The sequence below is a fragment of the Cynocephalus volans genome, chromosome 6 (assembly GCF_027409185.1).
Source record: "Cynocephalus volans isolate mCynVol1 chromosome 6, mCynVol1.pri, whole genome shotgun sequence".
In the NCBI taxonomy this organism is placed as follows: domain Eukaryota; kingdom Metazoa; phylum Chordata; class Mammalia; order Dermoptera; family Cynocephalidae; genus Cynocephalus; species Cynocephalus volans.
In genome coordinates this window covers 98,699,738-98,988,095 of record NC_084465.1, presented here as the reverse complement: position 1 = coordinate 98,988,095, position 288,358 = coordinate 98,699,738, and the positions used below count along the sequence as shown (strand labels likewise).

Here is a 288,358-nt window from a genome sequence, read left to right as displayed (position 1 = left end):
CAGTCCAGGCCACTACATTCCCTTATGGCCTTTGTCATGTTGCAGTTGAATGACTGCTTACTCTATTAGTTTTTGTTTCGTCTCCCTAATGGAGACTTACCACACCTTTTTTCTGAAGTGTGGAAAACAATATATTTTATATACTTTTAAAAAATAGTTATAAAATATGACACAAATAAAAGTGCACACAATAGTTAATCATAAAGCAAATACTTGCATAACCACTACCCAAGTCAAGAAATGGAATGTTGCCTGCAACCCAGAAACCATTGTCTGACCTTTCCATCATGAGTATTCTCTCCTTCCAAACTAATTTTAATTTAATCAGTTCCTTGCTTTTACCTATAATTTTACCACCAACACATGCATTTCTAAATTCTATAATCCTTCTTTTGTGTGTGCATGTCTGGCTTCTTCTTAAGAGTCATTCATGCTGTTGCATGCTGTTGATTTATTTTCTTTTTTCATTTGTTGTGGTTGTTTTTGGTGCCTCACCTGTATGGAGATCTGAATTCTTGACCTTGGTGTTATAACACTGCACACTAACCAACTGAGCTAACTGGCCAGGCTGTTCATTCATTTTCATTCCATCCTCTGGATACACCACAGTTTATTTATATCCATTCTGTTGTTTTCATTCATTCTACTATTGAAGGACTCTTTTTTTTGCAGTTGCTGGCCAGTGCAGGGATTGAATCTTGAACCTTGGTGTTATCAGCACTGTGTTCTAACCAACTGAGCTAACAAGCCAGGCCTGTTGATGGACTTTTGAATTGTTTTTGTTTTCTGGAATCAGTTTGTTAAGTTCTGTTTTTTTAAAAAAACTGTTGGGGTTTTCATTAAGATTGCATTGGATTTATACATAAGTTTGAGAGTTGATGTACTTACATCAGTCTTATTATCCATAAATGTATTATTACAAGGGTACTTCAAAATTTCATGGAAAAATAGAATTGAAAGATAATACAGGAGCTGGCCAGTTTGCTCAGTGGGTTAGAGCATGGTTTTATAACACCAAGGTCAAGGGTTCAGATCCTCATATCTGCCAGCTGCCAAAAAAAAAAAGAAGAAGAAAGAGACAAGTCTTTCCATTAGCTTTTTGAAGATCCCTAATATATCACTCCATTTATTGAAGTCTTTTTAAATTTCTTGCAATAGTGTATTTTTAGTTTCCTATTTAGAGGGTTTTGTATATCTTTTTCTAGTTTTATTCCTAGTCATTGATATTTTCTAAAGCTGCTGCAGATTTAGAAAATGTTTAAATATTTTAAATTTATTATTTTGTTTACCACTGGAACACTCCTGGCTTTTGTATATTGACTCTATATCCAGTAACCTTGTAAAACTCTTTTTATTAATTTTGATATTTATCAGTAGATTCTTTTGGATTTCTTCATATAGACTAATTACCTGAGAATAATGACTGTTCTAGGCTGTTTTCCCCTTTCCTGTCCTTTATACTTGGCCTTGGGTTGAATGTCCTCCCAAAACTTAATCCCCACTGTAACTGTTGAGGGTGGGAAATCCTATTATGGTAATTGAAAGGTGGGGCCTTGAAGAGGTGATTAGATTGCAGGACATGCCTAGTGAATGGATGAAAAATGGTGGTCATCTGTGTGGTTCTGAGGGCTTTAAAAAGAGAGAGAATGGGCCGGCCCGTGGCTCACTCGGGAGAGTGCGGTGCTGAGAACACCAAGGCCTCGGGTTCGGATCCCATATACGGATGGCCGGTTCGCTCACTGGCTGAGCGTGGTGCTGACAACACCAAGTCAAGGGTTGAGATCCCCTTACCGGTCATCTTTTAGAAAAATAAAATAAAATAAAATAAATAAATAAAAATAAAAAGAGAGAGAATGAGGAAGTTAGTTTCTGTTCTCTCTGCTCCCACCATCTTGCAATGTGAGACCCCTGGGTCACTGTTGCCACCACCAAAGCCTTTACCAGATGTGTTCCCTGGACTTTGGACTTCCCAGCTTCAGAAACTGTAAGCAATAAATTTTGTTTTCTTTATAAATTATCCAGTTCCAAGTATTTTGTTATAAGCAACAGAAATAGACTAATACATACCATTTATATATTTTTTCTTGCCTTCTACCTTGATGATGGAGTTTGGATGTGTTGTCCCCTCCAAAACTCATGTGGAAATTTGATCTCCAATGTGGCAGTGTTGGAAACTGATTGAGTCATGGGGACGGATTCCTCATGAATGGAATAATGCTCTCCCTGGGGGAGGAGGGGTAGTGAGTGAGTTCTCGCTCTATTAGTTCCCATGAGAGCTCGTTGCTTAAAAAGACCCTGCCACCTTCTCTCTCTCTCTTGCTTCCTCTCACCATGTGATCTGCTTGTACCTGCTGGCTGCCTGCCACTTTCCACCACGAGTAGAAGCAGCCCAAGGCCCATGCCAGATGCAGCGCTTCCAGAATCATAAGCAAAATAAACCTCTTTTCCTTATAAATTACCCAGTCTTAGGTATTTCTGTTAGAGCAACACAAAATGGACTAAAACACAAAATTGGTACCGAGGTGTGGGGTGTTTCTAAACAGATACCTGAAAATGTGGATGCAGCTTTGGTACTGGGTAATGGGCAAAGGTTGGAGGAGTTTGGAGGGCTTAGAAGAAGAGAAAAAGATGAGGGAAAGTTTGGAATGTCTTAGAGACTTATGTGGTGGTGAGCAGAATGCTGATAGAAATGTGGACAGTAAAGGCCATGCGGATGATGAGGTCTCAGATAGAAATGAGGAACTTATTGGGAATTGGACAAAAGATAACCCTTGCTACACCATAGCAAGGAACCTGGCTGCACTGTGTCCATGCCCTTGGACTTGGTGGAAGTTGGAGCTTACGAGTTGTGAACCAGAGCATTTGGCCAAAGAAATTTCTAAGCAGCAAAGCATTAAGGACGCTGTATGGCTACTTCTAACAGCCTACTCTGAGTTATAGCAGCAAAGGCATAACATAAAGCCAGAATTTAAAAGGGAAGGAGAGCGTAAAAATTTGGAAACTTTGCAGTCTGGTCATGTGGTAAAGAAGCAGAGAGCCGGAGAATAATGCAAGGGTGAAGCAGATAAACTGGTTGCTGAAGACATTATCTTGGCAGTGAGGCAGCCAGATGCTAATAGTGGAGAAAATGAGATGAAAGCCCTGCAGGCATTTCAGAAGTCTAGAAGTGTGCCCCACCCATCACAGACCCTGAGGCCTAGAATGACTGAGTTGTCCCAGAGGACAGACCTGGGGTGCAGCTGCCTTTGGGATCCTGCTCCCTGCATTCCAGCTGCTCCGGCTGGAGTGGCCCCAAGTGTGGTTCGTGCAGCAGCCCTGGAGAGTAGAGGCCTGAAACCTCAGTGGCGTCCAAGTTGTGTTAAGTCTGCAGGCTGGCAGGACGTGAGAGCAGCGGAGGCATGGCAGCCTCCACCCAGATTCCAGAGGATGTATGGAAAAGCCTGGGGGCCCAGGCAGAGACCTGCCACAGGGGTGGAGCCACTGCAGAGGACATCTACTAGACCAATGCCAAGCAGGAAAGTGGGGTCAGAGCCCCCACAGAGAGCCCCCAACAGGGCAATGTCTAGTAGAGCCAATGCATCAGGGCTGCCGCCAGGACCCCAGAACTTTGGGGCCACTTGTAATGTACAACGCAGGCCTGGAAAATCCACAAGCACCAGCATGACCCACTGGGCTGTGCCTGGGAGAGCTGTGGGAACAAGGCTGCCTGATGCGTTGGGGGCCCAGATGCCCCAGTGTTCCCAGGATGCAGGAGTTGGAGTCAAAGAAGATTATTTTGGAGCTTTAAGATTTAATGCCTATCCTGGTGGGTTTCGGACTTGTTTGGGGCCTGTTTCTCCTTTCTTCTGGCCTATTCCTCCTTTTTGGAATGGGAATGTATACCCAATGTCTGTTCCACCATTATATCTTGGCAGTAGATAAATTTAGTTTTGTTTTTCAGGTTCACAGCTGGAAGGACTTTTGCTTTTGGTCTCAGATGAGACTTCGGACTTTGGACTTTTAAGTAGGTGCTGGAGCAAGCTAAGACTTTTGGGACTGTTGAGATAGAATGATTATATTTTGTATGTGAGAGAGACATGAGTTTTGGGGGGCCAGGGGCGGAATGATGGAGTTTGGATGTGTTGTCCCCTCCAAAACTCGTGGAAATTTGATCCCCAATGTGGCAGTGTTGGAAACTGATTGAGTCATGGGGGCGGATTCCTCATGAATGGATTAATGCTCTCCCTGGGAGAGGGGGAATTAATGAGTGAGTTCTCGCTCTATTAGTTCCTGCTAGAGCTCGTTCGTTGCTTAAAAAGACCCTGGCACCTTCTCTCTCTCTCTCGCTTCCTCTCGCCATGTGATCTGCTTGTACCCGCCGGCTGCCTGCCGCTTTCCTCCACGAGCAGAAGCAGCCTGAGGCCCATGCCAGATGCAGCTGTCCCAGAATCGTAAGCCAAATAAACCTCTTTTCCTTATAAATTACCCAGTCTCAGGTATTTCTGTTATAGCAACACAAAATGGACTAAAACACTTGACTAGAGTCCCCAGTACAATGCCAAATAGAAATGATGGAAGTGACCATCCTCACCTCATACACAATCTCAGGCAGAAAACTGTCAACTTTTTACCATCAAATATAATACTTGCTGTAGGTTTTTTATTGACACCCTTATTAGATTAAAGAAGTTTCATTCCTTTCCTATAGTTTTTTTTTTTTCCTTTGAGCTTTTATTGTTTATTTATTTATTTATTTTTATTTATTTATTTATTTTTGTCTTTTTCGTGACCGGCACTCAGCCAGTGAGTGCACTGGCCATTCCTACATAGGATCCGAACCGCGGCGGGAGCGTCGCTGTGCTCCCAGCGCCGCACTCTCCCGAGTGTGCCACAGGCTCGGCCCAAGCTTTTATTGTTTATGAATGTTGAGTTTTATCACACATTTCTCCTTCAAGTCTTGAGATGATCATGAATTTCCTTTATCAATTTATTGGTGTGGTGAATTCTATTAGTTAATTTTCTAATGTTAAACCAAAGGTACTTTCCTGGAATAAATCCAATTTGATCATGATGTACAGTCTTGCATTACTTAACAATGGGGATACATTCTTAAAAAATGTGTTATTAGGTGATTTCAACATTGTGTGAACATCACAGAGTGGGCTTGCACAAACCTAGATGGTACGGCCTACTACACATCTGGGTTATTTGGTAAAGCCTATTGCTCCTGGCTACAAACCTGTACAGCATGTCACTGTATGAAATACTGTAGGCTGTTGTAACACAATGGTATTTGTGTATCTAAACATATCTAAACGCAGAAAAGGCAATGTATTGGGCTACAATGGTTACTACATCTTCGATGTCACTAGGCAATAGGAATTTTTCAGCACCATTAGAACCTTATGGAACCGGAGCTTGGCCTGTGGCTCACTCGGGAGAGTGTGGTGCTGATAACACCAAGGCTACGGGTTTGGATCCCTATATGGGGATGGTTGGTCAGCTCACTTGGAAGAATGTGGTGCTAACAACACCAAGTCAAGGATTAAGATCCCCTACTGGTTATCTTTAAAAAAAAAAAAATAATAATAATAATAATCTTATGGGACTACCATCATATATGCAATCTGATGTTGACCAAGACATCATTACACAGCATGCGACTACGTTATTCTTCTATATATTATTTGATTCAGCTTGCTAATATTTATTAATTTATTTCTGCAGCTGGCCAGTATGGGAATCCAAACCCTTGACCTTGATGTTAGAAGGCAGCATTCTAACCAACTGAACCAACCAGCCAGCTGGCTTGCTAATATTTTGTCTAGGATTTTGCCCCTGTATTCACGAGTGAAATTGTATCTTCCCTTTCTTGTACCGTACTTGTTGGGTGTTAGTATAAAATTTATGTGGCCTCACAAAATTAGTGATTCTTTTTCTACTTCCTAAGTATTTTAAGTATGTTATAAGTTTGCATTATTTCTTTCTTCAATGGTTAGTTGGATTTCGGGGTGAAGTAATTTGGACTTTGAGTTTTCATCTTACGATGTTTTTTAATTACAGATTTAATTTCTTTAACAATTGTAGGACTCCCTGTACCTGCCAGCTGCTAAAAAAAAATAATAATAATTATAGGACTAAGATTTTCTGTTTCTTTTTGTGTTGGGTCAGGATGTGTTTTTTTTTCTGTGAATCTGTTCATTTTATCAAATTTCCAAGTATGTTGGCATAGGTTGTTCATGATATACTGTTAACTGCTGTAGTGAAGTCTCTTTTTCATTTCTCATAATTGTTATTTGTGCCTTCCCTTTTTCTTTTAGTCATTCTCACTAGGGGTTAATCAATTTTATTTGTTGTTTCAGTTTTGGCTTTGTTAATTCTCTCTATTGTGTTTCTTTTACACTTATTTATACTTTAAAATTATTCCCTTCCATCTGCTTTCATTGGGTTTATTCTGCTGTTCTTTTCCTAACGCCTTGAAAATGCTTGGCTCATCGTATTCCAGCCTTTTATCTTCCCTGAAAAATGCAATTAAGGCTATAAATTTCCCTCCAAGCACTGCCTTAGCTTTATTCCACATGTTTTGTTGAATTGTTTTTTATTACATATAATTGTTGGAGTGACCGGGACTGAAGCCATGTTGGGACCTAAAACCACATGGATTCTAAAAAATTTTTAAAGGGCACAATTTTTTTCTGAGCATGCATGTCTCTGAGTTCTGTCTTTTCCCATGGTTATTTGATACTTTGAACATTGGTTATGGGGCAAGAGGACATTATTTACATAAACTTAAAGTTGTTTTGCAGCCAGCCTGGAGCTGCAGACTCGCAACGAGGCACGTACTATCCAGCAGGACCCTGAGATGAGGACGGGAACGGAAGCCAGACAGAGCCTTGGCCAGACTTTGCACCTGAGACCTTGCATGAAACCCTCACTGCTCATGTGGCCCTCCCTCCTGCTCTTCACTTCCTATGTTCCATTCCCTCAGTCCCTTCTTTAAAAACCCCTCAGCAGACCTGAGTCTTTGAGGTGGCTTTAGCCTGGCCACTCTCCTTCAGGTTTACTGGAGGGATGGGCCTAATATCTCTCCTCAGGTCACCGGGATTCCTGAATAAAAGCTGACTTCCACTTTCACCAGCATCCGACCTTTGAGTGGTTTGTTTTTGAAAGGGGGCAGGCAGCTAGAACTGTGTGCCTAGTAACATAATTTATTTTAAGATAATTTCTAATTTCCATTTTTATTTCTTCTTGGAACCGATGCGTTATTTAGAAGTGTATTTTGGAAGCATGTTACTCAGAAGTGTAGTTTTCAAAGATACAGAGATTTCCCGATTATATATATATGTGTGTGTGTGTATGTATATGTATGTGTGTGTGTATATATACTTTTTTTTTTTTTTTTTTTTTTTGGCAGCTGGCCGGTACAGGGATCCAAACCTGTGACCTTAATGTTATAAGGCTGCACTCTAACCAACTGAGCTAAGCAGCCAGCCCCCAATTATATTTTTGGTATTGATTGTTAAACTGTTTGCGATATGGTAAAAGAACATTATCTGCTTTATTTCAATCCTTTGAAATTTGTTGAAACATGCATTTTGGCCCAGCATAGAGTCAAATTTTAAAATGGATTATATCTTCTTGAAAATAATGTATTTTGCAGTTTTGGGGTGCACAGTTTTACATATGGCCATAAGGTTGAGTTTGTTGATTATGTTGACTGTGTTGTCTGAAATCTTCTACAGTGTTATTGATTTCTCATCTGCCTATTCCACTGATTACTGAAAAGGTATGTCAAATATCCCACTACGAATATGAACTTGTCTGTTTCCCCATATAATTCTGTTCACATTTGCTCTATGCATCATGTAATTAGGTACATACAAATTTAGAATAACCTTTTATTATTATAGAGTGGCCCTCTTTAACTCTAATGATGCTTTTCAACCTTAAAGTATGTTTGTTTGATGTTAGGATTGCTACAACAGCTGTCCTGATTCTATTTCAATGGCATATAATTTTTCATTATTTTCCTTTCAGTCTTTCTTTATTCCTATGTTTTACATGTGTCTCTTTTGTTTTGCATATATTGGATTTTGTGTCTATCCAGTCTGATAATCCCTGTCTTTTAGCTGGGGCAGTTAACCCTCTTACCATTAATGTAATTATTGATATGCAGTTTACCATCAATGGGCTTTCTATTCAGCTCACCCATTTTCTGTTCTTTTACCTCATTTTTTTGCCTTCATTTAGTTTGGTCATGTTTTTAAATTTTCATTTTGTTCCTCTGTTAATTTCATAGTTGTTTGGTTTTTTTACAATTCTTTTTAGCAATTATTCTAGAAATTACAATATGCAACCTTTAACTTATAACCATCTAATAGTTATTATTACCTTTACTATTCTCCCAGAAAAACCAAAAAATTTAGAACATTTATATTTCTCCCATATTAGATGCTTTTACTGTTTTGAATTTTAATTCTCTCTCTATTATCAGCCCAATAAGACATCATTATTTTATAAAGTTGACATTCATTTTGATTTACCTAACTTTTGACATTTTTGTCCATTTTCATTCCTTTCTCTATTATTCCCTACCTTCCCTCTGCAATAATTTTTTCTTCTGCCTGAAGAATACCCTACAATTCCCTTCATTGAAGGATTTTTTCCACTGGGTTGAATTCTAGGTTGGCAAGTTTTCTGTTTTAGTTGTGTTGTTTAGTTTTCCTTCTAACACATTGAAGATATGATTCTACTACTTCTAGCTTCCATGGTTGCTGTTGAAAAGTCAGCAAAAGTTGCACTTCAAAAGTCATCTTTTGTTTTTCTTTGGCTACTCTAAAATTTTTTTGTTTTGTTTTTTTCTGGACTAAATATGGATTTATTTTTATTATCCAGTTTGAGATATACTTGGTTCCTTGAAGTTGTAGACTGATGTGTTTCATAAATTTTGGAAAACTCTCAGCTTACTTACTCAAATATTGCTTCTGCCTTATTCTTTCTTTCCTCTCTTCATGAAACTCCAATTAAACATATGTTAGATGTGATAGTCTTCATGTATAATTTATGTTTTAACTCTTTTATATTTTCTATTGATTTGTCTCTTCATACTTCACTCTAGATTATTTTATACTGAATGTTAGCTCAGAGTTAGCCATAAAAATTTAAGCTCAGTATGTCAAAGTTAGGCAATACTGAGAGAGGTTATGATAACACACACACACACACACACACACACACACACACACACACACACAGAGCTTCACCTAAGCAGGAAGCAAGTCAGCAGGGAGAAGGTAGGGTAACAGGCTGGCACACACAACCTCATCAGCATGAGTTAGTCTTCTCCTTTGGCTACTGTTGACTCTCACCTTGTCCATCAGTGGCATCTGCTAGCATTATTTTCCTTTTCCAGTCTACATTAGGAAGTCAGGGTACCCTCTACATGAGGAGGTCAGAGTCTGTGTGTGGTGGTCTGCAAAAAAATCCAATTACATTCTCTAAAGAAATGCAAGGAGATCAATGCTCAATGCTCAGGAGCAATAGAGTGGGCCAAGGTTTTATGCTAAAATTTCTAGTAGGTGGTTAGAGGTTAGATCAACCTCTAATGAGTATAATGAGTATTAGCATAGTTTTTTGTTATTGTTTGTTTGCTTGTTTTAGTTTTTCTTTAGCACAGATTTTTATTGCTCCTTAGACTTTCTCTCAAATTCAAACCACTTTTTTACATTAATAGTTCTTTGGGTATAAACATATTTTTCTTTTTAAAAAAAAATGTTTTCTCAAGAATGTTGAGGTCAAAAACAAGTTTCACATAAACATGTCTATGAATTTTTTAAAAGCAAGACGTTTACAATATAACAAAGGCAGGCGAACATACACTATCAAAAGTAGTTCACTTTGAGGGGGAAATGAGACATCCTTTACAAATACTTATACTAATCACACAGAGCACACCTAACTTTCATTTCACTAACTCTCTCTGTAGCTGTGTCTAATTTCCTGTTAAACCCTTCCATTGACTTTTAAATTTAGATTTTTTTTTTCAAAATTTTTTGTAGCTTTTTAAAATACAGTTTCCACTTTCTTGACAAAATTTTCAAGCTTGGTTCTTACCTTTTTGAATTGAGTAAGCAGAGATGTTTTTACAGTCTGTGTTTGATTCTAATATTGGAGAGCCCTATGACCTATTTCTTCTGACTGTTATTCCTGTTAGTTCTTGTTCTTACTGTCAAGTTGCCTCGTGAGCCTGATTACCTTTGTGGTGGACAATGTACCTGAAAAGTTATTTGTAGGAAAATGTGGGACCTGGGATGATGCTCTTATTCCAGAGATGATTTCACTTTTTTGCCAGGAGCCTGAGCCCTGGGGACATTAGCCATCTAGAACAACCTTTATTCAATTTTAGGGCTGAATATTTTGGGGGCTACCTGATGACTTGTGGCTAGGCTGCAGTTGTGCAGCAGCTGTGTTATTTTCAGGTCCCCCTTCCTTCTAAGTTGCCACTCTTTGAAATCAGAGCCTGACCCAGGGAACAGTGTACTGGGGCCTCCAGTTGTTGGCAGGCTCTAAATTCTAGCTTTTTCTCTATAGTCCCACAAAGTTGTAAAACATGCAGCTCAGCTTCTCACCTGTCTCTTCAGATTAATAAACAATCCTCAGACAAAAGCATCTGTGAAGCCAGATTTACCTTTCTAGATCTCTGCCCTGTCTGGATATTGGCCCAGTAATTCTCACTGTCTCTTTGCTGTTGGTTATATTTTGTCCAGGCTTTTTAGTTATTTTCGGTGGGCAGGTTGGTAAAAATTTCCTAGACCACTATTATTGAAAGTAGGTACCCACCTCATTTTTTTAAGGCAAATATTTATTGTGTGCCCATTGTGTGTAAGTTACTAGTTTACAAACATAAAGTATTCAAGATAAATAAACAAGAGATCTCTGACCTAATGCAGCTTACAGCCTCCTGGGGAAGACACCCTTGTATTCATCTTATCCACAAGCCAGAGACTAGAACATACAGTGATATAGTAGCAAGAGTACACAGAGAACACAGGAACCTAAAGGGGCTCCCTGGAAGAAGCAACCCACTGAGTGAGACCTCAAAATAAAAGCCAGAGCCCAGCAGTTTCTTTTTTTCTTTTCTCTTCTATCTTTTCTTTCTTTCTTTCTTTCTTTTGTTATTGTTTGTTTTATGTTCACAGCAAAATTGAGCAGAAAGTACAGAGAATTCTCATATACTTCCATCCCCACATATACACAGCCCACCCCACCATCAACATCCTGCACCAGACTGGTACATTTGTTGCAGTCAATAAATCTTATTGACACATCATTATCACCCAAAGTCCATACTTTACACTAGGGTTCACTCTTGGTGTTGTACATTCTAAGGATTTGGACAAATGTGTAATGACATGTATCTACCATTACAGTATTATGCAGAGTAGTTTCACTGCCCTGAAAATCCTCTGTGATCCACCTATTCATTCCTCCCTCCCCATTAACTCCTGGTAACCACTGATCTTTTTGTTGTCTTCATATCACCTTAGTTTTACCCTTTTCAATTTTTTTTTGGCAGCTGGCCAGTAAGGGGATTTGAACCCATGATCTTGGTATGACTAGCACCACACTTTCCCAAGAGAATTAACCAGCCAGACTTGCCTTTTCCAGAATGTCAAATAGTTGGAATCATACAGTATGTAGTCTTTTCAGATTGGCTTCTTGCACTTACTAATATGCATTTAAGGTTCCTCCATGTCTTTCATGGCTTGATAGCTTGTGTCTTTTTAGCACTGTGTAATATTTTATTATTTTGATGTACCATAGTTTATTTATCCATTCACCTACTAAAGGACATCTTGGTTGCTTCCAAGTTTTTGGCAATTATGAAAAAAGCTACTGTAAATATCCGTGTACAGGTTTTTGTGTGGACATAAGTTTTCAACTCCTTTGGGTAAATATCAATGAGCATAATTGCTGAATCATACGGTAAAATTATGTTTAGTTTTGTTAGGAAACTGTCAAACTGTCTTCCAAAGCGGCTGTACCATTTTGCATCCCCACCAGCACTGAATGAGAGCTCCTGTTGCTCCACAGCCTCACCAGCATTTAGCATTGTCAGTGTTCTGGATTTTGGCCATTGTAATGTGTGTGTAGTGGTATCTCATTATTGTTTTAATTTGCATTTCTTTAATAACATGATGTGGAGCATCTTTCCATATGCCTATTTACCATCTATATATCTTTGATGAGGTTTTTGTTTAGGCCTTTTGCCCACTTTTTAATCAGGTTTTTTATTTTCTTATTGTTGAGTTTCAAGAGATCTTTGTTTATCTTGGATAATAGTTCTTTATCATGTACTGGCCCACCACCAAAAAAAAAAAAAACAAAGCAAAACTGAAAACAGTCCTTTATCACATGTGTCTCTTGAAAACATTTTCTCTCAGTCTGTTGCTTGTCTTCTCTTTCTCTTGACAGTGTCTTTCATAAGGCAGAATTTTAAATTTTAATGAAATCCAGCTTATCAATTATTTCTTTCAATGGATCATACCTTTGGTGTTTGTATTAGTCAGAGTTCTCCAGAGAGACAGAATCAATAGGATGTGTTATAATTATATGAGAGGGATTTATTAGGGGAATTAGCTCACACGGCTATGAAGAAAAGTCCCATGATAGGCTGTCTATAAACTGGATGCCAGTAGTTTGTCTCAGTCCAAGTCCAAAGGCATCAAAACCAGGGAAGCTAATGGTGTCCTTGGTGTAAGTTCTTGAACCCAAAAAGCGGCAGAGTCTCGAGCTCTGATGTCCATGGACAGGGAGAAGAGTGTATCCCAGCTCCAGCGGATAGAGAGAGCTTCACCTCGTTCCTCTGTCTTTTGTTCTCTCTGGACCTCCAGCAGATTGGATGGCTCCCACTCACACTGAGGGTGGGTCTTTCACACCCAGGCCACTCAGACTCTCATACTAATCTCTGCTGGAAACACCTTCATGGACACATCTGAAAAGATTGCTTTACCGGGTTTCTCAGCATTCCTTCATCTAATCAAGTCAACATCTAGAATTAACCTTCACAAATCCACCCCTTGTCAGCTTGGTGTCCATACTATCTCCTTAAGTCACACTTAATTTTCAAATAGTATAATAACATAATAGTTTCGCCTAACATTATACACTATCCTGCGTACAACCGGAAATGCATTAATCCCTTTCCAAGAAGAAAAAGGTAAAGTCCTTAAATGATATTTACTCTTTTCCCAATATCCCATAACTTAAAATTGCAAATACTATGAAGTAAGGTTAACAACATTTAAATGCTGGTTTAAAGTCAGTAAGTCTCATGGTACATGATAGAGAACAAGAGGAACAAAAACAAAGATAATTGCTTAATATGTGTACAGGATATATACATAGAGACATATTCTTAACACAACAGGGAGAACAGTTACAATCCTCCTTTCTGTAACTGGTCACGTGGTCGAAGCTAGTATTTATAACTTCCTTCTTCTACTACCCATTCTGTATTCCCTTTGCCTTCAGTGAGCACCTCAGCAGGTCGTGGTTCTTTACCTAGTGGAGTAACCCAAACCTTTATCCCTGAAGAGTCTGGGCCATTCGTAGTCTTGCCTGGATTTGGTTGTTGTAATTTTCCACTGACCTTAATCACAGGGCATGGTAGTACTAAGAGAAGTCCTAAGGGATCTCCTGTATTCCAGATATAATCTTCTTTACCTCCAGTGTGAAGTAGTAGTCCAACTTCCCCTTGGTAGTCTGGGTCAATCACCCCAGCCAACACAGTAACTCCTTTCCTAGCCTGTTGATTCAGAGGCATGAGGAGCCCAAAGTGGCCAGGTGGCACTTAACTTCCAGTTCAATAGGACTATTTTTGTGTCTCCTAATGGAAGCATTCCTCCTTCTGGAACCAAGACCTTTAGACCAGCAGAGCATAAAGTTGTGAGGACAGGAAGCAAAAATTTTGCTAATGGGTCCCTAGGAGTAATGGTTAGGGGTGCCACTTCCGTTTCCACCCCTTGATTCCTGGACCCATGAATCCTGGCTATGGGAGAGACAGTACCATATATTGGGTGCTGATTTAGAGCATATACAGCCAGTTGGAGAACTTTGCCCCAGCCCTGCTGGATATTGGCACCAAGCTGGTGCTGTACCTGTGACTTCAAAAGGCCATTGCACCATTCTATTAGACTGGCTGCTTCAGGATGATGGGGAACATGGTAAGACCAATGAATTCCATGAGCATGAGCCCATTGCTGCACTACTTTAGCTATGAAGTGAGTTCCTTGGTCAGAAGCAATACTGTGTGGAATTTACCCCACTCCTGGTACCAATTTTCTGTTTTAGTCTGTTTTGTGTTGCTATAACAGATTACCTGAAACTGGGTAACTTATAAAGAAGAGAGGTTTACTTGGCTTATGATTCTGGGACAGCTGCATCTGGCATGGGCCTCAGGCTGCTTCTAGTCATGGCAGAAAGGGGCAGATAGCCAGTGGGTACAAGCAGATCACATGGCAAGAGGAAGCTAGAGAGAGAGGAAGAAGGTGCCAGTGTCTTTTAAACAACAAGCTCTTATGGGAAATAATAGAGTGAGAACTCACTTATTAATCTTCCCTCCCGCAAGGAGAGCATTAATCCATTCATGAGGGATCTGCCCCCACGGCTCAATCAGTTTCCAACACTGCCACATTGGGGATCAAATTTCCACATGAGTTTTGGAGGGGACAACACCCCCAAACTCAATCATTACTGTATCTATTTTTTTCTTTTTTAAAAGATGACCGGTAAGGGGATCTTAACCCTTGACTTGGTGTTGTCAGCACCACGCTCAGCCAGTGAGCGAACTGGCCATCCCTATATGGGATCTGAACCCGGGGCCTTGGTGTTATCAGCACCACACTCTCCCGAGTGAGCCACGGGCCGGCCCAATCATTGTTGTATCTAAAAAGTCATCACTATGCCCAAGGTCATCTAGATTTTCTCCTGTTATTTTCTAGGAGTTTTATAGTTTGGTGTTTTACATTTAAGTCTGTGATCTGTTTTGAGTTAAATTTTGTGAAAAGTGTGTCTAGATTGATTTGTGCATGGAGATGTCTAGTTGTGCCAACATCATTTATTGAAAAGATTTTCTTTTCTCCATTGTATTGCCTTTGTTCCTTGGCTATATCAGTTGACTGTATTTATGTGGGACTATTTCTGGGCTCTATACTCTGTTCCATTTACCTATTTGTCTGTTCTTTTGCCAGTACCACACTGTCTTGATAACTATAGCTTTATAGTAAGTCTTGAAGTAAGTCTATAGTAAGACTTACTTTTTATAGTCAGACTTTTTAGTAAGTCTTGGGCAGTGTCCATCCTTGAACTTTATTTTTCTCCAATATTGTGTTGGCTACTCTGGGTCTTTTGCCTCTCTATATAAACTTTAGAATCATTTTGTTGATAACTACAAAATAACTTGCTGGGATTTTGATTGGGATTGTGCTGAATCTAAAGATCAAGCAGGAAAGAACTGACATCTTGACAATATTGAGTCTTCATATGCATAAACATAGAATATCTCTCCATTTATTTATTTCTTTGATTTCCTTTCTTTTTAGCTTTTTAAAAAATTGACAAATAAAAACTGTGTGTGTTTATAGTGTATAACATGTTTTGTATAACATGTTTTGAAATATGTATACATTGTAGGATGGCTAAATTGAGCTAATTAATATATTCATTTAAAATTTTTTCTTTTATCAGAGTTTTGTTTCCTCATATAGACCTTGTACCTATTTTGTTAGATTTATACCTAAGTATTTTATTTTTGGTGATAATAATGTAAGTGGTATTGTGTTTTTAATTTCAAATGCCACTTTTCCTTGTTCATACATAGGAAAGCAATTTACTTTTGTATATTAACCTTTCATCCTGCAAACTTGTTATAATCACATATTAGTTTTAGGAGTATCTTTGTTAATTCTTTTGGAATTTCTACATAGACAGTCATGCCATCTGCAAACAAAGACAGTTTTATTTCTTCCCTTTCAATCTATATACCATTTATTTCCTTTTCTTGTCTTATTGCACTAGCTAGGACTTCCAAAATATTGAGAAGGAATATTCTTGTCCTGTTCCTGATCTTAGCAGGAAAGCTTCTAGTTTCTCATCAAGTATGATATTAGCTGTAGTTTTTTTGTTTTGCTTTGTTTTGTTTCTTTTGTAGATGTTCTTTATGTAGTTGAGGAAGTTCCTCTCTATTCTTAGTTTGCCTAGAGTTTTTATCATGAATCAGTGTTGAATTTTGTCAAATGCTTTTTCTGCATCTATTGGTATGGTCATGTGATTTTTCTTTGTTAGCCTGTTGATATGATGAATTACATTAATTGATTTCAAATGTTAAACTGGCCATGCATACCTAGGATAAATCCCACTTTATCATGATGTACATTCTGTTTATACATTGTTGGATTTGATTTGTTAATATTTTGTTGAGGATTTTGTATCTATGTTCATGAGAGATATTAGTCTGTAGTTTCCTTTTCTTGTAATGTCTTTGTCTTGTTTTGACATTAGGGTAATGCTGCCCTGATAGAATGAGTTAGGAAGTATTTCCTCTGTTCTATCCTCTGAAAGAGATTGTAGAGAATTGGTATAATTTATTCCTTACATGTCTGATAGAATTCACCAGTGAACCCATATGGTGTTTTCTGTTTTGAAATGTTATTAATTATTGATTCAATTTCTTTGAAACAGATATAGGCCTATTCAGATTGTCTATTGCAATTTCTTTTTAAACTGTTTCTTATTACTACAGATGGCTGCATTCATTCCTTGTGTATTGATTCTTGTTAATTCTGTATTTTTAGGGTGACATTTTCTTTCCTAGTCCTCATATTCTGTAGGTACATCATGGTAAAACCTGTACCCCTATCTTATGCACTTATTATAATAGAAATTCCTTTGTTGTGAGCCTTATCTGGTCAATCATTTTACAGATGACTGAAGGGATTACAGGAGATCCCACCAAACAAGAGGAGGAAAAGAGACTCCCTGGCCCACCAAATCCTTTCCCTTTAAACAGCTTTATCGAGATATAATTCACATACCGTTTAATTCACCCATTTAAAGTGTACAATCCAATAGCTTTTAGTATATTCACAGAGTTGTGCAACCATTGCCACAATCAATTTTAAGATATTTTTGTCACCCTCAAAAGAAACACTGTACCCATTAACTATCACTTTTCTAATCCTTTCATTCCCCAATCCCAACTCTAGGCAACTGCTAATCTACTTTTTGTCTCCATAGATTTGCCTATTATGGACATTTTATATAAATGAAATCATACAATGTGTGGTCCATTTTGACTGGCTTCTTTCACTCAGCACAGTGTCTTCAAGGTTCATCCAAGTTGTAGCAAGTATTAATACTTCCTTTCTTTTTTACAGTTGAATAATATTCCATTGTCTGGATAGACTACATTTTGTTTATTCATTCACCAGTTTATGGACATTTGGATTGTTTCCACTTTGGGCTATTATGAATAATGTTGCTATGAACATTTGTGTACAAGTTTTTGCATGGATGCAGGTTTTCTTTTCTCTCGGATATTCACCTAGGAGTAGAATTGCTGGGTCATTTGGTAACTCTGCTTAAATTTTTTTGAGCTGGTGGGTGGCTGGAACAGGGATCTGAACCCTTGACCTTGGTGTCATAACACTGTGCTGTAACCAACTGAGCTAACCAGCCAGCCTCTATGTTTAAATTTTTAGGAGATGCCAGACTGTTTTCCACAGTGGCTGCACCATTTTTTACTCCCAACAGCAGTGAATAAAGATTCCAATTGCTTCACATCCTTGCCAACACTTATATCCTGTGTTTTTATCATGGCCATCCCGGTGGGTGTGTGGTGGTATCTCATTGTGGTTTTGACTTGCGTGTCCTTGTTGATGAACAATGCTCTTGTCCTGGCTGCAAGAGCAACACTTTGACTTCTAGTTCTGCTTTTGGCTTCCCTGCATCATCCATCAGGATGGAGATGACCCCACTGAGCCCATTCTGCAGAGAGGACAACATTCCCTGACCTTCGTCAGCAAGACCAGCACACACTTATTCTTTGTTAGAATCTCCCCACATTTCAGGTTTTCTATTAAGGGACAGGTTTCACAGATAGTTCTTTAACACTTAAAATCACTCATCTCATCTTTCCACATTAAACAAGTGCATATTGGGAGAGTTGGGGGGCAGCTGGCTGGTACGGGGACCCAAATCTTTGACCTTGGTATTACAAGGCTGTGCTGTAACCAACAGAGTGAGCCAGGCAGCCCCTAAACAAGTGCATCTTATCCAGTTTATACATAGTTTTTAAAAATCTCCCTGATGGAGAGGTAAGAGACCGTTCAAGATTAGCCAAGATCATCGGAGTCCTCTGCTGGAGTCTCCCGCCAGGTGCCACTGCTCAGCCTCTGCCCACCCCAGAACAGGTTTTCCCAGTTCTGCCAGCAGCTTCCTCCCTGCCCTTTCCAAGTTCTGGTCTCTGGCTTCTGCTCCCCCCAGGCGTTTATGCAGGGGGTCTGGCCAGTGAGCAATTTCCTGTGTGACGGTTGGCAGCTTGTGGACCTGGTGCCATGGCTGCCTCTCTGCTCTCTAGGTGAGTATGGGCCACATTGCCCAAGTTCCAGGGAGGCAGAGCTGGAGCGTGGCGCCCACCCCAGGCAGACACCGAGGCTGAGAGAATTGCTTTTAGCTGCAGGAGATTCCATCGTGGGAACCAGCTGGCCAAAACCTTCCCAGTGAGGCAACTGAAGAACTGAGTAGGGGAAGACCTCCATTCTCTTCCTCACCTAGTACCCTTAGCATAGATCTAAGAAAAGGATGCCATATCACAACTTTTTTATTCCACCCATGCTCTTTAATTAAATCCCTTTTACCATGTTTTGTTTGTTTGTTTTACAATCTTTCTAGACAGTTAGGATAGATGATATATTTTCACGGAGGGAAAAAATCCAGTAGAATAGCCAAGCAGAATGGAGAGACAATCCCAATAGCAGATGTTTGGTCGATGGCAATGCCAACCATGTTGCAAAGCTGTGGGTCTCGCCTACGTGTAGTGAGAAAGGTGCTGGAAGGTGAGCTGCAGGACAGGTCTGCACTGAAAAGGCCTCCCCAGTGCTCCAAGCATGGCATGGGCAGCTTTCTGCTGCATCAGCTGGACACCCAAGCAGGGGCTGGCAGCCTCGGCCCCCTCGTGTTCTCCAGCAGGGTCTCCTTTTCCTCACAGCCAGTCCACATGGGCTCTAATGAGGGGAGGACACCTGCGGTCTCAGCATCCTCACAAAACCCACATTTTTCTAGACCACAGAGTGGTACACCTCCTACCAGGGGGCATACCCACAGAAGAGGATCATGGGACCCACAAAAAGGGGGTGTTTCTAGTCCATTCATTCATCTATTCATCCATTGAGCATGAGGAATTGATGATAGAATACTGAATAGTTCTGGTCCTGACCCTCTGGTCTTAGTGTCATGGGAAACACTTGTCACTGTGGAATTATGATCTGGGTACATGCTAGGAAACTCAGGCCTGAGAGTGGTTAGTAGGGACCGGGAGTCCTGGACCAGTCCAAGGAGCCAGGAAAGCTCCCTGGAGAAGGGACAGATAAGCTGATATGAGAAAGATACAGGAGGGGTTTCCAGGGTTGGGGAGCTTCTAGGGAGAAAGACCACTGGATGCCAAAGCCCCAAGGAACACAGTGTGTTCCAGGGATTGATCACAGTCTGGGGTGGCTGGACCTGCAGAAGTCCAGGTGGAGGGCAGCAGGACCTATTGCCAGTTAGGAGGCCGAGGCAGGTGACTCCCAAAAGCCAGGCTGACGTTCAGCTGGTGAGCTATGGCATGGTTGGTCCAGGCATTAAGATCTGATGCTTCAAGACCTCAAATGCCTCCCTGCTATTCCATCCCCTCCCCGGGGTCCCTTGGGTCTCCCTGTATCCGGCCAGTAAAGCGGCCTGCCTGGCCCAGTGGAAGCCTCCAGGACCCTGCTCCACTGCCAAGGTGGGGTTTCTTTTGTTGGTCTGCCCATGCCTTATCCTGTTAGAGTCACACTTGGAGTTCAGTTCCACCTGCTCCCTTGAGTCAAAGTGTCCTCCAGGGTATTCCCTGCTGGCGTGGCTGGTGTGAGTGTCCTGCAGTCCTTGGACTGGCCCCAAATCCACAGAGGTCCTGGGGAGGAGGTTTGCATCAGATGGCCGTGTGGTCCCTGAACACTTGCTCTCTGCAGAGGGACAGCTGGCCTGGCAGACCCTATGTGAAAACCCATCCAAAGGAAAAAATCAGGGTGTTCCAGTTCATGTATGTCACCTGGAACTAAATCAGAGAAAGATTTCTCTCCCCTCAGAGCACTGGTGTTTCCAAATCCCTAACAAGATTATGAGCAGGTATTACCCACTGTTAGAAAGGCTGAAGGTGATTAACTTCCTTCATAGAAGGTTTTTCCAGAGTGTTCCTTATTAGGAAATCTACTTCCAAAGCTTTCAGAAGGGAATATGATTGATATCCCAAAAGTTCTTCAGCCCACAAACATTTATTGAGTGTGTCATGTGCCTGTCACTCCACTTGTCCCTAGAATAAGCACGGAAGAGCCCTGCTCTGAAGGAATTTCTGTGCCAATGTGGGATTCAGACGATAGACATGCAGACTGGGTATTTTAGCTGGTGATGAAAAGGAGCAAAGGTAAAGATATGGTTGAGAGGAACTAGGGTGGGGCTCTGAGGAGGTGACACTGAGAGGGGACGAGAATGATGGGAGGAAGCGTCCATGTGAAGGTCTGGTGGGACAGAGACACAAACTGTGGAGATCTGAAATATTTGAGGGCATGAAGAACATGATAAATGGTCGTACAGTGGGAGAGGGGCATAGCATGAGTCTTGTAGCCATGGTAATGGGCCAGGATTTTTACTCTAAGGGTAAAGTGAAGCCTCCGGGGAGGGTTTTAAGCAAGAAGTGATACAAACTGATGTACATTGTGAAATGTGTGGAAAGTGAGCATGGGTGGGGAGGCTGGTATAATATAGGATATGGATTACACTGGATGCTAACCAATTTCTCCAATCCTTTGTTTAAAAGAGAGAGTGGGCATCCGCCTTGGTCTCTGGTGGGCAAGACCAGGAGGCAAGCTGGAAGAAAAGCAGAGGAAGTCAGGAATCTGGCTGGAGGCCTGGCCCCAGAGTGGGCATAACCCACAGTCTGAACCTCCACGAGGAGGGGGCTTCTGAGACCTCAGAGTGGAAAGGAGCTAGTCAGACTCAGGGGTCCATCAGGCCTTGGCCCTTCGTGTACATTAGCCCAGTAAATCTTGACAAATACCTTGATATGGGTGTATCAGTATCAATTGCCATGTAACAAATTACCTCCCAAAATGTCTTAGCTTAAAACAAACCTGTATTATTGCCCAGTTTCCATGGGTCAGGAATTCAGGAGCAGCTCAAGTTGGGTCTTTCATGAGGCTGCATTCAGGATGTCACTAGGGCTGTGTCATCTGAAGGCTCGACTGGGGCTGGGGACCGACTTCCAAGATGGTGCCCTCATGTGGCTGTGGGCAGGGGGCCTTGGTTCTCACCAGCCATCCTCTCTTCATGACACAGGTGCTGGCTTTCCTGGAGCAAATGATCCAAGAGCAAGAGAGGGAACAAGCAGGAAGTCACAGTGCCTTTTATGACCAGCCTCCGAGGCCACACAGTGGGGTGTACAGGTGCACACCCCTGCTTTACTCTATTAGTTAGAAGCAAGTCACTAATTCAATCCCACACTCAAGGGGAGGGGAATTAGGCTCTGCCTCTTAAAGCGAGGAATAGCAAAGAATGTGTGGACATATTTTGAACCATAATAAGCAGCATCCACATCCCAGGTTGAGTCTTTAATTAACTTCCCCACATCGCACTACAAGGAAGTGGCAGGAATGGGACTAGAACTAGGTGGCCAGAGCCTGAGTCCTTTTTCTGGGCCCATGCTGCCTCTCCGACCAGTTCTCACACAGGCCTTGCCACAACCCATGAGAAGATGTCACCGAATACTCTGTCTGTGTCTGTGCTCACACAAACTGGCTGCTACCACTTCCCCAGGCCTGGTCTGCTCTCTCTGGACACAGTGGTTGCTCTTGTGACCAAAGCAGTGCATGTACCCTGTGTTATAGGGTAAATCAGCTCCATTCGTTTTTATTTATGGCACATTTACCACCCCCGCCTTCCTCCAGCTCTCTGGGTACACCACACAAGTGTCCCAGGTGCTAGGCCATTTGAGAAAGCCAACTATTTCGGGGTCAATTCATTTGCCTGCTTTCCTTGGTTGAGTTAAATTCCAGAAGTTCCTTGGCCTCTACAACTAGTTTCTGGTGGGGCCAGACCCACCAGCTCAACATACATTTCCAAAACATCTGAGTCCAGCCACGGGCCTGGCCTAGGCCCAAATCTAGGGTTTCCCTCACTGGGAAGCAGGGACCATGCAGCAGAGGAGGTTCTGCCCAGAGCACCCATCAGGCTTCAGATACAACCATGAGTCCAGATGCCACCTATCAGTACGCTGCTTGGGTCAAGGCTGGCTCTGGGCCTGGAGGGGCCAACCCACCAGGCAGATCTCAGGGAGCCCCGCAGAGTGGGGCTGGGGAAGGTGGGAGCAGAGGCCTCCTCTCCCTGCCCTCCCTCCATCACCAGGAGATGCTTGTGGAGTCGTCAAAGAGCCGGAGGGGACTGCAGTGTAGGTATGTGATAGAACCCGTCTGGTCACTCCTAGCTATGCAATTAAGGGCAGATTCCCCACGCTGCACTGCGGGAATCCACCCTCCCTGGAGATGTGCTCTACAGTACAGCTACGAGGTCAGAGGGGCCTCGGCTTCTTGCTCTGTGGTTGCTTGTCCCTGGATAAGTTTCTGAGCTCTGGGTGACCCATTTGTCAGATGGGAAGGAGAATAACAACATCTGCTCCCCAGGGCTGCTGTGAAAATTAAACAAGGCACTATCTAGAAAGCACTTGGCTTAGTTTTTGGTGCATAGTTAGCACTTGGTGGGTCTCTGCTATCCGAGGTCATTGTCATCCTTCAGAGGGGTGGCCCCATTTCTTACACTTGGTGTCATGGTGCTGGCTGCAGGAATTTTTATGGGCCTGGACTACTCTCTACCAGCCCAGGAATGCTGTGATCCCATCAATATTGACTTCTACTCCACACTGGCCTTCAGTTTGCTCTGTACAAGTCAGACTCCTAAGATGGAGGGCTGGGGTCAGGGCCCTTCCTGTGGGTGGGACATGAGCCTTCGTGGGTCAGGAGGGAGCAGGGCGCACTGCATCAGACCACACCTGGAAGCATTTCTACCCTCCAGGGAGCGCCCTGCTGTTTAAGTAGGGAAAGTCTACTGTTGCTGTTATCCATGGGAGATCATATGCGTCCTGGCTTACATGTGGACTATTTTGGAGTGTTAAGAGGAGTAGAGGGGACCAAAAGCACCATCAAAGCTCATGGCCAGACATGTGCAGGAACAGGTGGAGGAAGGAGAGAGAAGCAGAAGAGGAACAGGACTCAAAGGAAAAGAAGAGGCCACCAGGTAGCAGGAGAGTGTGTGACTGAGGAGGTGCGAGCCCTGGACCCTGGTCCTGTCTCCACACCATACAGAGGAGTGCAACCCCCAGGGCGTCCAACTCCTGGTGGCTTTTGCTCAACACCTGAGCAAGACGGTTCCGTGCAGCTCTGTTTTCCCCTCCCCGATCCCTACAACACACAACCCGCCCGCTGGTCTTTGAGGTGCTGAGGCTCGTTGCACAGGTTAATGGAGCAAACTCTGCAGACATCAGCAATCCTGGCTCACCTGCTATGGGGCATGAAGCCATCAACACTTATCTCAAAAACAGAACTGGCAGGTGGCCCACGCACCTGTGCATGTGTACGTGGGTGCACAAACCACACACGCCACATTTTAAGGGCTTCTAAGTGTCATGAGTCATGTGGACAAACATGATTGTACCCCTTGTTTAGAACCCTGTGGTGGACAGGACTCTGCGGTTTTAGCTGGGACTGGCCTGGGGCAAGTCACTAAACATCCGTGTGCCTCGAAGTGAGTAGAAACCATAAATACGCAGTGAATTATAATCAAGGTGCATTTCGTGGATGCCCTTCCCATCTTGGCACCCTGCAGCCCACTCTCTGGTCACCCACCCCAGGACGCTCAAAGACGGCCACATCCCTGCTCCTACAGCATCCTCTTGTGCCACTGAGCAGCCAGTGACCCTAAGGGAAGCAAAAAATTTGCACGAGGAATTCCCACTCTGCACCAGGCACTGAGCTAATTGCTTTCCACGTCGCTGGTAACCTCCATTCTGTGAGCATCACTGTGCTCCTCTAACGCTCACAATATCTTCTCATGACGAAATCGAGGTTCCGAGAACACAAGTCCCAGAGTCCCTCTGCTAGCGGGTGGCAAGTCCTGCAGATGAGCCGCCCAGTCTTTTCTAAGTCCAAAGCTCAGCTCGTTGTGCTGTGCCCCATCTCCCCATCACCTCGTTGGGCCAAACAACCCGGCAGGAGATGGTGAGGAGATGCAGGGTCCAGGCTGGGACTCAGCCTCCCTCCATGGTACGTATAGGGTCCCCTGATGCCCATGGACATCACAAAGGGGAGGGAGGGGCCATGGGGTGAAGAGAGAGAGAGTGCCACGCAAATGACCTCACATCCTCATCACTTCCAAAAATAGAGGTTTCCTGGGGAACCACCCATGAGTAGACCCACATGCTCCACGTGCTGAAACACACCTCACTCTCAGCAGCCGTCTGCATCCTCCTTGGAGGTATATGTCCCTTTTGAGAGCCCAGTATTCACCCCTAGTGGCTGCTGTGCCCCTGGTCCCTGCAGAGACATCCTTTGGCTTCTCTGGAGGATTCAGGGCCAAGAGGCTGCTGTGGCTCCTCCCATCCCAGCTCCATTCTGCCCTCTGAGCATCCTGGCCTCCCTAGAGCAGAGCAGGATGGACAGAACCCAAATACTAGCCCAGATGAGGCCCCATTCTAAGATATCAGATTACAGATTGATAAGAACATTACGAGAGTTGTACCTAACATTTCCTTGAAATAGCACATTCCCCACTTCATGAAAAACGGTTGAGCCCAGGGTCACCAGGTGCAGTATCATGATTGATTTGATGTGTCAACTTGATTGAGCTGGGGATGCCCATATAGCTGGTAAAATATTACTTCTGAATGTGTCTGAGAAGATGTCCCAGAAAAGATTAGCATTTTTGTTTGTTTTGGTTTGGTTTGGTTTTACTGAAATGTAATTGATTTTTGTGGCTTACAGAGTTGATTATCAACACCTATACACAATGTGTGATGATCAAATCAGGATAATTAGCATATTCATCATGAGATTAGCATTTGAATTAGTGGACTGAGTACAAAACTGCCCTCACAATGCAGGAGGGTATCATGCAATACATCCTCCTCTTCCTGCCCTTGGACATTGGTGCCCCTGGTTCTCAGGCCTTTGGATTCAGACCAGGACTTGAACCACTGCCCCCCAGTTCTCAGTCCTTCAGGTTTGGACTGGAACTACACCACCAGCCTTCCTGGGCCTCCAGCTTGCAGACAGCGGTCGTGTGACTTCTTGGGCTCCATAATCAGGTGATCCAATCCTTTATACTAAATCTCTTTCTATATATCAATACAAATCCCACTGGTTCTGTTTCTCTGGAGAACCCTGACTAGTACACACGGTCTCCCAGATAATAGCTCAGGGCTCATGTTACCAGGAGGGTCCCTGTGGCTGGCTTGGTCTCCACGGAAGCATTTTGAGCTTTTACCCTGACAGCTTCCCTGCTGGAAAACAGTTATTATGCTCGGTGGGAAGTTTCAAAAGACACCCAAACTTTCGGGCCTTCTTTCTCTCCTTTGGCCACATCAACATCCCCCAGCTCACCTGTGCTGAAGCGGTAGATTCACAGGGGGCCCCCCCTGTGGCTGCGGCTTGGGGGATGCAGGTGTGGGGGTGCGGTCTGTGTCTCCCCTGTACATTCTGTGCTGCTCTCGGTGCCGTCTTTGGAGAGAAGTTCTCAGTGGTGGCAGATGGGGCTACTCACTTTGTTACCCCTTCTGAGGAGTCCCTGGAGATCCAGAAAGAAATGCCACCAAGACCCTGCACCCTGGGAGCTCAGTTTGGTCTCAGTATTGCTGTAGAAGCTGGGACCGCTGCAGAGGGTTCACTTGTGGCCCTAAAAGACATGTCCACCCGAGCCTCAGTATGTGACCTTATATGGAATAAGGGTCTTTGCAGATGTAATTAAGGTAAGGATCTTGAGATGAGATCATCTTGGATTAGGGTGGGCCCTACACCCAATGACAGGTGTCTTTATAAGAGAAAAGCAGAGGAGATTTGAGACAGACAGAGGACAAGTTCATGTGAAGATGGAGTCAGAGACTGGAGAGATGTGGCCACAGTTTGGACTTCTGGCCTTCAGAACTGTGAGAGGATAGATTTCTGTTGTTTTAAGCCACCAAGCTTGTAGTAATTTGTTGTAGCAGCCCCGGAAAGCGAATACAAGGGCTACTGGCAAAGCCCGGGCTCCCCAGGAAGCAGCCTCTGAGCTGCAGGTGAGCTTGTGGGAGGGTGTGTAGGGGTGCTCTTGAGTCTCACACACATGGGGAAGTATGAAGCAGGACCAGCAATGCAGCCCCAGCCAAGCCCCCCCCCACCAGACAGCCCTTCAGACGTGGGTTGGGGTGAGGGGCTGAGCTGCTACCCCCACATCTACCACCTTGGATGCGGACCCCAGAAAGGGGACATGACCTTGGATGAGGTGACTCTCCTCAGTCAAGGATAATTCCCAGAGCATTCCCAACAGTTGGGGGACCAAGTCCTGCAGTCCTGAAGGTGGGGTGGGGGATGGGGAGAGTCAATGAAGTAACCCTTTGGCCCCAATTGCTTTTAGGCCAGTGATGGGCAGAGGGTTCTCCTACTTCAGGGGAAGAGGGCTACTGGCCCTGATCCAAATACGACCTAAACTCAGTGTCCACCTTGTGCCCCATCCCAGCCAAGCTGTCGGCATGAGGCTCCTGATCACCTGGTTCACAGGCATCTCCTGCAGGGCGTGAGGAGGCCAAGGCATGAGTCACACTGGGTTATGGTTATAGAGACTTAAGAGGGGCCTCAGCACAAACTGCTGCTCCCCCCCACCCCAGGTGACCATGTATGCTTGGCCAACAAGGCGGCGGTATCGCTAATTACATAGGTTTGCCCAGATGCCTGCCTGCCGTGTTACACAGTGAGGTCTGCCTGTCTCCTAGCACAGGCCAGGAGGACCTTGTTGCAAACGTGCTTGTTTACAGCTCAGCTCTCCAGTGGCTCCGTCTCTGTCTGTGTTGTGTGGTCATCTGCTTTCAACATCAAATGAGAAAAGGCAGTCTGTCCCTGGGGCTTCCACCGAGGGCTCCACGGCCCCAGGGAGTTAGCGCCACCCTGGCAGCTTCACTCAATCCACTGCCACACATGAGTCATCTGTACGTGTCCAGGTGACTCCTCTGGGCCTTCCTTAAAGCTGATAATGCTCTTCGGTAGGTTTCTTTTCTTTTTTTTTTTTTTTTTAAAAAGATGACCGGTAAGGGGATCTTAACCCTTGACTTGGTGTTGTCAGCACCACGCTCACCCAGTGAGCGAACCGGCCATCCGTATATGGGATCCGAACCCGGGGCCTTGGTGTTATTAGCACCACACTCTCCCGAGTGAGCCATGGGCCGGCCCCGGTAGGTTTCAATTGTAATTGACAATGGTTCCTCTGGTCATTTTTTCTCATTATTTTTTTACTATTTTTTTTAATGTGGTAAAATACATATAACATAAAATTGACCATTTTGGTTATTTTGGGGGGGGGGGTGGCTGGTTGGTACAGGGATCGAACCCTGAACCTTGGTGCTATCAGCGCCACGTTCCAACCAACAACTAACCAGCTGGGGCCCTCATCTTAAGCATTTGTAAGTGTACAGTTCAGTGGTAAATTTATCAATTTGTATATCCACAATCCTTCTCCATAACTCTTTTTATCTTGCAAAACTGAAACTTTCTACCCATTAAACAGTAGCTTCCCATTTCCCCCTCCACCCAGGCCCTGGCAACCACCATTCTACTTTCTGTTTCTGCAAATTTGACGACTCATAGTTCCTCGTGTGAGTGGAGTCATACAGTTTCTTTTGTGACAGGCATATGTCACTTAGCATAATGTCCTTAAGGTTTATCCTTGTTGTAGCTTGTGTCAGAGTTTCCTTCCTTTTCAAGGCTGAATACTATTCCATTGTACATGTGTCCCCTGTTTAGTTTATCCATTCATCTGTCAATGAACACTTGCGTTGTTTCTACCTTTTGGTAATTATGAACAGTGCTGCTATGAACATGGGTGTACAAATATCTCTTTAAGACCCTGCTTTCCATTCTTTTGAGTATATACCCAGAAGTGGAATTGCTGGATCATACGGTAATTCTATTTTTAACTTTTTAAGGAATAGCCATATCATTTTCTGTAATGGTCACATGTTTTTACATCCCATCAAGAGTGAACAAGGGTTCCAATATCTTCACTGACACTTGCTATTTTCTGTTTTGTGGGTAGCAGCCATCCTAATGGGTGCGAGGTGGCACCCCATTGTTATTTTGATTGGCGTTTTCCTAATGATTAGTGACTGTTGAGCATCTTTGCATATGCTGATTGGCCATTTGAGAGTCTCCTTTGGGAAGGCCTCTTGATGGAGTTTGGATGTGTTGTCCCCTCCAAAACTCATGTGGAAATTTGATCCCCAATGTGGCAGTGTTGGAAACTGATTGAGTCACAGGGGTGGATCCCTCATGAATGGATTAATGCTCTCCCTGGGGGAGGGGGTTTAATGAGTGAGTTCTCACTCTATTAGTTCCCATGAGAGTTTATTGTTTATAGGACCCTGGCACCTCTTGCTTCTCTCTCTTGCTTCCTTTTGCCATGTGACCTGCTCGTACCCACTGGCAGCCTGCCACTTTCCGCCATGAGTAGAAGCAGCATGAGGCCCATGCCAGATGCTGCTGTCCCAGAATTGTAAGCCAAATAAACCTCTTTCCTTTATAAATTACCTACTCTCAGGTATTCTGTTATAGAAACACAAAACAGACTAAAACACCTCTTCATCTTTTTGCCATTTTTGAATCCACTTATTTGTTTTGTTGTTTACTGTTGTTGGGTTTTAGGAGGTCTCTGCATATTCTGGTATCAATCCCTCATCAGATATATGATTTGCAAATATTTCGCAGATTCTGTGGATTGCCTTTTTACTCTGCTGACAGTGTCTTTTTGATGCACACATTTTGAAAATTTTCATGAAGTCCAATTGGTCTATTTTTTCCCTTTGTCATTGAGTTTTTCTTGTGATTTTCTAAAAACTTAATTTTTTGAAATTATGCAAGCGATATGTGAGTTAATTTGTTTATTTATTGTTTGTCCTTTTTCTCTCTATTTTTTTACCCACACAGAGGATTAAGTGACTCCTATTTCTTGGATCCTCGTTCGTCTCGGCATTGGTCTGCGCAAGGCCTCTCTTATTTTGTCAAGATGTAGCTGGTGTGCAGCCTGAGGGCAGAGCAGCGGGGCCTCCCACCTCCGTTTCCCCAGGGCAGAAATTCAGAGATGGGCAGTGTCCACAGTGGCGGTCCAGGCCCAGAGCTCATGCGTAGAGGCAAAGCCATGAGGCCTGTCTCTAGGCAAGTCCCCAGGCCACTGTTCTCCGAAGACTCTGACTTGACCAGATGTCTGGCTTCAGTTCATCAAGCCTGTGGAAGTGTCTGGAAGCAAGTAGATAGATGGTTTAGTTGGGCCTCTGGGGTGTGTGTCACCTGAACAAAAAACCAACTCTGGTAAACACAAAGGGGCAATCACTCATTTTCTGGGTTCTCTCTTACACTAACAAGAAGTGGGCTTGGAGAAGACAAAATTTTTTTTAAAAGGGGGGGGGGAGTGGACTTGAAGATGTTGAATATCCTCCAGAAGGGATATTGTCCCCAGTGCCCGATTCAGGTGTTTCCACCATGGGCCACACAACAGGGTCTGAAAAGACAAAGGATGCCGCAATCCTCTCAGAAAGCAGAATGGTAGGGGCAGGGGTGAGGCCAGACCCACTGACCAGAGGACTTGCTCCACTGTCAGGGCAAGGTCTCCTTCATACGTGCTGGGGCCAGGTGACCACTCTCTTATTCTCCCCTCTCCAAGGAAGAGTTATTTCAAATGGCTCTACAGATCTCTTTCTAGTATACTCTATTTGTGTGCTGGGTTGGTCAATCCATCATTAAGCTACATAGGTGGCCAGACTAAGAAGACCCACATGCCAGACTTAGCAGAAAGCGCTGCTCATCACCAGAGATTCCAGTCCTAGGGCGGGAAACTATGACTGGATAAAGCTTCAAGTCATCTCCCTTGTGGAGACAACTAAAAACAAAAGATGAGTTTAAAAATCCTTCAGGCTCTTCTAGTTGCCTGAAGAGTAAGATCGGCAGTCCTAAGCACAGGACTCAAGGGCCTGTCTGCCTGTCATTCTCACCAACCATTCCCCTACATGTGACCTGCGTGGCTGTACAGATCTCTTTCTAGAATACACTATCCATGTGCTGGAGTAAAGGCACTGTGTGCGTGTGCAGATGCTTCTTTGTGGCTGCGAGGAAGGAAAGAGGGAGTGTGTGGCTGTTGGGCATCAGGGAAGGGGTAGGCATTGCTATTACCCCCCTTGGACCCTTTTGCTCAACTCTGGCCACTGTTCCTGCTTTTCCTGTGCATGTCCACGCCTGCCCCAGTCTCAGCTCAGAGGAGGCTGAGTCCGTGAATGAGGATGAAGTCCACCTGGGCATCACATCCCCGACAGGAGTGACAGATTCAGGAAGGGCACAAGGCCCATTGAGACTCACGGATGTCTCTGCTAAGTTTGGATTTTGTCATTTGAAATCCTGAAGCCAGACCTACTCATGGAATCAGGCCCAGCTACCCATTTGTGGGGCCCAGTGCAAAATGAAAATGCCAGGCCTCTCATTCAAAAAGCAGGAGCAGGGCTGGCCGGTTAGTTCAATGGGTTACAGTGCGGTGCTGAAAGCACCAAGGTCAAGTGTTTGAATCCCCATTTGAGCAAAGGGTCACTTGAATATAAAGTTTTTCTCACTCTTCCAAGGTCTCTCTCTCGACTTCTCATGTTTTTTGTTTGTTTGTTTGTTTGTATTGAAAGTCATTCTAAGTAAAGGAAAATTAAAATTGTGAATTATCACCATGCATTTTACTGTTCAGGTTTATATCACACACTGCCAGATTTAGATGCAAACACGAGCGCGTTTCACTCGCGTGTGTGTGTATCCTGTCTCACCGTGACAGTAGAAACACGGCACAGAGCAAACTCACCTGTCTTTAATTCACTTCTTGACAAGAGTATATCCTAGCAATACTCTCAACCTCAGCTTATTGGTGAGTGAGGAAGGATGGGAAGGAAGAAGGATGATGTCCACCTTTCCCCTTCCCTCTGTGACATCATTTCCAGCGCAGCTGTGTGGCAGATGCAGGCACGCAGCACGCAGGTAAGAAAGGGAGGGTAGGGTTCTGGGAGGTTGAGTTTCTCAGGACACCATCGCCTTCTTTCTGTGTTCAAGGCAAGTTCTGGTTTGCATGGGATGTGTGGTCTCTCGGGGTGTCGCAGACAAGTTTACCTGGTACTCACTTTGTGTCTCACTGGACTCCCATGCATTGTGGGTCCCTGGAATTCAGTGGTCACGATGTCACAAGACTACATGCAAATGATCATCGGGGTACCGGGCACATGCACTTTTTGTGTCTCTTCTCTGCTCACGGGTCTGACCTCACTTACAAAACACGAGTTCAAAGATATCATTCAGAATTGCAAGAGCGTCACCAGAGCACAGTCCCCTTTTGAGCTCAAGTCACAGGTCCCTGAAGGCAGCCCGCCTGGGCTTTTGAGCTGACTTGAGCCCATTGACACCCTTTGGTTAAGACAGCTCGGTGTGCTTTCTGTTGTTTGCAACTAAAAAAATCCTAACTGATAAGGACCCCCCCCCAAGCACAACCTTTATTTATTCGTTCAGCAAGCATTTGCAGTCAGGCTCACAATGAGGCATTTTCTCTGATTTTGGGGAGCTCATGAGAGGAGGGCAGACAGTGTGGTGGCTGCAGTGGACGCAGGTGCTGGTGAGGTACCCCGGGTTGGTGCCATGCTCTCCCTGCAGGATCCGCCTCACAGAGGAGAGAATGCCACCTTGAACCTTCAAGGAAGAGCAGGGCTTTGTTGGGCAGGTGGGGAGGAGCAAGACTACTGCGGGTAGCTGAAACCATATGTGCAAAGACACAGGGCAGGGAAGTGTGTTGGGGGAGGGGGCTGTGGGGGGCTGCAGGGAGCTTGGTACATGTAGGGAAGTGGTTGGTGAGAGTGACAGGCGGACGGGCCCTTGCATTCTGTGCTTAGGATTGTAGGTCTTATTCTATACGCAACTAGAAGAGCCTGAAGGATTTTTAAACTGGTCTTCTTTTTTTTTTAGTTTGAAGGATCTTTCCAGAAGTGTTGTGTTGGGCCGGCCTGTGGCTCACTTGGGAGAGTGAGGTGCAGAAGTGTTGTGTAGGATGAATTGGAGAGAGTAAGATGAGGCAGGCAGACAATTTTGGAGAAAATTTTTAATTTTCCAGATTGAAGATCCTCCATCATGGTGATATTGTTGGAGATAACATTGACTCAACATGGGAGGCGGGGAGAGAGGCGTCTACGACACCCCCATGACTCTGGCTTGAACAGGTGGGCAGATGCACTGACCTGGGAGACAATGGGACAGGTGGGTTCGGCTCGGAGCAGGGAAAATGAACAGGTTGGACAAGTCCTGGGGGGCCAGCCAGGTGGAGGTGTGCAGGAAGCGTTTAGAATGCACAGGTGTAGACCTTGGGAGGAAGGTGAGGATTCCAGCAAGGAAATGCGACTTGTAACCACAGGTGTGATTGCCATGACCCAGGTAAGAAGAGAGGACTACTGGGTTCAGAGGCCTGGGTGTGTCAATTTTCTAAATTTTTCCCTCCTTAAATTTTTGTTTTTACCAGAGCAATATACGCACATAAAGGGTCAAGGAGTTCTACAAGGCTTGTTGTAAAAAAGATCATTCCCTGATCATACACCCCACTGTTAACTCTTAGCTGATTTTTTTTTTTTCTTTTTTCGGTATTTGCCTCCCTGTCTGAATGACATGCTTGTGTTCCTTGTTCTTAGTTTCTAAATTAGAAACATTTTCTGTCACGGGAGATGAGCGTTTCGCTCTTTTACCCACCTTCTCCAATACACACTATCAAACAGGCTTCCTTGACCTTATCAGCCAAAAAAAAGATAGATATTTTTTGTTAGATCAATATTTGGGTTTACATTATTATGGCTATAGACATCATTCAAACCTCTGAGCCATGTAGACGCTATGAGTACTTTTTCTTTCCAGAGCAACATTTCATTTCCCAGGAAGTTGTTAATAGTTTGATTATTTTGTTTTTTTGTTTGTTTGTTTTGTTTTTCATCTCAATATGTTCAAACACATTTTTTAAAGTTTTGGTTTGTTTTATTGGCAACTGGCTGGTACAGGGATCCGAACCCTCGACCTTGGTGTTATTTATAAGGCTGCACTCTCAGCAACGGAGCTAACACATTCTTAAAGTCAATTTCATCTTGGAGAAACCTCCTGCCGAGTCCTCTGGCTTTGACTGGCTCTCCTCCACACCTGCAGTGCAGCTGCAATGCTGGGTCTCATTTCACTCTCATGGTGGCAGCTGAATTTTCCTGTGACCCCCCCCAGTGATCCTCACCCTGTACAATCTCCTCTCTTGAGTGAGGGCAGAAACTGTGACCGCAATGAGATGTCACTCCTGTGCTTATGTTACATCATGCCGCAAAAGGGAAGTTGCAGATGTCATTAAGGTTACTAATCAGCTGACCTTAAGACAGGGAGATTTTTCCAAGTGGACCAAACCTAATCACAGGAGCCTTTTCCAAGCAGAGAGTTTTTCTCTGGCTGGTGGTAGAAGAGTCAGAGAGGTTCCAAGAGTAACAGAAACTGATGTGAGGTGTGTTCTCCATTGCGGAGATGGAGGGAACCCCAGGGCAAGGACATAGGAGCTGCAAGCTGTCAGCGAGACTGTGGGACCGCCGTCCTACAACCACAGGAATAACCCGAGTGATCAACGAAGTGGCTTCTTCCCCAGGCCGTCCAGGTGAGAAATCAGCTCAACCAACACCTTGACTTCAGCCTCTAAAGACCCCAAGCAGACAACCCAGCCACACCTATTCCTACCCCAACTTTTGACTCATGGAAACTGGAGATAAATCATGTTTTAAGCTGCTGTTTGTGGTGATTGTTACAAAGTAACAGAAAACAAACACACCTGCCCTGGGGGGCTTCACTTCTCTCTTGGGTGGGGCCTCTCATCTTGCTGGGTCTCCTGTCTTCCTGTTGGCCTGCTGCTCCCTTGTCTAAGTGTGGCACGTCCACTAGAAGCTTCCTAAGAAAGGTGCATGGGGAGCACATGTGTGTGTGTCTGGAATTGCCTTTACTCTACATTCACACTTAATCAAAAGTTTGGCTGGATATAGACTTATAGGTTAAAAAGTATTTTCCCTCAGAATTTTTTTTTTTTTTACGATGATCGGTAAGGGGATCTTAACCCTTGACGTGGTGTTGTCAGCACCACACTCTGCCAAGTGAGCCAACTGGCCATCCCTATATATGGATCTGAACCCTTGGCCTTGGTGTTATCTGCACCACACTCTCCCAAGTGAGCCACAGGCTAGCCCTTTTCCCTCAGAATCTTGAAAGCATCACATCTGGTGTTGCTAGCATCTGTTTTTGCTGTCGGAAATCCATTATTGGTCTCATAGTTGGCTCTTTGTACAAAACCTATTCTCTCTCTCTCTCTCTGTTCCCCTTTCTCTCTCTTCTGGAAGTTTTTAGATCTTCTTTTTGTCCCAAAGTTCTGAAATTTCACAGTGATGTGCCTTGGCATGGGTCTATTTTCATCCTTCAAGCTAGGAAGGGCCACCCTGACATGTGGGCAAGAATGTTGCCTGCCCTAAACCTACACTTTAGAGGGCCCCCTCTGACCCTTTCCCCACAGGACAAGGAGCCCACCGGGCAACCCAGAGCCCACACCCTGACAATGACCTAGGTACATACCTGGAAACCTGGAATTCTCTGTCCAAGTAGCCCAAAGCCTACTTCCAGTACCCACACATGTTTCTTCCCTACATCTGTTCTTTTGAGGACAGACTGATGTCAGAGGTAAAGTCTGGGGGCCCCATAGTCTGCCTCAACCCACCCAGTCCTCTTACCAGGTTCTTGACTCCGTCACAGGAGAGAATTCAAGGACAGAGTCAAGAAAAACACTTAAAGTTCAGTACATAGTGCAGCATCCTCAAGAGAATGAGCAGCTGCTTGCTGAAAGTAAGTTAGATACAATGCAAAATATACACACCTCAGCAAGTTAAGTGCAGTTGCCTCCAGGAGAGTGAGCAATAACCCTGCCTTTGGCTGGGACTCAGCTTTTATAGTTTCTCTATCTAATGAATACTCAGTTAAGGGGGTGGTTCCCAGTTATATGCACCAGAATGTTCTGTGCTCTCTATTGAACATGCCCAGCCACTGAATTGCATAAGCCAGCCCCCTGTGGTCTCATTTTCCCATGTTGGTCCTAAAAATAGGTCTAACTGGCAACAGTAACTTTCCTCCAGGGGAGAGCTCAGAGGAGGGGTCCTGAGACCTCAGGGAGTGTCTGGAAACCCAGAGGCATGTCCTGAAACCCAAGTCCAGGGAAACTGAGCATCTCCTGTATCAAGACCACCCCACTGTCCTTTGCCTCCCTGTGCTTATGCAGTGGTCAAGGAATCACTCTTTGTGGGAGATAGAGATGGCGCTTGGTTGTGTGGGGTGGGGTGTGCACAGGCATGCCCATGAGGCCCCTCAGGATGTGGGACAGATCCAGGAGTTGGAAGAGAAAAGGAATGAGGGGATGTCAGCCAGGGGCCAGCTCCCTGCATACATCCACATTCTGGAGCAGAACTCCAGGGAGCCTGAGCATTCTATTTCAGACCCTGGCCTTCCAGGTAGTAATGAAGGTACATTTGTCAAGGTAGCAGCACAGAGCATATTTTATGTAGTAGTTTGCTAGCTTTATTTATTACTTTAAAAATTTATGGGCCGGCCCGTGGCTCACTCGGGAGAGTGCGGTGCTGATAACACCAAGGCCCCGGGTTCGGATCCCATATACAGATGGCCGGTTCGCTCACTGGCTGAGCGTGGTGCTGACAACACCAAGTCAAGGGTTAAGATCCCCTTACTGGTCATCTTTAAAAAAAAAAAAAAAAATTTAGACATATGGCATATTGACCTCCATTTACTCTCCTGCCTCAGACCCAATAAGTGTTAGTGGTGGGTTTGGCCCTAGGCAGAGGTGGGTGTCCTCTCATCTGGAAATTCATATATATTTGTTCTGGCAAAATTTCTTGTTACTACTTAGGTGATTTCATTTCTGCCACTTCCTTTGTTCTTTCCTTCTGTAGCGCTGATTAGTTGTATGTTGGACCTCCTAGTGGTCTCTAATTTTCCTAGCTTTTCTCTTTTGTTTTCTTTCTTTCTTTCTCCTTCCTTCCTTCCTTCCTTCCTTCCTTTCTTTCTTTCTTTCTTTCTTCTCTCTCTCTTTCTTTCTGTCTTGCTATTTTTTCCTCCAAACTTTCTGTTTGAAATTATTCATTTCTGCTATCATAATTTTAGTTTCCAAAAGTTCTTTCATGTTCTTTGAATGTTCATTTTTAAAATGCAATCTCTTATTTTATTTAACACACTATTTCATCTTCTCCCTGCATGGTCTGTATCCCCTGTAGGTCACTCTTTTCATCTCCTGCCTATGGGGCATAAGTCCGACTGCCACAGTCACAGGGTCTGTATGGAGGGAGAAGGCTAGGTGTCTCCATGTTAGTTTGTGAATTTTCATTTAATCCCTTTTTTCATTATTATACCTTTGGCCTTAACTATTCTTTGTGTTCTCCAGTCCAGAGACCCCTTCTTTTATCCCAATACAGCACCTGGCTTCTTTAACTTATCATAATGTTTTTGAGTTTTGTCCATGTCATAGCATATATCAATAGTTTGTTCCCTTTTATTGCTGAATAGTATTTTTCCATTGCAAAGATACACCACTTTTTGTCCAGTTGATGGACCTTGTTTCCAGTTTGGGGCTATTAAAAATAATGATGTTGGGCTGGCTGGTTAGCTAAGTTGGTTAGAGCATGGTGCCGATAACACCAAGGTCCAGGATTCACTCCCAGTCTTGGCCAGCCACAAAAAAAAAAAAAAAAAAAAAAAAAAAAGGAAGAAGAAGAGTAGAATAATGATGCTAAGAACATTTCTGTGCAAATCTCTGTGCAGATATATATTTTTATTTCTCTTGTGTAGATATCTCATATAAGTGGAATCATACAATACTTGTTCTTTTGCATCTGGCTTATTTCACTTAGCATAATGTCTCCAAGTTTCATCCATGTTGTAGTGTGTGTCAGACCTTTCTTCATTTTTAGGATAGACAACATTTTGTTTATCCATTTATCCATGGATGGACACGGGTTGCTTCCACCTTTTAGCTATTGTAAACAATGTTGCTATAAGCATGGATGTTTAATTATCTCTTCAAGTCTCTGCTTTGACTTCTTTGGAGTGTACACCTAGAACTGGGATTGCTGGGTCATATATGTTAATTTTTTAATCACCATGTTGTTTTCTATTAGCAGCTGCACCATTTTACATTCCCACCACCAATACACAAGAGTTTCTATTTTCCCACATCCTCACCAATAGTTATTTTCTGGTTTTTTAAAATTTATTTTTTATTTTTATAATAGCCATCCTAAGGGGTGTGAAGTGGTATCTCACCGTGCTTTTTGTTTGTTTGTTATTTTTATAGTTACTAGTTGGAAACTCATTGTGGTTCTGATTCATACATATTTCCCTAATACTTAGTGATAATGAGCATCATTTCATGTGCTTATTGGCTGTTTGTATGTGTTCTTTGGATAGATGTCTGTTTGAGTCCTTTGACCATTTCTTAATTTTGTTGTTTGCTTTGTTGTATTTGGGTTTCAGAATTTCTTTATACATTCTGGATATTTATCACTTACCAGAAATATTATTTGCAAATGTTTTCCTAGTCTGTGAGTTGCCTTTTGCTTTGTTAATAGTGTCCTTTCTTACATAAAAGTTTTCAGTTTTGATAACGTATTTTTGTCTATTTTTTTCTTTTGTTGCTTGCACTTCTGATATCATGCTTAAGAATATATTAAACTTTTTGAGGAACTGCCAAACTGTTTTTCCAAAGTGACTGCACTATTTTTTACATCCCTATCAGCGATGAATGAGTGGTCCTCTTTCTCCACATCTTTGCCAACATTTGTTGTTATTTATTGGTTTATATTGTAGCCATTCTAGTGGATGTGAAGTATTATCTTGCTGTGATTCTAATTTGCATTTCCTAAATGATTAAAAAATTTGAGGCTCTTTTCATGTGCTCATTTGCTATTTGTCTATTTTCTTTGGTAAAATATCTAATCAAATCTTTTTCTCCGTTTATTTATTGGATTGTTGTTTTCTTTTTTTGTTGTAAGAATTCTTTGTATATTCTGTATACAAATCCCTTAAAGATATTTGTCTTGGAAATATTTTCTCCCAGTGTGTTGCTTGTCTTTCCATTTTTTAAAAGATGTCTTTTGAAGAACAAAGCTTTGCATTTTGATGAGGTCCAATTGATCCATTTTTTCTTTCATAATTTCTCTTCAGTTCAAAGAACTTCCTTCTGAATTTCTATAGCAAAGGTTTGTGAAAACAGGTTCTCTTATTTTTCTCTGAAAATGTCTTTATCTCATCTTAAATATTGAGAAATATTTTCACTGGATATGAAATTTTCGGTTGCTGTTAAAACTTTTAAGATTTTGTTTCATTGTCCTTTGGCCTGTATTGTTTGTGAGGAGAAGTCAGCGTTACTCAGATTCCTGCTGCCCTATTTCTATTGTGTTGCTTTTTTCGTCTGCTTTCAAGATTGTCTCTTTATGTTTGGTTTTCAGCAGTTTGACTGTGAAGTGCTTAGGTACAGTTTTCTTTGTGTTTATCCAACTTTTTTTTCCTTGAGCTTTTTTGTGGGGAGGGGGAGTCACCACTTAAAAATTTTTATTTCTTTCTCTCTAAGATATTAATTCTGAACTCAAGGTCAAAGTATAAGATAAATTTTCAGTACTCTCAAGTGCCCTTACTATTCTTTTTTGTTTTGTTTATTTTAATTTATATTTTTCATTGTATATGTTTATGCGGTACAATTTGTTTCAATACACGCAAATATTTTATAATGATCTAATCAGAATAGTTAGCATATCTATACCTAAACATTTATCATTTCTTTGTGGTGATAACATTCCAGACTCTCTTTTCTATCTATCTTGAAATATACAATACATTATTATTAGCTATTGTCACCCTAGAGCAATGGGATTTATTCTTCCTAACTGTAACTTTGTTCCATTCTACCAACCTTTCTCTGTACCCTACTCCCTTTCCCTACCTCTGATGACCACTATTCTACTCTCCTTTTCTCTCTTTTTTCTCTCTCCCCCTCTTATAATAATTTATAATAAATAAAGTTATAATAATTGATTTAAGATCCTTGTCTGTTTATCTTGGGGTGAGTCTCCATTGATTGTCTTTTCTGTTGAGAGTGGGTCACATTTTCCTGTCTTTATACATCTACTAATAATGAATTGTGTCCTCAACCTTGAAAATGGTGTATTCACAATTTAGAGACTCTGAATCCTATTATCTTCCTCCAAAGAGTGTTTTGTTTTGATTTTTAAGCAGGCGCCTAACTTGCCTGAATTCAGTTTGCAAATTCTGTCTTCCCTGGAATGAATGGGCAGCAGCTGAAACTCCAGTTCAGTTCTTTTACCAGCTTGGCATCTGCTATGGGCATGTGTTGTACATGGGTCAGCCAGAGATTTGGGCAGAGTTTATACACAGAATTTGGAGCACCCCCTCTCTGTTTCTCTTCTTTCCAGGTTTTCCCTCCTGACTTTCTAGCAGCTGTAGCTGTCACAAATCATCCTCTGGTTCTTCGAACCAGTAAGACTACGAGTTTCCTACTGGAGTTTTAGCCATATGGAGTGGCAGTTACTGCAGACTTCCCGAGACTAGAAGCCATAAAAGTGTGGAATATCAAATGCAGTTCCACTTTTTCAGGTGTTGATGCCTCTCCAGTATTGCTTTTGGATTCTCTCCATGGCCTTTAGGTAATTGATTTTCTTATATATTTTTCCAGGACATGTAATTGCAATCTGCAAAAGGATTGATCAAATAGGAATTGCTTGCCCATACCTGAGCAGAAGTCCTAATTTTTTTGTTTGTTTGTTTTTGCTGGCTGGCCAGTACGGGCATCCAAACCCATGACCTTGGTGTTGGAAGGCTGAGCTCTAACCAACTGAGCTGACCAGCCAGCCCAGAAGTTCTAAATATAACTAGAATCAACCCAGATCTTTCTACCTTCACTTCCTCTACCTTACTCTAAACCACCACAGCAGCGACAAGGCTAAGGCAATAACTTCCAAACTGGTTTCTCCTAATACTCCTTTTGCTCATCCACTCATTCTCCATATGCTTGCAACACTGCAGTGGGTTGATCTTGGACCTCCTGTTGTTACTCTACGCACTGCTTGGTGTATTTCATCCACATCTGTCTTCAGTTGGCATCTTTTTGCTGATAACTCCTAGATGTGCACCTCCAGTCCAGAGCCCATGCTTCTATATGCAGCTGCCTGCTGGACGTGTCCTTTTGGTTATGTCGAAGGATCCTTGAATTTATCATGTCCTAAACCGATACTGCCATAGTTCCTCTCAAACTACTTTTCTTGTGTTCCCTATCACAATGAATACCCACCCCACCCCCACCCAGTTGCCCAAATCAGAAATCTAAGAGTCATTCTTGATCCCCCCTCCTACCTCAGTGTTTAATTCTCCTAAACCTCTTGATCTTTATCTCCTCTTTTATTTTATTTTTATTTTTTGGCAGCTGGCCAGTATGGGGATCAAACCTCGGATCTTGGTGTTATCAGCACCACACTCTAACCCGCCGAGCTAACTGGCAGCCCTGTCTCCTTAACCTCTTTCAGAAGTACTCATTTTTCGGGCCGGCCCGTGGCTCACTCGGGAGAGTGTGGTGCTGATAACACCAAGGCCACGGGTTCGGATCCTATATAGGGATGGCCGGTTTGCTCACTGGCTGAGCGTGGTGCTGACAACACCCAGTCAAGGGTTAAGATCCCCTTACCGGTCATCTTTTTAAAAAAAAAAAAAAAAAAAAAGTACTCATTTTTCTCCATCTTCATCACCACTGTTACCACAGTCTCTAACCTGGGCTGTCTAGCACGTTCTCCTGACAGGTCCTCCTCCTTCTGGTCTTGTCCCTGCCATCCCTTCCATGTATAGTGGACAAAATGAACTTTTGGCACTTCTAGGTCTCTCACTTTTCCATGTAAATTTTTTTTTCCATATAAATTTTTTAATTAGCTTGCGAGTTTCTCGTTTAAAAAGGCTGCTGGGATTTCAATTGGGATTGCACTGAATCCATAGATCAATTTGGAGAAGATTAATATATTAGCAATAGTGAGTCTTCCAATTTTTGAACATGATATCTCTCTTCATTTATTTAGGTCTCATTTAGTTTCTCAGAATTGTTTTGCTGTTTACAGGGTACAGGTCTTGCACATCTTTTGTTAAATGTATTGCTAGATATTTCATATTTGATGCTATCTTATTTTTCTTTTATTTTTTCTGGACTATGAATTAGGATGATGCTATTTTAAATGTCATTGTTTAATAATTCCAATCTCTAATTTTTTTAATGCTAATATATAAAATGCTGTTGATTTTTACATATTGACCTTGTATCCTGTAACCCTGATAAACTCACATTTTAGTTCTAGTAGTGTTTTCTAGGTTCCTTTGGAGTTTGTACAGAGACAATTACATCATCTGTGAATAAAGACAGTTTTACTTCTTCTTTTACTATCTGTTTGCATTCTATTTCCTGTTGTTTGGTACACTGAAAAGGACCTCCATTACAATGTTAAGTAAATTGGATGAAGTGCATATCTTTGCCTTGTTCCTAATCCTGGGGAAAATTATTCGATCTTTTACCACTGACTATGATGTTAGCTGTAGGTTTTCTGTAGATGCCTATTATCAGGTCAAAGATAATATTTTATTCTTCTTTTTTATTCTAGTTCACTGAGAGATGTTTTTCTTTTTCTCTTTCTTTCCTTTTTTTTATTATGAGTAGACGTTAAATTTTGTCAGATGTGGGGGTTTTCGCATCAAAGAGATCATAAGATTTTTCTGTTTTAGTCAGTGTATGAGTTTCTTGAGGCTGCTGTAACAAATTACCACAAACTTGGTGACTTCAAACAACAGAAATCTGTTGTCCAACAGCTCTGGAGGCCAAAAGCCTGAAATCAGGGTGTTAGGTGGTCACGCTCCACCTGAAGGCTGTAGGGAGAATCTGTTCCTTGTCTCTTCTGGTTTTTGGTGAAACTCTCGGCATTCCTTGGCTTGTAGCTGCATCATTCAGATCTCTGCCTCTGTCTTCACATGGCCTTCTTTGTAGGTCTGTGTCTCTTTTTTGTCTGTCTCAAATGTCCCTCTGCCTTTCTCTTATATGGACATTTGTCATTGTATTTAGGGCCCACCCAGATAATCCAAGATTACCTCCTCATGTCAAGATCCTCAATTGAATTACATCTGCACAGACCTTCTTTCCAAATAAGGTAATCTTTACAGTTTCCAAGGATTTATGTGGATGTCTTTTGGGGAGCCATGTTTAGGCCTTCCATTGTCACCTCATATGGTTAATTACAATGATCGATTTTTTTTTTTTTCCAGTGGCTGGCTGGTATGAGGATCTGAACCTGTGACCTTGGCGTTATAAGGCTGCACTCTAACCAAGTGAGCTAACCAGCCAGCCCCAATGATTGATTTTCAAATGTTAAACAAACCTGTCATTTCTCAGATAAACCCTATTTGGTTGTAATGTATTAAATTTGCTTTTTGTGACCATGTTCATTAGGACTATTGGTTTGTAAGTTTTGTGTAATGTCTTTGTCTGATTTTGTTGTAGTGATGGTGCAGGCCTCATAAAATGAAATGATAGGTATTCCCTCCTCTTCTGTTTTCCGGAAAGCCTTCTGCTATGTGTTGTTTGAATTGTGTCCTGAAAGCCTATGTATTAGAAGCTTTATTCCCACTGTAACTGTTGAGGGTGGGAAATCCTATTATGGTAATTGAAAGGTGGGGCCTTGAAGAGGTGATTAGATTGTAGGACTAAGCCCTAGTCAATGGATTAATAATGGTGGTCAGGGGTATGGTTTAGAGGACTTTAAAAGAAGAGCACACGAGAGGTTAGTCTCTCTCTGCTCTGTCATTTTCTGCAATATGAGACCCCTGGGTCACTGTTGCCACCACCACAACCTTTACCAGCTATGTTCCCTGGACTTTGGACTTCCCAGATTCTGAAACTGTAAGCAATAAATTTTGTTTTCTTATAAATCACCCAGTTCTAGATATTTTGTTATAAACAATGGGAAGGGACTAATACAGAAAATTGGTACCAGAGAAGCAGAGTGTTGCTTATAACAAATACTTGAAAATGTGGAAGTGGTTTTGGAACTGGGTGTTGAGGAGAAGCTGGAGGAATTTGGAGGAACAGGCTAGAAAAAGCCTAGATGCTGGTGAAAGTTTAGAAGACAAGAAAACCAAGGAAAGTTTGGAATTTCTTAGAGACTGGTTAAATGGTGGTGAGCAGAATGCTGATAGAAATATGGCCAGTAAAGGCCATTCTGAGAAGATCTCAGATGTAAATGAGAAGGGACTCATTGGAAACTGGGGCAAAGATCACCCTTGCTTTGAACTGGCAAGGAATTTGGCTGCATTCTGTTCATGTCCAAAAGTATTATGGAATGTGAAACTTAGAGGTGCTGACCCAGGGAATTTGGCAGAAGATATTTCTAAGCAACAAAGCATTAAAGAAGCTGCATGGTTACTTGCAACAGCCTATGTTGTTATGGCAGAAAAGGGAGACAGAATGGTCTTGGGGAACAGGCCTGAGGTGCCCTCCACAGGCTCGCTGCCCAGGGATACCTCAACATACTGCTCCCCACACCAGCACCCCAGCTGCTTTGGCTGCTCCAGCCATGGCTTCATTGGCCTCAGGTGTGGCTGGACCCACAGCTTTGGAAAATACAAGCTGGAAGTCTTAGTGGTGTCCATGTGCTGTTAGGTCAGCAGGCTCACAGAATGCCAGAGCTATGGAGACCTGGAAGCCTCCACCCCAATTTCAAAGGATGTATGGAAAAGGCTGAGGGCCCAGGCAGAGATCTGTCACAGGGACAGAGTCACTGCAGACAGCCTTTATTACAGCAATGCCAAGTGGAAACATAGGATCGGAGCTGCAGCAGAAAAACCCTACCATGGCCATGTCTAGTGGAACCATGAGAGTGGGACCACCATGGAGACCCCAGAACTGTGGAGCTACCAGCATGCAATGCCAGCCTGTGAGAGCTAAAGCATTACCTGAGACCAGGAAAGCCACAGAAGCAGAGTTGCCTGAGGATCTGGGGACACAACCCCCACACCAGGTGCAGAGGACGTCAAACATGAAGTCAAAGTATATGATTTGCCAGCTTTGAGATTTAATGCCTGCCCTGCTGGGTTTCGGACTTGTTTGGGACCCATTACACCTTTCTTTTGGTCTATTTCTCCCTTTTTGAATAGGAATATGTACCATATGCTTGTTCCACCATTCTATCTTGGAAGTAGATTAACTTGTTTTGAATTCATAGATGGGACTTCGAGACTTTGGACTTTTGAATTCAAACAAGTTAAGACTTTGGGGATAGAATGAGTGTATTTACCTGTGAGGAGGACATGAACTTCGGGAGCCAGGGTTGGAATACTGTGGATTGATTGAATTGTGTAACCAAAGTCCATATATTAGAAGATTAATTCCCACTGTAACTGTTGAGGGTGGGAAATCTCATTACGGTTATTGAAGTGTGGGGCCTTGGAGAGCTAATTAAATCAGAGGACCATACTGTAATGAATGGATTAATAATAGTGGTTGGAGTGTGGTTCTGAGGGCTTTAAAAGAGTATATGAGACATTAGTCCCTCTCTGCTCTGCCATTTTCTGGCATGTGAGACCTCTAGGTCCCTGTCACTGTCACCAAAACTTTCACCAGCTGTGTTTTCTGATTTGGACTTCCAGCCTCTGAAACTGTAAGCAATATATTTTGTTTTCTTAGAAATTACTCAGTTTCAGTTATTTTGTTATAAGCAACAGAAACAGACTAAAGCACCTTGCATAGAATTAGTTTTGTTTTTTTCCTTAAATGTTTGGTTAACTCCATAAGTGAGGCCACCTAGGCCTGAAGTGTTCTTTGTTGAAAGGTTATTAACTACAAATGTAATGTCTTCAGTAGATGTAGAGATTAAATCTATTTCTTCTTGTATGAGCTTTGGTAGTTTGTGTCAAGGAATTTATCTATTTTATCTAAATTTTTGAGTGTGTTGGAGTGAAGTTGTTCTTTATATTCTTTTGTCATCTCCCTCAGGAGAATATTTAATTCTCAGTATTGGAATGTTTTTATCTTTTTTTGGTAGAAATTTATCAATTTTATCAATATTTTCAAAGAACCAGATTTTGGTATCATTGATTTTCTCTGTTGTTTTTCTGTTTTCTCTTTCATTGATTTCTATTCATCTTTATTTTATTTCCTTCCTTCTGCTTATTTTGGTATTAATTTGCTGTTTTCTTTTTTTTTAATCTTTTTTTGTTGAACCATAATTGATTATACATATTTTGGGGGTTCAATGTTGACATATGTTGATCAAATCAATATTATTAATACGTATATTGTTACAAATTGCACTTATTCTTTATGCCCCTTGTTCAATCTCTCCCTATCCCCCTCTCCCTCCTCCCTCCCACCACTGACAACCCTAGATTTCTTCTCTCCTTCTGAAAGAGTAATGGTTACTCTGTTGATTTGTTGCCTAGATGATCTGTCCAATGCTGAGAGGTGTGTTCAGGTCCCCCAAGATTATCGTAGAGCAGATACATCTTCTCTCACTCTGGAATGGACTTTGTGGAGAGAGACATCCTCTTCTTTGGTCTCTGCTGGTGACTCTCCTTGTGTCAATGCACTCCAGTGGCTGGTGGACCATCTGCATGGTGGTTGTGGCATCTAGCCACTGTCACAGCAGCCATGGTTACTGTGATGGCCGTGGTGGACCACCCACATGGAGGTGATGTTTTTGGCATTCTCCTTGGTGCTGGCGGTGTACCTGGTTGTGGGAGGGGTGATCTGGTCTGCAGCTCCATGCCTCGGGCCCTTCTTTCTAGTTTCTAAACATGTAAACTTAGATCATTGATTTGAGGCCTTTTTTCCTGTTTTTAAATAAAAGCTTTTAATGCTAAAAATTTCCTTCTAAGCACTGTTTTAGATACATCCCACACATTTTGATATGTTGTGGTTTTATTTCATTCGGTGAAAAATATTTTTTAATATGCCTGTTGTTTCTTCTTTCAACAACAGGTTATTTAGAATCATGTTATTTGATTTCCAAACATTTAGGTATTTTTCAGATATCTCTATACCTTTCTAGTTTTCAGGAGACATATTTTATATGATTTCAATCCTTTTATATTTATTGAAACTTGCTTTACAACCCAGAATATGGTCTGTGTTGGTAATGTTTCATGAGTATTTTAAAACAATGTGTATTCCACAGTTGTATAGCAGTTAAGTGAATTTGGTTGGCTGTGTTGTTCAAGTCTTCTATACCCATACTGAATCTATGTCTACCAGTTCTCTCAATTACTGAGAAAGAAGTGTTGAAATCTCCAACTCTAACTGTAGATTTATTTATAGATTCTATTTATTCTTTCAATTCTGTCAGTTTTTGCTGTGTATGTTTTGAAGCTCTGCTATTAGGTGCATGTACTCTTAGTTTATCATGTGCTTTTATTTGTTTATTTATTGTTTGCTGGCCAGCCAGTCCAAACTCTTGACCCTGGTGTTATAGCACTGCGTTGTAACACCTGAGCTAACTGGCCTGAGCTAACTGGCTAGCCTTGTTATGTGCTTTTAATCAAATGACCTTTTAATCAGTACAAAATGTTCCTCTTGATGCCTAGTAATATTCCTAGTTCTGAAACCCACTTTGTCTGATATTAATGTAGTTACTCTAGCTCCCTTTTGATCAGCATTTTCATAAATTTTTCCCATCCTTTTATTTCTAACTTTGTTTTCCCATCCTTTAATTTTTAACTTTATAATTTAAGTGTAATTAGAAATTGGAAAGAATTAGAAATTAAAATTTCTTGTAGATAGCACATAGTTGTGTCTTGCTTTTTCATCCAAAATGACAATTTCTTCCTTTTATTTAAAGTGATCAGTCCATTTACATTGATAGTTATTTATATGTAAGAGAAATTAATGAAATAGAAAACAAAGAACCAATAAAATAGATCAACAAAAAGAAAAGTTGGCTTTATAAAAAGAAAAAAAACTGGTGAAACTGATGAACACAATAAATAGAGAAAACACAAATAAAAATATAGTTAGAGCGGATTTTTTTGTTTGTTTTTTTGTTTTTGTTTTTACAGCAGATGTTTTAAAGATAAGACAATTCTCTGAATAACCTCAACTAATACTTTAAAAAACTGATACAGTAAGCAATTTTGAAAAATGACTTAATACACATGTTAACTTATAAAAATATTTGATTCAATAGTTAAAATTCTACTCATAAAAGAAAAAAATTAAATATAACAGCAACACAAAAACACATACAAAATTTATCTTTTGGTGGAGTTTTACTAAATATTCAAGGAACAATTATAACCTACCTATCTTATACAAACTATTCCAGAAAGTTTTTTAAATGAGGGAAAACAACTCACCTAATTTTATGACACAAGGACAATTTGAACAGAAGAAATTAGGAGCCAATCTTATTTATTAAATTAGAGGCAATATCATAAATAAATATTAACAAACCAAATCCAACAATATAAGAAGAATATAACAATAGACAAAGAAATTCATACTTAAATTAAGATCATGGACTGGCTGGTTAGCTCAGTTGGTTAGAGTGCAGTGCTGATAACACCAAAGTCCAGGGTTCATCCACTTACTGGCCAAAATAAACAAACAAATAAAAAATTAAGATTGTGTACAGTTTATTCCAGGAATGAAATGAAATTTTAACATTAAAAAATCTACTATTGTGTTTCACAGCACTAACAGATCAAAGGAGAAGATGTATAGATTCATCTCAACTTCAGAAAACTATTTGATAAAATTCAACATTCTTTTTGATAACCCTCAGTAAACAAAGATTAGAAGGAAGTTTCCCTGAGAGTGTTTATCTACCAAAACCTAGATTAAGATGTTAAAATCTGAGTCCTCTGTTCCCTCTCCAACTACTTTACTTTTTCTTCTCCAAACAGCAACTCCAATCTTTCAGTTGCTAAAACTAAAATTTGGAGTCATTCTTTTTTTTTTTTTGGTGTCTGGCCAGTACAGGGATCAAACCCTTGATCTTGGAGTTATCAGCACTATGCTCTAACCAACTGAGCTAAGCAGCCAGCCCATTCCTTCCTGGAATTCTTGCTTCCAACTCTCCCCCTTATATCTATTCTCAGGGCAGCACCCAAAGGAATCCTTTTTTAAAAAACAGATTTATTGAGATATAATTAATTTGTGATACAATTCATCCATTTAAAGTGTACAATTCAGTGACCTTTTGTGTAATCATAGACTTGTGCATCTATTATCACAATCGGTTTTAGAACATTTTCATTACCAAAAAAGAAATCCTGTACCCCTCAGCTATCAACCCTCATTTCCCCCATCCCGCCGACCCTAAGCAAGTACTAAACTACTTTTGCGCTCTATAGATTTGCCTATCTGGAAAGTTCATATAAATAGAATTATACATGTGGTCCTAGGTGACTGGCTTCTTTCACTTAGCATATTGTTTTCAAGACTGATCCTTGTTGTAGCATGTCAGTACATCATTTCTTCTTATTGCCGAATAATATTCCATAGTATGAACATACTACATATTCATAGTATGAATTTATCCATTCATCAGTTGGTGGATATTTGTTTTCCCTCCACTTTTTTGCCTTTTACTAATAATGCTGCTATGAACATTCCTGTACAAGTTTTTGTGTAGATGTACGTTTTCTTTTCTCTTGGGTCTATGCCTAGGAGTGGAAGTGGTAGGTTAAATGTTAACTCTATGTTAATTTTTTTTTCAACAACTGCCAGACCATTTTCCAAAGGGGCTGCATCATTTTACATTTCTGCCAGTAATGCATAAGGATTTGAACTTTCCACATCCTCACCACTTTGCATCGTCTGTCTTTTTATTCTAGCCATCCTAGTGGGTGTGGAGTGGTATCTCGTGGTGATTTGATTTGTGTTTCCCCGATGGCTAGTGGTGCTGAGCATCTCTTCATGTGCTTCTTGGCCATTTGTATGTGCTTTTTTTGGAGAACAGTGTATTCAAACCCTTGGCCTGTTTTTTAAATTGGATTATTGTGTTTTAATATGGAGTCATGATAGTTCTTACATATTCTAGATACAAGTCTCTTATCAGGTATACAATTTGCAACTAAAGAAACCCTCTAAAAACATAATTCAGATGACATCACTCCTCTGCTTTGGACTCTTCCAGTGGCTCCCATACCCTTCAGAGTAAAAGCCAAGGTCCTCATAATATCCTACAAGGCCCTACAAGGTCCACCGATATATCTCTGACCTAATCTACACGGCTCCCACTCGCTCATGTCCCTTTCAACCTTTGTCTTCTGCTGTTCCTGGAATGCGGGATGCCTGCTGCTGTCTTTGACCTTCATTCCTTCCATTCCCTCTGCCTGGAGGTGCGTTCCTCCAGGACTCCTCCTGGCTCCCTTTCTTACTTCTTCCTAGTCTCTGCTCAAATGTTACTTTCTCAATGAGGTCTACCTTAACAATTTTATTTAAAAATTACCCCTGCCTCCACATTCCCAATCCTTTTTTTTTTATTTAAAAATTTTTTACCATCCTCTGTATTTTTTCTCAGTAACCAGTTATCCTCTTCTAATATACTATAAAATTTTTTATGTGTATTATTGATAAGCCATCTCCCTATACTAGAATCTTCCTATGAGGGTAGGGACTTTCTATAATTTTTTTTTCTATAATTTCGTTCATGGATGTAAGTTCCTAGAACAATTCCTGGCCCGTTGAAGGCTCACAGTAAATATTTTTAAATATTTAAGTGAATAATGAGTGAATGATGGTAAAAATGAGGAGCCATTGGATAGTTCTGAGCAGAAGAGTTTCACAGTCTGATTTATATTTCAAAAACATCATGTGAACACTGTGTTGATTATAGACTGTGGCAGGACAAGGTAGAAGGAAGGAGACCAGGAAGGAGAGCATTACAACAGTCTAGGCTAGAGATGGCAGTGACGTAAACCAGAGAGGTTGCACTGATGGTGAAGAGTGGTTGGATTTTGGATATATTTATAAGTGGAGCCTAGAGAATCTTTTCAATGAGTTGGCTGTGGGGTGAGAAAAATAGAGGACTCAAGAATGATTCCAAGTTTTTCAGCCTGAGCAACTGAAAGAACTGAGCTGTCATCAACCAAGAATGAGAAGACATTGCATGGAACAGATGCTGCGGATGGTATATCAGTAGGTCAGTTTTGGACCTACTGTTCGACCTCTATCTGGAGAGAGGTCTGGGATAGCGATTGATATTCCAAATTGGTATTTGGAAGTCATGGGCATTTAAGGCAACCTTAATGAACAACAGTCGAAAATCTCACCCCCTAATCAAAATGATCAATTACTCACTCATTGATGAGTGATAAGACTACCAAGGGAATGAGTGTAGAGGGAAGAGGACTGAGCCCTGTGGCATTCCAATATCAAGAACTCAGAGGGAAGAGTAGGAACTGGCAAAGGAGATTGAAAAGGAGAAACTAGAAAACCTAGGAAGAAAACAGAGTGTGGTGTCCTGGGAGCTAAGTAAAGAAAGTACATCAGGAAAGAGCAAGTCATGAGCTGTGTTCAGTGCTGCTGATAGGTCAAGAAATATGTGACCTGAGGATTAACTATTGCATTTAGCAACTTTGAGGTCATTAGTGTTTTTGACAAGTGCAGTTTTCAGTGGAATGGTGAGAATGAAATCTTATCTGGAAGGAGTTTTAAAAAAATTGTGGAGCTTCCACTCCCAGCTATGATGGAGGAAATGACACTGGACTAGCCCTGCAAATAGAAACAACTAAAAAACTGGAGAAATATATTGGGAAATCTTTTTCAGGCATTAGATATCAGGCAGCACAAGCCTATGATCCTTGAGAGAAGGGAAATTCATGAGTGAACCCCACGATTGCCCAGTGCTCTGCCTCAGGACCATTACTCAACCCCACCAAAGAGTTGGATTCTGAAGAGCATAGTCATCACACTATGAGCAGGAGGCAGAAATCAGAGTTCCACAAGCCTGAAGGAGCTGAAATCTGTGGGTTAGGCACTGGGGAGAAGGAAGTTTGGGGGAGGAAAACTCATAAATGTTTGAAGGTGGTGCCCCATGAGCCCATGACTGAGAGCTGGGCTGTTCACGGGCTGGGGAAAACTATCCTAGGCTTACCAGGGAGTGGCTGCTCCAAATAGGAGGATCAAGCAAGGCTGGGGAAAGAGCCCTGTTGGCAGCTTTGAAGTTCTGGCCCTGCTAGAGTAGAGAGAACAAATCAACATCTCATTAACACTCCCAGCATCCAGCTGAGACACGTGCCTTAGGAGTGAGTGCCATGCCCTAAGGCAGGTGTCAGCGAAGTTTTTCTGTAAAGGGTCAGATATTAAACACTGTAAGCTTGTGGGAGATCTGGTCACTGCTACAACTATTCAACTCTGCTGTAGTAGTGTGAAAGCAAACATAGACATACATAATCAATGCGTATGGCTGTGTTTCAATTAAATTTTACAAAAACATTTGAATTCTGGTACTGGCCAGCTGCCAAAAAATAAAATAAAATTTACAAAAACAGATGATGGGTGTATTTGGCCCATAGGTTATAGTTTGACAATCTCTGCCCTCAAATAAGATGTATTCTAGATGTCGGTAACACCAAGGGCTAGGGTTGAGATCCCCTTACTGGCCAGCTGCCAAAAAAGAGAGAGAGAGAGAAAGTGTGAGTGAGAGTGAGAGAGAGAGAGAGAGAGAGAGAGAGAGAGAGGATGTTTTCTAGACTCATTCTAACAATGGCCCGCTCAAACCACAAGAAAAATCCACAGCAGAGGCAGAGTTTGAAGGTTGAGTCCTGCCAAGTCAGAGGAGTTTGAGAAAACCTTGGGTTTTTACAGATCTACAAACAAGTATAAAGACAAGCCTATAGAAGTTCAAGGTAATGAGCCAATAGTAGAACTTTTGCTAGAAAAAGAAGCAATACTTTTCAGAGGAAAATAACAGAATCCAATGTCTCTACATTGTGTTAACCACAATATCTAGTATTCAATCAAAAATTACTAGACATACAAATAGAGGCAAACATGATTCAAAGTTAAGAAAAAAAAAGCAGCCAATAGAAAATTGAACAAAAGATCCTCTGGATGTTGGACTTAGCAGATAAATATTTAAAGCAGATATTATAAATATATTCTTAAAGAAAAAACGTTGGATGAATTAAAAGAAAATATGGTCTTAAAGAATGAACCACTAGTGAATTTCAGCAGGGAAATAGGAAATATAAAAGAGAACTAAATGGAAATTCTAGAAATGAAAAGTAAAATAACTGAAGCAAAAAATTCATGGGTGGCCTTAACCATAGATTGGAGCTGGCAGAAGAGTCAGTAAACCTGAAAACATATGAATAGAAATTACTCATTCTGAAGAACAGAGAGAAAAAGATTGAAGAAAAATAAACAAAGCTTCAGGGACAACATCAAGCAACTGGACATCCATATGATTGGAGGTGTCCCCCAGAAAGAGAATTATATTGAGGCAGAAATAATTTTGAGAAAATGATGGCTGAAAACTTTCCAGATTTGATGAAAAACATTTTACATGGACAAGTGAAAGGTGAGGTTTATTAATGTATGTTGAAGTGAAAGATATGACAATCACCCAGGAAAGGGTAAATGGATCTTAAAAAAAAAAAAGAAAAAGATATTTGGGGAGGAAAAAAATAGGAGAGTACATGTACAGACAAGTATTTTTGTTTTTTTGTTTTTGTTTTTTACAGCTGGCTAGTATGGGGATCCAAACCCTTGACCTTGGCATTATAACACAGTACTTTAACCAACTGAGCTAACTGGCCAGCCCCAGACAACTCTTAAAAGTTTTGCAGTAAAATGGGGCTTAGACATGGGGTGGTAACTATTTGTGGAAATGGAAATCAAGAGAAGGGTGTTTCCTTCCTTCCTTCCTTCCTTCCTTCCTTCCTTCCAACTCTCCCTCCCTTCCTTCCTTTGAATGGGAGAAGTAAGAGCTTATCTATGTGCCAGAGGGAATGAGGGGGAAATTTTTTTTTCTTTTTCTTTCTTTTTTTTTTTTTTTTTTTTTTGATAGCTGGCTGGTATGGGGATCCAAACCCTGAGAGGGGGAAATGGATGAGGTAGGTCAGAAGGAATTTTTGGAGCTATGTTCTCAAGCGAGCAAGAAGGAAGGAAGATCTAATCCTGAGGTGGAGGGATTGGTTTGGGCAGCACAAGCAAGAAGGCAGATAGACATACAGGCACAGATGCAAATTGATAGGCAGATGTGTTACAGGGAGTCTGTGGAAGTTCTCTTGTGTTTTCAGTTTTCTCAGTAAAGCAGGAAGCAAGCCATCAGTTGAGAGCAAAGATGGGAGAGGAAGTGTTGGAAGTTTGAGGATTGGAGAGCAGGAGAGTGAATGACTCTGAAATTCTAGGATGACTGCCCAGCAGCATCAAGGACCCATTCCAGGTGTGTGACCACAGATCAAAGTGACACCAGTCAGTGCAGTCATGTGCTTTCTCTCTGGCCAAGTTCAGCTCTTGGGTGCAGAAGAAGAATAGCCAGAGTTGGATTTCACCCAGGTGGTGATTTTGCCAACAAGCACTATCCTGTGAGCAAGTAAGAGGGAGCTGGTCATATGGGGAGGGCAGTGTTCATAACAGTTGTATGGGATTTACCCTGGTAAGTAGAGAGGAGTCCAGGGGGTTAGGAACAATAAAAAGGGATGGTATTAATGCATTGAAGGTCCCCAGGATCAAATTATTGTTGAACTCATGATGGTATAGAGAATGAGCCAAAAAAGAAAATAGAGGAGGTCCAAAAATGGAGTCAACACCTCCACCCTAGGCTCTCCCCACCCTTGTCCCTGTCCTCTGTAACCTCACTTCCTTCTGCCTTGGCCTGCCCCACACTGCTCCAGCCCCACTTGCCTTCTCTCTGGTGTTCAAACAGCTTACACTTCTGTAGGCAGACCGTGACCCCAGTTTGAGGAGCTCTTGCCCAGTGTTCACATGCTCATGCCTTTCTTCTGCCAAGTCTTTGCTCCAGTACCACCTTCTTGGTGAGACCTGACTCTATCACCTTATTTAAAATTGCATCTGTCCCAACACTGACATTCTGGATCCTGCTTAACCTACTCTCTTTCTTTTCTGTATAGTACTTATCACCTTCTGTATTAGTCCATTTCTGTTGCTTATAATGGAATATCTGAAACTCAGTAATTTATAAAGGAATGAAATTTATTTCTTGGGCTGGCTGGTTAGCTCAATTAGTTAGAGCATGGCACTGATAACACCAAGGTCAAGGGTTTGGATTCTCATACCAGCCAGCCCCCCCCAAAAAAAAAAAAAAAAAAGATTCCAATAAATTTATTTCTTACAGTTTTGGAGGCTGGGAAGTCCAAGGTCCAGGGAACACATCTGGTAAGGGCCTTCTTCTTGGTGGGAAATCTACAGTTCCATGGTGATCAGGGTTTGGGCTGAGCAAGAGAGAGCTAACCTGCTCAACTTCCTTTCTTTTAAATCCATTGGAACCATGCCTATTACTCCATGAAAGGATCAATCCATTCACGAGGGCACAGTCCTCACAATCTAATCACCTCTTAAAGGGCCCCCTTTCAAATACCATAATCAATTTCCTACCCTCTTAGCCCTGTTACACTGGGGGTCAAGTTTCCAATACATGAACTTTTGGGGAAGACATTTAGCCCATAGCACCTTCTAACATAAACTGTACATTTACCCATTAATTATGTCTATCTTCTCTCTCTTCCTACAAACACATAAGGTCTGCAAGCACAGACACCTTTGTTCACTTTGTATCCCTAGTACCTAGTACAGTGCCTGGAAAATTGTAGGTGCTCAAGAAATATTTGTGGAATGAATGAATAAACCTGCAAAAACATCATTCTTACCTAAGCCAGTAACAGACATAGACATGTCACTGCTGTATTCAACATTATCTTAAAGGCTCTGGCCAGCAGTGTATTAACAAGACAAGAATAGAAGTTATAACTATTGGACAAGAGAAACAAAATTTCATCTTTTTTCTTTTCTTTTTTAACATATGATTCAATGGCCAACATAGAAAATCAAAAGATTCTAGAGAAAAATTATTAGTACAATTAGAACTAATAAAGTTTTAAAAGTGTCTGGATCAGCCAAAGATGTGCAGGACCTTGTGGGGGAAAGTAGAAAACTTTATTGCAAGACAGAAGAAAGTTGAAATAAGTGAACAGTTATGCCATGTTTGCAGGTGGAAAGACTCAATATTTCAGTATTTCAAAAACTTTTTATTTTGTAAATTTTCAAAATGCACAAAAGTATACAGAATCATATAATGAATTCTCTTGTGTCCTTCTCTCACTTCAGTAACTATCAATTCCTGACCGATCTTGTTTCATCTATTATCCCACTTACTCCCAGGCATCATATTATCATCCTACATTTTATGTATATATTTTTAATATAGTATCATAGTATAATATTTGTAGACTGTAAATATGTCAGCGTATGCCTCTAAAAGGTAAGAACTATTTAAAAATACATAACCAGTATATCACTACTACACTTAAAAAAATTAACAGTCACTTCTTTGTATCATTATAGACCAGTCAGTGTTTCAATTTCCAATTGTCTTATTATTTGAATTTCTTTGAATTAGGATCCATACAAGAGCCACAATGCAATTAATTGTTATGTTGCTTAAGTCTATTAATCCATATGTTTTCCCCTCATCTTCTTTATAGTTTTTTTTTTTTTTGAAATTTATTTGATAAAGAAACCAAGTGTGTTTCCTGCAGATTCCCATAGTTTGGATTTTGTTAATGACATCTCATAGTGTTGTGTGCCATGTTCCTTTGTTCTCTGTTTTGCCTGCTAATTGGTAGGAAGATGCACTATTCTTTAAATGGCAATTTTTCTCAAGTTAATCTAAAAATTCAATGTAATTCCAATTTTAAAAATCCCAACTTTTTTTTTTCCACAGCTCTTAACAAACTGACTCTAAAATTTACATGGAAGAGTAAAGGGGCCAAGAATAGTCAAGACAACTTTGGAAAGGGAGGAGGTGAGGGAAGCTCTCCTCCCCAGATATCAGGAATTACTCCAAATTGGAAACATCTGAAATATTGCAATAGTGGTGTAGGGAACACAAGTGGACCAAGTGAACAGAAGAAAGAGGATCTTGGTATAAGACAAGAGTTGACATTGCAAATCAAAGAGAAAAGGATGGGGCATTAAGTAGAGGAAACTGGTTATTTATAAGGAAAAAGTAGTAAATCCCTACCTCAAACCATACACACACATTCCCAGAATGCATTGAACACCTAAATGTGAAAAAGCAAAACTATAAAATTTCTAGAAGAGAACATAGGAGACTATCTTTATGACATCAAGATAGAGAAGGATATCTTAAACCACAAATACACACCATGAAGGGCAAGAGTAATACATTTGAAGAAATTAAAATTTAAAACTTCTATATAAATACAAAATGGTGCAGCCGCTATAGAAAACAGTATGGCAGTTCCTCAAAGAACTAAAAATAGAATTACCATACGGTATAGCAATTATTCTAGTTCTGGATATATACCCAAAAGAACTGAAAGCAATGTCTTGAAGAGATATTTGTACACCCATGTTCATAGCAGCATTATTCACAGTAGCTAAAATGTGGAAGCAACCGAAGTGTCCATCAACACATGAATGGACAAACAAAATGTGGTCTATCCATCCAATGGAATATTATTCAACCTTAATAAGGAAGGAAATTCTGACACATGCTACAACTGGATGAACCTTGAGATAGAATGGTGGTTGCCAGGGGCTAGGGGAGGGGGGAATAGTAGTTAGTGTTACTGGGTACAGAGATTCAATTAGGGAAGATAAAGTTCTGGAGATGCATGGTAGTAATGGTTGCACAACATTGCAAATATGCTTAATGCCACTAGATTGTATGCTTTAAATTATTAAAATGGTAGATTTTATGTTATGTGCAATTTACCACAATTTACGAAACATAATGTTGAGTGCAAAGTGTTTTCCAAAAAGAATCATACAATATGCCATTTACGTAAAATATCTAAATATTCAAAACAAATTTTATTAATGGTTGAATACATACGTTATATCAGATGAGCCATATGAATTTGTGGTTTGGGAGATCAAAAACAGTCAAGTATTGCCAATTTCATGTGCTTTGACTTAATAAAAATTCACATCTTGCATGGTAAAAACTATATACACCAACTTCAGGAAAATGGTGACCTTTGGGGAGGGAGGCAGGAAATGAAGAGTAGCTGTAGCCTCTCATGTGTTATTTCTTAAATTAAAAAAAAAATCTGAAGCCAAGGTGGCAAAATGTTAACATTGTTTAGCACTCGGAATGCACACAGGAGTGTCTGTGTATTCTTTTCCATAACTTGTTTGAAATTCTTCACGAATAAAAATAAAAATAGGGCTGGCTGGTTAGCTAAGTTGGTTAGAGCATGGCCTTATAACACCAAGGTCAAGGGTTCATCTCCCCATACAGGCCAGACGCCAAAAAAATTTGAACCCAGCTCTGCCTGGATTCTCCCCAAAGCAGGTAGGCTCTCGGGGGACAGCAGATATTATTTTGTGCTGTCCCGACTTGTATCCTGTCATCATTTCAATGTGTGTTGTTTGCGTTTTTCTCCCCACTGTTGTTCTGCATTGCTTGAAGCCAAAATCTGAATTCTGAAATCGATGCTATCTTTTAACCTATTTAAGCCTAGAAAGGGGCAATAAAGATCAAATTGCACAAAATCCCATTTCTTAAAAAAGTCCCTAAGCCTGTCCTCCCTTGATGCAATTAACTTATGGATCTCCACCTCAGCCATAACCTCATCCTTTCTGCTGGTGGCTTTGGGGCCAGGTCTTATGAAGCCACCTTCCTCAGGAGGGAAGAAGGGCAGGGTTTGGTGACAGTAGGGAGGAAGAGAGAAAGTAGCACCAAGGGACAGCAATGCCCAGGCATGGCCAGCTTTGTGGGCGTGTGACTGTGCAGTTGCACATTGTCCTGAGTTTGGAAGGGCCCCTTGCTTAGCTGAATGCTCTGCTGTTGCCATCTTGAAATTGTTAATACTTTTTGAACAAGGGGCCCCACATTTTCGTTTTGCATGGGGACCCCCAAATTATGTAGCCGGTCCTGATGGGAATCAGTGCTATTCCCTGGCATGGGGAGCACACAAGAAAGAGCTGGTATGTGGAGCTTGTGGCCTCTGTCTGGGGCCGGCTGAGTAGAAAGTATCCACTGGGGTCCAAGGCAAGAGGCACCTGGATATCCACCTGGAGCAAGGAGAAAAGTCTCTCCTTTCCTCAGCTTCCTCTCTTTCCAGTTCACCTGTGAATCTGTGTCCATTTTCTTTCTGCCATTCATCCCAGAGCCTAGAGTTGGGAAATTCCAATTATATCAAATCTAATCCCCTGGACTCTTCCTCTGGGCTCTACCCAGCATGTCCCTTTGTCATTCTCCCTGACTTGCTCTCTTCTGCTGAGTGTGCCAGCTTCTCTCTGCCATGGTTTGTCTCTTGTCCTTCTTTGCAAATGGACTTCTTAAAACTAGCTTTATTGAGATGTAATTCATGTACCATACGACACACCCATTTAAAGTGTAAATTTCAATGGTTTTTAATACATTCACAGTTGGGCAACAATCATCACAACCAATTTTGTGACATTTTCATCACAAAGAGAAATGCCACCCCCACCTCACCTCCAGCCCTTGGCGACCACTAATCTGATTTCTGTCTGTGGATTTGCCTGTTCTGGACATTTGATATAAGTGGAATCATACAAAACGCGACCTTTTCTGTCTGGCTTCCTTCACTCAGCACAATGATTTTGAGGTTCATGCATGTTGTAGCATGTCAGTACGTCATTCCTTTTCATGGCCGAAATAATATTCCATTGTATGCACAGACATTAGTTTACCCATTTCTCGGTTGATGGATGCAAGTGAACTTTTCTCGGGAAACCCTTCCTGATTTATTCCCACCTCTTGCTCCTCTGCCAACTCCTCCCCAACCCATTCTCTTGGCCCCTAAGCATTCTGTGAACAGGGATTCCTTGATCACCTAATGTGGTCTCTGAGACTGGAGAGGGTGAGGTTTCTGGGAAGAGCAGGCAGCCTTAGGTGTGCACCTCACTGAAGCCCCTTAAGTGGCTGGGTGACTTCTCCTCTATGAAATGAGGACGATTTTTCCTTCCAGCATTGTGGGAAGTGTCATCCACATGGAGGCGTGGCAGAGTGGCCTGGAATATCTAAGGCATTCAATAGTTGACCAGGATCTCCAGCTAAGGGTGTGCAGGCAGGAACCACACTTCCTTCCTAGCTATTCCCCCATCAGTGTCTGAGAGTAGGGTTCTTTGACGGGAGTGAGACTGAAGGGAGAAGAAATAGAAAAAAATGGATATCAGGAAATACCAGAGAAACTGCTCAAAATGATACAAGCAAGAAAAATGAGATATTAAGAAGGACCGCAGAGCAGGTATGTTTCAGGGTTGAGCATGGAGAAGCAGCAAGAGCAGGGGGTTTGGAGTCTCAAGAACTGTGTTCTAGGCCTGGCCTGACACGGCCAGGTCATTTACCTCAGTTTCCTCCTCTGTATAATGGGGTAAATCCACACCGTAGCTGCCCATCAAGAGGGGATGGCTGGAGTGCATATGCACACTGCTGTGTAAACCATTTACCAAGGGACCCTGAAGACTGTGTGGTGTCTCCACTGCCCCACAACAGGCCCTGGCTAAGGCCTCTACGTGGCTAACACCTTGTCTACTCTTGGGGAGTGGCCTGGAACTGCCTCAGGCTGGGGCCCACCCCTCTCAGTGGCCTGGAGGCCTCTAGGACTCTAGTCTGTTCATCTCTCATTCACTCATTCTTTCATCAAATTTTACAAACTTTCATCTCACAGGGCACTGTACTATGACTAAGACAGCACCCTTGCGCTCAGGAGTTAACAGACCTGTGGTGAGATGGACACTCAGATCCAGGGTGAGGCCGGCCCTATGTCACCCTGTGCTTCCATACACTTCCTGCCTCTTCCGTGCAAATGGACTTCTCGAATACTTTCTGCTTATGTTAACTCCTTGAATATGTGATTTCTTTCTTTTTTCTTTTGTTTTTGGTGGCTGGCCAGTACTGGGATCCAAACTCTTGACCTTGGTGTTATCAGCACCATGCTCACCCAAGCAAGCTAACTGGGCAGGCTGGAAATTTCTTTCTGCTTTGCTCAGGGGATTAGCACAGTGGCAACACCCTCAGGAAATTCTCAAGAGATATTTGATGAATAAATAAAAATAATAACAAATGGGGAATAAAAGAAGGGTATGTTACATGCCCTGTTAGAGTTATGCCTAGAAGTGATGTGGGAGCCCTAAAGTGGATCAGGAAGGCTTCCTGGAGTAGGTGACATTTCAACTGGGTCTCAAAGACTGACTATATATAAGACGTTTTTAACAGACTTTATATATACATATTTAACAGACTATATATAGTGATTTCTTTTTCTACGTATAAGAGTATTTGTTTTAAACATTTCTTTCTTCTTTCAGAAAGTTAACTCTGGTGCTCTGTTGGGAGAAACGTGGGATGGACACTTAAGTGAGGAGTTACCACCGTAGCCACGTGGACAGTGTGGGAAGACACTGGGGCAATGGGATGGGGAGGAGGAGCTGTCTCCCCAAGTGAAGGACGTGGGGAGGCTGGTTGTGTCGCGGGTGGAGAGAGAGTGCGAGGAGTCCTCGCTGACTCACAGGGTGATCTCGTTAAGATAAGGGCTTCAGGATGAAGCGCTGGCAAGTTTTGAGGGGCAGAGAACGAGCTGGGATGGGAACACCTTAGCTTTTGGGGGATGTGTCTCTGGGGCAGTGGTGTCTCGGTGCACATGGCACCTGCGAAGTGCCAGGTGGTTGTCGGACCCGGGACGTCGAGGACCTAAGCCCCGATGATGTATGGGGCCTTCTCGGGCCGGGAGGCAACGCTCATCACCCTCCTCTTGTCGCACCTGGGCCCTCGTCGCCTCGGGCTTGGGGACAGGCGCTCAGGAGCCCCGCGTCCCCCTCACTTCACATGAGGGATGGAGGGATAAGAGTTCGAATCCCAGCCCTGCCATTTCATGCCTCGGCGACCTTGGAGAAATTGTTCTGCGCCCTCCTGCCTCAGTTTCCCCATCTGCACGAGCTCGTCGGCGGACCCGAGGGCAAGTTGTAACCTGCAGGGGCCACTCTACATCACCGGAACGCGGCGAGGGGAAGTGGCACGGCCTGAGCTGGGGTCGCCTTCGGCCACCCCCCGCCCAACGTCGCCGAGGAGGGTCGCGGGCAGGGACACGAAGACCCCTCGCCGCCCCGCTACCGTCAGAAGAAAAGTGTCGAGCGGGCCCCGGCGGGGCCGATCGCCGCCCCACGCACGGCGGCCGCGCCTTCGGCCCTTCCGCCCGAGCGCGCTCGGTTCTTTCCGCCGCGGCCGGCGCAGGTGGAGGGGGCGGGGCGGGGGGCGTGCGTGGTGACGCCGCGGGGGGGTGACGCACCGGCGTGCCCCGCCCCCTCCCCCTCCCCGTTCAGGCTCTGGAAAGAGAAGAAAAAAAACTTTCTTTTTTTTTTAATTGAGGAATCAACAGCCGCCATCTTGTCGCGGACCCGACCGGGGCTTCGAGCGCGATCTACTCGGCCCCGCCGGTCCCGGGCCCCACAACCGCCCGCGCACCCCGCTCCGCCCGGCCGGCCCGCTCCGCCAGGCCCTCGGCGCCCGCCCCGGCGGCCCCGCTTGCCTCTCGGCTCGGCCTCCCGGAGCCCGGCGGCGGCGGCGGCGGCAGCGGCGGCGGCGGCGGCGGAACGGGGGGTGGGGGGGGCGCGGCGGCGGCGACCCCGCTCGGCGCATTGTTTTTCCTCGCGGCGGCGGCGGCGGCGGCGGGCCGCGGGCGGGGAGCGGAGCCCGGAGCCCCCTCGTCGTCGGGCCGCGAGCGAATTCATTAAGTGGGGCGCGGGGGGGGGGGGGGTGAGCGAGGCGGCGGCGGCGGCGGCGGCACCATGTTCCTGGGGACTGCCTGAGCCGCCCGACCGGGCGCCGTCGCTGCCAGCCGGGCCCGGGGGGGGCGGCCGGGCCGCCGGGGCGCCCCCGCCGCGGAGTGTCGCGCTCGGGAGGCGGGCAGGGGATGAGGGGGCCGCGGCCGGCGGCGGCGGCGGCGGCGGCGGCGGCCGGGGGCGGGCGGTGAGCGCTGTGGGGCGCTGTTGCTGTGGCTGAGATTTGGCCGCCGCCTCCCCCACCCGGCCTGCGCCCTCCCTCTCTCGGCGTCGCCCGCCTGCCAGCTCGCGGCCCGCGCTCGCTCCTCTCGCTCGCAGCCGGCCGGGCCCCCGACCCCCGCCCGGGCCTCGCCGGCCCCGCCGCCCGCGCCCGGGGCTGTTTTCGCGAGCAGGTGAAAATGGCCGAGAACTTGCTGGACGGACCGCCCAACCCCAAAAGAGCCAAACTCAGCTCGCCCGGCTTCTCGGCGAATGACAGCACAGGTGAGGAGGGAGCCGGGCGGGGGTTCGGGTGGCGGGGAGCCGGTCGCCAGCCCCCACCCGAAGGGGAGCGCCCGGGGGTCGCAGTGGGCGGAGCAGTCCCCGCGGCCCCTTTACCCGAGCGCCGCGGAGGGTGGAAGTTTGCGGGAAGAGTGTCAGCGGGCCGGAGCGCGGCGGTACATGCCGGGATATGTTCGGCTCCCCCGGAGTGGCGACCCTCCTGGAGTGGAAGTCCGGTGACGCTCCCAGAGGGGGAAAGTAACGTGAAGCGTGCGGATCTTGTCCGGCGATGCCCTGCGCATCCCCGTGTGGACACGCTCGGGGCTGTCTAGAGGAATGACAGCGGAGGCCAGCTCCGGTGGTTGGAGAGAGACAGATTGCGGCCGAAAGGGAACTCGCTGGGTTTTCTGGACCGGCAACACATTCTTCACGCTGCCCTCGTAGCGGCCGGCAGCTCGTGAGTTACGACGGAGAAGTTTCTTGGAATGTGTTCTTGGAAAAATGCTTAGTAGTTATTTTGAAAAAACTTTCTTTTGGTCACTCAGTGATTCCATTTTCAAAACCCCACAGTTCGTTAGCAAGATGTCATCGCAGTTGGTGTGATGTGTTTCTCTTACAAATATAACTTTAAAAGAAAGTTGAATAGCAGATTTAAAAAATTCATTTGGGTTGCAGTCTTCATTCGAGCTTGTGTTGCTTTTACTGTGTAGATATACAAAAAATTATGTTAATGTAGGCATTCCAATTTTTCAAAAAAATTTGGTGGGATACTGAGTGTGTGTGTGTGTTTTCCTGATTAAACAACTTCCCTGAAACTTTCTTAGGTAATCATATCTTATGCTTAACAGAAGTATTTTAGTTTTCTGTTTTTTCAATATTTCTGGGTTCTTCTGGGCTGGTTCATGGTAACATGAACTAGTTGTATTTCCTCTTTTAGAGCTCTCCTTTGCAGAAAAACTTGTGTGTCACTGCAAACACTTCAGTCTCCAGCACAGCCTGCGTTTCTCTGGTACAGTCTTGTAGTAGCAGCATCTGAAATCAGTTTCTAATGAATGAGTCCAAATTATATTGCACTGCTGCCTTCAGATTTGCAGTAGACACAGCCGTTCGACTTTTGGAAATACTTCAGTGACTGACCACTAGCGTATTCAAAAATCGTTTTCTACTGTTGAAATAAAGCATAGATTTTGTAGCTTCCGTTTGAATACAATTTCTGGAATCCATTTATGAAAAACGGCGTCTAATATTAGTTAATGTAGAAGCAAGAGAAACCATTTAAAATATATATATATATATAAGTTATAAGAAGATTTTTGTCTAGTTAAATTAAATTTTGTTGAACAGTGGGGAGGAGTAGTAATGAGTCTTATAGTGTATAAAAGTCACTGGTAATGCTTTTCTTTTTAACTGATAAAAAGTTGAGTTTGACATTAATTTTAGAAAATCAGCTAATTGAAGTGAGACTTGTGCAAACAATAGTTGAAATGCCTTTTTACTGCCGAGCTGATCTCCTTTGCTTCGTTAATCTTGCCATGTTTGAGTGAAAAGTCTTTTAATCATATGAAACATAGGTCATACCAGGCAAGTTAAGCTATGAAGCTTGTCATCTGAAACTGATAACTTAAGTGGCTTTGCACCTTTGCTATTGAATGAAATTATTGTGAGTTTTGTCTTTAAAAGAGGGAAAAAATTAGTAACACGGAACTTGGCAAAAAAGCTCGTAGTACTATATACATCCAGCTGTTTCCAAAATGAAGACCAAAGGTTGGCCTTTTTGGGTAGTTGCTGTTAATTGGATGGTCAGATATTAGTGTGTTGCTAATCGCAACAAAGTGTCAGAAAGGATTTTCCACATTTAACCACTTTTTTCTTCTTTCCAGTTTTAGCCCTTTTAAGAAACAGGGCTCTTCTACTTTTCCAAGAGTGGAATAAAAAGTCAGTTTTTAGTGGCTCCAATTTAAATAGTCCAAGGAAGAAAATTTTGATCATAGTAAGGTTGGGTCCTGGGTTACACACTCATCACCACTGCATTATTGTGAAAGGGTCTGTTAGTGTGGGGGGACCAAGGAAGGGGTGATTATCAACCACGTTAAATAAGGTATAGCCTTTTCTGGAGTGACACTGAGTTATGAGATGGACGGGACCTTCAGGATGTGTATTAAGCAAATAAATGATTATTGTATTTACATTAAATACATTGAAAGGAGTGAGAAGGCATTTGGTTAGATGGAACAGAGAGTCTTGAGAATAACATTATCGAGAGACTCAACCTTATTTAAGTGAGGGGATGTTTCTCTGAGGCTTCAAAGAGAAAAGTGGGCCAAGTGGAACAAGGTGCGTGCCCTGCTGTGTGATAAGATTTGAGGGAGGAGAGCTCTGTGCCAGGGTAGAACTAAGGACTTGGAAGGAGGAGGACTTGGCAGCCTGAGAAGTGGGAGCGACTTGCTACTGCCGCTGTGCAGTGCACATCTGTGGGGACTGACCTGTGCAGCCATTGATGTCACTCGTATGTGTCTGTGGGGGGCACCACTGGGCCAAGGGAAGAGTGGCCCTGACATGGAGCTTATCAGCCAGAGTGCTGCCTGCAGAGTGCTTGCAGTCCTTCAAAGGGAGCTTTAAAGTGTGCATAAAACACTCCAAGAAGGTCAGGCAGCATCTCAGAGTGATAAACACCATTGCTGCTGATGACAGTTGATGTCGCAGAAGGCTGGGGAGAGCATGCAGAGATGATGCAGAAACAGGGAATGTTTTCCAAAGGAGGGTAACTAGAGGAAGGAGGAAAGTACTTTTCACCCCACTAAAACAGCGGCTCTGGAGTGTTAAAGAATTTGATGGTGTCAGACGTTGATGAAGTAGCATTTTTGCATAAACACTTTCTCACAGATGTTGTTCTTCCTTTACTTGGTGCCCGTTATAAGAAGTGGGGACTTCGTGTTACCAGTATATAGTTTTAGTTGTGTGTTTTGGAAACTTCTTTACTTACTATGTCCAAATTAAAACAGCATATTAATGTCTTTCAACAGCAGGTATCATGATTTAACAGTGTAGGAGAAACAAATTTCCAGGCAAGTAGTAGACTTTTGGGGGGTCAGCTTTTTATTAGGGCAAAATTTGCACACAGCAAATATACTGTTTATGAAAAAGAGTTTTTTGTTTTTTGTTTTTTAAGAGATGACCGGTAAGGGGATCTTAACCCTTAACTTGGTGTTGTCAGCACCACACTCTCCCAAGTGAGCTAACTGGCCATCCCTATATAGGGATCCGAACCTGTGGCCTTGGTGTTATCAGCACCACACTCTCCCAAGTGAGCCATGCGCCGGCCCTATAAAAAAGTTTTCAAAAACTGCATTCAGAAAATTGAACATAGGTATACTTCATCCTGTGCTGTGTAAGAAGCCCTGAGTAGTCGCAATTACATTTTATGTGAATCCCGTTAAATGCAGTGGGGAAGCATGGTTGAAGAAAGCTTGAGGTGAAAATGGTTACCAACCAAAGGGTCTTTTACAACCAAATGCTGATCTTTTATGTGTGAGCAGTACTTTACATATCAGAGTGCTTTTCTCCACATCATCTCAGCTTGAGCCTCACAGCATTCTGTGTGGTGGGAAGAGAAGATACTAGTATTGCTATTTGAGAGAAGATACTATTATTGCTATTTGAGAGAGGTGATCTGCTAAAAGTAACATAAAAGGTCGAAACCAGGACCAGCCTAGATCATTAACATAAATAGTTCTGTATATTTATTTTGTAAATCGACAATCCTAAACATTGAATTTGCTTGATTCGTGGATGGAGGAGACTGGCATACTTGGGGCGCATCAATAGCATTCACCCAGCATGTGAATTCAGTCCCTGCAGGGAAAATTTGTAGCCACCTATGGGGAGCAGGAGTGTGTTCCACGGGGCGGGGGCAGGGCATGCCCCTTTTCCCTCTGGTTGTGATGTTATCCTTGGTCTAAACTGTATGAGCTGATGTTCCTGTTACTTTCAGAGGATAATTGAGAAACTGTCAAGTTACTTTACTTCACCAAGTTCTGGCTGATAGGAAATTAAAATTTTCATAGAGACTACTAGGGCTTTTCATGACTTTGTGTTGCTTTTACTTGTTATAAAAGTAGGGACTTTGGGTCACTGTGACAGGGCCGAGAGTGGTGGCTGCATTTGAAGTTCCTCAGGGATGATGGCAGGTGAGTATGAATCATGCCAAGGGTGCCTTAGCAGGAGATCAAAAGACTGAGAATCACTCTTGTTTAACATTCAAATTTGATTCTGCAATTCTTAAACATAATTGAAAATGACTTATAAAGGGACTGAAGCTTAATCCTACAGTTGGAAGTTGATGCTTAGATTGTTAGCCTTGTATTTTTATGGCTTCTAAGTTGAGCCATTGTAGTTGTGTGACAGTGTACACGATTACCTGGGGCCCCATAAGTACTGGCTTTGTATTTTTACTTAATGTGTTTGGAAACAAAATCGTTAAAAGTAATTTTGCCAAAGTATGTCTTTTGTTAAGATGAAATGTACCTTATTGTGAATTTTTAAAGATTAGGAAATTTTGCCAGTTTAGTTCTTGGTGGTCACAATAGTGAGGGGTACCACCTCTTTATCTTACTCAAACCAGCACTTTGAGTATATTTCAAGAAACTAGAGGGCATGCTAAGAGGTGTTTCTCAGAAAAAGTTTTGCGCCCTTATGGGGTTGGTTATAGCCCAGGGATTTCACGGCAGGTTTTCCCAGAGCTTCAGTGTACTGATTAGCACTGTGAGTCTTCGGAAGGAGGGCTGCGGTTTGCACCTTCCCAAACCTAATGGACCCTAGAACCCCTTTTTTAATGTAATATATGGGTCAACAGACATATTCTGTAAAGGGTCACAGAGTATACGTATTTTCAGCTTCGCAGGCCATATAGGCTCTAGTTAAAATTACTCAACGCTGCCATTTTTTTTTTTTTTTTTTTTTTTTTTTTTAAAGATGACCGGTAAGGGGATCTTAACCCTTGACTTGGTGTTGTGAGCACCACGCTCAGCCAGTGAGCGAACCGGCCATCTGTATATGGGATCCGAACCCGGGGCCTTGGTGTTCTCAGCACCACACTCTCCCGAGTGAGCCACGGGCCGGCCCTGCCATTTTAGCAAGAAAGCACCACGCACAGTAGGTAAAGAAATGGGCATGGCTGTGTTCCAGTGAAACTTTAGTTGCAAAAACCTGCATGGGGGATTTGGCCTGCAATCACACAGTTTGACGACCCCGGTGTAACGTAGGACTAGTTCTCTGAGCACCCATTTGGGTGCTCTGGACTGCATGGCTGCCACAGTTAAGGCTGTTGCTGTGGGCTTTCAGGAAAAGAGCGTGGATCAGCACAGCACAAGTGTTCTGCGTGCTGGCCTCGAAGGCAGCCAGGGGCAGCACTTAAAAACTCACTAGGAGCCTCTTCCTCTGTCTTTTTTGTTTCTCTTTACGTTTATTTAAAATTAAGTAAGTTTAGCAAAAAGCCAGGTGACTTCATTAAACTGGTTTTTTTGGCACTTTTCTTCACATTTGCTTTTCGATGACCCTGGTGGCCCACTCAGCCTTTCTCATCCCTCTTACTTTGTCGTCTCAGGCAAGCAGCTCTGGGAGACCTTGTGGAGCTCGACCACAGCAATCTTCCCAGCACTGGGAGCAGCACCTGGCACACAGTTGGCCCTCAGGAAATATTTGAGGGAATAGGTGAATGATGAACTCCCTTCAGAGTTCTCATAGTTTTCTTGTAAGATTTTACTCTTAAGCTAACTGCCACCAGTCTTCAGATCCGTTCTTTGTTTCCCTGATCCTGAGTTGCATACTTCTGTGCTCTCTCACCCAGTAACCAACCTGGCTGGCAACCCAGGGGTACTCTAGCTAGAGCATGTTTGGGGCAAGTTACATTGGCTCTCTGAGCCTCAGTTTCCTCTGTAAAACAGAGATGACAATGATTCCTATCTCGAAGGGTCGTTGTGAGGGCAGACTGAGATGATGTGTGAAAAGTGCCCAGTCTGGACGATGGCCGTTAAATGGGAGCTGGCGCTGTGGTAACCAGGGAGAGTGGGTGTGCCTTGCAGCCCTAGGACTGGGGGTGCTGGTCTGATTGGACCTACATCTGTTTGTTGATAGTTCCGGAAACAACAGCCATGTGCTCATATCCATAGAGGCACACATATATCTGTTGTAGCATAGCCCTCAGCAGATATACAGCCTGGCATTCTGTAATCAATACAATTGATTTTGCCTCCATTTTCAATTGTATTTTCTTAAATAGGAACATGATGGCCATGAAGTTTTAAAATTACAAAAACTGAAGTGGTGTCATGCATTCTGAAAATTCTTAATTTTGAAGCATATTTCATGGACTGTTTAAATGGCAAATGAATGTGTGATTCTGTTTCTTTTCTGTGTATATTATAATTCAGTTTGAGGTACCTGTAAGGCAGTGGCAGTGCGAGAAGGATTCTGGTATATGCCTTTGAGTAGCTAGAACTGTGTTGACAAGATTAGATTTAGAAGCAAAACTTGAGAAAAGAATACAAAAGGCAATCAATTGTGAAAATGCCTGAGTCAGAAAGGCCAATCTGAAGAGGGCTTCATTTATTCCCCCACTGTTTCCTGAGTGCCCCTGTGTGTAGAAGCTCAGCGCTGGGTGCCCAGGTTGGGAGCAGCACCTTAGGCAGGCCATAGGATGGGCGAGGGGGCCTTGGGCTGAGGGACGTGCGTGCACTGGGAGGGAGTAGCTTGGTGAGCCCTCCAGGCTTTGCCACCTCCTGACCTCTCTCCTCTTGAGCCAGAACGGAGCCAGGCAGTTGGGAAGCCTGCTGTTTTCCTTGTCTTCTGGGTTGTTGGGAAAAGCACCCTGGCCCTGACAGTCTTGTCTCCTTGGGTGTCATCACAGGCCCATGGCTCACATATAAAACTTCTGGTTGTCCCCAGACAGTCTCTCCTAAGTTCTCAAACTACTGGACATGACCTCTGGTTTTCAGCACAAGTGGCTGGAGTTCCCTTTAGCCCACTCTTGAGGCCTTTCTTTGCAGTATGTCCCTCCTCGGGATACCATCCATAGCTGACAGGTTCATGGGGTCTGGCATGGCTGTCCACAGCTCCTGCTTTAACTGGCAAAAGGATGCCACCCTTCCTAATTCAGTCTTAAGCTTAGCTTTTCTTAAAATTCTTACATTGCAGCAAGACATTGATGCAGAAGTATAAGCCACTGCACCAGTACCTGCTTTAGGAGGGAGGGCTTATGCTCATTCTACAATTGGGCTGCACACACAGGGTCTCATGGGGGCTCCCTGAAGTGGGCACGTGTGTGCTTTTCCAGCTTTGGCTTGAAGAGATTTGAGCAAGGACACTTCACACACACACAAGGGTGGGTGAAAGGCACAGAAGTAAGCAAAAGTAGCCACTTTTTTTGTTTGTTTTAAAAGAAAAAGTTCTTAGACAATATGTAGAATAACTGTTGCTCTTTGAAAAACTGCCTGGAGGGTCTTTTCTGGTTCTAAATTTAGGAAGCAAAAGGCTGTTTTTGAGCTCTGTGTCTAAAAGTCGAATTCCTTTTTAAACTTACCTTTAAAGACTTGGATATCATCCCGTGTGACATTTTCCACCATCTTTCATTTCCATTAATCAAAAGAATGTTTAGTTGAACCATTGCTAAGAATAGTAAAATCTAATGGTGAGAATAATTACACTTGATCAAACCTGACTTTCCTTTCCCATTTCTAAGTGTCCTGTGTGCCACTGTTTGAAAATCTCTTAATTTGTTAGTCTGTTTAGTATGTTTGTACCTTACTGTATACAGTAGTTATTTCTTGACAGTTATACCTAAATCAACCTTTTGAATTTCAGTAATCTGTAATAAACAGAAAATTAGCTGTTTAATGGGATTGTATAATTCTGTTGTAAAGCAAATTCTTTTTACAATTCAAAAACTTAGCATCCTCCAGGTAGATTGGATTTTTCTTATCAAAACTGCACCACCTAGACATGTTTTAACTTCACAGTTAGAATAACCAGTGAAATAGAAAGAAAAATAAGCTACTATTGTTTATGATAACCTGTAGAGAAGGTTCGTACAACATTTAAATAGAGCAGATTGTGGTATTTGATTACAGACTGAATGATGACACTCAGGAGCTATAGAAATCTATCAAATAATTAGGGTTTGCTTTGACAATTATAGACTATAAGAGCTGACCCAATTCCTTTGGATTAAAATATTTTGAGTATTTGTCACCTGATTAAAAGTAGAATCTTCTAACCATGACTCAGAGTTGAAAGAAATGTCAGAGCTTTTTATACTGGGAGGCCAGCAGCGTGGTACTAAGGAGAGGAGCGCTGGCTTCAGCTAAGAGTGGATGCTGAGTCCTGGCTCCAGGCTCATCACCTCTGTGACTTGGGCCAGTGACTTCACATTTGAGTTATAGGGAGCGGGGTGTGTGTGTGTGATCTCTAAAAGGGTTTTTTTCCCTATAGTACTTGATTTTTGCTCACTTTGATTATCTTTACATATTGGGGTACTTTATGTATTGTGCCTTGTATAGAGCAGGTTGACGCAGCTATTTTTATTGTCGTTTGGGAAAATATTAGGCATCACCTACCTCTCAGCCATGAGGACTGGGGTGATGCAGGCACGGGGCCCGACTCAGGACCAAAGCCACAGAAACTTTTTGCTGAGTAAGTGGGGGCAGCTGCCCCTGCCTGTTTCTCTTCCAGTACCAGGTCTAGTGCAGCTCCAGAACCACGTTGTAAAAGAATGAATGAAGAGCTGAGACTCGGGAATACTGCAAAATAGGTAATAGTCATTTTTCTCAGTCTGTGTTTACAATTCACTTGCTCTTTATTGGAAAATTGAACCATAATTCAGTGGACCTGTTTTTCTAGTGAATGTTTCAGAACAAGGGCTTGGTTTTTGGGTTAGGATTTAGAGAAAAAGGAAAAATGAGTACAGAGAAATTATAAAAATAATCTTTCTTTTTTACAGAATGGGAGAAAATGGCCTTAGGATCACTACCCAGTTTAGTCAGGTTGAGCGGTTGAAAGAAATACCAGTGAAACTTCATTTCCTCTTTGGCTCAGCTACCACCGATCTTGAAAGGAACGGATTCAGCTTAATGCTATATTGTGAGAATTTTCTCTTCCTACAGATCTGTGATAGGAAATTCTTTCAATGGAGGCTACTATTTTTCATTCTCCTAGATATTTTAGATGTGGTGATTTATGGTTTTTGCTAGTGAAAATTGTCCCATGGTGGACAAGTAATTTTTCCCTTAATTTGTGGGTATCTTTATGTGAAATGTTGTTTGCATATTTAGTACATAAACTTTATTGCAAACAACAAAAAGATGTACAATATTGATAGGTGTTCTGTGTCATTTTGGTTATTCCTCTCTTACTTTTGGAATCGGGTTTTATTTGAAGAGCACAGTCTGCCCAGAGTTGAACGTCTCTTGAAAAATCTCTGAGGGGATCATTTGAATTATCAAGAGAGAATTCAGTGTTTTAGCTCTCACTGTGACCTTCTTAGTCTTTGGAAATTTAAGGAAAAGCTGATTCTTTTTCAGCACCTTTCCTTTGTTTGAGATGCCAGTGTTCTCATGATAATCTCTAAGTCAGCGCTGTGCAGTAGAACATTTTGTGATCATGGACGTGTATCTGCACTCCTTCATACTGGAGCCACGAGCCACACGTGGCTAATGAGTACTCGAAATGTGTCTAGTGTAACTCGGGAACTGAATTTTAAATTTTTTTAATTTGTAATTAAGTAAATGTAAATAGCCACATGTGTCTGGTGACTACTGTATTGGACAGCATACCTCTAAGTACATTTACTTATCCTGTTTATTTAGAATTTTCTTTTACGATGTTTATGACCTAAAGGCAAAGTCCTTTTAAAAGGACCATTTTTTAAAGATGGAAGACTCGTTCAAAAATACTCATGGCTTAGGTCCCTCTGTTGAAGATTTTTCACTCATTTAGAAAATGTTTGTTATGGGGAGGGAGAAGGGAGGGAGGTTTTGGTGATGGGGAGCAATAATCAGCTACAATGTATATCGACAAAATAACATTAAAAAAAAAAAAAGAAAAGAAAATGTTTGTTACACTCTGGTGTCGCCCTGGCAAGCTCGTGAGGACATGACAGGCCCAGTCTCTGCCTTCATGGGGGTGTTAGGGAAGACAGGCCCCACAGGACACTACAGTCAGGTCTGCCCTTGGAGGGGAGGGTCCCACACCCTTTCTTTCTGAAAAAGATTCTTTAAACCCATGGCTTTTATTGCCCCCCTTATTAGTTGATATACAAATATCTGTAGCTTAACAGTTTACACAAAACAGATAAAGTAAAAATCAGTTCCTTGCATGGCAGGACTTCTAAGAACATTTGCATTAACCTCAGACCTTGATGACCCAAATGTCTTTTAGAAAAGAGAGGGTTACATCAGTGATTCTCCTCAGAAGAGTAGCTGAGTCCCCAGCCATCGCAGATCAACTTAAGAGGGTAGATAAGTTTGGGAATCTGTAAATAAAAAGTAAGGATGGAGAATAAAAATGATAACCAGACCCTTTTTAGGGGTAAAAAGATATATGCTAATGTGTGTATATAGGAAATTTCTAGGAGGAAATCTCTAGAAATTGTTTTTTGGGGGCTAAGGAGCTGGAGGTGTTATGGGGGCTACTTTTCATTTTATATTCTTCTGAGTCCTTTTTTTTTTTTTTTTTTTTAAGCCTACAAAACCATAAGTCCTTTTTTTTTTTCAAAGATGACCGGTAAGGGGATCTTAACCCTTGACCTGGTGTTGTTGGCACCACACTCTCCCAAGTGAGCGAACCAGCCATCCCTATATAGGGATCCAACCCTGTGGCCTTGGTGTTATCAGCACCACACTCTCCTAAGTGAGCCACTGGCCGGCCAATAAATACTATTTTTTATAATGAAAAACTGGTTAAAAGCAGATCAGATTCAAAGCAACCATTTTTTTTTTTTTTTTTTTTTTGGTTTATATTTACGTATATGTATTTTTGTATTTGCGGTTAGGAGAATCTAAGTGGTGAGAAGTGGAGTTTTGGTTAATCCCTGTTGCATAACCTTTAGACTTCTAGGAAGAATTATTTGAACAAAGTGCAAATTACCTTAGATATGTCATCCAGAGTTATGAAAATGTGTTGTCCAGTCATCCACTCCTTTGTTACAAGCCCCATTTTAAACGGAATCTTTTTATTAGAGGTCTCTTCATTGATGTGCTGGAAGCTCCAGGACCTGACAGCCAACTCATGTTTCTTTGAGTACTTTGAAATAGTGTCAGGTTTCCCAACGTGAGCAACATTTATAGTTCTACTACATTGGGTACAAAATGTTACATGTATATTGTCACATTCCTTTAGGAAAAAGTATTACTGCACTTCTGAAAGTGCTTCTTTAAAACTAAAAATATTTTTAACTAGTATGGAACCCATTTCATATTTTATCCTCAGACTTGAAGCACTTGAACTGGAAACTGCAGCACCTGGAGCCATTCCAGGTGTTATCACCTGGTACTGAAGCTAATCATCCAGGCCTGGTTACCCCCAGGAGGTGAAGGGTGATCTGGTTTAAAAAACTAAGTAATTAAAGAAATTACTTAAACCAGTAATTCACTCACAAGGCTCAAAAACCAGAAGACAAAAGCTGTAGAGAGCAAACCTACCTCTCTCCCTCCACCTAGTTCTTCCCAGGTAACCACTGGGGATAGTTAGTGTTGTCTTCCAGGGTTTTGTTTTGTTTTTTAATCTATATTCAGGCAGACACCTTTGTCTCTTTTTAGGTCTGTTTTCCCTCTTCCTGCCTTTTTCTACTTAATCGAGGTAGCACACTACACACACAGTTGCGCACCTTTTCATAGCAGCATGTGGAGAGCTTCCTCATTATCTTTTTATAGTTGCCTAATAGTCTGTTATGTGACAAGTGCCATAATTGATCTAATCTGATCTAATCTGCTCCCCACTCATGGACATTTATGTTGTTTCCAGTCTTGTCCTCTCACAGACAGTACTTTAACAAATAACCCAGCAGTCACGTGTACAAGTAAATCTTTAGGACAGATTCCAGGAAATGGAATTAATAGTCAAAAGGCATATGCATTTGTAATTTTGATCATATCCTCAGATTTTTCTCCAAGAGCCTGTATGTTGGAGTCTTAAAATTTTAAAAGCACCACATATACTCAGTGTAGGCACTGCTGGATGTTTTATAGATATTCTTTATTCACCTCATCTAGTGATGAATGCTTGAGTTGGTTCTTCAGCTTGTGATTCTCTATCACATGTGTTTCTCAGTCATTTCTGATTTATGTCTATTATGGTGTACTTTTTGTGCTCAATGCATTCATTTTCTGTTTTTGGCTCTCACATAGCCCACACACTTCCATGCGTTGTACACTGAGACCTCTCAGTCTGCTTTCATGTCTGGGTTACACTCTTCACCCCCTTCCTCCTGACTCGGTGTTGCTGTCTGCTAGCTACATCTCACAGTGTTTGGGGCAAAGGACCTGGTCTCTGGGCATCTGCCTGCTTGCCCTAATGGTGTGGCCAGGGCATCTGGGGTCTGTGGCTTGCTTCTGCAGGGGTTGGATCTGAGCTCAGCCCCCACAGATTTGCTCTTCCAGGACTGTTCTTGGCAGGATAATGCTCGCCCCGCAAGCAGTTCATTGGGTTGCAGGGTATACAGGCAGCTGATAACAACATCTCCTCCTCCCCGGGGACCTGGTGCCCTTCTCAGCCGTGATGGTGGAGAACAATGAACACCTTTCTGCTACCCCTGCCCCATCCAGTTGGGTTCACATTTAGGGGTTATTGGGTCATTTACAGTTGGTCTGGTGGTGGCTTGCTGTTGTGACAGCCACCTTCTGTTCCACCCTTGTCCCAAGCTTCAGGGATGGGTAGACAGCAGGCAAACCACAGTAAGGAAACTTAAAGTTGTCTCAGCTCTCTGGGATGGGTTCCCCCTGTAACTTCTGAGCACACCAAATGAAAGTAGGAGGCTGGCTGCATTTTCAGGACCTGGTTTAGGTCCATTGTGACAGAAAACCTTCAGTCAGGACTGCCTTACGTTCTTTTAAGTGTAAGGTAAATAGCAAACATCCAGTGAGGCAAGATTTCTTGATACTTGATTCAGAGTAGCCATAAAGAAGTGCATTTGAGAGTGAAAAAATGCTAAGATTTTGATAGTAAATTATGATGTGAAGTAGATTTTTATCTTTTCCAGGTGGAATTCTTGAAAATTATATAAAATACATTTTTATAAATGAGATACTTCCCCTCTGATTTACATTGAGTTTCTAGATTTTGTAGCTTTACTTCAATTAGTTCTATCTAATAGCATAGCTTGGTTTTTTTCCCCTCACTTCAGTGTAGTTCGTGATGTTTAAATGCTTAAGTGTACTTACCGGGCAGGTTTCCATCTAAAAGAGTCCCTTGGATGGATCCTTCTGTAATGTGAAGGTTTCATGATTTAGCTATAAATTTGGGTTTAATAAATTGAATCTAGTAATTGAATTAACAATTCAATTATTGTGTAATACTTACACGGCATTTTTATTTATACTGGAAGCTTGGGTTTGGGTTTTTTTTTTTTTCATATGCTGTGCTTTGTGTGGTGAATGATAATTTAAGTGGATGTACATTAAACATTGTGTTCCCCAAGAACTCCATTCCTCATATGGGGGGTCCTAGAGGGGGCTTTCTTGCTGTATCAAATTCAGATACCTACTGAGCAAATCCTGCTGTCTTAAAGAGTTTTTTTCTTGAAACTCATCACAGCAAAGTCACCAGCTTGTTGTGCCTGCTTAGCTTGCTGTCTTCTGTCTCCGCCCGTTTGAAATATTCTTTTCTCTTTTCTCAGTGTCCTTTCCCTCTAAAATTCTGCTCAGAGTTTTCCACTCATTTGAAGCCTTTCCTCCTTCTATTCACTCCCTTATTCTACTTGGCTATAAAATAAGATGTATGTGTTGCCAGTTTAAGTTTGTTATTTGGTGTTCATGGACTTGTCTTCCTTAATTAGATTACAGTCCTCGGGAGAGGCAGACTTTTATTCGAGTCTCAGATAAACCCAGTCAGTCCTGCACACAGTGAAGGCCACAGAACAGTGACTTGCTCCCTGCTGTGGGGGCAGGGGGGGGGACTGTCTAGCTGTGCCCTCTGGCTCTTTAGCATATTAGCTATTCCACGGAGGGGGTGGGACTTTTTGCTGAATATAAGATCACTGTTCAGAATGGAGTAAAACCTCATTATTCTGCACTAATTAGGGGGTGTCATATCTGCATAAAAGAAGCCTGGATTACAAAAGATTTTAGAAGGAATTTGCTTTAATTATTTTCTAATAGTCATTGTCAAAAAACAAACAAACAAAAAACTTAGATGTCTTTCGGGAACTTGTTTAAATGCCTAGATTAAAAATTATTTATAATCGCATAAATATTAAGAAAATAGTGCTTTTCTCTGTCTTTCTTTCACTTTTTTGTAATTTTGCGTATCCATTGTTGGAGAGTTGTACCGTTATTTATTGTAGAATCCTCAAGAATGTTCAAAGCCATGTAAGCTTTAATTCTAGAATTGCCACAGAACATCAGGACTGAGTATACTAGAGGCTTTGCCATTGAGATGTGATAGTTGTTGAGCTCCTGCCCCGTGCCAGGCACAGCTGCCAGGTCCTTGGTGGTCCTTGTCTCATTCAGACTGCAGCTGCCTTGGAAGATGGGCTTGTGGCAGTGATAATAGTGACATATTTGTTGAGCCCTACTGCGTGCCTGGCTCAGTGCTAAGTGCTGTATACAGCTTGTATGATTTTATTCTTTCATCAATGATCCTACTAGGCAGGTACTGCTTTCCTTTCTGTTTTAGAGCTGAGAAAGCACACACAGGGGAGGAGGCAGTAGTACAGGTTGAGCATCTTTAACCCAAAAATCTCAAATTTGACATGCTCCAAAATCTGAAACTTTGAGAGCCAGCATGATGTCACAAGTCGAAAATTCCACACGTGACCTCATGACAGGCACACAGAATTATTAAAAACATTGTATAAAGTTATCTTCAGACTGTGTATATGGTGAATAAGAAACAAATTAATTTAGTGTTTAGACTTGGGTCCATAACCAAGATATCTCATCATGCATATGCAAATGTCCCCACATCTCAAAAGATTCAAAATTCAGAACGCTTCTAGTTCCAAGCATTTCGGATAAATGCGGTAGAAACAGAGTTGTGATCTGAACCAAGACCTGGCTGGGTACTCTTCTCACTACACCAGACTGTAATTCTTGTGTTGTCAGTATCTAACTAGTAATATATTAATAAATACATCGAGAAAATCTAGAATGGTCTCCAGATCATCTGAGAATAATAACCCTGCGAGAGTGTCTGTCACTCTATAGAGATTCCTCATCTTTAGACGTGAACGTTTTCAGGATGCTTTGCCCTTGTTGGAACAAGTTTTTTTGTGTCCGGTTTTTTTCCCTTCAGGTTTATAAAAAATTGACAAAAATTGTGTATATTTGTTATGTACAACATGATGTTTTGAAATATGCGTACAGGTGGATTGGCTAAATCAAGCTAGTTAACATTTGCATTATCTCACACTGTATCTGGTTTTGACTTAGGAATTAAAATTTCCTTTTGTAAGTTTTTCTAGATGGGTGAATAAGTGTTTTTTAGCTTTTGAAAGATTTAAGAGGAGCATTTGAGTAGTCTAAGAGTTATAGTAGAAATAATACCAAAAGAAAATCTAAAGATGAAAAAAATCTAAAGAAAGCAGACGTTTTTCGTAGGAAATAAAGGATGCAGGAGAGAAATAAGGAGTGGGTGGGGAAGAAAATGTGTGGGAGGGGAGTTTCGGGCTTGGAAGTAGAGAAACATGAACACCTCACAAAACAGCATCTGAGCTCTTAGGTAGTTTCTCTCCCCACACTACCGTTTCTCATTCTGCCTTACGTGTTTAGTGTTTGCATCAACCATAAGATCGATATTCATTGATGCAAGATTGAAGTTCATTGATGCAAGGTGTAGCCACAGAGTGAAGTATACCTCAATGGTCCCCCAGAAGACAAAGAGGCAGTAGAAGAGAGATGTAAAGAACAAGATGAGTACAACAGTGTAAAATTTCAAGAGAATTCATTATTTAATTTTTTTCTCTCTGTTTCTGTTCTTAGAAAGTAGTAATAGGGCCAACTGCGTGGCACACTCGGGAGGGTGTGGGGCTGAGAGCGCAGTGGCGCTCCCGCCGCGCAGGTTCGGATCCTACATAGGGATGACCGGTGCGATCATTGGCTGAGCGCGGTGCTGGCGACACCAAGCCAAGGGTTGCGATCCCCTTACCGGTCATGAAAAAGGACAAAAAAAAAAAGAAAGTAGTAATAAACGTTCAGATTCCTACTTTATATCTCTGACTAGACAAGCAACTTGTTAAAATTGATATTGTGTATCCTCTGTAACTGGTGGTCTTCTCTGTAATTCACGCACTCATTCAGCACTCATGTTTATGGAGTGCCTAATACCTACTAGGCATTTTATGCTAATCGCCAAGTAGACAGTGGTGAGCAAAATAGACTGGACCCCTGCTTTCATGGAGCTTACAGCCTCATCAGTTAAAACATTGATGGTATAATTTTTAACTCATTATCATCATGTTCATAGGCAAATGAAAGAAACTCTGGCCACAATAGAAGGTCTGATAAACTGGTTTGTACATATTTTAACAGAAAAACCAGTTCTATCAATACAGAGAATTTGGAGCTCCAGATGTAATTCAAAGGAAAAAATAAAGTACGAGGGTATTTCAAAAAGTTCACAGGAAGATTCGTATTGTCTTTTTCGGGGGCCGGGGGGTGGGTGTGTGTGGCTGGCCAGCATGGGGATCCAAACCCTTGACCTTAGTGTTATAACACTGCACTTTATATTATCTTTTAATTCCATTTTTCCACAAACTTCTTCCGAACTTTTTGAAGTACCCTTTTATTATGATAGAAAGAGGACACTTTAGAAAACCTGAAGAAAGGTGTGTTTTGTGGATTATTTATTTGGCTGATGCTTTTGAAATTTTTTTTCAAACGAAACTGTTGTCAAATGTTATTGGCTGGACAGACTGTTTGAGCCACTTACCTGGTGTTTGATTCTGTAAAATGAAAAGCTTTTTTCAGAGTACCTGATGGTAGCTCCATTCCTCGTTTAAGGTGAAATATTCATTTCTGGTAATGATGAATAAGAATGGGTCTTAGAACACCTGCGGGATACCATTGTCTTTCAGCGTTCAGAAGTCACCACCCCCCGAAAAGCATCTCTGTGTGCAGACTTCCCACTTGGGTATCCTAGTCTAAAAGTGAATGTCCTCTGTTGCCTTGCTGGGTTGCAACTTTCCTTCCTGGGCCCCTGCTATTTTCCTCCTTACTCCCTGGGCCTCTGCAGCCTTGTGTAAGTGTGATAGAAACTGGGAAGCTTGTAGCTTCTATTTTCTCCCAGTTCAGCTTAATTAAGGGGGCGACTCCGGATTGGTGGCCAGGGAGCCCCAGAAGACAGAAGAGTTCTGTCCCTAGCTATGGAAGCATGACAGGTGGTGTTTGCTGTTTGACGTGTGATGGCGAAGCCTCCTGCTGAGGGTGTGGCAGTCAGAGCAGGTGCCCCCGAGTCTCGTGCAGCCTCAGCTTTTTGCCTTCCCCTGGGTCCCCTGGTGCCTGGCAGAGAGAAGGGAGTCCTCCCGGGATTGGAAGTGGTAGCTCTCAGTGTTGAATCTTTGGAACTTCCGATGGTTCACACTGCTGTTGCTCAACCCGTGTTTTGGGACACTTTGGTGTGTAGAAAGCACAGCTGTGCTATGTTGCAATTTCCTGGCCTGCCTTCTTTACTTTCTTGGGTTAATTTTTTTTTAACTAGAGGAAGACTAGGGAAAAAGGATGACAGTGGTAAACAGAAGGGTGATGGTGTGGGTATATGTGCACCCTGTCTTGTTTTTTGAAAAGGCCACGCATAGTATATTTGGTTTTACACATATTCACATGTGTTTGGACTGGTGGATGAAGATGTAAGAAGAATTAGTCAATTCTCCCTGTACCCAGACAGCCATTAGATGTGTTTGTCTTGAAATAGGATGAGAAGAAGTGGTCAAGGTGGACAAAGTGGCAGACCGGTCAGAAACAAAAATACTAGCCCAAGGCAGGATGCCCTGCTAACAACTGTAAACATTACCTGTGCATTTGGTAAGAACTAGAATAAACCGTATGTGAAATCTGGTAGATCTGAAAGTGGCAGAATGGTGGGTGAATTTTTAAAGTAAAATTGTTCTGCAAGATAAAATAACCACTATTTATGGCACAAGATGCCCCAGTCCAACTTATATCCTGTACGTTGTGGTATTGTTACCCTTGTTTTACAGATGAGGGTATTAAGAGGCAGAGATTAAGTAGTTTTCCCAAGGACACGTGGCTGTTGTTAGGCTAAAATTTGAACTCCTGTGTTTAGCTTCCAAGGATCCTTTTTCCATTGACCCACACTGAACAAGGGACTGAATTTACCTGTTATTTGGGGTTTATTTGGTCTTCTTTGGTCTGGCCTCCCTCTACTAGGAAGAGTGCTTAGGGATGCTTGAAAGAGCCAGTTGGGAGCTTCTGCAGGTTGTTCCACAATTTAAATATGAAATAACTTGGAGCTTGTTTGCTTCTTATGGTTTACCGTGCTTGACATGATCTCTTCATTCCCACCCTGGGCAAGTAGGAAGGAAAGGGCTCCACTTTCTGGTTTAAATGAAGCTTCATTTTCATGTTCATAGATGAAGGAAATCTGCATGTAAAAAACATTGATTTTTAAAGAGTACTGAGTGAAAGTGTGTGTGCATGTAGACAAAGCCTGGAAGGCAAACATAATACATTAGTTATGGTGGAGAGTTGTTTTTCCTAAAACTTTATTTCATGTGATCTTTGTCTGAAGACCCTAGTGAATCTCCAAATTTAGGACAACAGAATAGCCTAACAGTTATAGGTGGGAACCCACAGAAGCACATCGAGATGCAGAAGCTGGGTAGTACACCAGGCACAAACCCTGTGTCCTGTCATGGAGCTGTTGCGGTACCTTGGATCATATTTCTGGTCTCTTTGGGATGACATGTCTTGTAACCATGAGGAGGCAGCCCAAACTGAGAGAGCAACTGGCTTCTACTCTTTGAAAATGTCAGTTATGGAACACAAAGGCTGAGGAACCTTTCTAGATTAAATGGTACAGCAAAGACATGACAACTAACTGCACTGGGATCCTGAACTGGATCAGGAAAATAAATGTGATAAAGGGCATTATTGGGACAGCCAGCAATATTTGAGTAAGGGCAGTATATTAAGTATTGTATCGATGTTACATTTCCTGAATTTGACAAGTGTACTGTGATTATTTAAAAGGATGTTCTTAGGAGATGCATACTCAAGTACAGACAGCCCCTGACTTAATGGTAATATGATGATGGTTCGACTTACGAGTTTTCGACTTTTTGATGGGTTTATCAGGATGTAAACCCATCGTGAAGTGAGGAGCATCTGTACTTAGGAGAAAAGGATCATACTGTCCGCAGTTTATTCTCAGAGGTTCTGTAAAAACTGCTGCGTGAGCATGTGTACACTCTTGGCAAGTAATACCTCATTCCTTTGTAGTTTGGTGGGAAGAAGTAGATGTGTGTTCGAGGTGGTTTGCTAGGCACGTATGTACAGAGAACTTTGGGGCTGAAACGAGGGATCCGTCAGTTCTGCAGGGGTGGTCATAGTCACGGTGTGTAATCTGAGTGGGGGCTGGGTTAAGGTTTCCTAGACCGAGAGAGAGAACATCCCGAAGAAAAATCACCAGTGCAGGTGACAGCTCTCGCTGTGTTATGTCTGGAAAGCAGGGCACATTGGAGGTGCCAGGAAGAAGGCTGGGCCCTGTTCTGAGGGCCTTGTATGCCATGCCAAGGAGTTTGAACTTATCCATAGACAGGATGGATATATCAGGATGCTTTAGCTGAAGTTACATTAAACTCCAGCTAAAGTGGCTTTAAAACTAGTTAGATATCTTTTCTAACATAACAGGAAGCCTGAAAGTAGGAGGTTCCAGGGTTGGGTAATTAAGCAGTTCAGAGAGACCATCACCATTCTCTGCAGCCATTCCTGTTATGGGATCGGTGTCTCTTCTCCTGGTTGCAAGATGGTTGCCACTGGCCTGTGACAAAATGTAGTGAAGAAAAGGGAGGTTCCTTTCAGGGCATCCCTTACTATTAAGAAGGAAAACCTTCTCCAGAATGGTCTTGGCCAGTGTACCTTCTGATTCCCTCAGTGGGGATTGTGTCACCTACAAGGGAAAGGTGGTCATGGTGGTTGGGTTATCAGTCACTCTCCCTCCTGTGGCAGGGAAGGTGCTGCCCCCTGCCTCAGAAGAACCTCTGAGGCAGCCACCAGGTTTTGTCAGCAGTAGAGTAAGCAGATGTTAAGTCTGCCACCATGGAGAAAAAGTTTTTAATTTTCTAGAGGTGGGAGGGCAGGTGGATGGATATGTTAAGTTAAAAAACAAAAAAGCCACATACGCCCATCACCCCAGCACTTTACTAGTACAACTCATTTCATTTTTGGCATGTTACTTTCCAGCCATTGCCCACATGCACATACTGTACTTTAATTTGTTTTAATCTTACTCCATGTGCCATTTTTGCACAATTTCTGTTTGCATGTGTTTCCATAACACACACACATTTTCGTACATTTCTACAGTCATCATAATTATTCAAAAGATGTATAATGTTCCATAATATTATACATTAATTTATCAAACTTTCTGTTTTTAGGTAATAGTAATAATAATAGCTAATACTGAGTATTTACCACCCTCAGGCACTCTATGTTCTCAGTGCTTTACATTTATCAATTCATTTAGTCCTCACAACAACCTTATGAGATATAGGGGCTGTTATCACCCCCAGTTTCCAGATGAGGAAACTGGGGCACAGAAAAGCTGAGTAAATTATTCATGATCACATAGCAAATAAGTGGGGAGCTGGAAGCAGAATTGGGGCTCAAATGCAGGCAGTCCCTGTCTAGAGTCTAACCACTAGACTAAACTGCCTCTGGGTGTATTTTGTGCTATTTGTTTTGTTTTGGGGTTTTCTTGGACAGCTGGCTGGTTTGGGGATCCAAACCCTTGACTTTGGAGTTATAACACTGTGCACTAACCAACTGAGCTAACAAGCCAGCCCTGTGCTTTTTTTGATGTTACAGATAGTACTAAGACGAACATATTTCTCCATAGCTCATCCTTTGTATGTGCATGGGTAGCCTGGTTGTTGAGGGTTGAAGAGTGCATGAGGGAAAGGGTAGAGATGACGTACATAGAGCACACTTTAGAGAAGTGCTACTTTGTAACTAAAAAAAGGGGTTGCTTTAATTTTCATTGGTTTCATTACCAGGAACGATGATCTATTTTGTTTACTGTTTCAGCTTCCTTTGGACTGATGATCTGCTTGTGTTCTTGATCCACTTACACTTGCCAGTTAGTGTGCTCCTCCTCTTTCTGTATGATTGACATTTACCCCATAAAATACAAATATTTTTAAGCTCTTGTTTTCTTTTCTTTTTAACTATTTTTAGTTTTTGTACGTCTTTATCATTATTTTCTGCATCTTCATCGTTTTAAGAAATCACTGATCTCATTTTCTCTTAAGTCTGCTTTTTGTGCAATTTAACTTTTAAATATGTAATCACTTAAGGTTGGGCTTTATTTTAATTTTCCCAGATTATGATTTATCTAACCTGATGTCCAACTACTTTTTTACACACATACATTCTAAAAGCATTTTAACATTATGATTCAGTGAATTTTTGGACTTCCCATTGTTTTTCTTTAATTCATGTATCTAAATTTGTCCTCACACCACACTGTTTATTTCTTGTTTTAGAGTATGATAAAATCTAGTAGGGCTGGGCCTTCCTCTCATCTCTGTGTAACTTTTCCTTCTTCAGAATTTTAAAAATACTTTTCCTTGTTTTATTTTGCCAAACGAACTTTCAAATCATTTTGACTTTACTCTTAAGACATGCTAGTGTTCCATATTAAATACCCCATGAGGTTAAGATCATAGTAACATGACAGTTGGAGAGCTGTTATGGTTGCTTAGTTTCTCATTTCCATTTCTGTTTAATTTCTAGATTTTGGATCATTGTTTGACTTGGAGAATGATCTTCCTGATGAGCTGATCCCCAATGGAGGAGAATTAGGCCTTTTAAACAGTGGGAACCTTGTTCCAGATGCTGCTTCCAAACACAAACAACTGTCGGAGCTTCTGCGAGGGGGCAGCGGCTCTAGTATCAACCCAGGAATAGGAAATGTGAGCGCCAGCAGCCCAGTGCAGCAGGGCCTCAGTGGCCAGGCTCAAGGGCAGCCGAACAGTGCAAACATGGCCAGCCTGGGTGCCATGGGCAAGAGCCCTCTGAACCAGGGAGATTCTTCCACCCCCAGCCTGCCCAAACAGGCAGCCAGCACCTCTGGCCCCACCCCCCCTGCTTCCCAAGCATTGAATCCACAAGCACAAAAGCAAGTGGGGCTGGTGACCAGCAGCCCTGCCACCTCCCAGACTGGACCTGGGATCTGCATGAATGCTAACTTCACCCAGACCCACCCAGCCCTCCTCAATAGTAACTCTGGCCACAGCTTGATGAATCAGGCGCAGCAAGGGCAGGCGCAGGTCATGAATGGATCACTTGGGGCCGCCGGCAGAGGAAGGGGAGCTGGAATGCCATACCCTGCTCCAGCCATGCAGGGGGCCACAAGCAGTGTGCTGGCCGAGACCTTAACACAGGTCTCCCCGCAAATGGCCGGCCACACGGGGCTGAACACGGCACAGGCGGGAGGCATGACCAAGGTAAGTGAGCTGAATGAAGTGCTCTGGATGCTTTAATGCCTCCTACCTAACCCTGGGTTTTTCCCTCCAAGTAACACATTGAAACGGGATGACATAGCCTATTCCTGTTCCTCCTCCTGTTGGGCTTTCCATGTGCTACTCATACTTGGAAGAGGCAGATTTGTTTTCCAGGATAAAGATCTTTGTCCACTGTCTTTAAAATGAGAATTCTTAAAGAAGCCACCAGTAGAGTAGTCTGTAGGTCAGGCAGTTGGAAAATATAGGCAATGCCATTGGATTGATTGCCAGTTTCCAGCCTCTGAGGAATATGTGTGGAAATATAACCACATGGTTGAAAGAGGCAACTTCTGCTGGGAATCAGCTTTTTATTGTGTCAGTGAATCCGGTAATTAAAAGATGTTTTTACCTCCACTTTACCCAGCTGATGAAGTACTTACTCGTGTGTACCCTTTCCTTTCCAACCACCTGCTGAAGTATTTGTTGTCACAGTCTCCATTTTGCTGAAGAAGAAACTGCGTTCCCTGGTGGTTAGCTGCCTGCCACAGTTAAGAGCGAAGAAGTGGCAGAGCTGGGGGAAGTGTAGAGGAAATACCACAGCAGTGGTTCTCATAGGAGGGTCCCCAGACCAACAGCATCAGCATCACCTGGGAGCCTGTTAGAGATGCAAACCTATGGACTCAGAAACTGGGGGTATAGCCTGCACTCTGGGCTTTAAGAAGCTGCCAGGTGATTCTGAGGCCCCTGCAAGGTTGAGAGCTCTACTGGGAAAAGGCTGGACTGGGGCTTGCAGCCACCAGCTTTGCAACTGCTATCTCAGGTAGGAGCTGAACTTGGAGAAGAGGGGAAGGCAGATGCCAAGAGAGATAAGAGACAACTGAAAAAGATGGAGGCTGGCAAGGCAAGAAGTGTGCAGAGAGAGAAATGCAGGCTGATTCCCATGTAAGTGACAAGCACCGCAGAAGCTCTCCACCACAGGCTTCCCAACTGCAGCCACCAGTACACCTGTTGCAGGCAGTGGTCTTCAGCACATTCCAGAGCATAAAAACACTTTGGGTGGTTCTTTGGATTCGATTAGTCCCAAATAAGGGAAAGGGAGAAATAAGAGTGGAACACAGTTTCCCCCCAAGGTTGATGAGGGTGTTGGGTGATGGATACGAAGCCCTGTGGTTGTTTTAGGTAAGGAGAAGATTTTTTTTTTTAACTTAAGAAATAAAAGTGAAGTAATTCCCAGCAGTAAAATTACATTTAAGGGCTGGCCCATGGCTCACTTGGGAGAGAGTGGTGCTGATAACACCAAGACTACGGGTTCAGATCCCTATATAGGGATGGCTGGTTAGCTCACTTGAGAGAGCATGGTGCTGATAACACCAAGTCAAGGGTTAATTAAGATCCTCTTACCAGTCATCTTTAAAAAAAAAAAAAATGTATTTATTTCTTTTGAAATGTTAGTAGAGGGGAACATGAACTTAAATTTTAGTTGTGCCAGGCATTTGAAGAAGGGTCTGTATGTGTGTGCCTTTTAGAGTCAGATTGAGAAGGATTTCTAATGGGTTTATGGTTCCTGGATAGATTGATATTTGTTCCTTAATTCACTCATCACTCCACTCTATACTACCCAGTTTAGAAAACCTTTTTATTTTTGAGAATTTAAACCATATGCAAAAGTAGGCATAATAATGCAGTGGTTCTCAAACTTTTTGGTCTCAGGACTCCTGAATAATCTTAAAAATTATTGAGGACCCCAAAGAGATTTCTTTAGAATGTGCATTATATGTATCACTATTTACCATATTAAATACTAAAACAGAGAAGTTTAAAGCACAAACATATGTTCCATTAGCTGTTAACCACAGTGGCATTATATTATCACAAAGTATCTGGAAAACCCCCCTGTTCTTGTGAGAGAACAAGAGTGAAAAAGGCAAATCATGTCTTAGTGTTTTGTTTTGTTTGACCGGTAAGGGGATCGCAACCCTCGGCATGGTGTGGTCAGCACCATGCTCAGCCAGTGAGTGCACCGGCCATCCCTATATAGGATCCGAACCCGTGGCTTCGGCACTCCCAGCACTGCACTCTCCTGAGTGAGCCACGGGGCCGGCCCATGTCTTACTGTTTTATGGAACTAGTTCTGATGTCATGGCTCCCCCAAAAAGGTCTGGGTTCCTGGACCACACTTGGAGAGCCTTTGATAGTATGTGAAAGATTTTGTAGACCAAACATCACATGCAAATAAGTTAACAGTTCCCGCACATCATCAGTACCCATATGTCATAACTTGTTTTTACAGATTTTTATTCAAAATCTTAATGCATATTTTAGTCAGTAAATATGGCTCCTAAGGATGCTTACAATTTATTTGTTGAAAAAAAACCAATTTTTTGTCTTGGGGTAGCTGTCTGCACTTTGTCCTGGGGAGTTTAGCAGTTTGGATTTTGCTGATTACATGTGTAACACTTCACATTCCTGTCTGCTCAGGTTTTTTGTTCTATCCTGGGGTTCTTTCTTTTGTATAGAGTATTCTTTCAGACAATACTTCATCAGTGTTCATTATTTGGAAAGTGAGTCACATTAGTGTGGTGTGGGGCAGTCATCTCATTTCCCTTAGGTATTCCAAAGCAGCTGGTGGTGATGGTGGCAGCGATGGCAGAGAGACTAGCAATCTTGAAAGACTTGTAATGGCCTTTGGATGAGACAAAAGAACAAATAGTGGGCAAATAGTAAGAGCAGGAGACAAGTCTCTTTTAAACTATTCCTTGTCTATAACATTACAATAACAGAGCCACCTGAGATTTTAAAATGCATAGGCGGAGAAGATGCTTTTTTCTTTTTTTTTTTTTTCTTTTTTTTTTTTTTTTTATAAAAGATGACCGGTAAGGGGATCTTAACCCTTGACTTGGTGTTGTCAGCACCACACTCAGCCAGTAAGCGAACCGGCCATCCGTATATGGGATCCGAACCCGGGGCCTTGGTGTTATCAGCACCGCACTCTCCCGAGTGAGCCACGGGCCGGCCCAGAAGATGCTTTTTTCAAAAAAGGTAATTTTGTTTTAAAAATTATCATTATAAAGGATATACACATTTCCTACACAGTAATTCAAATAATTAAAGAGCAGCCCACCTTACAGATAAACACTTCTATATAGATATTATTTATTAACACACACACTTTTTATTTTTTTGGTGGCTGGCCAGTATGGGGATTTGAACTCTTGACGTTGGTGTTACAAGGCTGTGCTCTCCCTGACTGAGTTAACCAGCCAGCCCCACACACCCTTTTTAAATACACACTGGAACCAAACTACATAAGCACCTTGCTGTTTCACTTGACAGTATACCCTAGATGCCTTTTCTATGTTAGGGCACACAGATTTTTCTCTATTTTGCCCCTACTGATGGCAGAGCATTTTATTATATGATGCACCATAATTTATTTATCTACTCCTGTGATGAACATTTGGATTGTTTCCAACTTTTCACACTAGTACAGACGATGCTTCAGTGAGTATATCCTTGTGTAGGCATATCCACATGCATCATGGAATAGATTATGAAAAGCGAAATTGATGGGTCTAAGACGTTGTTAAAAGTTTTGTTTTTAGAAAGTAAATGTGCACATGGTTTAACAATACCCCCCCCCCCAAAAAAAAACAGCACTTCAGGGTAAGAACTGAAAAGTTAACCTCCCTTAATTCTTGAACTTTGGTTCTCCCAAATTGTCTCACCAGAGGCAACTACTGTTTTTTATCTCTCCTGTCAGAGATGGTCTGTGCATATAGAGGCACAGAGAGGAGCGTGTGTGTGTAAATATAATCTCCCCTAAACGTAAAGAATAGTATAGTATAATATCTTTCTGTGAGTGTAGATATTCTCCCACCCGCTACTTACTACAAGTTGGAAATGGTATCATGTTCACTATAGTTGTCAGTCATTCTTTATAGGGATAGCAAGAGTCCCTGACTTAGGTAGATCTTAATTTACAGGACTTGTGCCCTGTAGGCTAAGCATTTATGTTGTTTCTAGTGTTTTTTGCTGTTGTCACAAATGTGCTTTGAACATACTTGTACATACATGTTTGTAAAGCTGGGTGACCATACCTGCTGGATAAATTCTTGGAAGTGGAATTTCTGAATTAAAGGGTATTGACATTTTTAGTGAGCATAGATATTGCAAAACACTCTCCAAAAATATTGTGCAAATTACACCCTTACCAAGAGTGAATGAATCCCTATCCAAACCCTCACCAACACTGGATATTGTCTTTTTAAAATTTATTTGCCCTTCTGGGGCAAATTGTCTTCTTAGTTAGAAATGTCTTTATAAGTTTATGGGCATTTGTGTTTTGCTAATTGCACATATTCTTTGTCCATTTTTGTCTTGGATTGTTTCCATTTTTTCTTGTTGATTTCTATTCTTAATATTCTTTGTATGTTAAAGGTTTAAATCTTTAAGTCTTTAGTTGTTTGGTTTTGTTTGTTTGTTCAGGTTTTTTTTGGCTGCTCTCTGGTAGAGATCTGAACCCTTGTCCTTGGTGTTATAACACTGTGAGCTAACCTGCCAAGCTAACCAGCCAGGCTTAAGTCTTTTAATAACTCTTTTTTATTTGCCAAAGTCTGTTTTAGCAGGAATATGGTCATATAGGTTTACAATATGATGGTACTGTGTTTTTACCAAATGTATCTTTTCAGTTTTTATAGAAACAAATTTATACATTTTTTCTTTTATGGCTTTTAGGTTTTATGTCACATTTAGAAATGCTTTCCCTGTTCCAAAATTATGAAATATTATCCTCTATTTTCTTTTTTATACCCTGAATCTTTAGCTCAATTTATTTTGGCTTAGAGAGTCAGACAGAGATCCAGCAGTATATTTTTTCCAAATTATAGTCATCCCAGTACCATTTATTTAGAAATTGATAATCCATCTTTTTTCCACACTGATGTGATGTGCTATTTTTGGTATGTACTTTATTCACTTTTCACATATACAGGGTTTGGATCTAATTCTGGACTCTTTCTTTAGTTCCATTGATCTTTGCTTTTCCTTGTTCCTGTGCCAGAAACTTATTATCCTAGCTGTATAATGAATTTTAGTATATGATGGTGCTAGTTACTCTTTCAAATGTGTGGGTCTCAGCTCTGACTGCACATCAGAGTTACCTGGGGAGTTTTTAAAAATAGGATGCCTGAAACCCCATTGCAGACCAATTAATTTAGAATTGCTGAGGTATGGCATGGTCATTAATATAGTTTATAGTTCCTCAGATGATGTTCATGGCAGCCAGGGTCGAGAACCGCTGTTTTATATAAACTTTAGGACTGTTCTTCAAATTCTTCAAGAAAAATATCTCAGGATTTTGGTTGGGATTGTATTGAATCTTATAAATCATTTTTGGAGAAATATGACATTTTACAGTTTTGTGGCTTCCAGAGTCTTTTTATCCTATAGATACAAATTATATCTCTTTGTGGAGTCTTATGTTGCTTAGAAGCATAGTATAGTTTTCTTTCTCTATGTAATATACATTTCTTACTAAGTTTATTTCTGGATGTATTATGAGTTTTTTGTTGCTATTGGTGATGAGTTTTATTTTGTTATCTAACTGGCTGTTTGAATATAGGAAGGATGTTGATGTGTATATGTCACTCTGGTAATCTGGCGAATTTACGGAATACTCTTATTTATTCTAATGCTTTTTCAGGTGATTCTCTTGGGTTTTCCAAGTAGGCAGTCATCTTTTGCGTAATTGATACTTTTGTCTTCTCGTTGCCAGTATTTATACCAGTGTTTATGCTCTTGGGCTTCCCTGTCTTGGATGTGATCTAAATGAAGATTTACCTAGTGTTTTATTAAGTATACTGCGAGCTTTAGTTTGCAGTCAGTAGTATATTTCTTTTTAAATTAGGGCATAATCTGTTCGTCATTTATTAGATATTAGATTTTATCATATTCCTTCTTGAGGTCTGTGGTGACTACACTGTGATTTTTAAATTTTTTTTCTTTCGTTTTATTTATGTAATAGATTACCTCAGTGGGGTTCCTAATATCAAATTGAAATATCCCTGTAATTTGTAAAATTAAAAGTTAATGTATTGCTGAATTTATGTAGCACTGGAATAATCTGTTTCTTGAAGAGTTGAGAGTGTTCACCTGTAGAACTATATGGGCTGGAAGCTTTTTTTTTTCCCTAGGGAGTAACATAGATCTTTGAAAACTTTCTTTCTATTTTCTGTGGATGTTGGTTGGCTCTTTTAGACTTTTGGTCTCTTGGGTCAATATAGTTTTCTTTTAGAAAAGTCTAAATTGGCTTTGATTTTTGAGAAAAACTTAAAAATGTTGAACCCTTTTAACTCTCATTAAAAAAAAATATGAGGTAGATACTATGCACTTTTCCCATGTTACTGATTAAGAATTGGAGGCACACAGCAGTGGGATAACTTTCCATGATCATATGTCCCGTAAAGAGCAGAACCAGACTCGCATCCCACACTGTCTGGCTAAAAGCCTCATAATCACTAATCTGTGCAGCCTGTTCTTGGGTCAGTTATATAATTTCTATTTTAATAGAAAATTCTTTTCATACAGGCTTTAAAATTCGTTGTTAGAGTTGTGCAAAAATTCTAATAATTCTTAGACTTTCTTGATGTTTGTGATTATTTCTCCTTTCTTATTCCTAATTTTATGACTCTGATATAAGATAATTAACATAGAAAAAACAAGCCATTTCAACAACATGACAATGTTGACAAGGCACGATATGATAAACACAACAAAATAAATGATTTCTTTAGTAAAAGGCGAAAGATTTATACATTTTGAAGAGAAACGAGTATAATAAAATGATTTCTTTGTTTCAACAGTAGCAAAACTTGATTTGTTACCTTTTTGGGGGGAGCATGTTTTAGCTTTCTACTGAAAATAACCCCAAACACTTGTCCTTTAGAAGGAAAGCAAGAAAGATCCATTTAAATGGGATTTAGAAGCTATACACACACTCAAATTGTTCTGGCTACAGGTGTTGAGAGATATTGTTCTGCACAGAGAAAATGACGGAAGGAAGCCAGAAACTGGTTGAAAGAGGAAGTGATGTTACCTGGCCAAGGGATCCAAATCTTTCTAATTTTAAAGTTGATAAAAATTTGCTTTTGTGGCCTTAGAAATCTTTCAGTCTCTTCTTTTAACTAACAAATCTGAAAAGGGACCAAAATAGTTTGTATAGTAAACTTCTTCACAGTGGGTTAGATTAGGGCTTATTTTTTATAAGAGTTTTGGAATACTCTTCTTTTTTAGGAATTGGTCAGAAAATGTAGAGCTTGATTTTGCCTGGAGCTCTTCCTGGGGTAGATGTTTTAATTTAGATCAGACGCCCTGGACTCAGGCAGCCATCATTTTGGTCAAATACTGTAAAGCAGCGATTCTCAAATCTGAGCATCCGGCAGAATCACTGTAGGCTTGTTAACACAGATTGCTGGGCCCGTCTCCAGAGCTGCTTATTCATCAGGTTTGGGGAGAGGCCTGAGAATTTGCATTTCTAACCAGCTCCCAAGTGACCTTAATTGTACTGGTCAGGGCCGCCCTCTGAGAATTTGTGCTCTAAAGGAATGGATTAGCAGAATATAGTCAGTAAAGAATTAGTAGAGCCAACTTGGCTATTAAAGGAATGAATAATGCACCTTCTTTCTCTGTTTTGGAAAGATAATTCGGAATTTCTAATATTTAATAGCAAGAGAATACTGTACAATTGTCAGATGCTTTTTACTTTTTCACATAATGTCATTTCATCTGATCCTTAAAATAATGGGGAAAATAAGTGAATTTTGTATTCAGTAAATCCTAATTTGGCCTCTTTTAAAAGATCACAACAGAAATAATTTATAGAATGAAATAGATGCAGTACAGCTAAGTGCTTCAGAGCCTGGCTTGGGCTCTGGAGTAAATTGTCTCAGTTCAAAACCAGGCTGCACTGTGGGAAAATTACTTAATCTCTCTCTTGGTCTTGGTTTTTTGTTTGTTTGTTTTTGCTTTTTAGGTAAGGATAATAATAGTACCTGCCTTTGAGAATTGTTGTGTTAAGTTCAGTTAAAAGGGGATAATATCTCTTGTAGAATTGTTGTGCTGATTATTAAATGGGATATGGTGTGTGTAAAGTTCTTAGCACAGTACATAGGTTGACTGAAAACGTTTCAGAGAAGATTGAGTAGGGGGCTGGCTTGGTGTTTTGCTCCATAGAGGATTTGAGATAGCCACAAAACATTTCAAGTGATAACGAGACTGCTTTTCTAATGTTTTCAGAGAACACTTTTTAATAATAAAAATAGTTGATGTTTATTATACAAAATTTGAAAGCACAGAAACATCTAGAAAAGAAAATATTGCCTATAATCCTATCACCCAGTCATGCCTGGTGTTAAGTTTCTGATGTTTTCCCTACCAGTCTTTTATATATAATTATTTATCTTTTTTAAAGTTAAAGTTGGAGTCATGTTTCTTTTTTCCAGTTAACTTCGTATCTGATTATTTTCTGTAACACAAACTGAATGACTATTGCATGATACCAACAATGAAGACTTATTGTTGTAATACTTGTACCAATCCTCTATCAACTAAAGGCCAACTATTAGGATTGGGAGTTAAAGACCTACCTATATATTTTAAAAATATTTTATTGTTTTACTTTTAATATTTTTGGAGGTGTAATTTACATGGAGTGAAATGCACCTATCTTAGATTTATCAAAACTCATGTACCCATGTAACCCACACCTCTATCAAGATACAGGACATTTCTGTTATCCTAGAAAGTTCCTTTTTGCCCCTCCCCTTTTCTGTCCTCACACTTCCACCTCAACAATCATTGCTGATTTCTTTCACCGTGGATTGTTTTTGCCTGTTCTCAAAGTTCATATAAATGGAATTATACAATATGATGATTTATATTATGTACTTTTTTTTTGCAAGGCTTCTTTTGCTCGTGACAGGTTTTTTGAGATTCATCCATTTCATTACATGAATCAGTACTTTTTAAATTGCTAAATGGTATTATATGAATGTACCATAATTGCTTATCCATTCTCCTATTGATGGACATGGGAGTGTTTTACAGTTTGGACCTACTATGATTAAAGCTTTGCTGAACATTTTTCTACAGGTGTTTGTGTGGACATTTATAAATTTTCATTTTTCTTGGATAAATAACTAGGAATAGAATCGATTGTTTAAAGCGATGTCTGTTTCTGGACTTTCCAGTCCAGGGATCAGCAAATTATAACCCATAGGCCACATCCTACCAGTGGCCTGTTTTTATATGACCTGCAAACTGAGAATGGCTCTTATGTTTTCAAAGGATTATTAAAAAAAATAAAAATAAAAGCAATCTGGGAAGGAAACCATGGGTCACCTACAAAGACTGAAATATTTACCAACTGGCCCTTTATAGAAAAAATCTGCCAGTCTCTGTTCTGGTCTATTGCATTAATCTGTTTGTCCATTTCTTTAGTTTTTTTTTTTTTTTAACATCCTGTATTAGTCCATTTTATGTTGCCATAACAGAATACCTGAGACTGGGTATTTTATAAAGAAGAGAGGTTTGTTTGGCTTACAATTCTGGGACAGCTGTATCTGGCGTGAGCCTCAGGCAGCTTCTAATCATGGGGGAAAGCAGAAGGCAGCTGGCAGGTAGAAGCAGATCACATGGTGAGAGGAAGCAAGAGAGAGAGAGAGAGAATAAGAGTAGAGTGAGAACTCGCTCATGACCACTCCCTCCCCCACCCCCAGGACGAGCATTAATCCATTCATGAAGGATCCGCCCCCATGATTGACGTGTTGGGGATCAGATTTCCACATGAGCTTTGGGAGGACAATACATTCAAACTCTATCACATTCTGTAGTGGATTGAATTATGTTCCCCCAAAACTCACTGAAGCTTGAATTGTGTCCCCTAAGTTTTATGTATTAAAACTTGGCCCCCATTGTGACTGCTAAGAGGGTGGGAAATCCTATTATGGTCACTGAAAGGTGGTGCCTTGAAGAGGCAGTTGGGTTGTAGGACCATCCAGTAGTGAATGGATTAAAAATGGTGGTCAAGGGCGTGGTTCTGAGGGCTTTAAAAGAAGAGAAGAGAGTCTGTCTTTCTCTTTGCTCTCTCTGCTTCCACCATCTTGCAATGTGAGACCCCTGGTCACTGTCACCACCACCAGATGGACTTTGGATTTCCCAGCCTCAGAAACTATAAGCAAATAAATTTCATCTTATAAATACCCCGTTCCATGTGTTTTGTTATAAGCAACAAAAATGGACTAATACACGTTCTAAAAATATTTTAATGTTTTTAGAGCAGTTTTAGCTTCATAGCAAAATTTAGAAGAAGATACAGTGATTTCCCATGTGCCTCTTCCCCTCCACATGCACAGCCTCCTCCATTTTCAGCATCCCCCACCAGAATGGTACATTTTGTTACAATTGATGAACCTGTATTGACACATCATAATCACCCAAAGTCCACAGTTTACATTAGGGTTCACTCTTGGTGTTGTACATTCTGTAGGTTTGGGCAAATGTATAATGACGTGTATCCACCAGTATAGTAGGAGACAGAGTAGTTTCACTGCCCTAAAAATCTCCATTTTCCACCTATTCTTCCTTTCCCCTGTACCCCAAACTCCTGGCAACCACTGATCTTTTTACAGTTTCCATAGTTTTGCCTTTTCCAGAATGTCACATAGCTGGAATCATACACCATGTAACCTTTTCAGATTGGCTTCTTTCACTTAGTAAAATGCATTTAAGTTTCCTCCTTGTCTTTTCCTGGCATTTATCCATTTGCCTACTGAAGGTTGCTTCCAGGTTTTAGCAATTGTGAATAAAGCTGCAATAGACATTCCTGGGCAGGTTTTTGTGTGGACCTAAGTTTTCAGTTCATGGTTAAAAATACCAGTGAGTGCAATTGCTGGATCATATGGTAAGAGTATGTTCAGTTTTGTAAGGAACTACCAAACTGTCTTCCAAAGTGGCCGTACTATTTTGCATTGCCACCAGCAATGAATGAGAGAGTTCCTGTTGCTCCACAGCCTCACCCACATTTGATGTGATCAGTGTTCTGGACGTTGGCTATTCTAATATGTGTGTAATGGTACCTCATGGTTGTTTTAATTTGCATTTCCCTGATGGCGTATTATGTGGAACATCTTTTCATATAATTATTTGCCATCTGTGTACCTTCCTTGATAAGGTGTTTGTTTAGGTCTTTGGCCCATTTTAAAAATCCTGTTATTTGCTTTATTGTTGATGGATTTAAAGAGTTTATTGTATGTTTTGAGCAAAACATTTTTTATCAGATATGTCTCTTGCAAATATTTCCTCCCAGTCTGTGCCTTGTCTTCTCTTTCTCTTGACATTGTCTTCCAAAGGGCAGAAGTTTTCAATTTTAATGAAGTCCAGCTTATTATCTCTTTCATAGATGTACTTTAGTGTAACAAGTATTAAAATCAGGTTGCTTGGTTTCACCTTTCCATTTCTGTTTAATATCTAGGTTTTGGATCATTATTTGATTTGTTGATAGTATGTGGAAATATAATTGATTTTTCTGTATTAATGTTGTATCCTGTGGCTTTGCTTAAACCCATTTATTAGTTCTGTTAAGATGCCTTAGAATTTCCTGTTCTGTGTTGTATGAGAGTAAAGGTAGTTTACTTCTTCCTTTCTAATCGGTATGCATTTTATTTATTTTTATGGCTTTGCTGCTGCACCTAGGACCTCCAGTACAATGTTTAATAAAAGCAGTAGAATGTGTCTTAGTCTTGGGTCTGTGGAAAAAGCATTCATATGTTAGTTGTAGGCTTTAGATAACCATTCATCAGGGTGAGGAAATCCTCTTCTATTCTTAGTTAACTGAGTCTTTTGATCATCAGTGATTACTGAATTTTGTTACATGTGTTAATCTTTATTTGAGATGTTCATAGGGTTTTTAAAAATTCTGTTAATGTGATGAGTTCCATCTTTTTGAATGTTGAACCAACCTTACATTCCTGGGATAACCCCACTTGATTGTGGAGTATTATTTGTGTATAGTACTACATCTGATTTATTAAGTATTGTCTAGGATTTATGCATCTATTCATGATGGGGGAGATGTGGGTCTATAATTTTCTTTTCCTGCAATGTTCTTATTTTGTTTTGGTATCAAGAATATACTGGCTTCATAAAATTATTTTGGAATTGTTCCCTTTTCCTTTCTTTTCAGAAAGTTAATCTAATATTAGTATTATTTATTCTTCTTGTGTTAAGTTTGGTAATTTGTATTTTTTCAAGAAATTTATCCATTTCATCTAATTCTTGAATTGATTTGGCATAAAGGTGTTCATAATATTTCCCTGCTTTCCTTTTAATGTGCGTAGGATATGTAATAATGCCCAGTGTCTCCCTGTATTTTCTTTCATTTTTCCCTGATCAGTCTAGGTTGGAGCTTGTCAACTGTATTGATGTTTTCATAAAACCAAGTTTTGATTTTGTCAGTTTTCTCTTGTTTGTTTTCTGTATCATTTATTTCTATTTTTATTTTCTTCTGCTTATATTTTGGATTTTCTTTGTTCTTTCTGGCTTCTTAGGGTAACTTAGATAATTGATTTTAGACTTCCCCAATATTAACATTTGGGCAATAAATTTCCCCTTAAACATTATGCATCTCTTCCATTTCTGTTTCTGAGATGAATCCTTTATAATTAACTGGTAAATATTTTTTTTTAAAAAAAATCCCTCCAAAATACTGTTCTTAACTGTGTCCTATAAATTTTTATGTATTTTGTCTTTATTACAATTTAGTTCAAAATATTTTTATATTTTACCTGTGATTTCTTCTCTTTTTTGTTTTGTTATTGTTTTGTTTTTTTGTTTTGGTTTCTTCTTTGACCCATGGATTATGTTGAAGTGAGTTGCTTAATTTCTAAATATTTGGAAATTTTGCTGATATCTTTTTTTCCTATTGATTTCTAATTCTAGTGTGTTCAGAAAACATGCCCTGTATGATTTTTGTCCTTTAAAATTTATTGAGACTTATTTTATGGCACAGCATATGATTTTTCATGATGAATGTTTTGTATATGCTTGAAAAGAATGTGTATCCTACAGTTGTAGGGTGTAGAGTGTAGCATTTTGTAATTGTCAATTAGAGTATGTTGGTTTTGATTGTGTTCAAATCCTTACTGATTTGTGTGTGTGTGTGTGTGTGTGTGTGTGTGTGTGTGTGTGTATTCTACCAGTCACTAAGAGAGCAGTATTAAAATATACAATTATAATTGTAGATTTGTCTCTTTTTTCTTTTAGTCAGAACAAAATAATGTGTTTTGAAGCCCTTTCATAGAGTGAATATGTATTTTGGATTGCTATTTCTCCCTGATGAATTGAGCCTTTTACCATTATGAAATGTTCCTCTTTGTTTTTGATATCCTTTTTCTTGAAGTCGAATTTTTCCTATATTAATAAAGCTTCTCCTACTTTCTCAGTGTTCAGAAAGTGTATCTATTTTTTCTCTCTTTTAACTTGTTCATATCTTTATTTTTAAAGTATATTTCTTGTAAACAGCATATAGGTCTTGTTTTTAATTTATTCTGGCAGTCTTAGTTTTTAAATTGGAGTGTTTAGCTTATTTACATTTAATGTTGGTAATAGTTGAGTTTAGATCTTTCCTTGCTTATTTTTTTTTCTTGCTATTTGTCCCTTCTGTGTTTTTCTTTCTTGCTCTTCTTCTGAAGGCTAATTCCAACATCTCTGTCTTCTTTGTTTCTGTTTTATTTGCAGTCTTTTGTTTGTTTAAATATAAAATTCCTGCTGTGGGTCACATTTTCCTGCCTTTTTGCGTGTCCAGTAATTTTTGACTGTGTAGTGGACATTGTGGATGATATGTTGTTGAATATTAGTTTTGTTGTCTTCCATTAGAGAGTGTTGAGTTTTGTTCTGGCAGGCAGTTAATTACTCACAAATCAGTTTGATCTTTTCAAGACTTGTTTTTAAACTTTCTTAAGACAGGTCTCAAGGAGCCCTGCTCCTTAGACATGGTCTTTTGGGGTCTCAGTTCAATTCTTGGGTGTGTTCAACAAGGCCTAGAAACTCTGGCCAGTCAGAACTTGTATATCTCCAGCACTGTGCCACCTCTGGAATCTGTTCAGTTCACAATTCCTTAGTAGCCCTGCACACCTAGACACAGCTCTAACAAGCTCTCGGAGGTGCTGGTGGTGTGGTTGTGGTGTGTGGTTGCACCGGGAGACACTGTCATTTTGATGGTACAAACATACATTGTGATGTATAATGGGTGTCCTGTAGTGACTGTATGTTTCACACTCAGAACATGATCTCTGTTACTTTCTGAATTGTCTGAAGAATAAGTTCAGTATAAACTTTGGAATTGTTATACTTAACATTCTTAATGTAAATGGGCAAAGTGTAACTTCAAGGACCAACTTCTCTGAAATGTTTTTGCTGTATTTTGGAAGGAGTTATATTTACCGTAGACAGTAATTTGCTGTCCATCTGTCTCCAAGTTGAAACATTTAGGACTTACGTTGATTACTGTGTAATATTTTTGGCATTTTTCAAAATTGCATATATGACTATAGCAAAATTTCAGTACAATTCTGGTATGGACAAGGATAACAATTACTATATTTACTCTTCCCGAATTATAGTGAGAGGAAGAGCAGGAAAGGACATGCACGTTGCACTGGGCACTGTGCTGGGTGTTTTGCAAACACAGTCCTTCCTCATCTCATTTTTAATAATCCTGTGAGGTGGGTGCCTTATCTGTTTTACACAAAGAATAAAGTATTCTGAGCCACTTACCTGCCTATCCAGGAAATTAAATTACTCAAGATGACACATATTAGAATATGGGAGACTTTTTTTTTAAAATCCAGCCATGACTGACTCCAAAGCCTGTATTTTTTTCTACTATACCATTTTATCTGTAACATAAGAGGATTCAAATATGGTGGGAAAATGCATAATACCTTATTTTCTGTGGATTGCACACCCCACCCCACCCTATATACAAAATTTATAGAACAGATAACATGGAGAGTGAGTTTCCCTAGAATACTTTTCATTGTATGAAAAGTATGCTTTACACCCATGTATACTATGAGCTTTACTTGTGGTCTGATTGGGCTGTGGCTGTCAATGTGAAATATTAATTCAGCCAAGTAGGTTTTGCAAGACCCACAAGGAAGTCGACTTCTGTGGCTTGAAAAACTTGTGTTTACCTTACATGCAGGAGCCTAACGTAGTTGTAATTTCTCTTAAACATGACTTTAAAAAGTGATCTTGCTTCTTATATATTTTCTTACATTAGACAGCAAAGAAAGTTTTGATTTGTAACTTTCTAGAGTTTAAAAATTTTTTAAACAAAAAAGTAGAATAATATAGTCAACACCTGTGTTTCTGTTAGTGGTAATAGCTGTTGATATTTATATTTCCTTCATAGTTTTTTTTTTTTTTTAAGTAGACTTTATTTTATTTATTTATTTTTTTTAAATTTTATTTTGTTGATATGCATTGTGGTTGATTATTGTTGCCCCTTACCAAAACCTCCCTCCCTCCTCCATCTCCTCCCTCCCCCCTAACAATGTCCTTTCTGTTTGATCAACTTCAAGTAATTGTAGTTGTTATATCTTCTCCCCCCCCCCCCCCGGTTTTTTTGTGTGTGTGTATCTGTGTGTGTGTGTGTGTGTGAATTTATATATTAATTTTTAGCTCCCACCAATAAGTGAGAACATGTGGTATTTCTCTTTCTGTGCCTGACTCGTTTCACTTAATATAATTCTCTCAAGGTCCATCCATGTTGTTGCAAATGGCAGTATTTCATTCGTTTTTATAGCTGAGTAGTATTCCATTGTGTAGATGTACCACATTTTCCGTATCCACTCATCCGATGATGGACATTTGGGCTGGTTCCAACTAAGTAGACTTTATTTTTTAAAACAGTTTTAGATTTACAGAAAAATTGGAAGTTAGTACAAAGGGTCCCATATCTGTGGTACATTTGTCATGATTAATGGACAAATATTGATAACAGTATAGTTTAATCAGATTTCCTTAATTATTCCCTGGTGTCTTTCTGTTTTATGAGCCCATCCAGGAGACTACGTCACATTCAATTGTCATTTATCCTTTTTTTATTTTGTGACTTTTTTTTTTTTTTTTTTGATTGTGACGTTTTCTCAGACTTTCCTTGGTTTTTGATGATGTTAACAGTTTTGAGGGGAGCTAATCAGATATACTGTAGGATGCTCCTCTACATCCTACAAAATTTGTCTAGTGTTTTTCTCATCTTAAGACTGGGGTTACGTGCTTTTGTAAGAAAGGTCATAGAGGTCCAGTGCCATTTCATGACATCATATCAAGGGTGCACACTGTCAACATGACTTATTACCATCATTGACGTTGCTCTTGATCACCTGGCTGAGGTCGTGTCTGTCAAGTTTCTCCTCTATAATGTTACTTTTCCTCCTTCTGTACTCTTCTCTTTGGAAGGAGTCACTATGAGCAGCCCACACTTAAGGGTGGGAGATGGTTATGCTTTGCCTCCTTTTAGGTATAGTATCTACATAATTTAGGAATTCTTCTGTAGGAGAGATTTATCTCTTCTTCATAGCTCTTTAATAAATGAAACCAAATTTAACAGATTAAAAATCAAAGTGTCTTCTACATGATATGTATTCTTTTTTTTAAATTTACCGCATGAAATTGTTATTGAACACACAGTAATGGTCAGTTAACACTACTTTTTTCTTTCTTTTAAACATTTTTTTTTTTTTTTTAGCTCCCACTTATGAGTAAGGACATGCGGTATTTCTCTTTCTGTGCCTGGCTTGTTTCACTTACATGATTTTTTCTGAGTTCATCCATGTTGCTGTGTATGGCAGTATTTCATTCTTTTTTATGGCAGAGTGATATTCTACTGTGTAAATAAACCAGTTTCCTTATGTCCATCAGTGAACATTTAGGTTGCTTCCAGCTCTTGGCTATTGTAAATAGAGCTACAATAAACATGGGAGTGCAGGTGTCCCTTCAACATATATTCTTCATCTTGATTTTTAAAGAAACTGATACATATAGATTTGATTCATTCTAAACTTCTGTTCATGTGACTTTGTGAATTCTTCCTTGTATTTATTTCCTATTACAGTTTTCTCTATGTTTGCTCATGCTTTCGAAGTTACACAGTGATATGCTAAGATGAAAACTTTACCTCTCTTAAGAGGCTCAAATAGTAGGTGTGGCTAAATCTCAGCAACAAGAGATTTTGTTGTAGGAATTGTTAAAATAAAGGCATACTCACAAATTGGGCTTCGCCCAAGCGTTTTTGATCATCTTTGTTTTACTTGGTGAAAAATGATTCTGCCCGTGTATAATTTCAGTTTTCTTTTTGGTTGTTGGCAGAGGAGTGAGTCCTTTTTCTGAATGTTCTAACGAGACCGGTGTCCAGAGTGCTCTAAATAGCAACTGGTGAGAACTATGAATTGAATATTGGTGACATTTTCTTGTCAGAAAGTGGAAGTATTTATTAGTGGGTTGTAATTCTAAGGCCATACTTCTGTGTATATACATCTGTGTGTATTATTACCTATTTTAGGGTAAGAATGCTGCACTTTGGTTTGCAGCTTTTGAAAAATGGCATATGATCTGAAGTAATGTGATTTCAGTGGTTGCTTTGTTACTTACCAGGTGGAAACCTCATGCCCTCAGTAATGAACTGTATCATTCATTTCATGTTTAATGAAGAATGAACTGGAAAACAAACCATTTTAAATCCTTCCTAGAACAAGGCAAGAGATAGATAATACTGGGAAATGCCAACTTCAAACATTGCTTTGCAATTATTAATTTTGTAAACTGTTGCAGTTAGGATGCATGTGTGCCTATTTTCAGTTTTGTAGAAAGTCTTCATTTTAGAGTCCTGTCTGATGTTAGAGATTTGTATGCCTCTATTTTTTGAAACAGATCTTAAAGCCACCTCAAGATTGCACAGTGCTTTATGGTTTTCAGAACATTTTCCTATGTGCTATTCCACTTAAGTTGGAAATAGGAAGTCTGAGTGGCCCTGTGTGAATGGTGCATGTGTATGTAATCTCCGTGAGGAGTCAGGAGTACTGATAAGGACACATGGAGGCGACAGTTGAGCACAGAGATAAGGGACAGACTCAGGAAGTTACAGAGTGCATTTTCTCCCCCAAAACCAGGCACAGTTTGCTTGGAAGTTTACAGGAGCAGGAGGTGCTGGCCTGCTTGGCAGTTGTACTCTCTAAGTTGTCAGGGTGTGGCTGCGCTCTGACTCTTAGATGGAGTCTGTCAGGATTTGACTGGAGCGATCTGAGCAGCTTTTGCTCCTGTCTGTCGATGTTGTTGTGATGCTCTTTTGAAGCAATGCTTGCCTTTTATGACTAATCATCAGCGTTAATGGCAAGCTTACTCCTGCTCTTTCTAGTCTGTGTTCATTCTAATCAGTACCTTAGATCTAACAATTAACCTCCAGCCAGGTGGCTGCTCATCTTGTCATATTGTTGTGAACGTTTAGATTATTTGAGTGTAGATAGACTTTGAGACTGCAGGAATAGTGGGTGTCCAGGCCCCTTCCCTGAGGTGTCTTACCGTGTCTCATTCATGACCATGCTGCAGAGCAACCACAGTTGAATATTCCTGTTAGGATTTAGCTGCCTTTCAAGGCCAAGTGTGACTTCCTAAGCCCCTTGTCAGCCTCCAGGCCAGGACCCCTTCTCTCCCTCTTCAGACCCCACCTAGCAGTCAGTGTTGGTGCCACCTGTTGACAGCACACATCTGATTTCCTTGTGGCTTGTGTCTCTTACCTTGGGTTTGCGAGAACTTGAACCTGTGTGCTGCCCACCTTCACCTCCCCATAGCACCTCCCTCTTGGAAGATGCTTAATAGACATTATTTTCCTGGTTAATATGTGTACATATTGCCACAGCTTTCTCAGCTTCCACCGTCCTAAAGATAAGAGTGTCATCGCTGAGAGCTGAGAGAGAGCTTGAGGCAGGTGGGCGATGTGATAGTTGCCAGGTGGTCTCCTAGCCAGAAAGGTCTGCTCCTTAAATAGGTACTTTGCAATTATAGGTGCACCTCACTATCTAAACTTGGGAGCTAAGTACATTCAGTTAAATCCCTTATATACGATCCAGTCTCTTGCTTGGTGCTCTCCAGAACTCAGGCAGCAAGGTAGATTCTGTTGAAGTGGCATCACTCATCAGGATGAACTGAACTTTGGACCAAAGAGTTCAGACGCAGAAATAATTGTACCTTTGTTGTACCAAGAGACAACTGAATGATTTCTGAGGTGGTGAACATAAGGGTAGCCTACAGATTTTTGTACCCTGACTATGTGTGTTTCTGTTTTCCCTTCTTCCAGACTTCTCTGCAGAGAGGGGTAGTAGATGTGTGAGAAGGGCTGAGCCTCATTCAGACTTTTTTCTGGTCACATGTATAATATAAGGGCACTTCAAAAAGTTTGTAGAAAAATAAGATTCAAAGATAAAATAAATCTTTTCCATGAACTTTTTGAAGTACCCTCATACATTGAAGCAAAGTTTAACACCTTATAACCATGTTATAACCAGGGTGAATTTGATTTAAATTACTACCCAGGAGTAATCTCTGACAGTCATAATCAGTTTGGTCTACCTAGTTTTATTATGTTTAATGACAGCTTAAATTAATATTTTAAGTACAGCTGTGCAGCCAAACAGGGTCTTGTCATTAAATTTTGTCAGAATGTTTGAGGAGAGAATGATTTTTTTTTTTTTTTTTTTTTTAAAGATGACCAGTAAGGGGATCTTAACCCTTGTCTTGGTGTTGTCAGCACCACGCTCAGCCAGTGAGCGAACCGGCCATCCCTATATATGATCCGAACCTGGGGCCTTGGTGTTATCAGCACCGCACTCTCCTGAGTGAGCCACAGGCCGGTCCTGGAGAGAATGATTTTAAAAGACAACTTTTTCTCTTTATGATAAGATAATGCTTTGTGTAGAGAATTCGAATAATATAGACAGCATAAAAAGAAAATAAAAATCACCTATAAACCCTCCAGACTAATCACTATTTAATACTTTGGTGTTCTCTCCTCCTTGCTTTGTGTGTTATGGGGATTATACATTTTGTGCATTTCTTTCTTTCTTTTTTTTTTTTTTAACTCACAAGGAGCAATTTCCCTGTTAGTAATCAGAGTGACATTTCATAGTAACAGTGGTCTCACCCAACAGCCTGCACGTTGATTTTGCACCTCCTGCACTTCCACACACTTCTTTCTGTGCGTGAGGAGCCTCCTCAGATCCTGTCCCTGCTATGTCTCCTCCCTGATATCACTAGAGTTGGGAGGACTCTATTTAGGAGCATTTTACTGTGCCAAGTGTATTTTTGTGGATTTTCTTTTTGTTGTTTTTAAGTTTATTTATTAATATTATTGTTGTTTTTACATTTTAAGATGTTGTGGAGCAGTTCGGGGAAGAGGGAGAAGCATAGGGGGAATGAAATAGGGTGGGAGGAAGAGGAGGGAGGGAGGGCATGGTTGAGGCCCGTGCCCCCCCCATTCCTGTAGGGGCGACCAGAGGGCTTCCAGTGTTGGCTTGGTCATTGCTGGGTTGGATGCAGATGTCAGTGGGGTGTGGCCGAAGCCCTTGGCCCCCCCACTGCCCCTGCTCAGGAGCCCAGGGCACTTACTGTGGCAGCTCAATGGTCATCACTGGGCTGGTTGTGGGTGTTGGGGGGGCATGGCTGGGGCCTTTGTCCCCCCCTTCCCTACTGCCCCAGCTTGGGAGCCCGGGGCGCTTCCTGTAGCAGCTTGGTGGTCGTTGCTGGGATGGTTGCAGATGTTGGGGGCATGGCTCAGGCCCCTGGCCCTCCCTATCTTTGGCTTGGGAGCCCAGGGGGCTTCTGGTCCTTCTAGGTTTTATAGGTTTTCTTTGGTGATGTGAGACCTTTACTAGTTAATGTCAAGCTTTGTCTCTAATCTGTGGGTATTTTGTTTTTTCTTTCAGTTCTGTGCTGGATTATTTGCTGTTCCCACCATTTAAACTCTGCACTGGAACTAATTTGTTGTCCTTTGCTTACTTCTATAATGGGGGAACTTCCTGTGGGGACCAGCACTTGAGCCCTATGGTTGAGCTAAATTTCTGCTTTGCTGCTGATTCCCTGGGGAAGGTTTTTGTGCAGCTCAGGTTTTAATTTTTGACCATATATGTACTTCCAGGTCTTGTGAGGTCCAGTACACCTGGATTGCACGGAAACTCTGGTCTGGGCCTGACACTTTTCAGCAAACTGTACCCCCTGGAGTTCTACATTCCTGCCCAGTCTCCACTGAGTGGTCTTGTGCTGATTGGGGGACACAGCTGTCCATGCTGTGCCCCAGTGTTCCCCCAGTGGTCCGTCTTCCCCACCGCCCGTACTCCAGACCCTTCCCATGGGATAGGCCATGCGCCAGTCCCTTGAGATGACTCGCCAGCCTCTGAGTCATTTGTTGTCAGTTGTTGTGGCTCCTCACTCCTGTGTGGGTCCATGGGAATCCTGTTAGTAGTCTTGTTGGCCTCGGGGCCACCAAGGCTCTCTTCTCCCCTACTGCCTCCAAGGAACTTCATCCAAAGGGCACAGCTGCACCTTTTGCCAATGTGCTCACCAGGGCCAGCCTTGAAGCAGCAGGTATTCAAAATAGTGGGAGCAATCCTTTCTCTCATTGTGGCTTCTCCTGCCTTTGTGAACTCTGTAGGTCTCTCCTCCTCTTCCGTGAACTCTAGTTGCCCCAGCTTGGCTGTTGTTGCTTTTTAATAGTTGTAAATTGGTTGATTTGTGGGAGAGAGTGATGCTGGGAACCCTCTATTCCGCCATCTTGACCAGAAAACTGCGAAGTATATTTTTGTTATGAGTTTTCACAACTCAGTTTTTAGTAAGAAGCAGAGTCACATGTTTTAAAACAACAACATGTCTTTGAGTGTGCTTTACACGTCTAGATTATGGCATTTAATAGCTAGGTGGGACCTTCCTTTATCCACTGCAGTACTCTGGCTGCCAAGGCCCAGTAGTTTCACTCTGAGGAGGGGACATGGAACCCAGCTTACTGTGGTCCTCATGCCAGCCTCCTGGGCTCATCCTGCCTGCTGTACTTCTTGCTCCCGCAGTAGAGCTGATGGCCTGCCTGTTTCAAGAACTTGTCCAGGTTTCCTGTCCCAAGTGGAGGAGAAGCACAATTCTCCATGATGTCAGCTTTCTCTCACCTATAAAATTTGCTAGAAGTGGTCATGGGCTCTCTTCCTTGTGGCTTCTACCCATCTTTATTTCTCCTTTCTCTGAATTCCTGCATTGCCTATACACACATTAGCTTGTCCCTTTATTGCTTCCTCTGCGAGTTCTTTTTGTCATTTTTCATCAGTGAGTGGATTGTAAGTCCATGGAGGAATTTTCTGCCTGACATGAGAGCTCTCTGTGCAGAGGGTTTGGGGTAAATGCTCAGTTCATCTAGTGACTAATTAAAAGCTCTGATCTCTGTTCCATTGTGCCATAGCTGAGCTGCAGTGTAAATTAAATTAATCTTTATAGAGTAAAATGCTTTTTTTCTCTTATCTTGCCCCTTTTTCTCTCCTATTTTCTCACCTTTTCCTCTTTTCTTCTCTGTCTCCATTGCCACTGTGGACTTAGCTTTACTTAAAAGAAGCACTCAGTCCCAAAGAGGCTACTTTTCTACCAAAAAAGATATTGGAACTTGAAAGAATTGGGAGAAGTAAATTTTATCACCCTTTCCTTGGATTATTTTGCCTTCAACTAGCTGTACTTTCTGTAAAGTTCTCCGGGCAGCAGTGTGGAGGGGGCAGAGCTGTGGAAGCCTGGTCCCTGTGGAGGGCAGATGACAGGGAATGCCCCTCAAGATCCCCGGTCTCCTGAAAAGGCTGCTGGCTGCCTGCTAGGGACCCCACAGGGAGCATTCCCAGGGTAGGCCCTCTTGGTCCAGAGGCCAGCACTTAGCTGTGCAGACTCAAAACCCAAAATTGTCACTTTCTGTGAGTAGCTGTGTCTCCCAGGAGTACAGAGCTCATTTAAATCAAGCACTGATTGTTTAAAGCCAAAAAAAAGTCATCAGATTTTAGGATCAGAAGGAACTTTATTTATTTTAATTTTATTTTGAAACGTATTGATGATACATATTTGTGGGGTACAGAGTTATATTTCAATACGTGTATACACTGTGTGATGATCAAATCAGGGTAATCAGCATATTCATTGTTACAAAACTTAACCATTTCTTTTAAATCTCCTCCCTTCTAGCCATTTGATAACATGCAGTAAACTAGTGTCCGGAAGGAACTTTAAAGATCTCTTAGTGATAAATCTAAATGCATCCTGTTTTACAGATGAGGTAAACTAAGGCTTAGAGGGGACAGGAGGTTTGTCCCAGTCACACAGCTAATTAGCAGCAGAAGCAGGATTAGAAACAATTGTTCCACTGACTTTGGTCCAGTGCTTTTGTTTGGGAATTAATACAGACCACACCCTGGAAAGCAGGTGTGTCTAACTGTAGTGACCTGTACCTACAGTATTAGGGTACCAGCTTCATTGCCAGAAGTTTCTACGGTAGTTGGGTGTCTACAAATGAGGCCCCAGGCTGGAGTTTCCACTGTTCTTTCTACGTCACAGCTTTTGAAAGCCATATCATCCAAGTGAGATACAATAAGAGTTGCTAAATACTTTTTACCTGTCTTCCAGTTAGGATTTATTGTGCAAGGCTAATGTTCAGGATTTATTGGTGCAAGGCTAGTGTTCAGACTCAGGAACTGCACATTTTCCTGAACCATTTCCAAGTTGGCAGCATGTAAGAGTTGAGTCACGTGTGAACTGGGCTGCTTACCTGCGCAGGTGCTCTCGCCCAGTTCTCCTGCCCCAGATGTGCTCTGGATGGCCAAGTATGGTCTGTAGTGTTGTCATCAGTGGAGTATTTCTCCCTATTCTCTCTTTGCCAAGTTAAGGTACTGGCAGGATTCCAGGAGCGAGCGGGTGATAGCAGACAACTGAATACAGCCATATCTTTCCATGAAAACTGCTTTTCTTGGCTTTCTTCCAACAGTAATATGTTGCCAAGAGAAAAGGCTTTTGGCCTTACAAATGATCTGGCCATAGTCTGGGTTAGTTCTGGTTCTTTATGTCATTGAAAAGAATGAATATTTATGGCTCTTAAATTATTTACCAAATTTTTGCTCCTGGCATACCAAACTGTTGTTTTTACACACCTTGTATGAATTTGTGGTTTTAAGTGTATACCAGCTTGTGAGGAAAGATACTAAAAACTCCAGCTTAAAAAAACATTTCAGATTAGGCTGAAGCCATGTCAGATGAAGCATTTGCTGCTGTATCACAGCCGGCTTATGAGTGGGAGTCATGTTGATTTCTTTTTTCAACTCTTGTATGTTTTGGTTTAATATTAGGGCAGGGTGTTCTGATCATATATTGTTATGCTTGTGATATCTTAAGATTGAAATGAACATTCTGAGTTTATTATTTTTAAAGTTGGAAAATAGTCTAGAGTGAGAACTGGAAAAGTTTGTGATTTACTAGGACAATTTGAAAATAATGGTCTCTTCAGAGTAATTCTGCAAATAGTAAATGCACAATATTGTTTTTGTCACAAGTGTTTTTTTCAAATTTCTCTGAAAATGTCTTATAATCAAATGCCAATAATTCCAGCTGGCCTCTCCCTGCCGTCCTATGTGTTCGAACCACTCCCCACCATTGCACATTCTCTGAAAACTGTTTCTTTATTTTGTCATTATTTTAAGCATACTTAGGGAAAAATTCTCTCTAGTGTAAAATGATTCCTCCCAAAGCCTCATAATAGAAACATACTAGCTAGCACTTGCTGCATGTCAGCTGTTCTTCTTAGTGCTTCACAGGTAAGAACTTATTTAATCCTCATACAACCCTAAGAGGAGGTGCTATTATGTCCATTTTTACAGATAATAAAGCCAAGGCACAGAGAGGTTTAAGTAAATTGCCCAAAGTCAGCCAGCTAGCGAGTGGCAGAGCCACCATTCAGACCAGGTGTATCCCAAGTCCACACTCTAGACGACAGTGGCTTACTCCTCTCTGAGTGAAGTCTAATTTGTAGCCATGTTCCAATAAAACTTTGTTTTGTTTGATTTTTCAAAAACAAGCATTGGGCTGGCTTTGGCCCACCCCTGGTCTTTGTGTACAGAACCAGCGTCTCTGTCCAGCAGTGCTTGTGTGAGTCTGGTGTACTTGGAGGAGACCTGGTTCTGTTTCAGTGAGGAGGTGACAAGTCTCCTGGCACAGGGCAAGGTCTACACACTGGGCCTGTGGAGAACCGTGTCAGCTTGCTGCGACCCTTTCCTCATCTCTGAAGTGATTTGTTTCAACTAGATACTCTGACTTGTCCAGTTGTCCCTGCTAAGCTTATTGCTGAAGTCATGTTTTGTTTCCTTTCTGCATGTTTCTGACCAGCATCAGTGACACCATTGTGAGCCCCACTTCCTCTGAGCACTCTGCTGTGCAGTGTGGTTTCAAGTGTGTATCAAGGTGTGAGGAAAACTGAAGAAGTCAGCTTTTAAAAAAACAAAGTGATTAGTGGTGTCATCGAAACCACATCAAACTCAGCATTTGTTGCCACTGAAAGCGTTTCTAAAATCCCACTGGAGCAGCGTGTTTGTGGCTGTCCTCCCCTCCCCTTCTGCTGGTCACATGGCGTGTCCCATCAGGCATCTAGCCCACAAGTGGTTATGTTGGACCCTTCTTATGAGCGTATGTTTCAAGAGAACGTTTAGAGATGAAAGTCAGAGAGTTCATGAGTGGTTGATGTTTCTGCATGGAGACTGCTCGCAGAGGCCCCCACATGTGGCTCATAGTTGAGAGATTGGGGATGATCTTGGCCCTCCTCTGAGGGTTGTGGGGGTAGGGAGAGTTTCCTTCCCCAAGGGCAGGCGTTCCTAATCTTTAAGAGATCTTAGCACTCCCTCTGAGAATCTAGTAACGCATCTTTTCCCTGAGAAATGCACACCACACAAAATTCTAGACAGGCATCACCACCCAGACTTCTCACCCGCTCTCTGCTGTGAGCTACCCAGGCAGTCCCTGGCCCACAGCCTCACCCCAGTGGGAGAGGAACTTTGACCTGTGTGGGCCCTAACTGTGAAGAAAGTGTCTCTCCGTCCCCGTCCTATGAAGGGAAGGAGCAAGAAAGCAGATGGTAAGGGCTTGTGCTATTGTAGAGGTCTGTTCTGGGAGAGTCTTCCATTCTCATGATCCATTCAGTCTAAACTCCTTTTCAAGATCAGTGTGATTGCTCCCTAATGAGTTTTTTGTTTGTTTGTTTGTTTGTTTGTTTTTTAATAATTCTGGCAGACTTTATTCATTTATTTATATTGGCAGCTGGTCGGTATGGTGATCTGAACCCTTGACCTTTGTGTTACCAGCACCATGCTCTAACCAAGTGAGCTAACCAATCAGCCACCCCCTTTTTATTTCTTTTTTTTTTCCTTCCTAATTCTTAGATTTCAGTTCACTGCCTTTTTTTTTTTTTTTTAACCAGACTATGTCTTTACTCGACAAGGTGAGTTAGGTGAGTACTAGAGATATTCTCATGGTTACAGCAGTGGAGAGAATATTTCTATTCTTTGCAAGCCCAGAGCTTGTTTTCTTAACATTTTGGTAGCTGTGATGTCATTACAAGTAGGAAATGATCATCTTTGTCCCCCACACTGAGGTAAACAGAGGAGGCTGCTTGCAGCCAGAGGTGACCACTGAGGCTGATGGATCAGTAGTTCAGCACACAGGTGGGAAGGGAGCTCTGGATTAGGGCGTGTATGGGTCCCTGCACCAAGGCCAAGGGTTTGCTGGCCCTGTAGGTATAGCATAGAGGATCCGCTTTATGGCCAGCCTGGGCTCCTGTGTATGCTGCAATCAAACACAGAACTCTTATCATCCTGCAATAACCAACTCTGAGGCCATATTCTCGTTCTCAACTTTTCAGCATGGACACATGGCCTGCCTGTCCATTCCAGCTAGTAGCTGAGGTCCCTGTGAAAGTTTAGAAGATAGAAAGGGGATCTTTACTGCTGCCTTTCCCAGTACCCCCTTGGCCTATGCTGACCCAGTTTGTGCCATTGTGCTCTGGCTTTGATGACTCCAGCTCTTCAATCGCCTCCTTCCTCAGGGCCGACATGGGGGCTCTTGTTCCTAAGGTTTGCATGGTTTGGTGGTCTCTTGGAGTGGTCATTCATTTGCTTCCTTCCCCCAGTGCTAAGTAAGCACCCACTATGTGCTGGAGGTACAGAGGAGACATATGTTCCAAGAAGGTAAGAAGTTTTACCTAGTATTGTGCCCAAGACAGATTCAGGATGGGTCATTATGAATATGTTATAACAGATAATGCCATAGAGTCCTGTAGTGCTTTCTACTTCCCGTAGCATATCTGTAATCAGTGTTTGTCAGAGTAGGACAGAGTACCCTTTCCCACTTCTGTGTTGATGATTGTCACCCACCTACTTGCCAGATAGCTCAGGATTTCAGTTCTGATTGACAGGCTAGGCACAGCCACTAGCTGTACTCACCTAACTCACCTTGTCGAGTAAAGACATAGTCTGGTTAAATTTGCTGCAGATGCTGCCTTTGTTTCAGTAATAAAAGCTAGTGGGGGCACTACACTACAAAGTACATGGTTTTTGAACTGGGCTCTAAAGAGAGTCTTCCTCATCAGATCTCATTCTTTACAGTCATGTTAAAGCTCATATTTAACCCCCATTCTTTGTTGGTTGGCGGGGGGTGGTCTTTGGGATGGGGAGACCTTAATATCTGGCACTAGCATTTTTTCCTTTTTATCTAGTTTATTCATTTCTTGTACACAGGGATTATAGTTTACATATTTTTATTCTTTCAGCAAAGTGATAGACAGCAGAGTAAGTAGGTTCTCAAATAAATGACTGACACACTTGGTCACAATGCTTTTTCTTGGGAAAACTTGGTGGAGCTATAAGGAATTATTTAATTTAGATTTCATTATGGGAGAGTGTGTCCTTTTTTAGGTGCTTACTATAGTTAACTTCTTATTTTCTGAGATTGAATTTGAATTAAATGCTTAAGGAGACTATGGAGAAATAAGAGTAAAAGGAAATTTTTAATATGGGCTGTTGAATGAGGCAGAATATAAATATTCCATTGGTTTTAATTTGTTCATATATACATTTCACTATCTACTGAATAGTTGCCTATTTCTGCTCTGTTCTGCTTTTTTATTTTAGTTAAAAGATTATATGGCAGTTCTCTAGCAGTCTTAAACCAAATCCTGATAAACTTCAGTTGAAAATAAAGCCAAACTTACTAAATTATTTCAAGTAACTGTTGGGAAGTTAGAAGAAATATGTAGATTTTTATTAATTGTAATTAAACATGCTTATTTTACTATTTCGTTTGAGCATTGGTGCTAAAATCTATGCCTGTTAGGGCCGGCCCGTGGCTCACTTGAGAGAGTGTGGTGCTAATAACACCAAGGCCACAGGTTCGCATCCCTATATAGGGGCTGGTTAGCTCACTTGGGAAAGCGTGTTGCTGACAACACCAAGTCAAGGGTTAAGATCCCCTTACCAGTCATCTTAAAAAAAAAAAAAAAAGCTAATGGTTTTTACCTAAAATTGCAGCCTAGGACCTGAGCATGGCTCTTAAGTTCTAACAGCCTTCTCCAGGAGATGGGGTGGGAGGTGGGGATCAAGGGTGTGATGTGGTGGGAGGGTGATGGAGTGGGAGGTGGGGAGCAAGGGCGGGGTAGCCTTGCCTGGGAAATTGAGCAATGGTGGCCCATTAGAGGATTATCTGGTCTCTTTGGCCCCGCTCTTAACTATCTCTGAGCCAGCTAAGGAGAGGCTGGGGCTGGCCTGTGCCAGAGACCAAACCCTTACCTCCTGCATATAGCCTAAGAGTGGGATTTTTTTCCCTTATTTTTAAAAATGTATGGACCCTTGTGAACTGGGCATTCCTTACATACCGTGCATGATCTTTGACTTTGCCATGGTTCTTACATTGTGAGAATCAAAACCACATTGAAACTGTTTCCTTTGGTATCTTATTGGATGGGCAGGAAGAAAAGGTGTGAACAGATTTCCTGATGAACTCTGTCACAGTGCTCCCAAACACAGGGTTACTCTTTGAAGTCAGCCAGTCAGAAGGTGCCCCAGAGGCTGGCCCGGCAAGTATGACCCAAATGTCCAGACACACCCACCCCACCTTCATCCTGGCAAGATGATCTCTGGAAAGCTATCAAAAATATTTGCAAAGTTTTAGAAATAGATTTTTTGAAACAGGTCAGGTGAACTTACAGACCCGTAGGACAGACCCCTTTTGGAGCTCACTGTCCTCTATTTTTTCCCCCCTCTCTTCACTGAAGGGGTGAAACTATCTTGGGCATTTGGTGGAAATGAAAGATAATTACCTATCCCCTATCCTCCACCTTCCCCCCACCTGCCATTCACTTTGGTTTGCCAGTGTTAGTTGTATCCTAATTAATCAGAAACTTCCAGACGACACTAACTTTCTTGTTTGTCAGATTGGTGGCTGTTAGGAGCAAGCTCCGTGACAGGTAGGAACAGTGCATCTACACCTGCTCAGAACTGCACTTCGCTCCTGGCAGGCGCTCGGGAAATACTGGTTGGACTTCGAGGATAGATTGAGGGAGGGTGAATGCATGCATATGGTCTGACATATTTGGTCCAAAGTGGAGAAATTTAGGAATTGGAAATTATAACTGTGCATTTTTTGTTGTTGTTTTCAAATTCTAGGCCTAGGAGAACAGTGTTTCAGGCCCGCCTGTGGCTCACTCGGGAGAGTGCGGTGCTGAGAACAGTGTTTCAGCAGTTTGGTTATATGTAATAGAACAGAAATTCTGAGAGTAATAATTGCTACATGGATTTAGTGTAGTACTTTCTGAAAATACAAATTCTGGCTTCAGTTCTTCTAAGTTTCAGATAACAATTGAAGGAAATTAGTTGAGAATCACAAATGCCCTTCATATTTACTGAGCTACCATCTCCCCTTACGTTGTCTAAACTCAAAGTTGGGCCTAATTCCTGGGCTTGGTGAGGAATTCGTGTTTCAGTCTACTCGGGTAGAGCCCACAGGGAAAAAGTGGCAGCTAGATGCATTCACTTTCAAAAAGGTGAGAAATGTCAGCTGCGAGGGCTGTAATGCACAGAACAGGATCTTTTTGGTTACACTCCTTTGGTTTTATTTGTGTCTTTATATGGGCATTTCAGCAGGAAAGGGCCAGTTGTACTCAGTTGTGTTGAGCATTGATTTGTTTGCAGCCTAGACTTTTAGAGCCAAAAGAAATCAGGTGATCTGCCTTGTTCACGATGCTCATCCTACTGGTAAGAGGATCAAAGTCCATAGAAGGAACGTAAGTTACCTGGAAGGGACGCACTGGGTGGCAGTCACTAGGTGAGGCTAGTGGAGAGAACTGAGCTATAATTTCTTGAACGGAAACTCAGCCCCGGGAGGTCTTCTTTGTGTGGGAACCCTTTCTAGGCCAAACAGTACACAGAGCCAGGACACCAGAAATGTAGAGCATGCATTAGACAGCAGGTGGAGTACTACAGATCTGTGAAAAAGCACAGGCAGGTGACTCAGACACCCAGTTTTTGAATGATTAGTCTTTGTTCCTCCATAGGGACAGGTAAGCTTTGGGAATATTACCTGTGGAGGTTGGAGCTGAGGGGTTGTGAGGGAAACTGGCCTGTGTCTGTGGACTGGAGGAATCCTGGTTGGTTGCAGGTCCTCATGGAGGAGTAGCTGAGGGTTCCTTCTTCCCCTTCTTGCTTATATCTACTATATGTTTGATTTGATTTCACTTTTAATTTTAAAAAAACTTTACTAAGGAAAAATTCACACATGTACAATCTTAGAGATGATAATATATCCCCATGTTCCTATCAGTTGGTCAGCAGTTAACAATACATTGCCAGTGTCTCTTCATTTATGCCCCTCTCACCACCACCTCCTGCCTCACTGGGTTATTTTAAAGCAAACCCCAGACATTATATCATTTCATTGCCATCATTTCTATTTGCATTTTGAACTAATGGAAACTTAGTTCAAATCCAATAGGGAACCTGAAAGAAACTAATTGCTTATGGAGTAATTAAGGATTAAACTGAAGGAGCTCCCCTTGGTCAGCGATTCTGGGAGGTTTTTTTTTCTAAGTGATTTTCATCACGTTTTAGTGCCATTGTTGTCAGGGTGGGAGCGTTTGGGGCGAGGGGTGTGGCTGAGGGTGAGGGTGGAAAATCCTTGCCTCTTTTGGAATGGTGTTAGAGGATGAGGAGATCCACGTAGCTGTTTGGAGCAACTTTGTTAGCCTTCTGCCTGTAGTATGTAGCCTTTTGAGCAGCTTGCTGTTTTCATAATCCTAACCGTGAACCTTGATAATGAGCCTTTAATTTATAATTGAACTGAGGGTTTCACAGGAAATAACAATTTTTGCTTTAATGGGTCAAAGTGAGCATTTCTGAGGCTCTTTACTTTTTTTATGTGATCACGCCACAGCAGCTGATGTTGCCTCTCTTTGTTTCAGATGGGAATGACTGGTAACACAAGTCCATTTGGACAACCCTTCAGTCAAGCTGGAGGGCAGCAAATGGGAGCCACTGGAGTGAACCCGCAGTTATCCAGCAAGCAGAGCATGGTCAATAGTTTGCCTACCTTCCCTGCAGACATCAAGAACACTTCAGTCACCAATGTGCCAAATATGGTAAGTTGCCCGTGTCTCTCAATGCTGGGGATCTCCAGGGGGTGCTTGGTATATGGATTTTATTATGTTCACCGTGAAAATCTGTAACTAAAAAGGTGTCATTGGGTGATAGGAAGGTAACCCATGTTTCTTGTGAGTAGCTCTCTAGTTGAGTTTTACATTCTCGGTGATGAGCCAGCTGGAGGAGGGATAGGGAAGGATGATTCAACCTCTTCTCCCAGACTCCTTGTATTGATGGAGAGAGTTCATGTACACGAATCACTTGACCTTTCTCTCCAGAATTAGGAGAATCAGAGAGACGGGCTTTTCACTTCCTGTTAGTGGGTTGAAGATGTCAGTAGAAGCCCATTGACTTGTGTTACAGTCAAATGAAGGACGTTTATCTTCTGAGGACTATGTTGTGTTGATGGGACGGGTATTATGTCTGACTTGATAGAGGATTTTATGCGTCTTTATTTTCCTTGAGATTCCGATCCATCTGTAAAATAGGAGTTATCCTTGTAACCTCTCAACCTTATGAACCAAGGTATTAATGGAAAATATCTCCTTTTGCACCACAAAGTAAACTCTCTCCTCATTTAGAACAGGAGGAGGGCAGTGCGTTCTTTGTCTGCACTGTGCTGGTGGCAAAGGCTGTGAACAGCCAGCTGTCTTCTTCCCTGTGCTTGTTGCTGGGAACCTGATTTTCCAAGCTTGCCATCCACGTATTTCTGCAGTAGTGACTTGGGAAGTCTCAGAAGAAAGCCAAGGGATTATGTTCAGAAAAAGTTTTTTGTCTTTTGATTTCTTTTTTAAAAAACTTTTTATTTGGAAGTATTGCTCGTAAAGGTGGTAGACAGAATTCTTGTGTGTCCTTCATCCAGCTTCCCTGATAACATCTTATATAACCTTGGTACGTTTGTGAAAACTAAGAAGTTAACATTGTTTATAGTACCTAGAAGTTTTGAGGTTGTCAGGAAGCAGAGAGAGTTGGATTTGTTTTTCTTTGTGTTTAATAAAATCAGAAAATGGGAATAGTGAGATGTCCTGGTCAGGTGCTGTGTCTGTTTGCTACATTATTTCTTCTTTTAAAAACAGAAAGGGTACAAGTAACAAAATCTATTCTCAAAATGACAAAAACTGCTCAAAGTTCTTACTACTTCTTTATTTCTTCTGGTACTTCTCCTATAACTTTCCTTGATCTGCTTCTCTCTTTCCAGTAGTTTTCTGTTGCCAGTATTGTCCTGTTCCCAACAGTGCAGATCCAGAACCTAAAACAAAGCCCAGTGCTCCCTTAGCTGCACATCTCAAGCTCTGGGAGCAGCAGTGACCTGCCTAACGCTGGGGTCCAGCACTGCGCACTTTCTGGTCTCTCCTGCTTTTTCTTTTCCTCACTGAAAGGACAGTCGTGTGGACTCTAGTGCTGTGCCTATTCAGTAACCAGGTTGACATTTTGGCTTCATAGTGGAAGCATTTGCTTTTAGTATGACATCCTGTTTTACAGTTAGGGAAAGCCTCACCTAACATTTCCCTCCCTTTTCCCTTTTAAAATCTTCTCCAGCCCTATTTCCCCATCCTCTCTCCTTTACTCACAGTGTAGTGACAGAATCCCTCCACTCTGGGTCCTCCTGCCGACCTCTACTGCTGCTCTGAGGCCTGGAGTTGCCCGGCAGGGTGTACTTGTCGAGGGCAGGTTCACCCACGCCAGTGCTGGAGCCTTGGTCAGGCGCGGGGCTTCTCTCTGCCTCGACACTGCTGGCAGCCCTCTGCTGCAGGCCGGCCACTCTGCTTTGGGTGCTCATGGTTCTCCCCCCTGTCGTGACAGTTAAAAATGCCCCCAGCTAAGAAGCCCTGCCCTGGAGAATAACAAGTGGAAGCAGCAGCAGTAGCCTCTTGTCTTGTTGTCTGTCTTCTGGAGGCAGAACCAGTTTTCTTCAAACTCTCTGTTTGCCTCTGTCTCTGTGTTTCTCTCTTTTATTTTGGGGAGGGGAGGAGTGTCTTCTCAGTGTCGTGGTAAACTGAGGAAGCATTTTTGTCTTTAGGAGCTGTACTGCTTGCGTGGTGGTTGCTTTCCAACAGAGACCAATGTGGTCTTTGAGAGAGAGCCACAGTGGATGCCTTTGGAGGGTAAACTTTGAGTGACCTCCTCGGCCATTCACCTACACGATTTATTCTGGAGGGCAGAGGGTGGTTGTGCCCATGTGTATCTGAGGCAGTGTGACCCAGGAGCAGCCTGCATGTTCCAGCATGGGGAGGAACCAGAGGGCCTGGCAGGGAGGTGGGGCATGAGCCCACGTGGCTTGCCTGACAGCTTTCTAAGCACTTTCATCCTGTGTTTTACCTTATTCCTGTGACCGCCTCTTGAGACGCATCATTACAGTCCCATTTAACAGATGAGGAAGTTGAGACTCTGTGGGTTTGGGTTTGTTGAAGGATATGTAGCTTCCTGTCTACAAAGCCCCAAACTCTTTTATTTTTATTTTTATTTTTAAAAAATTTTAACTTCTCAGTATACGTTGTAGTTGATTTTCGTGACCCTTTACCCATTTCTTTCCATCTCCTTCCCCCTGTCCAGTACATCATATCTGTTCACTTGTCTTAACAAGTTCAAGGAATTATTGTGATTGTTGTGTCTTCTTCCCCCCCACCCTTTGTTTGTATGTTTACTTATTTATTTTTAGCTCCCACAAATAAATGAGAACATTTGGTATTTCTCTTTGTGTGCCTGACTTGTTTCACTTAATATAATTTTCTCTAAGTCTGTCCATGTTGTTGCGAATGGTAGTATTTCATTCTTTTTGACTGTGTCCTGGTGTCTGTTTTAGCAGCCCTGAGTCTGCTGGGAATGCTTCTCTAGCCTGTGCTGACACAACTTGTCTGCAGTTCCTCAAATGTGTTTTGTAGTCTTCCTTGAATTTTCTGAATTATATCTGGCTTCTTGAAATCCACAGATTTTTGTCGCAGTGAGAGAAAGCAGTTATGGAAAAATCTAGGTCTATTTAATGACAAGAAGAAATACATGAGGCCTTTGAAGTTACTTGCCTTTTTTGTTACACTTTGGGGGGTAATCTTTTGAAGCCCACCTACCTTTGGTGCACCACACAATTCAGGGTGGGACCCTGCTGTCCAGTCCCCTGGTTCCCTGGTTGAGCTCTTCATGGGATGACTTAAGCCATCTGGTCATTCACCAAGGCACTCTTGCTTTTCTCCCCCACTCCCACCCCCCATTTCTGTAGGATTCCAACTTTGTAGGCAGTGTTGAGAAAGAGAAGGGATGTAGTCATGTGTTTACCTTGTCACATTTGTCAGACACCTTCCGTGGGCCCGGGTGCTGGAGTAGTAGTATTTGCAACCAGACTTCAGGTGTGAGTGATGACATAGAGCTCACCCTTCCTCTGTGAAGGTGGGGTGTGGTTGCCATAGAAAAGAAAGCATTACAAAACTGCCCCAAAAGGTCTAAGTAACATGCAGTGGTTGAGATTGACTTCCCTAGATGGACAATCAGAGAAGGTCACACCAAGGAAGGGACAATGAGAAGAAGCCACAGAGGTACTGGGAGTGTTGGCTTGGGTGGCAACTGGCACAAGTCCAGTGGGAAAGGCATCTCTTGAGGGAGGGCAGAGCTATGTGAGCCAAAGTTGGGGGCCTTGGATGAAAGAAGGGCCATTGGCTTGCAGGGAAATGATGTGAAGTCTTTAGGTTGTTCAAAGCTTGTCTGGCTGCCATGTGGAGACAGCGTTGAGGAAGGAGAGAGCACACTGCAGTGGTCCAGGCTGGAGGACACAGTGGCCTGCATGCAGTTGGTTATAGTGGGGACACAGGAGACGTGGTTGGTGGAGAACCACTTACAGAGCTGGTGAGGCACAGACTTGGAGAAGGGGACCAGAGGGGAGGGCATAAGATATTCCCCTCTAGATGCATTCCTGTAGAGATGCTTGTGGACATCCAGGTGGGGATGGCAGGCAAGCAGGTGGGCCCATGTACAGGGCAGTCATTGTCCATCTGGGTGTTGGTAGTACACACATGACACAGGTGCAGTGAAGGCTGTGGAGCAAAGGGGACGGCTCAGGGAGAGAGCACCTGACAGGCAACCAGGAATAATGTCACCGCAGCCCAGAGAGGAGAACACTTGACTCAGAGGAAATGGTAGCTTCTGAGGTGCTAAGACAAGGGCAAAAAAGCACCATGAGAATGTGCAGGACAGTCTGTGGGAAGGTCTTCTTTTAATTGAGCATTATGGATCACCTTCCCCCAATAGTTAAATGTGACCTGTGGTTGTGGACGCCTACAGATTCTGTTGTCACCCCCAACATTTCCAGCCATTATTACCCTTTAGGGCATGCTTCTGGGAACTCTGAGAGATTTAGAGCCCCTGTTGCAAGTAGCATCATTATTGAGGGCTTATATATTCTCTCAGTACATTATATTCAAAAGTATCACGTTCTCCTAAATTTTCATTTGTATCTCATTTGGCCATTTTCTTTTACAGATTTTTGAGGCTTTTTAGGAATGTCACCATATTATTATTTCATGATTCCAAGATGCACATTTTTTATGCATCTCTGAAATCAGGATGTGTATTAGAATCAATCACGTCTTAGATTTAATGAAATACAGTATGTATGCTATTTTGTTCGTAAATTGACTTTGTAAGAGTGTCAATTGTCAAACATATGTATTCACTATATAGTTTTCTAGAACAGCTTATGGAGATGTAAGAATTTTAAAATTTATTTAGATTTTATTGACAGAGGAAGAGGAGCAGGTTTTGTCGGGGGTGAAGCTGGGTCAGCTTTCTGTAGAAGGGGCTTGAAATACTCATGGGTCATCTCAGAGGAGGGATGTGCACGCAGGAGATTGAAGCCATAGCGTGAGTGAGGAGGAGGGATTCAAGGGCAGAAGCCCACCTGCGTCCTGGTTACGTTGTCTTGCTTAAGCTTTGGATTGGGCTTTTTGCCTTTTTCAGACAGAGCACTGCGTGGAAGTGAGATGCACACTGGACAGAGAACGTTTAGTGACTAGAGAGTTCTCATCTTCCGGGTCTCCCACATGGTCTCCTGCAAGGATTCTTTCTTTTCTTTCCCTTGAACATGGTAGTATTAGCACCACGCTCTCCCAATTGAGCTAACCAGCCAGCTCCAAAAGGTTATTTCTAATACAAAGTTCGTGTGTGTGTGTGTGTGTGTGTGTGTGTGTGTGTGTGTGTGTGTGTGTGTGTGTGTGTGTGTGTGTGTGTGTGTGTGTGTGTGTGTGTGTGTGTGTGTGTGTGTGTGTGTGTTAAGAAAAATTAAAGACTACGTTACGGAGACTTTGCTATTTTTAAGGTTGTAATTCAGGAGATTTATCAGGAGTGCTGCTTATTTAAAACTGCTCGTCAGAGTGATGTTATGATTTGTTTTGGTTGTGTGTCAGAGATTTTTTTTTTTTTTTTTTTTTTTTTTTTTTTTGTCTTTTTTGTGACCGGCACTCAGCCAGTGAGTGCACCGGCCAGTCCTATATAGGATCCGAACCCGCGGCGGGAGCGTCACTGCGCTCCCAGCGCCGAACTCTCCCGAGTGCGCCACGGGCTTGGCCCATGTGTCAGAGAATTTTGAAGTGGAGGTTTTGGACAAGGCCTCCAGGCAGCTGCTGATCCACATCTCTAAATCCATGTGTGCCTGCCAGAGTAACACAGTGGGGACAGTGACTCTGGAACACTGAGTGACGAGCCCATGCATGCGTCTTGGGGTTCACTCTGTGTTGTGCTTTTCATACATGGCATATCCATGGATCCATCTGCATCAGAGTGACTGTCAGTTCCTGGACCTCACCCAGTCCTCCCAATTCAAAACCTCTTAGGAGAAAGGTGAGGAATCTGTGTTTTTGTGGTCCCTATTATTTGCAAAACTTCAGGTTTTTCTTTGTTTCCCAGTTTGTGCCACCTAATTCCCTCTAATACATTTCAGGTAATTCCCAAATAGATGGGCTTGTAGTTCTTTCTCTTATACTGGGATCTGCAGTTTTAAACAAACTCCTCCAGTGAGTCTGACATATCATAAAGTTTGTGAGAGCCACCATGCACTGAAATGTCAGTGATGTAGTGACCAGCCATCCCACTGTGCAGTGGGCTTACCTTGTTGATCTTTGTGTCCACTTTACTACTTCACAAGCCTTCACTAATCCCCCCCACTCCCCGTGTCTAGTTTCTGATCATTGGGGGATGGAGACTTGAGCTGACTGAGCAGGGTTAAGCTTCATGAACACAAGTGTCTCTGTCATCATCTTCAGTGGGCTCCTACCTTGGTTTTCGTTTCCTTACACAGATGCTCGTGTTCCCTAACATTATACACAAGCTCTTCTCACTTCTCAAGTGGAAATCTTAAACATCACTCGTTGTCTAACATTTCCCTCTATCCTAGGACTAAAAAGTAATTGTATAGTTCTCACAGAGACAGCAGGTGAGTTGTTATGTCATTTCCATACCACAATAGCAGTTTCCATATAAAATCGGACTGTGATTATGAATTGTCTAACTAATTGGATTGGAAAACATGAGGAAAGGTTTGGAAGTAAGCCTTTGTCCATGATTATTAGTAATTTAAATGTTTGTGTATTTTTGAGTTTGCATCTATTACTTCCATCTTATTACCTCCACCCGTGTCTTGAAGATCTCTGAGGAAATATGTATACAGGGCTTTTGAAGAATAACCTTTAGTTTAAAATTCTTAACAGTAGCTAAGTATAAGTCCTTTCTTCTTTTTAAACTTATCCTCATTTGTTTTGGCAACAAATATCAGCTGGGAAACATAGTCTAAGCACAAAATATTATATGTGACACGTTGCAAATAACAGGAAACTGTAAATTGAGAAAAATTAGCCAGTCCTTTTGATATCAGACACAACCCTATACTTTGCAAGTACCCAATCAAGATCATTTAACTTCCTTTCACATATGGGTTTCCCATTAACCAGCAGTATCTTTTCTAGAGTCTGACTAATATAGCCCTTTCTTCACTGAAACCTCTTGGGTAGAAGCATAAATTATCTCCAAAGATATTCAGCCTCTCTTACTTCACATAAAGTAGAGACCCGGTCAGAAGGTTCTAAGCAAGATGTGCTGCACACTTACTAGCCACGAGCATCACAACTTCTGCCTGCCTGGGGGAGCAAATCATAGGGATATTTACCATGCATTTCTGAAAAATGAAGGGACCAGTAGAACTCAGTAAATAGCACACTTAAGGGGGATAGTCATTGCTGTACAGTACTTCAACAGATCTGAATCATATTAACCATATTGGTCTTTTCACAGACTGAATCATCCTAACTTCTTTTTATCTTTTCCACAATCATCTGAGATGACCCTAAAGCTCAAGTCACCAAAAAACAATCTGTCCAATGACTAATTTGCCAAGTTATCAAAAACTTATTATAGTAAGTATTCAAGAAGAATATGTTTATATATATTGACAGTATTCAAGAAGAATATTCTTTAACTAGTAAATTGGTAGATCTCATGAACTGGTCTTTTTGTTGAATGGGCCTGATGCTGTTAAACTCTGTAACTCTCAGTTTAAACCTGCTGGTCTGGCCGGCCTGCACCTTGACTGTCAGTCTAGATCCAGCACTTCCTCTTTTTAGGGTTTCTTTGTACAGTAGCGGGTTACCCCCAGTCCTCCTAGGTAGACCTACTCTTCAGTTCTAAAGGCTGCAGCCTTGGGGCAGGGGGAGGGAGTAGCGGGTAGGCCTAGTCAGTGCCCGGGTTGGGACTCTCACTGAGCAGTGTCTCTGCCTCAGACTTGCCCGTTGCTTCTTCTGCTTGCCCTAGCTATTTGTTTTCCACTTTAAAATCAAAGCTGCTTTAATCTGGAAGATTACTTACAAATCATTTTGGTCTCACTTGTTCATTTAAAGTTGCCTATTGAATTTAATTCTTAAGTTATAAGATAATCTTATTTTTAAACCATCAATAAATGTCAAGTAAAAAGAAGAAAATGCAAGACATAGTATTCCCTCTATCTAAATAGTTGTGTTCTGTTTCTTACCAGTGGCTCTTTACTATCTCAGAGGTGATTATCACTTCTTCCCAGGTTGATAGCTGTGTACATTTAATGAACATTTTCTTTGTTTTATGACTCCAAAGCCTTGTATACCCAGCAGTTGTAGGGTCCTTCTGGGGAAATCAGAACAAGCAGATATTGCAGAGCCATTCTTGCCCTACATGTGTTCACTTTAGTGTCGTTTACGGATTTTAAGTGAAGGTTGTGGAGGAGTCAGGTTTCCAGGTGGATAGGGGAAGGAGTGTCCAAGGAGCATGGTCTGGATCCGTCTGGATGTGAAAGGTTGGGGCCAGTTTTGTCTCAAGGGCCATCCCCAGGAATCCCAGCTTGATGTCGATTGGAGCAGTGGTTGCCTGGAGGGAAGAAACACTTTCCTTCCCTGTCCTTTCTCGGTCAGTTTCTTCTTACGGTTTGGAACAGATCCTTTGAAGACATTATAACTTTTCCTTTGAGGAATACCAGGATAAGCTTTATTGTACATATTCTTTGTACACATGTCCGATTATGTCCTCAGGATAAAAAGCAGGGCATAGAGGAAAAATGAAGTTGGGGCTAATTACCCAAAACCTATATAACAACAATCCTAATAAAAATGCATGTTAAATTGTTGTAAAAATTAAGGAATACCAGAATAAATGTAAAGAGTTTGCTTTTAAAGGTAGTTTGAGGTCCAGTTGTAAACAGGTTGAGGTGACATGCAACGCATGCAAAGAGCATGTGGCTGACCCAAGGAAAGAAGACTGGAGAGGGGTGAGCGGACTGCCCTGAGTTCTTGGGGCAGTGAGCCTCGGGTCACCTGCTGTCACTTGGTGGTGCACAGTGTTAACAGCAGCGGAGACTTAGGTTTGAACCAGTATGACTCCTGCACCCTACTGACCTTCCCCTTCTGCTTTTGTGAACAACATGTGAGCTGATTCTCGTTCCAGTAATATATATTGCATGTATTTTAAGGCTTTTGACCGATAGCATTCTACTACATTGCCTTCCAACAAAAGCTACGTACCAGGTCACCAGCATTACAGGACCTTCCCAAGGCTGGGGACCATAACCCTGTCGTTTTGATAGGAGTAAATGATGTTGTCTTATTTTGCTTTGCATTCCTTGGCTTACTCGTGAGAATTAATGTGCGAAAACCTTGTAAAGGAAGGTGGTCAGTGCCCTGTCGAGGAGGGGAGCAGAGAGGTTCAGGTTGGGGGCTGTCCTGCTAGACAGCCTGCCCACCACCCAAGAGCTTGCATTCAGGGCAAGGGCAGCTGGGGCAAGGGCCTCGGTTACAGTTACATCTCCTGTAACGTGGGGCTGGTCCTGAGCAAATTCCTCCCTTGGGGGTGGTAAGTCTTAAAGGGGCTGCTGCTGGTTGGGCCCTGAGGCTGGCACAGCGTATGGGACTTGGGGGATAAAGATAGGCCTCGAGAGGAGAGGAAATAATACCTGTATGGTCGCTTGCTTTGTCTTGTGTGTTTCAGGTATTTTTCCTTGTTTATCAATGACCTTTACATTGTTTCTACTGGGTTTAGTCATAGAGAGTGTCAGATTATCTTTTTGTTGTTTTTTGTTTGTTTGTTTGTTTGTTTGTTTGTTGGTTCAGGGATTCGAACCCTTGACCTTAGTGTTATCAGCACCGAGCTCTACTGAGTGAGCTACCAGCCAGCCAAGAATGTCAGTTTTTATGGTGTCTGGCCTCTTATAACTTTCCCTTTGTAACGTGGTCTTCCACAGCATCAGAATCACCCGTGGGGCTTTTGTTCTCTTAAATGTTTTATTTTATTCTCACTATAAAGGTACATACGTGTTAATTTGGGAAAATTTGAAAAAAGTATAAATCCTAAAATAATAAAGCATCCCTTATGGAACTCTAACAAATAGAAATGGCTATGGCCCTTTTGCAGACTTGTCTCTGGAGGGGAGGAGTGGGAATCAGTATTTAAGAGTTTTTACTGGTGATGGTTAGGAACCAGTGCTTTATATTTTTTGACTAAGGCCTTCACCACCTTTGCATAACAAAATATTTATCTTATCTTCTAGTACCTTTGTAATTTTATTTTTTATATTCTTTATCATTTTCTAATGATTTTTCTAGTTTTATTTTTCCAGAAATCTTTGCCCAAAGTAGAATGCTTTTTGGTTAGAAAAATAGGAGATGCTTGTTGTAAAACATTCAAACAATGCAGAATTATAAAAAGTAGGATATGAAAGACCCTCCCGTCATGACATAACTGCCATATAATTTTACCAATGTTTTTGTAATAACAGGTACAAACAGAAAGTTAATAAGGAAAAGCAGAATGACTTTATAGTACTATTATATAACCTTCTTTTTAAACTTAATTATATTTTAAATAGCTTTTTGTTGAAGCATAAAGGTCTACCTTATTGTTACTATTTTTATTTGTTGCCTTAAATAACAGTCCTTTTGTGTGCTATCTCCCAATTTTTTGTGGGTCAAGAATTCAGGCAGCACTTAGCTGGGCCATTGTTGCGCTCCACTTGGCTTTGACTGGGGTTGAGATCTGCTTTGTTCTTTTTTTTTTTTTTTTTTTTTAAAGATGACCGGTAAGGGGATCTTAACCCTTGACTTGGTGTTGTCAGCACCATGCTCACCCAGTGAGCAAACCAGCCATCCCTATACGGGATCCGAACCCTTGGCCTTGGTGTTATCAGCACCGCACTCTCCCGAGTGAGCCACGGGCTGGCCCGAGATCTGCTTTGTTCTTAATGTCTGCGTATATTTCATTATGGGTCTATAGCTATAATGTTTAATTAGTCCACCATTGATGGGCATTTAGAGTTTTTCCAGTTTTTCAGTATTTAAGCAGGGTGTGGTGCTCATTTTTGCACACATATTTTAGCATACTTGTCCCGTCACTTGCCTAATAACAGATTACAAGAAGTGGAACTACTGGATCAAAAGAAAAGCACATCTTTCTTTTTGGTTCATGTTGCTTTCCAAAACCATACTAAATTACGTTATCACCAGAGTACTTAAGAATTGCTGTTTGGGGACTGGCCCGTTAAGCCCCCTTGGTTAGAGTGCAGTGTTGTAATACCAAGGTCAAGGGTTTGGATCTCCTTACCAGCCCACTGCCAAAAGAAAGAAAGAAAGAGAGAAAAGAATTGCTCTTTCTCTATACCCTCATCAATACCAGTTATCTTTTTTTTTTTTTAATCTTGGCTATATTGATGGGTGAAAAATGCCTCATTGTTATATTTTAATTTCTTTGATGATTGGCAAGGTAGAACTGTTTTTCTAAGCCACTTATTCCCCCTTTTAAGTGCACAGTTCAGTGGTGTTCTAGTGTATTGTGTAACCATTACTGCAATCAATTTTAGAACATTTTTGTTACCCCAAAGAGAAATCCTGTATCATTTAGTAGTCATTTCCCATTTCCCCTAAATTCCCAGCCCTAGCCACTAGTCTACTTTCCGTCCCTATGGATTTATCTATTCTGGACATTTCATAGAAATGAAATCATATAATATGTGGTTTTTTGTGACTGGCTACTTTCACTGAGCATAGTGTTTTTAAAGTTCATGTTGTAGCATGTGTCGGTGCTTCCTTTTTTATGGTTGGATAGTATTCCATTTTGAAAATACCATGTTTTATTTTTCCATTTTGTTTCACTTTTTGGCTACTATGAATAGTGCTGCTGTGACCATCTTTTACATGTTTTTGTGTGAGCATGTGGTTTCAATTCTCATATGGTAATTCTGTGTTTAACCTTTTGGGGAACTGTAAGACTTTTCCAAAGTGGCTGCACCATTTTACATTCCCACTGGTGTGTACGAGAGTTCCAGTTGTTCGCATCCTTACCACACTGTTGTTAATGCTTAGCGTCTGTCTTTTTTATTATAGCCACCCTGGTGGGTTTGAAGTGGTATCTCATTGTGGTTTTGATTTGCATTTCCCAGATGTCTGACATTGAGAATCTTCTCATGTACTTATGGGCCATTTGTATATCTTTGGAAAAGGATCTATTCGGATCCTTTGTCTATTTTTAAATTAGGTTGTCTTTTTATTATTGAGTTGTAAGACTTTTTTATGTGTTCTAGATACAAGTGCATTATCAGACCTATGATTCGCAAATATTTTCTCCCATTTTGAGGGTTATCTTTCACTTTCTTGATGGTATCCTTTGAAGCATAAAATGTTTAATTTTAGTGAAATCCAGTTTATCTATTTTTTCCTTTTATTTCTTTTTCTTTTATTTCTTAAGAGCTCTTAGAATATAAGAATAGCAACCATTCTTCCCTCAGTTTTTCACTTTTTAAACTTTCTTACATATTTATGTTAAGAAGACTTTCTCATCCTCATATTTTAAACATATTCTTTATTTTTTCTTCATTTTAATTTATTTTTATTCACTTTAATCCATCTGGAGTTTATATTTAAAGGAGATAGGGATCAAAGATTGCCCTCACCACTCTCCAATTTGAAACATCACCTTTTTAACACACTACTTTCATATGCACATATGTCTATTTCTGGACGCATGTATAGAAATCTATAGCCTTTTAATATGTTTTGGTATCTGGCAACATAAGTTTCCCTCTTTATTCTTACTGTTTTTCACAATTTTCTTGGGTATTACAAAAAAAAATTCCATAAAATGAGTAGATGATTTTGGAGGGAATTTACAACATTGCAGTTTTGTTCTGTGCTTTAAAGGGGGGTTTCTGTCTAAGCACTTTCCCTCCATTCTTTTTTTTTTTTTTTTTTTGTCTTTTTCGTGACCGGCACTCAGCCAGTGAGTGCACTGGCCATTCCTATATGGGATCCGAACCTGCGGCTGGAGCGTTGCTGCGCTCCCAGCACTGCACTCTCCCGAGTGCGCCACGGGCTCGGCCCTCCCTCCATTCTTAATGCCCACCTGGGCAGTGGGGACTAGGCAGGGAAGTTGGGAGAGTCTGAAGGATGCTTCTGAGAGATTTCAGGGCTGCTTGCAGTTCAAGTATAACTCTTTCAGCTTATTGAACACCAGCCTGGGAGAGTAAGGAATTAAATGCACTCCTATATTTGTATTTTGCAAACTGACTAGCCCTGGACATGTATATAAAATGACATGGAGGGCCGAGCCCGTGGCGCAGTCGGGAGAGTGCAGCACTGGGAGCGCAGCGACGCTCCCGCCGCGGGTTTGGATCCTATATAGGAATGGCCCGTGCACTCACTGGCTGAGTGCCAGTCACGAAAAAGACAGGAAAAAAAAAAAATGACATGGAGAGGGCCAAACACAGGAACGTGTCTTCTGTTCCATTTGCCTGTTGACTTGGCTTCACCCTCCTAGTTGCTTTTGAGACACATGTAAACAACACGTCGAACTCATTAAACTATACTTTTGCCCTTTATCCACAGATAGACTAATAATAGACCAAGTTTTAAATTTGCCATATAGTTTCCAACCACACTGTTTTGATATATGGTCAGGTATAGTGCAAAAGATGCTGTTAAAAACATATCCCAAATGAAAAGCAGTGTGTTAGTTTTTGGTAACTTAAGAATAATCTGCTTATAATTTAGATGTAGGGCTAAAAGTTTTACCTAATTTATGTATATTATATATATATATTTATATATATATATATATATATATTTCTCTACTTTAAGAAGCGGCGAGAGGACAACTGCTTGGTCTTGTCAGCAAGTCAGTGTCATGAGTAAAAAAGGGGAGGGGGCAATAGATGAAGAACCCTAAAAACAACAACCAAATGTAGGGGGTGGGCCTTAATTGGGTCCCGATTTGTGCAAGCCAGCTATAAAAGGCATGTTTTGGATAGCTAGAGAAATTGGAATATGACTAGATATTAGCTGACGTCAAAGAACAGTTGTTCCTTTTGTTAGGTGTGGTGATGGTATCCTTTCCTTTCTACTTTATGTTTGAAATTTTTATAAATGTAAAAGAGACCTAAACAAGAGTCATCTTGCGTTTCTCGTGTGCTTTCTTATCTCCATTCCTGTTGATTTCTGGTTGAACGTTCTAATCCAAGGGAATGAGCTGATCAAGGAGGAGACTTTTAACGATGACACTGCATGCTGGCAGGGGCAGAGTCATAGGCTATTTGTTCATTGAAGCTTTATTTAAAATTGCAAAAAAGGGAGGGGGGTTCCAGTTTATGCTGCATGATGGGAGATTGGTTAAGTGAATATACAGCTGTATAGTAAGATGCCATTCTTTCATGACAAATCATACCAACTTCCTGTGTGAGACAGCTTAACAGTGTGGGCAGGACCTAGAGAAAATACCAAGCAAAACACATATATGTACAGGATATGAGACTGTATTGATTATGGGTCATGCATATGCATCTACATAGAAAAAAAGACTGGAAAAAGGAAAAATCTATCAACACTTTAATAGTGGACTCCTGGATATTGGGAGTTTAATTGTTAATTATTTCCTTAATAGTTCTGTTGCTTTCCAAGTTTCCTACAGTATGCATATATTGCTTTTATAATCAGGAAAAAATAAACATAAGGAAAAGAGGCTGTTGTCCCTTAGGAGTTAAGAACTTCGGCACTCAGGGTATTCTTCCTCTCAGCAGGGGCTTTGGGTCATCCTTGGGCTTCCGGGAGTTGTGCTCCTGAGCTAAGCCACTTGGCTTTTCTACACACTTATTTTCTGAATTCTCATAAAAATAAAAACTAAAATAAAAGACTCTGTAATTTTTAAAATGAATTTTGATTGATTGAGAAATACTTTTATAGATTTTTCTGATTGTAAATATATAGTTTTGATTCTTATATAAAAATATCCAAGTGGTGTTGTACTTTAGGGGGAGGTAATGAGTGTTGTGGGATCAAGCCAGGAGTATCAGAGTGTTAGAGAAGACTGGAAATCCCTGAAGTATGAATGATATTATTGCATATTAGGAACATTACATTTCTCTTATTTCGTAAGTGTTTTTAGTAAGTTTATCTGAAGACTGCTGGTAGTTTTAAAGAACAGGAAAACTCCACAGGTCACTGTTTCTGTTTTCTTTGCAGTTAAGAAGTATGCTTGGTTCTGGCTTGTTATTTCAGAGAGATGAAAGCAAACAAACAATTTCCATGTTTTTCGCAGATCATGAAATACTTTTTGAAAAAAATGTCAGATATCTGAGTGGAAATTTTAATGAAAGAGAAAGCATTTCATAAGACAAGAAAGCATTTAACAGTTGCACTGGGTGGTCGTATTAAGTATAGGTGTCATATTATTCTTTTAGGAAAGGTTATGGCCTCTGTGAAACTAAGCTGCAAGTATTGTCCTCCTGGTCACATGATAAAAAAATCCAAAAGGTGGCTCTGAATCTTTTTGCTACATGTGATATTTGCAGTGCATTGCAGTTCGTCAGGCTTTGGCAGTCTTTCTAATTAAGTTGAGCCTTATGGAATTGCCAGTGTTTGTCCATTTGGGACATACAAAAACGGCGGTCTTATGTGGTTCAGCCTGAAAAAATATACACCTTTTCCCATGGTTGTACATATTGTAGACTGAGTTAAGTAAGAGTAAGTGATTTTCTTGCTTGGCTGTTAATTGCATACCAGTGAGCTTTAATCAGCTTTGCTCTGAGTTGGGTTGATTTCTGTGCTTCTGCATCTTTCAAAAGTTGTTGATGAATGAAAGAGAACTGTGTACCCCTTTCTCTCTGTGGTCAGTATTATGCATCAGCCTTCACATCCATTTGAGACCTAATGAATGAACATGAATTGGAACTCAGCTTCTTAAAATATTTTTATTATTTTGTTTTATTTTAGTCTCAGATGCAGACATCAGTGGGAATTGTACCCACACAAGCAATTGCAACAGGCCCCACTGCAGATCCTGAAAAACGCAAACTGATACAGCAGCAGCTGGTTCTACTGCTTCACGCTCATAAATGTCAGAGACGAGAACAAGCAAATGGAGAAGTTCGGGCCTGCTCTCTCCCACATTGTCGAACCATGAAAAATGTCTTGAATCACATGACGCATTGTCAGGCTGGGAAAGCCTGCCAAGGTAAGTGCCGTGTTCTGACCTCCTAGAGGCAGAGGCCAGGGTAAGATTTGACATTATTCTTCAGCAGCGCTCTTGTTCAGAAGGCTCCCACAGCCTAAGTGCTGACCTCCTTTTGGTGTGGCCTGGGACATGTTGCTCTCATGTTGCCCACACACCAACAGTCAGCTGCCCCGGGAAGCTTATCTGCTGAGGAAAGAGGCGATTGGGCTTTCTCATGTTCTGTGAACTTCTACTGCATGAGGCTGTGCCCTGTATTTGTTCTTTTCCTCCTTCCTTTGTCACAGAAGACATTGTCACTTCTTAAGCACTGTCTTTGTCATAAATGTCTAGATCATGGTTTTCTTCTGGACATGGCACACACATGCAGGCACACACCTTTTCCCACACCCCAGCGTCTGTCTTGCGGTCGTTTCATGGATTCAGACCAGCAGCGGCCCCCTGCCTTGCTCCTCTGCCTGGCGTCTTGAGGCTACCCTGGACAACAGTGACGTTGTCCCGGGTGACATGGGGAACTGTGCACCGTGTCTTCCCGGGGGAGGTGGTGAATCAGGCACATCCTGTGCCTGTCTCTTTAACGGCAGACACCTCAATTCTACCAAAGAAGCATTTCCTGTTAACAGCTGTACTCATACTTTCCTTTAATCTTTATCCTCTTTCCTTTTCTTCTTTCTTGTGCTCACAAACCTTGGGGAATGTTTCTCCCTGGTTTCCCTCTCTCCTGTTGTGACATTTGTGGGTCCCCAGAGTAACCTTGATCGTTGTCGAGAAGCAGAGAAGGGTAAGGTTAGACCTTTACAAGGTGAAGGCTGGGAATAACCAGTGTCAGTTGCCCTCTCAGGTACTTTACAGCACCCAGGGTCCCTGGCACAATCTCCATGGACTTCTCTCTCTGTATTTCTTCCACCGTTGTACTGAGGTAGTTTCATCTTTAAACACACACGTTTATTTTAAATAGTAATGTTACAGAATGGTTATTTGTTGCACCTTTCATTGCAGTTGTTCAGTATTTCAGGTTGAATAGTTTTGTTTTGTGGGCTGAATCTTAATCACCCATCATTCATAACATTGCTTCTATGGGAAGTTTTTGTTTGGCATTCTCAACAGTCAACTTACAAACTTATTGGAAAACAGCCTGTTTGTAAGTTGAGGACTGCCTATACTGTGTTATGGTTACACTTGTTACCATTTTCTTATGGAATCTGGCATTATAATTTAGGTGTAATTGAAAGTGTGACAATTTGGATAGAAAAATAACATCTCGTTGTTTTTCTGGTCATAGTTGCCCATTGTGCATCTTCACGACAAATCATCTCTCATTGGAAGAACTGCACACGACATGACTGTCCTGTTTGCCTCCCTTTGAAAAATGCCAGTGACAAGCGAAACCAACAAAGTAAGTGAGCACGGGGGCAGAGAAGCTCGGAGATGAGGATAGAAGCTGTTTCTGAAGAGAATGCAGATGGCAGGCAGGGAGCGGGCAGGGGTTACTGGACACGAAGTGCAGATGAGGCAGGGCGGACAGGGACTGAGGCACAGCTGCGCTTCCAGGGCATACGGGCTCACAGTGCACGGAAATGGTCTGGTAGTGTTACAGGTTCATTTGCTGCCTCTCCCGCCCCATCCCCAGCATACAGCACTTGAAGCAGTGCAGAACAGCAGTTCACTTTGGTCATAGAGCCAGCAGGGACCTTTGGTATTTCCTGACAGGTCTGCCTATGTGAGGATTTGCATGTCCTGTCACTATAATGACAGTGATATCATGGGAGGGAAGTAGAAGGGACACTTCTTTTGGAATTGGAAACCCCTCATCCTAAAGTAAGTTTTAAAGGCTCTGTCAGTTAGGCTGGGTCAGTATAAAATAAACATAGACATTTATGAGGTTTATTCCTTCTTGGCACTGCAGTCCCCAGACCTATTTGCATAACTAACCATTTATTCAGCTTTGGTTTGAGAGTCTCTGGCCCAGGACTGGCACACCTGGTCATCTCATCGTTTTCTCATCTTTACAGTCGTCTGTGTAGCCCTCAGCACAGGCGATTCCGCAGCAGGTCCCCACGCATCAGGAGGCCTGTGTGTGGTTCCCTGGGCTCCCTGCCACTGGTGGGCATCAGAGCAGTAAGAAGGGCGAACATCTCCTCCCATTGTTAGGTCCTTTCTCTGTCACTTTAGAGGTAAAACCATGGTCTTTGAATGTGTCCGTCAGTTTTGGACAGCCAGGGTGCCTCACATCACTCGATCTCACATCACCTCTGGCTGGAGCTGCTCCCTCAGCACCTCCTCCGGCCCAGCATGGTTGTCTTTGTCTTGCTCCATCTCGTCTGCACCATCTTGCCACCCTTCCCTGTGTGTGTGTGTTTTATGTGTTCATTCCTCTCATTCTTCTTGATCATCTTCTTCAAGACCCCTCTGCTGCTTGGAGAACACGTCCTACCTTTCTTTCTGGTTGTTTCTGAGTGGGACAGGCAAAGATGGGATGGCACTGTGTTCTTGAGAGTGCCGTGGGGTGGAACCAGTGATGGCCCACGTGGTCTTCCTCTCACTAAGTCCAGCTCGCCTCCCTCCCGAGGGGGCACAGCAAGCCAACACTGCACAGCGCACTCGTTTAAAGCAGGTATCCATGTCACATAGCAGACGAATTCCAGGGTAATGGGGCCTGTTATTCTCCCTCCCTGCAGAGGAGCCACAACAAGTTTTCTTTAAAATTCAGTTTTCTAAATCAGTTAAATTATTCTTTGACCAACATTTGAATTAATACACAGTTTTCCTGGACATCTCTTCTATAAAGTGAAGTTCAAGGATCCTAGGTCTTCCAGAACCAGATATTTGGGACAGTAGTTTTAGTGGAATATAGGCTGTTTTTCCTCCAAGTTAGTATAAAATGTTTTTTGTTTTATCATGATGGTTAACTTTCTTGCATTTTAGGACACGTTTCAGTAATAGGCTCTTTAAGTGCCAAAAATATTCATTGTTGAGTTTAACAATATTAATTTCATAAATAATAAGTGAGAATTTCATTCTTAACTTTTAATTTGGGGGTGTGGCTTTTCTGGAATCTTGCTTTTAGTATGTGCTGTTATGACAGTTGTAACTTTTGTGATTTCTTTTTAAGAAACACTTATGTGGTTTTTGTTTAAAAAAAAGAAAAAGAAACGTGGTTTTTGTTTTTTTTTTAACATCCTTATAACTGCCTGAATCTTGTGAAAATTGATTTCATGCATAGTTCTCTCAAGTGGTAAACCACAGTTTTTCTACTAGTCATAATGTAAGGTATTACCAGGGTGATTTTATAATATAAAGTCACAGGGAAGGTTTAGATTAACTTTGTGCAAGGTTTTGGTAGTTTTTCATGAAAGAGTGAAAGCATCTGTTCTCAAAAATTTTAAATACTTCTTAAATTGGGTTTCAGCTTTGAGTATGTCCTTTGGCTCTATTACTGGAGCCTTGTTAGTACAGAATTGTTTGACACAAAGAGTGCGAAAGTTGCAGCAGTGTCTTTCCTGTATATTTTTGTTGTTGTTTCTTCTCTTCTAAAGGAAATTTTCATGGTGCTGATAACACCAAGGTCCAGGGCTCGATCCCTGTACCAGCCAGCCGCAGAAAAATAAATTGTGCTAAAGGTGTGTGAACCCTGGGTTAGGAACCCACAGAGGAAAATGTGAATTCGACCCAGTAGCGTAAGGTTGGGTTCTTGAGACAAAATATATACATTAAAAATAATGTGATCTGATCTCAGTCAAAGGAATGAGTAAAGGCAGGTCAGTTCTATTGGCGCTCCTCTCAGGAGAATCAGAACATACCTGGACTACTTCATAGAGAAAGGTGGGGCTTGACAGAGCCCAGTTTAAACAAAATAATGATGGAAGGATATTCTAGACAGCGGGAACAGTGTCAGCACAATGCATAGCCTGGAAGGGACAGATCTGACTGGATTCAGAGGTTCCTGTGCAAGTGAGATGATTCAGAGAGGTGGACTGCAATCGTAAGGATTGTGGGGACTCTGCTGAGAACCCGCCTGCTTTCTGGGCAGTGTTTCTCACAGATGCTGATCTTACCTGATGCAGACTTTCTTGGTCAGCACATGCTCCACTTTCTAACTTTTGTAATTGGTGTCTCTACTGAGAGAACATTCCGGAATCACCTGCAGAGCTAACCTGATGTTCTTTGAAATGAAACCCAGACCATTGGTTACCTATTTGGCCTATGTTGAGATTTTGTTTGATTTTTTTCTTTGTTTTCTAGAGATGGTATAATCACTGATCTCGAGCTATCCATGCCTTATAGAGAGACTTAATTTTTTGTTAATAGTTACAGCTTTTCTTCAAGGTATGTATCTTATGTCAGTCCTGGCATCTGGTCTCCAGTAAATTCTGGTGCACAGGGTGGCACAGAGGACTGGGGCTGTGTGGACACGTGACCGAGTTCCCATGTAGGAACTAATGTTGCCTCATTGGAGAGGTTCTTGCTACTCAAAGTGTAGTCCTCAGACAGGCCAAACAGGTGCTCTCAGGCTACTCATTAGAAATGTGGAAATTTGGGCCCCATCCCAAGCCTCTTGGATTAGAATCTGCATTTTTAACAAATCCCCAGGTCATTGGTATGCACATTAAAGTCTGAGGTGCACTGCTCTGGATGCTGTGAAGGGCCAGGTGTCTGTGCCACAGATGTTGAGAATGGTTGAGTCATTCTTGGGGGGACCATGGGTTTCCCAGCTCAGAATCGCACAGGGACTGTGCAAACAAGTATGACAGGGCCAGCCCCAGTCCACTCTCTGTCCACAGCTGCTCAGACATGGGCTTGGCCATGGTGCCAGCCGCATTGACAATGTTTATGGTCAGCAGTTCTCCAGCCTGTTGCTGCAGCACCTCCACTGGCCCCTCTGATTGTTTAAAACACCTTCCTTCATTATACTGAGTCAAAATCCACCGCCTCCAAGCTTGCACTGGGAGTGGCCCGTTGAGGTGCTCTATAAGTTTGTTGAACAGGTCCTTTGTTCCACTCGAGAGCTCTTCAGAGATTTTCAGACACCTCTTTGGATAGACACCTCTTTGGACAGATTGCGGTGGGGCCGGGGGGGGAAGGGGAACAGAACTTAAGTGTCTGTAGAGAGGGTGGTGGGCTTATTCATCCCTGACTTAAGTACCGGACAGTCATTGGAGCTGTATTTCATCAACATAGCTTTTTCCTTGCTCTCTGGGTGACACAGGATTGCTGCTCACAAGTCACTTGGCTTCTGAAGAAAGCCTTCTTTCTGCTTGTGGGCTAGCAGTGGTGTCTGTGATGGGAGGACTGGGTCCTTCACTTGGGCAGTGCCTGGATACCCAAGAGCATTTCTGTTTGCCATCGTGCCCATGCTGAGCATAGGAAAAGGCTGTGACAGGAAGTAAGTCCTGGCCCACGAAGGGCTGGCAAGGCATCATGGTGGTGCCAGCACCTTTGCAGAGACATCTATAGGTCTGAATAAACCCTAGCTCCGCTATTTCAGTAGAACCTGAGTGATGACTAGATAGCAGCTGCTTTATACTTCATGATGCTTCTCCCACCACCCTCACAATGCTTTGAAACTTAATTTGTGTCAGTTTTCATTGAACTTTTGGTTGAATCCAGTTTTATTGAGAATGATTGGGGACTGGCATTTGCTAGTTAATGGAATGCTTTGAGTTATCAATATATACTGTACAGGGAACCTCTCAGTTGTACAGTCTTTGTGCTCACTGGGGAAGGACCACCTGTGCCTACAGGAAGAGAGTCTGTGAGTCCCGGAAAGAGCCCTCCATAAAACTTGTCCTTTTGTTTTATAGGTCATGGGTCCTACTTTAGCTACAGCAGAAGGGGAGTGGTGAGGTAGGGAGGTGTTGAGGAGCACTTTAAAGAGGCAGATATGCCAGTACAGGCACACCACCTGATAGGCCAGGGAGAAGAGCCCAAACCACATATCAGGACCCTGTGGGGCTTGATGTGACATTCTGAGGATTGATGACATGGGAAACACAGCATTACACTCTAAAAAGGAAAAAAGATGGGAAAACGGCAAAAAGAGCAAGTGGTTTTGACATCGAAAGAGGGAAACATCAATAATGTGGAAACTTGATGAATGTAGAAGACTTCATTCTTAGGATGATGGGTAGATGAAGTGTGGCTGTCTTAGCACACATTTGTTTTTGTTCATTCCCAAGACACTCAGTGGGCAGTGCTGGGAGGGCCTGAGGAGTGGCGGTCACTGCACTAGACTGCTATAGGTCCCTTGGGCCCTGTGTGGCATGCCATATGGCACGCTGTGGGTGAAGAATAGAGCTGAGTCTCACACTGATCCCACCTTCCCGACGATGTTCAGGGAAGAAGAGATGAACATGATTTTCTCTGATCCAAGGTCCCAGGCTGCAGTTTGACATGTGTTAGCGGTCAGTAGAATAATTTGTGTCTCTCCCAGCAGACCTTAAGTTCAGGGAGTTCAGACACTTTGTGTTCCCCACCGTAGCTGGAGCCTAGCAGCATGTACTCATTGAACCTGGAGGTGAGTGAGCACACAAGAGCAAATTCCTGAAGGCGAGCAGAGACCAGCAGGCACCGTGGGATTCAGGGAAGAATGAGGGAGACTCACACTGAGCACTGGCAGCTTCTTGAGGTTGCAAAACAGCGTTGATGGTTGCTTACACATAATGACTCCCCTTTCGATCAACTGTCACCCCCACAGTAAATGCCTGAGTTCTGTTACCCTTAAGTGTTTGTGTCATTTCATCTAATAGCATCATTTAGGCTGCAAATTGGTCCACGCTTAAATGTGAGACCTTTTTTATTTGTTTGTAATTTATTTTCCTTGCTTTTAAATTGTTAGGAATGCCAATTTCCAAATGCTTATTTGTCTTCTGATAGGTATATTTTAAAATAAAAATATAATAATGTTTACATTTAGAAAATAAGTGCTTTTAACACAAACTTAAAATACAGTGACCATGTCAGCAGCTTCCAGGGCAGGCCTTTTGTAAATGCTGGGCACTAGTTGCCCCATAAGTAGCTTTGGGCTTAGGAATGGCATTCACCCTAGGATGAGGTGTTTTGGCTAAATGGATGGCATTTGGGGAGGTGTGGACGAAAGGAGAATATGGTAGGAAGAAGTCATTAAAGGACAGCAATTGGATCTTCACCCAGAAATGGATGGCCACATAGATATTTTGTTTCTTTAAATTCCTCTGGACAATTTATTATGATACCACAAGGCAATAGAAAAAAGCTATCCTATCATTATTACTTTGCTTTTTACATCATAGTTTTTTTTAGAGAGTTTTGCATGCTGTTTTCAGAAGTGTTATGGACATATGTTTAAAGTTTTGAGGAGTATCATCTATTAGACAAAATACTTTTAAGGTATTGTACATGACTTATTTTAGCTTCACACTTGTCATGAAGTGTACCTTGGGAATTGCTTTTCATTTATAATAATGAAGTGCTTGGTGTGTGTAATTGTGTCTAATGAGCATTAATGAGTTTGATATCTGAATATCCTTATTAGAAAAGTTAATAATATGAATGTGTAAGATTTTTTTAAAATACCAAGATTTTTTAAAAAATCATTTTGATTTAATTAAGTTGCTCTGATAAAGTATGTCAGTTGTTTACTATAGTTGTACTGATGGTTGAATGTGAAGCTATTACTGTTAACACATAATGGTCTGAATTTGAAAGAAAGGCTTTGTGATAATGTTTTCAAATATCAAAAACCATGGGTTATAGTATCAGTTTTATAAATTGCTGTTTTTAACATGACTCTAAAATTTGCAGATTTCAGAACAAAAGGAATGCTTAAGAATAAAATAGTTTGATGTAAAACTTTTGTCATATGGTAAATGAGGACATTTATATGGACGGACAAATGGACTGACAGGCAGATGGGCAGGCAGGTGGATGGATGGATAGATGGGTTGAACTTTAAATGACCAAAGAGATCCAAGTTTGGGGTCATCTCTCAGTTAACTTAGAAGCCCTTTGGAATGGAATTTCTTATGTTGACACAGATTTTTCCTTTAGTTTCCTGGGGTTAGCCAGCTAGTTGGATGGGCCACCTCCTCTACAAGCCACAGTAGGCCTGGGTGGTGGTCACTGATGGTGACTGCATGAGGCAGGGCCAGCTCCTAAATATCAGTGGTGCTGAGGTGACACCTGGATAGATGAAAATCCATGCAGAATCGCTAAGCTTAGTTCCGTCCCTTGATTTCAACCAAATCGGTTCTTAAACAGCTTCATTTAGCCAGCAAGCCCTACACAGTGCTCTCCTACATAGAGAGCCTGTAGGAAAGGTTTGTGGTTAATTCTGTCATTGTACAAGTAAGTTTCTAGGAGTTACAGTTTTGTTATTTGGATAATCGCATCATAGATTTATTAATAAAAACTGAACAATTGGGTATCAACTCTGCTCCTTCCATTCATCCCTCTGTACCTGTGCAGTAGAGTGAAGAGCCCAGTGGGGCGGCAGCAGGATGGGGCTCCTCCTTCCATCTCAGATGCTTCCAACCTTTCCCTTGTCACTTATTCGCCACTCCCTGGAACTGACTTCTTAGGAGTCTCTAATCCTTAATACACATTGATTTGTATTAGGTGATCTCTGTGCGATTATAGGGTCTGTGGCATTCTAAGAGAAAAGCTTGAATTTTCTTCAGCTTTTGTTCCTCGACTGCTGCTGGCAGAGCAGATGAATGGAATAGAGTTCTTTCCTTCAGCTCAGCTTCTTTCTCTGTAGCCTTGTTTTAGCAGCTTTATGATATGCATGTAAAGTCTTTTGATAAACTTTTATTTGCTTCTCAGTAGTTTTTAAATCATTTGTGAGCCTCTCCCTTTTACTTACTTTTTTTTTTGTCTGTTTTTTGTTGTTATAGCCATCCTGGGGTCTCCAGCTAGTGGAATTCAAAACACAATTGGTTCTGTTGGCACAGGGCAACAGAATGCCACTTCTTTAAGTAACCCAAATCCCATAGACCCCAGCTCCATGCAGCGAGCCTACGCTGCTCTTGGACTCCCCTACATGAACCAGCCCCAGACGCAGCTGCAGCCTCAGGTTCCTGGCCAGCAACCAGCACAGCCTCAAACCCACCAGCAGATGAGGACTCTCAACCCCCTGGGTAGGTGGAGGAACTCTTCAGAACTTCCTTTGTCCAGATGCACCAAATGGAATGACAACTCTCACTGGAACCTAAGGCTATTTTCAGTTATTGTTTTTATTTCGAATTCAATTGTTGAAATAAAAACCTTCCAGGAAAAAGCTAAAGTATCTGAGGAAAGGAAGATGTTATGTGCTTGTAAAAAGAATAGCATTTGCAAATGATGCAACATTTTTGTTGCTTGCTGTGTCACTTCTGTCTGGAGAGTTTTCACAAAGGACATGTCACGTGGCTCAGAAATGCAGAATCTCACAAGTTAGAATTATGGCTGTACCACTTGGCCTTATCCGGGTGGTGACTGTAGCGACTCAGGGTATCAGGATCATCACATGGCGATGCTCAGTAGACTGTTATTTGATGGAGAATTTGTCAGTGGTTTGCCAGTTCCTAGTACCTATGGTTACAGTCTAGTCCACAACTGGAAATGACCAGCCTGGACCTGGTCAGGTGAACAATAGGAGTCTCTCTGCTGTCCGAGGCTTCTAGATGGATCCGTATTTCCTATTGTCACCCCAGCCCATTATTTGCCAGCCTTCGGTCATTTGCTACTCATCTCCACAATTTTTGCCATTTCTGCATATTGTTTCCGTAATGTTTTTCTTTAAATTGACAGTCTCTTTAAATCTAGGCTTAAGCTAAGCAGTGATGTCTATGAAGTCAAGACTTGTCATACTAGTTCTGTTAGTTTCTGAATAGAATAAATATTTTTCTTCTAAAAATGACTCTTAAAAAAATGACCAATTAAAATCATTTCATTTGTTCCTTTTTGGAAAACAACTGCCTTAAGGAATATTGAATTAATACTGGCCAGGAGGCTGGGTTGGAGTCCTAAGACCCAAGTTCTAATTTAACTCTACTCCTATTGGTGGTATAATTTGGGACAAGACTATTAACCTCTTTGAGTCTCAACTTTTTCTTACTTGATATGAAAATTGTAGACAAGTTGACCTTCTATATTTTTCTCTTATACTTAATTTCTATTATTTTCTGATATGCAAAAAAAATAAAATGATGCAAAGTTATGTGGCAGGTTGGCTTAGTTTAGTATGTGATATTAATGAAGCAAAATCAAAGTTTGAGGCTGCAGATGGGTCATTTATCATTTTTTCCAAAGCCATAGATTGCAATACCAGCTAGCCTCCATAAACACACCTTATCTTCGTTACAAGGTAGAGTAGGAAGAAGTCTACAACTGAATTTGAACAAGTCAGTTACCATTACTGAAAATAGTAACTCCCAGAGTTCCTGCCATACTGTTTATAATTCATAAGAATCACTTGTTTATATGGTGATATGTTTATCTGTTATCAAAACTTGGAAGAATATTTCATAATTTAGGAGTTGCTTGATTCTTCTCTTTCTGTCTTTAAAGGAAATAACCCAATGAACATTCCAGCAGGAGGAATAACAACAGATCAGCAACCACCAAACTTGATTTCAGAATCAGCTCTTCCAACTTCCCTTGGGGCGACAAAGTAAGACCCATATTTCAGTCGACCCCCATCTGAGTGACAGTAGGACATGAAAGGGGCGGAAGTCACAAAACTCTGTGACTCTTTCTAAATGTGTGGCAGAGAAAATAGTTTAAATAGGGCAGAGGGAGGTGAATGCTGTTTTTGTTCTTGTTTTTGGGTTTTTTTTTTCCTTTTTTAAATGATAAATGTAGAACAGATAATAGGTTAAACATAGTTTAAGGCTTTTAAGGCTTCTTGTATATACATCCCTTGCCGCTCCTGACTTGCACTGTTTAAAGTCACGTGTGGTTGAAGAAGAAACTTCCTCAGGTGAGGCATATTGAGTCACTTCAGTAGATGGATGAAGTGTCCTTTTTCCTCCCTTAGCCCACTCATGAATGATGGCTCAAACTCTGGTAACATTGGAACTCTCAGCACTATACCTACAGCGGCACCTCCTTCCAGCACTGGCGTTCGGAAAGGCTGGCATGAACATGTCACTCAGGACCTGCGGAGCCATCTAGTGCATAAACTGTATGTACCCACCCATTATCTATGTGTCGTAGCTGAAGGCAGTGTAACAGTTTTGCAGTCTCATAGTTGCCTATTGGCCCCCAGGTGACGGTACCCTAGGATCTGAAGAGGGTCATATGCTTGTTTTAGGGAGTCCTGGACCGTGTATCCCTGGTGGGCTGTATCTTTGGGCAGCCCACATCATGGAGGCAGAGACCCCCCCAGTCAGCCTGACATTTTGTGCCTCTGAGCTCTGGATGCATGCAGGGGCTGGAATTAGCTCAAGAGCCTTGCCTTAATTTTTGGCTCCAGATTAATAGTTGTGGAGACCCCTAAGGATTGGGGAAATTCAGGCCTGGTTAGCGCAGATGGCATGACAGTACACCGTGCAGTAAGTTAACATACAAGAAAGTTAACAGTTATCTTTCTTGAGCCAGTTATCTGAAATCGAAGGTGAACTTAATCAACTAGATCCCCTTTGAGTGTTTTTTTACTTATTTTGATCAAAAATTTTTTTCGTAATAAATAGTTTAAAGATGAGGAGTTTGAAGTCATGTCATTCTTGAAATGGCCCAGCATATATTTATTAACAGCAAAATATTTGTGTGTTTGGCATGTAGATAAGTTGATAGGTCAAGATTGTTTCTAGGGAGTGACTTCATTTGTGTTTTCATGTTCTCGAGGCAAGAGAGACTTGGCATTTCTCCCAACACCATTTTGCCACCATTGGTCAGTGATCTTGATTTTACAGTTCTCATTTGACCGCATTGATGGTAGGTTGATGGAGTGTGTTGTCCTTTCAGCGTCCAAGCCATCTTCCCAACACCTGACCCCGCAGCTCTCAAGGATCGCCGCATGGAGAACCTGGTGGCCTATGCGAAGAAAGTGGAAGGGGACATGTATGAGTCTGCAAACAGCAGGGTAGGTTGCCACACAGTGCACTCTGGCCTGGAAAACACTTGCAGTGATAGAACTGTGCCTGTCCGGTTTGTTATCCAAAAATGGGGGAAATCTGTATAGTCAGGGGATGCCTCTCCCCTTGAGGTCTCTGACCAGGGAACCTTCTGAGACAAGACCCGACATTCTGCATAACTCTTGTGGTTAACTGCAAGTGTTACCACTCTTTTGGTAAATGGGATATATAAAACTGCATTACATCAATGGGATATACTTTTCGCAGTGGGTGTTCTTTATGATGCTTGTATTATTGCCAGTACCAGGGAATAGCCAAGAAGAGGTTCATTGAATCATGGAATGAAATGTAACAGTTTGATGAATTCTATAAAGTCACTAGGAATTAAGCAAGAATTTGGGCCTTTGGTTTATCAGACTTGTTGAATATTTACCTTGACAATACCCTTAATAAAAAAGTTCATTAGTCTATTGGAAGATACATCAGATCATTCATTTTCTTAGTTTTAATTGCTTAATATTGACTGTTACTGCTTTTTAGGATGAATACTATCACTTATTAGCAGAGAAAATCTACAAAATACAGAAAGAACTAGAAGAAAAACGGAGGTCACGTTTACATAAACAAGGCATCTTGGGCAGCCAGCCGGCCTTACCAGCCCCAGGAGCTCAGCCCCCCGGGATTCCACAGGGGCAACCTGTGAGACCTCCAAGTAAGGACTTCATTTCCTTCTACCAGTCCTCAGCCTGTTTGCTTGGATTTTCTTCTGTTTTTGGGGCTTATTCCTAAGAATATAGAATTATGTTCTCCGAAAGTCTGCACTTCAGCAGCGGTTGGTGTGGCAGTGACCAGGACCCCCTGCCTGGGCTGTGATGGGACGTTGAGTTGCTCTTGTGGGAAAGCCTTTTATTATTATTTTTTTTCACATTTATGTTTATTAAAACTGACATAAACAAACAAAACCTATACTAAAAATATCCCAAATCACTTATCACTTGGAAACAGTAGTCTTGAGACATGTTATTGCCTAGGACCCCTCTTCCTCAGCCATGTCCTCTTCCTCAGCCTCTTCCTGCAACAGCTTCCTTTTTTTTAGATTTCACCTTAGGTTCAACACCCATACGTAGTGCATACAGGGGTAAACTGTCTGGTAGGATAAAATATCAAATGTTATTTCCTCAAACACTCAGTGTTTCCAGCTGTATAGGTTCTCTGTTCTTCAGAGTCATTTTCAGTTTAAGATGTGTATTCATGCTGACATCTACACCTGTGATTGTTCCATGGGCCTGTGTTCCATTCTTCAGTTCAGTGGTTAAAGTCTCATGACTCAATTTTGTCAAAGATCTCATAAGTTTCATCCTAGCGGTGCCATCAGCCTTTCGGTGCAATAGTGCACAGAATCCTAACAGTTGAGGCTGGCTGACGGGGAATGTGATGGCTGGGACTGCCTAGTCCCCAGGTTCCAGACGTAAAGAGCTCGCTGACGGAAGGCCCTGTAAGGAGTGCGCTGGCATTAGAACACAAGTGCTTTTGATCCTGTTGACTGTTTTTCCCTTTAAGTTTGAAGTCTTCTATAGGAAATTCCTTATTCCTAAATTAAGGATTATTTTAAATAACCAGGTTTTTTTGCCATTATAGATGGGCCCCTGCCCCTGCCAGTGAATCGCATGCAGGTTTCTCAAGGTATTTAACTGTTTGTTGTGAATCATTTTTTAGTTTTAATATTCAACAGCCACAACATTTGTTGTGTTTTTTCCTCTTCCCCTGTGTATTTGTAGCCTTTTCTTACTTTCTACTTCTTTCCATTCCAAGCACCTGCAGGGGGTGATGTGTGGGTACCGTGGCTGCTACTGGCCGTGGGGTGTAAGCCCGGCTGTCTAGGTGTCAGCCTCAGGGGGCTGTGTACACAGAGATCCAGCACCAGGCTGAGGTAGTTGCAGCTGTTCAAACAGCCTTTGAAGGTTCTCTCAAGTAGAGGTTCTGTGGTTTTTGCTTGGTTGAAGCAATCGTTTTTGTTTGGGAGTTCAAGAACAGGGGACATTTGAAAGCCTTGCAACTCTTGACACCTTGAGACCTGAGCAGTAGAACGTTTTTCCAGACTCTGAAAGAAGGTGGTGACATTATCCAGAAGATTCTAAAGAAAGAGGCCTTGCTGCGGTGTACAGAGCAGTGTGGGAGGGGAGAAGAGGTCATTGAAAAAGCTGCAATAGTCTCACTGCATGCTGAAAAAGACATGGTAGATAAACTGCTATTATGGAGAAAACTTTTCAGAGACTTGTTTTGATGAACTAGATGTGAGAAGTGAAAGAAATCAAGAAGTTGAAATCAAGAAGAAAAATTGAGGCCAAATGCTGTGTTGGGGATGACGTGGACTTGGTCTAGTAGGAAGGTGGTGCAGGCTTTGAGTATGATGAGACAGCCAGTTAACCACGAAGTACTGGCAGAGATGGTTTTTAGGTGAGTACTTATTGACCTCTCTACCAGCACACCTAGGTCTGTGTAAACATGGACTTCATTAGGTGATGTTTCTTAGTACCTCTTTTTCTCTTACTTAGTTGAGAAAATTCTCAAGGAGAGAGGAACCTTTTATGTTATAGGCCCCTCGAAAAGTCCTGCTGGCCTGCGTTGGCTCTTGGTTATTTGAGGTTGGCATTTCTTGATAGTCATTCGAGGCAGTGCTGAGGGGGGCAGATGTTCTCTCTGAGACCCTCTCATGGCTGCAGCAGTGTTAAGGCAGTACTCCAGAAGTTCTTTTGAGGATTCTGTTGGATCCCAGTGTTGGTCCTAAGACTAACTTGAACCGGCATTTATTTAGAGCTCAGAGTTGACAGAATATTGTTGGAAATCAGAAAGAGCTAGACACTGTGGTCTGCAGACACTAAGCAGTTAGTGAAGTCTCTTTCAGTGGGTGGTGTCTCTGCGAACTATAGGTGGCTGAGGCTGAGAACTCCTGACCCTTGGGCACTTACAGACACTTAAAGTGCTTGCAAAATTACAAGTGTTTGAGTCTTAGCAATTTATTGTTAGATTCTAACAATAAATGTGAACCCACCCAAGGAGCTGGGATGATGGGAGCAGAGGCAGCTGCTCCAGAGGCCTCAAGCAGGGCACCCTCAGAGATCTCTTCCATAGATTGGTGGTGGGGTGGGGTGGGGCCTGGCAGGTCAGGCCTTGTCCCTTCGTGGCATCCTCACCTCCTTGTTGTTTTGGCACTTTGTGCAGTGAGCTACCTGCCAGTCAGCTCTGCCGCGGCTTCACTTGCTCACCCATTGTGTTTCACCCGACCTTCTGCCCTCATGTCCTCGTCCTGCCCTAGCACCAGCCCCCCACCCCCTCACCAGCACCACGCTGATGCCATCTTCCCTGGACATGGAAACATCTGTCATTTCCTCATCTTCTCTGATTAATTGGTGATTTCCTTTTAGTTGTCTATGTCACGTATGTGTTCCATCTTATTTTACTGAGAGTTTATTTGGCAAGTTGTAATTCTGTTTTCCTCCAGGCACTTTTCCTAATGAACCATTGCGGGTCCATTTACAGGGATGAATTCATTTAACCCAATGTCCTTGGGTAATGTCCAGTTGCCACAAGCACCCATGGGACCACGCACGGCCTCCCCCATGAACCACTCTGTCCAGATGAACAGCATGGGCTCAGTGCCGGGGGTAAGTACTTCTCCTCTCCTCCCTATGCTGCAGAAAGCCCTTGCTCCCTAGGCAGTGAAATTCTCTGTCATCTGAGAATCCTGTGGTACATGATCCCTTGAATTTGGGTTATGCTTTATTTCCTTCAAGTCTTTTGGTTTTTTTTGTGGCTGCTAGCCAGTACAGGGATCTGAACACTTGACCTTTAACCAGCTGAGCTAACCAGCCAGCCCCTTCGTGTCTTTTAAATCTTCATTACTACAGTGTGAATTACTTGACCCTTATTTATTTTTATTGAGATAACAAATTCATAGGTATGTGTGACTTTGTAGAAGATAGGAGTTTGAGGATGGAGTAGGCAGCTACAGATGTGTGGCTGAGAGAGTATCATCACATCTGTGGACTCAAGAACCTGATCTCCTGAGGCTGCTTTTAAACACTTTAAGAAAAGTAATGTTTTGAACTTTACAGTATGCTAGCGATTTCTGTTCACAGGATAACTTGAAGTTGGCCTAAGAAGGCGTGTAAAATGCCCAGGAGCCAGGAACTCTTAGCGAGTGGTGGTCTCTTCCCGTGAGGAAGGGAGGCATTTGGCCATGTGCTTCCTGTCCTCTGGGGTTGTGAGGCCTCTGGTCTTCTGGCTGAATTTTTCACCTTGAAGGTTATGGCCCTTCAATTCTGAACTGCAGCTCCATGGTGCTTGTTGTCTTGTAGATGGCCATTTCTCCTTCCCGGATGCCTCAGCCTCCCAGCATGATGGGCGCACACGCCAACAACATGATGGCCCAGGCACCCACTCAGAGCCAGTTTATGCCGCAGAACCAGTTCCCGTCATCCAGTGGGGCGCTGAGTGTGAACAGCGTGGGCATGGGGCAGCCGGCAGCCCAGACCGGCGTATCGCAGGTATCCTTTGCCACCTTTCACAACATGAGCCTCTCTCAGTTCCTGGAGATCAGAACTGTAGGGTACACATTTTATTTTTTGTGTGTCAGCATCTCTCTATTTTCCCTCACTTTGTCCTGTAATCTTTAACATGGAAAAGTGGCATGGATTGTGAGTCTTCAGTTTGTGTGCTTTTGTGTCTTAATCTTTGGGTATTTAGTTGTTTTCTTGTTTGTTTATGTATTTTAAATTCTAAGTTTGACATGTGATTCCAAGAGACATTGGGATTTAAAGAAGGGAGTGAGCAAGGTCTTGTGAGTTCACTCCTGCTGGTTTGGTTTGTAGCCTGTCTCTCTCAACTGCCCCAGGGAAGTCAGGCTCACTGAGTCATTTGAGTAGTTCTCTTCTTGTTAGATGTGTTTTTAATTATTCAATCTAAAGCTGAAGAAAACTATTTTCCATTTATTTTACTGCTTTTTTTCTCCTCTGTTAATTGTAGTGCATTAGATTGCTACTGTGTTCAAAATGGAAATGCATTTAAAACAGGCCAAATCTTCCCAAAAAGATAAAATTTGTTTTAATTTTTTAACATGAAGTAATGCTCAGTAAATTGTTAAATGCTAGATTTACTCAGTAAATAATTATTAATTCTTAATTTTCCACAGCATCTTACTGCTCTAAATAGGTCTACAAGCTTTTTTTTTAAAGGGCTAGATAGTAAATATTTTCAGCTTTGTGGGGCATGTAGTTTTGGTTTTATTATTCAACTCTGCTGTTGTAGGCATAAGTAGCCGTAGATAACTACATAAATGGATCGGTGTGGGTGTGTTCCAACAGGGCTCTATTACAGGAACAAGCAGCCAGCTGCATTGGCCCAGGGGCCATAGTGTGCCAACCCCTGCTCCGCAACAGTGATTTGGAATCGCAAATAATTCCGAAGTAGCTCCCCAGTTGAGAACCACTGCATTGAAACATTTCAGTGTTTCAATAGCTCGTTTTTCAAAAAAAGAGAAATACCTTTTTCTTTGGTCAGAGCTATGGGTGGATGTTATGGAGCATGAAGCTGATAAGCTTTGTGAATGTGTATGTGTGTGTTTAAGCTACAAGTTTTGACAGTTATTTTAGTTATCTAAATCAAAGTATGAGAGACATTTGTGTTGTTAACTTTATTGGAAAGTGCACATTGTTTAATTGTATAGCTCAATGTATTTTTACAAATGGAATATTCCCATGAAAACAGCAGACTACTTCAAGAAACCACAATTAGATTTTCATACATTTAATTCTTCAAATCATTGTCTCATTTTCAAGTGGGGGAAATAATTGTAACATACTTTGTCTGTTTCTGTTAGGGACAGGTCCCTGGTGCTGCTCTTCCTAACCCTCTGAACATGCTTGGGCCCCAGGCCAGCCAGCTGCCTTGCCCACCGGTGACACAGTCACCATTGCACCCGACACCACCTCCCGCTTCCACAGCTGCTGGCATGCCATCTCTCCAGCACCCAACACCACCTGGGATGACTCCTCCCCAGCCAGCAGCTCCCACTCAGCCATCGACTCCTGTGTCGTCTTCCGGGCAGACCCCTACACCGACTCCTGGCTCAGTGCCCAGTGCTACCCAAACCCAGAGTACCCCTACAGTCCAGGCAGCAGCCCAGGCCCAGGTGACCCCGCAACCTCAAACCCCAGTCCAGCCCCCATCTGTGGCCACTCCTCAGTCATCGCAGCAGCAACCGACGCCCGTGCACGCCCAGCCTCCTGGCACGCCGGTGAGCCTCTCAGCCTGTCATCTTCAGGCCAAGACTCATAGAAAATAACTTCCCTGTAAAAATTTTCTGTCATGAAGTTGCTGCAGCATCTTGGTGCAACCCCATAAAGTGTCTGTACCCTAATGGAACCATAATGAGATGTTTTGTTTCTGGCATTGGCTCCAAAGGCTGTTTTTGACAGGATGTGACTTAGGATTATGTCCTCTAATTGCAGAAGTTTTCAGAGATGTAAAGAAATCATGTGGGTCGTGTAGAATTTTTTCACTGTCTATATGTGGGACCAATGTGTTCCCCGTGATCTGTCCTAGATTGATGTCTTCTGAGTTTTAATCGTTTTTCTGCTACTGTTTTGTGAATTTGGTAAACATGTCACATTCCTATTGTATGTCCTTTAACCTGGCCCATCAGCCTTGTTTTCGGACTAGAGAAGCCTTTTCTTTTTTGTGACAAAATGGCAGATCTAGGTTAGTACCTCTTGTGACTGGAACTGCCCATTCATCCATGGAGGTGGAGGTAGTGGTGGTGGTGAGATCACAGCCACATCTGTGGCCCAGACCTGCTGCAGGTCCCAGGAGGGTGCTCTTCTGGGCTGGCTGTCTTCACTAACCCATGCCTGGGACTGTACCTGCGTCCACCCCCACCACATCTCTCCCAAGTTTTCACTGAAATCTTCGTATCTGTTTTCTTATCAGCCTAACTTAGACCCCACACCTTCCTGAATACACTAACTTCATTCTTAAGTACTGAGGGTATTTGTTTATTAAATGTCAGAATTAATCCCAGCAACAACACCGAATTGACATTATTTATATTTCTCCATAGGGAGATGTGCTTATTTGTCTTTATATTTTTGTCTCTAATTAAAATCTGTCTGTAATTTTATGTAATCTTTTGTGTGTTTACTTAAAAACTTTGAACATTTAGAATTCTTTCAGTGGTTCCTTCTCTTAATGTCTGTTTACTCTGTCACCACCACTATTCTTGCAGGTAACACAGGCTGGTTGTACATTCTCTTTCCATATGGGCACTTGATTCCCCTCCCTTCATATAAACTTAGATGTTTATAATTCAGCCTTTTACCATAAACATTAATAATCATACTGATGGGAATTAATTTTATAACAGGAAGTTCTATGACTTCGAGAAAATAATTCTATATCATTATTTAGAAAGCTCTGTTCCTTCTTTATTGGTGAGAAGTGGGTTATGTTTCTGACTGATGGTGACTTCCTCTAGAACTCATTTCTATTTTAACTTCTGTTCTTCAGTTCTATCAACTAGGGGTGCTTGTTAGGTTAGTATTGAGAAATGTTATTGAGACACTGTAAAGTAGATGAGAAACAGCATCAAAGATCATTTGTATTGTCCTTTTCACAGAGGTATATGATTGTGATTTCTTCACAGCTTTCCCAGGCAGCAGCCAGCATTGACAACAGGGTCCCCACCCCTTCCTCAGTGGCCAGCGCCGAAACCAATTCCCAGCAGCCAGGACCTGATGTACCTGTGCTGGAAATGAAGGCAGAGGTCCAGACTGAAGATACCGAGCCTGATCCTGGAGAATCCAAGGGGGAGCCTCGGTCTGAGGTGGGTTCCACTCTGTAGAAGTAAATTGATGGCTGCATATAGGAGCTTCAACCAAGTCTCAGGGGAGGTGTCAGGGGGTCTGCCATGGACATCCCTAGATTTTGTTTTAATATTCTGTTTGAATGGGAGTTCAAGTTGTGATATGTAGGAAATAGATTAAAAACAGCCTGGTTATTCCTTTTTAAATATGAGGCGTGAGTTTCTTGTGTTTTGCCAGAAATGAAGAGCACTGGCTCATATTATAAATGTTTGAATCATCCAAAATCTTTTCATTAACATTCTTCATTCATTTCTAGTTCTGCAGGGGTAGACTGCAGAAAGGGTGGTAGATTCATATACTAACTAACCTATGGCAAAAGCTGAACACTGGCAGACTGTGACCTGAATCCAGCCTGTAAATGTGTTTTATTTGACCCATGTAATATTTTAAAAAATAGGAAATTACAAATGTAACTCCAGATTTTTGGCTTTTCTTGAAACATGAGCCACTCTGGCAGCATTGTGCTTGTTCCCCTGTGTGGCAGCTGTCTGGTTGCGAGCAGCGCCTGTGGCCTGTGAGTGCAGCACGGGCCCTCCTATGAGCCACAGTCTCCACTATACCATACCTCTGCTTCGGAGCAAGGGTTTTCGATCCCTGCCACTGTTTTCAAAGAGATTCTTATTCTAACCTAGAAATATCTATACGTAAAAGTACTGAGCATGTGCCGTTTCTTCTAAAGCACTTTTATGTTAAAGAATGTTTGAATTAGGACTCTAATCGCACTGGTGCTGTATTGAAGTGACTCAACGGATACTAAATGCTTCATTCCTTCTTCTCGGAGAGGAAAAAAATGATAAATGCAGCTCTGATCAGGGGAATGTTTTAATGAGCCCTTACAGATATGTAAGCACCTTCAGTAAGGCTGAGTTAGAATAAAGGTCTTTGGTAGTCATATGTCATGTCATCTTTTCTCAAGATGATGGAGGAGGATTTACAAGGATCTTCCCAAGTTAAAGAAGAGACAGACACAGCAGAGCAGAAGTCAGAAGCAATGGACATGGATGAAAAGAAACCTGAAGTGAAAGTAGAGGCTAAAGAGGAGGAGGACAGCAGCACCAGCGGCGCACCCTCTCAGTCAGCATCTCCTTCCCAGCCTCGCAAAAAAAGTAGGTGGTTTTCTCTTTAACTCACTCAACTGTGCTGCTTTTCCGTCATATTGGGATTCCACACCAAGGATTAAAAGCTAAAGTAGGAAGATAATTCCACCTCCTCTTTTATCTTTCTTGCCTGCTCTTCCCCAGTGAGCTGGGCTCCTGCCCTGAGAACTGCAGGGTTGGTGGCACAAGAAGCAAGCTATGGCTCTGAGTGGCAGCCAGGGTGCAGAGCTGCCTTCTGAGACGCCGCCGGCTGCGGGCCGGAGTTGAAAATGGGCTGGATCCCTTAGCAGGCTAAGGAGTCTGGGCTTTACTCAGCAAGGTACAAAGAACCAATGAAGGATTTGAGTAGGGAATGACAAAAAAGCCTTGATTTGGGGAAAACGATCACTGTGGCAGCAGACGTGTGCACTGCAGGTGGTGGGTTTCTGCTGATGCTATTAGGCGGCCACATAAACCAAAGTTGGGGCAGTAGAGTGAGGGGTAGGGCAGCACCTAGTGACCTGTGTGGCAGGACAGAGAAGAGGAAGGAGTTAAGAAGCTTTGAGTTCCGAGATATGGGGGCGAGGCAGTTAAACAGTGGAAGTGGGTAGGATCCACTTATAGTGTGTCCAAAGTAAAAAAAAACAGGGTGTCCAGTGACCATTAGGAATGAGACAGGGCTCAGACAAGAAGTTCAGGGCTGCAGGTGACACATTTGGGAAAGGTTGCAGAGGAATGTTAGAGGCTGAGAGCATGTAGCTTTGCAATTGGAAGGGACCCTGGAGATCATGGAGTAAGTGGGTCTTGGACCTCTTTACACTCTTAACAATTGAGGACCCCAGAGAGGTGGTGTTTGTGTAGATTATCTATCACTGTTTATTCTATTAGAAATTAAAACTGAGAATTTCTAAAAATATTTAATTTTCTAAGATAATAAATCTGTTATAGTATCCATAAAAACTACATTTTTATGAGAAAGAACTATTCCAAAATAAAAATAGTGAGAATAGTGCCTTTGTTTTCTAACTTTGCAACTCTTTGAGGAGAGTTTAGAGAACACAGCTGGGTTCTCCTGTCTGCCTCTGAGCTCACTCTGCGGTAATACATTGTTTGGTTGAAGCACATGAAGGAAATCCAGTGTGTCTCAGATGAGTAGTTGGTAAAGGGAGTAGTATTTTAATAGCCCCGTCAGGTAATTGGGGATTCAACAAATGGAAGTTTCTTAAAGGTTAGTTGCAGGTGGAATCTGAATCCCTAGTACTGGATTTTTCATACTCTGTGGCATTAGAATCCATTGGTCTGTCTTATACTTTGAATGGATCTTTTGTCCTTGTGTGATTTTTTTTTTTTTTTGGTGGCACCATCCTTTGTCATCTGAGAAATATTGGTTCACCAAGTCATGCACATTTTCCAAATGTTGACATGCTTCAGTATACATTATCCAAAAACAGTCATATTTGTTAATATCACTGTCAGTGTTTTCAAACAAGTCTCATAAATTTTGAGAAGCTGCCAAGCTCATGTGGCAGATACAAAGTTTTCCAAAACTCTTCATTTTTAATGAAAGCCCAAGTTTTATCATTGCCAACAAATATTGTCAGGTGCCCTTGAAGTAACTGGTCCACTTGGTTCATTTTTGAGGTGTCTGCCACACACCCAGAACTCGGTAACCATAAGTTGTCTGTCAGTCATTCTCGCAAGATTTGCATGTCCCATGAAGAAAAGCTGCTGCTCAGCCCTCAGTTCCGACACAGGTGCCATCCCTCAAGACGGAAGTGCTGGATGCGAACTTCCATAGCGTCACGCAGAACAGAGACATGCCAGAGGTAGAGATTTAATTAATGTTTTGTGCTACCTCCTGAGGGCACCTCTTCAGCGAAGCTGGCATCTCTTCCCTGTGACTACACAGCGACAGCAAAGAATGTTTGTGGTGACCACCAAGTAGGGTTTGGTGCTGCTGCCTTTCTGTTCTGTGGTTTTGCTTTTTTGTTTCACTGAGATGTTGGTGATTTTACTCACTGTCACTTTTGCCCTATCTGTGCAAATGTCAACACAGAGCAAAAGGCAAATGACGACTTAGTGTTATTTAATGGAAAACATTTTAGTATTAGTGAAATAATTTTGATTTCACAAATGCCTAAAAGGGCCCAGACAGTACCACAGCTTCCTGTGGTGATGGGAATGTTCGGTATCTGTGCTCTCCGAGATGGGAGCCACCAGCCACATGCGTCTCTTGAGCACTTGTGATAGGGGTAACTGAAAAACTACCTTTTTTATTTTATGTAGTATTGATTCATTTAAACGTCAGGAGTCTCATATGGCTGGTGACTACCATATTGGACAGTATGGGATCTCCACAGGGTCCACAAGCCATAAGTTGAGAACTGTTAAGGTGGTGCACCTTACTTATTGTGGTAAGGTTTTGAGGTTAGAGAAGTGGAACAGCTTGCTGCATGGCATGCCACTGTCATCAGTTGCAGAGAACTTGATTCCAAAACAGCTTCTAACTGTACTTCAGTTCATTTGGAGTCTTATGATATAAACGTGATAGTTAAAGACAGGAATTTGAAAATGCTTTCCTCTGCACAGGTTTTAAACAACTGTTCAGTGAATAATCAAAGTGAAACCAATTTAAGGCCATATCATTTTCAATTACCACTGGGGAGATGACAAGGTCTAGAGCAGGGATCAGCAGACTTTTTCTTAAAGGGCCAGATGGTCCGTGTTTTAGGCTTGGTGCAGCGTAAGGTCTCTGTTGGTCACATCTCTGCTGTTGTATAGTGCAAAAGAGTGAGCGTTGCTATGTGTCAATAAAGCTTTATTTTTGGAGGCTAAAATTTGGATTTCATGTAATTTTCATGTGTCATAAATTTTTTTTTTTTTCCCCTCAATCATTAAGAAACATAAAAGTCATTCTTAGCCGTTGGGCCGTACAGAAGCAGGCAGCTGGCCTGATTTGGTCTATTGGTCATAATTTGCCAACCCCTTGTCTAGAGGAATGAAAGGCTATTGATTAAATAATTGTTTTCTTATAAAGACTTATTCAAAGAATACCAAATGCTACTTCATCTCTGTATAAAAGAGAATAGTAGAAAAGGAGTTTAGCCTAAAGGATGTGCGGGAGTGTCCGATGCAGCTGAAGGGCACCTCTGCTCATTAGCCAGCCCTTTGCACTTGCGTGTGCTGGGGAACGTGTGCTTGGGGTGCTGCATTTGGATTTTCACCTGCTCACCCCCACCTTAAGCAGCATTCCCAGGTTTAAAGCAGCCCGGTGTCCCGGAAAGGCAGCAGTGTCTGCTGGTGGTTGGTTGAAGACCTGGTTGGTCCCTGGCTCTGATGGGAATAAACTCTGGGGCAAGTTCTCAGCACTACTGTTTTCATCTCTAAAGTGAGGATGTTAAGTTGGATTTTTTCTTTTAACCTTCACTTTAACCTATTGGAAATAAAGTGATGCTTTCTAGAATTTGACAAGGCAGATGCCCCTGACAAAAATGAAGACAGGTCTGTACATCTGATGCATGCCACTTCCCAACTAGAACTTTAAATGTTTGCAATATTTTAAACTGATTTTTAAATTACAGTTTACCATGTATCTGTTATAGAAAATCTTTTCAAGATACAAGAAACACAAAGAATAAAATTTGCATCACTTGTAACCTAAGTCATCAGAACTCCTTTGACTATTTGCCTCCATCATTTTTCTATGCAAAAGCATATGTGTGAGCCAACTGGGGTCATGACACACTTACTGCACTGAACAGTTTATCAGACACGTGTTCCCATGTCATTCGAACTCACTTTATATGAATGTACCATCTTGAATGTATTGGGCAGCCAGTGTTTATTTGTTATTGGTGACAGCAGAGAGTGTAGGAAATGGGATGGCTAAGGGGTTGGAAAAATTGGAATTAGTAAATGTGGGAGGGAACAGTACAGAACTATTTAGAAAAATACTTATTTTAGTAGTTCTGTTACCATATATGTTTGTTTATGAGATTATAATAAAATACCATATGTCTCAGGTGGCCTGAGTTTAATTCAGCTAAGGACAGAAAAGTTTCATCAGGGGATCTTCTAAGGTCCCTTCCAGTGAAGTGGCTTTATTTATTACACAGTTTGATCAGTGAATCAGATTTGGGAATTAGCTTAATTTTATATTCCAGCAAATTATTAACGTTGGGAACTTTTTCATTGAAAAAGCAAACTTCTCAGTGTTGGATTTTGCCTCACGACCTGAATGAAATTTTTTAAAACTGTAGTGTTACCATGTGTTCAGAAGCCCTGAATTGTAGCTTTAGTCCATGGACTCCTATGGTGATGAATGAGAGCCCATAAATTGCCTTGAAAGCAACAACGTGGCTGGGAGGTAGAAGCAGCCCAGGCTCCTGTCGTAAATGTGATGTAGGAGGGCTCTGAGCACCTTTTACATGATGTCTTTTCCTGATGTTTTCTAACTGCAGTCTTTAAGCCAGAGGAGCTACGCCAGGCTCTCATGCCAACCCTAGAAGCACTGTATCGACAAGATCCAGAGTCCTTACCTTTCCGGCAGCCTGTAGATCCTCAGCTCCTAGGAATTCCAGTAAGTTAATATAGTAAAAATATGTTATAACTTTGAGTATCTTCTGTTTTATTTCTTTTTTTGTTTTTTTTAAAAAGATGACCGGTAAGGGAATCTTAACACTTGACTTGGTGTTGTCAGCACCATGCTCTCCCAAGTGAGCCATGGGCCGGCCCTCTTTGTTTTATTTCTTAATACTGAGTAAAATAATCCCCCTTGCTTTAAAGATTTTTCTCCTAATATAAAAAAACTGTTGTGTGTCAACATTTACAAATGGAAATGTTGATACCATTTGGTTTCACCTGTCCACGAAGCCCCAGGTCCATGGAAGCAGGTGCACTGAAGTGAGGTGAACGTGTGCTGGGGTATACCACCCACAGTCCCTAAGGCCCAACTTTATACTGGGGGCTTTGTGTAAGGCTTTGTCTAAAGAATCAGTTAAAGAATTGGTGAACCTCAGTTATAAAATGCATAGGCCTCTCATTATGATAGGCCTGGGGTAGTCTTGGAAAGACCATGGGGACCCAACAGATTCTATTTAGTAGTGGTTACTAGTTTTGTGTTTGTGTTTGTGTTTGTCTTGGAATTTCGTTTTGCTTCCTAGGAGCAAGAGTGAATGTCTAGAAATGCACATTGTCTGATGAATTTGTTTACCATTTTAATTAAGTGGGTTAAAATCCTTATTTTAAAAAATTTTTATTAAAATCTTTTATTAAACAATTATTTTCTTTAACTTTGTCTTTGAAGCAATTTGATCATACCTGAAAATATTAATGACAGTTTTAGCTAGTAAAATCAGTGGAACATGAGAAGTTGTTTTCTTTTCAATTCCAGTTCCCATTTCTTATATTTGGAATGGAAGTTGTTCTGGTACTTTCAATTTCATTGTATTTTAAAATAAAGCTACCGATAAGGCTGGCATTTGGAATTTGTGGGATCCACTAAACTGAGACCATTTGTTTTTAAGGATTATTTTGACATTGTGAAGAATCCCATGGACCTTTCTACCATCAAGCGGAAGCTGGATACAGGGCAGTACCAAGAGCCCTGGCAGTACGTGGACGATGTCTGGCTTATGTTCAACAATGCCTGGCTGTACAACCGGAAGACGTCCCGGGTCTATAAGTTTTGCAGTAAACTCGCAGAGGTCTTTGAGCAAGAAATTGACCCTGTCATGCAGTCCCTTGGATATTGCTGTGGACGCAAGGTATGTGTTTAAGTTTTTCTGGAAAATGAATTTTCCTGGTTAATCCAGCCGGTCTCACTGATGTAAGAGATTCACATTCTGACCACACCTGTGTACTGGGAAGTACACGGGTGCTGTCTGGTCTCTTATAACACAGTTGATTGCCTGAAGCAATGTAATGGATGATCAAAGCTAGAGGTGCTTTCTACAGGAGGCCTTGGGTTCAGCATTTCTGCTGCCCCTGTGCCCATTTCACTTGTGTGTAATAATTGTCTCTTAGAGCCAGAGATACACTAATTCTGTCACAATTTATCCAAAAATGTCTTTAAATAACTATTAAAATTGTTAGAAAACTATCTAATATACAAATAAATAGTTTACTAGGTGAATCTAACTCTCCTTAGTTGATTAGAACATTACAGGACGGTAAATGGAATGTATTTTTAGTATTTTCTCCTTTTTTTTGCAGTATGAGTTTTCCCCACAGACTTTGTGCTGTTATGGGAAGCAGCTGTGTACAATTCCTCGGGATGCTGCCTACTACAGCTATCAGAATAGGTAAGCATCGAGTGGTTTCCTGCGTTACAGGGCAGAAGGAAGGTCTTTAGAGCAAGGTATGCTCATCTGAGTGTAGCCTGGGTATTTTATTTCTTTCCTTAAGTTCCAATAAAAAGTGCCACATCTTTACTGTTTTTTAATCACTCAGGCCTGTGGTCTGTTAATTTTAAAGCATATTTTTATAGTGTACAAATTTAACCTCAAAACCACTTGACACATAACTCAGATTAGGTACTTTCATTCTTAAGCCATGGTCTTTTAAAAATGTAACCCTATAGGCCAGAGTCTGAAGTTGAGAGTAACTAATAAAGGTTGACATGCCTTTCTCAAGATGTTCATAGATTAGAAAAATTGTATTTTACTGCTATGCTTGCAAATATTTGTCTAGGTAATCTGGCCTGGTTGGTCTGATAGAAAGACTTGCATGAGTGCTACTTCCTTAGAATAAAAAAAAAGGCTGTGGTTTTTATTTTTAAATTTTACATGAGCATAATACAAAATGAGATGTGATGTTTGTATTGAGTTCAAGTATAACCCACCTATTATAAGATGGCTATTTCAGGGTTTTGTGAGCAGTGGATTGTGAAAAGGCTAGAGAATAGATTTCCTGCATTAAACAGAGGGCGAGTGGGAATAATACTTTCTGTTGTTGATCCCCACACAAATAACAACTTCTATACTTCTGAGGTTATTTTGAAAATTGAGCTTATTCTGTTGCTTTAAGTGGCCACATGTTCCATAGCATGAGGGTGTCATGCCTCGAGATACAAGTTGTGAATCTCGGTCAAATTCAGTAGTGTTGCCTCTTTTATGAAATGGCTGTTGGATTCTTTATGTGACCAAGATAGAGCTCCACACCTCATCTTTAGGTTCAAGTATTGAATGTCAGTGTTAGAGTTTGGTGTTTTACTTTGCTCTTGTTTGGTCTTAGTAATACAAACATGCTAATGGTTCAAAGAAGATAGGTTCAAAGGGCATTTTGTTATTTGTTCAAAGGCTCATGCATAGGCCTGAAAATTTTGAAATTTTGAGATGATTTTTCCTCCGGTTATTTTTTAAATTCTTTTAATTTTTATTTTATTTTTTTATTTTTTATTTTTTTTAAAAAGGGATTCGAACCCGTGGCCTTGGTGTTATCAGCACCGCACTCTCCCGAGTGAGCCACAGGCCAGCCCAAATTCTTTTAATTTTTAAAAAATCTAACCATGTTCAAAATAATTAATAATTCTCATCAAATCCTGTTTTTGTTTTGTTTTGAAAAACAAACAAAAGAAAAACTATTGTACAAAAATGTTTCAAGAAAAGTTTTCTAAGCCTTGCCTGGCACACTTATTCTAATGCTGTTCAGTGTAGCCAAAAAGCTGGCTCATGGGGGAAAGACGGCCCAGAAGCGTATCTCTACTGGAAGTGCGGCTGTGCAACTGTCCTGCTGGAAATAGTGTGACATTTGGAGTTTAATTTCTGTCTGAACTTCCCCTTTTATCAATAGAAGCATTTTAAGACGAAGTTTAGAATGAAACCATAGCCTCTTCATAATGGCATTGCTGCCATAGTGACTAGGTGGTGTTCTGGGAGTTCTGGTCCCTTCATTGAAAGGTTTAGCCCTGTGATTTTCAGCACATCCCATGGTGTGTTAAGCTTAACCTTGTCCGTGATACAGGTACTGTCACATCTTCCCCTGTTGTCAAGTCTCCAATAACATAATGAATAGTAATAGGAATGCACTTTGAAAACTGTTATGTGCCACGCAAAATAAAGTTATTGTGATATTTTAAGAGATCAGGTTATTATTAACTATACCCTGAAAAATGCCAGCACTGCTATTGTGTTGCCCAACACAGTTCAGTCTGGATAGAAGAAGAGATTGTTTGCCACTGTCTCTTAAAGTGTTTGGGGTCTCTTCATTGTTGGTTTAACTGTTTGTGGGTCTTTTGGGACCCCACCTTTGCTGATTTGCACAGATTTTGTTCATATAAGTTGAGAACAAAGTTAAATAGAATTGATAGGATCAGGGTACACTGCTGTCATCTCAGAGGAGTGCAAACACAGGACCATTTTGAAATTTATGAAATGTCCAATTTTATTTCTATATAGAACTTCATTTTTATTAAGTAAAAGTAATACATTTTTCTTAAAAGTGGAAATGCAAATAAAGGAGTTCTGTTTCATTAATGATAGGTTTAACGTGCAGGCAGACCTCTCCTCAGCCGATTTCACAAGATGTGCTCTCTTGAATACTGTGTTTAAGTAGATTAACATGTTGTAGTTTTGTGAAAGCAGTGGCCTAATTCTACATGAACATTTTAACTGACTATTTATGAACACTGTGGTGTTCTTATGAATAATTACTTTGGCACTTGTAGTCCTAAACTGTTTGGGCACTTAGTACAACAGAAAAATCCTACAGACCGTTAAAACAAGTGAAACTCTAATGTGTAAAGTAGTACATGGCAACATTTTCACTTGATTCTATACTTTGAAAATTTGAAAGTAACTCATGTTGGGAATACTGTTCTATAGATTTTCCAGTTAGTATCTATAGATAATATAGGTATTATTTTCTATAGATATCCGAGTTATTTGTGTATTTTGATACGGTACTTAAAACAATCTGCATTTGAAAACTTACTCCATATGTTAAATTACCTCTACAGTTAAGCTGTGCAGTTACACTGTGCTACCTTTAGCAAACCAGATATGCATTATCATCAGATTATGTGAAGTATTTCTCCTCTACAATTCCATATTCATCAAGCTGCTTCCTTCACACAAAGCATAATGTCATCTAGGCTCTTAGGGTTAAAATGTGAATTTCTGAGTCTTTGTGTATTTCCAGAGAGAATAATGTTTGGACTAGGTAGTAAGATAGAGGTGGCCTGGCATTAACATCTGCCACCCATTGATCACCAGAGCTGCCTCAGCCGATTTGACTAGATGAGTGGCTGCTCCCCTTTCTGCGCTCTGTCTTCATCTCTCAGAAGGGCGATAAAGTGAGGCCATGCCCCCGCTCCCCTTGTTAAACATGAGCCGGCTAGGTTCTCTGGTTTCTCTGGCAGTGCTTTGGGACAGACACAAGAGTCTGTTAACACAGTGTCCCTCCCAGTTTTTGAGCCTGAGATTCTGGGGGGTGGGAGTTGGTTATACTCAGAGAGCTTAGGTTTCCCGGACCACTTTAGGGGTTGCTGTTCAACCATCAGTGCCTTACTCTGTGTAAAATGTTGGGTTTATTTTGTGGATGGTGCTGGGCTTGATGTCCTGCTTGAATGAAAGCAAAGAATTTGTGCAGGATTTTAAAACCATTTAGACTCGTGTATGATTATTGTGGTAATTTCATTTAAAAACATGTTCCACAGTCCTCGTCTGATTGGCCCGCGGTGTTGCACGTTTGATTGTGTAATGAATGGAGCACTCAATTCTGAGTTCTAGTATGAAAGGGAAATATTTGGTGTCAAGGGGATACCTTTTTGCATTTGTCTTGGTTGCCACTGAATTGGTGTATAGTTTCTGTATCCTTAATTCTTTCCTGCCTGTGATGACCATGCCCTCCTGCACATGGAAATTGTTTTCCGTATATGATTTTAAGCTACATAAGGATAGCAAATGGCCAGAATATTGCTATACTTTGTTCAGAAAAAAAAATTTAGCGTTAATCTGTTCCTAGTCAGAGTTTTTAATCTTGGAAAAATTCAAAAATAGAATTGGTCCTAAATAAACTAGTACCAGCAAGAAAGTTTCATTAATCCAGTTGTTACGCACAGTGAATCTGTCCTGTTCCTCATCAACCAAATGTGAAAAATCAGATTATCTTGAGATGTTGTGCATGCTCTAAAGTTTATGCTTTAAATTTGCTGTATGTGTTTTGTTAGTAAAATATAGCAAAATGGTTAACGTATTAATTAAGATTAGAATTGGGACTTGTGGGGAACTTGCCCTAGGGGTAATGAAGGCAAACTGGGCAGGCGGTAGCCATGTCGCCACCGCCTGGAGCCGTGTGAGTGAGCAAGCGAGTGAAACTGCAGCTGCCGCCTCTCACTCTGCACTTGGGGGCGCCGTATGGCGCTCTGAGTCTCGTCACAGTGTCTTTGATACTAATCCTTCTTGGCATCTTATAGACATAGTTTCAAGCACTAAAACTGCATTTTATTGTGCTGCCGTTGCTACCTTATACTCATTCTTTTTGCTTGTATAATTCACCTCCATTCAGCTTGTTTATTTTTATAGTATTCTTGTGTACTCATCATGTTTATGCAGCATTGGCCTGCATTTTTGTTGATTTCTCATTCATTGTCCTTTCCAAACATTTAATAGTTTTTATTTTAATTGTTCTTATTTGATAGCTTGAGCCTGGGCTCTGTATTATCTTACAAGAAATTGGGGTGATGGGTAATTTCTCAAATGCAGATTGTGCTTTAAAGATTAACTCTCTAAATTTGCTAAACTTGGATTGTCACCAAGTCAGAACAGTCATTCGCTAAGTATCTCAGATTGATGAATGATTGGTCCCAGTACCAAAAATTTCAAATCAAAGCTTAGAATTGAATTTTAAAAGTCTTTAAGATTGTTCATGGATTTATATATATTGTATTGTTCATACAATATATTACAATTTTTTTCTCTGTATATTCTTATTGATAAATGGCTGGAAAGTCTTTGATCCGACTGCATTTCTGTTAAATGTTTGTCTAGAATATGGATTTGGTTTCATTTGTATTATAACACAATTAACTGAGTGATTATCATGAGAAAAATAACAATAAAAAATTAAAACCAGTTCTGGGTGCTCAACATTTTCATACATTCAAAGATCTGGCTTAATATCAGAAATAAAATATCTGAATTGCTGTCAAGCATAAATTTTCCATTTTGAAAAATAAAGCTATTTCAGTTTAAATTGCTTTAAGACCCTTTTTCAGATTGTTTTGTTCAAAGTAAATTTTCATCTCAAATCCTGGAGTTATATTTGATTTTCTCTAAGTAATAACAAAATTCAGATTCCTAAATTTAGGCTCCATGCAATTCTAGTATTAACAACTCCTTGAAAACATTTGCATCTTGGAGCTGGACTGAGCCCTGTCGTTGTTAGTGATGATGGCCTGTGATGTGTGCAATGAGACCGAATGCTAATCAATGCTTTGCCTTGGCTTTCTGCTCTGTGTTGTCTTGGTGTTTGCGTCTTACCTCTGTGTCTGTGCTATCTGTTCCCTTCCCTGTTCTCTAATCCTGCCCTTCCCCACCTGCCCCTCTTCCTTTCATTGTCCTCACTGACCCATCAATCAACCAACAACGCCCCCCCTTCGTCGTGGTGCTCTGCCCTGCTCTGGTTGGTGGCTTCGTTGCTTGGGTGGCTGTGTGTTATGATGGACCAGTTCACCCAAGTATGGCCTTCTTGCTGACAGGTATCATTTCTGTGAGAAGTGTTTCACAGAGATCCAGGGCGAGAATGTGACCCTGGGTGACGACCCTTCACAACCCCAGACGTAAGTACCATCCTGTTGGTTTTTTGGGGGGTGACCCTTGTTTCTTGCCTCTTGTCCGTGATTAAAAGTGAAGCACCACTGCCATTTTGACTTCTGTGCAGTTTTGGTTTTTTTTCTTTTTCTTCATATTAACTGTGCCCACACTTAACTTGCATGTATGTGTGTATACAAATACATTTATACTTACACATACAAGGGTTTCAGCTGAACCCAGTGCCACCTCCACATGTTTCCCTGCATTCAAGGCAGTGACGCTGTAGCCTCCACTGTTGTTCAATGGTCTCTCTTGACCTTGTTCTGTCTCTTCTTTTAAAGAATTTTTTTTTCCTAGTGGTTGTCAACCTCCATTTGGGGAAATTGTAAACTTTTTAATTACACCTAAGAAATCAGGTAGCCCTATCCACAGAACTGGCAGTAGCAAAACGTGAGTTTTGTATATATACCCCATCTTTTACATTTAATCTGCCACTTAGACCTTCATTCTTTAAGTTGCTGAGCTAATGCAGATTAATGAGATTTCAGTGTTCTCCAGCCCGATTTTTTGGCCTGTCATGTAAATGTGTCTCCTTCCTGTGCTTACTAGCTCCAGCATGGGCAGATATGAGTTTTATTCCTACACTGAGTTTCTTCCCTAATGCTTATCTTCTGATGGAGTCACCTTTGAGTGATAGAATGGCCAGAAAAAGCAAATCCACGAATTTGATGATCAACTCATGTATATGCTTGAAATATCTTTAAAAAACCTGCCAGCCACTACATCTACCCAGGTCTGCCAGTGTTTTATTGGTTCTCTGTTTTCTCCAGACTGGGTTCCCCAGTCTTCCCTGGAAGTCTAGCCACAGTGTAACTGCCACCCCACAGACAGGAAGGTTCCACCACAGAGCGGGTTCGAGCAATGTAGGCATTTACAACTCAGGTTTACTTTATTCCAACGCAGAACAAACCTGCTAGACACACACAAAGTGACTGAAATTCTATATATACTTGGTTTATTTTCATTTCATCTTAATTCTTTGGCCCAATTATATGATTAATAATTTGATTGTATAATTCTGTGAATCGAAGGTAATTCACATATACACTGATTGTAACAAAAGGGCAGTAGAAACTCAAATGCTCAGCCCTTACAGAGTAAGGAAAATATCCCCAAGTGGATGCTGACCTTGTTGCATTGAGGAACTATTATAATTAAAAGAATTGTTTACACAAATATCAGTCAAATTCAGTAGCCATTCACCATGTGGAATTTTATTAAACATTAACAGATTTGAATCTCAACACAATTTTGCTATCATATTTTATCTAGTCTTAATTAATCTTGTAGTAAATGCTGATAGTGGTTGGGAGGAGATATTCCAAGAAAGAAAATATATGGAAAAATAAATGGCAGTGCTTTCTGGGGAATTAAATTTTATATTCATTCCATCATTACATCTACTGGAGATATCTACTCACCATCATTTTTATTTGAAGAATTAGTTACAAAATAATATTCCAGAGACCCTGTAGTATACTCAACAGATAAATTTTAGTTAATTAACAATTTTTCTTTTTTTTTTAAGGACAATTTCAAAGGATCAATTTGAAAAAAAGAAAAACGATACCTTAGACCCTGAGCCGTGAGTATATAGCTTTATTTTTGACTTTGACTTTGACTTTGACTTTTGGTTTCAGATCAGGAAAGTTACTCCCTATGATTGGGTTGTGGGAGAAAACTTTTGAAATATATTCTGTAGTATGGAAGTTCTTGTGTGAAGCTATCTTTCAGGTATAGATGGAATCTTTTAAATTCATACAAAATATATATGTCCCTGTAACATGTTCTCCAACACTGAATTTTAACAGTGGTAAGATTAGATGGATGTTTAGGTTCTATTAGAACTTCCCTAATAATGTGTCCATAGGTGTCTTTAAAAAGCCATTTAGTGTGAATTTTCAGAGACCAAAGGCAGGAATATTTGGGAGTAGTGCTAGTATCACTTAAAGGGACATTTCAGAAAGAAAACCACTTAGAAACCATTCTCTAAAAATAAATAGTGTGAAATTTGGTGTATGTTCTTGGTACTGTCTTTGGTATAGTATATTTCCAAAAGCCATTGTCAAATACTTTATTTTTCTGCAATGATAAATAAGAATATTACATTTGCCAAGTTTGCTTTGTAGTAGCCCCTAAAGAGACTACAGAGTTCCTTCAGTGTGCTTGCCTCCTCCTAGGTGCCCAAAATAGAGTCCTGAGGGGCACCCTATGTGTGGCAATATCCACTGTTTTCTATCCAGATGGTGGGTGCCCATCTGGGGCTGCTTGGAAGGTGCAGGCTCCAGCAGCATTGGGTCTTTGGGAAATGTGGACTGTGACATGTCCAAAGCCAAGAAACAGGACCTGCCCTCCCTTGGCCTCGACCCTCCCAGCTACAGAGGAGGCCAACTCCTAGTGGAAGACACAGACTTTCCACCAGGCTACATTTGGAAACCTAGGTTTACTTTTGGCAGGTTACTTAGTCTCTACTACTGCCTGGTACCAAGTGTGGGGATTTCATTAAATACCAGAGCTGTAGCCTTAATGAAGTGCTGGTGCACATGAAGACTGCCCCCACAACACCCAGACCTACCTTTAGTGACTGGTGGATGGGTCGGCTTTAGCTCAAGCGGTTACTTCCTCAAGCCAGACTTCAATCTGTCTAGTGACCGGTGGATTGTTTGTCCTGATTTTCCTCCTCCCTTTTCTCATTACGTCCTCCTCTGCATAGTTTTTTAGTTTCATTGCAATTTACATTCGCTTTTCAACTTCAAAATACGCTGCATTCGAATATGAGGTGCCAGAGGGGGACACGTGGATGAATAAAGGGTGTGCCTCCTTTCAAGACAGGAGGACACTAGTGCAGACAGCAGGGGTGGTAAGGGTGGTCCCGGGGGTGCAGGTCCTCAGCCCAGGCAGAGCAGCGTCACCACCATTGGCTCAGCTTCCTGGAAAAGGTGGTGCTTGTCTAGAATCAGGTATTGCAGGGGGCAGAGCAGTCTAGATCCAAAGGAATGAAAGCACACAGGGTATTAAAACCATAAGTCACCTAGAGTGACTGGTAGGTGGGATGTGAGTGAAGTCCCACGGGATGCAGAGGCTGAGAGTATACTCTGTGCAGGGCCAGTTCCACTGTTTTTTGACATTTAGATTTATCCTGTATGTGCTGCAGAGATTTTAAAGAACGGCTTTGGTTTCTGGTGTAAACAGATCACCTGGATCTGAGAGGTGAGCTGACCAGAAGAAGAAAAGACTTTGAACTCTAGTAGAGAAACTAGTTAGGAGACTTACAGCCACAACCCAGGCAAGAAATTGAAACCTGAGCTAAAGCCAGAGCTTTTGGAGGCAGAAGAAGCCACACTGTCGGGACTGAGGGGGGGTTGAAATTCAAAATTGATGCCATGGGGTCTAAAACACACAGCTTTCTTTCTTTTTTTTTTTTTTTTTTTTTTGACACTCCTTTTCCCTGATAGGGAGAGGAGAATTGGGAGGGAGGACCTCTGGAGGCGGCACAGCAGTCGAGGGAGCTATTGGCCTGCCAGCCTTTTAGGTTCTTAGCATAGGGGCTGAGCTCAATTGCTGAAATTTCAGAGGCAGAGCTGAAAGGGGGTGATGAGCCACTGGAGGAAAGGAGGGGAGATTCAAGATAGCCCCCGTGTGGCACGGGAGAGGGGGGCCATGCCAGGCGCGGTTGTTAGCAGGCACCAGAGGGTGATGAGGACTGGAGGGCTGCGACAGAGAAGCTGTCCCTGTTAGCGTAGATCCAGGGCTGGAGGCCTGCACAGCACATGCAGTGGCAGGATAAAGGGGTGAGGAACCTGACAGTCATCAGCAAGAGCCTGGTCACATTACAGAAGAGCCTGAACTCAAGAACGTTTGGGGGAACTGTGATACTTTCTGGTCCCTTAAGTCTTCCAGGAGCTGTGAGTTGTGGTGGCAGTAAGGAAGTGAGCTCAGAAAGTCAAAGGTCTTACTTCAGAGCACCTTGGCGTTTAAGACGCCCAGGTGGGGCATATCCTGGAGATGACAGAGCCCTGGCGCTGTGGGTGTGGCTGCCGTAGAGCGGTGTGGACATGGTTGTTGAAGAAAAGGGGTCCATCCACTTGTTTCACCAGTGTTTATCTGAGTAAAGCCCTGTCCCTGTCTGAGTAGGCTTGATACTTTCCACCCTTTACAAGTGACTCACAGCAGGTTCTTCCTTTGCCTCGGGTCTAGCAGGTCTGCTCTGACCTGACCATGCTTCCTGTTGGTACCCTCAAAGCTTTTAGGTGTAAGAACAAGTGTTTATAACACTAGAAGTATGAGGGCACTTCAGAAAGTTCCTGGAAGAATAGAATCAAAAGGTAATATGAATCTTTCCATGAACTTTTTGAAGTATCTTCATGTTTTCTGTTTTTTAAGTCAGTTTAGCTGTGTGAAATAACCTAGAGAAAGCTTTGGTCTTGAATATGTGTAGTAATGTCAGAAATACTGGCCTGTAAAATATGCCTTTATCATAGTAATTTTTAAAAAGAAAGTTTCATTTCTGGTTCCAAAGGGAGATTGGGAGAAAAGAACAATGTGGCACTTGTACAAAGAAAGGGAGAAAGTCGGCTTTTCTCTATAGAAATAGCATATGGCTGCATTTGTAAAATACAGCTAAATCCAGCGACACATGCATCAAGGTCAGAGGTACTCAAAGTAACCCGAGGACAAGGTGTGGACACACACAGGCTTTTCTACAAGGGACTACGGTTGTGTGGTTCCATGTATGCAACAGTGCGCCTTCTTTGTCTCCTAGTTTCGTCGATTGCAAGGAGTGTGGCCGGAAGATGCATCAGATTTGCGTTCTGCACTATGACATCATCTGGCCTTCAGGGTGAGTCATTTCCTGTGAGCTTGGGGGAGGGCCACTGCGGCTGCGAGGGCTGCTGCTATATTGTCTTCATTGTTGTCAGCAAGAATCAGGAGTGAATTTCGTTCTAAATTTAAGGCTTAAGTGTTTGCCTACTTTAGGATTATGGAATTAAAGCAGTCTGCCTCCTCACTCTTTTTGTGATGATGTGATTTCAACAGCCAACAGAGTGTTTTGGTGCCGCGTTTCATTGGTTTGGCAGCATCTATGGTTGTATGTGATCTGACCACACCCATCATTTTTTGCAGCTTTGTGTGCGACAACTGCTTGAAGAAAACTGGCAGACCTCGAAAAGAAAACAAATTCAGTGCTAAGAGTAAGTGTGTAGAAGATTTCTGTTTCCTGGACTGTACAGTTTAGAAACTTGTGTGAAATTTCCCAGTCTTCCTTTGGTACTTTTCAGCACATAGTTTAGAACTCGGTTGTCAAAGGTTTTTGTTCTTGTCTTACTCTTGAAGAGAATCATTTGGCTTAATACTTACATGAAAGTCAGCTTTGTGATCAGTGTGTTTTAGATGAAAGTTTAGAAAGCTTAGATATGCAGTAAACTTTGTAAATTCTAGAGAGAACATTTGTCAGCAGATCCTTCCCAAGTAGGTTAGAACTAAGACACCACCACCACCACCACCACCCCCGACACAGACAGATGTAGTGTTGCAGCTGGTGTGCTCCGAGTCCTAAGCCCCTGTGTGGGTGCTTTGGGCCTTTCTGATGGGCGTTGGGTCCTCCTGCAGTGAGGCAGGCCACTCGTGAGCCCACTGGGAACTGGCTGCCATTTACCTAGGAGTGGTAGGAGCCTCATCTGCAGGAAGACTTGTTGCTACGTTTACGGCAGCACCACCAGCTATGAAAAGACTTTTTTTTTTTTTTTTGGCAGCTGGCTGGTGTGGGGATCTGAGCCCTTGGCCTTGGTGTTATAAAACCATATTCTAACCAGCTGAGCTAACCAGCCAGTCCTGATAATTTAATCTTTACAGAATAAACTCTCATGTACTGAGAACTCCCTCCTGTAGCTTGGAGTTCCCAGGCTATCCTTTTGCTGACTTTACCAGCAAACCAAACCTAAGAAAGCCAACTGCAGCTTGGTTTTAAAGTTCACTTGCCCACGGCTCCCTGTAGTTTTCACCTTCTCTAGCAAAACAAGTGACTGTAGGCTTCAAAGTAAGTTTTTTTGTTTGTTTGTTTTTTTTTAAAGATGACCGGTAAGGGGATCTCAACCCTTGGCTTGGTGTTGTCAGCACCATGCTCAGCCAGTGAGCTAACCGGCCATCCCTATATAGGATCCGAACCCGTGGCCTTGGTGTTATCAGCACCACACTCTACCGAGTGAGCCACGGGCCGGCCTCAAAGTAAGTTTTAATTCAAGTTCAAACTCTATTGATCAGACTCCAAAGTTATCCTATAACATATACTGCCTCTGTTAAAGCTTTTCAAAATATTAATTGATGAATTCACCAACTGTTGTTGTACTTCTTTATAGACGAGGGTTTCTCAGCTGAGCCACTGTTGACATCTGGGGCCAGATCGTTTGTTGGGGGCTGTCCTTGCACTGTGGGATTTTAGCAGCATCCCCAGTACATATCAGTAACACCTCTCCCTATGAGTTGTGTCCATCAGAAATGTCTCCAACATTGCCAGATGTCCCCTGGGGGACACAGTTGCTTCTAGTTGAGAACCAAACCGAGCTTCAAAGGATCCATTCTGAGTGAGGTCATTAAAATAGTCCAGCAAGTTATAAACACTTTCCTGGACCAGAGCTTTGGTGACTAAAACCAAATTGCCCAGAGTTAGGCTTCAGTACAGCAGCAGTTGGCAGCTGGAAGGGACAGGAGGTGGGTATGTGTGGGGATGGCAGAAGATATCCAAGAGCTAGCCCAGCCCCGCACCTGCACCCCAGTGTCCAGGGAGTGGTGGAGAAGGATGCTTGGACCTTTGGTGGGTGAGCTTGAGAGTTCTAGATGTGGAACGTTGGGGGCACAATAAGAAAGGGCCCTAGAGGCCAGTGTTACCCTTCGTTGTTGACAGGAACATGGGCCAGCATGACCTTTACCGATGTCTGTAGGTCACAAAGGAAAGGTATGCTTTGTAAGTATTTGTGCTCAGTATTGAAGATATCTTCCAATTGACCGGTCAGTGAGTAATATTGGAACAACTGACCATAGCCCTGCCATACACCACGGACAGAATTAAATCAGGCATAGAAGGGGGAAAAGTAAACAAAACTACAAATGCATTCAAGATAAAAGTAACAGAATGTTTTTACTGTATTGGTTTATAAAAAGCCTTCCTAAAAAGCTAAAACCGAGAGATCAGAAAGGAAAAGGCACAAAAGTTGGATGCCAGGGTGGGGGAGGGACACAGTTTAAAATGTTCATTTTTAGACTCTGCAATTCCAGTTTTATGCAAGTATCTCACAAAAGTATTTTTACATGTGCATAAAGGAATGTATGAGGATGTCCACTGCAGCGTGGTGATGAATGATGAAAATGTGGGAACAAGGGGCTAAATAGAAAGGTACAGAAAACTAGGCCACTGTGTGAGCATGCAAGGGATCCACGTGCACCGTGGGGAAGTGCCCAGGGTCTGCCCGTGTGTCCCACCTGAGAAAGGGCAGTATTCATGTGGGAGGGTAGCTTCCTAAAAAACATGACAGTAACCGTTCTCGCCCCGGGAGAAACTGCGTCCCTCGTGTTTTCATTTCTGAGTGTGCGCTGGCTCCTCTTTCCATGGTGCCATTGTTGCTCCTCAGCGGGTCATGTCCTACATCTGTGAAGGGGGCAAGGGCCCCTCTAGCCATACCCTCAGTTTGGTGCCTGTAACAAGACTGTTAAAAGTTGTCTCATTTAAGAACCCGTGTATATATAGTGAAGCAAATTCAAGTGACTTGAAATAAAAAGCAAAGACCTCCGTTAAAAGGTGGATTCCTTCCAACTGCTGTTTGGAAATCACAGTTGTGTTGCTAGAAGGGGGAGGAGGAGGAGGTGTTTTGCTGCACCACTGCAGGTGGCCTTTCTTAGCTATGTCTTAACCTTCAGAAACAGAAGCCATTCCATGAGGGAATAAAACTTGCTCAGCAGCAGCATGGGGGTGAGAACTCTAGAATTTTCTTCAGGGGCCTCACCAATAGGCAATGCGGCCTTACAGGTTGCTTTGCACCTTGGTCTTTGTTTTTCAGAGTGCTTGTGTTTTTCCAGGGGTGCTGCAAGGCAGGGCCCAGGGCTCGGCTGCACTGCTGTGGGGAGCACAGCTCTGCATCTCAGATCCGCTCTCCACTCTCCCTTCCCCACCTTTTTTTTGCGGGGGGGGCCATCTGGCCAGTATGGGGATTCGAACCCATGACCTTGATGTTATAAGGCTGCACCCTAACAAACCGAGCTAACCAGCCAGCCCTTTCACTCCTTTTCATAGCTGTACACATTTTTATTTTTTCATGAGGTTTGTATTTCTTTACCGTTACGCTCTTTTTCTTTATGAATCACTTTTATGGAGATACATACCAAAAAAAGCACCACTATTAGTATGTTTATTGCAGAAAAATGAAGTTTAGAGGTTAGTCAAAATTTTCAGTTTATTTCTTGACCTCAGGAAAATCCTAAATAGATTTTTAAAAATATTTCTTCCAAAATCCCAAATATTTATTTTTTATATTTCTCACTAATACAGAAAATGTTAGAATGTCAGTAAAGAAGACAGCGTCTTAAAGCACAACTGGGGTTACTAGAAGTAGGGGGGAGGGAAGAATGGGTAAAGAGCCACGAATAGCAATGATATTATATATTATTGAATATAATTATTACTCTGAAGTGAGTGTCACATATTGCACGTGGGTGTTGATGTTCAACTCTGTACCCCACAGATACAATCAATTTTGTTATAATAAAAAGTCTTTAAAATCCCATCATCTGTAAATAATTACTATGAGCCTTTTGCAGCTTTCCATTCTAGCCTTTTTTCCTGTGTGCAAGGAGTTCTCTGTACTGTAACGTTTTGCCTCTGAGTAGCTCTTGTCACAGTGGCCACACCAGGGTCTGTCCTTGGGGTGGGGAGGGGTGGTGGGGGAGAAGGGGGCCAGGAGAGGCCCAGTCACTGAGCACACTTACTCCTTACCTTCCCCAATGGTGCACTAGCCCTGCCTGACTTCCCCCTACATCTACCTCCCCTGCCCCAGTGAAGCAGTGCAGGTCCCCCTGTGCCATTAGAGTTCCTAACTCATGGTTCTGGGGGCAGGAAGTAGCCCAGCTGGGGAGGTCTGTGGGAGACAGCTGTGAGGCCAGCCGGCCACACAGGAGCCTTTTGCTTAGTGGGAGCCTCACGGCCTGGGATGGGAAGAGACAGGAGGCCCAGTGGGCACAGCTGGCTCCTCTTTAAGCCTGTCAGATTCAGGGCCACCTCTGTGGCTCTTCTGCCCCTTACTGTTAAAAAAGATGGAAATATCTGGGCAAGGAAACAGTTTTCAGGATGTGGGATGCCTGAGATCCCAGAATTCACCTTTCCTTTTAAAACACTCATGTCATAGGACAGATTAGATCCCTTCTTCATTTGGCAAACATTAATCTTTTAAAATATCAGTCTTTTTCAAAAGAAGGAAGTGGATTCCCATCTCAGCAACCACCTCAGCCCCCCTTCCTGAGCCCTTAACCCTCTCCTTCTGGACTTTCTAGGACTGCAAACCACACGACTGGGAAACCACTTGGAAGACCGAGTGAACAAGTTTCTGCGGCGCCAGAATCACCCTGAGGCCGGGGAGGTTTTTGTCAGAGTGGTGGCCAGCTCTGACAAGACTGTGGAGGTCAAGCCCGGGATGAAGTCACGGTTCGTGCACTCTGTTCTCTAACGCGCTGGGGGAGTGTCCATGCCCGCTGCCGGAGGCCTGCCCGCTCTCTGTGAGGCACTGGCATTCAGCATCATCATGCAAAGGCTCTGCAGTGGCTAGTGTAGAGCCAGCCCTCCTCAGAATTCATTAGCAGAGATACAGTTCTCACGTAAGTGACACAGGCTCAGGAAGAATTGAGCCACAGCTTGGAGGCTGCCTGGGCTCATGGGGAGAGCTCTGGCCATAGTCCCAAAAGGGGGTCGAGCCTTTCGCTCTTCTGCACTGAGCAGTGTTACAGCCACAGGTCTAGTTTATAAAAGCCCCTTGTAAAAAATAACATTGGCAAACATTAGGCTCTGGTTTTTATTTCAGGTTTGTGGATTCTGGGGAAATGTCTGAATCTTTCCCATATCGAACCAAAGCGCTCTTTGCTTTTGAGGAAATTGATGGCGTGGATGTGTGCTTTTTTGGAATGCACGTGCAGGAGTACGGCTCTGATTGCCCCCCTCCAAACACAAGGTAGTCCTCCATCTCCTGTTTGGGTCTGGCTCGTTCGGTATATTGTGTTATAAAGGCCAGGGCTCTAAGTGTCTGTATTCTTGAGTACTGGGTTAAAATAAATTAAGCCACAATTAACTAACTGAACTAGTTAGTTTTATCTTCCACTGAACTTGGGGGATGTGAAGTGTTTAGATGACTACGGCACATGTGTTTTGTGTTCTGAGGGCGCATGGGCCCTGGTCCTGCTGTTGTCTCTGTCGTACCTGAGACAGGTAAACTCGGGGAGTCTGGGTGGGGCAAGCTTGGCACACCCATGCAGAAAGAGTTACTTCCTATTCAGTCAGGGTCTGGGTGCGAGGGAACTAGAAGTGGCTTTCTTGGTGTGCCCTGATCCTTCCGTGGCTCTCTGCGGAGAGTGGTGCCCTCCCTTTTGTTCAGGAACAAAAACTGAATTCCAAATTCTTTGTCACTTGTCAGCAGTTGGGTTGATGATTGGCATTTTATCATGTCCTTTCTGGTGGCCAGTGTAAGTGCTGTCAAAACAAAACCTACTTGTGGAGGTTTTTATGGATGCTCATGTTTGGTTTCAAGTTCGAGGGGTAGCCTGGATTAACAATGTGTCTGTCGCCCCATAGGCGTGTGTACATATCTTATCTGGACAGTATTCATTTCTTCCGGCCCCGCTGCCTCCGGACAGCCGTTTACCATGAGATCCTTATTGGATATCTAGAATATGTGAAGAAATTGGGGTGAGTTTGGATTAAATTATTCGGTACTAATAAAAAAAACTGTTTTTTGTTGTATGTTTATTTTGTGAAATAATGAGAGTAATTTTTTAAGTTGTGTGTGTTTTATATTTAACTTCCTGAAAGAGTTCAGATGCCCGTGAAGCCTCTTTCTGGGAGCTCACTGGCCTGCTGGTGTCTGCTGCCGGCCAATGTGGGCTCTTTCCCTCCCTTGCTTTCTTTTCATTCTTTTCCCACTTGTGTCTTTTTTTTTTTTTTTTTTTTTAAATCTTTATTGAGGCATAATTTACGTATTATAACATTTTGCCTGTTTCAGTTGTACGATTCAGTGGGTTTTAGTAACTCTGCCAAATGGTGCAACTATCACTATGAACCAGTTTCAGAACATGGGGGCCATGAGATCCTTTGTGCCCCTTTGCTATTAATTCCTGTCCCACCTCTGCCCCAATGACCACTCACCTGCTTTCTTTCTCTATAAATGTGTCACTTCTGGGTATTTTGTATACGTGGAATCCTGCAGTGTATGGTCTCTTGTGTCTGACTTCTTTCTGTAGTACTTTGTTTTCATACTCCAGATCTATCACATTCCTTTCCCAAACTTGAAAAGGTTAGTGGTATTTGATCGGAGTGTCTTGAACAGAATGAATGAGATTGATTTTGATATTAACCTCTTAGAGAGAAATACCTCAGCTGAGCTGCCATTCCAGTTCAGGAGGAAGTAGATAGCGCATTTAGCACATCACTGTGATGAGCCTTGATGTGCCATTGTGTTCCCAGCTCTATAAAGAGACTAGACTCTCTTGTGACCTTGGCCTCACCCTGTTCGCCCCCCTGAGAGGGATGAGGTCCACGGTCCAAGGCCTGTGCCAAGGCTTGCATTTGCACATGATGGAGATTCATTGTGACCCCTCTTTCCTCCCCCAAGCATCCTGGTTTGGAACTTGTCTATCTCTTACAGGGTCACCATAAGCGTTGTAGTAATTTCTTTGTTTTCTTCTTTATAATTATTTCTGTCTTGCTTTGGTCCCCATTCCTCAGCTGTAACTCCTTGAAGGCAGGGCTGATTTCGCTAACTTGCATGCATGTGTCCTGCAGGTATGTAACAGGGCACATCTGGGCCTGTCCCCCAAGTGAAGGAGATGACTACATCTTCCATTGCCACCCCCCTGATCAAAAAATTCCAAAACCAAAGCGACTGCAGGAGTGGTACAAAAAGATGTTGGACAAGGCGTTTGCAGAGCGGATCATTCATGACTACAAGGTAAAGAAGGTGGTGGCTTTTGTCATAGTTGATTGTCGTACATTTGTGTGTCTTGCTTTTGCACCCACGTACTTCATGTTTGTGTCCACTTACCAAAATTAGCATAATCACAAAAGCACAAAGTGAAAGTGCAGAGGCATCAGGCACAGGCAGCCAGGATTCTTGCCTGGTCATGGGATAGCAGGACGGTTGGGCACTCCTGCACACACCCCAGGTCCCCAGGAACGCCTGCAATCTGTCCCCTCACTGCTGTGCTTTGCTCCCTCCCAGGACATTTTTAAACAAGCAACTGAAGACAGGCTCACAAGTGCCAAGGAGCTGCCCTATTTTGAAGGCGATTTCTGGCCCAATGTGTTGGAAGAGAGCATTAAGGAACTAGAACAAGAGGAAGAAGAGAGGAAAAAAGAAGAGAGCACCGCAGCCAACGAAACCACCGAGGTACCACCCTCCTCCAAGCCCTGCCACCACGCAGGCCACGGTTGGAGTGGCAGGCTGGGCTTGCAGGTTTGCCGTTGGGTTCTTCTGTGGTGGTTTTTCCATCGGTAGCAGAGGGGCAGGCTCTGGGGCCTCTGCACAGGGGGATCTCCTAAGTGTGTGAGGGTTTGGATCTGAAAAAGAAAGAGAGGAAGGCAGGTGGAGAGGATGTGCTGTGTCGTAGGTAGGAACCAACATGTGGACTTAAAAGGCACTTGGTGAGGAGGCCCTCAGGTGCCAGGCCTCAATCATGTGTTTCAGGGCATCCTTATTTGGTGTCTGTGCCTCCTGCACTCGACCTGATTACTGAGCCCTGCCCCTGAGGCAGCTTCTAATAGGAGGAACAAGGAGGTACACACATACACACATAGTGTGCTTTTGAGCTGGTGGTGGCAGCTAGGAAGAGAAGATAGATGAGGGCAAAGGGAGGTGGTGGAGGGGGCATTGGGGGTATTCTGGGGAGGTGAACACCTGAGCTGAGACCCACCTACCACACAAAGGACCTCATAGGCAGTGGGAAGAAACGTGCTGTATTAGGGACTTTGAAGCTTCTTGCAGCTGTCTGAGGAAGAGATGGCAGCGGCACAAATTTGATTTGCTGCTGCAGACACAGTGAAAGTGTAGGATGGGTTTGAGGGTAGCAACTCCAGAATGTGAGCTAGGTCTTTGTGGCCCATGAGGAAAAACCGTGAATTAAGGAGGCTCCTGTGTGTGGGGCCTGAGCAGCTGAGTGAGGGTTGCTGCCATGAGCCGCAGTGAGGATGCTGGCAGAGGCAGAAGCCAAGAGCCAGCTGTGGACATTTCACTGTGGCCGTGCCTGTGAGTTGCCCAGGGACAACGCCCTGGGTCTGCACTGTGGCAAACGTGTCGCTGCTCCCATCACACACTCAGTGCACAAGTGATTGTCGAGTGGCCATTGAGCGTCCAGCACTGTGGACCTCAGATTCTGTCCTTTGCAAGACAGCCCTTAGCCTCTCACAGAACAGAGAAAGTATAGATCAGGATGACAGCAGTCTGTCCCAGGTGGTTCCCTGGAAGAGCTCTTGGATGGTCGTCTTCTGGTTTCCTCTTCCTCTGATGTCCAGCCCCACTCCAGAGCATGGCTGGTTCTCACCAGTGTTTGGGGATTTAATGCTTGAGAAGTGCCTCCTCCTCAGGGTAGTTCAGAAGGATGTCCAGGGAGGCCCCTGCTCTAGCCGACCTTTGACTGGTGAGCGGAATTTCAGTGGCTGACCTGGAGTTCACCACGAGGAGACCAGCTGATTTGCGAGCCCTGAGGGCCTTCTGGGTGTCAGACACCTTGGGTGAGAGGTGGCCTGGGTCAGAGCTGTGTGCCAGGGCGTGGAAGCGTGGTAGTAGTCATGCAGGAAAGGCATCTGGGCCTGGGTCGGGGGTCTCTGGTGGTGCCAGGTTAGTCAATGCCCTGACCTCCAGGCTCCTGCAAGAACTTGGCAGAGTGCAGGGACATGGTCTCTGGTGCTGCAGGGAGGAGATCTCTTGAGGAGACATACCCCTACTGGGTCCTGCCAAAGGGAAGGCACCTGCCTCTGACGTGGAGGTGGACAAGGGGCTCCCACTTGGGCTGGCCGCCGTGGGCTTACAGGTGGCAGGGAGGGCGTGCCAAGGGGCTGGCGGAGAGACACGCCGTCATAGAGGACTCGCCTTCCTCAGTGACACCCCAGCACATCGCAGTGGAAGTTGATTTCAGTTATAGCCGATATTGGGGGTGGAACATGGCTTTGCCTTTAAACATCACGTTATGGGCAGGGGGCGCTTGTGTCACATTCAGTGGGGGAAAACACGACGCAGCTTCATGTGGAATCCCAAGTTTGTGAAGACAAATCACATATACAAAGACAAATGTGCACAGGCACAATTCCAAGAAGAAGAAAAAATGCTATTGCTCTGGATGGCAAATATATATATATATATATATTTGTTATTTGGCTATATTTTCTAAATTTTGCGCAATAAATGTATTTTTTTATAAAATTTCTTAGAAATAGATTATTTTTTAGAAGAGTGCAAAGGCCTATATAAAAATTGTGCAGAGTTCCAATATACTCCAGTACATAATTTCTTCTGTTACTAACATTTTGCATTAAAGTGGTATGTTTGTTGTAATTAGCCAATATCAATACATTGTTAACTAAAGACCGTACTTTGTTCAGATTTCCTCAGTTCTTCCCCAGTGTGCCTTTTCTGTCCCAGCATCCCACCCAGGACCGCACATGACATTCAGTCACATCTCCTCGAGCTCCTTGATGGGGTGAGGTGCAGTTGGACCCCTCCGCTAGATGGATGCTCCTTGGGTGCACCCAGAGCCCGTCTCTCCTCTTGTTAAAGAGGAAGTTGTCTGGACCAGAACTGGATAACCTTTCCACATTGAAGTATAAACAGATAACATGCCTGAGTTCTTTCCAGATAGGAGCATTTAAACTGAGAGGCAAGACCCTCTTAGACTCTAGCCAGATCACTGAAGCACTCGGGGGGTTGCAGACCCTGCTGGAGGGAGCCAGCTCAAGGAGATGGGACCTGAGAGCGGCCACTTAGGAGTCCCTCCTCTTACTATGGTGGCTTCTCCCATTAGTACCTTTCCTGTGTCTCCCACTGAAAACTCACATGCTGTGGGTGTTTAGAACCTTTCTCAAGGTGAAGAATAAGCTGCTGAGCCTGTGAGATGTGACATAGAACTTCCAGTGTCCATAGAATAATGTGGAGCATGGAACGGGGCTTCCCCACCCCCATTTGTTAGAGTCTCAGCCAGCATTCTGGCCCATTTATCCCTGGGGAGGTAATGTGGCACATGGCTGGAAGTGGTACAGGCCCGGCAAGGACAGGCCTGTGTCTCTGCTGAGGCAGCAGTGTGGTCACCATGGGACTGGACACAGACCTTGTCTGACAGCTTTGTGTGTCATTGCAGGGCAGCCAGGGCGACAGCAAGAATGCCAAGAAAAAGAACAACAAGAAAACCAACAAGAATAAAAGCAGCATCAGCCGAGCCAACAAGAAAAAGCCCAGCATGCCCAATGTGTCCAACGACTTGTCCCAGAAGCTCTACGCCACCATGGAGAAGCACAAAGAGGTAGAGGTGGTGGTGGCTGAGGCCCGAGAGAGGGAGAGGAGCCGCCGAGATGCTGCGGCCAAGGGACGGGTGGGTGTGGCTGGCTGGGAGTGGCCATGCAGCTCTGCAGGAAAAGGAGGGACAGCTCCTTGGTAGCACCATGCACGTCACCAATGCCATTCTATCCCAGAGAGCTGGGAACTCGGGTGGATATTGGTGTGGCCCCCTCCCATTCTTCATGCTGCCCAAAGCTGCACACAGGAACACCGTGCTCTGTGGGGCTAATGCTGGCCCCCTCTCCTGCAGGTCTTCTTTGTGATCCATCTGCATGCTGGGCCTGTCATCAACACCCTGCCCCCCATCGTCGACCCAGACCCCCTGCTGAGCTGCGACCTCATGGACGGGCGTGATGCCTTCCTCACCCTTGCCAGAGACAAGCACTGGGAGTTCTCCTCCTTGCGCCGCTCCAAGTGGTCCACGCTGTGCATGCTGGTAGAGCTGCACACCCAGGGTCAGGACCGCTTCGTCTACACGTGCAATGAGTGTAAACACCACGTGGAGACGCGTTGGCATTGCACTGTGTGTGAGGTAGGCACGAGATAGAGGCTTTGCTGTCTTCTTCCTGTATGTCACTAACACTTGCTCTGGGTCGGGCATAGGACAGGTGTGAGGGAGGTGCTGGAGGCACTTTGGTTCTGCTGGGAACTCCAACCCATTTGCCCCCAGTTCTAGTCTTATTGAGGGGTTGGGAAGCCCTCCGTCCTGTTGGCAAGTTGGGCATATGTGCAGGGGTCCTGAACTCCTCCCCAGTAGTCTCACTCACTGGCTTCCCTCCGCAGAGGTTCTGGCCCCACTGAGAAGTGGCATAGGGCAGCCTGCTTTTCTGCACACACCACCCTCCTCGTATGTCGCTCCCTCCTCCCAGGACGGGCCACAGTCATCTGCCAGACTGGAGCAGCCAGCCTTGACCTATGCGGGGGCAGGAGGTCCTAAGCCGCATGAGGGCTACCTCCGCCTCCCGACCCCGTCCTCCTTCCTCACCTTTAACACCTCCTTTCTTTTTTTCCCAGCTCTCTCCAGTCTCCTTGTCCTCTAATTTCTTAATGCTGGGATTTATATGTCCTTTCTCTGAATATGGTTATCAAACCTGGTCCTGGGGCTCCTTCAGATTTAGTGCTTCATTTTGTCAGTTTCCAAGTACAAGCAGTTTGCAGTAACTCAGGCTTCCACATTAGGGAAGGACCATTTGGCACTCTGTAGGTGGCCCATGGCCGCCTTCCTGCAGAAGACATCTCAGAGCCTCTAGCGGTACTTGGGAAAACATGGCCATGTGTCAGTCTGTTGGGCTTCATGGTCCAGGTGTAGGAGCGGGATGGGATGTGGCAGGGTCCTGATGTGATTCCCAGGGCACAGGAAAGCAGGAGGCTCATGTTCACTGCCCATGAGCCTTGGACAGACACCAAGTCCCATGCCCATGCATGCGCATGAGCTAGCGGGTCAGGAGGGTCACCTGCAGGAGGTGAGGGAGAGTAGATAGATTGGGTGGTTTGGGGAGCCTTCTGGGTTGTTTCTGGGAATGCTAGTCCTCGGGTGGACACATTGGCCATCTGTTAGCCTGTCCTGAGCATGGACCTGACCCCAGAGGCGGGGAGGGGCAGCCGGGGTTGTGCTGGGCCCCTTGGTGATGCTGGCCTGTCCCCTCTCCTGTCTGCAGGACTACGACCTCTGCATCAACTGCTACAACACGAAGAGCCATGCCCACAAGATGGTGAAGTGGGGGCTGGGCCTGGATGACGAGGGCAGCAGCCAGGGTGAGCCACAGTCCAAGAGCCCCCAGGAGTCACGGCGCTTGAGCATCCAGCGCTGCATCCAGTCCTTGGTGCACGCCTGCCAGTGCCGCAACGCCAACTGCTCGCTGCCGTCCTGCCAGAAGATGAAGCGGGTCGTGCAGCACACCAAGGGCTGCAAGCGCAAGACCAATGGCGGCTGCCCGGTGTGCAAGCAGCTCATCGCCCTGTGCTGCTACCACGCCAAGCACTGCCAGGAGAACAAGTGCCCCGTGCCCTTCTGCCTCAACATCAAACACAAGCTCCGCCAGCAGCAGATCCAGCACCGCCTGCAGCAAGCCCAGCTCATGCGCCGGCGGATGGCCACCATGAACACCCGCAATGTGCCTCAGCAGAGTTTGCCTTCTCCTACCTCAGCACCGCCCGGGACCCCCACACAACAACCCAGCACACCCCAGACGCCGCAGCCCCCTGCCCAGCCCCAGCCCTCGCCAGTGAGCATGTCACCAGCCGGCTTCCCCAGCGTGGCCCGGACTCAGCCTCCCACGACAGTGTCCGCTGGGAAGCCCACCAACCAGGTGCCGGCGCCCCCACCTCCCGCCCAGCCCCCACCCGCTGCAGTGGAAGCGGCCCGGCAGATTGAGCGCGAGGCGCAGCAGCAGCAGCACCTGTACCGCGTGAACATCAACAACGGCATGCCCCCAGGGCGCGCAGGCATGGGAGCCCCGGGGAGCCAGATGGCCCCCGTGGGCCTGAATGTGCCCCGGCCCAACCAGGTGAGCGGGCCCGTCATGTCTAGCATGCCGCCGGGCCAGTGGCAACAGGCACCCATCCCCCAGCAGCAGCCAATGCCAGGCATGCCCAGGCCTGTGATATCCATGCAGGCCCAGGCAACCGTGGCAGGGCCACGCATGCCCAGCGTGCAGCCACCCAGGAGCATCTCGCCCAGCGCCCTACAGGACTTGCTGCGGACCCTGAAGTCGCCCAGCTCCCCCCAGCAACAGCAGCAGGTGCTGAACATCCTTAAGTCAAACCCGCAGCTAATGGCAGCTTTCATCAAACAGCGCACAGCCAAGTATGTGGCCAATCAGCCTGGCATGCAGCCCCAGCCCGGCCTCCAGTCACAGCCCGGCATGCAGCCCCAGCCCACCATGCACCAGCAGCCCGGCCTGCAGAATCTGAATGCCATGCAAGCCGGTGTGCCACGGCCCAACGTGCCCCCACAGCAGCAGGCGATGGGAGGCCTTAACCCCCAGGGCCAGGCCTTAAACATCATGAACACCGGACACAATCCCAACATGGCAAGTATGAATCCACAGTACCGAGAAATGCTGAGGAGGCAGCTGCTGCAGCAGCAGCAGCAACAGCAGCAGCAGCAGCAGCAACAGCAGCAGCAGCAGCAGCAGCAGCAACAGCAAGGTAGTGCTGGCATGGCCGGGGGCATGGCAGGGCATGGCCAGTTCCAGCAGCCTCAAGGACCCGGAGGCTACCCCCCAGCCCTGCAGCAGCAGCGCATGCAGCAGCACCTCCCCATCCAGGGCAGTTCCATGAGCCAGATGGCGGCTCAGATGGGACAGCTCAGCCAAATGGGGCAGCCTGGGCTGGGGGCAGACAGCACCCCCAACATCCAGCAGGCCCTGCAGCAGCGGATTCTGCAGCAACAGCAGATGAAGCAGCAGATCGGGTCCCCAGGCCAGCCGAACCCCATGAGCCCCCAGCAGCACATGCTCTCAGGACAGCCACAGGCCTCGCATCTCCCTGGCCAGCAGATCGCCACGTCCCTTAGTAACCAGGTGCGGTCTCCAGCCCCTGTCCAGTCTCCACGGCCCCAGTCCCAGCCTCCACATTCCAGCCCGTCACCACGGATACAGCCCCAGCCTTCGCCACACCATGTCTCGCCCCAGACTGGTTCCCCCCACCCCGGACTTGCAGTCACCATGGCCAGCTCCATAGATCAGGGACACTTGGGGAACCCCGAACAGAGTGCAATGCTCCCTCAGCTGAACACCCCCAGCAGGAGCGCACTGTCCAGTGAACTATCCATGGTCGGTGACACCACGGGTGACACGTTAGAAAAGTTTGTGGAGGGTTTGTAGCATTATGAGAGCATCACCTTTTTTTCCCCTTTCATGTTCTTGGACTTTTTGTACTGAAAATCCAGGCATCTAGGCTCTTTTTATTCCTAGGTGGAACTGCTACTTCCAAGCCATGGAAGGGTGGGCTGATGTTTAAAGAAACAATACAAAGAATATATTTTTTTGTTAAAAACCAGTTGATTTAAATATCTGGTCTCTCTTTGTTTTATTTGGTTTTTTGGTTTTTTTTTTTCCCCTCCGTTTTTTTTTGTTTGTTTTGGGGGGAGGGGGGTTTTGTTTGGATTCTTTTTGTCGTCATTGCTGGTGACTCATGCCTTTTTTTAACGAGAAAAACAAGTTCATTATATTCATATTTTTTATTTGTATTTTCAAGACTTTAAACATTTATGTTTAAAAGTGAGAAGAAAAATAATATTCAGAAACTGATTCCTGAAATAATGCAAGCTTATAATGTATCCCGGTAACTTTCTGACGTTTCGGGAAGATTTTTTTCTATAGTGAACTCTGTGGACGCCTCCAAGTATTACCCTGGACAATAGGAATCGCCTCCGGCGTGCACACACTTCTACACACACCCACACATGCGTCTATCTATACATACTGGCTGAAGCCAAACTCCTTGTCTTGCAGATGTAGAAATTGTTGCTTTGTTTCTCTGATAAAACTGGTTTTAGACAAAAAATAGGGATGATCACTCTCTTACCATGCTGATGTCAATAGAGAAGAAGCATTCTTTTCTTTCTTATATGTGAAACTTGAAATGAGGAAAAGCAATTCTAGTGTAAATCATGCAAGCGCTATAATTACTATAAATAAGAAAATTCAAGAAGATTCAATCACTGTATAGAATGATAAAGTACCAACTCATTTCTTATATCATATTGTTAAATAAACTGTGTGCAACAGACAAAAAGGGTGTTCCTTCTTGAATTCATGTACATGGTATTAACACTTAGTGTTCGGGGGATTTTTTTGTTATGAAAATGCTGTTTTCAACATTGTATTTGGACTATGCATGTGTTTTTTTCCCCATTGTATATAAAGTACCGCTTAAAATTGATATAAATTACTGAAGTTTTTAACATGTATTCTGTTCTTTAAGATCCCTGTAAGAATGTTTAAGGTTTTTATTTATTTATATATATTTTTGGAGTCTGTTCTTTGTAAGACATGGTTCTGGTTGTTCTCTCGTAGCCGAGAGGCCGGGGCTACGGTCGGGTGGCAGTGTGGGAGGCAGCTGGGCAGTGTGTCCCTAGCTGAGTGGCTGCCTGGAGGACTTTCCTCCCAGAGACTGAGGCAGTGGACTGCCTTGGCTGCGCACCTAGATGCTCACAGGTGGCTTCCACCCGCACAGTTGGGGATCCCAGTTGGTCTGAAACAGCACTTTGCTTCCAGCTCACCTTCTCTGTCCTCCATTGTCCCTCCCTGTCATAGCCAAGCGCTCTGTGGAGGGGACTTGTTCTGGCGGCCCCTGCCCCCTTTCTTGTACACAGATCCCAGATTGATGTGGAGGGTTCTCCAGGGATTTGAGGTGGTTCCTAACTTCCCCCCACCCAATCCTGTGTTCAGTTATCCTGCATGGCCTCATGTAGGGGCCATGCCTCCTTTGGAAAACACAGGCAAGGTGCCAGCCTGGAGGCCACTGAGGGGTGGATGCTCTGGAGCACTGGCCCCCAGTCCCTGATGTGAGAAAAGGCCCAGGCTGCAGGACACTTGCATTCAGCCATGTACATGGTCTTACCCTCCCCTTGGGCTCCAGTTTCAGGTGCCCTTACTGAGTGGGCGGCACGAGTTCATGAATACCAGGAGGAAGGCCACTGACAGACCTGAAGCTAGTCCTCTATCTGCTGCCTCCTGCCCCCAACTCTTGTCCCTCATCCTCCAACCAAGGGGTGGTCTAGATCAGGGGGAGTGGGGGTGATGGTAAATTTAGAAAGCATGGCCCAAATAGCTTCCCTTTTTTGGCCCTTATGTTCATAGAGATATTTTCAAAATACTTAAATACTTGATTTAGCAATCTAAATTTGAGGAAACTAAGAAATTGGAAGGGTGCAATCTAGTTTTAGCACAGTGCTTTGAATCTTGAGTTCTAATCATGTAGATCAATTAAACCAGGTAAGAGTAAGACTACCATCTAGCACCACCAACCAAACCCCATCTCCACCTGTCCTAAAAAGGGAAAGCAAGGCCACGCGCTCCAGTGGAGTTCTGCTGTCCTTGCTGAGCCTGCTCATTTCTTGTACATTCGCAATTCTCATCAGAATCACCTTTTCCACCGGTGCGGAAGCCCTGAGCATGTGTTCAAACAAGAAGCGGGTCTGGAGCCTTGGAAAAGCAGCTCCAAGCCCACACTCAGGAGGTGGTGCTCTCCCAGACATGCAGCCTTTTAATGCAGGCGGTAGGGGGGCATCTTTCAGTTTATCCTGGAATTCAAAACTTTATGTACTAACCTCATTCTCTTTGGAATCTGCATCCTGTGCAGCCATCTTGGGCAATCCAGGTGTCAAAGGATGTGGCTAAGGATGTGGTCTGAATACTAACCCTAAGCTTGTTGTAAGGAAATTTCTGTAAGAAAGCTGGAAAGCCCTGACGCTGTGTCTCATGCTGTGTACTTAAGAGGAGAAGAAGAAAGTCCTATATTTGTGATCAAAAAAAGGAAACTTGAAATGTGCTGGTGTTTATAATAAAAGCTGGTAAAACTGCTTGGATTTGAAGATGGTTCCAATTGGCTAATGACCCTGAGAGTTAGCTCAGCAGCTAGTTGTAAGATTGAAGGTGCTCAATTGAATTTGTCTCCACTGAGCATGTGTTTGATGCTGTCTTTGAAATTCTAGCACATTGAAAACAGAAAAGAATGAGGTGTCTCTGGATAACATGATGTGGAGGGGCTTCTGCTTCTAAGATCTCAGATTCAAGACGTAACTTCCTATTTCTTCTGATTGCTATAAAATGGGACCAAAGATTTTATTTGAACCAAAATGTGCTTTTAGCACTGCATGGCAAAATTGGGTACTGTATTTAAAAAAAAAAAAAAAAAAAAAACCTTTAATGAAGATGATTGCATATTGGTAAGCCATTGTACTACCAGGAAGTACTTCAACACAAGATAGTGCTGGGAAGTAGATCTTGCAGCCATGTAGCAAACGTGCAGGAGTGTGTAGGAATGAGAATAACTTCCACCCACCTCCAACCATAGTGACATGATGTAGCACCTCACAGGATGTCACGAGTTTATTTCACACACATTAGTCGTGTATAGTTTCATTATACGTAACAGAAAAAGTCAAGGGTGGAGAAACAGGTCAGTTATAAGATATTGAAGAAATTTGTTGGTAAGGCACAGTATTGTAACACCAAGGTCAAGGGTTCGGATCCCTGTACCGGTGATCTGCCAAAAAAAATTTTGTTTTAATTTAAATAAGTGTAGCGTCCAGACTAAAAAAGAGGTGCTTTGATGAGTAGATGAGAATGCTTGGCAGTTGATCTAAATTGTACATAAAATGTTTTCAACACACCTTTTTGTAGAGTATTTACTAGGATGTAGCTATAATATCAGTTACATTAATTCATTAAAAATTTAAAGGGAGCTGACAGCTATAGAACACCTTGATTAAGAAAGTGTTGCAGATGTTTTTAAGGGGATGGGGGAGAGGCTCTGAAGTGAGAGCAGATTATACAAAGCGTGGGCATGAGGCTGAGGGGATTGAGGAGGCTGACAGCTTGACTATGGCAGGGACCCCTGGGTCCCAAGCGAGAGTCTCAGCCCCAAACCTGAGTGAGTTCCTCAAATTCTGCTCTCCTTCTCTGGACGGTAATGTGAAGAGATGGAAAAATCATGATATGTAAAAAATGGTGTTTAAATGTATTCACTCCTTTGCTTCGGCCATAAGGTAGGAAAACAGGAGCGGCTGAGTGACTTGGCCACATTCACAGAGCAGAGGGCAGAGTGGGGCCCGGTCCTGAGCTCAGAGAGTCTCACACCCCTACCTCCCCTCCTTACTCCACAGTTCACCTTAAACCCGCTTTGGGGAAATGGGAGAATTACAGTACATTGCTCCTGAAACATTGCCCAGACAGTAGGGAGTGGTAACTAAGTCCTCACAAAGGCCTGTTTGGGATCAGCCTGCCTGTGTCTGGTACCTGCTGGTTAACTTTGGCATCGGAGAAAAAGAAATGTTGACAACCCTAGTGTCGGTCAACCCTGGTGTCCACAGCGTTAAGCTCCTGCTGTAGATGACCCAGTCCACCCCCTGCCCAACATCTGGGAGAGGGTTGAGTAACTGAAATGGACTTTGCGGTCTCTGATCCTGGCTTTCCATGGCTCTGGGCCAGCAACAGGGAAGCCTCTTATAAACTGGCTTTTTAAACATGTGGGTATATACATGAAATGCAAACTAAAGGATCCTTGAGGGAGGGATGTTTAGGGAGTGCTGTAAACTAGGGGGAGGGTCCACGTGCACAGGTCTGCAGGGGCTCTATGCAGAGTATGAAAAAGGTGGTTGACAGATGTATTCCTGCAGCTGAGACTCCTTCCTTGCTGTCTGTGACTCCACCCAGGACACCTCAGCCCTTGGCACAGGGGTGGGGCCCTGAAAAGGAGGCTGTTTCCTGGGCCCCTTCGTGGGGCAGGGACAGGAGAGTAGGAAAGTGTCACTGAGAGTCAGCTGCACCGTTCCCCTGCTCTCAAAGCCAAAGGTAGGACAAGGCAGGGGACAGGTCAGAGGTCGGTGATGTGTGAGAGGCACCCGGAGCCAACGGGGTGTGAGGCAGCCAGGATTGGTATCACCAGGAAGAGCTGGCACAGGGGGTCCTGGGAGCTCCGTGGGAGCTGGTTTTCGCTGTTGCTGACCCTCCGCAGACACATGAGCTCCACGCTGTGGTTTCCTTGGTGAGCAAAAGGGGCCCTTGTGTGGGAAGAGGGCGGCTGGCATCAGAACTGGTGTGAGAGTGACGTGAGAGGGCACCGAGGTGCGGGTTGTTCACTGAGCAAGCACTTACTGAGTGGCTCCTGAGCGCCGATGTATGACCTCGAAGAAGATGGTCAATAAAGACAAACTTACTGGAGGAAGGGGTCAGATGTGCTGGGACACAAAGCCGGGCCTCCAAACCTGGTTTGTGCTGGAAACAAGGAAAATGTTCGTCAGGGACTGGAAACTGCAAGGTGATTCCTAGTTTAGGAAGGACACACATGATCCTTTTCTTGACACTGCTGTGTGTACCTGGTTCAGTGTCTCTCAGGCTGTAATGCACACGTGAATTATCTGGGATCTTGCTAAATTCCAATTCTGTAGGCGGGGGCCTGAGATTTCGTGTGTCTGACAGGAGAGGCCAGTGCTGCTAGGCCTTGACCACACTTTGAGTAGCAAGGACTTTGCGGACCAAGAGCAAGCCATCCTGATGTTGAAACTGCCTTCATCTGAACGTTCATGATAAATGCAGGTGTAGGGAGGGGGGTTTGGTCAGTTGGTCCTTCAGCCTTATTTTCAGCATTCATTCCAAGCTGGGGCCTTCTGTCCCCTTCTGCCCTCGTGGGCCTCCTCACCTATCCTCAATTCCCTGAATAAGAATGTGGCACCTACTGGCATCCTCAGGTTCTGTGCATTGGGACAGGAGTAGCATCAGAGCCAAGACCAAGAAGTGCCAGGGGCAGCCAATGTCCCCCAGTGCGCCCAAAACTCTAAGTTACCTGGAACGAGCTCCCTGACCATTTTGATTGCCCCGGAGAACAAAGACGTGCGGGGAGATATCCTCCTGCACAGTCAGTTCGTGGAAAGTGCAGAGTGTGAGGAAATGGAGGGAGGCCAGGCACCTGGTTCTGCCAGAGAAGAGGGTAGGGGCGCCTTGCCCCTTGACCAGTCGCCCAGCCACTGTAAGACACATGTTTTCTATCCTTCATGCACTGCAGGGCCGAGGCCACGGACACCGGTGTGGCACCCAGCACGTGGGAGTGACTGCTCACAGGGCTCATGCACGACAGCCATGTCTGCCCCGTGCCTGGGGGAGGTGGCACCTTCAAATGTCAGGGGAAATCCCTGAGGTCTGCATTCCACCTGCTCAGACCCCTTTCCTCCTGCACCCCGCTGCACAGGCCCAGGAGCTCTGACTAAGGGGAACCCCTCTTCACACCCAAGGAGTCTACACAAGCCGCCTCAGACACCACACCATCTGGGAATAGAGGCCTGGGGCTCCAGGCAAAAGGGCAGTCCCCAATGAAGGTAGGGCTTTGGGTATGGAGCTGCCAGGAAGCCGTGCTGACCAGGGAAAGGGGCCTTGCAAAGCTGCCCAGACAGACTCCCTGCTTCCTTGGACAGATGGTAGCTCTAGGAATTACAGAGCTGTCAGCGTGGCCCAAACACACACGCGCACACAGAACTAATTCTCACTTGTCTTCTTTTTAAAGTAAGCAATGGACACAACAGGCCTGAGAGTTGGGGGACAGTTTTTATTCCAGTGCCTATAATGATCTCATCCACAAGCTGGGAAAAACTGTGAGCTGAGTTCCTTGCCAGGCCAGGAGGCACCTTTCAGAACATGCTGCAGAGGCCAATTCTCCAAGTGGTGTCCGTGGAGGAAGCTTCCAGGATTGAATGCAGGGACAGGTTCTGCCTCCTCCACCTGCCTTCCCAGGGACCAGTCTTGCTCAGAAGAGGCTCTTCCAGTGAGATTTCAAGGTTGTCCTGGACAGAGAGGGAGGGGCCCCACTAGGATGGCCCATCCTGCTCCTTTCCTGCAAGAAGCACACACATTGTTCGTGGAAGGGCCCGAGAAGAGAAAAGATTGGAAAGGGCCAACCCCAGAGAGGCTGGACTGGCTGCTGATGCTGCACAAGCTGGGGCTGGGCCTGGGCTCCTGTGCATTCTGACCCTGCTGCCTTTGGCAGGTCTCTAGAGCTGGAAGGGGACTGACATTCATCAAACATCCAGGCAAGTAGCTGTCAAGCGAATGGGCAAAACTAAATTTCTGAGTTCCCACCCATGCTGAGTTGGCATCAAAGTCCTGCAAAAGATAAAAAGGACTTTGAGAAATGCACAAGACCCTGCGCAGGTGCCATCAGGCCATCAGTTGCTTCTGTGAGTTGGTAAATTTTGGCATCTCGCAAACCCCTGTGAAGCCGCCCTTCTCTCCAATGGGCTCTGTGTGCTCCTGCAGTTAACAAGGGGAAATCCTTGCTCCTGAGGCCCAAACACAAAAACAATTAGAGAAAAGTTTCTGGACAACACCCAACGTCTGCAGAATGTCAGAGAGATTCACTCCTCGCTACCCCCATTTTTTTTAGCAGCACTTCTTGCTACCCCCATTTTTTTAGCTTCAAAAAGTAAGCTGCCTTGTGAGAGGGTCCATCAAATTGGGGAAAAGTCCTGTCATCTCTGGGACTCTTCCAGGCCAAGAAGTATCCTTTAGCCAGGAGCTTGTTCTCTGGGGAATTCTCAGGATGTTGTCTGATCCGGAGAAAGACTTGACCAGAAGTCAGCACCTTGAATAAAGAAATGAAGAAAAAGGAAAGTAGGTGAGTCTGGCTTTTCTTTGCAGTGAGCATTTTTTTAAAAAACGTGGAAAAATACACATAAAATTTACCGTAATAAGCATTTTTAAGTGTACAGTTCAGTAGTGAGGTTTTGTTGTTGTTGTTGTTTTTGCCACTGGCCAGTATAGGGATCCGAACCCTTGAACCCTTGGACTTGGTGTTATAACACCACACTCTAACCAAGTGAGCTAACCAGCCAGCCCCCAGTTAGTAGTGTTAAGTACATTCATATCGTTCTGCAACTATCCCCTCTACCTAGTTCCAGAACTTTTTCATCACTCCGAAAGGAACCCCCAAGCCCATTAGCCATCACTCCCCAATTTCTACCAGCCCCAGGCAGCCACTCATCTACTTTCTCTAAGGATTTGCCTATTCTGGACATTTCATATAAATGGAATTCTACAATATGTGGCCTTTTGGTGTCTGTCTGCTTGCATTCAACCTAATGTTTGAGGTTCAGCCAGGTTATAGCATGGATCAGCACTTCATTCCTTTGTATGGCTGAATAATATTCCATTGTCTGGATAGACCAGTTTGTTTATCCACTTGTCTTTTGATGGACCCGGGGTTACTTCCTGTTGGGAAAATAAAATAGTTTGGTCAAGGCCCTTGCCTCGGGTCCAGTTAGGTGTGGTTTTAGCACATCCTTTGTAAGTAAATTGTGTGTGTGTGTGTGTGTGTGTGTGTGTGTGTGTGTGTGTGTGTGTGTGTGTGTGTGTGTGTGTAGTTAGTGCACATGTGCACCAATGTATCTTTTTCAGTTTTGTTGCTATTCTTGTGTTCTTGGGCAGGGGAGAGGAGTTTTAGTGAAGCAGGTGCGTGGGCGTCTGCCTCAGGCATCCGCCCTGTGTGGCCATGCTTTCCAACCTATGGCTCCAAGGACCTTTTGGCCAGTTACCTAGCTCATAGACCTGCATGTGTGGGGTCTGGTGACCTAGCCTGGCATATGAAGGGCTTGTAACCCAGTTTGTGGATGGGCTTGAGGGGTCTGGGAGCTCCCGACCCAACCCTAGCTCAACAATCAGCCCAGTCGGTAAAAGAGCCCAACCACTGGTGTGGTTGCATAGCTTTACAATTGGTGTCATGAATAGGATTAAGAGCGCTACAATTGGCAATGTTGACAGGATTGCCGACGTTAGCTGTAGCCATACAATTGGTATAGTTGGGGCAGGATTAAGAGCCCGTAGCCCCACACTTCCACATTTTGACTATTGTGAATAATGCTGTAGGACAATAATAATGTTGGTCAGGAGACTGGTGGGGAGGTGTCTCCTTCCCTACCCTCCTCTTTCTCTGCCCTCCCCAAGCAACCCCCAGTCATTCTCCACTAATTCAACTCAAGTACATTTGCATGTATGTTTTTCCTCCTTCCATATTCCTTGTTCACCAGGGGCTGAAATCTGCCTGTGGCCCCTTCAGGACATGGCTTGGATCCCTAGGTACCTTTAAAAAGCCACAGTTCCCTGGGTTAGCAGAGCACCCAGAATCACCAGGATCTGAGTCTGAAGGGATGTCTCTAAAGGCTATAGGCCAAGAGAGTACAGGAGGGCTGGTTGGTTTGTCTGCAACCTGGTAGGTTTGTCCTCCACAGAGTCTGGGTCTTGCCCATTTCAGCAGAGCACACCCCTCCCACCCCCTCTATCCTTCACCAAAGCCCAGGTTTCCCTCCCTTTGCCAAATACCACTTCCACTTCTTGAAATAAAAGGCCTCTCCAAGCCAGATATATTGCCCCATAGACCAATGTATCAGCTCTCACAGAAGAGATGATTTCATGAGTGGAGTGAAAAATGAATGAAATGTGGGGCTGACACCCCCTTGATTTCCCAGGGAGTAGCTGTGGGACATCTTGGAAACAGCTGTACCCGGAGTGTGGTGAGGAGAAATCAAGGCAGGAGGTGATTATATAAGGGCTGTCGGCCGAGGCAGAAGGAGTTTGGAATTGACTTTTTATGTGCTGGGGAGACCACTGGAGGACCTGGAACGTATGACCTGGCTGCTGTGTAAGATGGGGGGCTGGCAAGAGTGGAAGCAAGGGGCCAGGTAGGAGGTGAGACTCCTGCTCTTCCATTCAAATCTGCCCACACTTTTTTACATTCCCTTTCTCATTTGCCTAAGCCTCGAACTTGGGGGTCATCCTTGAAACCTTCCACCTGGCAACATTCCCTAACACATCCTCTCCCGACACCCCAACTCTGTCCAGGACCCATGGGGGACACGCTCCTGGCTCCCACACATTTTTGCAGTACCTGTCACAAACTCAAAACTGTTTTTGCAATTATTTGATCATGGCAGCACATCTTTAGTGTTCCTCAGAATCATCAGGGAACCTGTCTAAATGGAGCCCCCCTGGGCTCCACTTCGGGGTTGAGGCCATGGTGGGGAATCTGCATCATGAAGTGGCAGCCAGGTTTAGAGCAAATGTTAGCGATGAAGGTTGATGGCGTGAATCCCCAACTAGACTCTAACCTCCACCAGAGACAATGAGAACAAACGAAAAAGCCTAGTTTTGCTGGTGGTGTTGATAGTACTGAGTTCATGTTTTGGTGTAGCAAGTGTTAAACGAAAATTATTGGAGGCCATTGTTTTGGGGCCTAGTGCAGGAATTTAGCCCAACAGACCAGAGTAAAAAACAAAATGGAGTCACCCCTGCTAAGTTCCAAGTCACTTAGGTTGTGGTCTGACCTTCCAAAAAGGAAAAAGAGATAACAGCCAGTTTCCCCAAACATTCCAGTTTAAATCTTCAGTAGGCATGATAATGAAGTTCTCTCTGCTTTAATCCTTACACAAGAGCGAGTCTGAAGTAACCTGATGTTAACTAGTCATTTTCCTATTGTCGTCTCCCTTACAAGAAAACTAACTTTGAAATGACCAATCCGCTTTTTGTTCTTTGTTTCTGCTTTCTTCAGCCTTTTCTGTCCATAGAGCCTTTGTTACTTGTAGTAGACTTCAGGGCATTTCTGACTCTACGTCCACTGGTATTTCCCAGGTCAATGCTCACATTTGGCTCCCAATGAACTTTACAAAATTATTTCTGTCGCCACAGCCTTAATTTTGGTCAACACAAGTCAAGCCTAGAATCTCTTTTTTCATTCCTTTTTGCTTTTCGGCCCCCCTTGGTTTGGAAGCAGCTGCCAGAAGCCTGGCCGACGGCGGGGATTCACAGCGGCCATGGAAACGTGATCTAAGGCCGAGCAGGCGCCGCCTTTCACGCCCCCGCCGGGCACTGACAGCCGCTCCGCTTTAGGGACGCCCACGCCGAGGCGCAGCCGGCCCGCGTGGTCCGAAGACGCTCGGACGCTTCCCGGGCTAAGGGCGCAGGGCCTGTCGCCCTTGACGATGCGACCCAAAATCATTGAGCTCGGGTTCCCAGGCCCGCCGGCCCCACCCTCGCGCCCGCGCAGGCAGCGGGCCGGGCAGTCCGTCGCGCGCGTTGACGTCACTGCGCCGCGCCTGAAGGAGGCCCCGCCCCGTCCCGCCCATCGTGGCTGCGCGCGCCGCACGGGGAGGACGACATGGCACGCGAGTTACGGGCGCTGCTACTGTGGGGCCGTCGCCTGCGACCTCTGCTGCGGGTGCCGACGTTGGCGGCCGCCCCAGGAGGTGAGGGCGGCCGGGCCGGGCAGCGGGCGGGGGAATCCTCCGAGGCTCCGAGCCGGGCTCGGCGTACCTGCCTCAGGGGCGCGGAAGGGACGGCGCGGCGGCGGGCGCGCGGCAGCTGCGTCTCTTCAGCCTTAAGGGTCTCGTCCCCCGGCCCCCCAGCGACCTGACGGGGACCAGCTCCGGGCTGGGGTTTGGGGAGGCCCGGAGTGCCGCGGGATCGTCCTAGAGGGAACTTCCGTCAGACCGTGGACAACGAGTGAGGGCGCTTCGGGGAGTGGGGTATTGGAGGGCGCGTGTGTGTTGGGGAAGGGACTTGGTCGTGCAAGTCTCCTGACCGTGATTTAATTCCTCCTCGCCCCCAAGGAACGCTCAAACTGTGCGTCCATTCGTTCGCTCCATCGCTGGACACGCGTCGAGCGCCCGCGCGGTGCCCGGCACGGGTTCAGGCTCGGGGGACGCGGCAATGGACAAAACCCGGTCTCCCGGGCTCTCAGGGAGCCGGTGGACTCTGGGTTGTTGACCGCTGTATCCTCAGGGCCTGGAATTGGTAGATACGGTAGTAAGTGTTGAAAAGAAAAGAGAGTGACTTTAACCTCTACCTTCCCACACGCCGGCGCCACGGTGGACGATTCGGCGTTCCTTCCGGGCTCTGCACACTCGGTTACACACATATATAACTATTGCAAATATACACGTATAACCATTTTTACGTAAAAAGACCTGAACTCCATGTAGCATCCAGCTATAGAATTTTTTTTTTTTTTCTTTTTCGTGACCGGCAAGGGGATCGCAACCCTTGGCTTGGTGTCGCCCTCACCACGCTCAGCCAATGAGCGCACCGGCCATTCCTATATAGGATCCGAACCCGCGGCGGGAGCGTCGCTGCGCTCCCAGCGCTGCACTCACCCAAGTGCGCCACGGATCGGCCCAGCTATAGAATTTTTTGACGGCTCCCATCCTGTTATTCCTTGCCCATCTTGTCGGTGAACTCATTTTTCATGTCAGCGACTTTTCAGTGCTATGTGGCATTTTATGTTATGGACGTATCATCATTCGCTTGACAGTGTCCTGTTAATGAACGCTGTAAAGGTTACTTCCGGTGTTTCTTTTCTTTTCTTTTCTCTTTTTTTTGGGGGGGGGGTCTTTTTCGTGACCGGCCGCACCGGGCTCAGCCAGGGAGCGCACCGGCCATCCGAACCCGCGGCGGGAGCGCTGCTGCGCTCCCAGCGCCGCACTCTCCCGAGTGCGCCACGGGGTCGGCCCCGGTGTTTATTTTCTTTTATTACAGTGCTGCGTGGAATGGGCAGGTATCTTTGTGCACGTGTGGTTATTTCGTTAGGCTTACAGAATTAGAGTTTTAGAATTGATGTTTCAGAGCCTGTGCATTTTTGAACTGTTAGCCATTGTAGTCAAATTGTGGTCCAAAAAGTCTTTATCAATTTATATTCCTATTAGCAGACAGCAAGACTACCTATTCCATGGTATCTTTTCCAACACTAGATATTATGTCTTTTCAAAATCAGTCGTTTATAATAGATACCTTATTACCTAAGTTTTTAATTTTGGTATAGTCTTTTTTTTTTTTAATGATGATTTTTACAAATAATATGTATTAACAGGTAAGACAACTGAAACCTTTATTGGTTTATTTATTACTGTTACTTGTATCCAACATCTTTCTTCTTTTTTGGATTAATTTTTTGTTTTACCGGAGTATACCCTTGTGTTACTTTTACAGAAAAAGTCTGTGGGTTGTAAAGTTTCTAAGCCCCATCATGTCTAAAAAGATTTTTATTTTGCCTTCATACTTGTATAGTAGCTTGGCTGGGTATTGCATTCCAGGTTAAAATAATTTTCCTTTAGTGATTCCTTTTGTTCTGTTATCTTCTAGTACACTGTTACAGATGAGCAGTCGTCAATTTGATTCTTGTTTCTTTTGCAGCTAATTGGTTTTTTCTTTTCCTTCAGAGATTAAGGTTTTTTCTTTTTATCATTCATATTCTAAGATGTCCACAGGTGTTAGTAATTCCTGCTTTGTACTAATGTCATTTCCTTTTTGAAAATATATCAGTTTTCAGCCCAGGGACATTTTTATTCTGTTTCTTTATCTCCCTTATCTCTGTCCTCTCCTCCTGCAACTTCTGGTGCCATGGTTCAGGCATTCCTTTGCTTAAGTCTGAGATACAGAACCTATTCTTGGCAGCCGTCTATGTTGCAGATGCCCTTGACATTGATACCTGTGTGGATAAGTGAAGGTAAATTGGGTGGATTGAATGATGGGTGAATTTAGCCAAGAAAATGCACATCTTATACAATAGGGGAGAAAGAATGTGGTTATAGGTAAATCCACCCATACCGAACATCCAGAGTTCTCGATGATTTTTCTCTTTTCTTGGGAAAATGTCTCCAGATTTTAGCCTGTGCTTGGCTTGACGTGTAGGATGTGTCACATCTCTGTGGAATTGTCCTGCCTATGCAGTCCCACCTCAGTCACCCATGAGCTCAGCTCAATTAGTTCCAAACCCTGCTGATCCCTGTCACTACCAGCCCAGTCACTCATCCTCAGAATATCTTTGTGAGGTGTGGGCTAGGGTCTCTGCTTGTGGACCTTGTATTTTTCATTTTTGCTCATTGCGAAGTTTATTCAAAAAATACACTTTGAATGTCCTCTGGGACTTCAGTGATGTGAGCCTGCTGTTAGGGGGTCAAACGTGGCTGCTGGACAGTATACTTAGGCCATGTTGGAAGTCTGTGGAACATTTAGGGAGCATGGAAACATATGGTTGACTGCTGCAGCTGCCTACACCAGGGTAAGTTTCACAGAAGAGGGGATATGTGGGCTGAGTCTTGAAGGCTGTCTTCACTGGAGGGGAGGGCAGGGCATTCCATTCTGAGAAAACTTCAGGTGAAAGGGTGAGGACGTGCCTCTGAGTAATTTAGTTTGACTAGAGAAAGGAGTTTGTGGGGGTGATGGTGAATGAGGCTAACCATTATGTCCTTTTCTTCTGTCAGATGTACACTTGTGGGTAGGGGCCGTATCCTTCTGTAATCCTCAGAATAGTCACAGAGCCAGACCTGTGCCCAGGTGTTTAGAGAACCCAGCCACCTGGCGCTGTGAGGACTTCACACACCAGACTTTCTGCGTGCCCTCAGGACCTGGTGACTGATTCATTTACAGATAATCATGAATTGTCTATCGTGAATCTTGATTGATAGTTGGGAAGCAACAATATTCTGTTACAAACAACAGAATTGCAACCAACAAATCCCTCCCCCGGTAAATATAGTTATTCATTGTAGCAAATAGAGATAGCACATGGGTAGTCTAGAAAATGTAATGTTGATAATAAAAATCTAAACTGCCAGCGGACCTTTTTGCCAGAGTTCCAACAAATATCAGAAGTAACTGATTTGAGGGCCAGCCGGTGGCTCATTTGGGAGTGTGTGGTGCTGATAACACCAGGGCCACGGGTTTGGATCCCTATGTAGGGATGGCTGGTTTGCTCACTTGGGAGAGTGTGGTGCTGACAACACCAAGTCAGGGGTTAAGATCCCCTTACCGGTCATCTTTACAAAAAAAAAAAGTAACTGATTTGCCAGTAGACCAATGCGGATAGCTCCCAAAGGAGATATACAATCTGGAAAAATAACAGCAGATTTAGTCTCCCAAAGTAAATGTGACTGAGTGCTCAGGCAGATGCTCTTGTTTTCATGGCTGAAATTTCCAGAACAACACGGTAAGGCAGCCATGGTAGGACCAATTGATGCTGAAGTTAATGTCTTCTGCCTTTTTGTTCTCTATAAGCTAGAACCTGTGCTGGAATTTTCTGTCTTGGAACCTAGAGTTGTTAGGGTGGGGTTCTGCCACAAGTTTCTGGAAGAACAGAACAAGCCAGTTTTCTCTGCCGTTGGGCTCAAGCATTGGCAGGTTTGTTTCATCTTACAAAAAGAGCCTCACCTGGCCCCCTCTCTTAAGGCGGCACTTCCTGGCTGTGACATCCCTTTTAATGCGGTGCTTTAGTTCGCTGACTTCTGTGTTGCTTCTTCCCTGTACCCTCACCTTGTTCAGAGCCCATGCTGTTTAATTGCTCCCTGATTCCTCTTGTGCTGCAGCCTTCACCAGGATTCACACGAACTTCTGGTGTTCCCACGCTGTTCTTTTCAGGATGGAGGGGGGAAGTACTTGCTGGTCAAATTTTACTATGTCCGTGAAACAGCTCTTTGTATTGCTGAGATGACATGACAGTGTAGGGTTAGCATTTTTACCTCCTTTGCCATCCTTGTATGAACCACGATGCTGTATAAATCAGGAGGCACCAGGTGGGCCTTCAGCTTGGTTAGGACTGAGGGGGCTGAGGTATCTGAGATGTCTGAAAAAGAACAAAGTAACCCAAATGTAATAGATCAGCAAAGACCTTATTAGTTACTGTCTGAGTTTACTAATAAGACCTTATTAGTTAAGTGGCCAGAGCTAAGATGAAAGAAAAAATCTCCAAGTGTTTTGCTACCCCTTGGCAAGAAGAGAGGTAATGTAGCTTGGGGGATGGGAGTTGTCAAATTGATGAGAAAACAGTGTAGGAAAATAAACATTTCTTGCCCCTCAAATGTCAGAAAATACGAGGTGACAAAGGTGAGTTCCGTGAAAGAAGCTATCACTGAGGCCAATGATGCTTGTTTGCTGGTCCCAAAATACTGCCAAGAGATCTTCCAAGTGGGTGAAAATATATCCAGTTTACACTCAAGTGAAATGCTTTAGGTTCAAAGCCAGAGAATGTTCTTGGGTTACATTTTTGATTCCCTCAAAGTGTAGTCAGAAGTTTTCTTAGACACCATCCTGCTCAGTCTTGATACTGAAGACTTGCCTTTTACTAGGAAGCTGCTTTTGCTTGGTCCACAAAGTAACTTCCCTGTAGTTCTTTTTGTTGTTGTTTTTGGCTGGCCAGTACAGGGATCAAACCCTTGACCTTGGTGTTAACAACACTGAGCTCTAACCACCTGAGGTAACTGGCCAACCCCCTTCTCTGCAGTTCTGTAGCATTTAGTAAAGGTAGATTTCAGGAGTTTATATCCGGCGTGGCTGGTTATTTCTGCTAAAACCACCAGCAGCGACAGACCATGAAAACTGGCTTAGAGAACCAGCGTCTACTTGGGGAATGTTATCTCTACCTACTTTTTAACCAGATGAATTGCTGAAGATCATCAGCAATTGAAAGCACATGTAGCTGAATCATGGGTGTAACTAATTTTAAAGGAATGGCTGAGTTATTTAGCAGCCGTATAATCAAGAAATATTAGAATATAAACAATTTTGAGATAGCCAAAATACCATATTAAAAAGGAGCAGAAGATTATGTAGCAATACTATTAAGAACGAAATAGAAGGGTACAAGTCTTTCTAATGTAACTGGATGTGTCAGGGTATTAATGTAGTGCCCTGCAGGAGAAATTGACAGCACATTGCCGTTCTAGTTCAAACTCCGATATTCCAGCATTTATCAGGCAATGGAATGCCTAAGTGAATTTTCCATGAAGCTTACTTTTAAGGCTGCACTCTAACCAACTGAGCTAACCAGCCAGCCCTGAAGCTTACTTTTAAAATAAAACATTTCATTTTAACTGCCATGATTAGAAGTCTTTCTAAAAGACCTAATCTTTAGATGGAACATAACTGAAACTTTCTTTGATGTTTGTGTAGTCATTACAACGAATGTTAATTTACGGTCTTCTGTTCTAATACATAGCCCCCTGCAGGGCTGTTGAGATATGAAGAATCCTTCATCTATAAAATGTCTCCACACCAGTGCTGAATTTTGAGTATTTGTGTATTTTTGGCCTCCCTTACTGTAGCTTTAATTTACCAGCCCTCTGGAACTGTGTTCCTTCCTCCTCCCCCAGTTTTCATATGTGGGCTGGGAAACTAAATAAAACTTGTTAGTGTGAGATTGTTAAAAAGAGAGATGAATTCTGTGTGGGGACACAATAGTCTTCTATAACTAAAGCTTAGTGTGTGGATTTTGTGTCCCAAGATGCCCTTCCCTTTTTCTTTTGTTTCTGTGTTCAGTGTGTTGATGTTCCCTGCCTGATAAATGAAGCGTCAGTATATCTTTGCAGAAAATGATTAGAGCAGTCTCTGAAACACAGTGAGGTTTAAGAAATAGTGAAAGTGTTCGAGAATGCCAGAGGTAAGAACTTAGACGTTTTTGAGAGAATACAGATCTTTCCATAAGTAGAAAGTGAAGAGCTTTCTGTCTGGAATATTGATATACTTAAAGGTCTTAATCTGAAGTAACTAGAACTTCAGAAACAAAATGGAGAAATTTCAGGCGTGAATAGCTGCCCATGTGGTATCCCATGAAAATTGAGAAGAACACTAAACTGTCCAGGTTGACTTACTAAAAAGCAGAAAATTTCATGCTTATGAGCATAAAACTATGGTAAAACAATTGGAGTTTCGGAGCAAAAAAGCTAGAGGCTATGTTCCAAAGTTTTTTCAGTGTAATATTTCTCCCATGTGACAGAACATTAATTCTGCTTTTTATTCATCTGGAAGTGCCTTTAGTATACTGAATTTTAAACTTATAAGTAATTGATGGTTTATTTACAGAATACAAAGCTTTAAACTTACAGATGTTTTGGCTGAAATATATATTAAATGAATGAATTTCAAACTTTCTTGTCCATGAACTTCCCATAAGAAATCCATTTTACATCATGACCTGCTATGTATATGTATACACATGTGTACACATTTAGCTGAAAGAGTTTTGTAAATACTTACCGATTATGCTGTGCATTCTGTTACTTTCCATTTCATTTTTTAAAATCTGGTTTAACCCACTGAATTGATTTCATAAGCAGTGGGTCACTGATCTTAGCCTGTGGTCTGAAAAACGCTTGATGTTATGTAGTTGTACCTCTGAGAAAATTAACCACGTGTTTATTAAGAGCCTACTCTGATTCTAGCATAATCAGTGAGAAATAATACACGAGAGAGTCGGAGGATGAATCCACTGGAAGGCCTCACTCCACAGTGCACAGCACAGTGCCGGCTGTCCGCTGAGCACTGTTTGGGGTGCTGGGGGGATACCCAGGGGACAAACAGACAAAAATCCTGGCCCTTGGAGGGGCCGGGGTAGAGAGGTGTGAGACACAGGTAAAGTGCTGTGCATTATGTTATGTAAGAAGCCCTGTGAAGAAAATAAGCAGGGAGGAGGTGGGACTGCTGAGTGGGCACAGGTCCCAGCAGAAGTGGGTGGTCAGGGAAGGCCTCACACAGAAGGTGGAAATTAAGCAAAGCCTGGAAGGAGGTGAAGGAGCCAGCCCTGTGGGTGTCCAGGGAAGAGGGTTTCGAGCAGAGGGAACAGCCAGGGCCAAGGTCCTGAGGCAGGAGTGGGCTGGCATGTTCAAGGGGCCGGTGCTGGGGGAGCTCTTCAAGTTGATAGTGTGTGCCACTTATGTCTGAGTGTTTGCGACTTCACCAATTGGAATGTAGGCACTGATTAAGACTATTGAGTTAGAGTTAAAGCTAACTTGGTAAGTGTTTTGAGAAAAATTCTGTGTATTAGTGAGAAGGTAGTGCTATTTTACAGAACAAACTGGTGCAGTGATAAAAGTCTCCTCTGATACTCCATGTCCTGCCCAGCAGCAGCCACTGCTGTCTTTTGAGAGAAAGTCCCTGCAGCGACACATGTATACACACCCACATTTCCTTACAAAATTGGGAACATACTATATGTAATCTTTGGCACCTTACATTTTTCACTTAATTTTATTTTGGGGTTCATTTCATATTAACTGTTAGAGCTCTACTATTCCATAGTGTGGATGTTTCTTAATTTATGTAACCTTGTCTTAATGGACATTTAGGTTGATTGTAGACTACTTTTTAATCACAGACAGTGCTGGCAACAGTTTCTTACATCTTCACCAATGCTAGAATAGTAGTATTCTAAAAATCTTTTGTCAGTCTGGTAGTGAAAATGCTATCTTGTTTTAAAGCAATTCTTTAGTTGTAAATATGGTAAACCATCTTTTTCTGTGATTCAGATTCACTGATATTTTTCTTTTTATGAATTGTTGTTTTTCTGTTGGGCTGTTGGCCTTTTTCTTATAGATTTGTAAGCGATCTTAGTATATAAGGAAACTAGCCCTTGGTATATTAACTAAAACTATTGTGTTTTAGATTATTTTTTCCTAGTGTGTCTGTTGACTTTATTTTATTTTTTTTTTTTTTTGGTCTTTTTCGTGACCGGTACTCAGCCAGTGACTGCACCGGCCATTCCTATATAGGATCCGAACCCGCGGTGGGAGCGTCGCTGTGCTCCCAGCGCCGCACTCTCCTGAGTGCGCCACAGGCTCGGCCCTTGACTTTAATTTTTATGTGGTTCTTACATCTATGGCTTCTTGGGTTATGTATCTTGTTTAGAAAGTTTTCTCATTCTTAAGGCATTTTTTAAAAAGCTCAAGATGCTCAATATCATTTGCCATTAGGAGAACACAAATGAAGCCACAATGAGATACCACCTCACACCTACTAGGGTGTCTGTAGTAAAGCACAGGCAATAAATAAGCATAGGTGAGGATGCAGAGAAATCAGAACACTTATATACTGCTGGTGGGGATGTAAAGTGGTGTAGGCCCTTTAGAAAACAATCTGGCAGCTCCTCAAACAGTTAAATATAGAGTTACCATGTGATCCAGCAGTTCCACTCCTAGGTGTATATTCTAGAGAAATGAAAACATATATCCACACAAAAACTTGTACATGAATACTCATAACATTATTCATAATAGCCAGAAAGTGAAAACAACCTAAATGTTCATCAGAAAGTGGAAACAACCCACTTGCCCATCAACTGATGAGTGGAAAAACAAAATGTGGTCTTTCCGTATACTGGAATGTTATTCAGCCATAAAAGGGAGTGAAGCACTGACACACGCTACAATGTGGATGAGCTTTCAGACATGCTGAGTGAGAGAAGCCAGACACAAAAGACCATGTGTTAACGTGATTCCATTTATATGAAATGTCCAGAATAGGCAAATCCACAGAAACAGAAAGCAGATTAGTGGTCACTAAGAGCTGAGGGGAGGGTAACAGGGAGTGAGTGCTAATGGGCATGGGATTTCTTTTTGGGGCGATAAAGTGTTCTGGAATCAGGTAGTGGGGATGATTGTACAACTTTGTGAATATTCTAAAAACCACTGAATTGTGTACTTTAGATGGGTAAGTTGTATGTGAATTAAAGCCGTTTTTAAAAAGTCTCTTATGTTTTCTTTGAGTACTTTTAGCTTTTTTAAAAAAATATTTTTATGGTCCACTGGAATTTGTTTTGATTTCATAAGTGAGGGAGAAAATCCATACTATCGCTTTATATTAATGTGCTTTGATATTTGGTGATAATAGTACTTCCTCACTTTTTTCAAAATTTTCTTGTCTTTATGTACATTTATTTTTCATATGATATTTAGAAGTAGTTTGAATAGTTAAATTAAAAAAATCCTGTTTGAGTTTTTGGGATTGTGTTAAAAATATAGACTAATTTAGAGAATTGACATCTTTAAATTCTTCCTATTCAAGGACATTTTACCAAGCTATATCCTTTTGTGAATGTGTTTTATGCTACTAGTACATTTTTAATTTTTTAATAACTAGGTAATTTTTGTAAATAGTTTTATAAACAGGTTATTTTGTAGATACGTTATTTCTATGCATAGTACAAAGTTAAAAAGATACAAACATATATCCAATGAAAGCCTATCTCTCTCACTGCCATACCTCAGACACCGTTCCCTCCTGGTAGCAACCCCATCAGCCAGTTTCTTGGGTGTCCTTGAAGAGATCTGCCTGGCATGTGAGAATAGATATACATTTACACACACACGTAATATAACTACATGTATATGTATCATTTAAACACCACAGTAGCATATACAAATCACTGTTATGTATTTAGTTTGGTTTTTTTTCTTACCTTAGAGATAATTCAGCATCAGAATACCCTACACAGAGTTGCCTTTTTTTTTTTTTTTTGGGTGGCTGACCTGTACAGGGATCGAAACCTGGACCTTGGTGTTATCAACTTGCCTCATTTTTCTGTAATGCTTTCAGAGTATTCCATTATGTATGCATAATTTATTTATTAATCTTCTATCAATGAGCACATATGTTGTTTAACAGTTTTAAGCTTTCACAGGCACTGATTTAGTGAATGCCCTGGCACCTGGTAGTGTCTCAAAGTGTTCATATAGATCTTGCATCTTTCTTGTTAAATTTATTCCTCTTTATTTACTTAGTTTTTATTACTGGGATCTTTTATATTGTGCTTTCTGGGTTTTTTTTTTTTTTTTTTTTTTTTTTGGCTTACTGGCCAGTACAGGGATCTGAATCCTTGACCTTGGTGCTATTGATTTTTATATAGAACTTATGTAATCCACCCCCTTACTGAGTTATTGTTTCTAATAGTTTTTTGGCTTTTATTTTTTTCCCCATAAATTTGATGTTTATTTTTGCTTCGATTTTAGCAGAATTCATGTTGCTCTGATAGGGACTCTTTTCAAACTGTCCTATCCTTAGTGCCTCAAACTAGATCCTATTCAGACATATTCTAGTAGTTTTTATATTTATTCTCTTAGGTTTTCCAAGTGTACAATCTTATTGCCTGCAGATAGAGATCAGATCTCTATCTCAAACAGATTTTTTTAAATTTATTTTTTATTAGCATATTTATTATTACAAATCATACTTATTCTTTATGCCCCTTATCCAATCTCTTCCCTCTCCCCTTTCCAGATTTTTTGAGTAAACACATTTGACACATTAAAAACTACAAACTGGGCATCCAACTACAAATTAAGCATTTAAATACAATTCAAACATATTTATCCTTTAAAGTCTCCCTTTTGAAAAAATTTTAAAACCTGTCTTTTCTTAAATTCACCTTCCTGGGACTGTGAGGCAGCACAGCAGTCCTTGCCTGGCTCTTGTGGCATGCACTGGAACCTGTCTGTGTCTGCTCCCCAGCGCTCAGCTCCTTGTCGCCAGGGCCGCTTACCCTCAGCCTGGTATTTGGCCCCTGACTCCCAAGGGGCCCCTAGACTGGATTCCTCTTCTGCTACATCTGTACCAGCCTTTGAGTGACCCCAATATTGACAGTCATTGGGAAAAATAGCCCCCTTTTGTGACAGCCACATTTTTTAGCATTTAATTACTGTTTTGAATAATTATTTACTTGATTAAAAAGCCAAAACCACATAAACGGTATACATTGAAAAGTCTTGCTCTTAGCTCATTGTCTCTCTCCCATCTTCCTAGTAATCACTATTATTAGCTGCTTATATATCCTGCCAGTGATTCTATGAATACAGTAAGTATAGATACCATTTTTTCTTCTAGGATGTTCCCTTCTCTATATTTTGTTACTTAATAGATTTTGGAGAGCTTGCTGTATTAGCACAAGGCCACTTAAAATAATTAATGGAAAAATGGAAATAAAAGATATGAATCTTTCCATGAACTTTTGGTTTTTGTTTTTGTTTTTTGATAGCTGGCTGGTAGGATCTGAACCCTTGATCTTGGTGTTATTAACATCATGCTCTAAACAAGTGAGCTAACTGGCTAGCCCTTCATGAACTTTTTGAAGCCCCTTGTATATAGCTTCCTCATTCTTTTCAATATTTTTTGTAGCCACATTGTAGTGGTGGTAGTTCCATGTATGGAAGCGCCATAGTTTGTTACCTGGTCCTCCATAGGTGGACGTTTGTTTACCTGGTCCTCCACAGGTGGATGTTTGAGTGGCTTCCATTCATTTGCTGTTACATAACCATGATATCATAAATGACCTTTTATTTATGTCTTTATATGCATATACAGGTGCATCTTTAGAATAACACTCCCAAATGGGATTGCTAGATTAGAGGGTAAATACGTTTGTAGTCTTGGCCCATGTGGCCCATTTGCCTTCTACTGACCTCTGGCCATTTCCCACTGCCCTGAGCAGGTCCTCCCAGGGTCACCAGAGGTACTCTCTGAGAGTTGCTCCTGCAGGTACCACAGGACTGTTCTGTGGCATCTCTGCCTTCATCTGAGCTAGTGAAGTAACTGTGGTTTGGATTGGAGCAAAATGCAGATGTGGGGACCTTTGATCAGCAAGTATTCATTGAGCAGCACTGGGCTAGCCAAGCCCTGTGGGATTCCCTTCTTTTCTGGCTGCTGCTTTCATCCGGTCCCTGTGGACTCAGCTCCATCTCTGCGTACAGCACCCCAGGTGGGGTGGAGGAGGGTGGCCCACATGGAGGTCAGCTCTGCCTCCCCTCCATCTTTGCTCTTAAGACTTTGCTATGTTCCTGAGGTCCCACGTGGTAAGTCCAGCCCTGCCATGGTGACTTAACGCCAGCCTGCAGAACTGTAGGCCTGCTTGTTGGTGCCACCTTGCTCCCAGCAGGCTTTTCAGAGGCCTGTTGTTGGGTTGGCTCTTGGACTGTCACCTGCTCCTGGCTTCCCACATCTCGTGCTCTCCAGAGACTGTGACTATATGTTAACTTTTTGTGCACCTTTGCTGGGCTATGCCTCACTACTCTTGGTCTCCAGGAACTGGGTCTGGACATCTATGTCCCACAGGCAGCATCATGGGAAGCTCCTCTGCCTAGGTCAGGCTAGGGGTGCACCTCTTTCAAGTTCACAGTGACCCAAGGGGTGAAGCTTTCAGTGAGTCCCCTGAAACTTGTTTTTCTTTTCTCCTCCCCCGGCCCATTTCTTCCTTCTCTTCCCCTGCCCCTGTTTTTTTTTGGGGGGGGGGGAGTGAAATACATTATGTATTTGCAGCTTTAAAAAGAAGAATATGAACACCAATGTACCCATTACCACCTTCAGAAATACAAATGACTGGTCCCTCTGAGGCCTATGTGCTGCTCCCTGATGTGGCCTCTTCCCTCTCTCCCAGAGGTAACTGCTGACCTGAATTTTCTAGTTTTCGTTTTCTTCACTTTATATTTCTGCACATGTGTGTGAATATATATATGTAATATGTATGTACATAAAAATATGTAAACTTTGTGGATATCATACTGTTGTATATTGTTTGTTTGTTTGTTTGTTTGTTTTGGCAGCTGGCTGGTATGAGGATCCAAACCCTTGACCTTGGTGTTATAACACCATGCTCATAACCCACTGGGCTAACTGGCCAGCCCCATCCCGTGTATATTCTGCTGTGACTTGCTGTTTCTGATCAGCATCATGTTTTCTTAGCTTTATCCATGCTGATGCTATAGTTCATTAGTTTTCACTGCTTATTCCATTGTGTTAAGACTACTTATTTTCTCTATGTATAATTCCTGATGCCTAAGTGGAATTGTTGGATCATTTGATATGCTCCACCTTACTAAGTAATGCAAAATTATTTCCCAAGAAGAGCCGTGCCACTTTATACTCCACCAGCAGAGTCTGGAGGTTCCCCTCGCTCCTCACTCAGGTTCAGTGCTTACTGTTCTCAGACCTTTTCATCTTTGAGAGGCTGGTGAGTGTTCAGTGGTATCTTGCATCTGTATGTGAGCTTAATTATGACCTTATACCTCTGAAAATGCAGAAAATACATGTATAACTCAGTGAAACAGTGTCGTATCATGTGGGATTTATTCATGCCATTTTTCCATAGTGTTACTTTGTATGAACGTACTGCGACTTATTTTTGTGTTCTATTGCTGATAGATGTTTGGGTGATTTCTAGTGGGGGCTTTTATGAACAAAGAGGCTTTGAACTTTATTGGGTGTGCATCCTGCTTCACTGGTGCATGCATTTGTCTAGGGTAGGTACCTTGGAGGGGAATTGCTGGGTTTAGGGTATGCATTTTGACTGATTGCTATCGTTTTCCAAAGTGGGCCCTGATTGACATTCCCACCGACTGCATGTGAGAGTTCCTACTGCACGTGTACTCACCAACACTTGGGGTTTTCATACTTTTAAATGTTTGTCAGTATGATGGTTACATAAAGATGTTGCTATCCTCTCGCAGAGTGACGATGATGCAAAAGATTACTCAGAGCTCATGTATTCAGAGCAATGAGAAGCCTGAAGGGACTGCACCAAGGGAAAACTCCTTCAAGAGAGGAGAGCCCAGGCACAGCCCGGAATCAGGTTTTGCTTCAGTTTTTATTGTAAAGACAAGTTACAGAAGAAAAACAGGTGGTTAATCAGTCACAGTGAAAACATAAACAAACTGGCTACATGAATCTTCATTAAAGCAGATGTAACTTAAAATAGTTCAAGCAATTTACCATCAAAAGGAGTTATAATACTAAGCTGTGTGAAGTACAAAAAGAAACAATGAGATAATCACCATAGTGCTTAGCTCCTGGAGAAACTCAAAGAAAGTTTAGGGTGAGATGTGGAACATCCCCCAAGCACTAACTAGCAGAATATCCTTGAAAATTTTAGCTCGAATACTTTCCCTTCATTTAGGTTTAGCTGCACCAAGGGCAACTGCCCCCAGAGCAAATCACTTTTCACTGTGCTTCAATTCTCTTATCTACATCAAAGGCTTTAGTCCTGTGAAAGTTTTCTGGTCTTTCTTAATCTAGCATTTCTATGTGTTTTCCTAAAGGGTTGGGCTTTGGCCCCCTAAGCTAGAGGCTCTGGCTTCCTAAGCTACAGGACTTTGGGCCTTCTACCCTACAGGCTTTGGTCTTGTGAAATATATGTTTTATTTCTATCTCATTAATGTCAGTGTACTCCACATAAAGATGTTTCAGTTTAGATTTTAATTGCAATTTAATTGATCGCTTATGAAATTGAGCATCTTTTCCCCATGGTTTTTTGGTCATTTGTTTCCTTTTCTGTAAAATGCTGATCTTTTCTTTTGCCCCTGGTTTTTTCTTCTGGACTGGTTGCCTTTTTCTTATGTATTTTTGTATGCATTCTTTATAGGTATTAATCCCTTATTAACTAATCCTTTGTCAGTTAATAATCAATACATGTTGCAAATATATTCTTCCAGTTTGTGGCTCACCACTTCATTCTCATCATGGTGCCTGTTTTTTTGATGAATAGAAGTTTTAATTTTAATGAAGTCAAATTTGTCAGTCCTTTCCTTTATGGTTTACTTGAGGGATTTGTAAACTAAGGCCCATGGACCAAACCTGCTCACCACCTATCTTTGTAAATAAATTTTTATTGGAATAGTTAAATTAAGTTGAAAAAAAAATTTTTTTTGGCAGTTGACTGGTGCAGGGACCCGAACCCTTGACCTTGGTGTTATAATGTCATGTTCTAACCACCTGAGCTGACTGGCCAGCCCTGTTAAATTAAGGTTAGCTTAAAGTTTTCTTCAGACATAGTGAACTGTAACCTAACTTGATGTGTGAACAGACTGTAACCTACTCTTGTAACAAGTAGTCGAGTCTCAGCTAATTACAGGCAGCCAATTATTCAAACTGTTCAAATAACATAAACGCCCACCTGTAGTCAATCCAGCTGTTTCTGTACCTCACTTCTGTGTTCTGTATGCCCCTTTCCTTTTTCTGTTAGTAAATTTTAGCCAACCATGCGGCAGCCCCAGAGTTAGTCTGAACCTATTCTGGTTCTGAAGGCTGCCCGATTCTGTTAAATTTGTCCAAAGTTTTTCTTTTAACGGAGCATAGACATGGCCATTCTTTTGTATACTCTCTATGGTTGCCTTCCTGCCACAGTGACAGAGTTGGATAGCTGCAAGAGAGACCATGTGGCCTGCAGATTTTAAAATATCTACTGTCTGGCCCTTTACAGAAAAAGTTTGCCAACCTCTGGTTTACCTCAAGGTCATAACAGTATCTACATTTTCTTATAAAAGTTGTTTCCTGATGCACATCTACCAAACAGGAGTGTGAGCTTCGTCTTTGAAGCTTTAATCTTTTTCTCTTTTTGCTAGTAAACTTTCTCATGGGCAACATTTTCCAGATTAGGAAAGAGAGTTGCAGACTAGCAAGCATGGGCTAATTCTGGGCTGTAAACACATTTTGTTTGGTCCAAACTTTCTTAAAAATTAACTGCAAGGGCCGGCCATGGCTCACTTGGGAGTGTGTGGTGCTGACAATACCGAGTCAAAGGTTAAGATCCCCTTACTGGTCATCTTTTAAAAAAAAATTAACTGTAATCATTTAAAATTGGGAGATTTCACATAAATATTTGAGTTTCTTGTTTCTTTGAAATATTAAAGGTTCTGAGAGTCTGGGCCTACAGTCCACAATGGTAACTCTCTCTTAGAACTCTTAGAACATAGTACCCACTACTACTTCTAATTCTGAGCCCCTGTTAGTGCTATTCTTTTGTGTAGTAGAGGTAATTATACCGATTGATTGTTTAGTGTTAAACCAACCTTGCATCCCCTGCTTGGTCCTGATATGTTATCATTCTATCGCTGATTTTGATTTTTTTTAACTAGCCTAATCTATTCCTGAATTTGATTTGCTAATATTTTTTCTAAGGGTCTCTGTGTTCATGAGGGATATTGGTTTATTACCTGTATATTTATTGTGTATGCATAAAGTCTGTGTCAGGTTTTGGTATGAGGGTTATGCTGTCGTCATAAAACTTGTGGGGAAGTATTTCCTGTTTTTCTGTTTTCTGAAAGAATTTGGTGTTTTTTCTTTCTTATATGTTTGATAGAATTCACCAGTAAAAATTTGGGGGCTAGAAATTTATTTGTAGAAATATATATTTTTTTTAATTCAATTTCTTTATGAGATATAGAGCAATTCTGATTTTCTATTTTATCTCTGTCACTTTGGATGAATTTTCAGGGTTTTTTTTCTTGTTTTTTTCCCAAGGAATTTGGCCATTTCATCTGTGTTGTCAAATATCTTGACACACATTTGCTCATCTTGTATTATTATCCTTTTAATGTCTGTAGGATTTGTAATGATAACCCACTTTCACTCCTGATATTGGTAATTGGTGTTCTCGCTTTTCTTCTTGATTGATCTAGCTAGGGGTTTTATTAATTTTGTTGATCTTTTTAAAGACTCATCTTTGGCTTTGTTTAACTTTCTCCATTTTATATGCTTTCTATTTCATCAATTTCTGCTCATTGTTATTTCCTCCTGTCTACTTTATTGGGTTGACTTTCTACTTCCTTTCTAAAGTTTTAGAGCATTGAAAGCTCTAAGTTTCCTGTTAAGTGCTGCTCTAGGAGCATCCTACAACCTTTAATGTGATGTATTTTCATTATCATTCAGTTTAAAATATTTTCTAATTTCTCTTGTGATTTCTCCTTGGACCTATGGATCATTTAGAACGTGTTAATTTTCAGTACTTGGGGGTTTTGTTATTTATTTATCTTCTTGTTATTGATTCTGTTTTAATTATATTATATTTAGAGAGCTTCCTCTGTGTGATTTCAGTCATTTTAAATTTATTGAGACTTGTTTTGTGGCTCAGTTTATGGGTCTATCTTAGTGAATGTACCATGTGCACTTGAAAAGAATAAGTGCAAAAGATGTATCCTTTTCCAAAAGAACTGTATTCTGCAGTTCTGTAAATATGCCTTAAGTCAAAGTGTTTCATACTGTAGTTCAGATATTGGGGGGGGGGTGGCTGCCCAGTATGGGCACCTGAACCATTGACCTTGGCGTTCTCAGTACTGCACTGTAACTTAGATGATCTATACTTTGATTTATTTTATTTTATTTTTTGTTTGGTTCTATCAGTTGTTGAGAAAGCATGTTAAAATCTTCCAACTATGATTGTGGAATTGTTTTTCCTTTCCTTAATTTCTTCAATTTTAACTTTATATATTTTTGTTATTAAGGCAAACACATTAGTGATTAAATTTTTCTGATGAATTGTGCCTTTTATCATTCTGAAATATCCTTTTTCTCTGGTAATACTTTTTTATTTTGAAATCTGTTTTATCTGATATTAATATAGCCACTCCAGCCTTCTTTTTGCATGCTATATTTTTTTCCATCTATTTACTTTCAATCCTTCTGTGTCTTTATTTAAAGTGAGTGTCGTGTAGACAGCATTTAATTAGGTCTTGCTTTATCAATTCTGACAATCTTTTCCTTATAATTGGGATGCTCAGTCCATTAACATAAAATGTAAGTATTGATGTAGTTGGATTTATCACTACCATTTTACTGTCTTTTATTTGTCCCTTCTAATTTTTTCTCTCTATTCTTCCTTTCCTGCCCTCTTTTGGATGAAGTAAATGTATTTTAGATTTCCTTTGTTTATCTAACGCATTTTTGGCTGTTCCTCTTTGCATCATTATTTTAGTGATTACTCTGGTGATTGCAGTATGCATTCTTAACTTTTTTAGTGTATTTACAATTAGTATTGTAATACTTCATATAACATGTATAAAAACCTTGCAGCTATACAGGTGCATTGTCTTCCCCCACATCAATCTTTATGTTATAGTTGTCATATGTGTCATGTGCACATATGTTATAAACCCCACAATGTTTTAATTTTTCTTTAAACTGTCATATATATTTTAAAGAAATTAAGAGAAAAATACGAGGGTACTTCATAAAGTTCATGGAAAAATAGAATTAAGAGATAATATAGGGCCGGCCCATGGCTCACTTGGGAGAGTGTGGTGCTGATAACACCAAGGCCACAGGTTCAGATCCTTATATAGGGATGGCTGGTTACATCACTTGGGACAGCATAGTGCTGACAACACCAAGTCAAGGGTTAAGATCCCCTTACCAGTCATCTTTTTTTTTTTTTTTTAAGAGATAATATAAATCTTTCCATGAACTTTTTGAAGTGTCCTTGTACTTTTTATTGTTATTTTTGGGTAGCCCCTAGAGTCAAAACAGATTCAGAGGGACTAACCTACGTTACCATTTCTTTTTTTTTTTTTTTTTTTTTGTCGTTTTTTCGTGACCGGCACTCAGCCAGTGAGTGCACTGGTCAGTCCTATATAGGATCCGAACCCGCGGCGGGAGCGTTGCCGCGCTCCCAGCGCAGCACTCTACCAAGTGCGCCACGGGCTCGGCCCCTACGTTACCATTTCTGATGCTCTGCCTTCCTTCCTATAAATCTGAGTTTCCATCTGATACATTTCCATTCAGCCTGAACAATTGTAGCATTTCTTTTAGTGTAGGTCTGCTGTTTAAGACATTAAAAATGTTACGGCTCCCCTTACTGGCCAGCTGCCAAAAAAAAGAAGAAAAAAAAAAAAAGGATATTATACCATTGTCTTCTGGCCTCCATTATTTCTAATGAAAAGTCAGCCATCATTCAAATTATCTTTCTCACGTGTGCTGTGTCATTTTTCATTTATCTTGGCTGCTTCCAAGATATTTTCTTTTCTTTGGCTTTTAGCAATTTGCCTATAATATGCCTAGGTGTTTTTCTTTGTAATTATGCTGCTAAGTGGTTCATTGAGACATTTGGATCTGTAATATCTTTGACCAACTTTGGGGGAAATTTTCATCATTATTTCTTCAAATATTTTTTCTGCGTCTTTCTCTCCTCCTTCTCGGGTTCTAATTCCATGTATGGTAAACTTACTGCTTTGTCCCACATATCTTGAAGACCTGTCATTTGTTTCTCTCTCTCTCTTTTTTTTTTTTAAAGATGACTGGCACGGGCCGGCCCTTTTTCTCTCTGTTTTTTATTCTCTGTTTCACATTGAATAATTGACCTATTTTTAAGCTCATAGAGTCCTTTGATATCTCCATTCTCTTAATCCCTTCCCAAATTTTTTTACAAGTTAGATATTTTTTATGTCTAGAATTTCCATTTGGTTCTTCTGTTATAGTTTATGCCCCTGAAATTTACCATCTTTTCTTTCATTTTGAGCATATTTTACTTTTATATGTAGCATTGTTATATAACAGCTGTTTTAAAATCCTTATCTTTCTGATTCCAACATTTGGATCTTATTGGGATCAGTCTCCATCAATTGACTTTTCTGTTGAGCAGGGATCATATTTCTCTGTATGTCAAGTAATTTTTTATTGCATCTTGGACATTGTAGAGGCTGTCTTGTAGAGTCTCTGGACTTTGTTATAGTCTTCTGAAGAGCTGTTGTTTTAAAAGTGGGCTGTTAACTTGGATTCAAACTGCAAACACTTTCTCTTTGGCAGCAGTTCAGTTCTCTTATCCTTAACTGGGCTGCTTGCAGTTTGCCCCACACATGCATGGTCCAGGGAGTCAGGCAGAGATTTGAGAGGATTCATTTGCAGAATTTGGGGCTCCCTTTCTCTGATTCTTTCCTTTTGGAGGTTCCCCCTCACTTTCCAGATTCTGTGGTTGCCCTAATCTTTCCTCTGGTTCTTTATGCTAGAAAAAAGTGTACATTGTATACATTTTCTCTTGGAGTTTTAGCCACTTTTTATTGACCTGACTACAACCTGCCCTTACTTTGTGCTGTTCCCTTCTTCCTAAGTGTCAACTCTCCTCCAGTATTTGCCTGGAGATGATTTTTTGTTAATTCTCTAGAGCCTCTTGGCAGTCTTTGTTGTTGTCCTTGCCATTCCTTTGTTCATGGTTATTATCATCTATAGGAGGCTTAATGTGGTGGGATACAACTCAGCCATACAGGAAGTGGCACTCTGTGTAGGAGAGTTTAAATTAAAAGTGAAATAGTTCTCATCCACATCACACATGGTAAAATTGGAGGGTGTCTGTTTGGGATATGTATTTCCAGGACAACAGTCAGCATATTTCTCACAGTGTAAAATACTAAGTGAGTCTGTACCTAAAGAGTGTAACATAAGATGTCATTATGAAGCAAAACCATAGTAAGAATTATAATTGATTTATAGGAAAAAATAGGTGATTTTTTAAAAAGCAGAAGAGCACACCCAGTGTGTTTTTGCTCATTGCCCTACTTGGGCAGCCCCTGTAGGCAGTTGCTTTTTTAATTACTGCAGACTAGTCTGAAATAACCTTGTAGGACCACTAACACCGTCTGTCAGCTGTCTGAGTGTGCTTCTGCTCGAGCCTGGTGATGTTTATGTTTATGAAAAGTTTTATGTTAGTAGAGAAGAGCTAGTTTTGTAAGAGGTGCTTTGACATACCAGGAAATATGGATGTCCTTGCCTTCAAAGAGTTTGATCCTAAGAAATATAGGCTTGTCCCTGCCCTAATTTGGTGAGATAAGTTATACATTAACAAAAAAAAAATGAACTGGAGAAAAAATGTCACAAGCTGGCAAATAATAGCAATTTTAAAATAAGCAGCACAGGAAATAAATGCTGTGAATTCAGTAGGGAGAGATTGTGAACTGCAGGAGACAGGGAGGTGATAATGGAAGAGAGCTCTTAAGCCAGGTCCCGGAGCAATTCAGATGGAAAGAGGGGATGTGGTTGCAGGTAGGGGAAGCAGCATGAGCACTGGCGGGGGATGGTGTGTGTGTGTGTGTGTGTGTGTGTGTGTGTGTGTGTGTGTGTCTGTGTGTGTGTCTGTGTGTGTGTCTGTGTGTGTCTGTGTGTGTGTGTCTGTGTGTCTGTGTGTGTGTGTGTGTGTGTGTGTGTGTGTGTGTGTGTGTGTGTGTGTATCTGTGTGTGTGGCACATGTGGCGGGGGTATGTATGTGACATTCAGACTATCAGTGCTTCTGATTTTGTGCAACCCCAAACTACCAGTTTAACACTAAGGCATTGTAGCCTGACATTGAGGTTTGTGGTTTTTCCTTTAGGGCGTAGGGGAAACACAGACAGAAACTGTGCAGAGAGTGTGTTTGGTATATGGTTCAGGCAGATTTATTGGTTTATTCCTAAAGTCATGGTAGAAAGTTCAGTTAGCCTGAAATCAAATTTTCTTTTTGGCAGCTGGCTGCAAATTTGCTTTTAATAGTGCTGTTGATTAATGTCATCTTGGAATTATGATGCTGAAATCTTAAAGTCCTGGTTGGAAATATGGATTGCTTATTTTTTCCCTTTTCACATCTAGAAGACTTATGTATATTCCCATCACAACATATGAAATCTTTTCAAAAGTATTTTGAATATTAAATGGAGAAAAAACCAAAAGGACTAGGAAAATTAAAACATGGGGAAATTGTGTTTAATCTTGGAAGGAGGAAAGCCTTTATAAACAAAAGACTAATTTTCTTAGTATATTAAAAAATCCTTATAAATCAATAAGAAAATGATTTAAAATGTAGAAAAATCATCAAAGGATATCAACAGTCCATTAACAAAAAAGAAATTGGAAAATATGTTAAAATATGGAGAAGTGCTCAATCTTGCTCATAATAAGAGAAATGTAAATGAAAACTACAGTGAAATTCTTATCTGGCTGATAGACAGAAATCCAAGAGCTTCATGACAACACCGTCTTGGCAGAATGATGGGCGATACGCACTATCGTGCATCACTGGTGGGAATGTAAATGGACTCCATCTCTGTGGAGGGACTTGGCAGCATCTACTGCAGTTGATAATCCGTAATCTTGGACCTGGCGATTCCACTTTAGATGCGCACTCCCGCGTAAATGAAATGGCATGTTCAAGGGTATTCCTTAGAGTGCTACTTTCTATTTTTAAACTTAATCTTGATAATTTTGTACTTACAGAGATGTTACAAAATAGTTCAGAGGTTCCCTGCCCCCTCCTTCTAGTTTCCCCTGATATTACTATTTTAGTTCACCATGGTCCTTTGTCCTCAGTATATAGTTGTCTTTCAGGACCTCAACACTTTTGAAGTCCTGGCCAGTTACTTTATAAGACGTTCCCCAGTTTGGATCTGTCTGGTGTTTTCTCATGAGTAGATGGAGATGCAGTTCTGACAAGAAGACAGTGGGGACAGAAGACAGCTGTGTCCTCTCAGCATATCAGGATTTGCCTGATGGCTGTGGACCTCATTCCTGGTGATGGTGACTGTGGTCACTTAGTTAATAGGGATCTGCCTCTTTTACCACAGTGAAATTACTGCTTTTCTCTTTGAAATCCATAAGTATTTTGTGAGGGAAACTTTAAGATTATGGAAATATTCCGTTTCTGGTAAACATCCATCAATAATTTATACCTGCCACACTTATTACTGTGGTATTTGCTGCAGGTGATTTTTCTCTTGTCTATTTTCCATCATTCCTTGTGCATTTATTCATTGTAATTCTGCTGTAAGGAAGAGCTGCTCCATCTCCCCTGTTTATTAAGTATGGACTAACACTTACTTTATTCATTGGGTTACAATTTTAAATTCCTTATACTTATTTTGCTGCTTAGATTGCCCTAGATTCTGCCATTGGGCGCCCCTTCAATTTGGACCATGTCCTCTTCCTGACAGGCCTCCATCGTTTCTGAGTCCTCCATCACTTCCTGGCACCACATGGTGTTGCAGGCTCATCTTGTGTATTCTCCAAAGAGCCTTGGTTCCTTTTACTGAAGAATGTTATTTACAACCAAGAGCTGGCTGCCAGGTAGGGTGACCACCCATCCCAGTTTGCCCAGAACTAAGGTATCTTTTAGGATGTGGAACATTCAAGTGCTAAAGCTAGGAGAGTTCCAGGACAGTGCTGTCCCTAGCCTAGGTGTGCTCGTTGCTGACGAGGTCATCCCTCTGGGCCCTGTCAGAGGACAGAGACAGTGCTCACGCGCACACACGCACGCACTGCGACAGCGATTTTTATGTCCAGTCTGCACGTACATGAGAATTTGTGGGTTTGTGCTGACACCTCCACTTCCAGTGCAGCACCACACAGTTTATCCCAGCCGCCCTTTCCTTACCTGTAACTCCTTTCCCCAGCACCAAGGAACTTGACTCTTTAGGCACAATATACTTACCTTCTTGATCTCAGTGTATACATAAAGCAGTTTCAGACTTGCCAACCCACACTGATGAGCAGATTTACTAACTCAAGTACAGTAATTGTATGCAGTCCCTTTTGAGATTAGCTTTACAATGCATGGTCAAAATACCATTTTCTGAAGTCACTTAGGTTAGTTCTTCTTTCAGGGTAGTTATGTTATTTGTAAAAGTTATGCACATTTGCTACTGTATGAATTTCATTTATATTCCTGCCACCCTGCTTGGTTTTAATGTCTTAATTTTGGGGGTATGAGAAACATTACCAGGGTTCTGAGAGTCAGAGATATACAGAAAGGTACACTTAGAAATCTCATGTCATCTCTGCTACCCCGTTCCCATCCCCCAAACTTTCCATTCTGTTCATACACAGCTGTCATGGGTTGCTGTGGACTGATTGAATTGTGTCCCCAAAATTCATGTATTAGAGGCTTAATCCCCATGGTAACTGTTGAGGGTGGGAAATCCTATTATGGTAACTGAAAGGTGGGGCCTTGAAGAGGTGATTGGATTTTAGGACTGTGCTGTAGTGAATGGATTAATAATAATGGTGGTCAGGGGCATGTTTCTGAGGGCTTTGAAAGAAGAGCACATGAGAGGTTAGTCTCTCTGCTCTGCCATTTCACAATATGATGATACCCTGCCATCACTGAAGTCACCACCAAAGAAATCCTTCACTAAGATGTGTTCCCTAGATTTTGGACTTCCCAGCCTCTGAAACTGTAAGCAGTAAATTTCATTTTCTTTCTTTTTTTTTTTTTTTAAAAAAAAGATGACCAGTAAGGGGATCTTAACCCTTAGCTTGGTGTTGTCAGTACCATGCTCAGCCAGTGAGTGAACCAGCCATCCCTATATAGGATCTGAACCCGTGGCCTTGGTGTTATCAGCACCACACTCTCCCGAGTGAGCCCCAGGCTGGCCCTCATTTTCTTACTAATCACTCAGTTCTATGTATTTTGTTTTATTCTATTTTTCGGGGGGACGGGGGACTGACTGGTAGAGGGATCCAAACCCTTGATCTTGGTGTTATAAGGCTGTGCTCTAACCAGCTGAGCTAATGGACAGCATGTATTTTGTTATAAGCAACAGAAACAGACTAATACATGGGCTGAATTGTTTCTCCACCAAAAGATGTTAAAGTCCTAACTCCTAATATCTGTGAATGTGACCTTATTTGGCAGGAGGGTCTTTGCAGATGATCAAGTTAAGATGAGGTCATTAGGATGGGCCCTAATCCAATATGACTGATGTCCTTATAAAATGGGGAAATTTGGATATGGAGATAGACACACATAGAGGGAAGACAGTGTGGAGACACAGGGAGAAGATGGCCATCCACGAGCCAAGGAACACCTGAGGCTACTGCAGCTAGGAGAGAGGCCTGGAGCAGATCCTCCCTCACAGCCTCAGAAGGAACAACCCTTCAGACACCTTGATGCTGGACTCCTGGCCTCTAGAACTGTGAGATGATAAATTTCTGTTGTCTAAGCCACCCAATTTGTGGTGCTTTTATATGGCAGCCATAGAAAGCTTAATATGTACCTCCTGCAGGGAACTTGTCTTTTGTGCTTTGAATTGTATACCCCTAAAAGATGTTTAAGTCCTAACCCCTGCTACCTATGGCTATGACCTTATTTGGAAATACAGTCATTGGAAAATCATTGTAATCAGGTTCAGACGAGGTTATACTGAAGTAGGGTGGGCCCTAAATACAGTATACCTGATGTTTGTATAAGAAGAGGGAGATTTGGACACAGCCAAGACATACACAGAGAAGAGAAGGCCACGTGAGGACTGAGGTAGAGAGTGGAGTGATGTGGGCACAAGCCCAGTAACACCAAGGGTTGTTGGCCACCATCAGCAGCTGGAGAGAGGCCTGCACGAACTCTCCCTCACAGCCTCCAGAAGGAACCAGCCCTGCCAACACCTGGATTACTGACATCTGGCCTCAAGAACTGTGAAAGAATAACTTTCTGTTGTTTTGAACCACCTAGTTTTTGGTACTTTGTTATAGCAGCACTAAGAAACAAATACACAATCTCACTTAGTTTCTGGTTCATCCTTCCTGCTTTTTTTTTTTTTTTTTTTTTTGCACAAATGAACAGAAACATGGATGTTTTCCTTTATCCCCTCCTTTCTTCCATAAAAGATAGTGCACAGTAGATAACTCTTTAGCACTCAGGATCATTATTTTTAATAGCAAAAGACTGAAAGCAGTTTAAGTGTCCATCAGCTGGCCACTAGTGAAATACTTAGCCACGTCACTGCAATGCTGTGTGTGCGTTAAAAAGAATAAGCAGCTGTATATTTGCTAAAATGGAGTGATCTCTAAGATCCGTATACTGTCCCTCCTGTTCTGTGGCAGGTCTGAGCAGACGGCTCCCAGGAGGCCACAGCACCAAGGGCCCTCAGCCTCTGAGCTGCTCAATCTCAGGATTTCTGGTGTCCTGTTGGTGTAGGATGGTTTTGAGCCAAGAGAGGCAGTCAGGGGGAGTACGGCCTACCTGTTCTTTTCTGAGGGGAAGAAAAGACAGACAGTGAGGAAAGGATTCTGTGAGCAGAACAAGAGTGGGACAGAAAGTGGGGTACATGGTCAGTTCTCCTGCTCTTATGTAAATGCAGTGGACTGAGAATTACTTTACTCCAAGTAAAATTCACCAGCATGGAAATCCGGTGTCTCTGCTTGCGGGTGTGTTTCTTACCTAATGTTTTTGGTCGTGTGGGAACGGGAACTTAGGAAGTGCTCCTCACGTGTCACAGCTGGGCTTTGGTGGTGCAGGGAGGAAGGGTGGGGCCTCCTGCGTGGTGACCACCAGAGGTGGCACGAGGGGCCAGTCCGGGCAGGAGAGGGCAGGGTTCTAGGGGTCAGGGGATTTAATGGATGGAGGGTCTAGAATCCTGGCCCAAAGCATTTAGTGTTGATGTGGTTGTAGACAGAAATAAGTCCTCTGAGATCTGGTAAGTAATGAGGAAATTAGTGTCGGAAGATGACTATATAGAAGTTTCAGGAGTGGATTGTGGGCAAGGAGACCAGTTTGAAGGCTTTCGAACTCACTGAGGTACGAAGGGATGAGGGATGGGCCTGAGAGCCACGTGGCCAGAGCAGGGGATGGGGACCATATAAATGCTACCTGGATGTCACTGCTTGGACGAAGATCCCAGAAGGCCACATCTCTGCCCTTTCCAGTGGCAAGGTATAGGGAGTTGTCGCCAGGTGACCCATGGGCAAAGCAAACCTGGGGGTGGCCCACCTCTCCTACGGGAGGAGCGTTGCAGTGGGAATGTCTTCAGTGTCTGCAGTGCTTACAGGGTTGCTTGTATGGGACAAAGTACAGGGCACTAGCAGTCCCTGGTCACGGGGCTCTCTGCTCGTCTTCCTCTGGAGGCCTGCCTTCCTTCAGTTCTCCCTCCCTCCCTCCCTTCAGCCAAGTCTGAGGCCCAAACACTGACACTCACATTGGTGTGTCCTGGAGTTGTCGTATTCTGGGCAGAACTTGAATCCAGATCTTGTCCTGGAGGCTGAATTTGGGTGTTACCTCCCTCAAACATCTTTGTTCCCATCCTCACTGCTTTACTTTCTGAAGTCCCACTGTACTTTAAAGCAGAGGGTCCACAGTGTCTCACATCTCCAAGTGTGTACTTGACGCTATTCCCGGGGAGCAGTGAGGCAGGGCAGCCACTCAGGCTCTGGTTGTGGGTGGCCCTGAGGCCCATCCCTCCTGCGCTCCAAGAGCTGGCTCTGCCTGGGGTGGGGGCCAGTTGGGGGCACAGGGGCTAGTGTAGACTGCACCCTGGCCTAGTGTATACTGTGAAATCCTCTAATACCAAATATCATTTAACTCCAGAAGAAATACCCCAGGTTTTTTTTTTTTTTTTTTTTTAAGCAATACAATTAGGTAGGTCCAGAAAACTAAATATTTACACTCTTTGGAAATGGAATATTTTCTGAATTGGGATAGATGTTTTTAAGGTATTCTGCAGAGAGGTAAAAGCTCGGGTTGTATTATTTTTAAACCTAGAATGAGCCTAAAGAACAGGCAAGTTTTTATACCTTGTTTGCAACGTGCAAGTGGGTATGTTAATTTTTAAAATCTTCAACTTATTTCTGGGCATTCTACGTCATTCCTTTCTATTATTGAAAATTCACAAAGAGGGGCAGCATCTAACAGGCAGGTACGGCTCATTTAGGGCTAGGCCTTCACAAGGAATGTCTTGGCTGACCAACCTGGCATGGTGGCCCCGGGAGTCTGGAGTGACGACTCAGGATGGGTTCCATGCTGCTGGTTCAGGTGCAGGCGTGTGCATGATTTCTGTAGTGTCAAAGGCTAGGGATGAGTCTGAACAGCACCAGAGTGGGGACACATCAGTGTCCAGTGGATGCATCACTGTTCTTTCCTGGCTGTGCTGCACCAGGGGGTTTCCAGGCCCCCTGGGCTAAGCAGGAAGCTGCAGAAAACAAGTGTTGAGTCCGCTTCCTGGCTACAGGGTGGAACAGATCACTAGCTATTTTTCAGTTTTTGGAATAGATTAATTTTTAAAAACTCTGATAGTTTTGGACAGAAAAGCCAAGGAAAAGGGATCAACTTTTAGAAGATGACAAGATTGTTTCAGAATATTAACATTTAAAATTTTGTATCTCTCTTGGGAGGATATTTTTTTCTCCTTTTTTCCCTGAATTACATAGTTAAGAAGGCTGGCCCATCAGTTTATTTCGGGCTCTGGTAGGGGCTATGAGGACCAAGGCATGCTTGGGTTTAGTGGTTCATACAAGGCCTCCCCTGGGGAGCATACGCGGGCAGTGGTGTCAGAAGGCACCTGCCACCTCCCACAGCTGTGTGTGGAGGCTCTGATCTGCCCCGTCATCTTCACTTGACATGTGTGTGGGCCTGTCATGAAAATTATCGCCCAAAACAGCAGCAGCTGTACGGTGTTCAGCCCTTGTGATTTTTCTTTTGAGCAACAGCCTGACTTAGAGAAATTGACATTAGCTCTGCTAGACAGGCTAGATGTGAACCATGTGGAATATTCTGTTTCTGATGTCTTACTAATTCTCATCTTTCTGCACGTTTGTCTTTTCAGGAAAACCAGCTCTGTGTCCATGGAGGAGCACAGTCCAGTTTAGGAGCCCCAGGCCAAACCTGGCTTCAAGCTTCCACACTGGACGGCCATACAGCACACAGGCTGCTGAGGACCAGAAGGAGGAGCCCCTGCACTCTATCATCAGCAGCACAGAGAGTGTGCAGGGTAGTGTGTTCAGCCAAGTTTGAGTCTGGGAAGTCTTTGTTGGTTCATTGCCGGCTTGTAAGGGGGAATTTTTGAGGCAGAGGCCATGATTGACAGAGTTGCCTCCTGACTTCAGAAGTGTAAAGGTCTTGGTGGTAGGGAACGTTCTCTTGAATGGTATGTCCTCCATTTCTGTCCCAGCAATGCGCTTCTGACTTTATGCTGGTGTGTTATGCCCCCTCTGGTGGTCACCCGCGAATTTGCCGTGTGGTACCTTCTCTAAGTGGTGATTCACGGCACATCTGCTAATAATCATGGAAGCTGGCCCAGCTCGTGCAGGACTGAATTCTGAAGTTTTCTTTTTCATCCACTCGCAAGTACAGAAAAGCGGTCTTCAGAGCCAGTCCTGAAGTGGTTTCATTTCTGGCTTTTAAGTGATACAACAAGAACGGGATCTTTGATGAGTTAAGAAGAGAAGTGAGGTTTTCTTGTTATTTTGCTTTTTAAATAATTAATTTGGAAACCACTTTTTTGAAGAATATGATCCACAGTCTGGTTGTTAGAGCCAACCCAATTCTCATGACCACACACTTTGGGAAATCCACTTGAGGTAACCCAAGGTGTGATTGGCCTTCGTGGTGGGAGAACGTGTTCCACGTACACCCTCCCCGTGGAGAGGAGCCACTGGATTTATTCTGCTCCTAGGACTTCCTTACCTGAGAGGATTTGTTCCTGTCTACTTCCTTCTTTCTCTTCACTCTTTTCAAAAATGTTTAAAACTCATAACCTTAAACATTCTTTTGAATGTTATGTAGCATATTCTTCCACAAAAATAGAAGTTAAACTTTATTGGTTGTGTCTGTGGTTCATTACTAGGTTCCGTTTCCAAACACGAGTTCCAGGCTGAGACAAAGAAGCTTTTGGACATCGTCGCCCGTTCGTTGTACTCAGAAAAAGAGGTACGGAACTTGCTAATGGCTCCAATGCCAGCAAGGTTTTTTTTGGCAAAACTATTTTTATACCATTTGGGGGAAATTCCAGATAATATATTAGCTGTGAGAATGCATTAAATTTTGGACGGATCCTGATCTTAAGCTACCAGCCAGAGTATTTTTACCAAAATCTGTTTCAGTTTCATGGTAAGTGTAACCAGATGATTCTTTGGGCCCGATCAACTCTGGAAATTAATTGAATTTTGCAGATAATTTTAAAAGTCCGCCAGAATTTGGTTTGGGTGCTCTGCTGAGATCCGTTCCTGTAGGCTGTTGATGTGCGCTGAGGCCCTGTGCTTACTTGCCCCTTCCCCTGGTGTGACCACCTCCAGGAGCGGTGGGGGCCTTGGTGGCTGGAGGAAGAAGAGTCCTCTTCCCTGTGTGGTATAGAGCAGGGAGGAGTTACAAGGGGACTTTTGAGGAGATTAAAACTTATTTAGGGTGACAGAACATGGAAAAAGTAGAAAAAAGCAAATAGGCCATCATTGTTTACTTGCTAATTATTGCTAGAATGCAAAGAATTTTGGAGAAGAGTAAAACACACTATCACAGAGTTAAAAGGGACTTTCCAAAAAAATATTTCCAGGTCTAGTACTACTAAATTCTATATTCATGGATCCCAGCAACTTCCAGCTGTTCTGATCACCCCACTTCCCCCCCCTCACCTGTGTGTAGTAGCGTACTTTAGATGGAAGCTCTGTTTGAGGTCAAGGTGCTTTTCAGATCCTGAAAGGACATTTGGGTCCTGTGGCTCTTTTTTCTCCAAAATATGGTAGGTCTGGTTTTTGGTAATCTGCACTAGATGGAGTGAAGCCAGTGAATCTTTTTTCATGGAGTAGGAGAGAAAGATGTTGGGGGGTAGGTGGGGGGAGGCTATTTGTCATCCCTGTGCAAGAGTTGGGGGAGAAATGGTTTCTCACAGGGTTCTTCACAGACTTTGAGTTAATAGACACAACTTCAGGGTTGAGTGAAAATCCTGAAATGAAAGATCAGTGGAGTCAGTTTGCTGCATGGAGCTGTGTCAGGAGAAGCTACCCACCTTTAGTAATTTTGTGACCTGCCCACAGGCACTGCCTTTGACTAAAGCAGAAAATCTTTGTGTCCAGAGAACTGAGTGTGTAGTGGCAATTCTCTGACTTTTAACAGTTGTTGCAAATGCTAACCAGATAGAGTTAGTATGCTTCATCCTCCAGCCCTCTTGTTTCCATTCCTGTAGGTGTTTATACGGGAGCTGATCTCCAATGCTAGTGATGCCTTGGAAAAACTGCGTCATAAGCTGGTGGCTGACGGCCAGACGCTGCCAGAAATGGAGATTCACTTGCAGACCAACGCTGAGAAAGGCACCATCACTATCCAGGTACCTCCTTCCCAGTGTCCAGGCACACGGAAGACTTCTAGCCTCTTGGGATGCCATGCTAGTTGCGAAGAGTAACTGGGTTGAACCTTGTGGGGCAGCAGCCCTGCTAGGGGAGATGATACCCGTCTTTTAGTTGCATCTTGAGGCTCCAAGTGACAGGCTGACCATCTTTACTGTTATGATAACTCTTATTTTAGTTTACTGTAAAAATAGTGCTCATTTATTATAGAAAATTTGGAAAACACAGGTAAGCAGAATAGGAGAAAATTGAAAATCACCCCATCATCGAAAGATAAGTACTAGTAACATTTTAGGATATGTCCATTTGGTGTGTATGCAGTTTTTAACATGTCTAAACATTTTTTAACTTACTCTTTTCATATTTAAAAATTTTTTTGTGTGCTTTCCTCCTTATGACGCATATTTCCCCATGTTATTAAATAGTCTGTGGTACTATTTATTTTATTTTATTTATTTATTTATTTATTTATTTATTTATTTATTTATTTATTTATTTATTTTATTTATTTTTTTTTTAAAGATGACCGGTAAGGGGATCTTAACCCTTGACTTGGTGTTGGCAGCACCACGCTCAGCCAGTGAGCGAACCGGCCATCCGTATATGGGATCCGAACCCGGGGCCTTGGTGTTATCAGCACCGCACTCTCCCGAGTGAGCCATGGGCCGGCCCCTTATTTTATTTTTTTTAAAGATGACTGGTAAGGGGATCTTAACCCCTGACTTGGTGTTTTCAGCACCACGCTGTTCGAAGTGAGCTGACTGGCCATCCCTATATAGGGATCCGAACCCACGGCCTTGTTATCAGCACCACACTCTCCCAAGTGAGCCACTGGCCAGCCCTTCTGTGGTACTATTTTTTTTTTTTTTTTAAAAGATGACCGGTAAGGGGATCTTAACCCTTGACTTGGTGTTGTCAGTACCACACTCAGCCAGTGAGCGAACCGGCCATCCATATATGGGATCCGAACCCGGGGCCTTGGTGTTATCAGCACCGCACTCTCCCGAGTGAGCCACGGGCCGGCCCTCTGTGGTACTATTTTTAATAGCAGCCCACTGTCTGGATGACAGTCTTGCTTTAGATGAAATAGTATTTGTGGTGGTTGTTCTAACCTTGTGAAAATTTTAAGGTTAAAAAGCTAGACAGGCAACAGGTGTTCATCAGGCCATGATCCCCAGGAACATTGTGTCCCTGAGACTGCTGCCTCAGGAACTGTTGTCCCAGGGTCTTGAGTGTAATTGGGGAGGGGGGGCTTACGACTCTGTGGAGAGGTAGAAGGATGGGCCTTGGTGGGGTCTGAGCATCTTTTTCTGGAGTGCTGGCTGGCTTCTAAGGCTGTGCCAGCTGAATGAATAAATGAATGAACTTGCGAAGGGATGGCTGTTTTAGTTAAAGGAAGGGTCTTGGGTGGTCTTAGCTTCATATCCTCCCTCTTGGGGAAAGAATTAGAGGATCCAGGCTGAGCCACGTTGGTGTGTGTAGGTTGCTTGTCATGGTTGCTTTGTCACAAGGATCAGGTGGGGAGTGGGTTTCTTTTCTCAGCCTTTCCATGAGCTGGCCCTTGTGAGCAGGGCTGGAGGCACAGGGCTGTGGCATATGAAAGGGGCATGCTGCGCTTCCCTATTGTTGCCAGCCCAGGGTTTGTTGGGAGATGGATGTGGTGGGCAGAGGCAGCTGGGCTTGATTGTTGGTCCCCCAGGGTCTTGTCCTTACGGGCCAGTGCTTCCTGCACTGGGACCGTTTATATGATGTCTGTTTGTTTTTGTCTTCTTTCCTTCTTTTTTAGAACAGTTCTAGATTTACAGGAAATTCAAGCAGATACTACAGAGGGTTCCGTTATAACCCTCTGGCACCCAGTTTCCCTATTCTTAACACCTGACATGAGTATGCTCTGTTAGTTACAGTTAACCACTATTGATACATTATTCTTACATAAAGTTTTAGTAAAGGAAGGGCTTTTGTGGGATATCAGAAATGATATGCCATTCTGTCTCTTCTACTGACATTTCAGCTACTTTGCTTTTTGTTATTTTTAGGGGATTTAGGGAATAAAACATGTAGCCTTAATTTATCCCTGTCTAGCTTGAATTAATATTTACCACTTCACTTATAATGTAAGAATCTTATAATAGTATTATCCCAGTGAAAAAATCTCTTTCTTTTGATGTCAGTTATTTTACATATACACCTGATGTGAACCCTCACAAATTCCTTTTAAAGTCTCTCAAGGTGCGGGTCTGCTGGCAACAAATCTTTCTCTACATCTGAGAGCCCTGTACTTCAACTTTATTTTTTTTAACTAAATCTTTTATTTTAGAACAGATTTAGGTTTGCAGAAAAATTTCAAAGATAGTACAGTTTCCATACATTCCACACCCAGTTTCCGTTATGACGAAAATCTTACGTTAGTATGTTACATTGGTTACAGTTAATGAACCACCGTTGATATATTATGCTTAACTAAAATCCATGTTTTATTTGGGCTTTCTTGCTTTTCCCCTAATGTCCTTGTTCTGTCCCAGGATCGTCCAGGATCCCACATGACATCTACTCCTCCTTTCTCCTTAGGCTCCTCTTGGCAGTGAAGGCTTCCCTTATTTTCGATTACTTGGACAGTTTTGAGGAGAACTGGTCAGGTATTTTTTGTAGGATTCCCCTCCATTGGGATTTGTGTGATGTTTTCCTCATGATCAGAATGGGGTATTGGCTTTTGGGAGGAAGAGCACAGAGGTCAAGTGCCCTTCTTATCACAGCATGTCAAGGGCACACGCTGTCCATATGACGTACCACTGTTGATGTTGACCTCAGTTGCCTGGCTGCAGTAGTGAGGATTTAAGAAGTAGGTGGCAAACTTTTGCATTAAGGTACTTCTCTTCATTTTCCACCGTTTCCTTGAGAAGGGCTGGATAGTGGTAGAAACTTATACAGTGGTTCTACTTTATTTTATTTTGGGAGAACATGTAGAAGTTGAAAAGACTAATAAAGAGAACGCTCATATAACCACCACCCAGATTAAGGAATAGAACTCTCTGGAACCTTAGCCCCCAGTGTGTCCCTCCTTAGTCACAGCTCTTTCACTTAGAAAATAGCTGCTGTTCTAACTTTTGTGACAATCATTTCCTTTCTTTCTTTGTAATTTCACCATCTGTGTTTGTATCTCTGAATAATACATTATTTCATTTTGCCTGTTAATAAAAAGGAATCATACAAGAGGTATTTTTCTGTGGTTTGCTTCTTTTGTTCAGTTATTGCAGTTTGGAAAGCTATAGAGCATTCCCTTGTATAAATAAACCATCATTTATATAATCTGTACATTTGAGTTATTTCTGCTATTACAAATAATGCTGCTGTAAACATTTGTGTAAGGTTCTCCTTATATTCAAGCATAGGAGTTTATATAGTATATATCCTCGGATATATACTAGGCGTAGCATTTCTGGATTGTAGGGTTTGGGCATGTTCAAGTTTATTGGGTAGTGGCAAATGCTCTGCCAAAGTGGCATGTCCAATGTGTGTTTTCAAAGGCCTGAGGGAGAGCTCTTGCTCCACCCCTGGACCAGCTGCGAGTGACTTGCATTTCCTGAGTGACAAATGTGGCTTAGCATTTTTCATTTTGCTATCTGCTGCTACAGAGTGAGCTCAGTTTACCTGCTTAGGACTTCGTTATCAGTAGCTGGAGCACATGAATGACACGTGTCTGCTGCAGACAAGCTGTGTCCTGCTCTAGCACAGTGGGGGCCACCAGTCGCCATGCCTGAAAAACCCCATTATGAACCAGCCCAGCCTTCAAAGGCCATCAGGTTGTCGGTTCCCCGTACAGCAACAGGGCCTGACCCATGGCTGTGAGGGGTAGGGTCTCCTGTCTCTCACTTTCACTCTGACTTTGCCTTAATTCTCCCCTTTCTTCTAAATAGTTAACATTTTTTTTTATCTTAATTTTTCTTTCATTCTCAGGGAAGTGTTTGTCTTTTTTTGCTAACCAAGGAATTCATCCTTTGCTTGTTTGGTTGTTATAAGAAGAATTCCTGAACTTTTCTTCCTTTTAGGGTAAGGGGTGTGTGAGTGCTTGTGTACACGTATATGTAAGGACCCCCCTGCTGGTCATTTTCTGCTCACTCGTTCTCTCTGGTGTGTGTATGTCTGCCCTTCTTTGTTGTTATTGTTTTTAAGTAAGCTTTGCTGAGGTATGATTTGCATGCCACGCAGCTCAGTGGGCTTCGGGGCTTTGACCAGTGTGTCCATTTGTGTGATCCCTGTATGGTTGTGCCAGCACCTATGCTCCCTTGGGTTCCTTTGCAGTCAGTTTCCTCCTCCCTTCCCAGCCCCTAGCGACCACTGACCTGCTTTCTGTCACTATAGTTTTGTATTTTCTAGAACTTTGTATAATTGGAATCACACAGTTTTAGTCTTTGGAGTCTGTCTGCTTTTGCTTAGCACAGTGCTTTTGAGACCCACCCACGTCGCTGCATGTGCCAGGACTTTGAGAAGTGTGGGTGTGGATGTGCCGCGGTTTGCTCACCCGTTGATGGGCGTTTGGGGATGTCAGGAGTAAAGCTGCAGTGAGCAATGGAGTGTAGTCTCTGTGTGGACGTAGGTTTTCAGTTCTCTTGGGTAAATATCTGGGAGCGGGACTGCTGGGTAGTAAGGTGGGTGTCTGTTTAAGTTGACAAAAAGCTGCCAAACTTCACCATCGTGGGTGTCACTTTACCTTCCTGCCAGCAGTGAGGGAATGCCGGGTACTGCGTGTCATCGTCGACACCTGATGTTGTTGGTCTTTTTAATTTTAGCCATTCCAGTGGGTGTACAGTAGTATCTCTTGTGGTTTTAATTCGCATTTCCTAATGATTAATGGTGTTGCGCATCTTTTCATGTGTTCGTTAGCCTTCTGTATGTCTTTGTGAAATATCTATTCAGGGCTTTTGCTCATTTTTTAAAAATTTTTTACAGTTTGGTTGCTGGCTGGTACAGGGATCAAACCCTGGACCTTGGTGTTATCAGCACCACACTCTAACCAAGTGAGTTAACCAGCCAGCCCTGCAGGTACGTTATTGTAGTATAGAAGGGAGGACCTCTAAATGTGACCCTAGCGGGCTTTGAAGAAGGAAGATCCTGTGGTAGGTATTAGACCTCGTTGAGTTTTCACAGGTGCTTTGGCTGTGTCTCAGTCTGTTGAGGCTGCTGTAAGAAAATACCTTAGATTGGGTAACTTATAAACATCAGAAATGTATTGCTCACAGTTCTAGAGACGGGGAAGTTCAAGACCAAGGCGCCATCAGTGTCTGGTGAGGGCCTGTTCCTCATAGATGGCACCTTCTCTGTGTCCTTACTTGGTGGAGGAGTAAACGAGCTCCATCAGGCTCTTTTACACAGCCATTATGTCATTCATAAGGCTCCACCCCCATGACTTGATCACTTCTCAAGGTCCCCACCTCCTAACAGCATGGCCTTGGGGGTTAGCTTTCAATGTATGAATTCTGGGGGACACCAGCATTCAGACTGCAGCAGCCTGCAACAGGACCAGAAGGATCTGGGGCTCCCAAGTGAGAGATATTAGCACTCCAGGAGAGGTGCTGGCCAAGAGGCGGGAGACCGTCACTCTGTCCCTGCTTTTCCTGTGGCAGCAGGGGTTGGGCCGTCACTGCGGAGCTGCACTCTTGACGCATGCCTCCTACAGTTTGTATTCTCTTAAACCGGATTGTTCCACCAGATCAATGAAGCCATCAAAGGAGGAAGCAGGTGACCTAAAGAACCAAACCAGGGAGAAGGTGTTGACGAGGCGAAATCTTGGGGATGGAGGAGTTGTACTTTTTCCTATACATTGCCAACTTAATATTTTCTTCTCAGGATGGTTTTTAATAAACAAACCTTCTGCTCTCCTATCCCTCTGGTTTTCTCTGGTGTGGTAGGGTCCATGTGAGTGGAATTATTTTTTCTGGGGAGCAAATGGTGTTGCTTTCCTGGCCCTGTCTGGCCATTGTCACTGATGCCATTTGAGCCCCTGGGGTGTCCACGCACCTCACCCCATTCCCCAGGTGCCAGTGCCTTGGCACTTAGAGTGTCTTTCTCCTCAGGACACTGGCATCGGGATGACACAAGAAGAGCTGGTGTCCAACCTGGGGACAATCGCCAGATCAGGGTCAAAGGTGAGCACATTCCCTGCCTTGCCTCTTCCTCTGGTGCAAGGGTTCAGGTAAGGGTGCCTTGAATGCCAGATTAGGTAAAAACGTGATCAGGTGTGTCCCGTGCAGTGGGCACTGTGGGGACCCTTGATGACATCATTTCAGTTTAGCGTCACAGGGACCTTGAGATAGTTTCTGTTAGCATTCTCAGTTTATAGATGAAGAGACTGAAACAGGTACTTTGTCCATAGCTAGAAACCGGCAGACCATAGGCTCAAAGGCAGTCATTCTGAGTCCAGAACGTGCCTTTTGCGTCTTGCGCTCTCCTGCATAGTCTTCCCTCAGTGACTCCCTGGGCTGCACGGGCGTGGCAGGAAGAGGTCCACAGAGATGAGTTCCGTTCCTCTCAGACATTACCATTCCCTAGAATAAGCTCGGGCCTTGATATCTGTAAGTGTGATGGTTCTTGTCAGACTGCTTTGTGGGGACAAGCCAGCATCAGGGGCATGGTTTGGCTACTGGTGTGACTTTGCCCACAGTGGGAAGCCTTGATGTGGCCGGTCAAGTCTTCCTCCTCAGCAGTGTCTGTACCAACCCCAGGCTGAAGCCCGTGGCCCTTGGCAGCTGTGGCGTCTCCCCTTGCTGACCGAGTGCTCTCCCGTTTGGTTTTGTTAGGCAAAGTGGTACCTATGGGCGCTTGCTGCCAGGTGCGTGAAAACAGTGCAGCTGCTGGTCCTTGGTGATTCACAGAAACTTTTACGTTTAAAAGACTACTATAAGTGTGACTTTTCCCCCCATTAAGTTTTTTGTTATATTTCTGTCAAGGATAGTCTGTGCTCTTCCGTACAGTAACCACTAGTGACATGTGGCTGTTTAAATTTAAACATATTAAAATTAAATTTAAAATTCAGTTCCTCAGTTGCACTAGCCACATTTCAAGTGTTCAACAGCCAAATGTGTCAGCAAGCTGCCACGGTGGACCTGGCAGACATAGAACATTCCCACCATTGCAGGACATCGTATTGAACAGTGCTGGTCAGAGCAGTAAGCGTGTGCATTTTAGTTAAGTTAATCTGAGGAAATTTTATGACATTAGAATAATTAAGTGTCATGGAACACTGTGTAGAAGCATGTATTTGGTTTGTACTGTTGTCCCACAAAGCTTAGAATCTCGCAGTCATTATGCAGAAGACAGATGTAGAAGCGTCTCCTCCCTAACTGAGTGATCTGTAGGGTCCAAACATTCAGGATGCGCTGCCTCTTTCTCCACCCCTGGGGTTGGGACCTGCTTGTTTGCGACAGGCAGCACCTGCATATCGACCCAGGCCATGTTGCCAGCTGGGTTCCTGGGTAGGTTGCTTCACCTGTCTGTGACTTGGCTCTCTGTGTATAAGATGGGGCTGGACAAGTGCTTTAGGTGGTGGTTTCAAGGACTGAATGAGATATCAGCATGTGCTAGGGCAACATTGACAGGAAGTCATGGTGTCTGTGCTTTTGGGGAAGGAGGGGAGTCCTTCCTCTGACCAACCTTTGCCCCATAGGCCTTTCTGGAAGCGCTGCAGAACCAGGCCGAGGCCAGCAGCAAGATTATCGGGCAGTTTGGAGTGGGCTTCTACTCGGCCTTCATGGTAGCTGACAGGGTGGAGGTCTACTCCCGCACGGCAGCCCCGGGGAGCCTGGGTTACCAGTGGCTCTCAGACGGGTGAGTGGGGAGCGGGCTTACCCCACATAGGACTGTCCGCATCCTGGGAGCGCTTGCTGCCCAGTGTCTCCTGATGTGCAAATTGGAATTCAACTGAATCAGTTACCACTGAGTTTGGAAAGAATTAGACTTTCTTCAGAAAATAAAAATGGACATTATCTGGGCTTTTTACATGAAGTCTGACTCTCCAGCTTTGGGGAGCCAGTGACTTTTGCAGCTCCACCTGGCCTGCGGTGTCTGTGCGGTCCCACGTGGTTGGTCACCAGGTGTTGTGCTCTGGAATGCTCGGCCCCGTCCCAGACCTAGCTCCTTCCTTTAGTGGTTTGGCTGCAGGACGGGCCTTTCTCCTGTCCTCTCTCTGCAAGTGGCCTCCTCTGGCTTTCCTTCTGTGGGAGCTCCCCCAGGGCAGAGAGCAGGCTACTCCTGGCTCCATGCCAGCCAGGCTGAGGTGTGCTCTCTCAGAGACTGGTTCTGCAGTATGCACGTGGTTGAATAGGTGGATGTTCCAAAAAAACTTCAGATTATGTTTGAGGAGAACGGTACCTTAGCCAAATTTAAGCGTTTTTTTTCAGTAGGCTCAAAGCTTCATTTATGAGTTATACTTTGCTGACTGTGTCTAGCAGCCCAGCCAGAGAGGAGGCCTGGCCGGAGCATAGCTCATCTCCTCTCAGTCAAAACTAAGATTTCCATAAATTCCATGAAAGCAGTGTTCAGAGTGAATGGGCCCACGTGTCAGCAAGGCCCGGTCTGGGGTCCATCCCGTCTTCCTGCACTTCTGAAATGGTTTCTGCTCCTCTAAAGGGGCAGTTGGCCTCTGCCAGAAAATCAGAAACAGCATAGGGCCCGGACTCTGTTTCCCCCCAGGCGTCTGGTGCTGGTTCGGAGCTGGCAAGGCCCCACCCGTGCCGCTGGGCCTGCCTTCTGGTAATATAAGCCCAGGAGGTTCTCCTAGAGGGTAGGCAGAGGAGCCCTGAGGGAGCTGGAATGCCCCACACCCCACAGCGCTCTGCACCCCACCCACAGTGGTGGCCTGAGGGGCTCTGCCGGGGTCAGAGACGGGCACTTCTGTTCCCTGCCTGCATTTTGGTTTGGGCTGTCCTTGTGAAGATCTTAAGGAAAGGTGACTGACTTTGCTGGATGAGATTTTGTAGGCAGTGACACTTGGAACTGGCTTTTCCTTTTCCTTGTGTGTCTTAGCTCTGGAGTGTTTGAAATTGCTGAAGCTTCAGGAGTTAGAACCGGGACAAAAATAATCATCCACCTCAAGGCAGACTGCAGAGAGTTCACCAGCGAGGCCCGGGTTCGAGGTGAGTGGGAGCCTGGGCCCTGGGTTCGGCTCCAGGGACATGTGTGGTGGCCAGCTGGGCCAGTCTCCTGCTAGCATGTTTTACTTGATTCCACCCGGATGAGGGACTTGTGGGCAGAGCTGTGAGAGGCGGAGCTGCTGCGGGACCCGGGAGAGGGCTGGGCTTCTAGGGGTGGCCGCTAGGTCTGTGTTGGACACAATTCCTGCCGGCTCTGTTCCGTGGAGCTGGAAGGCAGGCTGTGCTGGCATACGCAGGTTTTGTTCTCTTTGTCTCTTCGTGGAGCCCTTAGGCTTTAGCAACTTGGTGGGTTTGGCAAAGTCATGTTGTGAGACGATGGCAGCCCTTGGCCCCGGCCTGCCTGGTGGGGCCTTCTGAGCCCAGGCCTCATGGAGAGCCAGAGGGAGGTGGCACTCTGTGTTTGCTTTTCTCCTTCCCTGTCCTTCTGAATACTCATCGAAGGTGCTGAGCACTTTCCGGCATTCACTGTTAGCCCATTAATCTGTATTTCTGCCACAAGAAGGCCTCACAGTCTCGCAGTGGATTGGGCCTCCAGGGATCACTGTGCGACTGGGCAGGGGGGACGGGAACCTGCTGCACCCTGGTTTCTGCACCTGTGAAAAGGACACAGCATGGAATTCCCTTCCCAGCAGGTTGTGCTCCACCCTGGAGCCAGATCAAAGCTATTGTTTCTAGAAGTTTCTGTATTTGTCGTTGTTTCTTTTCTCTTCCAGATGTGGTAACAAAGTATAGTAACTTTGTCAGCTTCCCTTTGTACCTTAACGGAAGGCGCATTAACACTTTGCAGGTGAGACCCTGAGCTGCTTGAAGGATTCAGCCAGCCATGGAGACAAATGTGCACATTTCGGGGTGGGGGGTAGCAGTGAGCCTGGGTGGCACTGTCCAGAGTCACAGGGCACAGGCAGGGTCCCCACCCCCCCCACACCAGTCCATGCGCACCTGCCGCATGAGGTCGGGCTCGTTGAGGAGTAATTCCCACACATACAGTTCACCTGTTTCGCATATGGTCCAGTGGTCTTCAGTATTTGCAGAGTTGTGTGGTCACCACCACAGTCATTTTTAGAACATTTTCATCACCCCAAAAAGTGCCCCCCATCCCATTTGGCACTCTCCATTTGATCTGCCCTCACAGGCAACCAGTCTCCTTTTGGTCTGTTGATATTTCTATTCTGGATGTTTCACACAAATGAGATTATACAGTACATGGTCTTTGATGACTGGCTGCTTTCACTGAGCATGACATCAAGGTTCAGCCACGGGTGGCACGTCTCAGTGCTTCCATCCTTTTCTCGGCTGAGTAGCATTCCACTGTGTGCACAGCCATGCTGTGTTTATCTCCCAGCTGACAGGCAGTGTTTGTTACCCTTCGCAGGCGCCCTCAGGTCGTCCTCCTGGGTGGCCCTTCCAGACATACTGTCCTGGGGAGGGCACTTGCTCCAGAGCCTTTCATGTGTCTCCTTTTCATTCCCCACCCCCACCAGTGCTGGTGTGGGTGGGGCTGGAGATAGTCGGGTGGGGGGGTCTGCCCCTGAGACCACTGCCCCGTGTCCCAGGAGGCCAGTCTGGGAGCCTGTGCTCCAGTAGCTCAGCTCTACACAGTCATCGGGAAGACATGTTTTAAACACGATGCCCCCTGTTGATCACATCCAGGCCATCTGGATGATGGAGCCCAAAGATATCAGTGAGGGGCAGCACGAGGACTTCTACCGTTATATCGCTCAGGCTTACGACCAGCCCCGCTACACCCTGCACTACAAGACGGACGCGCCACTCAACATCCGGAGCATCTTCTATGTGCCCGAGACGGTGAGGCACTCAGGCCCCAGCCTGGCCCTGGGTGCTGGGGCTGCTCAGTGGCCTCTGCTGCCCGCTGGAGCAGGCACCCTGCACCCACCCAGCAGTTCAGCATTGGCAGCACTTTCCCCAAATGGGGACTGCTCAGGGCAAACACATCACACATCTGACTCGGCAGCATGGAGCAAAGGAGAAACTCCTGCCTCTGGATGGCGAACAGAGAAGATTTTTTCTGTCTCACTGAGTCATGCACAATGAGGGAATGTTTTCTGCAATGTCTTTTAGCATGGAGCAGAGGGGTTGGCCTTGCAGGCCTGGGCCTGGGGTCGGTAGACCGGAGGCTGGCTCCGGGTGTCCAGGGAGGGGCCCTCAGAGCAGCTGCCTGTACTCACTTAGCCGTCAGGCGGTGCATGTCTGGGTTGTGTGGCAGTTCTGTGAGGGGTCTGTGGTAGGTCGGCTGCCTTGGTGGACTCCGCATGCTCCTGCTTGTCCCCTCAGACTCTCACGGTTCACAGTTCATGTTCGCGTGTTGAAGCTCTGACAAGGCCTGCAGTAAAACCTGCTCAGGGCTTAAAACCCAGCCTTGGGCTGGCCAATTAGCTCAGCTGATTAGAGAAGCAGCCTTGTAACACCAAGATCAAGGGTTTGGATTCCCGTATCAGCCAGCGGCCCCTCCATCCCCCACCCCCCACCCCCAAAAAGAACCCAGGCTTTCCTGCCTTTGTAGGACTGGAACCCTGGTAACGTCCCTCATGCATTAATGCCCATTTTGGGAAGGGCTGTGCTTGGTCCTTACTGTCCCAAGTGTGGCCTGAGCAGAGTGCACATTTTTTTTTTTTTTTTTTTGTCTTTTTTCATGACCAGTACTCAGCCAGTGAGTGCACCGGCCATTCCTATATAGGATCCGAACCCACGGCGGGAGCGTTGCCGCGCTCCCAGCGCCGCACTCTCCCGAGTGCGCCACAGGCTCGGCCCCAGAGTGCACGTTTTAACAAGATCCCAGGTAACATTATGCAGTTACAGGCTGTGAAGCTCTAAGGTAGAGCAGGGATCAGCAGGCACATTCCACGAGGGCCAGCCAGTGTCTGGTTCCAGCTTTGCAGGCCATGGTTTGGACCTTACCTACATGAACTTTGTATACACCAAAATGTGAATTTCATATATGTTTCACATGTCATGAAATATGCCTTTTTAAAATTTTTTCCAACCCTTTAAAAATATAAAAATCATTTTTAGGCTACACAGAGATGCACAGTGGACCACATCTGGACTGTGAGCTCTGGTTTTCTGGCCCCTGACCCAGAGCAAGGTTTTAGCTGAGTGCACGGGGAAGTCTTCATTTTTTACGTCCTCTGTAGGGAGTGGGTTGGGGAAGCGACCACCCGATCCGCTGCAGAGCCGTGGTGTGGGGTGTCGTCTGGCTGTCCTCCCTGGACTTCAGGCTTCCACCAGAGCAGACAGGGTGGAGGGTGCAAGGGGCGGGTGCGGGGAGCAGTCTCATGGCCTTCCTTGTCCTCTGGATTTGTCACATCTGTCAGCCCTAGGCTGGCCTGGGGAAGGGTGGGTTCTCCGAACCCTGCCCTCGGTTCTGCTCCTGCAGCTGAGGGGGTTTCTGCCATTGTTCCCTGATGCTGTCCTTTCCTTGCCCCCAGAAACCATCCATGTTTGATGTGAGCCGTGAGCTGGGCTCCAGCATTGCGCTGTACAGCCGCAAAGTCCTCATCCAGACCAAGGCCACGGACATCCTGCCCAAGTGGCTGCGCTTCGTCCGAGGTATGGTGGTCCGCCGTGCTCAGCAGCACGGACTGTTAGCCCTGTGCCCCCAAGTGGCTTCCCGTGTGGCCCATGTTGCCGACCGTACTTCTAAAGCACCTACTGATCTTGCTCTCAGAGGCCACCTTTGTTGCGTGGGGGCAGCTGCAGCACTGGCTGGGCATGTGGCCACCTTTACAGAGTGGCTGTATGGGGAGCAGTTCCAGGCTTCACAGGGAAGCGTCCCTGCCTCCACCTTGGCCTGGTTGATTGGAGGGGTGCGAAGAGGTATTTAAATTGAGCTTTTTCAGTGTTTAGAAATATTACAAGTCTCAGATTTATACATGAATTGTGTTGGATTTAAACCTTTGTATCATCTTAGCACACAGAGGCACTAGCTATCCACAGTTACAGTTACAGTTTTTAACGTAAACCCCAGGGTGTCATTTTCCGGGTGTCAGATGGATGCAGGGGCTGCCTGGCCTGCTGTCAGATCGCACCTCTGTGCTCTGGTGCACTCTGATTCTGGGAAACGGGCTTAGAGGAAGCTCAGCCTGCCTTGTCCTGCCTCTTCCCTCTTATCACATGTGGTTGATTTAAGGCTGGGCTGTGAAGATGAAGGTCCAGTTGAGAACGTGGAGGACCAAGCGGTGGCTGAGGTTGGCGCAGAGGGAGGGGGACAGGGCTGCGGGCACAGGGAGATCCTGATCTGCTCTGCCCCCCTCAGGTGTGGTGGACAGCGAGGACATCCCCCTGAACCTCAGCCGGGAGCTCCTGCAGGAGAGTGCTCTCATCAGGTGAGCCCCAGGAAGCGGGGAGTTGGGCTCCTACAGAGGACAAAGCCCCTCAGTGGCCTGGGTTGGCTGCCAGAGAGGGCCCAGGGCTGGGCTTCCAGGAGCTTAGGGCAGGCGTGAAGGTGGGGCGGCCGCGCCTGAGGGGCGAGGTCTAAGGCACATCCTCAAGCAGCCCAGTCTGAGGTCCAGAAGAATTTGGGAATGGCTGGTGACCTCTGAGGCTGGAGTCTAGGAAGGGGCTGCTATGAACCAGCCCTTTCCAGCCACACCTACAATAGGGCTCTCTGACCACAACCCAGCACGGTGGCCGGGCTCTGCGTGGAGGTGGCACCCCCCCCCGCTGGCAGTGCCAACTCAGGACACTGTGTCAGCATCCTTGACGTGCCCTGGATGGTTCCAGGCTCACAGATAATCTTCATGCAAAACTTCACTTCCTGGCTTGTTTTTCCTATGAAAGTGATCTGTCCCATTGCTGGCGATGTTCACTTTAACACTGGGTTACGGGGGTGTCTGCCAGACTTCTCCATGGGAATTTACTCCTTTCCCCTTTGTAATTCATAAACATTTTGCAGGGTGGTATCTTGAAGCTATGTAAATGTCACATTCTTCACCAAACCTTCAGTGTATTCATTTACTTACAATATTTAATTTTTATGTTTATGATATTTATAACGTATTTGCATAGACTGATTTTCCATTTTATTCAAGGGGTTATAATCTGTTGCTATCGTTATTTATTTTGGTGCTCAAACTGTCCCCACTGTGGCCTGCAGGAGCCCCATCAGGCTGACAACTGTCCCTTCTGACAGGCACTGCATACTTTGAGCACTTTGCCTGGCACAAGGTGTGCTAGGTGCGTCTTGTATTTTGCTGCTTTTCCTAGCCCTGGAAGTTCTCACTTCTTAAGAGAGCCCTGGCTGCTTTAGTGGAGAATGGTGTTTAGGAGCCAAGATGTGGGCACCAGGGCTGCCCGTTTCTGTCGGGGTGTCACGGCTTCTAGCGTAGGCTGCATGCACATGTGGGTCAGTGTACGTACGCACACCTGCACGCGTGTTTATGTCTGCGTTATCGAGTTCACACCAAGACCTCCAAAACCATTCGAGTTCCACAAGAGGTTCTAGTCTTGCCCTTTTTCCATGTTTGAAACTCCCTTTTGATGTGAGAAATCTACCTCTCATTATTCTTCACATACTTACGTATTTGACCAACCCCTTCCATGTCACCAATCTGCCAGTGCCACTGCCTTCTTCCTGTGGGTGCCCCCATCACCCTGCTTGGCCTCTGACTGCCCACAGTGGCCTGCCTGTACCCACAGCTTGGACTCCCTCATCTGGGGTCTTTGGGCTATGACAAGCCATGCCAGGGTCACCCCAACTTGGGCCTGTACCCCATCCTCGGCTGCTGAGGCTCCCCCTCCACAGTGTGGATGCTTGCATATTCTGTCCTGCCCTGTGGCTGATGGACTGAGTCATTCACGACAGGAGTGGAGGAGGAAAAGCTTACATGCATTTTAGACATTATTGTCCCCTACACTGGGCTGTTGCAGGAATACATTGTAATTTTACCTCTTAAAGGAGAGGTAAGATATTAAGAAGGAAATAAAAATGCCCCTAATCCTACTAATAAATTTGTTCATAATTTTAGGCCATTAAATAACGCTATAATAAGCATTCTGGTCCATCAAATCCCAATTTTGAAAATTTGTAGTATGAATATAGTCTAGTATAAATCCCAAATTAGAATGTACATGGATAGCACATACAAAATTGATCCTAAGATGGAAAATTATGGTGTACATGTAGAATATACAGCCCTTGCATACATAGGTGCACTATGAGCACTGTAATTGACCCATACTGGGATTTTTCTGGTTTTTCTTTGAACATGGGCACACTCTTGTGTCCTTGAAGATTATCAGAAGACACGATTTTTGATGGCCATGCAGTTATTGTGTCATTCATTTTAACCTGTCACTAAGGTTGTTCATAGTTGTCTCATATTTATGCGCCACGGTGAAATCCTGGTTCATCAGGCTTGGTGTACTCGTGATTATTTCCTAAGGTGTAATTTCTGTCACTGGACAACCCACACACAGGGCAGTGACATCTACTGGTCACTGGGTGGTCCTCCCAGGGCGGGGAGTCACTTCCCCGTCCCGCCTCAAGGGGGTGCGTGCACCTTGCTGTGCTGCCGCCTAACCAGTGATTGCTGAGGGTTGCCCTTCCTTTCTGCTCAGTCTTTCTCAGTTTGGACTCAAATGGTATGTTGCTATTTTCGTTTCTTTGATTATTTACGGGGTAGAACATTTTTTCATGTCCTTTCAGTTCGTATTTCACAGGAGTTGCCTGTCGGTGTTAAATGAATTTCTGTTCTGTAGGAAACTTCGGGACGTTTTACAGAAGAGGCTAATAAAATTCTTCGTTGACCAGAGTAAAAAAGACGCTGAGAAATATACAAAGTTTTTTGAAGATTATGGCTTGTTCATGAGGGAGGGCATCGTGACCACTGCCGAGCAGGAGGTCAAGGTAGGGATGGGGCTTCTAGGCCTTTCTCTGCTCTGCTGTGGCCCCAGGGCTGTGGGGAACACTGCTGGCTTCCCTGGATGTGACGAGGGGACAGCTGGCTGCTGCGACCACTGGTGTCGAGGTCAGGAGACGGAATGCTGGGCCTCTGGTCTCTGCCAGTGGACGCAGTGGGCCCAGTGCATGTCCTGGGCGCAGCCTTACCCTTGACCCGCGACACTGAGCTCTTAGCTGAAGGGCTGGCCTCAGCACCCTCGGACACCCTAGCCCCTGAGGCTGGCAGGAAGGGGGCGTGTGCTCTGTCTCCTCTCAGAGTGTATTGGGGGCCCAGGGAGACCACAGGAAGAGCAGGCCAGGGTATCTGATTTCCCAGGTAGGAGGGGGAAGTGTAGTTGTGTTTGGGGGTATTCATTATATAATTAATAGAAATCCCTTAAAATTATGCCATTGGGGCCAATAGTTAACCAAACAGTTAATTGCTGAAAAATGACACCTTTGTTCCATAAACATTTTTGGCTGTTTTTTATTGAGATATAATTCACATACCTTGAAATTCATAATATCCACCCATTTAAAGTATATGATTCAGTGGCATTTAGTACATCCACAGTGTTATGCAGCCTCCACCATCAAATTCCAGAACATTTTCACCCCCTGAGGGAGCCCCGCCCCACAAGCAGCCCCCAGTGCTGGCACTGTTTGTCTCCATCACGGCCCCCATTGTCTTTCCCCCAACAGCAGCAGGCAAAGGAGGGCGACCGAACGTTTGGGGTCGCGAGGAGGCTGCTTCAGGCCTGGGGAGGAGGGTGGGGTGGGCACTGAGGAAGGCCTCAACTGCTCTTCCTCTGGCCTCATCCTGCCACTGGTGGCCCACAGACTCCAGCAGCTTATGCCTGCTGGACTCTCCGTTCATTCTGGCTGGTCTTTTTAATTACGGCACTAGGTTGTCTTCACTGAGGGCCAGAGACTTGTCCGAGTGCTCTGTAAACACCCACTTGTTGCACGTGTCTGTGTCCATCAGTGGGGGCCGTGTCGCATGTGCACGTGTGCAGGTCCTCGCATCTGGAGGTAGATGGGCCTTGCTGGGTGGTTTCCAGACCCTGGTTCTTCCCTCTCTGTGTCTGCTTTTGTCAACCTTGAGTCCCAGTCATAGCACCTCGCTCAGACCTATCTCTGGGTGCCCTCGTGGCCAGTCCTCACGTTCCTGCACTCCGCACCACTCTTCTGTGCCTGTGATCATCCCAGGTGACAGTGGCTTGGATAATGCAGTGTCCGGGCTGTAGGCATCAGGGACCAGGCCCCCAGCTTGCTGCCGCTCCTGCATCCTTCCCACGCATCCCCACTGAGCCCAGGTGGGCACCAGCGGTCACATTTGCATTCAGCTGACAGGGAGGAGGAGGAGCCCCTTTTCCAAATCCCGTTTTCACTTATACACCACTGGCCACAGCCAGTCACCCACCACAGTTGGCTGTGAGGAAGCTGGGAGATGTGGATTCCACATCCCTGCACACGTGTCCACCAGGGGCAGGGTCTGTACTGAGGACACAGGGAAGACGCTGGGTCTAGGAGCAGGGTCTGCCATGGATGGGGCCTGGCCTCTCCCCGGATGCAGTGTGTGCGGCTCTCCCTACAGGAGGCCCTGGGCCACCTGGGGTAGAAGGTACTATCCGACTCCCCATCCTCTGGAGGTGGGACTTCATGAGCAGAGCAAGGCCTGTCTCGGACTCTGCTGAAGAGACCACCACAGCCTCCAGGGGCTGGAGCCAGCCCAAAGAGCTGGGCTGCACAGATTCCAGTGGGTCTGTGCCCAGTTGGCCGGCTGGCGCTCCGAGCAGTGACCTGCCTTCTGTCTGTCTCTAGGAGGACATAGCAAAGTTGCTGCGCTACGAGTCCTCGGCATTGCCCGCCGGGCAGCTGACCAGCCTCACAGACTATGCGGGTCGCATGCAGGCCGGCACCCGCAACATCTATTACTTGTGCGCCCCCAGCCGCCACCTGGCTGAGCACTCACCCTACTACGAAGCCATGAAGCAGAAGCACATGGAGGTGGGTGAGCGCAGGCCTGGCCAGGCCTCCCTGTGCTCAGCTCACCAATGGAACCAGGGCGGGGCACGGGCAGGGTCCAAGGGAGGACCCTGAGCTGCTCAGCGCTGTGCTTAGTGGAAGGTGGCCGGACATGCCACCACCAGGAGGGCCGTGCAGCATGGGTCAGGGCTCTGGGCTCCCTAGGAGGGCACACATGGCTTCTTCCTAAACAGAGTGTTTCCAGTGCCAAGCCAGGGCCACCCTCAGAACCATCTGATGAGCTAACCATATTAGTAAGATCCAGGAACCCTGGCATCCCCTATGAGTCACCGTGTGGCTTCTGTAGCCCTGTCATCTCCTATGTCCTATCCTTCACGGGTGGAGACCTCCCTGGGCTGATGGAGACCTCCTGGGATGCCCACAGGTTCTGTTCTGCTATGAGCAGTTTGACGAGCTGACCCTGCTGCACCTTCGTGAGTTTGACAAGAAGAAGCTGATCTCTGTGGAGACGGACATCGTCGTTGATCACTACAAGGAGGAGAAGTTTGAGGACGGGTCCCCAGGTCGGCTCCCTTCCTGCTCTCCGGGGCACAGGGCCAGTCTGTGGCAGCCTGGCCTGGGGTGCAGTTGAAGCCAGGCGGGGCCAGGGGCTGACGCTCACTTGCTACAGGGCCTCTCCTGTGTTGCAGCAGTGGCTTTACATGGGGTTCTTTCTCACTTGGATCTGGGATCACCAGCTGTGAAAGAAGCTGTTGGGAACATCTTAACGGTTAATGCAAAATGTCTCCCTGTTTAGATCCCGGAGGTCTCTCCAGTGCTCCTTCCACAGCACTATTCCGCAGTTGACCAGGCTGCCTACCAGAGTTGCAATTGTCTTTTTTTTAAAAAGCCCTAACTTGGGGGCTGTCCGTTTAGCTCAGTTGGTTAGAGCACATGGGTTTGGATCCCCAGACCAGCCAGCCACCAAAAAAAATATGTAAAAATAAAAGCCCTAACAAAATTGCATGGGCCTCAGGCAACCCAGCGTATCCTCCTAAGGTGTTAATTTTAGATGAAAGGCATTTTGGTGGCTTCTGTGTCTGTCCTGGCAGGTGGAAGGGGCGGGGAGAGCCACTAGGCTGACTTTTTTGGCCCCTCGAGCTGGGGCTGTGGAGAAGCCCCTGAGTCGCTCACATCTGCTCTCCTGTAGCCGGCGAGTGCCTGTCTGAGAAGGAGACAGAGGAGCTGATGGCCTGGATGAGAAACGCCCTGGGGTCACGCGTTGCCAACGTGAAGGTGAGACCTTCCTGGGACAGGCCATCATTGGCCACCGTGGCCCTCAGTGCTACCAACCAGCTGCCAACTTGCCAGCCCTGGGTTACTGGCCTGGTGTGCATCAGTCGAGCAGTGGTAGAGGAGGTAGAGACTATGCGGGTGTCTGCTCCTGCAACCGTGTGTGGCCATGTGTCCCTGTTCCTGCACATGTGTGCAGTCACGGGTTGCCTAGCTTTGCTGCTGAGGTGGGAAAGACAGGTCTCGTCCCCATATCCCCATGTTGCAGAGCAGGTAGGAACAGCCTGAGCAGTTGAGGGCCTGGCTAGTCGATAGAAGCAGAGAAGGATCCCCAGCGGGCTGTCCTGGGGCCATCCTGGTCCAGACTCTGTAGGGGCTGCAGTGGCTGAAGACATGCGGGATCCAAAGAAGAGATGTGCCCCCAGCCTCAGAGAGCTTACCCTCTCATATGGGTTCTTGGTGGGAGGTTCTCGGTGGGCTCTGAGCTGGGAAAAAAAGACATGCCAGCAGAGAAGGGTGTCCTGTGCAGGGTTGCTGGCTCAGGGACATGTCCAGGAGTGGCCCCAAGGGAGAGGCAGGTGTGCAGGGTGGGCGGCCAAGCCTAGAGGAGGGTGGGCTCAGGCAGGGCCCGGAGACAGCAGAGGGCACACGAGGAGGAGTCCCAGGTGGGCAGCAGTCAGAGGCAAGCCAGGCAGACAGGTTTCCATGTCGGAATGTCCTTCCACAGCGATGCCCTGTCCCTGCTCATGAGGCCCCAGGTCACCTACGGGCCAGTCTGTGGTGAGGAAACAAGGCACAGGAACTTCCCAGGGTCACACAGCCTGACCATGGAGCCTGGACTTGAACCAGAGCTGGGCACAGGGAACCTGGGATATAGTGATTGCAGCTGGGCCAGCAGATTCTCTGGCCTTGGGTCGGGAGGCCCGAGCCCGTGGGTGGGCGGAGGGGAAGGCAGCAGCTCCTAGGAGCTGGACGCTCTGCGAGACAAGGCAGATTTGGTGATACATGAAGGTGGAAGAGTCCCTGTGCAGCGGGGAGAGTGAAGGCTGCACAGGGCTCAGGCATTCAGAGAGAGACCTGCCTTGAGGCAGGCCCTGTGGCTAGCACTGGGGATCTGAGTGTAGACTTGGCAGGGACCTGTGGAGGACCAGATGAAAACAGCGCCAGACAAGGTAGACCTTCACAGCTGGCTGAGACGCTAGAAACTGGTGGCGTTGGGGAGGAGGATGGAGTCCCACCCAGGCTTCAGCAGTTTCCTGTGGGGCAGCAGTTCAGGCCCCTCCCATCAGCGGATGACTGGGAGCAAGGGAGCATCACAGGCCCAGGGCCATGAAGGCCTCTCCCTGGGACCCTGTCTTCTCCACCTCACCATCCCTCTGAAGACCCTGCCAACCCCAGGCTCCCATCCCCCTACCCCTGCCCTCTCCACCCCACCCCAGGCCCCTCCCATCTCCTGCCCCTCTCACCCCAGGCCCCGGCTGCTTGCAGGTGACTCTTCGACTGGACACCCACCCTGCCATGGTCACCGTGCTGGAGATGGGGGCCGCCCGGCACTTCCTGCGCATGCAGCAGCTGGCCCGGACCCAGGAGGAGCGTGCACAGCTCCTGCAGCCCACGCTGGAGATCAACCCCCGGTGAGGCCTGGGTGCTGGACAGTTCCTGCTCCGACCTGCCAGGGGTCTCAAAAGTTGTGTGCGAGAGGTGTTCTTCCTTCACTGAGGAATATAACATCTGAGGAAAGTGCTTTTAGCTTACGTACAGTGGGATGAGGATTTATGAAGAGAACCCCCATGGAATTAATATGTATGAGGTTTAACTTTAAACTGGACCCACGTGAAGTTTATTAAAACTCAACCTTACTGGCCGCAAGACACCTCCCTGAGTCTCCCCACATTTCCCCACTAGTATTCTGTCCTCAGAGGTTAGCCTCAGACCCAACTTATGGTGATTGATCACCCCGCACTCTGCTGTATGGTTTTGCTGGCTGTGTGCTAGCCTTAAACAAGTCCCGTTTTGGGTGTTATGGGAATGGGTCGAGGCGTGTGTTCTTTTTGCAGTGGCACGTTTTTCACTTGGCAAGTGAGAGACCATCTGTGCTGAGGACTTGTCTTAGCCTGTTTTTTATTGCCTGTAACAGAATACCTGAAACTGGGTAATTTATAAAGAAAAGACATTTATTTCTTACTATTCTGGAGGTTGAGAAGCCCAAGGTTGAAGGGGCGCATCTGGTGAGGGCCTTCTTCCTGGTGGGGACTCTGCAGTTCCGAGGTGGCTCAGGGCGTCAAATGGCGAGGGGGCAGGAGCGTGCTTGCTCAGGTCTCCCTTCCTCTTATAAAGCCACCAGTTCCACTCTTACAGTAACCCTTTAAGCCATTAATACGTGATCCAGTCACCTCCTAAACGCCCCACCTCTCAACACTGCCACACTGGGGATCAAGCTTCAATGTGAGTTTTGGGGGGGGAACATTGAATCCACAGCAGGGTGGCTGTGTTGTGTTTGTTTTCATAGCTGAATGGTATTCATTGTTCCACTGCCCTTAGCACAGTTCATTCAGCCGTCTGTTCTGACTGGCAGTGGGTAGTTTGTAGTTTGGAGCTACTAGGAACAAGGTTCTTGTCCACATGTCTGGTGCACGGTGGGTTTCTCCAAGGTGTACACCATCAGTGACACTGCTGTACGTCCTCACGGGCCCAGGCAGTGCTGGCTACTTCCAGAGTGAGGATGTGGCCCTTCCCCACCTCCCAGCAGATCTGAGAACCCCCAGGTTCTTGATGGCTGACAAGGCTGAGTCCATTTTCATACGTGTACTGGCCTCGGGCTTGGCTCTCTGGCAGACATGTCTTTTTTTCTGCTGGATTTTCTATTGATTCATAGTTCTTCACATGTCCTTTATCAGTTGCAAATGTCTTTTCCTACTCTGTCCTTTCTCCTGCCCTAAGGCCTCTTTTAATGAGAAGTTCCTAATTTTAATATAATCAAATCTATCAATCTGTTAGATGCATTTTGGGTCTTGTTTAAGAAATCTTTCTCTGTCACCGATGTCATGAATTTATTCTCCTGCATTTCTTTCTAAAACCTATATGGTTTTGGGCTTTCATGTTGGTTTTAATCCATCTGTATTTAGTTCTATGGGGGGAGGTGCAATTTCATCTTACTCTTAAGAAAACCCAATTGTCCCCACCCCGTTATTGTATAAATAGATTCTCCCTCCGGTGATCCATGTTGCCTTCTGTATTGTCTAGTGTCAGGTGTCCACACGCACGTGTGTCTGTTCTGATTGCCTGTCTTTGCCTTTACCGAGAAGGCTTAACCACTTAGCTTTCCCACAAACCTTTTATTTAGCAAGTGAGTTCTTTCCCTCAGTTTTCTTATGAGTGAGGTTGAACACTGTATATTTTTTCCTCTGCAGAAAATATTTTTTTTTTGGCAGCAGGCCAGTAACAGAGATTGAACCTCGGACCTTGGTGTTATCCATACCCTGCTCTAACCAACTGAGCTAACCAGCCAACCCCAGAAAATTTTTATGTAGCTAAATTTATCATTCTTTTCTTTTTGGCTTCTGGGTTTGTATTTTGCTTGGAAAGGCTTTCCCCTTTCAGATTATAAAACATTTCTTTCATGTTTTCTTCTAGTATTATGCTTTTAATTTTTACATTTAATGTTTGATCCCACTGGAATTTAGTCTAAGGAATAAGGTAGGATTCCAGTTTGTTTTCTGGATGGCTGACCAGTTATCCTAATACTGTCGACTGAGAAATCTGTCTTCTCATTCTTCTGTGAAATGCTGTCCTTGTCCGATACTAAATTTCCATTTGTATTGGGGCTTATTAATGTGTTTTTCACCACGTTGTGCTGAGCTGTTTGGCTTCTCACTTCCCAGAACTGAACTGTCTTAATTCCAGAGCTTTATAATATGTTTCAACATCTGGGACTTCTTCCCCCCTCTTTTCTTGGCTATTCTTCTATGTTTATTTTTTGGTATGAGTTTCATATTAGATTGTTTAGGTACAAAAGAAAAATTTTAATATATAAAGGAACCATATGAAATTTATGGATTAATTTGGGAACATTTTACTTGTATTTATGATCTGTTATCCAAGAACCAGCACAAGTCTTCATATATTAAGCTCTTTTTTGTCTCTTTATGGTGTTTAATTTAGGTTCTTGGCCACCTTGTTGTATTCTCTAATATTGAAACATTTTTTTTGGCAGCTGCCAGAATATTGAAACTCTTAACTGATTCTCTTGGGTTTTCTGGTGTACGAGGGGTCTTAAAGTTCATGGAAAGATTCGTGTCATCTTTCAATTCTATTTTTCCATGAACTTTTTGAAGTACCTTCTTATAATCACATTATCTGTAAATGATCATTTACATCTCATTTTTATATATCTTATTTAATACTGGACAGACCTATTGCACTTAAGATGTTCTACTAATCCCAGTGCCTGAGTGGTGACTGGAAGGTGGAGGCCCCTGTGCTGGGTGGTGGCACCTAGGCCCAAGCTGACTTTTCTGGCTGTTTCTGTGTTGCAGGCACACGCTGATCAAGAAGCTCCATCAGCTGAGGGAGAGTGAGCCCGACCTGGCCCAGCTACTGGCTGACCAGGTGAGTGAGATGAGCAGACCGTTTCCTCTAACATCCTATGTTTAAAGGAGAAGCTCTCTCTCCTTCTCTCTGCGTTTTGCTAACAGTTTCTACCCCTACCCTTCAGATCTATGAGAATGCCATGATAGCGGCTGGCCTCGTGGATGACCCCAGGCAGATGGTGGGCCGCCTGAATGACCTGCTCGCCAAGGCCCTGGAGAGGCGCTGATGGCAGGGAGCAAGAACTGGACCCCAGAGTTGAAGACCACCTGCCTGAGCTTTATTTACCTAAATTAAAAGGGACTTCTTAAGCTATGTGTTAGGCCTTTTGTCCAGGCTCTGAGAAGGGAGGGTGCTGAGTGACACAGCCCACGCTGGCACTGTGCAGCTGCTGGCAGTGAGGGTCACACGAAGTAGCTGTCTTCAGGTCTCTTCCTGAAGCTCTTCCTGCCCTGGTGGTTGGGTGAGGAGGGGGCACGGGCACTGTGCTTGGAGCCACATTTGTACAGGCCCCTGTGATAGCACCTACCATGGGGCAAGGTCACTGTGCTGTTTGCGTCAGGCCGTCTGCAGCATCACCTCCACCGGGTAGTGGTCACTGATGGCTTGGGCCTGCAGGGAAATGTGAGCAAGCGCAGGGCCACGGTAGAAGCAGCCTGAGGGAGGGAAGGGTGTGGGGAGGCCAACACTGGTAAATCCCTGAGGCTGGCAGTGTCAGGCCTTGAACCTAGGCTGTGGGGCGTCCAGGCTGTGGCCTGCCCGAAAGCCCAGGGGCCCAGATCTCACTAAGCTCCAGAGTCCTGGTCCCCTGTTTGAACCAACACCTGTAAAGGAAGGACACACACCATTTGGTCACTCAGTCCATATGCAGCCTGGAAGTTGAAGGGAGTGGCCGAGTCGGTGACAACAGCACCTTGCAGCAGAGCTCCAGCAACGACAATCCTGCAGTGTGTGGAGACAGGAGAGAGATTCCCTCTGTCCTGGCCCTGCAGCCCTTCAGGAGAGAACAACTACCACTACTGGAGAAGCCACGGTGTTGCTGCACCTTTTATCCCTAAACGGGCTTTTCCCAAACTCTAAGACACGTGCTCTTTTTATTCCATTTCCCAAGTGGATTGACTACAGCCCAGGAGGACGAGGGGTAGGGAGGTCTTGGTGATGGGTTCTGAAGCTGGAGCTACACCTCAAGGCTGTGCTGGAGGCACCCCCCACATCACCCTGAGCCTGGGCACTCAGGCTTGCTCACCTGTCATAGGCACAGTGCGTGGACGAAACCGTAGTGTCAGCGGTGTCAGGAATCAGCCACTGGAAAGCGGGGTTGGTGCGCAGGCGGATGGAGGACCACTGGGAGGAGGTCACGTAGCTGCAGCCAGCATTGAAGTCACCCATCAGTATGACGTCCTGCCAGGAGACCCGTGCCTGTTGGCCCAGGAACTGATGGTGCTGCGGGAACCCACTGTCCCTGGGAGGGCCTCACCTCCATGTCCCACTTCTGCTGGACGTCCAGGTAGACGTCATAGAGAGCATCGATCTCAGCCACCGCATCAGAGGGGGCTGCATGCAGGGGCACTATGGCAAACTCGCTGACCTCTGAGGAGACACAGCTCTTCTGTTTGTGTGTTGGGGACAACCCAGGCCCAGCTGTGCCGTCAGGCAGGGACGAAGGGCATTTTCCTAAGCAATTTGAATGGAAACCAAAGCCCTGGCGGCTGGGGACAGCACACCCCGCAGAGGAGCACGGGGGCAGCACCGCCACGTGGGCCCAGGCAGGCAGCAGCACTCACGCGTGAACGGGGAGGAGAACTTGACCACGGCCGGTTCTCGGCTGAAGGTGTCGTTCCCACAGGGCTCACAGCCATCATCGTAGTAGTAGCTGTCCAGCACGGACACCTGGTCAGGCCTGGGGGAGCCAACCGGAGGTGGTGAACCTGGGCTGGGGAGCTGCCCCCACCTGGCCTGCTCCCTGTGCCTCGCTGGCTGGGCAGCAGGAGGGGTGGGTCTGTGCTCGGGCACCATGGGACCCACCGGCCTTGGGCCCCAGCCCACCCATGATCTCCTGCCTTTCCACAGGCTATGGGAGAGACCTGGGGCCAGCCACCCTGGTCAACCCTTGGGGTGGTTTGTCTCCAACCCAGACCCTGCTCTGAGGCTTTGGATTCTTGCCCTGTAGGACAAATTGCTACCTCTGCTCTGCTGGGGTCCTCCTGGGTGAGGGAGGGACTAACTGGGTACTCTAGACCACCCCAGCCTTCTACTGGTGCCACTGGAGGTGCAGACACAGGCCTCTCTCCTGTGGCTGGGGCCCTGTGGTCATGGCCAGGTCAGCCCAGGCTTTACCTGTACACAAAGAGGTAGCGCTCCTTGTAGCTGTTGCGGCCCAGTGGCTCACTGACCACATAGTGATAGGTGTTTGGTGCAGCCCTGGGCAGAGGAAACAAAAGGTCCGGGTCAGGGGCTCACAGAGGGGCCCCTCTGGCTGCTGACAGTAGGCTCCGCCCATGACACTATCCCCAGGGCCCTGCACACGCACTGATTGAGTTCGTCCAGCAGCTTCCCCACAGCTGTCAGCTGGCTGTCTCTGACCTCTTGGACAAGGGCGATGTCGTAGTGGCTCAGAATCTGGGGGTGGGACCACAGTAGAACTGAGCAGGGCCAAGGTTCCCAGGACCTGGCCAGAGAGTGGGCGCTGCTGGCACAGTTATGCCGCAGGCCTGTGCTCCTGCTTGGATTCCTGCTGCCCACGTGGCAGTGAAGAGAACCTGGGCTGGCCCTGACGGATGAGGGCTGAGACCAGAGGCACTCAATGCCCACCCCCAGGCTTCCTCTGCCCTCCAGGATAGGCCACCCTGGACTTACTTGCACAATGTAGTTGGAGAGGGTGGCATTGGACATCTTTGTCACCCCAAAAGTCTGGATGTTGAAGGCTGCGATGCTCAGGCCCAAGGCCACTTGCAGCAGCCCGGCCAGGGTAAGCAGCACCCCCATCAGCCTCAAGTCCCTCATCCTGGAGGTGAGAGTCACAGGGACATGGGGCAAGACAGCAGCGCCCTGTCACCCTCACCCTAGCCCCCCAGAGACCGGCTGGGCAGATGAGATGTCTTCATGGGCTGTGCTGGAACTTGGGGAAACCAGCTGATCAACGGGAAGAACTGAAACTACCTTTTCCTCTGTTCTCATTAGCAGCAACCACCAACGCAGCAGACTTCTGACTTTGTGACCAACGTGTGGGTCTTTCTCTCCAGCAACAAAGCCAGCAGTTCTGCCACGGACACCAGCTGCGTGTCCTCCAATTCAATTCTTACATTGTCTACCTGGAGATAGCGTCAGATCCCACAGGCTGAGGGCTCAGGCCCCAAGACTGCCCCCAACCCCCATCGCTTTTTTTTTTTTTTTTTTTTTTTTTTTTAAAAAGATGACCGGTAAGGGGATCTCAACCCCTTGACTTGGTGTTGTCAGCACCACGCTCAACCAGTGAGCTAACCAGCCACCCCTATATAGGATCCGAACCCGTGGCCTTGGTGTTATCAGCACCGCACTCTGCCGAGTGAGCCACAGGCCGGCCCTCCCCATCGCTTCTAATGCCAGTCGCAAGCTCCAGGTGGTTTTACCTGTGCTTCTGACCAACTGGCTATAAATTGGGGTTCCCACAACTCCCTTTGGGTTCAATTTGCTAGGAGGGCTCACAGAACTCAGGGAAAGATGCTTACCAGTGTATTATAAAGGATATTACTAAGGACACAGATGAAGAGACTCATGGGGTGAGGTATGGGGAAGGGGCACGGAGCTTCCACACCCTCCCTGGGGCACCACCTTCCAGGAAGCTTCAAGACATGGCCATGACTGAAGCGAGGACAACCATGTAGAAATGTGACAGGACAGAAAGGGTCTGATCTAACACCAACAGCCTGCGTGAGGAAACTCAGCAAGGCCTGTCTGCTCAGGTTCTTCTTGGCCTCTCTGTGCAGCATTCCTTCCTCCCAGGCATGGGGCAGGGACCCTCCTGAAATGGGGGTCTTGTGACCTACAATCAGCCAAAGTAGGTCAGAGAATTCCCTGCCTCAAGGAGGAGGAGCAGGGGAAAGGAGAGCAGAAGGTCAGAGAGTAGCGTGAGCCAGGAACCATGGACGAAAACCAGTATATAAATACACTGTCACACCCTCGAAACCCTCCTGCCACAGTATTCAGAGCCAGACACTCAGTGCCAAGTAGAGGACCCCCATGTCCTCACTCGTGTGAGAGACACCAGCCAGAGGCAGCCAGGCCTATATGCCTGAGGAGACCTGTGCTCTGTTGGTGGGACATAGCCGTCCTCCCTGCTCTGGGACCGGCTGGTCACCTGGAGGGACTCTGAGGGACCTCCGGGCCTGGCGCTCACCTGGTGATGTCTATGTAGATGATGGGAATCTTGCCAAGAGTCCGAAATACTCTGATAACAATTTCTCCTTGTGCTGCTTAGTTGTGAAGGGTGGTCTCTGAAGAAACGCAGCTCTGAGGCCCTTGCGGTGCTGCTGGGCTCAGAGTCTCCACACAGGAATGTGCATCCTGCCAGGGTTTTAAAGGTTCAGGCAGCTGTGACCTTCCAGAGCACGTGCGTACCCAACACCTGAGCGCATAGGACAAAGGTGCTGCCAGTGTGGCTTTCCCACGCAGGTGGGTGCTGGCACATTTTTTTCCACAGGCACAGGTTTGTTGCTGCTGTAAAAATAGCACCTGATAATCATGTTTGTCCTTGGTTTTAAACAACTAATAATAACCGGGCCAAAGGCACCCATGTCCTTAACAGGTGTGGCTCTCCCATCCCACCCCAGGTGGAGGAGAGGCTGTATGTTCAGTCCCAGGGAACCCCGAGTGGCCGGGTCCTGAGGACAGGGCAGCTGCTAAAGGCTATGCCAGGCCTCGGGTCCACACATTTCTTTCTGGAATCCTTGACTTTCCCATTCGTATTCGTTTCCTGAGGCTGCTGTAACAAATGACCACAAATTTGGTGGCTTAAAACAATAGAAATGGATCCTTCCACAGTTCTAGAGGCCAGATTCCCCAAATCAAGGTGCCACAGGGCGCACTCCCTCAGCGGCTCCGGGGTGGTGGGGGGGAAGGGGGATGGTCCTTTCTTATGTCTCCCAGCTGCTGGTGGTGCCAGCCATGGTGTTCCTGGGCTTGTGGCCGCAGCATTCCAGTCTGCCTCCGTGGTCATGTGGCCACCTCTTCTGTGTTAATTCTCCCTCTGCCTCCCTCCTATAAAAATATACCAGGGCACTTCAGAAAGTCTGTGAAAGAGAGAATTAAAATACAAGTCTTTCCATGGACTTTTTGAAGTTTTCCATGAACTCATACAAGTGACTGCATTACAGTCCTCCCAGACAATTTAAGGTAGTGCCCCCAGCTCACCACCCTTCACCTAATCACATCTGCAGAGTCTTTTGTTGCCATATAAGTCAACATTCAGAGCCCCTACCACCCCATCCCAAGGGGCTCTGCCCAGGGGGAAGGAAGGGCCTGCAGGGCCTGGCCGGAACCGAGGCAGGACCCAGGCATGAGAACCTTAGGCGGGGGCTGTGGGAGGCTGGAGGACGGGAAACGGGGTGGCCTCGCAGGCAGGAGTCAGCAGAGCCTAGGTCAAAGTGAGGAAAGTGCCACAGATCTGGGCAGCTGGCCACGAAGCAGAAGGTAGACCCAATGGGGTTAAAAGCAGTAAGAAGGTAAAGCAACTTCATCAAAACCAGAGTCCCCCTTAATAAGGACATGTGACAGACGGCCCTGGCTGGCCCTGGCTGTCATCTGCCCCACGACACAGCATCTACAGGATGGAATCACATAGCCTGCCCCACAGCTTCCAGAAGCCCTGTCACAGGATTTTTCAGAGGTGTCTGTGCCGATTCTTCCCCGTTTTCCATCCCTGAGGCTGCGGCAGCCTCAAGTGTGTCAAAATCTGGTCCCCAAACACCAGGCAAGACTGTTGGAGTGTTTGTTCAGCATAGGCGCTCGGCCCTCAGTGGCATTTTTCTTTCCTGGACACACATATGACCGAGATCTATTGCCGGGAGGGGAGGGAACCCAGAGAACAGCCAATGTCCTCCAGAGAGGCCGCCGGACACAGGGGACACAGTTGCAGTTGGCACAGCATGGTCACTGTGGTTGCCCGGCCCATCACCACGGGTACCTCATCAGCACACGTGGACAAGGGCACACGTCTAGTCTATCATCCCCTCGCTGCTCTTTGCCACATGCTGCCCTGTCTGATCTTGGGATGTCCCCCCCACCCCATCCCCCACCCCCTGGGTACAGGCCCCGCCCACCTCCCTCTGCGCACCAGGGGGAAGGTAGGAGCTCAGGCCTCACTCACAGAAAGGAGGCAGGGTCTGGCCTGGAGTAGGAGACCCGGGGCCGTGCGGACACACCATCTGGAACCTCCATGTCCTCACCCATCAAATGGGGAGACACCTTCACTGCCTTCCCCTGAGGCTTTCAGATCAGCTGACATAACACTGTTCCACCGAAGAATCATTTCACCTCTTAGCAAGTCACCCTGTCTCCAAGGACAGCAGCTCTTAGGGCTTGTGTCTCCATCATGCCCTCCTTTCCTTCACTGACCTCTTCCATGTGACAGGCCACCTCAGGCAGTTGATCTCCGCTGTCAGCTCCATGGTCGGCTGGCTCCACTCCCTGGGCCTTGCTCTCAGACTGGGCTAGAGGGACCACAGCCCCCTGGTGTGCTCTTCCACCAGAGTGGGAGGTGGAAGCTCCCAGGGCAGGGGGGCGAACAGGATATGTGGTGCCCCGTGAGACCCAGGCTGGGAATCTTCACGTGGTCACTTCTGCCCACATTCTGTGGCCTCAGCAAGCCAGAGGGCCAAGCCCAACCTCAGTGGAGGGGAGCAGGGAACACTCCTCCCACAGAGATGCAGGAAAGGGTGCTGGGACAGAGGAGGAAGCCCAGCACTTCAGGCAGTTTCCAGAGTCCCATCGACAGAGAAATAGGGGCCAACAGCCAATGGCCACAGTGAGAAAAGCCAGCCACCATCTTGGATTGGGGGAGCCATTTCCACATCAACCCTGAGGGTCTGCAGCCCCCTCTGGTTAAATTAAACCTGTCACAGGTACAGGGAAGGAACAGCACAGGACAACGGGTTACTGGAGTCTGAGCCAGGTCGTGCTCTCTGATGTGGCTGAAATCAAAGGATGAAGAGAAAATCCTGTGAGCACCATGGCCGAACAAGTGGCCTCAAAGGAGCCCCTGTGGCAGCGCAGGCCATGTAGGGCTTTGTGCGACAGTGACCCTGCTCTGCAGAGCTGCAGAGAAGGAGGTGGTGACTAACTGGGCACAATGACATGTGGGCTGGCAGGGGGACTTCCATAGGTCAAGAGGGGACAAGGGAAGGACACAGAGCTCTGGTTCCCAGACTGCAGAGGCACCCAGTGAACTCATGGGGCGCCACTGGCTTTTACTTTTTGGCGGCTGTCTGGTAAGGAGATCTGAACCCTTGACCTTGTGTCATCAACACTGTGCTCCAACCCACTGAGCTAACCAGCCTGCCCAGGCCCTTTTTAATTTCTACTCAACATCTTTGTGCACTGTGCCTGAGGCAGTTCACAGTTTTGGTATGTCATCGTGCTTCACTCTGTCCCATGATGTCCTTGGGGCAGTTACTAAAAAAGCAATTACTGTGTCAAAGTCAGTATGGTACAACCAGATGATGGTGGCGGGGTCCAATCAGATTCCAAGTTTTAAGAACTGCCCAACAGGCACATCCATGAGCAGGTAATGGCAGCTACTCAAAAATGAAATAAAAAATTCTTTATGTGTATTATTGCTCCAAATGCCCTCTATAAGTTGCCAGGACATAAATATTTATTGTTTGGGTTTACCTTCAAGGGTACTTCAAAAAATTCATGGAAAGATTTGTTTTATCTTTTAATTCTATTTTTCCACAAACGTTTTGAAGTACCCTCGTATTTAATCAATGGAAGTGTTAGTTATTTCTTTTGGCCTAGGGGGCCCTTAAAATAATTATTGAGCCTTAACTAACAGTTCTGTAAACAGAGAAAGTTTGGGAATCTCTGGATTAGGTAACATAGCGGGTATACCTGAGTTACTAGATTATATATCCTACTTTACTGAATATACCCTCTTTCCTGGCCTTCATCATTTACAACTGCTTGAAAATCTTGTCACAAAAATTCTCCATTCTACAAATCACCACTGAGAAGAAAAATTGCAACAGAATAAACATATCACTTGTGATAAATACACGAGATTATACTGAGGTAAAGCAATTATTAGCCATCTTTGGGGGATGCTAGGACACCAAATGATTCTGCAAACTGGCAAAGTCAAAGAATCAAGGGCTTATCCTGCCTTTCCTATGCAAAGAGTACTGCAAGTAACCTGACAGTTAGAAGCTTGTCTTTAGGCAGAGTATTCCAGCTAAAAGACGAGGAAGGAATGTTACATGTTGACACTGATGGTCTTCAGTGCCTAACCTAGGCCTGATGGTCAGTGGCTAAAACATCACAAAAGAGAACCAGTCATCTGTGCCTCCTGATCAAAGCATACAGCAGCACCTGGGAAGATCTCGCACCTGACCAAGCCTCCAGATCTAAACACCAACTTAAAGCAAATGCAGGGGACAGAGGCTTATGTTCAGTGCACCATGGGGACACAGCACGACCTGGACTGTGGGAAACTGCAGGTCAAAGGACTGTCTCACCAATAAAGTTCAAGAAAGAAAGAAAACAAGAAGAGAGGAAGAATTTAAAGATAAAAAAGAAACTCGAAGGTCAAGGGTTTGGATAACCATACCTGCCAGCCGCCAAAAAAAAAAAAAAAAAGAAAGAAACTTGAGATATATCAATAAAGCCAATGTGCATTTAGATTCTCTAAAACAACTGTTCTTTTCATCATGTGATCAGACATTTGCTTCTTTAAACAAGTCACTTATGAGGCAATCAGAGAAAGCTCTGACCCAGCAGCTGAGGGAAATACCACGTTTTCAGAGTTGGTAACGGCCTGGGGTCATGCTTTCAAGGGTCCTTATATCTTAGCGTCACATACTGAAGTATTTAAGGATAATATGGCATGGTACATAATGCTGGTCCTGAAGCTGGTGACAGCATGAAGGGTTCATCATACGAGTCTCTCTGCATTTGATTGTGTTGCAATTTTTACTTTTTAAAATTCTATAAATCAAAAACCACAGCTGTATATCATGTAACATCCAAAAATAAGGTAACAAGAAGTTAATGTTTCCACCACACCCAGGCACACGGCCAGTGCCTTGGGGCCCCACCTGGGGGCCCAGGGCATCAAGCCGGGGACCGGACCCCCCACCACAACCAGGTACACTGCCAGAGCCAAGGAGCATGCCAAAAAAATCACCTCCACGTGTGTGGCCCACCATGGCCACCACAGCAACCCCACCTGCCGTGAAAGTGGCCAGACGTCAGAACCACCACGGAGATGGTCCACCACCCACTGGAGTGCATTGACACAAGGAGAGTCACCAGTAGAGACCAAAGAAAAGAAGAGGACATCTCTCTCCACAAAGCCCATTCCAGAGTGACAGAAGCAGCATCTGCTCTGTGATAATATTGGGGGACCTGAACACACCTCTCAGCACTGGACAGATCATCTAGGCATCAAATCAACAGAGTAACCGTTACTCTTTCAGAAGGAGAGAAGAAATCTAGGGTTATCAGTGGTGGGAGGGGGGAGAAAGAGGCGGATAGGGAGAGATTGGACGAGGGGCATAAAGAATAAGTATGATTTGTAACAATATACATACTAGTAATATTAATTTGATCAACATATGTCAACATTGAATCCCCAAAATGTGTATAATCCATTATGATTCAATTAAAAAAAAATGAAACCACTCAAAAAAATGTTTAAATGCTCAGGTTTGCACCTTAGAAGGTCCCCCTGGTCACAGTGAGGAGCGGAGCCTGGCAGGAGGGCAGGCCTGGCTCCGGGTGGAGGGGAGAGCTGCGGTCTAAGGACAGGACTTGGTGGCAGATTAGGTGTGGAGGGTGAGAAAGGATGAGGATTTTCGATCGTTGTCAGACTTGTGGGCTGGTGGATGGTGATCAGCCGTCAGGGCCAGGGCTCAGAGGGCTCAGGGTTCCGCCTGCTCGGGGAAACACCAGACGGCTCTCCTCGGAGGCAGGGGCGTTGTACCAGACTTTAGCTGCTGCTGAGATACCCCCACAGACATCTGACAGACACTGTAAACTTGCTGTGGCCCGAACAGGCATCTCTGGCCTTCCCTACCCATCGCTCTGGCCCCACCACCATCCAGATGGCCAAACAACTGAGGGCCTCCTGGGTCCCTGCCGTCCCTCAGCCCACCCGATACATCTGACCGTCTCCCTGAGTCTGCAGCCACCACACCAGCCCCATCACCACTGCCTCTCCCCGTGACCTCCCTGCTTCCAGAAACCTGTCCCTGCAATCCACACAGCCCCCAGAACATCTTATGAAAGTGGCAGTGGATATCACTTAAAATCTGTCACCAGTTTCTCATTGTCCACATGAAATCCAGCACTCACCGTGACCCACGTGACTCTAGCTCAGAGGCTCCCAGCCTGTCTGGAGAGCTGGGCCTTCTCGTCATTCCCTCTCAGCTGAAGTGTCACCTCTTCAGAAAGGCCATCCCCTCCCCTGCCACCAGCGCTGCCTCAGTCTCATCTTTTCATGTTGTTCTCATTTGCTTGTTGAGCCTCATTTCTGTCTGGCTTCTCGACAGAACGCAGGCACCAGGAGGCAGAGGCCTTGTCTTTCTTGTCATTCAAGACATCCCTGGTGCCCAAGAAGTGCCTGGAACACAGAGGCGCTGGCTCCACAGCCGGCTGCCGGCATCTCCCGGAGCTTCCTCCTCCTGGCCCCTTCCTCAAGGACGCTCCAGGAAAAGCCCTGTTCTCAGAGAGGACCCAGCACAGTGGACACTCTGGGCACAGAGCATGAGCTGGCCAGAAGCCTCCAGGGGCTGTTGTGGCCCCATAAGGCACCTCCTCAGCCAGCTAGACTCCTTCTCTCCCCGGGGCAGGGGATGGGGGGGAACAGGGTTCCTGGCCCCATGGGCAGAGCAGCCTTGGAGGACAAAAGTCCCTCTCTTGCTTCAGGTAAAAGGCCAGTGTCTTTGCCATGACATTGCTTTAATACCTGTGACCCGAGCAGGTCGCAATCATCACTCAGCTCAACGTGACCCAGCCTCGGCTCCAGCCCTCATGAATTTGTGTTCATTATAAAGAAAGCATTCACTTGGGATGGAAAATTCCACAGAGCAACACGCATTTCAATTGCAGGGACTCGCAGCAGCTGCGCAGCCACGCTTGCAGAGCAACCTCTGTTTCCTCATCCCCACTGTCCCTGAGCCCATCATGGTGCTGGGATAGCTGGAGTTTGCCTTCTGCGGTGTGTGAGGTACCAGGCACATCCTAGGCCGGCCTCCACGGTGGCCCCAGTCTTACCCCCAATCCTGCTGTATCTGCACTCTGCTTTTAGGGGAGATGCAAATGAGAAGGAGTTTGGTTAAAAAGCCATTTTCTAAGGTGCATGTTGGGGGTTAGCACACCTGTAGCTTGAGCCCGTGAGCAAAAATAGGAGCTTTTGTTCACTGCAGTGAGCCCGGGGCCCTTAAGGATTTAAATAGTCACAGCGCTCTGCTTTTTGGGGTGTGCCAAGGGCCCCCCCACCACCATGAGCTAATGTTTCCAACAAGGGCTGTGTGAAAACTGTTCCCCAAATTTTCCCATTCCAAAGCCACCTCAGTCTCCCCCTTCATGCCCCCTTCATGCCCAAGCCTGGGGGTCCACAGAAGGAGGGCCCTGAGTTCCAGGAAAAGAAGACTTCCAGGTGTAAGGTGATGGTCACGGTGGCGTCATGGGTGTTTTCCATCAAGTTTTCCTCCAGCTCACTAATCCCCTCTGCAGCTGACTCCAACCTGCTGGTAAATCCACCTGTCAAATTTTAACTTTCAGTTATTATACTTTTCTGTTCGGGAATTTTCATCTTATTTTTTATGAATTTCAATTTTCTGTGAAACTCTCCATCTTATCTATTTTCTTTAATATGTTAATCAGTTATCTTAAAGTCCATGCCTGAAAACTTCAATCTTCATCTTCCGTAGGTCCATGTTTCTTCCTCTGGTGTGGAGTATACTAACATTTATAAAGCAAATGTATTTTACAAGGCCTAGTTTCCAAAGCCCTGTAGTTTCAGGTATAACCTAACTTTTTAAAATTACATATGGAAAAGTTAAGCTTGCAAAAGACAGGGAAGTTTCCCCAGGCTAAAGTCTCTGTTGTAGATAAAGAATTGTAACACAGCAAAATTGTTGGCTCAAGGACAGATGTCCTTGGAGCAGGTTAACCTACTGATTGATATGTTAAGAAAGTTGCTGTTGCTTTGTGTTGCTTCTCCCCCCATGGATTTTTCACCCCACTTCCCCTGGGTGACGGAGATGCAAAGGATTACTCAAAGCCCATCTCTACTGAGCAGTGAGAGGCCCCAAAGGGGTTAATCTCCCTGGGAATGCTCAAGTGAGAGCCAACCCTTCCATTTGGGAAATTAATGCCGAATTGGGGTTCTCCTCCTGCATTTATTTTCCAGGCCAGGAAGTTACAGGAAGAGACACAGGTGGGGTTATAGTTTAACAGTATAGGCTGGTAACTTCAGTGAAACAAGCCAGATGACCTTCCAGTAAGGCAATTAAGTGGTCTTATAAACAACAGTTTGATCTTAGCAAACATTCCTTCCTGTAGCAATTTCTCAGTATCTTTACATAACAATCAGTAACTAGTCTGTCACTGAGCCAGCAACCTGCTGTGCCACAATCCTTATCTTTCAACAGAGACTTAGAGCCTGAGGGAAATTTCCTGTCCTTGCAAGGTCAATATTTGAAACTGCAAGACTTTGGAAAACCAGGCTCTGTGAAGTACATATGCTTTTTAGTATATTCCACAGTTACTTTATTGTTATGTAAAAATACTGAGGAAACTGCTGTAGGAAAAAACAGTATTTGCTAAGAACAAACTTTTGTTGGTGGATTGACCTAACCTTTTGGAAACTATATTATGGAACATCACTTCGTTATTTCACTGATGTTACCAGCCTCTATTGTTAAACTATACTTAGCCATAACTCCACCTATGTTCCTTTTCTGTAACTTTCTGGCCTGGAGAATAAATACTGAGAAATGACCCCAGTCCAGTGTTAATTTCCCGAGGAGGAATGCCCCTCTCTTGAGGGTTCCTGGAAATTAACCCCTTTGGGGTGTCTCACTGCTCAGAAGAAATGGGCTTTGAGTAATCCTTTGCATCTCTCTCACCCAGGGGAGATAGGTGAAAAATCCGTGTGAGGACAAAGAGTACAACACTCTGGTCCCATTTCTTGGTGTGCCTCGTCACTTTCACCTGAGCGTCAGGCACTGTATGAGACAGAATGACGGGTCTGGGCGTGTCCCCCTCCAGGGAGGGCTCAGCCTCTCCATGGTGCACAGCAGAGGGACAGGGCACTGCAGACTGTGAGCTCCTCTGCAGTCCTGGGAAGATCAGTCTGCCTGTGGCTTGCCCCACTCCCCGAGTGCCCCCAAGGGTCTCAACTGAGAGCCTGGGGTATTTCTTAGGGCCCTTCCACTTGACAGGCCCTGACCTTGTCCCTAGATCCCTGAAACTGCCCCAAATCCCACTCTGCTTTTCAGCCACTGTGTTAGTCCATTTTCTGTTGCTTACAACAGAATACCTGAAACAGGACAATTTATAAAGAAATGAAATTTATTTCTTACCGTTTGGAGTCTGGGAAGTCCAAGGTCCAGAGAACACATGTGGTGAGAGCCTGCCTCTACAGTAGCTCAGGGTGTCACATGGTGAGAGAAAGGACTGAGCAAGCAAGAGCTCACCTGCTCCCCCACTGCTGTCCTTATAAAGCCATCAGCACCCCACCCATTACTCCATGAATGGATCACCCTATTCACGAGGGCACAGTCCTCACAATCTAACCACCTCTTAAAGAACCTGCCTTTCAATTTACCATAATCAGATTTCCCACCCTCTTAACACTGTTACTATGGAGATCAAGTTTCCAATATGTGAACTTTGGGGGGACACATCTGACCCTCAGCAGCTGCTTTCTGCTTCCCTGCCCTGAGCAGCTTTATCAGCAGACGCCTGGAGGGAGAAACTGGTGCCGAGAGTCGGCCTCTGCTCTGGCCACCTCCTCTTGGGGTCCTGCCCCTCCAGTCCCACTGCTTCAGCAGGCCCAAGCCCCCAGCTTGGTCCCCCAGCCCCAGGATTCTCCTGCAGCCCTGACTTCCCCACCCCTCAGCAGCTGCCCCTGCCTCAGTGTCCCATCCTACCCAGCCAGTGCCGTAAAGGAAAAGCCTGCACAGGAGCAGGATGTGGAGGCAACTCCAGGCCCCGGCAGGTGCTGGTCTGCTGCAAGCTCCTCCACGCCAGAAGCACCATCTGTTTGCAGGACCTGGAATGAATCGCTGGGCAGGGGAGCTGGCGAGGATGTGGACTGATAACCAGCCAGGCTAGTCCAACCAGCACAGCTGTGGGGACATCTTCCAGCTGCAGATGTCCTGCCAGGAAGTGAGCCAGACAAGAGAGAGTGCCAAGGGGACACAGGCACTTCCCTCTGTGCAGCCAAGAGTTCTGTGGCATGGAAGACCTCTGCACCCCCACCCGAACCACAGGTCAGAGCTGTGTCCTCAGCAGCCTGGTCCGGACAGTGGAGACGGTATGTACAGGAGGTGGTGACTCCCTCCTGCAGACGCTCGCTCTGCAGCTCCTCAGGTGGAGCATCTGTCCTCAGCGCAGGCCAGCTACCTCTCCCCCCGAGCAGGTGCCAGCTCAGGGCAGCTTCCCCTCTGGAGCCTCTGCCCCCGTGGCCAGGTGGCAGTGTTAGATTGTGACAAGAACCGCACATCACTGCTGAGCTTCCTCCCAGGGCTGGCGGTGAAGCTCATCTGCAGACACTGTTGGTTTCACAGTGACAGTTTCCACCGTGTTTCCCAAATGGGCTCCTGCCCCCGAGCCTTTGCACCATCCCTCCACCTGAGCACTCTGCTGAGGTGCTAAAGCAGCACCAAAGTATGGCTCCTCCTGGGAGGGGGGCCAGTTCTGCAGGATGAGGACTCATCAGAGCAGCTCGCAGGTGAGGGCGCTGTCAGACAGTGGCGAGCTCAGAGCTACTCCATCTGACTTGGAGGTCCCAGGTGAAAGGCTGAGAATTGTTGGGCAATGGCCCCCAGGGAGGAGCTGGCGTGGGCCGTCTCCATGACAAGGGGGGGCTTCCCATGCCTGAGCCTCACCAGTCAGCAGCCCTGGGGCCAAGGCTGGGGTGATGGTGCAGGCCCCACAACACAGTGGCCATCGCGGCTCTAACCACAGACCCTTGGGCCTGAGTGCAAAGTGATGCTGTGTTTTCTAGCTTGGCCCACTCTGTGTCTGGGTGGGGCACCGGGAAGGCTGGTCCCACTGTCCTCCCCACCTCCCCAGGTCCCATGGGTCACTAGACCCTGCCTTTTGCACACCTTCCATCCCCAGGGCATCTCTGGGCCTCAGAGCACAGGACTTTGAGGCAATGTGGTCCCATGTGGGCATTCTGCCCTGATGTGGGGAGACCATGGTCCCCAAGCTCCCCTGGGGACTTCTCCCAGCCCCACTGCCCCAGAGGAAGTACTGAGTCATTACGTTCTGGGGTTGGGGACACATGCAGAAAGCACTGTGTCTTCATGGCAAGGCTGTGGGGGCTCAGCTGTGAGGAGAAACATTTCCCATGGTGTCCACCAGGACGGAGCCTGCTAAGGCCTGCAGTCCATGAAGAATGCTGCTTCTTTCCTGTGCCAGACTCCCCACCTTCCTGTGCTTGTCCCCCGAATGTGGCAGGCACTGGACCCCTCCACCCTCCAACCAGAGGTGCGGCACCACCCTAGGGAGGGGCCTGAGGGTGTAGGAAGAGGAAGGTCCCCCAGGAGGAAAGCAGGAAAGGCCGCTGCAGTACCTCTGCCTCCGTAGGAACTGCAGGGCTCCTGGCTCAGTTCTGTCCTCTTACCTCTTGCTGTGTAGACACGTCCACTCACCATGTGCATGGCTTCCTAGACTCCCCGCTCCACAGCCTACGTGGAGGCACAGCTGCCCCTCCCCCAGTGTGGAGCTGCAGCAGGGCTGCACCAGCCACCTCTGGCCACCTCCAGCCTCAGGCAGGAGCAGTGATGGCACCTGGGGACTGGGGATGAGTCCCGCTTGGTTCTCTGTTCACCCCAAAGTCAGAGTGGCTAGCCATGGGTGGTCTTGTTGGGCCTGCTCATCATCGTCCAAAGGCTGCTGGAGTTGCAGTGGGGCCATTGAGGCAGTGGCTCTGCCCTTTTGAGCTCCTGGGCGATCAGCTCCTTCCTCACTTGGGCTCCTGTGAAGAGACACCTCAGCTGCAGGAAGCTGGCAAACATGAGCTTGCTGGCAAGGCCAACACTGAGGCTGCCACCACATCACTTGCTCACAGCCTACGCCATCTGGCTGCCACCATTCATAGCAGCCTGGTTAATTAAAGAAGGACAAAGGGAGTGTTAACAATGTCAGCCAGCTCAGCCAGTAGACACCATCTGTTTTGAAACTTCATCAGGCTACCGACAAGCAGTTCTCTTTGTTCACTGACTTGTTTACACACTCATTCAAGATGGAGTAACAGGGACCCCGAATAACAGGAAATCTGGACAACATAGTTTTGACTTAAGTCACTGGACGACAGGGCAGGATGGTGATCCCGAGAGAAGGGAAACCAGACAGTGAGTCCTACAACTGCACAGCTATGGCCAGGAGGCGAGTTCCAGGCTGCAGTGCAGGCAGGGGCAACCCAGACAGAGACCATGGTCTCCCCAAGTTGAGAAGACAGAGTTCAGTGTTCAGAGAGACTGAGGCAGCTAGAATTTATGGTGCAGAGTATTGGAGGGGAGGAAGTGCACAGAGAGCCAAAGCTCCAGGATCTGCAGAGGGTCCCCTCAAATCTCCAGCTGAAGACTGATCTGTGCCTGTGTGAGAAATCACACTAGGAGGCTGAGGAAAGAATTCCTGGAAAGGAGCAGACAAAACAATCCCCAGAGTTCACACAGGGATGGAATATCATGCATGCCCATGAGCCACCGTGAAAAGGTCTCCTAATTCACAGGGTATTGTGCAGAATCCTCAGAAGGGTGTTGCTCTTAATAATGAAGCTAAATTAAGTATAGACTAAAGGCAGCTCTGGGCCAACCAGAATGAAGCTTAGAAGCAAGTCTCTAAAGGACCAACTGATTCCAAGAAACTGGACCACATGCCAGACCAAAATCTAACACTCTTTAAAGGAATGTGACAAAACCCAGGAGCCAACAATTTAAAATTCACAATATCCAGCATCTAATTAAAAAGTTACCAGGTTCATCAGTCAGCGTCCCACCAGGAGACATAAACCACACGGTATTTTAAACAAGGAAAGTTTACTATAAAGACTTATTAACTATTACAGGGAATTAATGAAGAGGGAACAAAAGAGAAATCTATAGAACACCCTAAGGCACAGGGAGGTACCTAACGGAAGGAATCAGACCTGGGAGAGGGTGTGGTTACAGCTGCCCATTGGATGGTAAAGTTCATTGGGCTGACCTAGGCCAAGGCTGGAGGTCAAGAACCACCTGCAAGGGCACTAACAAAATTAGCTGGACAACTCTTTGCAGAAGTGCTGGGAAGCCACTGGGGTAGGGATGAGGTTGCTGTTGAACTCACCAGAAAGTTGCCAGGAGGCCAGCTAGGGTGCAGTGGAAGATGCCTGAAAGCTGCCTGGCATAAACAAAGCACACAGAACCAAGAAATAAGGCCCCTTCTTCTCCTGCGCCCTCCACTGTCAAAGATTAGCACTGGACAAGGGAGAAATGTTCTAATACCACAAGCAGGCAGTGAAGAGTAGATTTAGAGTTGAGAGGCAACAAATTGATAACTGCTATAACAGACATGCCAAAAAAAAAAAGAGAGAGAGAGAACACACAAAACAAAACAAAAACACAAATAGACACCCCCCCCAAAAAAAAAAAAGAAGAGGAAAATGTGACCTATAGCCATATAAAAAAAAATCAGTCATTACAAACTGACCTAGAAATGACAGAGATAAAAGAACTAGCAGACAAGGACAATAAAACAGCTATTATAAATAAGCTCCATATATTCAAGGAAGTAGAGAGAAACAAGAATAGTGAAGAAATGGAAGATATAAAAAGACCCAAATGGAACTTTCAGAAATAGTAAAAACTATATCTAAAATGAAAAAATACACTAGATGGGATCAACATCAGATAACCACTGCAAAATAAAAGATCAGTGAATTCTAAACATAGCAATTAAAACTATTCAAATAAAGCACACAGAGAAAAAAAAGTTATCAACACTATTAAGCACTCTAATGTGCACATAAAGGTGATCCCCAACTTTTTATGGTTCAACTTATGATTTTTTGACTTTACAATGGGTTTATAAAAATATTAAATGCATTTTCCACTTACAATATTTTCAATTTACAATGGGTTTATCAGGATACATTCCCAACATAAGTCAAGGGGCACCTGTAAATGGAAGTCCCAGAAAAAGAACAGGGAAGAGGAGAAAGAAACTATATTTGAAGAAATGATAAGCAAAATTTCACAAATATGATGAAAACTTTAAATTCATAGATCCAAGAAGATCAATAAAACCCAAGCAGAATACACCTCAAGAAAACCACACCAAGGCACATCATAATCAAGCTGTTGAAAATCAATGTTAGAGAAAAAAGTATTAAAAGCAGCCAGACTAAAAATCACATCATGTACTGATAAATATAGATAAGAAAAACATGAGAATTCTACTGCAAGCCTGAAGACAGTGGAGTGACATCTTTAAAGTACTGAAAAACAAACAGAAAAACCCTGCCAACTAGGTTCTTTTTATCCACCAAATGTATTAAAAAATGAAGGCAAAGGACGTTCATTCTCCAGAGAGGCATGGAAGGAGCTCGGAAGTTGTCACTACCATCTGTACAACAAGAAAAAAACTGAGCAAACTGAAAAACAACAATTCATCAGAGAATTGATGTCACAGGGCAAATGACTGCCCCCCATATTGGAGATAGACAGGTGGACACAGAGAATCACAGCTTACCAGAGCAGAAGCCCAGGAGCAAAAACCAGGGCAGGAAAACAAACTGTAATTGATAAATTACTGGAATGTCAATGTGGACAAGTTTGAGTGTTAAAAAAAACTTCAGGAGAGCCCATTCTTAAGGGAAACCACACACTTTTGTGAGTTTTACCTCCATGAGCCTACCAGGTTCTGACAGTGAAGATCAGAGAACGATCCCCTCATGCTTCTGGAGGGAGGAGAGGGGAAAACAGCCATTTTGGAATGTGTCCTGAGCATTCTGTTCTCAACAAGGCCTGTCCTTAAGGAAAACTATTTTACCAGAGCCTAGCTTGCTGAGGTTTTGCCAGAATCTAATTGACCCAGGGGATGGGAAATGCCCAAGTCCAGCCCTCTCTGTCTTCCTGTTTCACCTGAGTGAGGAAAAACCTAAAACTGAGAAGAATGTGTGAAGGCCAGAGGCCATGGGGGAAAAACCTAAATCTGAGAAGAACTTGCAAAGGTCACAGGCAAGGATCACAGGCTCATGAAAAGACTGAGAGCTAATCATAGGATTAGGACTCATATAATAACCAGTGAATACAACTGGAAAAACTACACATCTCAGACCTTATTTAACAAGCCTCTAGGGAAACCCAAAGGGGAGAAAAAAATGACACAAGAGGAAATTTTGGCTCTGATACCTACACCTAGAGCAAACAATAAACACAGCCTAATTCCTAGCCAGGTAAACATAAAACTCACACTACAAACCTATTTTCTTCAATTTCATTTAACCAGTATATAAAGTCTGGCTTTCAACAAAAAATTACAAAACACACTAAAAGAAAAAACACAGACTTTGAAAAGACATAGCAAGAATCAGGACCAGACTCAGATATGGCAAAGATGTGAGAATTAGCAGAGCTAACAACTCTGATTTAAAGCAGCTATGACTATTATGCTGAGGGCTTGTAGTAGATTAAATTATGTACCCCCCAAACTCCCTGAAGCTTGAATTGTGTCCCCCAAGTTTTATATATTAGAAACTTAGCCCCCACTATGACTGTTAAGAGGGTGGGAAATCCTATTATGGTAATTGAAAGGTGGAGCCTTGAAGAGGTGATTGGATTGTAGGACCATGCAGTAGTGAATGGATTAAAAATAGTGGTCAGGGGCATGGTTATGAGGGCTTTAAAAGAAGAGAGATGAGACTGTCTCTCTCTCTCTCTCTCTCTCTCTCTCTCTTTTCTCTGTCTGCTCCCTCTGCTTCCACCATCTTGCAACATGAGACCCCTGGGTCACTGTTGCCACCACCAGATGGACTTTGGACTTCCTAGGCTCAGAAATGTAAGCAATAAATTTCATTTCTTTATAATTATAAAAACAGTTCCGTGTATTTTGTTATAAGCAACAAAAATGGATGAACACAGGGCTCTAATGGAAGAAGTGGACAATATGCAAGAATAGATGGGTAGGATAAGCAGACAGATGGAAATTCTAGGAAAGATTCAAAGGAAAATGCTAGAAACCTAAAATATTGTAACAGAAATAAAAAATGCCTTTAACAGACTCATCAATAGACTAGATGCAACCAAGGAATCAATGAGCTTAAAAAAATATCAATAGTAACTTCCAAACTTGAAATGAAAAGAGAGAAAAGAATGAAAAAGATGAAACACAATTTCCAAGAATTATGAGACAATTACAAAGGCTTAATTATGTACAATGGGAGTACCAGGAGAAAAAGAAAGTAACAGAAGAAATATTTGAAGCAATAATGACTGAAAATTTTCAAAAATGGATGACAGACACCAAATCACAAATCCAGGGAACTCACAGACTACCAAACAGGATAAATACCAAAATATCTACATGGCAAATCATAAACTGCAGAAAATCAAATACAAGGAAAAAATTTTGGAAGAGGCAAGATGAGGGGATAAAGCACATTTCTTAAAGAGGAGCAAAAATAAGAATTACAAGAGACTTCTTTGAGAAACTGTTCAAGGGGAAAAAAAAAGAGTAGAGGAAATATTTAAAGTGTTGAAAGAAAAAGAAACCGACTAACATAAAAATTTGTATCCAGCAACATTACCCTTGAAAAGTAAAGAGAAATAAAGACTTTCTCAGATGAACACAAAAAAGGAACAGCATTCAGAGAAGGAATATGTGAAGGCAAAATATTTTATTTTTCTTATTCTTAATTGATCTAATAGATAATAGTTTGTTAAAAAATAATGTATTCAGTGATTATAGCTTAAGAATAAGTGAAATTAATGACAACATTGTCACAAAGGGATGGGAGAGAGGAACTGGGAATACTCTTATAGGGTACTTTTACTACCCATAAAGTGGTATGGTGTTATTTGAAAGTGGACTTGGATTGGTATTAAAAAGTAAAAAAGTAAGAAGTATAATTGGTATGTTAAGAAAGGAGAAAAATGTAATCACATAAAATGTTCAATTAAAACCAAGGGGTGGGGGCTGACCCTGTGGCTCACTCGGGAGAGTGCGGCGCTGGGAGCGCTGAGGCTGCGGGTTCGGATCCTATATAGGGATGGCCGGTGCGCTCACTGGCTGAGCACGGTGTGGGCAACACCAAGCCAGGGGTTACGATCCCCTTACCAGTCACAAAAACAAACAAACAAAATAAATAAATAAAACCAAGGGGTGGTGGTGGGAAACAGTGAAAGCAGAAAACAAGTGAACACTCCGCCCCCAAGTGCAAAGCAAAAAAGAAAAGGAAAAAACAAAGAAGAAAAGCAACAGAAAACAGCAACAGATATGGCAGATATTAATCCTACTTTATCAATAATCACTTTAAATTCCAATGGTCTAGATATACCATTTGAAAGACAGAGAATGTCAGTGTGTATCCAAAAACAAGACCCAACTATATATTGTCTATAGAAAAACTCACCTTAAACATAAAGACACAGACAGATTTACATTAAAGGAATGTATAAAAACACATCAGGCTAACACTAATCAAAAGAAATCTTAAGTAGCAATATTAATTTCAGTCAGAACAGACTTCAGATTAAGGAAAATTATCAAGGATAGAGAGAGGGCCATTACATAATAATAAAGGAGTACTTCTCCAAGAAGACGTAATAACTTTTTTGTATGTGTCTAACAACAGAGCACCAAAATATGTGAGGTAAAAACTGATAAAACTGCAAATAGAAATAGATGAATTCACCATTATAGTTGGAGATTTCAACACTTCTCTATCAAAATGAACAGACCCAGAAGGCAGAAAATCAGTAAGGACACAGTTAAACTAAATAGCATTATCAAGCAACTGGATAGTATTGACATCTAAAGACTATTTCATCCAACAACAGCAGAATATACATTCTTCTCAAGTTCACATGTAACATTCACCAAGATAGACCACATTCTGGACCATAAAACACTCCTTAGCAGACTAATGCATTTAAAACAATTATGAGTTTATGTTTTGGGGCACACAACATATAAGATTGTCATTTTCTGACATCAACAACTGAAAGGGTGGAGACAAAGCTATAAAGAAGCAGAATTTTTGTATGTTATTGAAGTTATGCTGGTATAAACTCAAATTAGAGTGTTATGACTTTAGGATATTAACATAGAATCCCCATGGTAACCACAAAGAAAAGAGCTATAGAATACACACAAAACGAAATGAGAAAGGAAATTAAACATTTCACTACAAAAACAAACTAAACACAAAAGAAGACAGTAATGCAGGAAATGAGGGGCAAAAAAGCTATTAGGCATATAGAAAACAAATGGCAAAATGACAGAAGTCCTTCCTACTCAGTAACTACTTTAAGTGTAAATGAATTAAACTCTCCAATCAAAATACAGAGATCAACAGAACTGGTAAAAAATACATGCCCCAACTGTATGCTGTCTATAAGAGACTCACTTTAGATCCAAAGACACAAATAGATTGAAAGTGAAAGGGTGGAAAAAAGATATTTCATGTAAATAGTAACCAAAAGAGTGCAGGGGTAGCTATACTCATACCAGACAAAACAGAGTTTAAATAAACAATGGTTTGGTTAGTGTGTGGTGTTATAACACCAAGGTCAAGAGGTTGAATCCTCATACCAGCCAGCTGCCAAAAATAAATAAATAAATAAGAAAAAAAGAAAGAATGGTTACAAGAGATTAACAAAGGACATTATACCAGTATGTTCATAAAAGGTCTAATACAGCAAGAAGATATAACATAATATAATCATAAACATTTATGCACCTAATAAACCATCAAAATATATGAAGCAGAACCTGACAAAATTAAATGGAGAAATAATTCTACAATAATAATTGGGGACTTCAATACACCACTCTCAACAATAAATAGAATAACCAGGAAGAAGATAAGTATGGAACTAGAAGACTTAACACAATAAAACAAGTTGATCCAGTAGACATATATGAGGCACTCTACCCAACAACAACTGTATACAAATTCTTCTTAAGTGCACATGGAACATTTTCCAGGATAAACCATACGTTTGGCCACAGATTAAGTCTCAATAAATTTAATAGATAAATATCATACAAAGGATCTCCTCTGCCCACAATGGGATAATGCTATAAATCGATAACAGAAGAAAACTGGAAAATTCACAAATTTATGGAAATTGAACAACACACTTTTAAATAACCAATGAAACAAAGAAGAAATAAAAGGGAAATTATAAAACATTTAAAGATTAATGAAAATGAAAACACAATATATCAAAACTTATGGGACTCGGCAATAGCAGTGCTAAGGAGGAAGTTTACAAGTTTACAGCAATGAATGCTTACATGAAAAAAAAAATCTCAACTCAGCAAACTAACTTTACAACTTAAGAGACCAAAAAAAAAAAAAAAGAGAGAGAGAGAGTAGAAAAATACAGAAAATCAATGAAACCTAAAGTTTGTTCATTGAAAACATCAACAAATTGATAAAATTGCCACATGGACTAAGAATAAAAGAGAGAATATTCAAATGACCAAAATCAGAGATAGAAGCAGGGACATTACTACTGATTCTACAGAAATTAAAAAAAGAGTACTATGAACAATTGTATGTAAACACACTGGATGATCTAAACGAGATGGACAAATTCCTAGAAGCACAAAACCTATGAAGATGAAATCATGAAAAAAAGGAAAATATAAATAAACCTACAACTCATAAACAGATTAAATCAGAAATTAACAATCTCCTAACAACAAAAAGTTCTAGACCTGATGGCTTCACTGGTAAATTTCACCAAACATTTAAAGAAGAACCAGTACCAGTCCTTCTCAAACTTTTCCAGATAGTTGAAAAGGAGGGAATACTTCCTAATTTGTTTTGTGAGGCCAGCATTACCCTTATACAATAACCAGACAAAGACACTACAAGAAAAGAAAACTGTTGACTAATATTCCCTATTAACTTTGGTGCAAAAATCCTCTACAAAATACTAGCTAACTGGATTCAACAGGATATTAGAAGGATTATATACTATGACTGCTATGGGTCAAATGTGTCATGTACTAGAAAGGTCATGTATTGGAAACTTTATCTCCATTGTAAAGGTGTTAAGAGGGTGGGAAATCCTATTATGGTAATTGAAAGGTGGGTCCTTTAAGAGGTTAGTAGATTGTGAGGATTGTGCCCTTGTAAATAGATTGATCCATTCGTGGAGTAATAGTCATGGTTCTGATGGCTTTATAAAGACAGTGAGTGAAAAAATTAGTTCTTTCTTGCTCAGCCCATTCCTGCCATGTTACACCCTGCATTGCTGTAGAGAGTCACCACCAAAAAGAATGCCCTCATCAGATGTGGTCCCTGGACCTTGGATTTCCCAGCCTGCAAAACTGTAAGAAATAAATTTCATTTCTTTATAAATTACCCCATTTGGGGTATTCTGTTATAAGCAACAGAGATAGACTAATAAAATGGCCAAGTGGGATTTATTTCTGGAATGCAAGGATGGTTTAGCATACAAAAAAATCAATCAATGTAATACATCACTAATGGAATAAAGGGGGAAAATCACATGATGATATCGATTAACACAGAAAAATATCTGACAGAATTCAAGTCCTGCTTGAGAGATGAAAACACTCAAGAAGGGCCGGCCTGTGGCTCACTCGGGAGAGTGCGGTGCTGAAAACACTCAAGAAACTGGGAATAGAAGAGAACTGCCTCAGCATAATAAAAGCCGTATATGAAAAAGCCACAGTAAATATCATACTCAATGGTGAAAGACCAAAAGCTTTTTTCAAATATCAGGAGCAAAGTGAGGATGTTCACTTTTGACACTACTATTAAACAGTACTGGAAGTTCTAGCCAGAGCAATTACACAAGAAAAAGAAATGAAAGGCATTCAAGTTGGACAGAAAGAAGTAAAACTATCTCTATTTACAGATGATATGATCTTTTGCATAAAGATTTCACCAAAAACAAAACCCAAAACAAAACCTGTTAAAACTAACAATTCACCAAAATAGTAGGATACACCCTCAACACACAAAAGTCGGTTGTGTTTCTATATATTAAAAACAATCTAAAAAGGAAATTACAAAAAGAATTCCATTTATGATAGCATCAAAAAGAATAAAGTATTTAAGAATTAATTAAAGGAGTGAAAGACTTGTACAATGAAAACTGCAAAACATTGCTGAAATAGAGAAGACATAATTAAGTGGAAAAAAATCACATGTTCGTGAATTGGAAGACATAATATTGTTAAGATACCAATATTACCCAAAGTGAGCTACAGATTCATGTGCAATCTGTTTCAAAATCTCAATGACTTTTTTTGCAGAAATAGAAAAACCCATCCTAAAATTCATATGGAATCTTAAGGGACTCCAACTAGCCAAAACAATATAGAAAAAGGAGAACAAAGCTGAAGGACTCACACATCCTGATTTTAAAACTCACTACAGTAATTTAAACAGTGTGGTACTGGCAAGAAAACAGACATATCGACCAATGAGATAGAATAGAGAGCCCATAAATAAGCCCTAGCATATATGGTCAAATTATTTTGACAAGGGTTTCAAGAGCATTCAATGGGGACAGGATAATCTTTTCCAAAAATGTTGCTGGGGATACCCACATGCAAAAAGATGAATACACATAACTAATATCATATATAAAAATTAACACAAAATGGATCAAAGACCTAAATGTAAAACCTAAAACTATAAAGCTCTTAGAAGGAAACATGGCAAAGCTTCACATCATTGGATTTGACAGTGATTTCTTGGATATGACACCAAAGGCATGGGCAACAAACAAAAAAAATAGACAAAATGGACTTCATGAAAAAATTTTTAAAATTATGTGCATCAAAAGACGCTAACAAGAAAGTAAAAAGGCAATCTGGATATATTCATATCCAGAATACATAGAGTACTCTTAGAACTCAACAAAAACCAAATAATCTGATTAAAAAATGAACAAAGGACTTGAATAGACATTTTTCCAAAGAATATTCACAAATGGCCAATAAGCACATGAAAAGATGCTCAACATTGCTTATCATTTGGGAAATGCAAATCAAAAGTACAATGAAATATCACCTCATACCCATTAGGATGGCTACTATTTAAAAAAAAAAAACTGAAATAACAGGTATTGGAGAGGATATGGAGAAACTGAAACCCTTGTGCACTGTTGGTGGGAATGTAAAATGATAGAGCATCTATGGAAAACAATAAGGTGGTTTCTCAAAAAATTAAAAATAGAATTACCATATGATTCAGCAATGTCACTTCTGGGTATATGCTCAAAGGAATTCAAAGCAGGTAATTGAAAAAATATTTGTACCTGTATTCATAGCAGCACTACTCACAATAGATAAAATATGAAAGCAACCCAGTGTCTATTGACAGATGCATGGATAAACAAAATATGGTATATATTTACAATGGAATACTATTCAGGCTTAAAAAGGAAGGAACTTCTAACACGTGCAACAATATGGATGAACCTTGGAGACATTGTGCTAAGTGAAAAAAGCCAGTCACAAAAAGACAAATATTGTGATTCCACTTAGATGAGCTATTTAGAGTAGTTCAAAGTCATGGAGACAGACAGTTGAATGGTGATTGCCAAGGGCTGGGGAGAGGAGAAAATGTGGAGTTATCACTTAATGGGTATAGAGTTTCAGTTTTTTTAAATGGGAAGAGCTATGGAGGTGAATGGTGATGATGGTTGCATAACATTATGAATGTATTTAATACCACTGAACTGTATACTTAGAAATGGTTAAGATGGTAATTAACACCAAAGTCAATGGTTCAGATCCTGTATTAGTCTGTTTTGTGTTGCTATAACAGAATACCTGAAACTGGGTAATTCATAAAGAACAGAAGTTATTTTGGCTTACGATTCTGGGACAGCTGCATCTCGGACAGGCCTCAGGCTGCTTCTACTCATGGCAGAAAGTGGCAGGCAGCCAGCAGGTACAAGCAGATCACATTGTGAGAAGAAACGGGGGGTGGGGAGGTGCCAGGGTCTTTTAAACAACCAGCTGTAGTGGGAAAAAAGAGCGAGAACTCACTCACTACCCCCACCTGCCAGGTAGAGCATTAATCCATTCATGAGAGATCTGCCCCCATGACTCAAACAGCTCCCGACACTGCCACACTGGGGATCAGATTTTCACATGAGTTTTGGGGGGACAACACAGCTAAAATCTATCAGATCCCCACACTGGCCAGCTGCAAAAAATAAAAAAAAGAAAAGAAGGAAAATAAAAAAAAGATAGGAACTTTTATGTTATATGTATTTTACCACAATTTTAAAAATTGGGAAAGAAACACACCATAACAAATTTAAAAGAATAGAAATCATACAATGTATGCTGTCAGACCACAGTGAAATTAAAGTAGGAATTAATAACAGGAAAATAGCAGGAAAATACCCCAAAACTTGGAGATTAAACACACATCAAAATAACACATGGGTCAAAGAAGAAATCTCAAGATATATTTTCAAATATTTTCAACAAAATGAAAATACAACTCATTAAGATTTGTGGGATGCAGGAAAAGCAGTGCTTAGAGGGAACTTTATAGTATTGAATCGGGGGTGGCAGGGAAGAAGATACAACAATCACAACTCCTTGAACTTGTTAAGACAAGTGAATGGATATGATGTTGATGGGTGGGAGGGGGGAGAGGGAGGGAGAGGGAGGAATTGGTAAAGGGACACGAAAATCAACCACATTGTGTATTGATAAGATAAAAAAAATAAAAAATAAATTAAATTTTTACAATTGAAGGTTACTGGCATTCATAGTCTTTCCAGGAAGCTGGAACAATATAAAAAGATAATTACAGTGGTTTCCTTTTAGGTAGTGGGACTTCAGGTGATTTTTGTTTTAGTCTTTTCTTTGTGCTTTTTGGTATTAAATTTCTGTATCAAATAATGTTACATTTATCTTTAGCAGAAAATTAAAAGTTATTTTTCTTAAAAGAAAAAAAAAAAAGAATAAAGATCTAAAATGAATAGTCTAAGCTTCCACCTTAGGAAACTAGAAAAAGAAGGGTAAATTAAGCCCAAACTAAATAGAAGAAAAGAAATAATAAAAAATCGAGATAATCTGAATAGGCCTATATCTATTAAAGAAATTGAATCAATAACTAATAATCTTCCCAAACAGAAGTCCCAGATGGGTTCACTGGTGAATTCCACCAAACATTTAAAAAGAAAGTATACCAATTCTGTACAATCTCTTTCAGAAGATAGAAACTGAAGGAATACTTCTTAACTCATTCTGTGATGCCAGCATTATCCTAACACCAAAACCAGACAAAGAAATTATGAGAAAGAAAAATATACACCAATATCCATCATGAACATATATGCAAAAATCCTCAACAAAATATATGCAGTTCAAATACAGCAATATATAAAAATAATTATACAAATTGACCACACGGGATTCATTCCAGGTATGCTGAATGAGTAGGATTCATTCCAGGTATGCTGAATGAGGCTGATTCAACATTTGATAATAAACTGAGATAATCCATCACATCAATAGGATAAAAAAGAAAAATCATATAATCATATTAATAGATGTGGATGTAGACTGCATGACCCTCCAGCCTCACTGAAGCTTAAATCCCCACTGTAACTGTTGGGGGTGGGAAATCCTATTATGGTAATTGAAAGGTGGGGCCTTGAAGAGGTGATTCTATTGCAGGACCATGTCTAGTGAATGGATTAACAATGGTGGTCAGGGTGTGGTTTGGAGGGGTTTAAAAGGAGAGCATGTGAGAGTCTGTCCCTCTTTGCTCCACCATTTTCTGCCATGTGAGAATCCCGCATTGCTGTAAAGCCACCACCAAAGAAGACCCTCACCAGATGTGTTCCCTGGACTTTGGACTTCCCAGCCTCTGAAACTGTGAGCGAAAAATTTCATTTTCTTAAAAATTACCCAGTTTCAGGTATTCCTGTTATAAGCAACAGAAATGGACTAATACAGTAGTATATATTTACAATGCAATACTCAGCCTTAAAAAGAAAGGAACTTCTGACACGTGCTGCAACATGGATGAACCTTGAAGTCATTATGCTCAGTGAAATAAGCCAGTCACAAAAAGACGAATACTGTATGATTCCACTTATATAAGATAGAATAGTTAAAAATCATAGAAACAGAAAGTAGAGTGGTGGTTTCCAGGGACTGGGGGAGAGGGGGAAAGAGAATTATTGTTTAATGGGTACAGAGTTTCAGTTTTACAAGATGAAAGGGGTTCTGGAGACAGATGGTGGTGATGGTGGCACAGCATGAATGTACTCAATGCCACTGAACTGTGCGCTTAAAAATGAGAAAGACAGTAAATTTTATGTTATGTGTATTTTACCCTAATTTAAAAATTGGGGGGAAAAAGGATAAAAAAAGATATGCCATACAAACACTACTCAAAAGAAAGCTGGAGGGCTATATGAATGCCAAACAAGCAAAGTAGAATTCATAGCAAAGAAAATTTCCAGCAATAAAAAGGGATATTACATATGATATAAAGGATCAATTCACCATGAAGACATAATCCTAACTGTATGCACCTAACAAGAGCTTCAAAATACATGAAACGCAAACGGACAGAAATGAAGAGCAAGGGAGAAATCCACCAGGAGGAGTTGGAGACCTCAGATTCACTGCAGGTGTGAGGTTGGGGCAGGCGGCTGTCTGACTGTGCTTCAAGACATCAATGGGCAGATGAAGAGACGGGCAGACTGACCATGGCTTGTTCCTACAGGCCTCCACCTACCATGCAGCAGGCTGCAGCCACTAAGCTCAAGTCTGATGGCATCCAGGTCATGACTTTCAAGATTTTTCTCCTTTTTGCAGGACTTATGGTTAAAGTTCCTGTGGGGTTGTATTTTTCTGGTAAATTACTTATTTTCCAAAGTCTGACGTTAATGTCCCCTGAAGACAGCGCCTTTTTTTTTTTTCTTACCCCTCCCTGCAAGATAGCACCTTTTACATGACCATTGTTGCAGTGCATGGGCTCCATGTGGTGCTGGCAATTTTTGTCTTCATAATGTGGAAGGAGGGCTTGCCTCAGTGGCAGGAAAGCAAAAACAAAGAGTGGCTTCTCCTTTAGAGCCACAAACATGGCTCTGTGGGAGTACATAAAGGGTTTTTCTTTTTGTTTGTGCTTTTATTAAATTTGGGGGAGGTGGGGTAGGTTGGGGGAGAGAAGGCTGGATGGGGAGGTTGTTTACTGCAACCAGGACCTCAGTAAAAATGGGAGTGGGGGGAGAGCTGACATTTTTCTACCGCCGGTTGTGTGCCAAGTGCTTTTTGTTAAGGATATAATGTTGACTGAGGACCATGTTCTGCTGATGTAAATATTAAGGCCAAAATAGGGAGCTAGGATGAAAGTAACAGTGTCGTTATTAGGAATATAATTTATTTCATATTAAAATATGTATCATGATGTAATTTTTATGGGTTGGCTCAAGCAAAAATTTTTCACATTGCACTGGCTCTACTATAGAAATATGCTTGGCAAAAAATGCAGATGAAAAGGAAATATTTAGGGCTGGCCGGTTAGCTCAGTTGGTTAGAGTGTGGTACTGATAACACCAAAATCCAGGGTTTGATCCCTCTGCCAGCCAGCTGCCAAAAAAAGGGGGGAGGATACTTAATTCCCTTTGTTTTGTTTGTTTAGCCTATTGATGCTACTTACAGAGATGTGGACGTGCTGTTACTGCTTTCAAACTCTGCCTACTACATGGGCTACTACGGTGATGAAGTTGATAATGTAAACTAATATCAATGACTAAGTCTAGGAGCCCTGGACAAAATAGAAATCGGTTTGAACCCACTCTTTCTGGTAAGTCAAAGTTCTCCTGCATACTAGTGCACTACAGTTATAAAGAAGTAAGTGGCTATTTCCACACACTGAGAGCTGTAATGTATCATCCAGAAGAGGATGGAAAAGGCACTCTTCAGCACATTGCAGAGATGATGCAGGTCACCAAGCAAGCCATGGGATTGGATGTACCCATGGTTGAGAACAAACTTGAGAGGAAGAGCAGTAGACCTTATATTACTGGCATCAGATCTCAAAACCAAGGCTCTTTGGGCCAGGGAAAGAATTTTTTAAGGAACAAATTTTCATCTTTAAATCAAAAAGTGAAGCAGACCAAATCCAATGTAAATACTGGCAACCTATGAAAGCTGGAAAACTTTACAAAACCTGAAACGAAAGTTAACTTTCCAAAACCAAACTCCGAAGTAAATCTTTGGAAATCTGACAGTAGTCTTGAAACCATAGAAAACACAGAAGTGGTGGATAGCAAGGTACAGGCAGAGTCTGATGGCTACTTGTCTTCAGATGATGACTCACATCATGCTGATGAATTCCTTACAAACTCCGAGTTTGATGAAGACAGGCAGTTAGCTAATTTTCTAGAGAGCGTAGGGCTGATAGATTGTGTCTTTCCTAGTCGTGGTATTATTGTTTCAGCACCTTGATTAGGCGGTGGGTTACTCCTTCAGAGATTTACTGTTGCTCATGGAAGTGCGCTTGGAAAAGGCCAGGAGTATCTTTTGAAGAAAAGTCTTTCTTCTGACAACATACACATATTGACTGGCTCTGCCAAGCTTGTGGATATTTACTGCCACAGATTTGTGCAAGATGCACAGAACAAAATGACCCAGCTATCAGAGACCAGGTTTGTGTCTTGGCGGGCTAATTAGGAAGAAATTCAAATGACCAATCAAGTTTCTAATGAAGGAACCCAATCAGAACCAACAGAACAGACACCTTCTCGACCATCTCAATTAGATGTGTCTTTTTCTGCAACAGGCCCATAGTTTTTGTCAGTTAAACTAGTGCATTCAGTTGTATCTCAAAAGACCCCCAGCTCTGGTTCCAGCATGCTTGAACTTGAGACAGGGCTTTGTGTAACTTCTTCTCCTTTAGAAAACATTAGCAGCAGAGAAGTCTCTTCCCTTGCAAAGATTCAAAGTTCCATGGTCCAAGTTGCTAGTGTTACCCAAGCTGGGTTAACCGATTGGATAAACATCGCAGTGGCAATAGTTCAGAAGAGTCCTGCAGAGTCTGAAGTGGTTAATGAAGTCCAGCATAATGAACTTAAAAATACGTTTACACAATGCCAGACGCAAATAATTCAGATTTAGTTTTTATTTTTTATTTATTTATTTTTTTAAAGATGACTGGTAAGGGGATCTTAACCCTTGACTTGGTGCTATCAGCACCACGCTCAGCCAGTGAGCAAGCCGGCCATCCCTATATGGGATCCAAACCCGGGGCCTTGGTGTTATCAGCACCATGCTCTCCCGAGTGAGCCACGGGCCGGCCCCAGATTTAGTTTTTAGCCACAAAGAATCCTTCCATGGCTTTTATTTTAAAAATTGAAAAGGAGTTTTCACATATCAGGCTATTTTAACTTGTACTGTCTGAATCTAAAGATCATAAATTCTAGTTATGTTTACTGGGAAGGGTTTTAAAAGGAATCTGAACCTGGGCAGATTTCTAGATTTGAGAGCCAGGACTACAGAATATTGCATCATCCTAGAGAGTGTAGACCTGAGTAGCTTATACACTACAGAGCAGTTTGCTCCTTTGAAAGTAGTTCAAGAACAGGTCACTTTGGGACATAACCTGAACCATTTTTAGAGTGGGGTAGATGGGTGGAGTATACAAAGTAGACACATAAAGGATGGAGAATGGACATGGACACATTTAGGGAATTAGTGTTTTTTCATAACTTTTTTTCTCAGTTCATCCCTGTGTATTATCTCTACAAGGTAAATAATACATTAGTTTTTAGTGACTTTGAAGTATTACTAGTATGGAGAAGCATTTTAATATAAAAAACTATTTGTTTTTATGGTTTAACCATTCCCTATGAAGAGTTTATTGAGGGTTACCAACACTGCAGTCAAGAAATGTATTCTCATTTGATCCCATTTTCCCCATAGTCTATTTGAACAAATTTAAAATACTCTGTCACCTATACACTCCAAAATCTAGTAGTATTAGACTTATCAGTCATAAAGTAAAGCTGATATATAAGATGTGAATACTAGCGCCTATTAAATTACATTTGGCTCTGTTTTCAGGAATGTAAGAATATACACATATTGGCTACTAGAAATTCTAGAAGGAAGTCTTCAAGTTTTAACATTTTCCATCTTGTGTAGAAAATCACAATGATTGAAAATTTAGTCTGAAGCACAATTGTGCTAAAACTAGTTTTATGACTATCTCACTGACCAAATAGAACCAGGGCCTGCTCTGTAACCCATGCAATAAGAAAGCTGTCCCCTCCCTGCTTCCTCGTTCTCTCACCCTATCCTGCACCCCCTTCTTCTCTCCCCCTCCACCCCAACCACTCTGCAACATCTTAGAATGTAAAAAAAAAAAAAAAAAAAAAAAAAGGAGGGCCGGCCCGTGGCCCACTTGGGAGAGTGTGGTGCTGATAACACCAAGGCCACAGGTTCAGATCCCCATATACAGATGGCTGGTTAGCTCACTTGGGAGAACGTGGTGCTGATAACACCAAGTCAAGGGTTAAGATCCCCTAACCAGTCATCTTTTAAAAATAAATATTTTAGAAAATTAAAAAATGAAAATTGCATGATGTGTTCCAACAAGTACCAGTTTGTCTGGCATCTTTAACACCTTACTTTATTGAAGTGATCCTCATCTGAACACGATTTCTGTTGTAACTTTGATAAACATTCCACTTTTGTTATTTATCAGTAGCATCTTTTATTTTTGAAGTATCAAATCTTGAGACTATTAAAGTATCACTGTAATTCAAAGTGAAAAAAAAAAGAGGTAGAGACTTCAACACTTCTCTCTTAATAATAAATAAAACTAGTAGACAGAAAACCAGCAAAGAATAGAAGAACTGAATACCACCATCAACCAACTGGATCCAATTGACATTTAGAGAATGTCCCATCCAAAATAGCAGAATACATATTTTTTTTCAACTGTATATGGAATATTCACCAATATAGACTATATCTTGAGTCATAAAAGTCACAAAACAAACTTTAACAAATTTAAAATAATTGAAATTATATAAAGTACATTCTTTGACCATAATGGAATTAAACTAGAAATCAGTAACAGAAATATAAAAGGAAACTCTCCAGACACTTAAATTAAACAACCCACTTCTAAATAACCATGGGTCAAAGAGGAAATTCTTTTCCCCAAAACTTCTTGATATGTACAGATTCTAGTCCTTTGTCATTGTGCATATGTTCTACTGTATGATAGCAATAAAGTTCATATGCACATCACACATATCTTCTAGTATGTGACTCATCTTGACACTCTCTTAATGGTGCCTTATGAACAGAGGTTCTTAATTTTAATGTAGTCTAATTCATCACTTTTTCTTTCTGATTATTGGCTTTTTGTGTCCTTGCTTAAGAAATCTTTGTTTATCCCAGGCTGGCCAGTTAGCTCAGTTGGCTAGGGTGTAGTGTTGATAACACCAAGGTCAAGGATTCATATCCCCATACTGGCCAGCCACCAAATAAAATAATAATAATAATAATATAAATAAATAAATAAATTAAATTAAACTAAAAGCAACCTTGGGAGGGGGAGGGACGGTAAGGGAGGAATTAGTAAAGGGCCACAAAAAACGATTACATTGTCCAATGTTGATTCTAATTATCCTGATTTGAGCATCACATATGGTACATAGGTACTGATATTCAACTCTGTACCCCACAGGTATGTACAATCAACTATGTTACAATAAAAAAAAAATGAAATAAAAGCAACCTTAATGTCCATCAGTAGGGGACTGGTACAATGAAGTATGAATACATCCAGTTAATGAAATATAATGTTAAAAAGAGTAAGAGTAGATTTTTATGTCATAAGAAATAATCTCTAAGATATTTTAAGTGGCAAAACAAGGTTCAGCACATGGGCCGGCCCGTGGCTCACTCAGGAGAGTGCGGTGCTAATAACACCAAGGCCCCGGGTTCGGATCCCATATACGGATGGCCGGTTCGCTCACTGGGTGAGCGTGGTGCTGACAACACCAAGTCAAGGGTTAAGATCCCCTTACCGGTCATCTTTTTAAAAAAAAAAAAACAAGGTTCA

The 288,358-nt window shown here is 43.5% G+C and overlaps 3 protein-coding genes and 1 pseudogene across 6 annotated transcripts; 3 read left to right on the top strand and 1 right to left on the bottom strand.

The window, feature by feature from the left end:
* Positions 1–62,874: 62,874 nt before the first annotated feature.
* On the top strand, positions 62,875–187,415 carry CREBBP (CREB binding protein). 4 transcript variants are annotated; one of them, XM_063101305.1, is made up of 31 exons: positions 62,875–63,156; positions 85,332–86,044; positions 117,651–117,827; positions 133,575–133,815; positions 135,095–135,208; positions 142,683–142,925; positions 144,337–144,439; positions 144,806–144,952; positions 145,735–145,852; positions 146,385–146,556; positions 147,483–147,527; positions 149,385–149,509; positions 150,203–150,391; positions 151,723–152,139; positions 153,544–153,723; positions 154,680–154,869; positions 159,300–159,418; positions 160,365–160,604; positions 161,053–161,141; positions 166,538–166,618; positions 168,181–168,237; positions 171,415–171,492; positions 171,777–171,844; positions 176,190–176,340; positions 176,714–176,860; positions 177,478–177,591; positions 178,684–178,849; positions 179,120–179,287; positions 182,247–182,408; positions 182,694–182,975; positions 184,102–187,415. In XM_063101305.1, the coding sequence occupies exons 1-31, from the start codon at positions 63,072–63,074 to the stop codon at positions 186,268–186,270; spliced, it is 7,350 nt and encodes a 2,449-aa protein (XP_062957375.1). In that variant the 5' UTR covers positions 62,875–63,071; the 3' UTR covers positions 186,271–187,415. The 4 variants fall into 4 exon arrangements, with proteins under 4 accessions (XP_062957375.1, XP_062957377.1, XP_062957376.1 ...); XM_063101307.1 differs by lacking the exon at positions 135,095–135,208; XM_063101306.1 differs by lacking the exon at positions 147,483–147,527.
* A 9,848-nt stretch (positions 187,416–197,263) lies between these two features.
* Positions 197,264–252,933, top strand: TRAP1 (TNF receptor associated protein 1). The gene is made up of 18 exons (XM_063099446.1): positions 197,264–197,396; positions 226,215–226,379; positions 227,235–227,317; positions 228,567–228,707; positions 234,798–234,869; positions 236,387–236,547; positions 237,745–237,854; positions 238,586–238,659; positions 239,523–239,678; positions 241,319–241,439; positions 242,146–242,215; positions 244,590–244,737; positions 246,595–246,780; positions 247,184–247,322; positions 247,949–248,034; positions 249,520–249,665; positions 252,567–252,639; positions 252,746–252,933. Exons 1-18 carry the CDS (start codon positions 197,309–197,311, stop codon positions 252,845–252,847), a joined length of 2,121 nt encoding a protein of 706 aa, XP_062955516.1. The 5' UTR covers positions 197,264–197,308; the 3' UTR covers positions 252,848–252,933.
* Positions 252,934–253,176: 243 nt separating this feature from the next.
* Positions 253,177–255,621, bottom strand: DNASE1 (deoxyribonuclease 1). Its single transcript, XM_063100953.1, has 8 exons — positions 255,475–255,621; positions 255,149–255,237; positions 254,956–255,039; positions 254,403–254,518; positions 254,096–254,208; positions 253,865–254,019; positions 253,464–253,560; positions 253,177–253,230 (listed from the first exon to the last, which is right to left on the bottom strand). Exons 1-8 carry the CDS (start codon positions 255,619–255,621, stop codon positions 253,177–253,179), a joined length of 855 nt encoding a protein of 284 aa, XP_062957023.1.
* A 28,055-nt stretch (positions 255,622–283,676) lies between these two features.
* Positions 283,677–285,399, top strand: LOC134379577 (phosphatidylinositide phosphatase SAC2-like; annotated as a pseudogene).
* Positions 285,400–288,358: the final 2,959 nt, after the last annotated feature.

Bases quoted from the DNA above. Each gene is read 5' to 3' on its own strand.
- TRAP1 (XM_063099446.1), top strand. From the start codon at position 197,309: ATGGCACGCGAGTTACGGGCGCTGCTACTGTGGGGCCGTCGCCTGCGA. The intron at 226,380-227,234 runs GTAGTGTGTTCA...GTTCATTACTAG, and splicing joins CAGCACAGAGAGTGTGCAGG to GTTCCGTTTCCAAACACGAG. The intron at 252,640-252,745 runs GTGAGTGAGATG...CCTACCCTTCAG, and splicing joins CCCAGCTACTGGCTGACCAG to ATCTATGAGAATGCCATGAT.
- DNASE1 (XM_063100953.1), bottom strand. From the start codon at position 255,621: ATGAGGGACTTGAGGCTGATGGGGGTGCTGCTTACCCTGGCCGGGCTG. The intron at 254,209-254,402 runs GTGAGTGCTGCT...GTGTCTCCTCAG, and splicing joins GTTCTCCTCCCCGTTCACGC to AGGTCAGCGAGTTTGCCATA. The intron at 254,020-254,095 runs GTGAGGCCCTCC...GTCTCCTGGCAG, and splicing joins AGCAGAAGTGGGACATGGAG to GACGTCATACTGATGGGTGA.
- CREBBP (XM_063101305.1), top strand. From the start codon at position 63,072: ATGGCCGAGAACTTGCTGGACGGACCGCCCAACCCCAAAAGAGCCAAA. The intron at 86,045-117,650 runs GTAAGTGAGCTG...TCTTTGTTTCAG, and splicing joins AGGCGGGAGGCATGACCAAG to ATGGGAATGACTGGTAACAC. The intron at 171,493-171,776 runs GTGAGTCATTTC...CATTTTTTGCAG, and splicing joins GACATCATCTGGCCTTCAGG to CTTTGTGTGCGACAACTGCT.